The sequence below is a fragment of the Canis lupus genome, chromosome 37, assembly GCF_048164855.1.
Source record: "Canis lupus baileyi chromosome 37, mCanLup2.hap1, whole genome shotgun sequence".
NCBI lineage: Eukaryota > Metazoa > Chordata > Mammalia > Carnivora > Canidae > Canis > Canis lupus.
The window spans coordinates 20,179,405-20,457,360 of record NC_132874.1 but is presented as its reverse complement, the minus strand read 5'-3'; the positions used below and the strand labels follow the sequence as shown (position 1 = coordinate 20,457,360).

Here is a 277,956-nt window from a genome sequence, read left to right as displayed (position 1 = left end):
TTGAAAATTCTTTTAAGATTTCAGGTCGTTCTGCAGCGAGGGCCCTCTGCGAGGTTGGTTCTTTCTAGTTCCTTAGTTAAAGGGTAGTGAAACCATGGTTGCCAAGGCACGCTATTGGAGGGCAGTATCAATGGTTGAAAGTGGCATTGGATGACATTTCCTCCTTTTTCCCCCTTTGATTCGAAAAGTCCATCCCACAGCATATTTGAGGCGAGAGAGCAGGGAGAGCTGGGAAGCCCAGGTTCTGGGCCTCATGTTGGCAGTGTTGGCATGACCGTGATTGGTACCCACACGTCTCTGGGTGTCAGTTTCCTGATGTGAAAAACGCAGATGGAACTAGGAGATGACCTCCAGGACGATTTTCATCTTTGGCATTTTGTGAACCTGAGATTTTCTAGAATACCGTCGATGGGGAGTGGGGATGTGGAACCCCACAAAACAAAGTCCATGCAAGAGTGCTTGTTGTAGGCCAACTTCTTGCAAAGGGCATATTTCCTTTGGATAAGCAATTTTGCTTAATGCTAAAGAAACAAACAGTTAAGGATGGGGGGGGGGGAAGCGGAAAGCCCTTGGCGCTGTCCAGGTCTGCCTATCAACTGGAGCCAAAGGTACCCCTGAAAGTAGGTCTGCATAATTAAGGCATAAATATGCAAAACTTTTTATTCCTAAAACTGCCAGAACGAGACCATGTTTAATTTTAACCCTGGTTGGCATCAACTTCCTCCCTCAGTTCAGGTTTGCTGCTGCCACCATCTCAGCAAGCGGGCGTGCATATGTTCCACATACACGTGAGCACCTCGTGGGGACCAGAGCCTGCGCTCCACCTTGTTCTGGCATTGGCAACAGGGCCAAGCACCACGCCAGTCCATTCCCCATCTCTCTCCACCAGTCCATCATTAAGTGGACTTTCCAGAAGCAGCCATTAAAAAAAAAAAAAAATCTCTTGGAAATTATCTGCCAGAGCAGTTGTCAGGGCCACTGGAAAATTCTACTTCTGGCTTTTTGGTCAGAAATTAAAATCCTCTGCTATATTAAAATGGATTTAATCATAAATTTTAGTCTGTCGTTTTTTATACCTTTGTTAAAAAGAAAACCGCAGGCCCAAGGACAGCAAACCAAGAGTTAATTGCAATTTCAATCCCTCTAAGGAGTGGAATTTTAAGCAAATCAATCTGGAATTTTCTGGTCGGCAACAATTAGCTAATCTGTCACTGGGACCCTCTCCATCCTTCCCCGCATCTTATCACCAAAGGTGAGATAATCTGCATGATAAAGCCTCTTACTTGCCCCCCACCAAAGGAAAGAGACCTTACCGGAAACAACCTTTTCTTTTCTTTTGCTAATAACTTCTTGCCCCACTCTCCTTCCTATAAAAACGTTCAGTTTTATACAACTCAGAGCGTCTGTCAACTTGCTAGATGGAATGCTACCTGGTTCATGAATTGCTTAATAAAGCCAATTAGATCTTCAAATTTATTGAGTTGAATTTTGTTTTTTAACACCTTCATCTAAAACCTTTGGTCAAAATATGAATGTATATGGCTCTTTTATTTAGAATGAGGACAACTATACCATATTTAAGTGACCATATACATTAAGAGGATGAATTTTTCATAGCAATATGTTAGTAGGGATTCCAATATAAATCCATAGTGGGAGGTTTGGATCTCTCCTGGCATCAGCTACTTGGTAAGGTGATTTTTCACTCTTTAATCACTGCTTCAAAATTAGTTTAAACTTCTGGACTTTATGTACATGGCTGACTGAGAAAGGATTTATGCAGAAATTTGGATTCTGGAAGCAAATATTATGTTTGCAAATAGTGATGTGATTAGCTTTGTATTTAAAACTAAATGTTTCATTAAAAAATTAACACTGCTACTATGAAATATACACATAGATCCTGATCAATGAATGAAACAAAAATACCCAAGCCATTGATTTATCCCACAGTGAACATTTATATGGTTCCCACTCACGTTGAAACAGCCAGAACAGACATACCAACTAAATGCAACCTTTATTTCTAGATAGGATCGTAAACTGAAAAGGCCAGAGAATTGTTGAACAGTTAGCAAAATTTCATTATGGTCTGTGAGCTAGACATTAGTTTGTACCAATGTTGATTACCTGATTGTAGAGTTGAATGCTGATTACAGAGAAGGATGTCCTTGGTTTTTTTTGTTGTTTTGTTTTGTTTTGTTTTGTTTTGAGAGGGGAGAGCATGCTGCAGTGTTTAGGGAGACACCTTGTCCTCAAAAGCCTCTGAAAATGAATGGCAATAATGTGGATAAATAAATAGCAATGGAACAAACACAGTAAAATGTTAATAACTGGGGAAACCGGGGGAAGGGATATGGGAATTCTTTGTACTGCTCTGGCAGTTTTCCTTTAAGTGTGCGGTTATTTCAAAATAATTATTTACAAAAAAAAATCTACGTCAGGTGGATTGAGAATTTACATGTTGAAAACCAAGCTTTAAGATCCTAAGTGAAATATGTAGATATTTTTAAGCCTAAATAAGCATAAAAAGCGTGAACCGGAAAAGATTGATAAATTTGACCATAATAAATGAAAAACTTTTATTTGTAAAGTAACACCTTAGTAAAATAAAAGAGCAAATTATAAACTCACAAAACATGAGTGTCAAGAACTAAAGACCTCAAATCAATTTTTTTTAAGTGAAAGAGCAGGCAATCTTTTAAAAAAAATTTTATTTATTTATTTATTTAATTCATTTATTTTAGAGAGGAGAGAGGGGCAGAAGGAGAGGGAGAGAATCTCAAGCAGACTCCCTGCTGAGCCTGGAGCCCCACCCAGGACTCCATCCCATGACCCTGAGATCATGACCTGAGCCAAAACCAAGAGTCCAGGCTTACCTGCCTGAGCCTGAGCCACTCTCAAACCAAATTTTTAAGTTTGTTATGTACACATACACACGTACTCTCTAAAATAAAGATGGACAAAATACATAAAGAGGCGTGTCATAGGTGAGAAATCATATGTGATTTATTCCAGGAATTCAAGCAAACTGGCTTAACATTCAAAAGGCTCAGTGTCTCCATGTCTTTCACATCCTGAGGGTTTTAAAGATTATAGGGGATCCCTGGGTGGCGCAGCGGTTTGGCGCCTGCCTTTGGCCCAGGGCGCGATCCTGGAGACCCGGGATCCAGTCCCATGTCGGGCTCCCGGTGCATGGACCCTGCTTCTCCCTCTGCCTGTGTCTCTCCCTCTCTCTCTCTCTCTCTCTGTGTGACTATCATAAATAAATAAAAATTTTAAAAAAAGATTATAGGCTGATCTCACTATGGTCAATCTCATGATTCTGATGACTGCATGCGCACTGTACAATCACCGTAGAACTACCTCAGAAACAAGTTGTGTTCTTATCAAAGCACCTCCTTTGGAGTGACAGCATGTTGGCCCATTCCACCACTGCTGCTGTTAATCTGGATTACTTGGTCACGTTGATGTCAGCCAGGTTTCTCTCCCGGAAATTTACCGTTTCCATGTTCCCGTTGTAACTGATTAGTATTTTGTTAGGGAAGTATTGTGAGACTTTGCTGATTTCCTAGTCCTCATCATACCTCCACACAACAGCCTTAGCATCCATGGGCCCCCCTGTCTAAATCATCCACCTCCGTGATGGTTGCTGAGTGGTGATTCTCTTTTTCATTTCTTCTAAATTTAGTTGGCATTTTACTGTAAGGAAGAACTAACTTCCTTCCTTCCTTCCTTCCTTCCTTCCTTCCTTCCTTCCTTCCTTCCCTCCTTCCCTTCTTTCTTCATTCATTCATTTAAATTGGTATGAACTTATGGATTCCTATTTTATTTTATTTTTTTGTGCTAGAAACCCTTCTTATTTTAATGCCCAAATTGTTCCCTGATTAGCTGGTAGGAGCCGTTTCAAGCTAATTTTGTGTCTTTTCAATGTACCGTAATCATTCACTGAGAGAATTCTTACTTTCTGACACAAAAAGATATTCTGGGCTCATCATGTCCTGACCCAGCCCTGGAATTAGTCATTTTTCCAAAAGCTCTGCTTTTTTAAGTCTCAAAACCAAGCTCTGGTAGTACTTGTTGCTGCTAGTGTGTGGTTGCTTCTACCTTCCTTAGAAGATAGAAGTGGGAAATGTATGTCTGTATATATATACACACACACACACACACACATATCCACACGCACACATCTCTATTTCTGTATCTGTATGGTTTTTTTTAAAGATTTTTTTTAAAGTTCTTTTTTTTTTAAGATTTTATTATTTATTCATGAGAGAGAGAGAGAGAGAGAGAGAGAGAAGAGACAGAGACACAGGCGAGAGGGAGAAGCAGGCTCCATGCAGGGAGCCCAACGTGGGACTCGATCCTGGGTCTTCAAGATCAGGCCCTGGGCTGAAGGCGGCGCTAAACCGCTGAGCCACCAGGGCTGCCCCTGTATCTGTATGGTCTGTACAGACATATTATAAAACTATGGTATTAAACTATGAATTTATATCGATACTTCTAAGATCAGTCCAATAGTATAAGAATCTTTCTATCCTCCCCCCTTTCCCTATGTAACTGAACTAAGGTGAGTTCCCTCCTTGGTGAGTTTCAGCTGGGTGACAACAGCTAGACCTGCCCCTCCAAAGATATTTTATAATGAGTAAGAAGATCATGAAGAATAACTTCCAAAGCCATGACTCCCTAGTTGGGGGTGGGGGTGTGAGTGGGTTTCTTTCATTTAGCGCTAGGATAAATATTCAGAAAAGGGAGCTTTGTCATTGCATGTAGAAGTGGGCATAAGGTTGCGAGTCCGTACATGATTAGGCGTGTTTCCTAATCATGCCTTGTATGTCATGATGGTGAGGTGTGTCTTCCTGGGTCAGGGATCTTAACATTATAATGAGATATAACTGTCAGACACTCCATGGCCCATCCGTGTGGGCAGGAGATGGTGGTTGAGCTCAAAATGGTCTAGGTGGACTGGAACTCTTCCTGTTGTTTTCCTCTAAAAGATAAGGTTACCTACCGTTTCTATGAAGTAGGGGGGTCAGGAAGGTGTTGCTGGTGAGTTTTAATCTCATTACACCAACAGGACACCATTTCACATATGTGTAAATATACTGAGAGTCTTAACTCACATTATCCTCAGCATGTTGTTTAGTTGCCCAAACATTCACTTCTTTGTTCAGCCTAAGCGATCTTAACCATACTGGCTGTCTCCTTCGCCCTCCCTGTGCCACTCACTGCCTCATGTCCCGGCTGGTCCCCCACTGCTGTTCCCTGCCCGGCATTCTCATCTTGGAGCCCTATCGGTGCATGGCTCCAGTACCCCTTGCTTCCCCACCCGTGCCCAGGTCCTCATTTTCTTCCTCCGGCCATGGGCCTGTGCCTTACCTCGGGCTCCTCAGGTCCTTCTTTATAACTATCCCCTCCATATCTAATAATCCTTTTGCTTAAAGTCTATTTTATGTGATGTCAATATAATTAGTCCAGATTTTGTTTTTAGAAACCTGTTATGTCTTGTTTTCTTCATGTCTTATTTTAACCTTGGCTTGTCCTTTTGCTATAGGAATATTTCTCTGTCTCTTGTTTTTGGATTTTTAAGTTTTTATTTGAATTCCAGTTAGTTAACATACAGGATTATAATTATTTTCAGATATACAATATAGTGATTCAACATTTCATATGTCACCCAGTGCTCATCAGTACAAGTGCACTGCTTAATCCCCATCACCTATTTAACTGATCTCTCCACTCCCCTCCCCTCTGGTATTTAGGAGTTTCTCTTGTAATTACCATATAAATAGATTTTCTGAAAGCCCAATTTGACAGTAGTTATCTTTTAACTGATGTATTTAATCCATCTACTTTAGTTGTAATTAGTGATATCTTTAGACTTGTTTTACTATTTTTATATTTCAGTGTATCTCATTTTCAAGTTACATTTCTTTTTAATTATTTCTTTAATATTTTGAATTGACATAGACATATTCTCCCAAATAAAACAAGAAATTTTGTTCATTCTCCTATCCCTTGGTTTCCTCTTACTCCTAACCCTATTATATTGATACTATATAGGCTTTTAGAAATACACTTTATTTTTGAAATATTTTACTCACAAGAAGTTGCAGAAATAGTACAGAGAGTTCTCATACTCTCACCCAGTTTCCCCTGAGGGTGACATAATCATAGCACAATATCAAAACCAGAATATTAATTGACATGATAAAACTAGCTAAAGATCTTACTCAGATTTCAGTGTTTTTATATGCACTCATTCTTTTGTATATATATATATATATATGTGTGTGTGTTTGTGTGTGTGTGTGTATAATCTATGATTAGGATATGTACAGATTTGTATATCACCATGACCACAATTCAGATGTAGCTCTGTCACCACAAAGGAATCTTGGGCTGCCATTGTTTTTTTTTTTTTTTTTTTTTGTCACATCCCTGTCCTCTTCCCTAACTTTTTTGGCAGTCACTTATCTGTTTTCCATTTCTATGATTTTCCTATTTCCAGAATGTTATATAAACAGATTGGCTTTTTTTCATTCAGTATAATCCTCTTAAGAGCCATCTAAGTGGTTGTACCAATAGCTCATTTTTTAAAAATTGCTGAATAGTATTCCATTAGTACCTATGGAGGTACCAAAATTTGTTTAACTTTTCACATATTGAAGGACATTTGGGTTGTTTCCAGTTTTTGGAATCTTATTACAAATAAAGCTAGTATGAACATTTTTTTTAAATAATAAATTTATTTTTTATTGGTGTTCAATTTGCCAACATACAGAATACAGAATAACACCCTGGTATGAACATTTTTGTATAGATTTTCATGTAAGGATAAACATTCATTTCTCTAGAGTAAATGCCCAAGCATGTGATTGCTGGATTGTATAGCATGTCTGTATCTGAATTTTTTGTTAAGATTTAATTAATTAATTAATTAATTTATTTAGCACATGCATGCTCACATGTGAGCAGAGGGAGTGACAGAAGGAGAGGGAGAGAAAGAACCTCCAGCAGACTCCGAACTCAGCTCAGAGCACCATGTGGGCTCCTCTCTCACATGTCTTGCCCTAAGACAGGACATGAGCAAAAATCAGGAGTGGGGTGCTCAACTGACTGAGCCACCCAGATACTCCTCTGTGTCTGATTTTGAAAGACATGGTCAGACTGACTTCAAATGGCCAGACTATTTTACATTTTCATTGGCGTGTGTGACAGATCCTGTTTCTTTGCAACCTCACCAACTTTTGGTGTCATCAGTACGTTAATTTTAGCTGTTCTAATAGATGTGTAGTGTTATGTCATCAGGTTTTCATTTGCATTATTCAAATGCCTGGTGATGGTGAATATGTTGTTAAATGTTTCTTTGCCATCCCTGTTTCTTATTTGATGAAGTGTCTGTTGAAGCCATTTTCCCATTTTCTCATTGGATTGTTTGTTTTCTTACTGTTGAGTTTAAAGATTTCTTTGCATATGAATTTTCTTTGGATATGAATTTATGATTTGCAAACATTTTCTTCCAGTTGGTGGCTTTTATTTTTATCCTCTGAACACAGTCTTGCAAAACAAAAGTTTTTTAATTTTCATGAAATACAATTTATCCATTTTTCTTTCTCTTATGGATAATGGTTTTAGGATTATGTCCAAGAACTCTTCACTGAACCCTAGTCACAAAGAATTTCTGTTATGCTCTAAGAATTTTGCAGTTTTACATTTAGATATTATATAGACTTTTAAAATATGGAATTTTAAGTTTTTATTTTTTATTTTTATTATTAATTAATTAATTAATTTTAGTTTTTATTACAATGGATGTATTATTTTATTTTACTTTAGCCTTAGCTTTTGTTTTTGTTTGTTTTAAAATAACACAATTAAAGGGTGGCTCAGTCGCTTGAACTTTCGACTCTTGGTTTTAGCTCAGGCCGCGATCTCAGGGTTGTGAGGTTGAGCCTTATGTGTGCTCAATGAGGAATCTGCTTGAAATTCTCTGCCTCTGCCCCTTCTTCCCCTGCTTGTGCTCTCTCTCTCTGAAATAAAGAAATAAAATCTTGAAAATAACTCAAGTAAGGTATTTAATCACCTTTAATTTATCTATGTTTGGAGCATTATTTAAGTGATTTTTCCTTTATTTAAATTATTCATCCAAGACTTCCACTATGCATCTTAGTGCCATCTTTTGAAACTTTGTATATTTCAGGATGTTTATTTTTTTTGTATTTGAAAGACAATGAGGCTTTTCCTTAAATACTTTAAAAATGTAACTCCACTCTCTACTGGTATTCAGTATTGCTGTTGGAAAATCTAGCATCTATCTACCTTATGTTTGTTTATTTGTAGATAAACCACTGTAATCTACTTACACTTTAGGATTTTTTTTCTTTGTCCCTGCTATTCTCAAATTTCACTAAAATATGTTTAATTGAGCATTTTCCTTACTGTTCTTTGCTGGCATCCTGTGGCCTTTTCCAGCCAGAATCTTTCTTTCCTAATTTTTTAATTCCAGGAACTTTATCTCCATTTTCCTTTCTCCTTTAAACTATTTCCCTCTTTTTAGAACTCTTATTATCTGGATATTAGAGAAATTGTTTTTGGATTTTAATTTACTAGCCTTGGGGATTTGGAAGTGGAAGGATGGGAAAACGAATATCCTTCATTAGTCCTAATCTCTTTTTCCAGCTCCTCATTAAGATAGGGTTCTGTACTACCTTTGCTTGGCTCTAGTGGACACTTGGACCAGAAGTAAGAGTCACAAGAGGTAAGAGGGAAGATATATTTGTTTCTTTAGGAAGAGCAAGGGAGAAGCAAGACTAGAATGTCAATAGCTCCTTTCCAATTTCATTTTCCTCAGCCGTATTGGGATTTCTGGTCCACTGGCCACAGCCACCATTCAATCACCACACATTCAGAACAACCCGTCACGTCAAGTTTTCTCAGAGTTTTCTCTCTGATTTCCTCAAGGCTGACCTTGGGGCTGGGGGCTAACAGCCTTGCTTGTTCAGCATCTTCTTAGGACTGGGATATTCTGGTTACTTTTTGAGTATTAATTTTTAGCTGAACTGCAATACAGTTAGAGACTATACAGCATGATTTCAGTCGTTCTTTGAGAAATTTGAGAAATATATACATATATATTCTATAATTTTTGGTTTCAATGTTTTATAAATGTCCATTGGGCTAAGCTTTTTTTATTGTGCTACTCAAATATTTCATATCCATATAGACTTTTTATGTATTCATTTTAAGAGTTACCAGGAGAGGTGTTGAAAATAGTGATGATTTTTAGTTTGTCTATTTTTTCTTTTAATTCAGCCAATGTTTGCTTTGTAGAGGACTATGCTACTAGATGCCTACAAATTTGATTTTTAAATATCTTCTTAGTAATTTGAACCTTCTGTGATTGTTAAGTTTCCACCTTTTTTTAAAGATTTTATTTATTTATTTGAAAGAGAGTGAGAGAGATTACATGAGCAGAGTGGAAGGGCAGGAGGAGAGAGAAAAGCAGACTCCCCACTGAGCAAGGAGCCTGAGCAGGGCTCAATCCCAGGATCCTGAGATCATAACCCAAGGTGAAGGCAGATGCCTAACCATCTGAGCAACTCAGGCACCCCATATCCTTCTATTTCAGAGTTTTCTGGTAAACAACACATCCTTTAAAGAAGTCCAGTCTGGAAATCTTTACCTTTGAATTGGAGCATTTAGTTAATTTACATTTAGTCTAACTACCATTTGGATTTAAATCTACTATCTCCTTATATATTTTCTAATTATCTCATGTGTGCTATGTTTCTTTTTATCTCCTCTATTGTCTTCTTTTGGATGGATTATGTTTCATTATCTCATTTCCTCCCTTTATTATCTTGAAAATTATATGCTATTTATTATGGTTCTAGATCCCCTAGAAATTACCCTATGCATGTTAGATTTATCCAAGTCTCATATATATTGTGCTGTTCTTTGATTAAAAATTTTTTTGAAACTTCAACTCAGTTGTTGCCTATCTCAACTTATGTAGCAGCATTTCTGTGCATCATAATTTTCATTATGTTTAAAATTTAATCAGACATTATTATTGCTTTGTACATCCAGCATTTTTTCATATTTGTCTATATATTTATCCACATATTTACCATTTTCATTGTTCTTCATTCCTTTCTGCATCTCAGACCTTCTAGCTGGTATCATTTTTGTTTGGTGCAAATTTCAAATGACAAATTATTTCAGCTTGTTTGTCTGAAAGTGGCTTTATTTCACTTTTATTCTTGAAAGATATTTTCCTCTGGTATACAATTTTAGCTTGTCAGTTTCTTTCAGAATGTTACAAATACCTCATTATCTGCTGACTTTTGTTGTTTCTGTTGAGAAGTCATCATTCCTAATTGTTGTTCTTTTGAACACAATTAGTGTTTATGTGCCACCTGCTTTAGCCATTTTTTATTTATATTTGCTTTTTGAATTTTTATCAGGATGCATTTCAGTGCATGAATGCAGTGGATGAATTTTTAGATAGTTTGTTCTGCTTGGGCTCCTTAGGACTTCTTGAATCTGTGTTTCAATGCTAGTATCTCCTCACTTATTGCTTTTTTTCCCAAAGTACACATACATTAGACCTCCATGTATCTTCTAAATGTCTTCTCCCCTTTCATATTTTCCCTCCTTTTGTTTTACCATTTGTCATTTTACATATTTTCTTCTATTTTCCATTTCATAAATTCTCTCTTTATCTGTATCTATACTGTTTTAAACTTATACAGTAAGTTTTAATTTCAATTATTATTCTTGAAGACTACTGTGGAAGAATGTCTAGAAGAGTCTTCTTCTTTTTTTTTTTTTAAGATTTATTTATTTATGAGAGAGAGAGAGAGGCAGAGACACAGGCAGAGGGAGAGGGAGAAGCAGGCTCCCCATAGGGAACCCTATGATGAATTTGACCCTAGATCCCAGGATCACACACTGAACTGAAGACAGATGCCCAACCACTGAGACACCCAGGCATCCCGAAGAGTCTTCTTTTTAATAAAATTTAACTTTAAGAAAAGTTTTAGTTTTGAACAGATTTACAGAAAAATTGCAAAGGTAATATAGGAAGTATCCATACATCCTACACTTGGTTTCTCCTATTGTTAACTTCCTATATAAATATGGTGTATTTGTTATAATTACTTAAGTTCATACTTTATTCAGATTTTCTTTGTTTTTACCTCATTTTCATTGCTGTTCCAGAATCCATCCAGGATACGACATTACATTTAGTTGTCATATCTCTTTGGATCCTCATGGCTATGGCTGTTTCTCAGACTCTTTGTTTTTAAGATTTTATTTATTTATTTTAGAGATATATAGAGAGAGAGCAAGTAGGGGAAGTAGCAGAGGGAGAAGGACAGGCAGACTCTGAGCTGAGCACAGAGCTCAGTGTGGGGCTCAATCCCACAACCCTAAGACCGTGATCCTGAGACCATGATCTGAACTGAAAACAAGAGCTAGACACTCAAACAACTGAGCCACCCAGTTGTCCCTCTTTGTTTTTGATGATCTTGACAGTTTTGGGGAGTACTGGTCAGGTAATTTATATACTGTTCTTCAATTGAGATTTGTCTTATATTTTCCTCATGACTAGTCTGTAGTGAAAAGGTTTTAAGGATAAGACCTGGGGTTGTAAAGTGCCATTCTTATCACATCATATCAAAGATACACTATCAACATGGCTGAAATGAACCGAATGTTTAGTCCCCCTCAAATTCATATGTCAAAGCTCTAGTGTGTTAGCATTTGGAGATGGGACCTTTAGAAAAGAATTTGGGGTGGATGAGGTCAAGAGGGAGAGGCCCTCATGATAGGATTAGTGCCTTAATAAAAAGAGATATCAGAGATCTTACTCTTTCTCCTCAAGTGTGCATAAGCAGGAGGTCATGTGAGCACTCAGTAAGAAGGTAGACACCTACAAGGTAAGAGAAAAGGCCTCAGAATGAACTCTACCTTTCTAGAATCTTGACCTTGGACTTTCCAATAACCAAAACTTTGAGAAACAAATATCTGTTGTTTTAGCCACTCGTCTACAGTATTTTGTTATGGCAGCCTGAACTGACTAAGACAATGACTTAACCACTGTTTATGTTAACCTTGATCACCTGACTAAGGTAGTGCTTTCTAGGTTTCTCCACTATAAAATGACTTTTTTTTGTTCTCCTTTCCTACTGTCCTCTTTGGCAAGAAGCCAGTATACATAGCCCATGCTTGAGGAGTGTGGGCTATGCTCAACCTCCTTGAGAGTATCCACATAAATTATTTGTAGTTTTTCTGCATGGGATATTTGTCTCTTCTCCTTCATTTATTTCCTTATTCAATTATTCTTTTTTACCTCAGTGTGGGCTCATTGATATTTCATTTATGATTTCACAGTTTTATTTATATTTTATTTTTTAACTTTTAAAAAATTTATTAAATTAAATAATATATTAAATTTTATTTAATTTTTGATATTTAATTAATTAATACTTATTTAATTGATACTATTTTATTTAACATTATTTATTTTATCACTCAACTTCATAGTAGCCAGTTTTGGCTACTATGAACTCTTTCATTTTGGTCCTGTGTTCCTTTACCATACTTCATAATTATTGGCCTTTTTCTTTTATTGGAGCACTTCTTTGCTTTCTGGCACATAAATGCTACAGGCTTCTCTTATCTTTTTTCTACCTCAGTCCTAGAATCAGCTATTTCTTCAAGGAGCTCTGGTTCTTTTATTGGAGAATTGTATTAGAAACCAAGATCTGAGTACTAGATGTGCTTGTTGCTACTGAGGTGTTAATGCTTCTGGGCTCTCTTTAACCTGATTTAGCAAGGAGATACATCTAAAATACATGTGTATATTCACAGATCTATAAATATTCCGCTATGTAACCATCTGTGTCTATATTAAGTCAAATGTGAGTTCATACTAATGTCTCCAACTTTAATCCCTTATATAGATCATTTTGACCTCTTCCCCTTGCTTCTCAATAACTTCCCTCTCCAACAGTGAGAATCATGGCTCCCACCATCTCTAATCTATTTACTTAATTGTTGAGTCCTAGTATACACATATAGTGTCTCAGAATTGTCAACCTGTACTCCCATGGGAAACAATTTTATCACCCTGAGTACAGTGCTTGTGTATAGTTCCTGTTACTGTGAGTCTTACAGACTCTACTCCATTCAAAGTTGCTGAGGTCAACATCTTATCTCACCATTCCCTTCAGTGAGGTTATTTCATAGATTGATCATACAGTTAGGCTCTTTTGTCATATTCTGCATTCTATCTTGGATTCCTCAACTTCCTAAATAATTTTTAAAAAAATTTGTACACATTCAGGCTTACTTCTTGTGCTATAAAGTTCTATGCATTTTGAAAAATAAAAATTGAAATTGACTGACTTTTGTGCAACTTTGAAATTCTAGTGAAAACAATATGCTCTGTTGTTAGCTCATTCTGAACTCAAGGCTCACTGTGAAAGCCTGAGAGCCCCCACAAAAGCATTTAAAGCTGTGCTATCCCACGGAAACGTAATGCAAACCACATATGTAATTTTACATCTTTTAGTAGCCACAAATTAAAAAATAGAAACAGGTGAAATTAATTTCAGTAATATATTTTCTTTAACCCAATATATCCAAAATATTGTAATTTCAACCTGTAATAAATATAACATATGCTACTTTACATTTTTTGTAGTACGTTTTCAAAATCAAGTATGTATTTTACACTGCTATCATATCTCAGCTTGGAAGAGCCACATTTCAAGTCCTCATTAGGTACTTGTGGCTAGTGGCTACTGCACTGAACAGCTGACTATTTAAAGAGAACCTTATGTTCAGCAGCCTTATTTCAGTATGTGTTGAAAATGAGGCCCAGAATTTAATTTTAAGGGTCAGAGCTACCAGAGTGAATGCAGAGGCTTGAACCATCTCCTATGTGACAGTTAGGACCTTGATAGGGAAAGAGGGGTGCCTTGATACTGAGATGAGACATTTAGGTAGATGAGCCCAATAATATTTAACTTGAAATTACTCTGAACCATCCAGGTCAGCAGAAGCATTTCCCTTCCCCATGCAGACGAGAGTAGCCTCCCTTTGAAAAGCTTAGAGACCGTAAAAACCTCAACCAAGGCAGGGGTATTATTCTCAACCTGTAGACTTTCTTCACTTCACTGCCTTTGGAACAATCAACTAGGGTCAGGGTGCAGAATAACCTCAGTAGGGGATATCATTCCTACTCCAGGACAAAAAATATACACACCTAAGGAATCATAAGACATGAAAAATATGTAACAGTGTGAACTGGCAATACACAGGTGGAAGTAGATATTGAAAGTGGTGAACAGGGAGGGTGGAATATAAAGTTGATGAGGGTGACTTTACTGCCATGGGACTCCTGGGGCTAGGGATTTAAGATCCTAGCAAGGAGTCCCAGAGCCAGTGCTGACAGGCACTGGGGTGGCTTTGTGAAACTTACACATAATACCGGCCTAATTGATTGGGTTGAGATACCAGAACTGCCTTGGCAGAGCAGCAAATAAAGAATCAGAGGGCTCAAGGAGGTGTGTGTATTAGAAGGAATTTATTACATGAGACCAAAGGCCCTACCACCTGACCGTATTCTCCAGGAAAGCCCAGTAGACCTGGTCTTCTTCATTAAGGCAAATGCACTTTGGATATAAGTTTTGTCTTCTCTGTTCATATTTTAAATATTTCCCCATATATATTATTTTCTTTTTTAACTTTGTCTATGATGTCTTCTGCTATGGGGAAGTTTACAATTTTCAAATACTCAATTTTGTCCATATCTTCACATTTGGCTTCTGAATTTTATATCACTTGTAAATAACCTTCCCACCTACACTTAGGAAGCTATTAATTTTTTAGCGTTGAAAATGGATTTGTATCTGATGTGATAACTAATAACAGCTATATCTACACAGGAGATTTTTATCCTGACATCCACTTATTCAAAAGTTAAGAATTATCATCTTGGTTCTCTTTTCTAAAGTTGACTTGATTCCACGGAAGACACAGGCATCTCTCTTTTGGCTGCTTTGCATTTTGCTGATCCATACATTCGACATGTCCTAATAAAGACATATATAGTGTGGGCTATATTATACTTCTCTCCATCTTCTCTTGATCATCTGATGGTGTCCCCAGTGACTCTGATCATGTCTGAACAATGAAGATAACAGAGCACGTTTGGTCCACATATAGTCTTCATAGAGTCGGACTTTTGTTCTATGAATCACTCCAGAAACACATTTCACCTAAAAATAGGACTGTTGAAGCATATTTTAATATTCTAATACTAAAATTTTTGTATGCTTGGAATGTTCAATGCTGTAAGGAAGGTGACTTCATCTAGTATGTATTTGTCTTACTTCTTCTAGTCTACTGGGTCACAACCAACCTGGGACCTCTTTTTTTTTTAAGTTTTAAGTAGGCTCCTCCGCCAACATGGGGCTTGAACTCACAACCCCGAGATCAAGAGTCACATGCTCCACAGACTGAGCCAGCCAGGCGTCCCAACTTTTAAGTAAATTGAGTGCTGGAGGGTTTCTGGACATCACGAGGGATATGAGTTCTGCCTGCAAGCTTGCGTGAGCTCTGGCTTGAGATCTCAGATTTTTTGGGCGCTTATTTTCTCTTCCATCCAACTTTCCTTGCATTTGAAGAAATAAGTAACTGGCTATGTTGTAAGACAATTACAAGCAGCATATTTCAGTGATCAAAGGGAGATGTGACACTTATGTCATTGATACAATCATAGGTCCACAGGGCACATTTACCATGGATTGTACGGTTTTTCCTCAGTGCATCATGGACGTGTTTTGAAGAAAAGATTCACAGCAGCCCTACTCTCACTTTCAAAGGGGAAAAACACTTTATTGATACTATAAAAACCTAACAGAAGCAGAAGGAAGAAAAGGGAAATCTATGCAGAGATGAGGGCAATAGTAAGCAGCAAAGGAGAAAAAGACAGAGTTACATCAAATCGGGCACTTACAACATCCAACCTCATCAGCTGAGGAAGCCCCATGGAGACAGCCATGCTGGAGTCTGGATGGAGGGGCTTGGTGTCCTCCTCGCAGCTGATACTTCCTACTGACCATCCCTATCAGGGCCATGTTTGTAGGACCAATGATGGGTGTCTGAAGTTGAACATTTGTTTGCCTACATAGGGTTTGGAGGGAGCTGCCTTTCTGTGTTGTCATGTCTTTGCTTATTCAAAAAACCTGGGCTAGGTGTGCTTGCGTCCCCTTCTGGATTCCATTCTAGGGGGCCAGCCCAGCTGCAGCCCGAGGGGATACATGGTAAGATTTGTAGCTCTTGGTGTCCAGAACAAAAGGGCCAGTTTTGATCTGGAGGCCAGCTAATGTCAACTAATCAGGCTCCCCAGGTCACTTATCCAGCACAAGTCTCACACACAACAGTTTTTAGCCTGCCTGCGTATGTGTGTGCAAGTTGGGGTGCGTGGTTACACAAAACAAATCACAGAAACTTCCATCCACACAATTCAACTTGGTGGTGAGGCCCTGCCTCTGCAATCCGATTTTTTAGCATGCAGAGTTAAAATATGGTTGAGCTCACAGTGCCATCTTTTAACCAGGACTTTTTTTTTTTTAATTAAAAAAAATAAAGCATTGCACTAACAAAGTAAATATTCATTAAATGAGAATTACTTACTTTTATATATTTGGAATAAGACCTAAGTAGCATTTGTAATAAGATTTAAAGAAAAATAAGACAAATGAGTGGACTCTGTTTTTAGATTTTATTTTTTTGGGAGACAGAGTGTAAACAAGGGGGAGGGGCGAGGGCAAGGGATAAGCAAGCTCCCCAGAGAGCAAGGACCCAATGCAGGACTCAATCCCAGGACCCAGGGATCATGACCTGAGCCAAAAGCAGAGGCTTAACCAACTGAGTCACCCAGATGCCCCAAGTGGACTCTTCTTAAACTCAGATCAAACTTCTCAGACATCTCCCCAGTACTACCTTTGAAGGGTTGAAAGTATTCTAGATTACTTTTCGATACCTTTAGAATTAGAGGCTTTTTGCTTTCAACAGGTTGTTCGCGAAGATTTCTTAAATATTTGGCCAATATTAAAGTCTGTGGCATTATGCAGCTACTAAAGTTTTTATTTTTGCATCATTTTCCCTCTGGTCTACCATGTCCCGTGCGGTCCTTCAGGTGGGTGGTTAGCCTTTGACTTTGTAAACCCTCCCTGTGGCTTATTCTGGTCAGAGTGTCTGGCCATACTGTTGTGGGTTGCTGAGCTCACACCAGGCCAAGCCCGCTCTTTTGTGCAGTGGAGAGCCTGGTGTCAGCATTCACCTTCTCTAGTTATTTTACCTGCTGCAGGGCCAGACTGGCTGACTGTTTTGGGGAGAACTTATTAACTCTGGAAAGCTCTTCCTTATTTATTTCAATGGAATATGGTTTGATCCCATCATTATCATTTACACCTGGAAGCGTTAAAAGTGACACTTTTAAAGTGGCTTTCCCTGGAGGGTGAAAGCTTCACCTGCCCATCAGGATCCTGTGGCCATACAGGAAAGAGCAGTCACTTCTTCCAACAGACATTGGGTGTTGTCTTCCTGTCTTCTGTAATGTTTTAAGAGCTCAATGAATGCATCTGTTGGAAGTGTCATTTTGTCAGGTATGTATTCTTTCCAACTATCATACTGAAAAAAATGTGGTTATATCTTTGAGAACGTGTGGTGCTTTGACACAGAGGCAGTCCTGATATTGAGGCCAGGCTGGTCACACATGCTGTCAATTATTTTGTGAGGACACTGGGGGGTGAGCTTGGCCAGCAGCACAGCAGCCACCACAACAGCGTCTTCTCTCCCATCTCCATCCTGGTGTGACGCTAGGCTCCAGGACAACCTTTATAAAGACTTTTTGCATAGACTTCTTTTCAGTTTATTGGCATAAAGAGGCACGTGGTAATACACTTTGGAAAGTCACTCCATCTAGCCCTGCAAAAACAGTAAATCCAGCTTCACCAATTACAACGAGTAAATTCCTGATCATCATAAATCATTTATTCACACAGAATGGAAATGATCACATTCCAGGTCACAGCTCGGAGTCAGACAGACTGATGGGATATTTCACTTCTGGCTTTATTCCTGAAGTTATTTGCTGTAAAAAATACGGTCCAATGACTTACTTCTCTGGACTTGAGCTTCTTCGTCTTTAAAATGGGCATAATGATATTTTCCTCATGGGAGTTGTTGAGAAATGGAAAGCGTGGCATCATGTTTTAAAAGCTCCCTGTGGGGCATGGAATCAGGAAGGTAGTAACCTTCTCTGCCTTTTAGACTTCAGTTTTGGACTATGGAGTGTTCTTATCCCCCTCAGGGGAGCATTAGTACAACACCTTTTGTCTCTCTGCCTTGATTGCTGGTTTCTCGGAGCCTGGTTTTGTTGAGTCACCTCTCCAGCATGGGTCGGTCACTGTGCTATTGGTCAGGTCTTATGCTGAATGGTAAGCACTTTTGTTTCCCAGGAGCCTCCGACAGGTTGGCCTGTAGTCTACCCCTGGACAACCTGCTGTGTAGGTGAATTTGTTCTGCAGCCTGCTTTCCCCTCCTTCTAGAGCCAGCTGGGGGTGGTACAGTGGCCCCCAGGTCTACATTTGGAGTGGGAAGTGGGAAGCCCAGTTAGGCCTCACATTGAGCCATCTTTGCTACTCAAGTTTTTATTTGTGGTTTCCTATGAGTTGCCGAGTGTTTGCCCAGATTAATGAAGCTCTTCCTTGTTTTCCATCAGTTTTGTGTGTATGTGTATACTCTGCTCAGAACCTTGTCTCCTTCCTTGTCTCCTTGAGTGAGGTAGTTTTTGGGCAGAAAAAGCAGTTTTGGGCAAATCTCAGCTGTAAGCAAAATTCTTTTGATGATTAACATGCCTATGTGCAGGGCTAAGCAAAAGTTTCTAAGCTCCTTTTCCCACAGCAGCAAGGAAAACAAGCAAGATGGAGTCAGACATGCTCAGTTTCTCCCTGTTACAAAAGGTTGCTAGCAGACTTCCAGAAGCTAGGACAGATGCCTAGAACAGATTCTCCCCCACAGTGCTCAGAAGGAACCAATCCCCGGTTTCCCGGGTGGCTCAGCGGTTTAGCACCTACCTTCGGCCCAGGGTGTGATCCTGGAGTCCTGGGATCAAGTCCCACATCGGGCTTCCTGCATGGAACCTGCTTCTCCCTCTGTGCCTCTCTCTCTCCCCCCCTCTCTCTATCTCTCATGAATAAATAAAATCTTAAAAAAAAAAAAAAAAGAAGGAACCAATCCTGCTGATACCTTAATCTTGGACAAACAGCCTTAGAGCCTTGAGACAACAGAGTCTTTGAAGCCACCCTGTCTGTGGCACCTTGCTACGGCAGCTCTCACAACTAGTCCAAGGGGCAGATGCTGCTGCTGAGGGTGGTGCTTCCCTGAAGGGAATCAGTCTTGGATCCCAGTGCACTGAGCTAAAGGAAGGGCTTCTTGCCTTCCCTATGGCCAGAGGGCCACTGGACCAAGGCTCTGGGGCATGGGGACGCCTGCCTGCTTCCACCTGTGGTGGAAACTCAGACTTTCCTCTGACCGTGGGAAGACAGACTAGAGCAAAGCAGAGCCTCTGGAGGTTGTGAACTGGGGCTGTGGTTGCCTGTTGTTTTCTGGGTCATATATTTTACTTCCCTTCCACTACTCCATTATTTCCTTCAAGAAAGTCTCACTAAAGGTTTGTAGTGCAGTATCTGCTCTGTAGTGAGCAATGGTGCCCCATATTCAGGATGAAGGAGATGGGCTCAAGAGAAGGCAGGAGAAGAGACACAAGGGCTATCCTGATGCCACTGCAGGCTCAGGCAACCCCTGAGTTGTGTGTGAGCAGGGGAATCTGAGGGTCATGGTTTTGGCCCATTTGAGGTGGCTCTCTGGGAAATGCTCAGAATAGCTAGGGAAACTCTTTGGGAGTGGTTAATGGGTAATTCAGAGCAATAAACCTTGCTACATTTAATGTGGATATAACTGAGACATAGTCAATTAAATGAGGGGATGGTGTTGCTCAGATGGTGTGTAAAGAGGGTGTTTCCAGGCTTAAATTTCTATTATCCTAATTAAACAAAAGTGTCACTGAGCAGCGACTAGTTGTTACAAGCCACGTGCTTTCTTCTGCAGGTGAGGGAAAGCCACCTTTGGACCATGAGGCGAGACAGTCGTAGGCAATCTAGTACCGCTGCTCAGAAGCAGGAAGAGACTGACAGCTGTAGGAGGTGACAGCTGGTGGTATCCACAGAAAGCACAGGTTTCACAACTGAAAAATCAGTGAGGGCTGCTGGTGGTGGGAGTTGGTTGATTCCTGAGATTCTTCCCAGCACTATAAATCCATGATTCTGGGAGAACAGAAGGACTAGTAGGCACTAGCCTGGGCAACGTGGACTATTTGGTTTTAGGACATTCAATCCCATACATCTTAAGAGCCCCAAACAGTGTGAAGTATTAAAGTGCCATGCATAGAACTAAAGAAGCCTTTGTAGAGCGTCTTCTAGAAGGCAGGTGTAATCTCAGTTTATGGAGACAAACAAAATGCATGTGGATTCTGACCTCATGCCCTTTCTGGTCTAGTGGGAGAGGCGCAGGTAAAGACACCAATGAATGACTCCAATATGTGAAAATGCTTTCACTTCCTCCGAGTGTAAGAAGGAAGAACCTGGAACTCATGTGACATTGGGTGATTGCATCAGTTTCCTAGGGCTTCTATAACAGAGTACCATAAACTTGGTGACTTAAAGCAACAGAAACATATTGTCTCAGAGTTCTGGAGCCTGGACGCCTAAAACCAAGGTGTGGAGCCATGCTCCCTCTGATGGCATTAGAGAAGACTCCTTCCTTGCCTCTCTCCCAGCTTCTGTGGCTGCTGGCTATCATTGGCCTTCTCTGGCCATAGTCGTCTTCAGTTTCAGCCTATCTTCACATGGCCATCTTTCCTCTGCATGTGTGTCTGTGTCTTCAAATCTCTCTCTCTTTATGGCACCAGGCGTTGGATTTAGGGTTCACCCTACTGCAACAAGGCCTCATCTTAACTTGATCACATCTGCAAAGGCCCCATTTCTAAATCAGGTCCCAATCACAGGTATCTGGGATTAAGACTTCAATATACCCTTCTGGGGGCCACAATTCAAATTACTCTGGTGATCCTGGATGTTTTCTCTGAGGAGTTGATACTTATTAAGGGACCTGAAAGAAAAAAATGAGACAGCTGGGCAAAGACCAAGGGAAGACCATTCCAGGAAAAATTAAAACCTGTAAACTTGATGTCTGTATTAATTGAGGTCTCTATTACTTGTATGTGGGAGAGTCTTACAGAGCCCAGCCAGTGAAGGTAGAGTATAGTGGAGGGGAAAGTGCAAGGTGGGTTTGGACAGTGGCAGGGGCCAGATCAGGTAGGATTTTGCAGGTCATGTAAAGGAGTTTGGATGGTTTTTCAAGGGCAATAAGATGCCACATAAGGGTCCCAAGGAAGGCAGAGCTATGGGAGAGTAGACACATGATCTGAATGCAGTGATGATTCTCTCTGCAGCGTGGACTGAGTGGGGCCAGAGAGGAGGTAAACAGGCCATGCAGGAAGCTATTGAGGAGGCAGATAACAAAGGACAGTGGTGGCTGTGGGTATGGGAAGAAGTAGATGGATTTGTGGGACAGTAAGAGACTGAACCAACCCGATTGATTTGGATTGACGGACTCTTAACCTAGGTCTTGGTCCAGAGGCACAAAGTGAATTTCCAGGGCCTTGTACATTGCTTAACTCAGCTCAGCAACTTAATTTATATGAATTAAGTAGTATCCGCATAAAGGTTTAATCCAATGCCTTTTACTAGGTGTTGACAAAAGATGGCCCTCAGGTAACACGTGACCTGAGACACCTTCTGTTTATTCTACATAGTCACATAAAAATCTAGATTCCTAGGTTCTCTTGCAGTTCGGAAAGCTGGCAACAATGGAGCCTATAATCTTGTTTGGCCCAGTGAAATGGAGTTGAGTAACAGATCCGGCACTAGACGGACTGTGTGCTCCCCAACTCTCTCAGTCTACAACTTTGTTTTGGTCTACATTCAACATACTTCTCTTATTTAACAATACCTATCTGGCCCTTATGGGGCTTGAGTTTACTCCTCTGCCTAATTATGATAAACAGAGTTTCTGCTATACCCCTCTGCATATTTCCTTTGTAAGCTTGTGTGGCGGTGGGTGGGTCCTTGAGTATTTGGGATTCAGGCTTGGTGTTTTTTTCTCCCAGACTTATAAACTTGAAACCAGAAGGATTATGGCAAATCCAAAAGTTCGTCTGAGTGATGCACCTATGATGATTCAAGTATTGAATTCAATAGGTCTCTTGCTTCTTCTTCTGATTTTAGTCATTCCCTCTGGAGCTATCTAGAATCAGTCATGGCAGCCTTTCAAACTAAGGACTGCAGTTTATGCACATCACATTTTGTTTAAGAAAGCAGGCAAATGTATAATATGTTTTTAAAGGGATTTTCACAAACATGATGAAATCCTAAAAAATAAAGCTTGTGTTCAACTCCCATTTTCAAGGAAATTAATCTTTGTAGAATACAATATTTTCTCGCATTGTTGGAAAGACAAGGCATTTCAGTAATTATAAGTGCCTTAGAAAATGGATTTGGATGTTTTCCCCATGAACTGATCTCTAAATTACAAAATCACGAGGAACTGTAAATTGCAGAAAATTTTAGCCATGGGAACAAATGTTTTCTTAACAAAGGCTGCCCAGTCTAATATTTATTTTTTTAGATATATGATTAAAGCTAAAGTGAAATCATCTCTCAGTCTTTTAGGAGCATACTGGCTGCATAGTTAAGTAAAGTTTTATTCGCAAGCAAGCACTTGAAAGGAAAGTCTTGTTTCCGCTCATCAAGAAGTAACTATCATTTCTAGGATAGTCACAGAAAGGAAATTGCTATTTCCACTTACGTGTTCTCAAACAACAATAAAATATTTATTAGCAGCAAAATAAAAGGACAGACTACTCTTTAGACTCCTAGAACTTTATTGAGCTTTACTCCCTGTGCCCTGTGGCCTAATTGTTTGGTGTTTTGTCACAAAATAGGATAAAATTATACCCAAAATTTATGACAGATTGTTCCTAGTTATAATCTGCCTTGAGTTGAACCTGAAGTTGAGGGGACATTTATAGTCTCTGTTAAATAATGGTAGTGATGGCATTTTAATGGAAAAGTAGAAGGTGGTTTTATCATTGTATGTACTTTATTGGCTTAAAGTAGAACACCTTAATAATATTAGTGTTGGAAAATAGGGTTTGTCTTCTTGGACTGCCTTTATGTCTCTCAAGGAATAAAGTAGAGAGAAGGTGGGGATGACATGATCTGACCAGTAGTTTATATAAGCTTCTGTCATTCTGTGTCATCCAATGAATTGTTGATGATGCTCTTTCAGTCTGACATTGGTGGTGAGGAAACATCTTCCTTCCATCCCTACCCCCCTTCCTTCCTATGATGCTTTAGTTTTATCTTATGCACAGATGAATAAATAAATATTAGCCATCAGGAAAACTGGTGGTGTCCTAGAAATATACCTTAGGTAATAATATGTCATTGAAATTGGGTGCCCAAGAAATCATTTTGTAATGGAGCTGACAGGTCACAGAAGGTACCACATCAGGTCAGGCAGGTGAGACCATTTTTGTACTCACCAGCAAAAAAGTCCATGTTAGCTTGACATTTAAATCAAAAGACCCACTTTGGCCAGTATAGGTTCACTTCCCTGTTCGTGGCATTCCTGCCTGAGTCTAGACCTTAATGGCAGCACACTTCATCAATTTTTTTTTTCAACTCCCTCCATGCCACCTGCACTGGGGATGGCCCAAACAGATGACATTGCAGCAAAGTGTTCCCCCACTGCCAGAAAGTTACTTGTATCCCAATAATGGATTTCCTGCCGTCTTGTGTTCTGCATTAAATTGAATTCAAGTGAACAAGAGATAACAGACATTTTTTTCTTGAACTCTCCCTACTGGTTGCTGAAGAGAATTTGGAATTCTTTACTCAAGCCAACTAGTGTCATGCGGGAGCAGCAGATGGGGGTGGAGAGAGGAAAGTAGTGGTGAGTGTAATGCGCATTTTCCCTTTTCAGAGTTGGAGACAAATAGAGTTTACCTCTGCTTGGTAATGTAGGTGTATAAATGTGATGGACTCTTAAGTGACGTTTGGGGATGTTGGGGAAGTTTGGTAAATGAGACTCTAGTTCACTCTCTTCTCTATTAATCAGAGATAGAAATGTTTGCCTGCTTGCCTGTAAATATTGACATTACCCTTTCTGCCCCACTGCTGATGTTGCTCAGAGGCCATTACAAAATAATTGGAAAGTGGATGCACAGCCCCCAGTCTAGGGGAATAAGATCGCTCAAACAACATGTATTTATTGTGACCCTTCTCTTTTCTTTGGATCTCCTATGCTGCCTAGCATTGTGAGAGATATAGAAGAATGAGGTTCTTTTCTTTCCTCCCTTAATGATATGAAAGATTGATGCTTCTCAATTTTTTTATTCTTTGTGATCATTAGAAAAAAATAGTGAATAACGAGAGACAGGATGTTCTCTTATTATTCAGGCCATGCAGGCTGGGTTTAATTCAGAAAAGAAAAAGTTCACTATAGGCTCAGGTAGTTGGAAAGACTTTTTTCAACTCTTTCTTGCCACTTAGTGGAGAAGATACTCATCCTCTGGGCCCCAGAGATGTCCTGGGAATGCCTCATCCCTTCGCTTGCCACATTTTAGGATGATTACAACTAGGGTGATTGGCCATCTTGGTTTGCCCAGCTTGGCCTGTTTATGTCTGTTATTCCAGAATAATTATTAATAGTTCTCCTTTTTACTCACCAAAGTCCCAGTTTAGATTATAAATATAACTCAAGTATAAACTGAGGACTACATAGCTCAGGCTTTTTTGTGCTTTTGCATTCAAATAAGCACAATCTCATAATTCAAAATAATTAGAAATATTTCTTGTGTCTCAGGAAGAACACGAAAGGTGATCTAAGTTATAACCTTCAGTGACACTCTTCAGAAGTCTACATCCTCTCTTTCCTAAGTGCTCCTGATAGCAGTGGCTGCTCTAAAGCCTTTCAAACAAAACACTTCTAACTTTCCTGACACCCAACCCAATACCTTTTATTTTTGTCCTTCTTGTTTCTCTTAGCTTTTTAATTTTTTTGTTGGGGGGGACGTCTATGTGGCTTTTCTTTTCTCTATCCGTCCCTTAATCCTGCTTCACAAGGCTGCAAAAGCCAATCTGGTGAAGATAGAACTCTCTCCGGAGGGTGATGGAAGGAAAGAATCTGGACAAAATTGTCTTGAGAGGGCGGGAAGTGGAAGGAGAGAAGCCTAGGAAGTCTCACTGATGGCTCAATCTTGTCTCCATCACAAGGTATCTGACAGTCAGGCTGGGAGTTCTGCATCTCAGTGGGCAGCACTGTGTTCGGCACCAAGAGGTATTGAAAAAATGTGAGTGAACAGAAGTGAGTTAAGAGGAAATTTACATGCATTGTTTTTCCTTGAAGGAAAAAGAATATTTGAGTGAGTGTAGAGGTGGTAAGAGGAAATGCCATGGAAATAGGAATCAGGCTGTGGGTAGTTATAGGTTTATATGTGTGTGGGGTGTGAAGATACTAGAGAGATGGCATTGGAACCTCTCAGTGGGGAAAAGAAAAGAATTTTATTGACTTCCAAAAGTAGAGAGAGCTTAAGAAGAGCTCTGAAAATCTGGGAGAGGACTGTGCAGTAGAAAGCCAAGGTAAGTTCGTGAATTAGGGAGTGACTTGATAGAAGTTATATTTCAGATTAATCTGCCAACTTCATTTTGGTGGTTACTACACTTGGTACATTGGGGTGCACTGTGATGGATAAAGAGCATATAGCATATAAAAGGAGCTCAATAAATTATGGCTAACATCACCACCACCGCCACCATCATTACTACCATCACTATCATCATCATCCTCACTGCCACCACCATCACCACCACAACTGCCACTATTACGACCATCATCATTGTCATCCCCATCATCATCTTCATCACTGCCACTATTAGCATCACCATCTCCATCATCACCATCACCACCACCAACGTCATCCTCACTGCCACCACCATCATCACCACCACAACTGCCACCATTACGACCATCATTGTCATCCCCATCATCATCTTCATCACTGCCACTATTAGCATCACCATCTCCATCATCACCATCACCACCACCAACGTCATCCTCACTGCCACCACCATCATCACCACCATCATCGTTACCATTACCATTTTCATCACCACCACCACCATTATCATCCTCATCCTCACTGCTATCATAATCCGCATCATCACACCATCATTATCATCCTCCATCCTCACTCTTCCATCATTTTTATTATTTGGAAAGTCTTGAGGCAGAGAGATAAGCTGGTGGGTTGTTTAAGGGAAGTATTGTGGAAAGAAATAGAAAAATTTCTCTGAGAAGAGAGGAAGGGCTGTGTGGTGGAAGAGGGAGGAGACACCTATTATGGAGCTCCTTTGGGTAAAGTTAGGATGAGAGAGGTAATCACAGGCAAGCTGATTTTGGCTCAGCATTAATAAACTTCCTCATATCCAAAATGCCTAAGCATTAAATAGATTATCTCATGAGGAAGTGAGCCAAGCAGAATCTGGGTGACTATGGGCCAACATACAGATGATTAACAAACACGTGGAGGAGAGGATTATTTCCTCTGAAGTCCTTTTCACCTGAAAGTTGCGAGGATTTGTAGACTTTCAGGGCATGGGCCAACTAGGTAGCAGGTGTAATGGCAAAGAAAAAAGGTAATAGTTTATAGCAGAGGTTCTCAAATATGGGTGATTTTTGTCCCCATAGGGAACACTTGACAATGTCTGGAGATATTTTGGTTGTCAAAATTACAAGGAGAGTAGTATTGGCATCTCAGGAATAGAGGCCAAGAATGCTGTTAAACATCCTATAATGCACAGGTCAGCCCCCCACAACAAAGAATTATCTGGCTCAAAATGTTAATAGTATCGAGGTTGAGAAATCTTGGCCTATAGTTTCACAAGGCCAATAATGACTTCTTCTATTGAAAAGTGGAGAGAGTTGCTGGGTGGATAAATGTTGACTCACATTCACTGGGTAGTATTTTCCTGAGCTATGAGCTAGAAATACTGCTGAATGTGCCCTTTATGTTGTGGTTTTCACACACATATTAAAGATGTCTTCTTTTTTCTTCAAAGCTCCTTTGAAGTTAGTAAAACTGGTTAAGAAATGCAGTAGGTGATAAGGACAAACTCACTGCTCCAACTTGTTTGAAACCTAATTCTGGCTGCTATCCAGGAGGCTCTGTGGAATGTAGTCTTGTATTTATCCTACTTCCTGGAGGGTAACTGACTTCCTTGAAGGCTGAAGATGAATAAAGAGGATTCAAATTCACAGATTTTTCATGATAACCCGGCCATTTCCTCATTCTGTACGTGGCTCTAGGTTTGCCTGAAACAGTCATGGTTTGCCCGTATTGTATGGGGTGATTATTAATAGTATCTCTTTTTCACATCACAAGTGTCCTGGCTTAGACAATAAAGTATATGGCCACCCTATTATTAATTGGCCAATAGGTATTTTGATGACACATTCATACCATTTTAAATAACATAAATTACCTAACTCTAGTGCTATTTGTTTAAAAATAACTCTACAACAATAGCTGATTTGAATCATTACCATCATCATTGCCATAGCTAGTTTGAATAACTTGCCCAAAATAGCAATGACCTCTGTCCCTCAGGCCACAATTTGGGCCACTTGCTTTTGTGATCCACAGCCCATATTTGTGGCTTGCTTTTGTAGACCACGTGGCCCCAGATAAAACTAAATAACTTGCATCGAACCATGTTGACCCTACTCCAATCCATTGCCCAACCCATAGACACATTTCTATGAGACAAACAGACCATCTATAATCTTTTATGCAAAAAGTGTCTAAATTATATCTATTAATCATGATATTAACTTTTACATCCTCTTTTGTCTTTTCTTTTTTTAAATATAAACTTTTGATTTTAGGATAGTTTTAGATTTACAGAAAAATTGTGAAGATGGTACAGGAAATTGCAACATACCCTTGGCCAGTTTTCCCTATTATTAACATCTCTCATTAGTATGGTTCAGTTGTCACAATTACTAAAGCAGTATTGATACATTATTCTTTTTCTGAAATATAATTGACATACAATTTCCTATTAGCTTCAGGTGCACACCATAGTGATTCTGCATTTTTATACATTATGAAATGATCTCCACGATGTGTAGTTACCATCTGTCACTATACAACATTATGATATTATTGGCTTATTCCCTATGCTATGCATTATATCCCCATGACTATTTTATTTTATAACTAGAAGTTTGTACCTTTTAATCCCCTTCACCCATTTCACACCCCTCATATCCCCTTTGGTAACTAATAGTTTGTTTCCTGTAATTATTAGTATGTTTGTGTTTTGTTCTGTGTGTTTGCTTTGTTTTTTAGATTCTACATATGAGTGAAATCATACAGTATTTGTCTTTCTCTGTCTGACTTACTTAATTTAGCACAGTACCCTCTAGGTTCATCTATATGTCACAAATGGCAAGATTTCATTCTTTTTTTATGGCTGAGTAATATTCCATTGTGTATATTATCCACTCATCTATTGATGGACCCTTAAATTGTTTCTATGTCTTGGCTTTTGTAAATAATGCAATGAACCCAGGGGTGTGGATATCTCTTTGAACCGGTGTTTTTGTTTTCTTCAGATAAACACCCAGAAGTGGAATTGCTGAACCATATAGTAGTTCTATTTTTAACTTCTTGAGGAACCTCCATACTATCTTCCAGAGTGGCTGCACCAATTTACATTCCCACAATAGTATATGAGGTGATAGCATTTGTTATTTTTTTTGTGTGTGTGTGTTTGGTACTAGCCAATCTGCCAAGTGAGGTGATATTTCATTGTGGTTCTGATTTTCATTTCTCTGATTATGAGTGATGCAGAGCATCTTTTCATGTCCCTGTATGCCTTCTTTGGAAAAATGTCTACTCAGGTCCTCTGCCCAGTTTTTAATCTGGTTGTGTGGTGGTTTTTTTTTTTTTTTTGACATTAAGTTGTATAAGTTCTTTATATATTTTTAATACTAACCCCTTATTAGATGTATGCTTGGCAAATCTTCCCCTACTCAGCAGGTTGCCTTTTTGTTTTGTTGATAGTTTCCTTTGCTATCCAGAAGCTCTTTGGATTGATGTAGTCCCACTAGTTTATTTAGCTTTTGCACATTTTGTCTTTTCTATCCACTCCTTAACTACATTCCCTAAACTACTGCCCTTTCTTCAACTTTGATTCTCAATGAGCTTATTTTGAAACACAGTTTCATTGGTTTCCTGAGATGCATAAAAATGATAGATATGATGAGGCAAATCCATATTTTATAAGTACAATGTATAGGGTCTCATCGCTGAATATTTTAAACAGAGAATGATATCTGTTCTATGAAGCTTTCTGGCCATAAAGACCACAAACTACTTTCTATTTGTCTAGATTTTATGTTTTTCCTGCATTGTATTGTTCTATATTGTACTCTTCTCAGCTCTTTGGGGGAGGGAGTTGTTTCTTCAGCAGGAGCTATGTATAGTAAATTGCTGCATGCATTTATGTTGCTATATAAATAATGAGCATTTCTGCATTCACAGACACTTTGATAGCCACAGTGATAATATATCTCTCTTATTTTAGAGAAAAAAATATACATGAGAGTTTTACCTTGCTTCAGCAGATAAGACATATCAGGTTGGCACATGACCTAATTTTTCTTCTTTCTCAAAACCATGGTGTAGCAGTTCACAAGATTACTTATAAAAAATACCAATTGCGGGATCCCTGGGTGGCGCAGCGGTTTGGCGCCTGCCTTTGGCCCAGGGCGCGATCCTGGAGACCCGGGATCGAATCCCACGTCGGGCTCCCGGTGCATGGAGCCTGCTTCTCCCTCTGCCTGTGTCTCTGCCTCTCTCTCTCTCACTGTGTGCCTATCATAAATAAATAAATAAAAAATTAAAAAAAAATACCAATTGCTTAAAATGCAAAAAAAAAAAAAAAAAAAAGAAAAGAAAAGATGTTCTTTTTTTGACTGACTACTCAGTTCCAGAAATCATTCCATTTTCTCTTCCCAGTTGACTCTCCAAATTTGGGATTTAGAGGTTAAGTAATTAAGAGATTGTTTTCCTACTTCTCTCTACCGCCCAGCTTAACATGCAATGCACATGTATCGTCAGAAGCTGGGGCTTGGGAATTCAACATGAGTTAGAAAAATCAGACATGTCACTTACCTGCTGTGTGAACTTGGGCAGGTTACCTAATTTCCCTGGGACTCATTTATCTCATATGGTTTAGGGGATAAGAAAACTCAGCTGATAAGGGATGCAGTGGCAATAATCTCTAGCACCTGAAACAGAGTAACACACAAAATAAGGCAGCAGTTCTTTATGGGGTTCTCCCCTATCTCTACCATTCCTCCCCACATAAGTCAGCCATCTTCATCTGTTCAAGTGTCTGTCCTCATCACTAGGTGGTGAGCAACTTAAGGGCAGAGGCAAGGTTTATTCATCTATCTAAGTCTAGCATCTAGCTTAGCAAATATGAAGCATCCAATACATATTTTCCAAATCAATAAAGCAATGGAAGAAATTTGACAGTTTCCAAGGGTGCCAATTTATTGTTACTGACTCTCCGTACATTCAAAAACTTCCTTCGAAAAATTCCAAACTCTGAAGTATTCAGGCTCTCTGATGACTTTGCATACAACGTTTGCTTTGGGAACGACTGTCCCTCTCTTCCCCTAGCACTGGAGGTAGTCTTTGGCTACATCTGCAGAGTGGATGCTGTTGGTGCTCTGCTCACACCATCTTTCCTTGTGCTGGTGCCTCCAACCCATGTTGTCTACTAACAACACACTTCTCCAGCTTTTTTCTGGAGCTTTCCCCTCCATTAACAAGAGCCTTGTCTACATATATGGGGAGAGTCTACCTTCTGTCCCTGCTAGATAACCTTCTATAGTTGATGACTGACTGCTACCGGTACAAAAAGGCCTGGTCCCTTCAGACTAAATCAGACTAAAACCAGATCAGATTGATAGTATGGTAGATCTGGCCAATTATGAGGCTGTCAGTGGTGGGGCTGTGTGTCTCAGCCTTCAATCAATGCCCAGATATGGCGCAAAGTCAAGGCCTCTCTGCAGAGCTCTTCATACAAGGGCCCCATCTGACGTGAGTTCTCAGACCCATTATAACCTTTGGCAGGCTTTTCTTCCCCTGCTTTTTGTACTTCGTTCACATTTGGAAAAGACAGGTCATATTTCAGTACTTTAGATTTGAAGGTTATTAGACTTATCAAGACTTAACAGTTTATAGGAAAGGATCAAAATGAGTTTCTCATGAATGTTTAATCATTCCTGACATTTGGCTAAGGAAAGGAATATTAACAAAAACTAGTCTTAAAAAACATAAGTCCAGAATGCCAGAATGTTCTAATAGTATCACTGACGGAAGTACAGGTTTATAACGTATTTGCAGTAAATGATCTGCTTTTCAGAATGCTTGGAATATCCAGTGGGATGGGGAGAGATGACGGAACTGATTTTCCAAAGGCTATAGTCAAGTCTATCAAAATTAAACTGAGTGTATTTTCCTTTTGACGATATCAAGATTTTGTAGTGCTTCCAATTGGAAATTATGAACATCTGTTAGCATTAAAGATATGCGGCAAAAAAAATCTAACAATAGAGACAATAATTGTTTACTTATTACAAAGTGTTATAACAGAGAGCTTGGAGTCAATGCAGAAACTGAGCTGACTTGATCAGGTTACATTATGGCCAGTAGGTTCCCCAAAATGGATCCTGTGACCACATGTAGTATCTCTACCTGGAAACTTTCTGTATGGTTGGTGCTGGAAATGATATTAAAGCATTCATTATAATTCAGCTATTTTATTTTGCAGATGAAGAAACTGAAGACTGAGAAATGAGGTGGCTAAAACTATACATTTTTTTAATAAACCAGGCAATGGTTCCTTTCACTGTACCCTTGACATGGAAAGGGGCTCTTGCCGGGTCATCCCGCACGAGTAAGCATATGAATGGGTGAGCAACACAAGCAGGAGAGATGTGGAGAGAATGTTTCCTTCCATCTTCTGCAGTTTAAGGGAGCAGGTTGTTCTGTGTTTCCATGGCCAAAGACATGAGAAGGGAAGTGAACTGTGACTCAGGCTGGCTCTAGATACCTCAGATCACTGTGGCAACCCTGGGGCTGACAATAATCCATACATACAAGGCTGAAAAGAGGCTGGAGTAAGGGAGAGATTTGTGTTTCGGGTGTTGCCATGAACATCTCTGGGACGGCATGTTGATTGTAGAAGTTTCCCTCCTTTCAGTCTCAGGGGGGCATATTTCAGAGACCAGGAAATGTGCGGTAGTTCAGAATTTGGATTTTTAAGGTTCTATGTGTAAGAAGACTGAGTATCTCAATTGGCTCCATACAGAGAACAGACTGCCTTAAAGATGTGAGGAACTGGAGTTGGTTGGGATTCACAGGGTCTGTGGTTGGGTGCTGAGCAGAGCCCAGAGGCTGGACCGTGCGACAGACCACATGATGCTGCCTTGGATCTTCTTGTGCCCAGCCCACCCCAATGACCAAATTATTTTGGAGTGTTCAGAGATCATTAAAAGAGAGCTGAGCCAGCCAAGGGTTGAAGAATGAGGAAGATTAAAAATGCAGTCTAGAATGGTTCTGTGTATAGACTGAATCCTAACTTTGGGGATCCCTTATCTGCATTTGCTATCAGGGGTGCTGCTGAGTGGAGTCCATGTCTTAGTAGATTTGAGATAGCTACAGGGGGGCTGTTTATACACATCACATGTGTTGAAGAGGAGCTAAGAGAGAGGGCACGAGAGTAGTGAATAAATGAATAACTGCCGCGCAAACAAAATCTCCCACCATCAGTGCTTGAAAGGGCCTCGTTTTTAAAAACAGCACACACAGAAGTAAACAAAATATATTCTCCCTGTGTTGTTCTCTCTCAGGAGTTACAAGCAGCTGGAAGAGATAGGAAATAGATTGTGTTGGTAACAAAACAATTGCCCATGACATTTTCAGGAGGAATGGAGTATCAGCTGAGGAATGACACGGACAGCTGTGAGAAAACACATGCTCAATGTTTATGTTTATTTCATAAACGTATTGTTAATACTAGCAGGCGGGGATTTAAAAAAACGACTCTGCCCTTCCTAAGCTCTGAAGTCACATTGCTTAAGATGTATGGTAATTAGCTATCAGGACAATCACTTGTCATCACCGTAGGTGTTCTGACAGGTGGACAAGTGGTCTTAGTATCTGGAGCATGAGATATCTATGGTGACTTTTCCACTCTGTCTATAGGGAGCTGCTTTACCACCATGTTCCTAAGCAAGTTGGATCAAGGGCCCCTCTCTGGGCACAACCTTCCTACTTCTCTGTAGGTAATTATCTGACGTGTCTTCTTTTTGAGGATCTTAGAAGTGAGTGGTTTGATGTAGCCATGTTGGCATTATAACCATATTTTGATGGAGGGGAAGGAGCTGTAGAATTTTGGCTTTCCAGAAGTCAACAATGGAATGGGTACTAAGACTGGGATGCCAGATGCGTAGCTCTGGCCTCTGGTCCCGGTCAGACCAGCAGCATTCCTAAGCTCCTCTCCTCACCTCACTGTGCTCACATGACGGTGGGTGTTCATGGGCACCACACATTGCCATGCATATTTCTGGATTTTGATGTATTTCCCAGGAAATGTTGCAGAGAAGTAAAGCAAATAACATTACAATTTTATGGCATTCATAAAACATATTGTATAAGCATGTGAATAATGAATCAGCCTTTTTGAGATCTCAAAACTTGTGTTTTACAAAGAAAATATGGCTTATTTAATTTTGGAAAACAATTGAACTTCTGAAAAGAGGCTTGATGCTTCTAGGTAGTCACTCTGTAAGCAATATTAACAAACTAGAAAGTATGTTCTGTTAAAAAATAAGAACAAAATTATTTCATGCAAAAATTACAACATGTGGATTTATCAGTTCTCAACTGACTCATTACTATGAATAATCCTATTGCTAATATCATTTGTATGATCATGTTTGTCCATCTTTGACTTTGAAATAACTGTCGGTATGTGACAACCCAGTATTTTCATAGCATCCCTCTCATCCCATAGCATCTACCTTCATTTCTTGATATAACTGTTACATAATCATTTTAGCAGATTCGGTTTCTAAATCATTGTGCTTATTTTTTTTTCATTCTCTAAAAATAGTTAAATTTGGTTTGTTAATCTTATTTTAGAAATTACAATTTTAGGTTATGTTGAGTTCAGTTATGTCTTAAGAAATCTTTCCAGTTTGAAAGATGTTCTGATATTCATATGTTCTAATATTTTGTTTATTGTAAAACATCTAGACTTGGACATAAAGAAAGCCTTGTTAGGGTTAGGGTTAGGGTTAGGGTTAGGGTTAGGGTTAGGGGTTAGGGTTAGGGTTAGGGTTAGGCACTCATGTGTCCTGAAGATATTGATGGAGGTGTCATCGTGTTTCTTTACCCATTGCTACATTCTTTCTCAGGTCAACAGAAAAATCAGAGTTGACTGTGAAATCACAACTCAGAGGCACTACGAAAATGTAGAATCCCAAAGTAAATTTTTAAATGGAATTAAGTGTTTTGCCTTTATTATATAAAGTAGTACATGTGTACCACATAATCTAAAGACAAAGTGTGTAATGAAGAAAGTTGACTTCTCTTTATAAGCACACCCTACAGGGCAGCCCAGGTGGCTCAGCGGTTTAGCACCGCCTTCAGCCTAGGGCCTGATCCTGGGGACCCGGGATCAAGTCCCACGTCGGGCTTCCCGCATGGAGCCTGCCTCTCCCTCTGCCTGTGGCTCTCTCTCTCTGTGTTTCTCATGAATGAACAAATAAAATCTTAAAAGAAAAAGCACATCTTACAAATAAAACACTAATAAGATATTGGAGGCCCTCATACTGGATTTATAAATGTATATAGATATTTATTTAAGTACATATTTATGTGTAGATACATATATACAATATTTAGATATATTTATATATGTATATACATTTTTAAAAATAGGATTGGGGGATCCCTGGGTGGCGCAGCGGTTTGGCGCCTGCCTTTGGCCCAGGGCGCGATCCTGGAGACCCTGGATCGAGTCCCACGTCGGGCTCCCTGCGTGTAGCCTGCTTCTCCCTCTGCCTGTGTCTCTGCCTCTCTCTCTCTCTCTGTGTGACTATCATGAATGAATAAAAATTAAAAAACTTAAAAAAAAATAGGATTGGCCTGTTATCCTACTTTTTAAAAAGTGTTTACTATTGAAGTATAATTGACAAAATGTTATACTAGGTTCAGGCGTACAACGTGGTGATCCGGCAATTCTATACATTATACAGTGCCCACCATGGTGAGCATAGTCAATTATCCACAGCAAGGATGAGTCTCTGTGTCAATACATGCAGAAGTAACATGTCCTTTCAATCACTGCCAAGCAGAGTAGGTTGAAAGGAGGCCACTGAGGCAGGCAGGGGCCAGTTACTGCAGTGCCTGGCAATAAGCCTTGATTCTACCCTAGGAGCAATGAGAAGCCATTGGAGGGGTGTAATCAGGAGGGGGGGCGAGTGACATGATCAAATCTGCATCCCAAAGACCTCTGTGGCTGTAGTGTGAAGAATGGATGGAAAGGGGATGAGAACAGATCTGGGAAGGAACGAGGTACTGCTCTTTCCTACCGTGGAGATGATGGTGCCTTGGATCAGGGTGATGGTGGAGGAGGAGGTGGATGGATGCAAGATCTATTCATAAGGTCAAGTAGGAACCACCCACCTCTTGATTGCCCATGGGTTTGAGGAAGAGGCAGACATGGAGAATGTCTTGGAGGTTTCTGGCAGGCATGGTGGGCTAAATTTCGGGAGTTCTGTTTGCCGAACGAGGGAATATTGGCAGATCACATTGGAGGAGGCAGTAGAATCATGAGTTCATTTTGACTGTCAGATTTGTAGGGCCTGTGGAACATCCGAGTGAAAATTTGTGCATCTGCGGTACAGAAAAGTGGTTTGTACCCACAAGGCCATACATTCTAAGGCCAACAGTGGATACTTGAATCATGGATGGGACCAAAGTCTATATATACTATTTTTTTCCTATACATAATCCATATGATAAAGTTTAATTTATAAATTAGGCACAAGAGGTTAACAACAATAATTAATAATAAAATATAATAATTATAACAATAGGCCACGATAAAAGTTATGTGACGGCGATCTATCTCACTGTACTCTTTTCAACCCTTCTTGTGATGATGTGAGATGATAAAAGGCCTACGTGATGATACCAAGTGAGAGGAATGACATAGGCATTGTGACATAGTGTCAGACTCGTCTTGATTTTCTGCCAAATCTCGATGACTTGAAAATCATCTTCTGGACTGCAGTTGACCAGGGCAACTAAAACCATGGAAGGCAAAACCGTGGCTGAGGTTAAGGAGGGATTCTGTATGAGGTTGAATTGGGGCTGGGGGCTGGGGAAGTAAATCCCCTAGCAGAGACACTGCATGAGAGAAGGCTTAGTTAGTCCCAGAGAAACTCTAAGGGTTAAAGCTTGGGTGGAGGCAGCTGAAGGCAGCTGAGAAGCCAGAGCATGAGAAAACATGGAGACGGAAAGAAGGTGTTGCTCCCTTTTTTTACTCTCTAGGGATCAACACAACTCCTGGGCATCTATGAATATTTTTAATGGATCAATGAATGGAAGTATGGTGTCCTGCAAGCTAAAGCCGTAAAGGTGTGGCAGGAAGGACACATACTGAAAAGTGGTCCTGGGTTTAATGGCATGGGAGTCATGGGCAGCTTCAGCAGGAGCAGCTCAAGTGGCAAGAGTCGAGTTACAGACAGGTCGAGGCAGATGCTATCACCACCTGTGCTGCGAAGTATTATTTTACTCATATCCTCACCCACGTGAGGTGTCACCAATCTTGCTGATTTGAAAGGCAGAAATACCTCTCCTCAGCATTTCTCTAATGGGGGGTGGCCTTCTTTTTGAGGGAGTCAATTGTTTATATATTTGTTGGTTTCTCTCCATGTGTTTCCTTTTTCCTCTTCTTTAATTAAGAGCTTTAAGTCTATTAAGGAGTTTAACACTTTGTCATCCAGAGGACAAACACTTCCTCCTCTGTACTCATCTATGCAATTTGTTTATAAGATCTGTTGTGAAAACATTTCAGTTTTTCATTATATTTATTTCTGCCACTTTTGAAATATGTGATAGAGACATTTACATAATTCCAAAATTAAAAATAAAGACAACAAAGTTGTAGAATGAAAAATCTTCTTCCCATTTGTGAGCCCCTCCCCCACATTCAGTTCCCTTAATCAGCAGCTGTGATAGACACTACTATTATTAGTGTTATGTGTATTTTTCTAGAGTTTATTTTTGAGTAAGAAGCAATACAAATAATGTCTATTTTTCCTCTTTTTATATGTAAAAGGTCTAAGAGTATACACATCATTCTATATCTTTTTTTTTTATTTAACAGTACATTTTGGGAGTTCTTTCCATATCTGTACACAGAGAACTTTATCACTCTCTTAAAGCTGTTGTGTCTTGATAAGAAAGGCTTTCCATTTTCTAAAATTAGAAAAATATTTTCTCATATTTCCTATGTCTTGATAGTTTTAATTTTTACAGTTATATAATGTCAAAAAATATTTTCATGAGCTTTGAATTTAACATTATTTATTTTTTCAAAAAAAGATTCGATGGACCCAACAGGTGTTTATTGAATAATCCATCCTTTCCCCACTGGTTTGAAATACCATCTTACCCTATAATAAATTCTTATAAATGCCTGTGTCTGTTTCTAAAATCTCTATTCTATTTCACTGATTGATTTGTCTGGGCCACAACAGCATTGCACTGTTTTAATTTCTCCAGTACTGCAATGTGTTTTGTTAACTGGTAAGACAAATATCCTCTCTTCTGAATCCTTCTCCAAAATGTCCTCATTGTTTTCGTATGTTTTATTATTTGGGTGAACTTTATAACTGATTGGTCAAGTTGAAAAAATTTGTTGAAAGATTGGAGTTGCATTACATTTATAGATAAATTTGTGGGAAAATGACACCTTTAAGTGTTGGCTTTCCATTTGGAGCATAAAATGTCTCTTGATTAAGATCTGTGTTTTTAAGTCGTTTTGTAATTGCTCGTTTCTCATTATGGTCTTTTATATTTTGTAAGCTAATTTCTAGGTATTTTATGCATTTTGTGTTGCTATTGAGAAAGGTGTCTTCCTCTCTCATTAGATTACCTAATTGGTTATTTGTGGATGAAACTTTGCCACCGATTTTTATAAATTTACCTATTTTTATTTGCTTTAGCTTTTATTATAGGAAATTCCAAACATATACCAAACTAAAGGCAACATACAACACACCCTTTTGCTCCCCCTAACCCAGACCCAGTGGCCATTGCCTCTCAGCCAAATCTCATTCCATCTATAACACCTGCCTGCTCCCCACCACTTCCAGGTAATTTGGAAGCAACTACCAGACATCATGTTTCATTATACATATCTAAAAGATACCTTTTTAAAAAAGAGGTAGAGCTATAATACCATAATCACACCTAGATAATATGAACAACAATCCCTTAATATCATTAAGTATCTAGAGTTTACCTTTCCCTATTGTCTTTAAATTATTTTAAAAGTTTGTTTAAATCAGGATACAAATCAGTTCCAACACATTGTGTGATTATCTGATATGTCATATAAGTGTCTTTGAACCTATAGCTTTACCCTCATCCCTTTTTCTGTATGTTGTTGTTTTCAATGAATTCAAGTTTTTTTTTCTATAGCATAGAAATATCATGCTTTGATTTTTTTTTTTTCTGTTTGAATCCAATGGTGTCATTTACTATGTTCCTCTGTTGCCTGTCTTCCTTCCAGTGCTGTCATCATTGGGGTATCTGTAGTCACTTGGTGGATTGCAGCTCATTCTCCTGTAGAATTCCAGGAAGGGCCCCTGGGAAAACATTCCCTGAATTCTTCTTGCATGTTCAGAGCAGCTTATGTTTGAACGCCAGTATGATTGATATAAATTTCTTGGCAGTTGTGGGGCTCTTGTGTTCTGAGGCTAACGGCCACTCTATGGTCTCCCTCTGCTTTCCTTCCCAGTTGCCAATAACCACACAGATCTTGTGGCTCTATTTGTCCCCACCTGCTCCTATTTGAGGTTCCTGGGAATCATATAGTTTAGTTTTGCTGTAGATGTTATCTGTGGCTTTTGAGTTCTGCGATTCTATTTTCTGGTTTTTATGGTGGCAGAGGGATTCAGGGAGATTAAAAAAATGCTATAATTATCTTTTAACAACTTGCCAAAATGTATGACTTTAAAAGGTCTTTTGGCCCTCATGGATTTTTGTAGGTGGAAAAACCATACCATCTGTTTTTTATTTTGTAGTCCCAAGAGCTTTTTCTTGTTCTCATATTGTTCCTCTGATGATCTTGTTTTGTCTTCTTGAATTTCTCAAATCTCACTGAGGGTCCAATCTGTAATATTTTAGAAGTTCTGTCCTTTTTTCGCTTTAACTCAGTATTAGTGGGAGCCAACTGTTTTTGATGACTCAGATATTTTATGTTTGTATTTTTAAAATTAAAATCTAAAATTAAAATTTTAGAAGATGGTGTGGGCCCCATCAATAATTACATGGATGACTGTCTGGTTTCCTGGTGGGCTTCTTTTCCCTTACCTGCTCAGAAGGGCCAGGAAGCTTCTGGAGCCCACTGACTGACTCTCCCTCAGATGTGGTGGACTGTGAGAGCAGTTCCACAGCTGGATTTCCTTTGGGATGAACCAGCTAAGAACAGACTAGTGGGAGAGTTCTTCAAGAATGAAATGGGTAATTACAAGAATCCATTTAGATGTCATTACTGATGGCATTTACAATTGCTTGGTTTTGATTCAATAGTTATTTCTCTAATATCACCCTTTTCTCTCTCTCTCCCTCCCTCAAAACTCAGGAATATGAATGTGAATAATGACATATTAGGGATTATCTTGAATCTGCTCCAACACACACACATATACACACACAAATACACAGAGACAATTTATAAATGTGGCCACTATAAAAGGCAATTCATTTAAAAGCCCAAGTACTTTCATAATTAAATATCACAAATGATGTGTGATGTACCTCAGAATTGATATTGACAAGCCAGGTATCTCCAAATCATAGCATCTTGGGTGAAAATCAATGATTTCATATATCCCAATGGACTTCACACAACACACTTTATATTTTGTGTCATAATGACATAAATGTCATTATTAAACAGTCTTTGAGATTTTGCTGTTGAATCGGAGTCTAGTCAACATTAACCAAAAGTTGTAATTTGCCTAACAAAACTCGTTGGTCAGTTTTCTTGGAGTTGGATCCAATTGGATAATCACTAGGTCCTCTTCTTTATTTGTGCTAGGTGTCCAAAGCTGAACTTTGAAGAAACATCTTAACGTGCCTCATCTAGTGACTTGTGGTGAGGAATTTTTAATGGTAGAGCTAATTTAAATGAATTCGTTACAGTTGATGGTAAAGTAATGAAGTTTGTTCACTGTTCAAATAGGAAAGCCCTGGTTAGAGCTATGAGTTTTTGCAGCTTTAACTTGGTATTATATCCTCAAATTAGGATCCATATCATTTAGTGTATTTAGATGCCGTGGGAGAATGGGGGTCTAAAAATATCTTATCAGATGTTCTCCAAGCAAATGAGGAAATTATTTTACCAGCAAAGTGGTCCTTCTAGGTGACAAACTGATATTCATTCAAGCGGTACCCAGGAAGGACACATTTTGACCATTCTCTCTTTCTCTCCAGTTGGAGTTTCAAATTCTCCTGGAAAGGCGGATGAAATGAGGACATTTTATTTGCCTTTAAAGCAGACAGCATGCCAAGTGTCGTTAAAGATGGCTCTGCTCCTGAATCATTAAAGGGCAATAGAGAAGCCGCAATGAAATATGCTGTTTTCTGACATTCCGTAACATTGCCCTTCACGGCAGCTGCCAAAAGTGAGCAGCTGCTTCTTGCAATCCCCTGCCATTTCCCAGCTCTGCTGAAAGAGGTCAGCTCTGTTTTCTCATTACCCATCTTTTCACCGGCTGGACATCTGGATTCAGAGTCCTCTTCTCCCCTAATTCAATATTTTCTTTACTTCATAAATGACATGGTGGACAGATTGGGCAACCTATGGCAGCAAGTGTCTTTAGTTTGGCCCCAGTGACTCAGCCCCAGGATTTAACCCCAGAATTCCAGCCTGTGTGCTACAAGAATCATTGTACTTTTCCACTGAGCTAAGACAGAAGAGTGTTCTCTAGGACACACAGAGAGAAGAGAAGCGAGGAAATGGAGGCTTGCCATTTGTTACTGCTTCCCCCAATTTGTAGGCATTCGACAAACATAATGCACCTAAAGAGGAAGAATAAATAAAGGGCTCACCTTTTAGTCATAGCAAAATCTGATGTTGCCGAGCAGTTAGATTTCACTTAGAGGGTTTTTGTTTTTGTTTTAAAACTCTATCCATTGCCTTTGGAATCATAAATAAATAAATGTGAGATAAAAAAAAATTCTCATTTAGGTAATATCTGAATTAAAGAACAGGAATAAAATACCCAACAGGGCATCCTGAAGTGTTGTCTAGGGACCTGCTTAGACTATGGTGGCCCAAGGCCAGCTTCTAGGCCACTCTGGGGATAGAAGCTTCTCCAGGGGTAGGTGTGAGGGATCCAAGGCTACAGGGGAGTCTAGAAGTGGACTCAGGTGTGTGGGGATGCACTTTTAGATCAGCCCCAGATCACTGCTGGAAAGGCCTTCACGCTCCCAAGTACTGGTTTCTCTCCTCTGGATGGTGTTTGGAATTCTACTCCTGGACAGTCATCCTTTTTTAGCTGAGGTTAACACCTCAGTCAGCTGTCGTTATTTATGTGAGGATGAGGGAGTCAGATTTTCCTCCTGAATGAATGTTTTTATAGGTGGAGGATTAGGAAACAGGATTGAGAAGTATTTAATTCAGATGAAGGTGGGAGGTGGGATTGAAGAATAGAGATGATAAAGAGGAAGGAGAATGCTCACCACAAAATAGGAAAAGCATGCCAATGTGAGCAAGTACAACACTATAAATAAACCCCCTTTCTTATCAGTTTGCTTATGAGTAGCCTGGGTGAGAATCCAAAATCAGATTCATCTGAACGATTGCGTAAGAAACTGTGATGATTATAATCCACGTATGGTTTTAAGAGCTATTGGGTATAAAGGAGATAACCTTACATCTCAGATATTCTGGAATGATTCAACATCTTATTTTTCCTGGCTTGATATCTCGGTCACCGCTCAACTATCTCAGAAATGCTGCTGTTTTAGTTTCTGAATATGTTCTAGATCTTGGTACTGACGGCGTGGTCTGTGGAAGTGCAGCCTAGGCATCACCTGGAAGCTTGTTAGCAACATGGAATCTCAGGTCCCACCCCAGGCCTAATGAATGCAAATGAACACGATCCTCAGTTTGTGAATCACTATTCTAGAGCACCTCTTATAATTAGCCTTACAAAAAGTATTTGTCAAAGCAGGACCAAGTGCCCTTTGTAGCGAGAGCCGGAGGAGGTCGTATTTTCTCATTACCAGAGCTGAGCTCCTCCTTGACACGACCCTGAGTGGGATCTGGCTAATGTCGTTCGTTTAGTATACATCTGGCCTCGCTGGCAAAAAGGATTAAGAGCTTGAAAAGGGAAACATCACAATATGTCTGCTACTGAGACTCTTTAGTCCTTGGATAAAGATATTTCATTCTGAATCCCTGAGCAATACCAAATACTTGCTTAATTTGTTATTTTGTTGTTCCCCATACGTAGAAAAATGACTGAGCCCCCATGGCAGCAGGAAGGTCCCTTGTGCCATTGCAGCCCAAGAACGACTCACGACCCCCCGCAGCATCACCATCAGATCTAGGAACTGGCTCTCCCATTAGCTCTCGGATGACATTGATAACATTAGGTAAGAACTATTAGAGCCCCAAGAAAATATATGTAAAATCTCTGATTTATTTATTTATTTTTTATTTTTACTTATTCATGAGAATACACAGAGGGGAGAGAGAGAGAGAGGTAGAGACACAGGCAGAGGGAGAAGCAGGCTCCACCCAGGGAGCCCGACGTGGGACTGGATCCTGGGTCTCCAGGTTCACTCCCTGGGCTGAAGGCAGCGCTAAACTACACTGAGCCACCCAGGCAGCCCAGAACCTTTGATTTAATATAAAATGTAGAATCTTTAAAAAAAAAACATACAAAGGATTCATTGTTCTTAAGAAATCACATACCTTGTATCTCCTAGATCATGTACCAAGTCCATCCTTATGGTTTATTATTGAAGAATTGGAAAAAGAAGGATCGATTTAGTAAGTCATATGTGGTCAGCATCACTAACGATGTACTGAAAAAGTCTATCCTTCCTTTTAAGAAGCCACTGTTTTTTTTAAATGGAGAAAATGCCCAGGAGAGCTTTTCTTTGGGAAGAGAAAAAAAATTTAAAGGCAGCAGTACATCTGGGTTTTGCTCCCAAGTAGTTCTACTAACAGTGTTTAGATACTAAAGTGGGTAAAAACCCTACAGATGAAGACATTCTCATCAAGGGGAAGAAGACATGAGGCAACGGACTTTGTCACTTGAGCAAGGTCACCCTACGGTTAGAGTGACCATCTGGGTGCCTCTGCCAGCCCAGGCATATGTCTGCTCTCCCAGGATAATCATTACTGGACCTGCCTCTTGTCTTTGTTCCACCCCCTACTTGGTTTGGACCTTAAATTAACAGACTTATAAAACTGCCAACTTTGCAGGTTGCAGAAGTCATTAGATGGTCACGTATTCATGGTTTATAAGATACACTCCTTGCTCACTCTCGTGATCTACGTGGCCCTTCCTGAGTTGACCCTTCCTACCACTCCAGTCCGATTTCCAACACTCGCCCTGTGTCCCGGCTCTATTGAACCACTGGATTTTGCCATCATGCCCAGAGTGCCTAACACATGGTGGGCACCCCATGCAAGCTTGTGCAAGGGATAGAGGGAAAGAGGGGGGAAATAGAAGGGAAGGAAATAAGGAAAGGGGCGAGAAGGGAGGGACGGAGGGAGGAAGGAAGAAATAAAACAGGCATGTTATGCAGAGTCAAGAGCTGCTAAAAAGAAAAACTGAATTTGGGGAGTGACTTTTAGATGAGACCGTGAAATTTCTCTTTAATGTTACGTCCGTGTTTATTTCCCATTTGTCCTTTCCTCATTGTTGCTTGTAACAAACCATCAGGAAAAACCCAAAATCTCTTATGCAACTTTTCAGAGATGGCACAGGTGGGGGAAAGCAATGAGATTGCTTATTCCACGGTGCTGTAGGGAGAAGACTGGACAGAAGAAGAGGTGAAGGCAATTTTCAGAAGGGAGCAGAAAACCCACGTGCTGCCACTGGCACATACAGTAAAAAGCACGATGGGGTGCCAGCCTGGGACTAAGAAGTGTCTTAGGGTGTCTACCCTGCTGTGTATACTGTCGTGTGGTTCCACCTCAAAGTAATAGCCGTATTTATTATAATGCTATTTAAGTAAGGACAAAAATGAATACAAGAGACTTTGCATTTCATGAAGATCTCAGCACAAGGTGGATGCTCATAAAGAGAAGGTCTGAAGATGTCAGTGCATTTGGCTAAATATATCCCTTCACTTCCTCAGGCAGCTTTTCTAGCATATGGTCCAAGGACCTCTTGGACCAGAGTCCCCTGGCTTTGCTAAAATGCAGATTCTTGGACCTTTCTCCAGAGTCCCTGGGAGGAGCTGTGGACTCCAGACTTGCCCCAGCCTGCCAGGGGGGTCCTCATATTCATTACAGAGTGAGAACCACTGCTCAGGTGGGGTTTGTAGCCTTTCCTTATCTCTGACCTTGAAGAGAAGAGCAAGCCTCTTAGTAAAGTCCAGACTTTCACGTGATGACTGACTTGTAGAGCTGAAATATCCCACAGGGCTGCCTGAACCTCCCTGGGAAACCCGGACAGTGGGTCAAATATCACCTCCAACCGTGGTTCTTTTCTTATGGCGGGGCGGGGGGGGGGGGGGGGGGGGGCTGGCCTCAAAAGGTTCTCCTCCATGTTACTGATAGGGATGGCTGCAAAGCTCTAGAAAATTCCTCTCCTGTGTTTCTTTGCAGCAGAGGTTGGGATGGGACTGCAATCAGCCTGACATCTTCTCTAAATTTCCTGTATCAAGGAGACAGGCATCTGATTTTCCAGCTGGCTTATTTTGGCTAGGTTATGAACTTCTATAACAAGCTCTGCTAGGCTTCTGAAAATCTGTGGAAGGTTGACTTTGTGGGTCTTTTCACGTGGTAGCCAGGAGACAATTCAGGTCAGGACAAGGGGAAGTTGGGGTCTCCTCAGGAAAAGGAAACCTTGACATTTTCAGCACAATGGTGGAGAATACCATTCAGTGCAATGGTATCCCCAGCATTTTAAGAATCCCTCCACCTTCCAGCTGTCCTTCAGTGTCCCATACAAGTTAAATTGTAGTGTATGGAGTTTTTTTGAAACTATTCTTATTTTAAAAATAACCTTTCCTATTATTTGTAATTATTTCTTGTGAATTCCCTAAATCCATTATTATTTGCAATTTTCAAGAATCCACATAAGAGATTTTATTACCAGCTTGTTTGGGAGCAGATGGGTCTTTTCCATGGAATCTCCATACTCCGCAAGAATAAACTATCCAGAATGATGGTTTCTGTATTATTTGTCATATAATGTTACTTTTAAACCAATACTTCGCAATTTGCTTAATGTCTCAAATTGCCCAGCTTTTTGAACGTGGATGCTGTGCCTGACTCCTTGTGGGTCTGGTTCTTAAAATTACATTTGATTAGTTAAAATAGCACACAATAAATAAGCTTATTTTTGGTTTGGGAAGTACATAGTCTGGATTAGTTGCTTGGATAGCTTGAAGAAATTCATCAGTTAAATTTCTCTTTACTTTGCTTTGCCCACTATCTTCCAAAGACCCACAGATAGTAACACAAGTGTGCTTGTAAACATGGATAATCTTTTTGAACACAAAGGATTGCAACTCAAGGCATAGTGAGCAAGCATCATTAAGACAAATAGCATGTGCAAGGGGATTTTGCTTGTTGCTGGTATAAACCAGAGAGGAATCACCTGACATGAAGAATCACTTAACATTAAAGTTTATATGCTGATGTTGATAGTCACTTGAAGGAAAGTTAAATTAACTACTTCAAGGGAGAGGTTAATCAAGTTGAATTTGATCCAGTAGAGGGCACTGTATCTCTGTCCTTGTGTATATATTTATGTGTATATTATATACTATTAACTATGCCCTATATTACAACAAAACATACTAATATAAGACAGTATAGAGCATAGATGTGTATTTAACATTTCTTTAAGAATTTATCTTTTCTTCTCTTTCTACAGCCTGAGAGATCGCTTATACATGAAAGCATGGCTTGTAGATGAGACACCCATATAAAGCATTGAAGTGTAAAACACGTACTCTATCGTACAGTCACCAGTCCATATCAGTGCACTTGTGGAGTAAGAAAAATAGGGGTTCTTCCTTTCCTTTCCTTTATCTTTTTAGCAACATTATTCTTCTTTATCCTGGCTTTCTTTTTAGCAACATTGTTCTTGTTTGCTGCATTTCTTTTATCCCCTCTGCAGGGAGATGCGTATTAATTTCTTGAATATGACTTTGATGGCTAAGGGGCCAGAATAAAGTATGCTGGTTTTAAGTCCCCCTGCATCCGCCCCCCCCCCCCAGGTTGTGCCTGAGTAAGAAGCGCGGGGCTGGAGCGGACCAGGACCAGGAAGGTCAGCTCGCTGCGCAAGGGCTGCAGCATCCCGGGGAGCCTGTCTGTGCGCAGTGCGGTGAAACCTGCTCGCGGAGGTCCTGCTTAAGTGACCCCACGTACCCCGTTTTTTCCCCAAAGGACCCCCCCTTCCCCCTGGAAAACATCTTAAGAGGGCGTTGCAGCGGGGAAGGACACTTCTCGCCCTTGCTCTGGCTCATGGGCTTGGTGATTCTCCCTCCCGGGGCCTCCTCTCCCCATCATTCATGTTCAATGCAGCAGCTGACTAGCAGGTGGGAGCAACCGGGGTATTTAGCAGCGAAGCAGTTCCTTAGAGCTGAGAACTTGGGCTTTTGAAACGTTAACACGGAGCAATGAGGCTTTGCAGCGCAGGGCTAATTCAGCTGCAGTGACGACCCAGGGGAAGCATCCTTTCTCTCCAATTAACCTGGAACAGGCATCCCTTCCTCATGGCAAACATAAGGACTTCCAGAGAAGGGGATTTCATTATTGAAATCTGAAAAGTCTTCTGAATTTCAGGGAGTGTGCCTTTGTCTTTATTAAAGGAGAACTTGCCTCTTGATTTTTTTCTGGAAGCTCTCGCTAATTCCTACCAGGGAAGTGCCAGCGACCATAGCACCTTATGAAAGTGTAAATGATGAAAGAAAAAGCTGGATGTCATTGGCTCGATGACTTATTGAGACATAGGTTCTTTTTTTTTTTTTTTGCAAGTCAACATGGCCTTTTTATTTATCTTGTAATGAAACTTGGGAAGGGGATGCTCTTCTCAGACAAAAGCTATGCAACTGGCATCTGTTGCCAAGAACCTGGAACAGATGATGGTATAAGTACAGCTCTCTGCATTCTGCTCTAGTCCATTTGATGAACACCAAGAAAGTCACAATATGATATGTGGTATCTTCTGTAGAACCACCTGTGCATTTCTCACGTATCTTTTCTTTTTTTAATAATAAATTTATTTTTTATTGGTGTTCAATTTGCCAATATATTGGCAATATTGGCAATAACACCCAGTGCTCATCCCGTCAAGTGCCCCCCTCAGTGCCTGCCACCCAGTCACCCCCACCCCCGCCCTCCTCCCCTTCCACCACCCCTAGTTCGTTTCCCAGAGTTAGGAGTCTCTCAGAGACATAGGTTCTTTTGCCAGAGTGCAGTGTGGGGGCAAGAAAGAGGAAAGGGGCAGGCTGGCCTTGGGAGATTTGAGATGTTCCAGAAAGCCTGCACCTGCACAAGGGTCATTTCCACACCTCCCAGAACTGCTACCTTTTTCAAAGAGGCGATTCTTCTTCATTTCTTCTCACGTTATCAGGACTAAAGCTTTAATTAGCTACTAATATATTTTTAACAGCTGACATCATTAATATTCATTGGAATACAGAGGCTCTGTGCAAATACAGATTTACTCAGTGAGTGAATTCTGTAAGACAGAACTAAAGAAATCGGGGAGTTTCTCACCTCTTTGCCTTGTTGAAACTGTTTCTGCTGCTTTGAATGTCCTTCCCTCTTGACCAGGGGCAGTTAAATTCTGTCTTTCTGCACGGCACTTTTAAAAGTTTGTTTAGGAGATCCCTGGGTGGCTCGGTGGTTTGGTGCCTGCCTTCAGCCCAGGGCGTGATCCTGGAGTCTGGGGATCGAGTCCCACATCAGGCTCCTTGCATGGAGCCTTCTTCTCCCTCTGCCTCTGTCTCTGTGTCTCTCATGAATAAATGAATAAAATTTATTTAAAAAATTTAAAAAAAATAAAAGGTTTGTTTAAAAACCCAGTGTTGGTAAGGGTGTGGTGAGAAGGGCACTCTGTCCACTACTGAACAGAAGGTACCTGGTTTCACCTCTCTCAAAACAGTCAGTATGACCCAGGAATAACCCTTCAATAAATTTATCATAATAACCAGTATGGGCAAAGATTTAGATACCAGCGAGTTTATTGAAATGTTATTTTTTAAATTTTTATTCTTTTAAAAAATATTTTTATTTATTTATTCATGAAAGACACACACAGATAGAGAGAGAGACAGGCAGAGGGAGAAGCAAACTCCATGCTGGGAGCCTGATGTGGGACTCGATCCCAGGTCTCCAGGATCACACCCTGAGCTGAAGGCAGGTGCTAAACCACTGAGCCACCCAGGAATCCCCAAAATGTTATTTTTAAAAAGATTTTATTTATTTTTCATGAGAGACACACAGAGAGGCAGAGACACAGGCAGAGGGAGAAGCAGGCTCCCTGTGAGGAGCCCCATGTGGGACTTAATCCCAGGACCTCAGGATCACGACCTGAGCTAAAGGGAGACGCTCAACCACTGAGCCACCCAGATGTCCCTGAAATGTTATTTTTGTAATGGTTCTTGGCTGAGATAGATCTAGTTTAGTTAATGAATGGAGCTTGAGCTAGGTAAATAAGCCCTGTGCTGGCACCTATTCACATATAATTAAATGGAAACAGACCTTTTCTGAAGAAGTAGTAGAAATGGAATGAAGGAAAATTATGAAAAATTTCAAATACAAAAAGAGAGTAAATAAACTTTCATATGCCTATTCCCTAGATACAACAAATATCAACATTTTTCAACATTTGCTTCTATTCCTTCATTTTCTTTGCTGAAATGTCTTCAGGCAAATCCCATTTATCCTGCCATTCATCCCTACATACTTTAGTATGCATCTCTAAAAAATACTATCTTATATTCACAATGTCACTGTCACCTCTAACAAAATTAGTATTTTCTTCGTACCATTTAGTACTGTTCTTAATGAAAAACATAATTATTTGGGCGGGGGGGAGGTCAGGACTCAAACTAAGTCCATCTGTCACATTTGGTTGTCACATTAAAATGTCCATCCCCAGATTTCCATTTGGGGTTCAGACATATACAGACTTTTCAGCTAAACAAGGTGGGTGGAGAGCAGTGGAAATGAGGTTGAAGGGAAAGATGAAGCCACTAGAGAGAACTCACAGAGAATCTGGCAGTGTGTGTTGTCATGGGAATGCAAGAGTCTGCCCCCATGATGCAAAATGCTTGCTTGCTTACTCTTCAGCAGCTGAGCAGGAGATAATTTTTTTTTGTGGCTTATTTCACAAAAGACTATGAAGTTGTGGCACCAATTAGATCCAGACTGCCCCTGGAGGGGGCATAGTGGAGACTCAGGTGGGGCAGTCAAAGCTGGTGGTGTGGCAAAGGTGAGAGAGGGAAGAGACCAGGAAGCAGGTGAGGCCAAGGGGTCTGTTTGAAAACATCTTTATTGTTCTTTACTTTGGAAGGGTAATTTCACTAGATATAGAATTCTAGGTTGGTGGGTTTTTTTTTCTTTCAATACTTTAAATGTTCCATTCCATTCTTCAGTTTGCATGGTGTCTGAAGAAAAGTCTGATTTAATTCTTATCCTTGTTCCACTATAGGGAAGGTGTTTGTTTTCCTCTGACTTCTTGGAATATTTTCTCTGTCTTTGGTTTTCTGAAGTTTGAATATGATATGCTCATCTGTAGATTCGTTGGTAATTATTCTGCTTGGTGCCTTCTGATTGTCCTGGATCTGTGGTTTGATGTATCTCATTAATTTTAGAAAGTTGCAGGCATTATTACTTCAAATATTTCTTCTGTCCCTTTTTCTCTTCTCTTTTTTGTATTTCTATTACATGTGTGTTACACCTTTTGTAATTGTCCCACAGTTCTTGGATATTCTATTCCTTTTTTTTTTCTTTGCATTTCAGTTTTGGAAGTTTCTTTTAAAATTTTTTTAAAAAAATATTTTGTTTATTTGATAGAGAGCAAGCACAAGGGAAGGAGGGGCAGAGGGAGAAGCAGACTCCCCACTGAGGATTGAGCCTGACACTGGTCTCCATCCCAGTACCTTGAGATCATGATCTGAGCTGAAGTCAGATGCTTAAGCAACTGAGCCACTCAGGTGCCCCAGTTTTGGAAGTTTCTATTGATGTATTTTCTAGCTCACTGATTTTCTTGCTTGTGTTATCCATGGATGAACCCAGCAAGGCATTCTTCACTTCTGTTATGAAGTTTTAAGATATCTAGCATTTCCTAGAGGCATCTAGGTGGCTCAGGTAGTGTAAGTGTTTGACACTTGATTTTGGCTCAGGTCATGATCTCAGGGTTGTGGGATTGAGCCCAGAGTTAGGCTCCATGGCTCAGAGGGAAGTCTGCTTGAGGTTCTCTCTCTCCCTCTCCCTCTGCCCCCACACTCTCTTTCTAAAATAAATAAATCTTTAAAATATAAAATTTCTAGCATTTCATTTTGTTCTTTTTTAGAGCTTCCATTTCTTTGTGTTATCATTTTACCATTTCCATTCTGCATTGCCTGTCTGTTCTTGTGTGTCTCCACTTTTTCCATGAAAGCTCTTAGCATATCAATCACAGTTATTTTAAATTCCCAGTCTGATAATTCCAAAATTTCTGCCCTGTTTCATATTTTTGCTTGGTGTCTTTAGATTGTGTTTTTTGCCTTTCAGCATGTGTTATAATTTTTTTTGTTGAAAGCTGGGAATGATGTATCAAAATAAACTTAGGTAAATAAAACTTTCATGTGAGGTTTTATGTTTATCTGGCTGAGAGTTAGGCTGTATTTACTGTTTGCTGCAGCTATAGGTGGTGGAGATACTGACTTTCTCCATGTATTTCATTGTCTTTGAATTTTTCTAGAGACTTCTTCATAAGTAGGGTTAACAAAGACAAACACAGTTCTTTCAGCTGAATGCCCTGTTACACACAAAGCTTTATTAATGTGGTGGTAAGGCATGGAGCGAAGGGAAGTGTCTTATAATGTTATGATTAGGTCTCCAGTCTTTTGGTGAGCCTGTGCCTCTGGCTATGACCTTCATAAGTACTTCTCAGCTTTCTTCCCACCTCAGGAGAGACAGGAAGGCTAGAGGACTCTGAGTTTGAATATTTCCCTTTCTCCAGGTTGGTCAGACTCTGGTAAAACTCAAGCCAGTTGAACTTAAGGCAGGCATTTGTTAAAGAGTAAAGAGTGCTTTGGGAACATTTAAGAATGGTTATCTTTCCCCTCCTCTACCTAAAGGGTGAGGGGATTTTTGTGTGATCTTCACTGTGAGAACCTGAGTAGCTCTTGGAGGTAAAGCTCACAGAAAGGTGGGGGAGGGGTCTCCCTAGGTTTCACACCCAGGAATTTGTACTCTTAAGCTAGTTTATGCTGCTTCTCCAGTAATACTTTTTTTTTAGTTAATTAACACACACATCTCTCTCTTTCTCTCTCTCTCTCTATGTGTATACACACACACACACACACACACACACACAGTGATATATGTGTATGTGTGAGAACTGCCTTAGCAAATTTCTTTTTTGCCCTGGCAAAATTATACAATACAGTTGATTCTTGAACATCGTGGAGGTTAGAGGGCTGAGCCCCTGTGTAGTCAAAATCCATGTATAGCTTTTGACTCCCATGAAATTTAACTACTAATAGCCCACTGTTGACTGGAAGCCTTACCAAACAGTTGATTAACATATATTTTGTATGCTTTATGTATTCTGGACTATTCTTACAATAAAGCAAGCTAGAGAAAAGAAAATGTAAGAAAATTGTAAGGAAAATACATTAACAATGCTGTAGAATATTTCTTGAAAAAAAAAATCCTCATTAGGTGGACCCATGCAGTTCAAACCATTATGGTTCATGGGTCAACTCTACTGTGTTAACTATTGTTATCATGTTATACATTAGATCCTCAGAACTTATTCATCTGATAGCTAAAAGCTTATACCCTTTTACCAGCCTCTCCCTACTTCCCCCACCACCCAGACTCTGGCAACTACTTTTCTATTCTGTTTCTGAGTTTGACTTTTTTTTTTTTTAGATTCCACATATAAGTGAAATCATATGATATTTTGTCTTTGTCTCTCTGGTTTATTTTATTGAGATAATGCCCTCAAGGTCCATCCATGGCTGCAAATGGAAGAATTTCCTTCTTTCTCATGGCTGAATAATATTTCATTGTGTCATGTGTATATATCATATTTTTATCCATTCACCCAACACTTTGGTTGTTTCCATATCTTGGCTATTGTGAATAATGCTGCAATGAACATGGGAGCACAGATATCTCTTGAAATTCTTTTTTCAGAGATATTGCTGGATCATAGTCAATTGCTGGATCACAGTCAATTATTTTTTAAAGTGTTCCCACCAGGATCCAGTAGTGGCTTCTGCTCCTGGTAAGTTGTGATTCTTTGTATTCACCTGTTTCTCCAGTTTGGAGGGCAATAGTTTGCCCTGCAATCTCAATTTTCTGAAGGATTTAAGAAAAATAGGTGATTTTCATTTCATCCAGATTTTGTTGTAAGGGTGGAGTTGTGAGAGTTGCTGTGAGAGTTTGGATAACTTCTAAACTCTTTCCATGTTGGACCAGCAAGGCTAGTGGATTTGACATGGTAGATGGGATTTGAAGGCTGGAACTCATGGAAGCAAAATATGGGATATTTTTATAGATCATCCATGGGCAATTCCATGAATAAAGATGGGATTATTGTGGGTATTGAACTGGTTTGAACAGAAAGAGTTGAAAATTATCATCTTCAGTAAATATCTAACAAATGCTAAATTAGGATATAAAAAGCAATCAGGAATGATTCTTGTCTTCAGTGGGTTTAAAGCTTAGGAGACAAGAATAGTGTATAGAAAAAATAACAGAAAGATTATAGTTAAGCATCTAATTTGTCTATGTCCCTAAGGATACAGGGATCCTTAAAAAGGTCTTAGGCTTCAGAAATCTCTTCAAGATAGAGATTTTAATACCAAGTTTATGAAACTGTCAGGATAAAAGCATTTTAGGGGAAGTAACAAAAAGGCTCTTTAGGTGTGTTGCATCTTGATAAACCTTAGAATTTCCTTCTCATTGTTAAATGAAGCAGCCAACACTTACACAATGCAGAAAATCATGTATACACTTAATGTAGATCATACACACTTAAAATTTTTCTGCACTAAGCAAATTTTGACTGAGTAAAGTATAAGTTTAAATTTCAAATTGAGATTCCATTCTATAGCTTTAAATGAACCAAATCATAAAAATATTTCTGAAATACTTCAGTTTTTGGATTAGAGCCCAAGTATTCTTTTTTTTTTTTTTTTTTTAAAGCCCAAGTATTCTTTAAATCACTTATAAACTTATCTGTGCTAGTCCTGGAATAATCCTTTCTATTTAGTAGTTTAAAATACTGGTTTTACACAGTACCTTAGACAATAAATTCTTTTTTTTTTAAATATGGAGGTTTTCTTAAAAATATGATTTCCTTTGGTGAGAGTCTCTTGGTGGCAAATTCTCTCAGTTTTGTTTATTTGAAAAATGTCTATATCATTCTCTGTCTTCTTGAAAGACAGTTTCACTGCAAATATATTTCCAGGTTGCACTCTGTATTTTGGGTGTAACTTATCAGAGATATTTTCTTCAGTGTATTAAATCATCCATTAATCTAATCATCTTTTGTTTGGGTAAAATGTCTTTCCCTCTAGCTGCTTCAGAGGCATTCCTTTTGTCTTTGGTACCCTGCACTTTCATGACAATGTGATTAAGGAGTCTATTCCTTTTTATTTGTCACGCTTGATATTATTTAATTGTTATAGATATGAGGCTTGGAAACTTTCAACAGTTCTGCAAAATTCTGTCATAATCTTTGTGAATGTCAGCTTTCCAAGCAATATCACTCTATTGTCTCTCTTGGAATTTCAACTAGATGTAGGATAGGTCTTATCATTTGTCCTCCATGTTTCTTAATCTCTGTATTATATTTTTAAACTCTTAGTCTTCCCAGAGTGCATTCTGAAAGTGGTTCTTTGGACCTGTCTGATTCTGGAGTTCTATTTTCAATTGTGTGTATATTTTTGTTTGTCATCTCAGTTTTCAATTTCAAATTGTTCTATTGGATTCTTTTAAGCCATTTGGTTGTTTTAATATCTTATATTTTTTGCTCATATTTTTGAGCCTCAATTTTATTTATTATATATTAGACACATATTACATATCAAACTAATTTTCTGTTCAGAAGTATTAGTGGTTCTGAGTTTGCTGTTTACTTTTCTTTCTGTGGGCTATCACTGATAGTGCTTATTCACCACATCTACTTTTGATAGTTTTGAGCTATGAATTCATTTCCTTGCAATTTTATCTTTGGAAATTCTTTGAGGTCTACTTTGAAGTTACATTTTTTCATAGAGGACTTGCATTTATTTCTGCTGTTTCCTGGAGCACTAATTATCCAAGATTACAGTAAATTAAATGATTCATTTGAAGCCTTTTCAGATTGCACAGGTGGTATGAACTTGGTCCCCAAAACTATATGAGGACCAACTCGTTACAAATTTTTAGGGCAATTTATTTTGCCTTGTATTTAGTACAAGAGGTAAGAAAAGAAAGCTTCTGGCTGATGGTTTTTTCCTCTTCACCATTCAGTGAAGCTCTAGGCCTTTGGGAGTCCTAGAGCTTCTCTGAATTCCTTCTTTGGTTGGACAATGGTTTTTATTGCTGTTTCCCATGATTCATGTAGCCTTCACAATGAAAGCACAAGATCACCAGGATTTGAAGGTCAATTTTAGGGCAAAAGCCAGTTTGGATGTTCTTTTAATCTAAGATTCTCACTTTAACATTGATATTTTTCCCTTGGAGATTCCTTGCCTTCTGCGTGTGTGTGTGTGTGTGTGTGTGTGCATGTAAATGCTAGCTCAGCAATGTATTTACTGTTTCTTATATTTTACTGAGCTTTCATATTGTTTACCATTATATATCTTTATTATAACCCATTTTTCAGTATCTATCAGGACAAAATTTCATTATGTCCTTTGAATCAGCAATTCTACCTCTAGAAATGTCTTTGTCAGGTTATGCTTACATTTGTAAAAAACATATGCATGTTCTTTTGTTCAGTGCAGTATGATTTGTAATAGTGAAAAACTGGAAGTGCTCTTTAAGGACCACTCCACACTATGGAGGAATACTAAGCAATTAAAAAAAATATAAATGTAGACCTATATCTACTTGCACAGGATGATCTCCATGATTTATAGTTAGGTGGAAAAGAGCAAAAAAGAAAGGACTTCCTATCTCTTCTTATTTTTGAATTTTATTTTTGGTGTCTCAAAACATTCTTAGCAAAAGTAGTAGCAGTAACACTATAAGTCAAAAAATAATAAAAAATATAAATTGCTCCACTGAGTGTCTTTCATCTCTAGATTTCAAAGAGCATATATTATCACAATGTTGGAGCATTAATAGACTAAATATTTATTGTACGTATAAAAGATAAGATTATTTTAAAATTTCAAAATAGAATATTAACTTTATAAAATGCTTTTTGAAGTAAAAGCAATCTAATCTTTAAAGATTTTTTCAAGGGTAGATAATTTCATCCATTACAGTATTTTCTCTTATAATACTCAGGGACAGTGTACCTTTTACAAAAGATTTTAATTTTACTTGGCATCATGAAGAACTTTAGAGTCAATGAAATAGAGTTATTTCTTCTGCTGGACATTTCAAGATTACTGTGAAGTCTTGATGCCATATATTACCCACTGGGTGTAAATAATATTTGAGTTAGACAAATGACATTGTAGAAGGACACAAACAATCTATGTTCTGCAGGCAATTGTCATATAACTAAAGTGAATTATTACATAGTGCACAGGGAGTTTTATGAAACAGTCTGATTTAGAGAAGAGAAAGAAATGGGAAAAGACTCAATCATCTTGATTAATCATCTTTGACTAGACAAAACTGGATACTTTAACTAGATACTCAGAGCTTCTGAAAAAAGAAAGAAAGAAAGAAAGAAAGAAAGAAAGAAAGAAAGAAAGAAAGAAAGAAAGACCTTGCTAGATTTCTACTATCGTGGAAAAGAAGCCATATGATTTTTTGGAATGAGTATAAATTTGAACTAATTTATTCCTCAGTAAAAGCCATACTTTAACAATCTCTTTCTTCAGTGTGTCAGGTGACCGGCATAGAGTGAAATCTTGTTGATAGCAAAGTTTATATCTGAGTAGTACTCAGTCCTCAAGAGTGAGAGCCAGGTTATTACCAAGAGTTAAAAATAATTCTGAACTTAATAGATAGGATATAATTATGATTTTTATGAATAATTTATATAGAATATTATTGTGGATACACATGTTAGGAGGCAGTCCATATTCAAAGTTTACTTTTTTCAGTCTCTTGCTTTTGAAGCTATTTGTATTCTCCCCTCCTTCCTTTCTAGGTTCTAAAAAATTGCTTATAAAGATTGGAAATAGCATTTCTTAGAGGTTTGAGAAACTTATTTGTAAAACGTTCTAAACCTGAAGCCTTTTGGGGAGGTATTTCTTCCCATATATTTCCAAAGTCATTAATCTTCCTAGTTTCACTTTCTTCATGAGTCATTTTGGTAGCTTTTATTTTTGCATAAAATGGCCTATTTTGTTATGATTCAATTTTTAAAATGTAGAATTGTATATTGTGTACTATTATTGTTTAAAAGTCTCTTTCGTACTTTTGTTTTGATTTTACTTGTTTATAATTTGTGTTTTTGTGTTTTTTTTTAACAGCATGAAAGCATTTTTATTTAAATATAGTAAGGGATGAAACATAAATCTGTAAAGACAGAAACCTAAACATTCATAGCAGGTATCCCTGGGTTGTTGTATTATAAGTAATTTATTTTTTACAAATATTTTTAATACATTGTGAAAGCATTAATTTTTTTAAAATTAGGGAAAATATCATTTTTAAATAGAGGTAACATATCCTGACACTCCCAACTTTGTTTCTCACTGGTAACTTCAGTTGAACACTATCATGGAGAAATGGCATTGTTGTGGAATTTTAAATTAGCACACATTTCTGGAGGTCAATTTTGCAATAAGCTAAAATATGATATTGGAATACTCTTTGACCAGAAATTTCACTTCTAATGGTTATTCTAATAAAATAATAGAGCACTTGCAAAAATGTATTTATAGAAAAAAGTATATCTTTAAAAAAAGTAAATCTTTAAAGTTGTGCTGTCCAATGTGGTAGCCATTAGTTACATGAGACCAGTGAGCACTTGAAATGTGGCTAGTGGAAACTGAGATGTGCTGTTAGTATGAATTATTGACTGTAATTCAAGGAATTATCACAGAAATGTGAAATTTCTCATTAATACTTTTTACATTGATTAGATGTTGACATGTTAGTATTTTGGACCTATTAGGTTAAATAAAATATATCATTAAAATTAATTTCACTTGGTTCTCTCAAAGTGGGTACTGGAAAGCTCAAACTTGCATGTGCAGCTCAAGTTATGTTGCTATTGACAGTGCTGTTAAGAGGCTTTATGCAGGTCTGACCTCGAGGTTCTCTCAACACTAAAGTAAAGTTTAGATGGTCTGACAGGAGGGATAAAATATTCTTTTGACTTGTTTGATTTTTCTTATGAAAAATTTGTTATTTTGGTATATGCTTAGGGAATGTCAAAGAAAGATGTAGTCCTCCTGAATGTATTTTAACATAAAAAGTCAAGAATTCTCTGTCCAAATCACTAGGTGTCACCTCTAATATCTTTCATGATGGTGACATGCCATACTTTCTCATTTCTGTATCTTTCAATTACTGAAATTATTGCAATGACTCCTAGATGTTTACTCTACCACTAATTCACATCTGGCAATGAGAAAATTATTTTTCTCAAAGGGATTTTTGCTCATTTAACTTATTCCTTAGAAGTTTTGTTTAGGAAGTTTGTTTCAAATGAGATCCTGCAGGTTTTTTCTTTTCTTTTCTTTTTTAACAATTTGGCATCTACGTGGAATGTACCTGTTGCTTCCTAATGAAAGTTATGTAGTTAGGTGATTTTATCTAAACAAAGCAAGGATTAAAAAAAAAGCAAGGATTAGTAGAGGACTATGAGTGAAAATGTGTTGACAGCTCTTCCATGGGTTAGTCTCAATTTTTCTGTAATCGTTTTTTTTTAGATGGTTGCAACTAAAAAGATATATGTATGAGGGAGTTCTATCTCTGGTAATATGATAAACTAAGGCAATCTGAAGCTTTTCTGCTATAAACACTTAGAAAAAGTGGTTAAATATTTGACAAAAAATCTTTCAAATATCTCAAAAAGGAAAAAATAAGCCTCAGTTACAGAAAAGAGAGGAAAGTAAAAATTAAAAGTGATATGGTATGAACGGATGCTGTGATGTCCTAGGGATAAGGTGGGGAGCTTATATGGGTTTTGTTAACCTAGGTACTTGTGTGTCATTGTCTATTTGGGTACAAAAGATGAAGCTTTGGGCCTGTGTAAGGCAGATATTTGGAATTGAAGAGAACATCTTAAGGGTGGCATCTTCCATTAAAAGTATATCAGAACAGGATAAAATTTGTTTGTATCTAATGGGTACTGAGTGTAAAAATAGGTCTCCTTTGAGACTTCTAAAAACCAAACTTGAACATCAAACAGGTTTGGGGTTCCAATTTCACTACTCCTGTGGTCAGAACCTTGGGCCAAACCAAGAAATATTAATATGAATTTATCGTGGGATGCTGATACCCCTTGGGTTGTGTCAGAGCCAAACCCCAAATCATTCTAGAAGGGTACATCCATAGCCCAGACCACAAGACATTCCACAGGAAAAAGAAGTCCAAATTAAAATGAATCCACATAAAAATTATGAAATTGGTAAGGAAATACCTCACCATGGGCAAGAGTCAGTAGACATAGACAGCAGATTTAGAATTCTCAAGGACTTAAGGTAACAGATTACCTGAGATAGAATAGAAATTAAGGATGTTAAAAATAAGGACAGATATGAAAAAGCAATTGGCATCCTAAAAATCCCCAAGAATTTGAGAAAAAAACAGGCAGATGAAAGTGTACCAATTCAGGTTCTAGAATTGAAAGAGATAGCCATTTAATATAAAACTTTTGTATATGATTAACAACAATTATGAAAATCTTGAGGGGACAATTAATGAAATGTATAATATTTTAAAAATTACTCAGAATACCATTTGACACAATGTAGATGGAACTAGATGGTATTATGTTAAGTAAGTCAGTCAGAGAAGGACAAATATATGATTTCACTCCTCTGTGGAATTTAAGAAACAAAATAGATGAACATAGGGAAAAAGGAAGAAAAATAAAATAAGACAAAATCAGAGAGACTCTTAATTATAGGAAACAAATAGGATTTCTGGAGGGGAGGAGGATAGGGGGATGGGGTAACTGGGTGATGGGCATTAAAGCGGGCACATGATAGGATGAGCACTGGGTGTTCTATGCAACTGAGGAATCACTAAACTCTACCTCTGAAGCTAATAATGCACTATATGTTGATTAATTGATTTTAAATAAATAAAAATTAAAAAATACTCAGAATACCAGAAAAAAAAAGAGAGATAAAAATATGGAAGGCACAAAGGAAAAGCTAATAGACATGGAGAGTAAAATAAAGACGTATGCTGTGTCTAATAGGATTTCAAGAAAAAAGAATAAATAAAATGAAGCAAAGAGGGTAATAATGGTAGAAATTTTACCAGAATTGAGGAGCAATAAGTCTTAAGATTTAAGAAATTCAATCTCATGCAGGCTAAATAAAAATAAACTCATACATAGAAACACTGGAGTGAAATTGCATAATATAAAAATCTACAGAAAAATCTTAAAGCAACCAGAGAAAGTTATCTGTCAAAGAACAATAGCGGTCTGTCACCAGACTTTTCAAGAGGAAAAATAGCAGTGTGAAGTCAATTGAATAATAAATTCAAAGGCTCAAAGGAAAATAAAGATTAACCTAAAATTCTATGTGCAAAGAAACAACCACTTAAGCATGTGAAAAAAATACAGAGACAAAAAAAAAATACAGAGAGCTTTCAGACAAAAATCGGGAAATTTACAACCCATAGATCCTCACAAAGTGAACTAATTTTGGGAAAAGAAATTAAACTCAAAAGTTAGGAATGGTATATAAAAACAATGATGAATAAAGAAATTGGAAAACATGCAGTTAAGTATAAACTTTCTCTACCACCACAATAATTAAACATAATAGAACTAGAATGACTATTTAGAGGAACACAAATAATGTGAAACTGAAAATAGAAACAATAATAGAGAAGATGGGGCAGCCCGGTGGCTCAGCAGTGTAGTGCTGCCTTCAGTCCAGGGACCCGGATCGAGTCCCACATCGGGTTCCCTGCATGGAGCCTGCTTCTCCTGCCTGTGTCTCTGACTCTCTCTCTCTCTCTCTCTGAGTAAATAAATATATCTTGAAAAAAAATAATACAGAAGATGGAAGGGTAAGAGTAAAAATGGTCTAAAATGTTTGCATTGTTCAGGTAGAAGTTATGAATATTAACTCTTGTCTCCCTTTTTTTGAATAATTGCACATTAAAAATGAAACAATAGAATGTTAGAATGTATAACTTTCAATACAGTATGAGAAAACAGTGCATCAAAAATGTAACTAATAATGAAAATAAAGAATAGAAGATCAAAATAAGCACAGAAATGTAAAGCATGTTTAAGTAGAAAACAAAGTAAGATAATAGAAATAAACCAAAACTAAATAACAATTACAAAAATGTGGAACTGAAAGATAAGGCATATTTATTAAAACTAGATATTCTTGGATTAGATTAAGGAAATCTCACCAAATCCAACTATACACTGTGTGCCAGAAATATACATGTAAAACTTAAAGATAAAAAATGTTGAGAAATAATAGATGGAAAGATGTTTCAGACAAATGCTAACCAAAAAAAAAAAAAAAAAAAAGCCAGATCAACAATATTATCAGACAAAATGTACTTAGAGGAAAAAAGCATTATTTGAGATAAAAATAGTCAGTATTCAAAGACAAAAGGAATAACTTATTAAAAAGTAGAATGACTCTGAATTTGTAAGCAATTACAAAATATCTCCTAAATATATAAAGCAAATATTTTTATAATTATAGGAAGATAGAAACAAATAGATGAATTTGTCAAATATTCTAATATTATTTCTAGAAACTGGTAGATCAAGTATACAAATAATAAATACATAAAAGATTTGAACTTGGGCAGCCCCGGTGGCGCAGCGGTTTAGCGCCACCTGCAGCTCAGGGCGTGATCCTGAAGCCCTGGGATCGAGTCCCGCGTCAGGCTCTCTGCGTGGAGCCTGCTTCTCCCCCTGCCTCTCTCTCTCCCTGCATCTCTATGAATAAATAAATAAAAAAAAATTAAAAAAAAAAAAAAGATTTGAACTGCATACATGGTTCCATGTATCCAGTATTTAGAGAATTCACATTCTTTAAAACATTTACAATAAAACTGAATATTTAATAACCTATAAAACAAGTCTCAAAAATGCTAAGAAATTGATATCATACAGATACCTGATAACAATACTCTCATCTCAATGCAATACAATTAAAAATTGGCAAAAGATATTAATTATCCTAAGCATGGAGAAAATAAAAACTGCACTTTGAAATGATTTAGTTTAAGTGGAAGTCATAATGGAAATTTAAAAATCTGGGCAGCCTGGGTGGCTCAGTGGTTTAGTGCTGCTTTCAGGCCAGGGCCTGATCCTGGAGACCCGGATTGAGTCCCGTGTCAGGCTCCCTGCATGCATGGAGCCTGCTTCTCCCTCTGCCTGTGTCTCTGCCTCTCTCTCTCTCTCTCTCTCTGTGTCTCCCATGAATAAGTTAATAAAATCTTAAAAAAAAGGAAATTTAAAAATCTTTAGAAATGAATGACAACATCATCCCCTTTACAAAAACTTCAAGGCTATACATCAAATAATATTTATTTATTTTTTAAACTTTTATAAAATTTAAATTCAGTTAATTAACATATAATGTATTATTTGTCTCAGAGATAGAGGTGGTGATTCATCAGTCTTATATAACACCCAGTGCTCATCATATCACATGCCCTCCTTAATGTCCATCACTCAGTTACCCCATCCCCCTATCCTTCTCCCTCCAGAGAACTTCAATTTGCCTCCTATGATTAAGAGTCTCTTATGGTTTGTCTCCCTCTCTGATTTCATCTTGTTTTATTTTTTCCTCTCTTCTATGATCTTGTTTTGTTTCTTAAATTTCATATATGAGTGAGATCATATGATAATTGTTTTTCTCTGATTGACTTATTTCGCTTAGCATAATGTTCCCTAGTTCCATTCATGTCATTGCAAATGACAAGATTTCATTTTTTGACAGCTGAGTAATATTCCACTGTATGTACACCACATCTTCTTTATCCATTCATCTGTCAGTGGACATCTGGGCTCTTTCCATAGTTAGGCTATTATGGACATTGCTACTATAAACATTGGTGTGCAGATGCCCCTTCAGATCACTACATTTGTATCTTTGGGGTAAACTCAGTACTGCAATTGCTGGGTTGTAGGGTAGCTCTATTTTCAACTTCTTGAGGAACCTCCATACAGTTTTTGAGAGTGGCCGCATCAGCTTACATTCCCACCAACAGCGCAAGAGGTTTCCCCTTTCTCCATATCCTCTCCAACATCTGTTGTTTCCTGACTTGTTAATTTTAGCCATTCTGACTGGTGTGAGGTGGGATCTCTTTGTGGTTTTGATTTGTATTTCCCTCATGTCAAACAATGTTGAGCATTTTTTTCATGTGTCCAATGGCTGTCTGGATGTCTTCTTTGGAGAAATGTCTGTTCATGTCTTCTGCCCATTTCCTAACTGGATTATTTGTTTTTTGAGTGTTGGGTTTAATAAATTCTTTACAGATCTTGGGTACTAGCCCTGTATCTGACATGTCATTTGCAAATATCTTCTCCCATTCTGCGGATTGTCTTTTAGTTTTTTTGACTATTTCCTTTGCTCTGCAAAAGCTTTTTATCTTGATGAAGTCCCAATAGTTCATTTTTGCCTTTGTTTCCCTTGCCTTTAGAGACATCTCTAGTATGAAGTTGCTGCAACTGAGGTCACGAAGGTTACTGCCTATGTTCTCCTCTAGGATTTTGATGGATTTCTGTCTCACATTTAGGTCTTTCATTCATTTTTTTAAAAGATTTTATTTATTTATTTATAAAAGACACACACAGGGAGAGGTACAGACATAGGCAGAGGGAGAAGCAGGCTTCTTACAGGAAGCCGGATGTGGGACTCGATCCCAGGACTCCAGGATCACGCTCTGAGCCAAAGGCAGACACTCAACCGCTGAGCCACTCAGCCGTCCCAAGTCTTTCATCCATTTTGAGTCTATTTTTGTGCATGGTGTGAGGAAATGGTCTAGTTTCATTCTTCTGCACGTGGCTGTCCAATTTTCCCAGCACCATTTATTGAAGAGACTGCCTTTTTTGATATATTTTTTCCTGCTTTGTCAAAGATGAGTTGACCATAGAGCTGAGGGTCCATTTCTGGGTTCCTATTCAGTTCCATTGATCTATGTGTCTATTTTTTGCCAGTACCATACGGACTTGATGATTATAGCTTTGAAATTGAGTTTGAACACAGGGATTGTGATGCCACCAGTTTTAGTGTTCTTTTGCAACATTTCTTTGGCTATTCAGGGTCTTTTCTGGTTGCATACAAATTTTAGGATTATTTGTTCCAACTCTGTGAAATAAGTTGATGGTATTTTGATAGGGATTGCATTGAATGTATGGATTGCTCTGGGCTGCATGGACATTTTAACAATATTTGTTCTTCCAGTCCATGAGCATGGAATGCTTATCAATTTCTTTTTGTCTTCCTCAATTTCTTTCAGGAGTGTTCTATAATTTTCTGAGTTACAGATCCTTTGCCTCTTTGGTTACATTTATTCCTAGGTATCTTATGGTTTTGGGCGCAATTGTAAATGGGATTGATTCCTTAATTTCTCTTTCTTCTGTCTCATTGTTTGTGTATAAAAATGCAACTGATTTCTGTTCATTACTTTTATATACTGCCACTTTGCTGTAAATCAAATAGTATTTATAGAAAAATTTTATCCTTAAATGCACATAAATTAAAAAGAGAAGGAGTGGAAGAATTCACAAAGTAAGTATACAGCTTAAGGAGTTAGAAAAAGAACAGAATAGATCCAAGAAAAACACAATGAAGATGAGAACAGTAATTAAAGAAATAGAAAATTTCCACAGAGAAGACCAACTCTATCAAAAATCATTCTTTTGGAGGGGAAAAGGAACCCTCAATAAAATAGACAAAACTTTAAGATTAATGAAGCACAAAAATGATATTAGAAATAAAAAAAAGACCTTTTCTAAAAAAAGTTTTAATTTAAATTACGGTTAGTTAACATTCAGTGTAATATTAGTTTTTGGTGTACAATATAGTGATTCAACACTTCCATACAACACCCCATGTTCATCATACCAAGTGCCCTCTTTAATCCTCATCACCTATGTAACCTCCCCGCCCCCGCCCCCCCCGCCATCCATCTCTCCTCTAGTAACCACCAGTTTGTTCTCTATGGTTAAGAGTCTGTTTCTTGGTTTGCTTCTCTCTTTTTTTACCTTTGCTTATTTATTTTGTTTCTTAAGTTCCACCTAGGAGTGAAATCATATGGCATTTGTCGTTCTCACTTAGCATTATACTCTCTAGTCCCATCCATGTCATTGCAAATGGCAAGATTTCATTCCTTTTTATGGCTAGATAATATTCCATTGTGTATGTGTGTACATACATCATATCTTCATCCATTCATCATCTAGACACTTAACGCTATTTGTATAATCTCACTATTGTAGGTAATGCTGCTATAAACATCAGGATGCATGTATCCCTTTGAATTGGTGTTTTTGTTTTCTTTGGGTAAATACCTAGTAGCCCAATTGCTGGATCATAGGGTAGTTCTATTTTTAACTTTTTGAGGAAACTCCATTCTGTTTTCCACAGTGGCTGCTGGAGTTTGCATTCCTACCAACAATGTGAGAGGATACATTCTTGCCAACACCTGTTGTTTCTTGTGTCATTCATTTTAGCCATTCTGACAGCTGTGAGGTAGTATTTGATTATAATTTTGTATTTCCCTGATGATATATTGAGCATCTTTTCTTGTGCCTGTTGGCCATCCATATGTCATCTTTGGAAAAATGTTCATGTCTTCCACCCATTTTTAAATTGGATTATGCAGCTTTTGGATATGGAGTTGTGTAAGTTCTTTATATATTTTGGATATAACCTTTTATCAGATATGTTGTTTGCAAATATCTTCTCTCATTCTGTAGCTTGCATTTTAGTTTTGTTGATTGTTTCCTTCACTGTGCAAAAGCTTTTTATTTTGATGAAATCCTAATAGTTTATTTTACTTTTGTTTCCCTTGCCTCAGGAAACATATCTAGAAGGAAGTTCTTATGGCCAATGTCAAAGAGTTTACTGCCTGTATTCTCTAGGGCTTCATGTCTCACACTTAGGTCTTTAAACGATTTGATTTTATTTTTGTGTTTGGTGTAAGAAAGTGGTCCAGTTTCACTCTTTGCATGTTGGTTTCCAGTTTTCCCAATGCTATTTGTTAAAGAGACGATCTTTCCCACTGGATATTCTTTCCTGCTTTGTTAAAAATTAATTGACCATATCGTTGTGGGTTCTTTTCTGGATTTTCTATTCTGTTCTATTGATCTATTTTTGTGTCAGTACTATACTATTTTGATCACTACAGCTTTGTAAAATAACTTGAAGTCCAGAATTCTGATGCCTCCAGCTTTGCTTTGCTTTTTCAAGGTTGCTATGGCTTTTGGGGGGCTTTTGTAGTTCCATACAAATTTTAGGGTTGTTTGTTCTAGTTCTGTGAAAAATGTTTTCAGTATTTTGACAGGGACTACATTAAATGTGCAGATAGCTTTGGGTAATATAGACATTTAAACAATATTTGCTCTTCCAATCCATGAGCATAGAATGTTTTTCCATTTTGTTGTGTCATCTTCAACTTCTTTGTTCAGTGTTTTATGGTTTTCAGAGTACAGGTCCTTGACCTCTTTGTTTGGTTTATTCTTACCTATATCTTAAAAAATATCTTACTGTTTTTGGTGCAATTGTTAATAGGGTTGATTCCTTAATTCTTCTTTCTACTGTTTCATTATTGGTGTACAGGAATGCAACAGACTTCTGTACATTGGTATTGTATCCTGTGACTACTGAATTTGTTTATTAGCTGTAGCAGTTTTTTGATGGAGTCTTTTGGGTTTTCTATATAGAATATCAAGTCATGTTCAAACAGTGACAGTTTTACTTCTTTCTTGCCAATTTGGATGTCTTTTATTTCTTTTTGTTGTCTGATCTTTGTGGGTAGGATTTCCAGGCTATGTGAAATAACAGTAGTGAGGGTGGACAGCTCTGTCTGGTACCTGACTATAGAGGAAAAGCTCTTAGTTTTTCCCCATTGAGAATGATATTAGCTTTGGGTTTTTCTTTATTATGTTGAGGTACATTCCCTCTAAACCTACTTTGTTGAGGGTTTTAATCAAAAATGGATGCTGTACTTTGTCAAATTCTTTTTCTGCATCTATTAAAATGATCACATGATTCTTATCATTTCTGTTATTAATATGGTTTGATTGATTTGTGAATATTGAAACACACTTGCAACCTTGTAATAAATCCCATTTGATCATGGTGAATGATTTTTAAAAATGTATTGTTGGGTTCAGTTTGTTAGTATTTAACTGAGAATTTTTGCATCCATGTTCATCAAGGATATTGGCTCGTAGTTCTCTTTTTAGTGGAGTTTATCTGATTTTGGTGTCAGGATAATGCTGGCCTCATAGAATGAATTAGGAAGTTTTCCTTCCTTTTCCATTTTTTGGGAATCATTTGAGAAGAATGGGTATTAACTCTTATTTAAATGTTTGTTAGAATTCTCCTATGAAGTCATCTGGACTTGAACTTTTGTTTATGGGGAGTTTTTTTTTATTATTTATTCAATTTCTTTGCTAGTTATCGGTCTGTTCAAGTTTTCTACTTCTTCCTGTTAGTGTTTTGGTAGTTTATGTTTCTAGGAGTTTATCCATTTCTTCCAGGTTATCCAATTTGTTGGTATATATCTTTTCATAGCCAATTTCAATCAATTTCAATTCTCTTATAATTAATTTGTGTTTTTATAGTGTTTGTTATTATTTCTCCACTCTTATTTGTGATTTTATTTATTTAGGTCCTTTTTATTTTCTTTTTGACAAGTCTGGTTTGAGGTTTATCCATTTTACTAATTTTTTCGAAGAACCAGTTCCTAGTTTCATTGATCTCTTTCATCATTTTTTCCATTCTTTTCTATATCATTTATTTCTGTTCTAATTTTATCATTCTCCTTTTCAGCTGGCTTTAGACTTTATTCGCTGTTCCTTTTCTAGCTCCTCTAGGTGTAAGATTAGACTTTTTTATTTGAGATTTTTCTTGCTTCTTAAGATACGTCTGTATTGATCTATACTTCCCTCTTAGACCTGCTTTTGCTGCACCCCAAAGGTTTTGTACTGCTGTGTTTTCATTTTCATTTGTTTACGTGTATTTTATTATTTATTTTTTGATTTCCTTATTGACTCATTCATTGTTCATTAGCATATTGTTTGGCTCCACGTATTTGTGGTCTTTCCAAATGTTTTCTTGTGGTTGACTTCATAGCATTGTAGTCAAAAAAGTTGCATGATATGATTTCAGTATTTTTGTATTTGTTGAGGCCTGTTTTGTGACTTATTATGTGGCCTGTTCTGGAAAATATTCCATTTGAACTGGAAAAGAATGTGTATTCTGTTATTTTAGGATGGAATGCTCTGAATACATCTATTAAGTTCATCTAGCCCAGTGTGTCATTCAAAGCCACTATCCCTTCTTTATTTTGTTTAGATTATCTGTCCATTGATGTAATATGGTGTTAAAGTCACCTACTACTATTGTATTGTTATCAATTAGTTTCTTTATGTTTAATTATTTTATATATATATATATTATATGGGTGATCCCATGTGTGCATAAATATTTACAATTATTATATCTTCTTGTTGGATGATCCCCTTTATGATTATATAATGCCCTTCTTCGTCTCTTTTTACAGTCTCTATTTTAAAGTCTAGTTTGTCTAATATAAATATTGCTACTCCAATTTCCTTTTGACATCCATTTACATGATAAATGTTTCTCACTCCCTCCCTTTCAATCTCCAGGTGTCTTTAGGTCTAAATGAGTCTCCTGTAGGTAGTATATAGATAGGTCTTGTTTTTTATGCATTCTGGCACCCTATGTCTTTTGATTGGAGTGTTTAGTCCATTTACATTCAAATTAATTATTGATAGATATGTATTTATTGCCATTTTATTACTTGTTTTGTCATTGTTTCTGGAGATTTTCCTTGATTCTTTATGTCTCTATCACTCTTGGTGTCTCCTTTCCACTCAAAGAGTCCCTTTTAATATTTCTTGCAAGGCTGGTTTGGTGGTCATGAACTCCTTTAGTTTTTGTTTGTATGGGAAACTCTTTATATCTCCTCCTATTTTGAGTGATAGCTTTGCTGGATAGACTATTCTTGGCTGCAGATTTTTCCCATTCAGCACTTTAAACATACCATGCTACTCTCTTCTGGCTTGCCGGGTTTCTGTGGAGAAATCTCCAGCTACCCTTACGGGTCTTCATTTTAAGTTAAGCACTTCTTAACTTCTAAAAGGCTTGCTTCTTTTAAGATTTTTTCTTTATCACTATATTTTTGAAAATTTAATTGCAATATGTCTTGGTATTGGCCTGCTTTTGTTGATTTTGATGGGAGTTCTCTGTGCCTCCAGGATGTCTGTGTCCTTCCCCAGATTAGGGAGGTTTTCTACCATTATTTCTTAATAAATTTTCTGCCTCCTTTTTTCTCTCTTCTTCCTCTGGGACTCCTATAATGCAAATGTTATTACATTTGATGGAGTCATTGAGTTCCTAAGTCTTCTCGTGTTGCACAATTCGTCTTTCTCTCTTTCATTTTTATAATTTTCCATTATATTTTTTTAGGCCACTAATTCATGCCTATGCTCCTTCCAGACTGCTGTTCATTGCATCAAGCTTCTTTCTTTCTTTTTTCTTTTTTAAGGATTTTACCTATTTATTTGAGAGAAAGAGACAAGAGATAGTGAGAGAGAGCACAAGTGGGAAGGGGAGGGAGAAGCAGGCTCCCCACTGAGCAGGGAGCCTGACATGGGGCTTGATCCCAGGACCCTGGCTGGCATCATGACCTGAGTCAAAGGCAGATCCTTAACTGACTGAACCACCCAGGCTCCTCGAATCAAGCCTGTTTCTAATCTCACTTATTGCATTTTTCACTTGATTCTTTTAAAACTCTTTTATCTCTGTGCTAAGGATCTCACTGATACCTTCTTTTCTCACACCCAGTGAGTATTCTTATGATTATTGCTTTAACTTCCCCATCAGGCATATTACTTATATCTGTTTTGCTTAGAACTCTGGCTGTGGCCTTATCTTGTTCTTTTATTTGGGATAAATTCCTCCATCTTTGAATTTTGTTTAAGTCTCTGCCTTCTTCTCTGTGTTAGTAGGGCCAGTTATGTCTCCTGCTCCTGCAAGTAATGGCCTTATGGAGGAGAGGTCATGTAGTGCCCAGAGCCTGGTGCTTTATGGAGTGTCTCTGGTGTGTGCTGAGTGTGCTCTGCTGTTGTGTTTTGGCTGTTTATTCTTCAATCCAGTCATCTGCAGGGGCTCTCCTTGCCTGCTGTGGGCAATGTTTGGTCCCTGGCCTGAATGTGGTGAGTTTCAATTACCTGTGGTTTGTCTTCTTGTGAAATGAGACTGGACACCAGCTCCACCAGAACTAAGGCCCTGCAAAACTCTCTGGTATTTTCCTAAAAACACCAGCCCAAATTGTGTTCATCAGTTATTTCTAACAAATATCAAGGAACTGATAATACTTGTTTTATACAGTGTGTTCCAGAGAATAAAAAAAAGGAAGCCAAATTCTCTAATTCCTTTTATGAGAATGATGTTGCAAAAATTGGTCAAGGGCAGTGACCAGTTATGAATAAGGAAAGTTATAAGCAATTCTCACTCATCAACATAAACGGATAAATTCTAAGTAAAATATTAGCACTCCAAAGTGAGGAAGGAACAAATCATCTAACATTAGGGATCTAATATGATGAATCTATCATTGTAGTTTACCATATGAACAGATTAAGGAAGAAACAATATGGTCATCTCAAAAGATGTAGGAAAAACATTTGTTAAAATTCAACAGCCATCCATGATAAAAACCATTAGTAAACTAGGAATAGAAGGCAATTGCATTTGAAGGTTTCCTTAGAATCAGCTGGTGACAGGATATGGATGTCTGCCATCACTGCATTTACTGAACATTGGTTGAAATTCCTTACCAGAGTAATAAGGCCAGATATAGGAGGACAACATATAAGGCCTGGAAAGGAAGAAGCAACCCTTATTTTTTGCAAATGACATGAATGTCCACATGGAAAATTCAAGAAACTTCACAAGGAAACTGTGTGAACTAATAAGAACATTCAGCCATGTTGTTAGATACAGATTAGTATACACAAATCAAAAGCATTCTTAAGCAGCAGTACCGAATGATTGACCAAGTAATTTTAAAAAATATAACATTTACAATATTATCCCAAATGGTGAGGTTATCAGTAGTACAGCTACAAAAAATATGACACTTTTATGGGAAAAACTAAAAACCTTACTCTAAGGCATAACAGAAGATGTAAATAAATGTTGAAACATACCACATTCTTGGATGAGAAGACAATATTGTAATGGTTTTAATTCTCCCCAAACAATTTATAAACTCCATACAATTTCAATAAAAATCTCACTCATCAGCAGTAACATTCTCATAAATTTTTTCATGGCACTCAATAAACTTATCCTGAAATTCTTATGAAACAGTAAAGGGCTAAGAACAGTAAAAAATGTTTTGAGGAGTAGTAGTGTGAGTAGTAAAGTGCCAGCAGAAGCAATGGGAGCCAAGCAAGGAAAAGGGAGATAGAAGAGATATAAAGACATTCCACAGGTATCATAACTACAATAGATGGGGATATCAGGAGTAGCATAGGATTCTCAAATAATGTGACAGGATAAAGAATCTAGAAACTGCTCATAAATATCTGGTGACTTAAATGATAGGGTATTATAAATTATTGGAGAAAAGATGGATTCCTGGTAAGTGATATAGATACAATGGACTATTTATATGTAAAAAAGATGCAGTTAAACCCCTACCTTTTATGCTACAGGAAAACAAATTCTTGGTGAATTAAAGATCTATTGTGAAAAATAAACCATAAGCATTTTAAAAGTAAACCCAAGATGTCTGGGTTTTTTTGTTTTTGTTTTTTCTTTTTTTGCTTTTCTATATGCTTAACATACTATAGTTAAAAATTATTGAAGGAAAAAAGGTGAACCAGATGTTCAGGGAATTACACTGTTAGGTTTTATTTTTATTTTTTTCAGAAAATTTAAGTTGCCAACTATTTGTGATAACTAGAAAATAGGTATTTTCCAATTTCCCATGGTTAAAATGGCACTGAAGGCCAAACATGAATATACTAGACTGCTAAAGGATATTGCTTGGCTTCACTAATCCTTATAAAACTGAGGAAAGTAAACCTACTTCATGTGGTCGTGTCTTTTATGTCTTTTATGATCTTTCACGGCAAGGGGACAGGAACCCAACTCAAATTTGCCACAGTGAAGTAGGAAGCTTGGCTCAAGGGAAATCCAGGGGCAATAATAAGAAACAAGCTCAGTGCAAAGCATTAGGCTAAGGGCTTCATGACCATTCACCTATTTATTCCTCATAACAACCCTAGTGACATGGGTTCTATTACTAGACTCACTCTGCAGATGGACAAACATGCAGGGAGATAAACAGAGCACAAGAGAAGCAACTTGTGTTTTTGTGTTCATGGTCAAGAAAGCACTTTGCACACAGAGACCTAATATATACAGATTTCTAGCATGTTTGCTTAGGGGTGTGCAAGGTGAATTCCTGTTCTACGTTTTTTCTGAAATCTCCGAAGTCTGAATGGCTCACTAACATTTTGGAATGTTTGGAGAAATGCAAGGAAGGGCTATGCTCTTAATCTGTGAACTGTGATATGGGACAAAAATAGAAACTGCATGTATGGAAGAAAGAACCCAGGAGGAAAGGGCCAGCAAGCTTTTAGGTTGCATTGAGCACGTTAGGAACTTCCTCTGCCATTAGGGAGGCTTCCATGAGTTTCTGAGCAGGGGCCGACACAAAGAAAACAGTGTTATGAGCATTTCAAGTGATGTGCACCAGAAATGCAATATGGGAAAGCTCCAAGGCAGGGAGACCAGTTAGAACACTGCTCACTGTGTTAATACAACACTAGATAAAGTTAGACTAAATTAGAAGTGTAGGTTTTTGGTCATACAAAAAACAGAAGAAATGGGTGAGAAAGGCATTGTTATGGAGAAATCAGTAACACCTGATGACTGAATGGTTGGGAATGTTTAAGGATAACTGAAGTTTCAGTCTGGGCGACCGAAAGAATGATGTCATTGGAAAGAAAAGGAAAGTTACAGTAAATAACAAGTTTTAGGGGGAAAAAAGCGGAATTCAATTTTAGAGCAGTTGAATTCAAGATGATGGATAAGAAACTGTATCAGTTGGGAAGCAACAAAACCTACACTGATTTAAGTAGCAAAGAAACTCTAAAAAAGCTTGGGTAGTTTGCAGAGTCTTCAGGGGCTCTATAGAATGGGGCTCAGAGCTACCCATCCTGGAACAACACCTCTTACCAGGAGTCACCCCCCAGCACTGCCTCTGAGCCCTGAACCCTGCAGCATGCACTGCAGATTTCCCAATGCTGGGTTCTGCTTCCTTCAGCCTCTGTGCCACTGCTTTAGTCAGCAGTTCCGCCAGGCTGCTCAGTTCCTGTTTTAATATGTCACAAGCACCTGAAGCACAGGACAGGTACAGCTGATTGGTGCAGACCTCACACCATGGCTGGCTGCAAGGTTGACTAGGAGAGTAGTGTCTGGCTTTTTCAGCTTTCCAGTGGGATGCAGCCTCTGTCCCCCACCAAAGCTCATTAGCTGTTGGAAGTTTCCCCAAGTAGGAAAGGGGGTCGTATGCCAGGCAGCCCAAAGAGCATTCAAGTACAGGTTCCATTTAGGGACTTAGAAAGTTTGGATTGGAGCTCAGGGCAGAGGCTGGGGTTGGCAGCCTCTGGGAAGGGAAGTTTCCTAAAATAGGAGGTCTGGGTCATAATGGAAAGAGATCATGGCTCTGAGAACCGAAATTTGGAGAAAATGGTATTTAGTGACTGGGAGAGTGAAAGTAGGGGCATGGGACAAGTTAGGCAAGAAAGAATGTGTCTGCGGAGTGGCATGGTGTAAATGTAGGAGAAGGTCAGAAGCCCCAGAAAAATATCAGTATCTTTGGAATTAAGAGTTTGGTATCGGCTATCCCAGGTATTCAAAACAACTTCCAGGGAAGTAGTAAGCCGGTGGTGAAGAAGGAAGGAAGGAAGTGTGGTCAACCCATTTATAAGCATTATGGAGAACATATACTATATAATTGCAGGCAGTATAATTTGTGCTGTAAAATTATTTACATGCTCCATTACTGGTCCCTTATGGAGAGCCCAGCTCTAGAGTGCTGTTTAGCAATTAGCTTTATGCATTTTCCTAAATACTTAATGTTTTTTGGCCAGGGCCTGGGCAGTGAGGGGCAAGCTTTATCAATATTTGAAATCTCTGGTTAAGTATAGAAGTTCTGCACTAGTTTCTGCTGACGTCTACTTGACAGTAGATCACAATTATGGCACGTTAGAGATTGGTTTACAGGTGAGGCACCGGACATGCGGACGGGCAGATGAACTTTTTCAGCATCCCCAGAACCAGGTCAAGAAACTACTTCTGAATTCTGGGTGAGTCAGACATTTCGTTTGAATTTAGTCAACAGGAGGCAATTAGTTGGAATGGGCCAGAAAGGAGGGGAACAGACTTAAATCCCTAGGGGCTTTCTGTTCCACAGGGGTGTAGGGTTTGGCTGGGTCAAGGTTCCGTCAGGCCATGAAGGCCAGAGTGTGGCAGAGAGCATCCAGGCTGAATGAATGTGGTCAGCTCCCAGTTGGAACAAATTCCCCCATTTTCTGCAGTAAAAACTCAGCCTATAGCAGCATTAAAATGTAGTCAGAAGAGACCACTGCTTACCTATCAGTATGGCCCCCCCACCCTCCCAAATGGATAGTTTAGTGTCTGTTTTAATAGGTCCTCACATGGGGCCTTGGGTAAATTCTAAGTTTTGAGAAGTATTAAAAGGAGATAAAGTGGTGGAAGCAGGGTTATCAGAGTAGCTGGGAGAGGCAAGAGGTCAGGCTAGGAGGCTGTGTCAGGCAGAGAGCTGTCTGAGTAGTAGATAGAGCCACCCTGAAGGCTTATTTGTTGAAGTTTTGGGAAGTGCCTTTCCTGATAAATCAAAGAAATTATGTATTGCTATGAGTAGCTGTTAATGGCTACCGATCTCCCCCGGGTGAAAGTGATCTTTCTCCTTTTTAAAATTCTAAACTTTAATCCTATCTCTGTTTCATATGGATCTTATGGGTTTCCACTAAAGCTATTACATATCTTATTACATCAGGGGGCACTTTATTAACTGGGAAGCACCAGATAAATATTAGTTATTTATATGTGTAGTATTAAGAGGATGTCAAAACAGCACAGTCTCCATTGCTGAGATTACACAGACCTAGACGCCAACCGAGGACTCATTTCAAAGTGAGGCATGAGAAAATCCATGTGGACTTGGCCACGGAGATTTCTGAAAATCAGTTTGTCACTGTTCACCCATCACTCACTTCCCAGCTTATGTAGTTGGAGGCTAATAATTTAGGGAAATAGGCTATATATTAAGAAAGCAGTATTTTCCTTCCCTGAAGCTACATAACAGAGGCATCAAGAGAAGGCAGGGAGGAGCTGATCTTTGTCTCCTGGAGTATGTGGGACCCAGACATTGAAGGAGAAATGTGTCCTGGACTCCATCTGCCTGGTTAGGAATGAAGAAAGATGACTCATTTGGATATGAACATCACTCACAGAGATGCTTGGCCAATGGTGAATGCTTTGCTTAGAAAGTAATAGCGCCTGGTGCCAATCTGGGGGTAACTCTGCTATCCTACCCAAGAACTCCCTGTATGGGTGAGGGTGGTCCCAAAAGAAGGTTAGGGTTAGCAGGTCCTGAGGCTGAGTGAAGAATTACAAGTTGCCAGGCAGAGCCCATATATGAGAGGTTGAAGTTGGAGGATTCCCCTGGGGGTATCCTCTCTGATTCCTCACTTCTCCTCCATCCCCATCCCTCTACCTCCCTGACCTGGAGGAACCAGGGACAGAGACAGTTTGGCTAATGGGGAAGGGACAGAAGAATTAGCTGGCAAATAAAGGAGGTGACTATTCCTGCCATTCCTTACCCATTTCCTCTTTGAAGCAAGACAGAGTTGGAGGGAAGGAGAGAATAGTGTATGGTGTTGTGTGATTTGACACTGAACTAGGTATTTGAATTACTGAAATGAGACAGTCCATATAACCCAAATCCATTAGTTTTCTGAGAAGGCCTGGAGAAATGCTGAGTCCTGCAGGTGATTTTACCCAGGGCCCAGGACTGCACCAGGCCACAGTGGGATTGCAGCTATTATTGAAGGAACAATGAGAGGAAAGAATAAAGTTTCCTGGAAGTGTGACTTGTTCAAGAAATGGTTTCAAAAGAGTCCTTGAGGACAGAGAATATGTCAGATTCATCCTTATTCCTGTAGTGCTAAGAACGCATGGTTCTTGACTGGTGGATCTCCTCATTGAAATGTGGGGCTTTGCGTAAAGCAGAGAAGTTCTCACCCTTGTGGGGTGCACATCAGAACTGCACACAAGGCTTGGTAAAACATAGATTGCTGGGCTCCACACCCAGTGTTGCTGATTCTGTAGATCTGCTGAGGTTTGGGGAGGCAGCCTTGTCATGGAGGAGTTCCCAGCTGATGCCCATGCTGCTGGTTAAAGGACCACACTCTGAAAGCACTGGCCTAAAAGAAATGGATAGGGGGGACTGGGCTATCCGTTACCTACTTTATTCACTCATTTGTTCATGAAATATAAGGACGTATTGTGTGCTCTGTGCAGATGCTGGTTGGGCCTGGGACCACCGACTTCCCCTCTCAAGCTGCAGCATTTCCGCCAGGCAGGAGGAATGAACAAGCTGAGATCAGAGAAACACTCTTCTTTCACATCAATCTCACGCGATGGTTTTGGTTTCCCTGTTTGGCCTACTTCTAGTTGGAATTGAAGCCCTGCTTCATATTTAATAGAGGCTTTTGTTCTCCCTTCACACAATATATTGATTCTTATAATTGGGCCTTTTTGCTTTTCCCAAACTACATTACCCACATTAACAGCTAGCTTAAAATGCCATTATAAAACCATGCGGGTCTTAGTGGAAGAGAAAAAAGGAAATGAACTTCTCAAAGCTCCATCTCTTCCAGTAAGGCATTCCATGGATGGGGAAATCTGGCAGTGTTTGCTTTTCTGATTCTCACTGGCTATAATCCCCTAGAGCTTTCTAGTCGTCAGGCCAACTGCTTACTCAGCTCTGCCCTGCAGACCAGACATGCCGTGATGTGGTGAGGGCAGGGGTCCCCTATTTTCTTGTTCCATTCTTCACTAATGAGACCTCTGTCCTATGAGTCTGTGCAAACATATATTTGTGTGCCATCCTGGGCCTTGGCCTGTTGTGCCGGAAAGTCAAGAGAGCTATGATTTCTGCAAACCTGTAGAAGTTCCCAGGTTGGCTACTTGGATCTCATTGAAGTGACTCTTTATTTCATATCCTTGGGCTGACTTATTTGCTCATTCCAGTGCCCCCATGTTGTGATTTTGACATTTTCATTAGTATCAGAGAGGTTTAGAATATATGTAACTACTTTGATTTGAGGGCTTTCTCCCCCATTTTTCCCTACTGGTAGGCAAGGGTCATGAGGATAGAGAAGAAAACATCAAAGGTCTTTGGAGGGACAGGGCCTCACAGACTTAGTCTGGTTGACAAAATGCTTGCTTTTCAGGTGCTGACACAGCACCAGACACAGTCAAGGCCTGTAAGTGTGTTTTGGTTGAAGTCAATTCAGTGCATGTTTACTGAGGGCCTGCCAAGGGTAAGCCATCATGGCATGCCCTGATGGGGAGGCAAGATGGGGTTCAGTGATGAGAATATTGTGATTTTTGCCTTCTAGGTGTTTATGGAAGTTGGTGGTGATTAATTTTATGTGTCAGTTTGGCTGGGCCATGGTGCTTAGATATGTAGTCAAACATTCTCTGTCATGTTTCTGTGAAGGTGTTTTTTGGATGAAATTAACATTTAAATTGGTGAACTCTTGATTAAAGCAGACTGCCCTCCATAATATGAGTGGGCATCATTCAATCAGTTGAGGTTCTGAATAGTTCAAAAGACTAACTTCCTCTCTAATGAGAAGGAATTCTATAGCAGATGGTCTTTGGATTTGAACTGTAGCATTAGCTCTTCCCTGGGTTTCCAGCATGTTGACCTACCCTGTGGATTTTAGACTTCCTAGCCAAAAACCACAAGAGCCAATTCTTTAAAATAAATCTGTATATATTCTGTATATATTCATCCTATTTGTTCCGTTTCTCTGGAAAACCCTAACTAATACAGAGATTAAGACACAAGTTTGTGGAAACATTCCCAGTAGATTGCATCATTGGGTATACAGTGTAGGGGCAGTTATATGGGATTTGTTGAGAAGAGCCATGAAGGGTGGGTGGAAGGTCCACCATGATGTGAATGGGGAGAGAATCCTTAGAAGAATCCTGAGCAAAGTGCAAGATCTTTTCAGAGATAGCAGAGTTGTTCATTGTAGGACTGGCCATGAAGGAGGGCAGTGGGAGATGCAGAGGCAAATGTAATTGAGACAAATAGTGGAAGATGATAAGAAGTTTAGATTTTATTCTGTATGTTATAAGTATGAAAGGAAGAAAGAGAGAGAGGACAACTTTCTATTTGGGAACAGCATTCCAGTAGCATTTGATGTGATTTATATTTAATGGTAGGAGAGGACAATTGAAGAAAAATTAGGGACTGAGGGAACAGGCATCATCTAGTAAGCTAAGAGAGCAGAAGAGAAGGTAAGAAGGCTAGATTGTGTGGGACCATCTTCCTGAGAAAGAAAGGAGACCCAGAAATACACAAAAGAGAGAACAACACAAAGAAAGGCACACAGGTTGAGAGAAAAGGTTTACAGGAGACTTTGAGGAAGTTTTGTGTTTCAGGGTCAGGGACCATTATATCATTTGGACTTACTGGCAGAGTCACTGTTAAGGTTTCATAGTTTCTCTCTGATGGGTTTATCCAGATTTTTCCAGGAATAGAATCTAACTGCCCAGGTCTAACTCTGCAGTGTTACTGATGCTGTGTTATCAAAACTATGCATTTCTGTGTATGTGTGTGTGAGTATGTGTGTTCTGTGTCCTCAGAAGAACCAATAGGCACTATGAGATGGAAATTTTGACCTTATGGTTCTATGAAAGTTTCTCCTACCAAGCATATGTGGAAGTTGCCAGAATGAAGGTATAGTTCCTGGCGTGCAGCAGGCATCTAGTAAGTATCTGGTGAACAAACAAACATGTATGAATGGCTCTCAGAGCCAATCAGAGGATTCAGAAGTTAAACTGAGCACCATATTTTCAAATGCTGAAAGCTAAGTGCGCACATACTGCATTTGTACAGACACACAGACACACACACAGACAGACAGAGATATGCATGCCTGCATGCACACACACACACACACACACACACACACACTGATTTGGGGTCTGCCATTTTGAATGCCCAAGATGGCACAACCACCAAACCTTTGACATCAGGGAAATAGCTCTGGTTCCTGAGAGAGAGGAAATGTTTCAACAACACAGAAAGAATGAGGTTTACTCTCACTCACACGAGAGATTTTCCATCGTGGACACACATTGGAATTATCATTTCAGGAGCTTTAAAAAGTACTGACACCTATGTTCCGATTTATTTGGAATAAAGTATGCACCGAGAATGGAGATTTTTAAAAGCTCCCTAGGTGATTCTAATGTGTAGCTCAAGTTGAGAACCATTGCTTTATGCCTCTGCTGCCTGCTTCAGTATCCACTGGTCACATGTGGCTGTTGGACACTTGATATGTGGCTAATTGGAATTGAGATGGGCTCCAAGTGCAAAACACACACCAAATTTGGAAGATTTTGGAGACAGTATGAAAATAAGACTGTAAAACAATATCCCAACACTTTTTATATTGACTGGGGCAGGGACAGTAATGTTCCCTCACTTGCACCCACCCCTCCCTCAAGGTGTTCAAGTCCCAATCACTAGAACCCGTGAATATGTTAGGTTACATGGCAAAGGGATTAAGATTGCTGACCGAATTAAGCTTGCTAATGAACTGACTTGAAAGAGATTGTCCTGAATTATCCAGGTGACCCCAAAGTAATCACAAGCGTCCTTCAATGTGAAAGAGGGAAGCAGAAGAGTCAGTCAGAAAGACTTGACCAGCCATTGCTTCAAAAATGGAAGAGGAGCCACTAGCCAAGTAATGTGAGCAGCCTCTATAGATCCAAAGGCAAGGAAACAGATCCCTCCCTAGAGACTCCAGAAAGAAACACAGCTCTGTCAATACCTTAATTTTAGCCCCGTGAGACCCATTTCAGATTTCTGATCTCCAGATAATAAATCTGTCTTGTTCTAGTTCACTAAATTCGTGGCAGTTTGTTATAGCTGCAATAGAAAACAAAGCTATTGATTTATGTATTCTTTCAGATTGGGTTGAATAAGATATATTAATAAAATTATTTTCACCTGTCTCTTCTTGTTTTTAATGTGGCTACTAGAAAATACACAATTATATATGTGGCTTGCAGTAGACTTCTATTGGACTACTCTAGACCCTCTTGACCTCGATGATGGGGTGATATGACTTCTTATCTGCTTCCAGTGGATATGACACTGGTCAACATGAGAAGAGCACTAACCCCTATGGAGATTCCTGGGCTAACTAAAAATAGTTTATCTTCTCAGGACCTTCTCGTTTGCTGGCCAGAGGAGGAGAAATTGTGTCTCATGCCTCGACTGTCCAGTGAATAAGTGGCTATGGGTCATTTTGAGTGATAGCTTTCCATGTTCGTAGAAGCTATAGAACTGGCCCCATCAAATAAATTATTAGAGTTTTCTGAAAGTGAACAGGCCTTAGGATGCCCATTCACCAACAGAATATGATTCTCTGAGTTTCCTCAACAATAGTGCAACTGTGGTAGGAAGATGGTGTGGACTAGATCTGCCCACCTACTAAGACCATCACAGGCCAACACAACAAAGTGATGAGTTTTCTCTTTGTAACAAGTGTCTTTTTCATTGCAGATAATAACTTTCATATTTAAGTGGTTAAGATGGTTAGCAAATCTGTAAGAGGAAAAGTTTTCTTACCCTCAAGCACATCAATGAATACTTCGAAAGAAAAATGGGAGAAGTTGACACATTGAGTAAAATAACCTCAAAATACAGCTGTCTGGATTTTTTTTTTTTTTTTGGGCCATGAAATCATGCTATTTTCCAAAGACAACCTAGAGTATTGCAGAGAAACAGTGAACCTTCCAAATTAACGTTAATGATTCCAGATTTGAAGTACAGGGAGTACTTGGAGGAGAGTCTGATAACATCAGGAGCCAATTTGTGAGTCAAAGGACTTTTGTTCAACAACTAAAAATGCCTGAAACAATTCCCAACAATGTGCAGTGTTCATATGACAAAATGAGCACCCCCGTGTGTGCAAGGAATTTGAATGGAAGGCACCAACTTTGCAACGTGCAGTCCTTGGGGACCACTTAAAAGGACCACTGCGACACTGCAGTTGGATGGAATCCAGGAAAAGAGAAATCTCTTTATTTCCAGTTTGAGTGTTTTCCCCCTCGAACTCTGATCACGCTGTGTGAAACAATGAAGTGGGATGAGAGTGTTTCTGCATTTTCTTCATGGCCTCATGCCAGTATCTAACACACTTAATGCTACTTTATATTTCTGGCCAACTCTTATAATCCACTCACCATAGATTTTTGCACTGCCTCAAGCACCAGCAGTGACAAACTTGTGCTCCATGGGTAATAAAAGCAGGAAGGTTACTGGGACTCTATCTTCTTAGGAGCTCTTTTAATGAGCAGTCCACCACACCACTTGCAGGAAATATTGTGATGATCTTACTGCCGTAAAGACACTTTCTCCTGTGTGGTTAAAGTTATTTGCAATAACTGAACTGTTTCTCTCCTAAAGACTTCTGCCCACATTTCTCCTTATTCATTTTGTATAAAATCACAGTGAGGGAACTAGGAGGGTATCCTCTGTGCTTTGGTTCTCCAAGCTTCAAGATTCCATCCAATCCTAAACACCCTTCATAGTCACATGGTGAGATTGAATGCTTTCCACCTTTTTATAAAAATATGTGCTATTTTTATATTTTCCCTTCCTTGTAGCTAATGGGTCAATGTTTCTCACAAAGCTCATCTTTTTAGGATCAGCTTCCTAATAGAATCAAGCCATTAGATTTTTCTTTTGCTCTTTGACACCCTTCTGGAATCATCTGTCCCATTTTACAACTCACCTTTCCTGAGTCCCTTTGGTTCTTTTTAGGAAACTTTTCTTTCTTTCTTTCTTTTTTTTTTCAAAGATTTTATTTGTTTATTCATGAGAGACATATAGAGAAAGGCAGAGACACAGGCAGAGGGAGAAGGAAGCTCCCAGCAGGGAGCCCGACATGGGACTCGATCCTGGGTCCCCGGGATCACGCCCTAGCTGAAGACAGACAATTAACCGCTGAGCCCCCCAGGTGTCCCTTTTTTCTTTCTTTTTTAATTCACAGATTCATGGAAGGCAGCAGGAGTCCCACCAAATTACTGAATTATTCCTTCATCTCAAACACTAGTCATTTTTTTTTTTTTTAACATTAGTTATTTCTAAAGACAAAAGTGCTGGGTTTAGGTGAATGTGCAGTGCTTCACTGAAAAACAAAAAGGAATGGTGAAATAATTCTTAATATTTTCTTTCTCTGATTTCCCCTCAAACTTTTCCATGACTTACTTTCAAGAAACAAGATAGACTTACTTTATTTTTCCTTAGTCGTTCCCATTCTCTGACAATTTTTAAATTTCTTATATGTATACACTTCATACACTTAAGAGTCAGAGGTGAGGCAAAGAAATCTCCAGTCAAACCATGTTATCATGTTGCATTTGATGTGGACTTCATTTCCAGTACCATTTTTTAAAAAGATTTTATTTATTTATGAGAGATAGAGAGGCAGAAACCCAGATAGAGGCAGAAGCAGGCTCTATGCAGGGAGCCTGATGTGGGACTCGATCCTGGGTCTCCAGGATCACTCCCTGGGCCAAAGGCAGCACTAAACCCCTGAGCCACTGGGGCTGCCCTCCAGTACCACTTGTTGAGGACACTATCCTCTTCCCATTGAGTATTCTTAGCTTCCTTGTCAAATATTAGTTGACCACCTATGCATGGATTTATTTCTGGGCTCTTTATTCTCTTTCATTGGTCTATGTGTCTATTTTTATTTCCATTACTATACTGTTTTGATTACTATAGCTTTATAATAAAGTTTGAAATCAGGAAGCATGATGCCTCTAGCTTTGTTCTTTCTCAAAATTGCTTTGGCTACTTGGGGTCTTTTGTGCCTCCATATGAATTTTAAGATTGTATTTCTCTTTTTGTGAAAAATACCATTGGAATTTTGATAGGGATTACGCTGAATTTATAGATGGCTTGGGGTAAAATGGACATTTTAACAGTACTAACCCTTTTAATGTATAATCAGAATATATCTTTCTATTTGCGTCTCCTTCAGTTTCTTTCATAAAGGTTTTATAGTTTTCAGTGTATTAATCTTTCACTTCCTTGATTAAATTTATTCCTAGGTATTTTACTATTTTTGATGCTATTGTAAATGGGATTTGTTATCTTCCTTTTCAGATGGTCATTGTTATTATATAGAAATATAACTGATTTTTGTATATTGATTTGTAACCTGCAACTATATCAAATTCATTTATTATACCAAAAGGTTCGTGTGTATGTATGTAGTCTTTAAGATTTACTATATGCAAGATCGTGTTATCTGCAAACAGAAACAGTTTTAGTTCTTTTCTTATTTGAATACCTTTTATATCTTTTTCTTGCCTAATTGCTCTGGCTAGGAGTTCCAGTACTATATTGAATACAAGTGGTGATAGTGGGTGCCTTTGTCTTATTCCTGATCTCAGAGGAATAGCTTTCAAACTTTCACCATTTTTGCACCTAAGGTGACCATATGATTTTATCTTTCATTGTGTTGATGTGATGATCACATTTATTGATTTGTGTATGCTGAATTACTCTTGCATCCTGGGCATAAATCCCACTTGCTCCTGGTATATAATCCTTTTAATGTGCTATTAAGTTTGGTAGTATTTGGTTGAGGATGTTTGCATCTATATTCATCAGGGATATTGGCCTGTAGTTCTCTTTTTTTGTAGTATCCTTATTTGACTTTGGTATCAGAGTAATGCTAGTCTTGTCAAATGAGTGTGGAGTGCATTTCTTCAACTTTTAAGAAGAGTTTGGAAATGGTGTTACTTATTCTTTAAAAGTTTTGTACAACTCAAAAGCGAAGCCATCTAGTTCTGGAATTTTTTTAGGGAGGAAGGGGAAGTTTTTGATTACTGATTCAATCTTTTTATTGGTTATTGGTCTGTTGAGATTTTCTACAACTCCGTGATTCAGCCTTGGTAGATTGTATATTTCTAGGAATTTACTCATTTCTTCTAGGTTGCTCAACTTTTTGGCATACAATTGCTTTTAATAATCTTTTATGATCTTAATTTCTGTAGTATCAGTCATAACATTTTTTTCATGTATAATTTTTTATTTGAATCTTTTTTTTTGGTAAGTCTAGCTAAAATTTCACCCATTTTTTTTCAAAAACCAATTCTTAGTTTTGTTGATCTTTTTTTTTTTTTAGTTTTATTGATCTTCTTTGTTGTTTTTCTATATTTTATTCATTTCTGTTCTAATCTTTATTATCTCCTTATATTAGCTACCTTTAGGCTTAGTTTTTTCTTTTTCTAGTTCTTTGAGGTGCAGAATTAGATTGTTTATTTGAAATCTTTCTTTTCCCTCAACAAGTATTTATCACTATAAACTTCCCTCTTAGAACTACTTTTGATGCAACCTGTAAGTTTTGATGTTGACATTCGTGTACAACTCTTTTTATGGTCATATTTTAAAAATTTCTCTTGGATAAATACCTAGAAATAATTCTATTTAAAAACAATGTAAGAAATAGAATGATTTCTAGGTACTATTCATAGAAAGTAATGTATGAGTGGAATTGTTGGTTCATTGAATGAATATACATGTGCTTAACATTAGGTGAAACTTCCAGATAGTCTATGTTTTTTTTTTCCCTAGATGATTTACAGTTTTCGTTTTTGCATTTAGGTCTATGATACATTCCAAATTAATCTTGTATATGTTGTGAGGTATGAGTCAAGTTTCGTTTTTTCCCCCATGTGGATATCCAGTGGTTCTGGCATCCTTTATTGAAAAGATATTCTTTCTTTATTGAATTGCTTTGGTGCCTTGGTCAAAAATTGATTTATCATGTAAATGTGAGGCTATTTCTATATTGTTTTATTTCATTTATCCATACAATTATCTTTACACTAATATCTTGGTTATCATAGTTAGTTATATAGATGTATATTTCAACTTTGTTCTCCTCTTTCAAAGTTGTTTTGGGTATTTTAAGTCCTTTACATTGTCATATAAATTTTAGAATCAGCTTTTCAATTTATACAATAACACCTGCTGGTATTTTTATTATAATTGGATTTAATCTATAGATTAATTTGAAGATAATTGATATTTCACAACACTGAGACTTCTAAAACATGAACATTGTATCTCTCGATTATTTGAGTCTTTAAAATTTTTCTCTGTAATGTTTTGTTTTCAATGTAGAAGTCTTGCACTATTTTGTTAGATTTATATTTATGCTTAAATGTGAATAAAAATAGAATTTTAAAATCTTTGATTTTCCAAATTTTTCCTTCTAATATGTAGGGGTGACCTTGTATCCCATGACCTTGTTAAATTTACTTATTAGATCTAGCAGTTTTTATACAGCAACTTTGGGATTTTATACATTGAAGTCATATAATCTATGAATAAATATATTTTTACTTCCTTTTGTCTCAATTATCTCATATGCCTATCATTATTATTTTTTCTTGTTGCTCTGATTAAGACTTCCATTTACAATGTTAATTAGAAGTAGTGAGAAAGAATATACTTATTTTGTTCCCAGTCATCAGAGGAGACTTCAGTCTTTTTCCATAAAATGTTATGTTCAGTGTGAACTTTTTCAGGTTGGGGGAAGTTCCTTACATGGTTGCTTTCTTAAAAAAAAAAAAAAAAAAAAAAAAAAAAAACAACTTTGTATGTAATGTGCCTTTTCTCTTTAGCTGCTTTTAACATTTTTTTTCTTTATCACTAGTTATCTGCTATGTGATTGTAATGTGCCTTGGTGTGGGTTTCTTTGTTTATCCTACTTGATACTTGTTGAACAGCTTGAATAAGCACACAGGAATTCAATTTTTCAACAAACATCAAAAATTTTAAGCCATTATTACTTCAAATACATTTTCTGTCCTCTCTTTCTCCCTTACTTCCTGCTTTTTTTTCTGGTACTCTGTTATCTTTTAGACCACTTGATTTTGTTCCATATGTCATCAAGGCTCTGTTAATTTTTCAGTATTTTTTTTATCTGAGTAGTTTCTATTGACCTGTAGTCAACTGTTTAAGCTATTATCAAACAAATCCAGTGAATTTTGTTTTTAAATATAGTTTTTTGTTCTAGAATTTCCATTTCATTATTTAAAAATATTTTCTAATTTCTATTAAGATTTCCTATTTGTTCTTTTATTATGTATATGCTTTCTTAGAAATTGTTTCTTTTTAACTTTTTAAAGTTTGTTTATTTATTTATTTGAGTATTGGGGGAAGTGGGGCTTGAACTCATGACCCTGAGATCAAGAGTCGCATGCTCTTCTGACTGAGCCAGCAAGGTGCTCAATTTTCTTAGAAGTCTTTGCCCATATTTATATTAATTATTATAATGTTCTTGTCATTGTTCATTGTTATAATCATCTCTGTCATTTCTGAGTCTGTTTATGTTGACTAATTTTTTTTGTCTGGTTATGGGTCACATTTTTCTATTTCCTTGCATGTTTAGTAAATTTTAGTTGTATGATGGTTGCTACATTTTTATAGATGCTGTATTTTTAAAAGTTTTTACTTAAATTCCAGTTAATTAACATACAGTATGACACTAGTTTCCGGTGTACAATATAGTGATTCAACACTTCCATGCATCTCCTGGTGGCTCACCACAAGTGCATTCCTTAATCCCATCAGTTATTTAACCCTCCCTCTCACCTAGCTCCTGGTAACAATCAGTTTGTTCTCTATATTTAAGAGTCTGTGTATTGGTTTGGCTATCCCTTCCTTTTCTCCTTTGCTTATTTGTTTTGTTTCTTAAATTCCACATATGAGTGAATCATATGGTATTTGTATTTCTCTGATTTGACTTATTTCACTTAGCATAATACTTGCTGGCTCCATCCAAGTCATTGCAAATAGCAAGATTCCATTATTTTTTATGTCTGAGTAATATTCCATTATATATTTATATCTATATCTATATCTAGATATATATATATATCACATCTTCTTTATCCATTCATCTGTCAATGGATGCTTGAGCTGTTTCTATAATCTGGTTATTGTAAATAATGCTATAAACATATAGGTGCTGTGTTTTTGAGAGTCTGTATTTTGTTGTCTAGTTTAATAAACATTAATATTTTTTATAGGCAATTAATTATCTTGAGGGTCAACTTGATATTTTTCAGTCTAGTTTTTAAGTTTTGTTAGGTTGAGTCAGGAGTATCTTTATTTCAGGACTAGATTAGCCCTATTTCTAAAGCATAGCCCTTCTGGGATCCCCACTGAAGGCTATATTCATTTTCAGCTGTCTCTTAGCCCTGGGAGGGCCTTAGTAACTGACTTGTTTACTGATTAGTTTTTTCCCTAGTAGTCATCTTTTCTTGACCTGTGGAGTCTCAGCCTGGGCATACACAGCTTACTCTTTAGGGAAGAGCTCAGGAGGACTCATATGCTGACTTTTGAAGCTCCTTCTTTTCATAGCTTTCTTGAATCTGATGCCTTCCTTATTCTGCAAAATTTTGACATCTCAATAGCCTTAAATTCCAATCTTCTGAACCCTCAGCTCAGCAAGACTGCTGTGTTTTATTTGAGCTGAAACTTCTTGCACTAAAACCTGAAAAGAAGTTTGAGGCATAAACCTCAAGAAACCTGCAGAGATAATGTAGTTTATTGAGCTCATTTTGTTGTTTTTCTTCTCTCAAGGATCATAGTTCTGTACCGCCAGATATTCAACATCTTGAATACTTGTTTCCTAAATTTTGTCTAGATGAAGTGCTAGTGTAGTGCCACTTTTCTGTCATGATCAAAAGTTGAAGTCCCTTACCAATGTTTTGAAAAAGAACTTGGAGTCCTTTGTTCTCACTATTCACAACAGCTTCATTGTTGACAGATCACAAAACTTGTCCAGTGGCAAATTATAATCCTACAGATCTTGTTTCATTTCATTTAATAAACTCACAGATGGTTTTCAGTTAGTAAAAATATTAAAAATCATTCATAGCATATTACACTAAAATACATGTACAGAATAATCTCCAGTTAATCAGCACTTGTTACATATATTGTAGACTTTACCATAACAGAGTGGTTTTAACTTATGACTTAATTTTATACACATTTTCCATGATTTCAATTAATTCTTTATGAAATATTTTGGATAAATCAGTCACTTTTCTCTTTATTCACCTTTTTCCAAGTAAGTGATCACGAAAAGTGGATAAAATTTAATAATTAGCTTGACAATTCCAATCATATTTGTTACTCGAAGAATGCTATTTTCAGCATAACCTATGCAAGAAAAAAGTTCTATCTTGTAAGTAACATAATTGCTATTTTTCTTATAGCACTTCCAAATAATGTTCTTTCTTTTCTATTATTAATATATCGGTTCTATATATTTTTCTTTTATTCAAATGTAATCCAAGCAAACAGATCCTTGTTGTCCGTTGTGGAATTTTTATAGCTTTTGAGAGATTTTTAATGTATTTTTCCAGTCCATTTGTCTTAAGTAATGTTTGCTTTGATGAAAGTAGTTTAACAAAATGAATAATACGATGACAAGACAATAAGAAAATTATTAGTTTTGTAGTAGGCTACCCCAGATCTCATAATAGTTTGAAAATTTAACTTTTATTACTAAAATATATTTTTAAGGGAACAATTCTAAATTTCATTGTCTATTCTGATTGATTCTTTGCAATCATTTTTGGGATACATTATTCTATTTGTTTGTTTTTGTTATACTCATGGTTATACTTTATTACATGGAAGGGATACAGGTTAAAATCAGCCAAGGCAAGAGGCACCTGGGACAGAATCCAGGGGATTTACAGCACCAACATTTAGTTGTCTCTCCCAGAGGAGTTGTAGACAGCCCTAACTCTTCCCAGAAATGATGGATGATAGTACATATGGAGTATTGTCAACCAGAGAGCCTCACACAAGCTTTGGTGTCCAGAGATTTTATCATGGTTTGGCCATATAGATGTGGTTGGACACCTGTGTGACTGGCCTTAGTTTCCAGCCCCTCTGGAAGTCAAGCTGATAGCAGGAGGCTCAAAAGCCCCACAATAAATCACATTGTTGAGCTATCTGGTGTGGTAAGGCCTCCAGCTAAGAAAGACCTTCTTACCATCCAGGAAACCCCAAAACTTAGAGATAATTTCCCAAGAGCTGAGGACAAAGACAAGACTTCTTTTTAAATAAATAATGTCTAATGAAATTGTTTCTTATTATAACAGGTCATTTGGAAAGATCATAATATAAATTGAAATCAACAAATTCATCAAATGAAGCTGCCACTGACTTTCATACATGATCCATTGACTGTAAAATTGCATGCATTACTAACTATTCCTATCATCTTATTTTTTTTTAAGATTTTATTTATTCATGAGACAGAGAGAGAGAGAGAACGAGAGGCAGAGACACAGGCGGAGGGAGAAGCAGGCTCCATGCAGGGAGCCCGATGTGGGACTCGATCCCAGGTCTCCAGGATCCCGCCCTGGGCCAAAGGCGGTGCTAAACCACTGAGCCACCTGGGCTACCCTTCCTATCATCTTCTATTTGAGTTTTATTTATCTTTGTTTTTAAATTTTTGTTTCCTGGTTGTGAGTGTACTGGTTCTCATAATATTATTTATTTATTTTTGTTGTCATTTTATTGTTTGTATATTCTTGACTATTCTTATTATTTTCCCTATATTCCTAAAATTGATTATCAGTTTTTTCCATTATAATAATGTAAGAGTTTTTGACATTTTTGTTTGTAGTTTGACATAATTTCAAACTTAAAAGAAAACTTGAAGTAAAATGCAAAAATTTCCCTTCCTTAAGCTTTTCTATGTAAGTTGGTGATATGAGGCCCCACCACTGCCTGAACATTTTAGAATACATTTCCTTCAAACAAAGGCATCTATGTACATAACTACAACAGAACCATCAATATCACAAAATTAATATTGATATATCATTATTATCTAATGCTCAGACCCCATTCCAATTCTGCAATGATCTCAATCATGTCTTTTATGGTAAAAGGATCATGTCTTTACAGTCTTTCAATCTAGAGCAGTTCTTTAATCTCTTCTTGTTTTTCAAGATCTAGACACTTTTGATGATTATGAACCAATTATTTTGGAAAGTGATCCTTTAGATACTGCTAATATTCCTTCATGATTACATTGAGATTATGGTTTTATGGCAACAGTATCATAGTAATCATGCTGTTTTTGTCTCATTGAATTATTAAGTGGCAATGATTTTGATTTGCCCCATTATTGGTGATGCTAGTATCAATAACTTGATTAAGATGATGTCTTCCAAGTTTCTCCAATGTTACTTTTTTCCTTTTATAATTAATACATGTTTTGTGGGCAAATTTTGGGAGACTATTTAAATATCCCATTTGTTATCAAACTTTCACCCACTAGTTTTAGTACCCATTGATATTTCTTGACTAAATGCACTATGATGGTTGTCAAATGGTTATTTTCTTTAAAAAATTAGAAAAATTATTTTATTGAAGTATTTATATATGAAAAACTGTGCATATTTAATGTATACAACTCGATAGTTTAGAGGTAGTATACACCCATCAAATCATCACCAGAATCTATGCCATAAGCACACCCATCACCTCCAAAAGTTTCCTCCCATCTGCTTTATTTATTATTATTGTGTGTGTGCTAAGATCACTTAACATAAGATCTACCCCCCTTAACAAATATGTAAGTCTACAATACAGCATTATTTACTATAGGTCCTATGTTATACAGGAGATCTCTAGGACTTATTCATTCTTGCATACCTGAAACTTTGAATCCTTTGACTACCACTTCCCTGTTTTCCTCTCCCCCAGGCTTTGGTAACTGCCTTGCCATTTTTATGAGTTCTACTATTTTGTTTTATTTTACATTATTTTTAAAAAGATTTTATTTATTTATTTATTTATTTATTTATTTATTTATTTATTTACAGCGTGAGTATGGGGAGAAGCAGAAAAAGAGGGAGAGAGAGAATCTCAAGAAGAGTCCCCACTAAGCACAGAGCCTGATGCAGGGACTTGAGCCCATGACCCTGAGATCATGACCTGAGCCACCCAGGTGCCCACAAGTTTCACTATTTTAGATTCCCCATATAAATAGTATCATATACTATTTGTTCTTCTGTGTTTGGCTTATTTCCCTAAGCATTATGTTTAAATGGTTATTTTCCAGTGAAACTCTTCCTTTTATGTTCTTGAGTTGGTGCAAGATAGATACTTTTGTTCGTTTATTTATTTACATTAGCAAGGACATATTGTTTATTCAACTGGTTATAATCTGTTACTATTATTTTAGTGCTGAAACTGTGCCAGCTTTAATCAGTAGTTGTCTCCTCAAGCTGGCTTTCATGGCCCATTTACATATTTTTACCATTCTTGGAGTATTTCCTGACTTTCTGCCACAAGGCTTTCTGCCACAGGCTTATCTTGTATTTTCCCTGTCCTACTCTTAGAATTAGCCTTTTTTCAAAAAGTTTTGGTGCCTTTTTGTGGAAAATGGTATTTAGAAACCATGATGTGAGTGTCAGATGGTCTCATTGCTATAAGGTAACAGTGAATAGAATGAGAGAATATGTATGTATGTTACAAATGTAATATGCATATTTGTATTCATTTCTCTAATATCTATCATCTATCTATCATCTATCATCTATCTATATAAAAAATGTGAGTTCACACCAATACTTCTTATTTTGATTCAATTCTACAAAGTATTGAATACATTATAGTATTTTCCCTTTGTAACTATCTACAATATAATTACTTACCAGTCTCTTGTCACCAATACTGGCCCCTATCCATCCTTGCCTCCCACCACAAAGACACTTCCCCTACCTGGCTTGGGTTGTAATATTCTGTCTTGGGGTGCCACTACCACTCTCTCCAATGAGGATGACTTCCTTACTTGACTTGAGGCTTTGACAATCTGCATCGTGCTACCTTCCCACCTAGTATGCGTTCCACTGGCCTGTGCCAGCTGGCTGATATAACCACCTTCCCATTACATGGACATGTTCTGCACCTGTTCTAGCTACAGAAGTCCATCCTGGGTTGATGCCATCCTCCCATAAAGACTGCTCCTCATCCTGTTTGGGCTCTGATCCTGTATAGTTCCCTGACTGCTGTCATTATCCCACTTCATGAAAACCTCTCCCTCACCCTATTCAGGCTCTGACAGCCCGTGTTGTTTTACCATCATTCCCCCCAGATGGGGTACCCTCTTCATCCTGCCCAGGTTGTAAAGCCCCATGCTGTGAGGTTGTCACTCCCCCACCTTGCTTGCCCCACCTAAAGGTATTCCGTTTAAATTGTTCCAGAAGAAAGAATGATTTGAAGAAGCAAGGCAAATAAAAATGCTTGAAGAAGGTTTTTACATTTTGAAACTTCTACAAGTCTTCTCTCTTTTAGTTTACATTTTGGCTCCCACTAGAATTCTTCCTTCCAGTCACATTTGAATCTTAGTATGATCTAGAATTTTGAAAATATCTCAAAATTTATCTGGTAGTAGGGCATGAACAAGAGCAATTTGAATGCATTTTAAAATCACTCCTACGTTATACCTAGTTGTATAATTGTGTAGTCAAATTACCATTATGACATACATTATGACTTAGTGGTGAATATGTGTGGGAGTTTGTCACTGGAATACTTGTTTCTTCAGCCTGTTTCACTGCAACAGTGAAAATTTTCGTGGTATTTCATCTGGAACTACCAGGCTTTATTAGGTTTAGGCACATCAAATTTGCTAAGATGTGAGCTGATACTTTGGGGTGCATAAACATGTGAGTCCGTCCATGTGCTGACATAATTGCTTGTGTGATGTAACCTAAAAAAAATTCAAAATTTTATTTTATATTATTCTCTCTCAAAATAGATGTGGTATGTTTAAAATTATATATGCTGTATTATTTAGTGTATATCTAAGAGAAGAGGTTTTTTCATTCGGTATTGATAAGAAGTGAACTTTCAGTTTGTAAGTACACAGACTAGCTTCCAGCTGTTTACATTTGAAACCTTGTTTCTCCCACATACTTCCAGTGAGGAGCACCCTAAGTCATAGTGATACCACAGCATATTTCTATTCCCTGCACCTTTTGTGAGGAAGAGATAGCAATATTTCTAGAAGTCATTCTTAGGTTGAGACAACTGTTGATAATTTCCCTGTACACAGAGGGAAGGGAACCATGCAAGGGTATCCAACTAAATACAGAATGAATCTATTCTCAATTCCCCTTTCTCTTATATGCATCCGCAAAAGGCCTGTGGGTAAGTCCAACAAAAAGGGCGATATGACAGAGGGAAAACAGCTAATTTAACTGAATGTTGTTAAAATGTCGTTCCTAAATTTTACAATATTTATGACCATGTGACAATGAAGCCAGGACCCGTCCAGGGCTTTGGAAGGGCCTGAAGCAGCTCAAGTTTTGTTAGCTTTTTCTGGTTAGTCCGCCTGGGCAGGGACTGCAAAGGAGTTTCTGCTCTGTACACACACATCATTGGAAATACAGATACCTTCAATCTTCATCTTATATTTCTGGGCTCTGTCGCTTTGTGACACCATGAGAATCTGACCTTAACAGTTTTTATTCTCAGTAGGTCTATAGCTTTTGGGAAGAATATGAAGAAACAGAACTAAAAAGGCATGTTTTTTAGGTTGGTGTAAAGGAAGTGAGTTTAAGCAGTCTTTTTCATGTAGATTATGAACCTGTTCAACAAATGAACATGAAATTAGATTCAATTTACATTTAATTGAGAACTTGTTGCATATAAAGCATTATGTAAATGATGTGGAAAACAGAGAAGTTAGACAAATTGTATGAATTAGCTAATCCTACCTGGATGTCCTTACAGAATGGTTAATTAAGCCTGACATAGGTTATTCAGCAGGAAAGATACTTTATTTTGCAAATCAGAAAGTGTAACTTTGCATTTGTAAGCCTTAGTAGCTAGTGGCAGTGTCCTTGAGATGAATACTTACCAAAGAGTAGATAATGAGTTAGCCTTTTAAGATTCAAACAATACTGCTTTCTAGTAACTAAAATATAATGAAATCATCACTATTGGTTGATAGAGTAGGCTTCCTAGACCATCAAGAGATCATCAAAAAGCATATCTTTATTGTGTAACTTTGAAATAGATTTTCACTCATCTTTTTCACATCCTTCCTTTTCCTTCATATTTAAGATACAGAATTAAATGTAGTAGAATTAAAGGGAAATTATCATAAAAGTCAGTGAAATTAGGTCCTTCTAATAGTGACTGCATCTTTAGAGAGAAAGGTTATTGTTTTTTTTAATTTCAAAATAATTGTTTATTATAATATTTCAAATTTACAGAAATATCTGTGCACCCACAACCCAGACTGAAATTCTCTATGTCCCTCTTTCTGATATCTGCTAGTCGTAAAGTCATAACCACAACCTTTAAATTGGCATCTATGCTATTCATGAATGTTTCATCTTTGTTCTATGTGGATATGCAGCCATATGCAATGTGGAGTATTACTTTGGAAGCTTTTAAACTTTGATTAAAAGGTATAATAATTGATTATTCTGTAAGCAGCTTTCACATAAAACATTGTTTTTGAGAGGTTGCCATGTTGACTTTAAGCAATCCTTATTACTATGCTGTTGTTGGCATGTATATTACCTCTTTTTTAAACCTCATAACATTCTAAGAGAGAAAGGGTATTGTCCTTATCTTAAGCTTTCTTAGTATCTAAATCTATAGTTAATATGGCTTTTGTGCTCAGCACTGCCCACATTTCAATTTGGATCCATTTAAAGGTAGCCACAATGAGGTCACACCTCTACTTTCATTATTCTTTCCTAGAATTCCAAAATCGAATGGTTTTCACAGGCACACACAAATGAGTCAAAGTAGAGAAGGGATGCACTGGGGAGGCAAAGATGCTGGGAATCCTCCCTGAGGCCAGGAGAAGGCAAAGGGAGAGAGCTACTGAGAATCTGAGATGAAGTCTATGAAAAGAGGCAGCACTGAGTCATGGTCAGTTTCCAGCCTGCTCAGCCCCTCCTGCCCTTTCTCAGGACTTAGTGCCAATGCATTTACTATCAGGAGATACACTGTCAGCATTTCATCTTTGGAGACATAAGAAATTTCTCTTTTCTCACAGCATCATTTTTGTTAATTCAGATTTCCCTGAAAGCTTAGTTCTCATGCATTTAACACCCTAAGAATTTGGAAATAATGGACATCTATTTTTCATTCTAAGTGAGACATCTCTGCATCTGGAATTACAGGCTTTCTCTTTCCCTGAAAATTACTTCAGGGGAGGCAAAGGGACAGACACAAGAGTGGAGCTCGAATACCACTCTTTCCAGGGCTGGTTTCCTGTGTTCTCTTAGGATGAGGCACACAGAAAGTGGCAATTATATCATCGGTCCTTAATGCTATTTTTTTTTTTTCACAAACCAGACAATCTCAATTTTCTATGACTTTTAGTAGGGTTATAGATGTAAAGGTGAGACTTCAAATTAACAGTCTAGCTCAGCTCTGCACCGTAGAAGACTTTTTACCACCCCCTGGTGGAAAAAGAAAAATGAGATTCCCAAGGTCCTAGGCCAAAGAATGAGGAAATTTGTTAACTCTTGGGAGGGGATGTGTGGAGGGAAGGAGGAGCAATATTAAGTGTATGTAGAGCTGTGAACTGGGCAATAATTTGGTAGCTCTCGTATCTCAATTTCGTAGTGCCCACCGTTGGGCTCAGGTCCTTCTCAGGTCCTTTACTGTTGTGTTCATTCTGGCTTACCACTCTAGCCTACCCTTCCTAGTTAGGGGTCCCTAACACTTCCCATGTTAAAGGACCCCATTTCCCAGCCAAATTGGATGGAGGATCAGCCTCCATCTTAACATACACTGTTCAGCTGTTTTGCTTCCTGACAGTTTTTCCTCCCAGATCCGTGTTCTCATTCCTAGCTATCTAAAAGCTTATTCATATTCCAGATAGTGGTTAGCTTGCAATGGGTCTATGCAATACAAAGTACCACGTGTTTTCCAATGAATTGATGCCTCCAATATGTATGTACTATTTCTTGAAAATTTGACCTCCTTCAACCTGCTGATGCAGTTAATATTTTTGGAGGCTGGATTCTTATTAATTGCTGAGTTCTTAATATCTCTTTGTTTCTATTCTTTTATTTTACTTGCTTTTACTAATATCCATGGTTAATTGGAAGGCTATTGTCATTAAAATTGGGCCTCAGGTGCTGTGGAAAAAGCCTGGGAACTCAGCTAATAAATTGGGAAGTCTTTGTCTTTTCTTGTTCTACCATTTTCATTACTAGCAGTCCAAGAGCATATTATCCTTATCTGATAAAAACAGTTGGTTACAAGAGTGCGCTCATGAAGCACAAGTTATGAGTTATGAGAGAGGTAACAAAGTTCTTGTTTCTGGACACATGCTGCAAGCACAATCCATGACAGTCATCTCGGTCATAGGAAGACTGAATGACACACTGGTTGTTTTAGCTCAGAATGTTGATGTGGAAATGTTAGGTGTTATAGAAAACTCACAGTCTCATAATAATAGATCCTTAGACTTGGAAATGATTTTATAAATCATATTATCCATTCTCTTGTCTAGTTCAGAACCTTATGGAACCAAAACCAACAGATGGACAGGATGCCCAGCCCCTGCTTCGGCATGTCCAGATTGAGGACTCACTACCTGAGTGGTTGCTTGGCCCATGGCGAGAAGCTGTATTGTGGGAAGATGAATACATGGCACCCAGTTTGGAGATAGAAAATGGAAACTCAGCTTCCCTCCTTTCTGTTCTCTTCACCTCTATGTTCCTAAACCCAGCCTCATCCTGAACCCCAGTCTCAGCAATTTAAGGAGCTCTAAAGTGATTAATATTATCTGTGGAACTGTTTACAATCACCTTGGCAGGAATGTGAGTAGAGAAAAAGGCTACTTCTGACTCTCTAATTATTGTCTTGAGGGTGGTTGTCATGGGAAAATGGGAGATAGGGTTCTGGGAAAACTTGGTTAGGATAATGCAGATTAGAATAAGTCAGGATATTCTGTTTCCAGTCAATGGGCTTTGTTCAAATGAGCTGTGTTCAGTGATGGAGTTCTCATTCTCATCGCATTCAGATCCCTATTCTCTTTTATATTATTTAGGTTTAATGCTTGGCCAACTCTAGAAGAAAACAAATTGCCTAGAGACAAAGTGTTTTGGGATTTTAGTGGCATATGGGAAGTGCTTGAATGAGAGTAACCAAAATGACAGGGTTAGCCTGAACTATAAGTAGCAAGGAGAGTAACACTCTTTTCCTACTCCATTAGGTGGCCATTATGATCATTCATTCATTCAACGATGCTTACTGACAGACTATCCTGTACCATAAACATAGCGATGTATACACCAGAACCACAGACCTTCTTTTATAAGTTGAAAAGTGGATGCTTGCCTAAATGGGATCTATTTTAATCATTTGAAACTGTTAGTCATTTTTGGCAAAGGCAATCATCGTGATGGGTCAGCCAGATACTACAACTTCCTTCAACATTTGGTATGAATTGTCAGGGAAGCCATGCCAAGGCACAGCAGAGATGAAAAGAGATAATCAACTTTAAGATTAAAGGGTATTATTTTTCTACGTGTTAACATATGGTCTGCCTCACAGTCTCTGCTGCATTTATTGGTTTTCATATACAGTGAAGTGAACTCCAGCTGAGGTAGCCTGAATATTAATGGTGAAGACTGTTAGTTTTCTAGGTTCTTTACTAAGTTGTATCTATGTGGTATGGAAGTGAAAATAGCAACTCCTTCTTTCTGGTACCCAGTTATTACCTTCTTCACTAAGAAAGTAGACTAGTTGGTCAAAAGGCTCATTTGGATCTGGTCAGATGGCAGTCTTTCATGAAGTAATTCCTTAAGCTTGGTGTCTTCTGTTAAGGGGGAAAGAGCCCCAAGAAACTTAATTAGAGCTCAATTAGTATACATGGACAACTTCTTAGTCCTAGAAAGGAGGAGAACATAAAACCAAAAAAATCTCACGTAGCAAGAGCCTATGGCTTCATCTTGGTACTTTTGAGAATAATTTTCTTATGCAAATTTCATTGAGGAATAACTAAGATAGCCCCCAATGATTTGATTTGATTCCTGCTTTCTGATATTCATGCCCTGTGAAATTCCTTTCTCTTGACTGTAGGCTGGACTCAGTGACTCATTTTTAACAGAATATGACAAAAATGATGGGTGTCATTTCTGAAGACAGGTTGCAAAAAATTTTTGGCTTCTGTCTTGCTCTCTTGCCTTACTGTGATGCGACCCAGATGTCAAGTTGTGAGCTGCCCTGTGGAGGGGATGGAAGGACAATGAACTGAGAGAGAGGCTGCCAGCCCACAGCCAGGAAGGAACTCAGGCCCTCAGCACACCGGTCTGCAGAGAACCTGTGAATGAGCTGAAAGCAGCCTTCAGATGACACCATAGCCCTAGCTAACCTTAATTGCTGCCTTGTGAGAAATCTCAAGCCAGAGCACCCACTTAAGGCTTACTTGGATTCCTAAAAAATATTTTTTTTTATTATTTTGAATGCTATGAACATTCTTGAACACTCTTATATTTTGGTAAATATATGTACATATTTCTGTCGGAAATACACCTAGTAGTTGAATCAGAGAGTCACAGCATGTATTCAGATTTAGTAGATAGTGCCAAGTAGTGTTTCAAAGTCTACACTCTCGCCAGCAGCACCCCAGACCAATCTCTATTTTTGGCAGGACTTTGCTGCTTCTCAATTCAGCACAGGAATGGGTGTGCCGTGGGGTTTAAACAGCATGTTTTATTAGTAATAACACTAATGAAAAAATAATAACAGTGAAGGTAACCTTTTGAATACCTAATTATCTAATGTATTAATTTTTGAAAAGCAATACACAGCCAGGACTTCATCATGTGTTATTATTTTACATGTATGGAGCACTAACAGAACAAAACATTAGCACTAGTTAAAATACATAGATACCACAGCTGTGCTTAAATTTTTAAGATTTTTAAGGAGATAACCAAGATTTTTTTTAAAGGTTTTATTTATTTATTCATGAGAGACACAGAGAGGCAGAGACATGGGCAGAAGGAGAAGCAGGCTCCTCACAGGGAGCCTGATGCAAGACTCGATCCTCAGACCTGGGATCATGCCCTGAGCTGAAGGCAGATGCTCAACCACTGAGCCACCCAGGCATCCCAGGAGATAACCAGGATTAAAGAAAACACATTGTGCAAGTAGAACACTTTTATATCATGTTTTCAATATTTAGGTTATTTAGGTGAACCCAGGCCCTTTTTTTTTAGCTTAAAATTTCCCAGGTAATAACTGTCACTTTCTGCTTATCATTACTAGTGAAGATATCATGAAAGCCTATTTTTTTTCATCATAGAGAGAGGTTTTATTATACCTATTTTTAAATTTTATATAAGTAATAATGCTTTGTTGATCTATATTGTTTTTTTTAGCATTATATGCTCAATAAAGATAATTGGGATATTATTGGAGATCCTTAGCATTTCTTTTAATGATTAGATTCCTCTTTCAGAACCAGATATTTTGAATTTATTGTTATAGCCAAGACAAAAGAATAATACTTGTGAGCTTGGCCTTGTACCTATAGTAAAAGCAGTGTGCAAAAAAGCAAGTTTGGCAGCACCAGGGCAATACCATGGGTACTTCAGCCTGGACAGGTCTGGTTTGGGTAGGGGAGTACTTGGTGGGAGGGTCAACTTCTCACTTGAAAATCCCCATATTATATAGATGTCCATATTTGAAATATGGGTAATGTTAGCCATAGAAACTAGCCCCAGAAACAGTAAAGAAAAGGTAAATGCTAAATATCATTAAGAACAGGAGAATAAAGATGTCATTATGGTAGGAAGCTATTCAGAATTCTTATTAAATGCCATAGTTTGTAACATAAGGGCATATTCCGCTAAGCTTAGGAAGCTCTCTTTTGAGGAAAAGGCAAATAGAATGGCAAATCAGATGCTCCTCCACTTTCTGAAGGTTGTGTAGTGCTGCTGAGCACAGGCAAGAGCAACAAGGGTTCAACAGAGACTAACTCCCAGTGCCTTCTGTCGGGGATCTTGGAGAACCCCCTGGATATGGGCCTTCTGTGGGTTTGGGATGCTTTGATAAAAGACTGCTAAAAATATGGGACCCCACTGTGGCATAAAGGCTCTTGTAGATGAGAGGTTGGGCAGAGGATGGCTACTCATTATGACCACTGGTAAGTGCTGAGGACACATTTCTAGAGGGCAAGACTGTTCTCTAGGGTCAATGCCATCAATTGGCTAGGTTTTGACTCATCTTTAACTGGAAACCAGGTTTCAGGCCATTATTGGTCTTATAGGTAATAGGGGCCACAAACTTTGAGTTTAGGTAAAACTGATATAAAAATAAGTTTCTTTATTCCATTTTGTTTCGCATAGTTAGAACTAAATCAAGGTAGATCTATGTGCAAATCAAGGCATTTTTGAATGTTCAGGGAGAAGACGATGTCATGTAGGCTCATGACCAGACTGTTCCCTAGTACTTCAACTCATGGGGAGGCAGGGTATGTGGGGTAGTAGAGGATCTGACATCGCTGTGAGGTTCTCAGTGGAATGGCCTGATTTCCTAAGCCTCTGTGAGAGAGCAGTGTCATCCTCTCTCCTCGTGCTCTCTCTCCCATTTCCAAGTTACCCCTAATGACATCTAACCAAACCTCAATGAAGCTGATGAAGATCCCAGAAAACCATAGCTTAAAAGAAGAGTTCAAGGAACTGGCAAACTTAAACTCACAGACTTGGAAATAAACATATTAGGTCTCCTCAGATATATGGAGTAATGACAAACTATACATCATTCTACGTTTTTTTTGGAAAGAAAAGATGAAGTTCAAAAACAGCATTTCCTCAAAACAAGAAGAGCCTTAATCAGTACATTGCTCTCCTTTCTGAGATTGTTGGGCTCAGTAGTCTGATTTTATCTTACTCTATTGCAGACAACCTCAAATCTAGTGACTTAAAACAACAACCATTTTATCGTATCTCATGGTTTGGTGGGTCAGGAATTTGGACAAGGTGTGGTAGAGTCATTCTTTCGCTCTAAGTGACTGAAGTCACTTGATGGTGGTGGTACTCATCTAGTGGATGGCTGACTGGGGAGCCCAAGATGGCTTTATTATCATGTCTGGTGCCTTGGTAGAGGTTGCTGGAAGGCTGAGTTTCATTATGATGGTTAACCAGAGCATTAACAGGTAGCTTTTCCAGGATGGCAGTCTCAAAGTAGTTGAGCTTTTACGTGGAAGCTCAGGCTTTCTATGGAGAGGATTTGAAGGGACAAGAAGTGAAAGCTACCCGTCTTTCAAGGCCTGGGCTTTAGAACTGGTAGCATTGTTTCTACCACATTCCTTCAATCAAAGCAGTCACAGAGACTGCCTAGAGTTGAGGAGTGGGAAGGTGGAGTGGTGGCAACAATTTAATGGTATTCTATAATCTATGCCCTTTTGGTAACAAATTCTAAGTCTGATTGTAATTATTTTCCATGCTATATTTTTTTCCACTTTCTAAACTTGCTCAAACCAAAAAAGAAGAGGAAAGAATCCTTTTTGTGTTATAGGTGCTTGCTTTTTACTAATAGGAAATAGTCATTAGGACCCCTTATCTGTGAATTAGTTTCAGGCTGGTGAAACATTGCTTAGATAATTACTTAAGCCCTAGAACAATGATTAGTGTGAAAATTAATGGGAGCCCATTAATTGTATCAGTAGCAAGCTGACCATGCATCTTTTTAAAAATGGCCATTGTCTTTAGAGATAAAAAATGCTTAGTGTAACTCCTGGCACTTGAGGTAAGCACAACTCTTAGTTACTCATCCTGCTGCAACAGAGGTCTTTGTTTTTTCTTCTCATTTATTCATGTTTTTGTTTTTAATAGAGTGATTTCTGACAGATACACTCAAAAGATGTCTTTGTTGTGTTGTTTTCATTCTTCTATTGAGACTAAGAAGGTAAAACTGAGTCCAAGTGAGTCAAAGTGCTGAAAATGGAAGGAAACATTTGTCCTAAGGTAGAAAGAAGTGTCTGTAGAAGCAGTTGGCTCTCATGGGTACTGAGAGAGAGCTTTGCCTTCAAGACAGAAATGAAAATGGCCCTAGGAATAAGATCCTAGTCTTCATCAGTCTCTGGGAACGGTAATTGCTTGGTTGCTCAAATTTCAACTTCAAGGAGATTGTCACATACTTATATCAGTCTTTGAAATGGACAGCTCCCCTTGACATGCTACCTTTCTCACTTTGTATCTACTTGTATCTACATTTCATATCCCATTCCTAGACCCCAGTGTGGCCACGCTCCCAATCTTATACCTTCCTCACTGACCTGAGTTAGGCATACTCAGGCCATACTCTCTTGGCCTCTTCCCTCCTTGACCCACACACTATAGTTTTTAGCTCTGATCCAGTTTATTTTTTATTAGCAGTCTCTAATTAGCCTTTCACCACAATGCAGGGCAGAAGGCACAAATTCTCATTCTTGGAAGTGCTCCAACTCTGACCCATACCTGCACTTCTATGACTGAAATCTCTGTACATACCTTATGAATGATCTCATGAGTCATTATGGTGAATATGGAGAGCCCTGACTCTCCTTGCTGGACACTGACCATCTTGCCATGCAGTTCTCCAGAAAGGTCATGCTCTTTCTTTTCTCTAGGCTGTTACATGAGCTCTTCTTTGTCAAATGATATCTATCTTACTTCCTGCTCTTTTTTTGCATGATTCAATTTAAATTTCTTTTCCATTATTGGAGATACTAAGGGAGGCTTTTTCAGGTATTTTTTTGTCTTTATTCCCATGGTAAGCTGGGCATCCCTCTATTAACATAGTATCACCTTGTACCTTATCTATTTATATATTCTGTTGCTTCCTCTGGATGTGAGTTCTTTCTGGGTAGGGACCATAAGACTCTTCATTGTTGAATTCCTAGAATCTAGTATGATGCCTAATGTTCAATAAATACTTGTTGAATTCATGCTTGCACAATTAATTAATTAATTAATGCATGAATAATTCAATAGATGGATGGGATAAAGAGTGGATAGGTGGTTGCAAGGCTATCTGGCTGTCTGGCTGGTAGAAGGATGGATGGATGGTAGACAGAAATGAATGAATGGATGGTTGGGTTGGTTGACTATTAACTTAATATTGGAAAGATTTTCATAAATGATGACTTTATATCTGTAATTTTGTGACTTTGCCAACAAGACTGGCAACTCCATTTCCTTTCATATTCTTATTATAAATTTGTACATATTTTTGTTGTTATACTGCAGCTTTATGAAGAGCCTTGAAGTTGATTTTAATTCAATATTCTTAAAAAGTTTGAGAGACAAGAGATTTCAGGGTTGATTTCACTGCTGGCTCCCATCCACAGCTTGATTTGTCATGATGCATGGCTTCCTAGACCTTTTGAGGTTCTTTATCAACTAGCTGGAAGTTTGCTTTTACTTCTTTTACAAGGTTAATGAAGTGAAATTACTTGGAAAAAATATATGTATATATATATTCATAAATCTCTTTCTATCTCTCTGTCATCCATCTACCTATCTCATTGTCTGTCATCTATCTACTTTTGTAGATAGTTTTGCATGTGTTGTTGTTAAGTTTTGCTTCATATATCCCAAGAAGAATCTTGTAGAAATGTAAGTATTATTACCCTTCTTTGATCATTGAAGCTATAAACACAAATATTTGTTCAGAACCATAGAGGACAAGCAGAGGCAGAAGCTAGAATTCAGAGTTCCTGGTGCTGAGATTCATTACTTGTTACCACTGATAAAATGATTTTTAGAGGCACAGCATTATTATACAGTGTAGAATCCCAGCTGTCAGAGGGGATGGGCTGGCTCTTAGGCATGATGAATAGGTTTTATTTTGAGTGCCAACTCTAAATCAGTTGGTAATAGCTGCCTGGTGTACTGTGGTGAGGAGAATTCTGAGGCCCTATCTGAGCAGCAGTTGTTCAGTGGTATTGCCATGAATGTAGGATCTCCCATACACACTTGCCATGTATTTTCCATCCCTGTTCTAAGACCACAAAATGTTTTCATTGTGATAGGTATCCACGCTAGTTGGTCTACTGATTAACTATAATGATTCGTGAGATCATTCATGAAGTATCTACAGAGCTTTTGCAGTTTCTGGAAGCTGTTTTTGAACTAAATATATACACTTCCTCCTTTGATGAATGTAGTTAGTAAAATGTAAAGAGAGCAGTGAGGATAGCTAACTGTGCATGAGTACCTATTAAAGTCATTTCCTTTAAAGGGAAAATGCTTGCTTTCCTAGCCAGGGTGGGTCATCTACTGCTAAGGAAGGCTGGTTTCTTGAGCACCTGTGCTTGGTAATGTGTTGTAATAAAAATTAAAAGTGTTCACTTCTATGCAGATGCAAACACAATCACATTAACTTTATTTGAAGCTTTGATTACATTCTAGTTAATAAGGATATACTACATTAAGCCAGTTTAATAGTATAGCAAAATGCATTTCATTTTAAAATTGAGTATTGGAAGGCTTGGCAAATGCTGGAATTATTAATTACTTAATGAAATTAGGTATGATGCACGTAAGGAGGTGACCACCCACCCTCATGGATCCCTGGTGCCCAGAACCAACTCAAGGGCTTAGAAATGTGGTTATGTAGATCAGAGAATTCCATTCTAGCTTTTTCCACTTTGTTTTTGTTTTCTCTAAGAATCATACCCAAGGCATATCGATAGATAATTTTGATCATAAATCAGCCTTGCAAATAGCAGGTAGCCTTGGCTGTTGGAACCTTGTCAGCATCCTCTGTCATCCTGTCTGTGCTAGCACTGGCTACTTGCACCACGGAGTCCATATTACCTTTTAGTATCGGAGTCTGGAGCTGAGGTCTCAACATGAGTGATATGAAGGACAATAGGGAATTAGTGGCTGCCCATCGTTCCACATGTCTGGCTACTAAATCTGCCAGATTCTCCAACTCACAGGGCTTTTCTATCTCTAAAAAGGTACCTGGGCTGGCATCATTGTATGAAAGAGAGGATCCCAGAAAGACAGATGAAGTATAATCACTAATAATAAAGAGACTAATTCTTCATTTTTCCTGTCCCATGTCAGCCTTGTTACTTTCGAGTCCTGTGGCCCCAAAAGTGTTAAAGTAAAGGATATTGGTTCCTGCTGATCAGGCCACAGTGTGACACCTCCTATAGAACACACCATAAAACTACATTATTTAATAGATCTGAGTATTGCACCTGCTATCTTATCTCCTCTTAGGTGATTAAGTTTCCCACAAATGCAATTTGTTAATATGGGGCCACATCTTCTCACAAGGTAAATCTGTGAAATTTGGCAGGCAGTTGCTTTGCCGCAGGTGCAAGATGAAAGATCTTGCCCTGGCTTTGCCAAGAAGAAAAATGATGTTGTTCTCAATACCTGGGAAAAATATTCTGACCCTAGAGCATAGACCCTGATTCCAAAAAAAGGGGAATAGAATTCTAGGGCCCAAATCATGTGCTTCTCTCCCTTTTGGGGAGTATATTACCTCCAAAAGGCTGAGTGGGAGATCAGAGTCTTGTTTTACATGGGGCCAGGTATTGAGCAAATCCCCTTGTTAAGGAAAGTCCTCTGATATTTGGAGCTGCAGCCATTTGTGATGATAAATGATGACTTTTACTCTTATGAGCTATGAGAACTTAATTAGAGCTTAATTAAAGCTAATGCTCAGAATCCTTGGAAGGTGGAATGATTAAAAACTAACTTCCATGTTGAATAGTCACACCGAAAAGTAGTTTTTGAAATATGTGGCATCTCCATTGTGGGGCCCTGTGTAGTCCTGGCTGGGTCTTCACAACTAAGATAAAGCAAGAGCTATTTTTTTGCATTAGAATTTCCTTGGCCAAGACTACAAGAAGCCCACTGCCCAGGTCCAACTCAGCCCCCTATGCATTTATGCAGAAGGTCGTCTCTGAATCTGCAAATTCAGCTCGCCATACACGTGTCTCAGGGAGTCACTCGTCATGCTGGCTATCAGCTTCCGAGGGCCAGACACCCAGGGTCGACACACTTCTTCCCATTGTATGGTGGCGCTGGGCTGGATTTCACTGAAAGGATGGAAAGGAGAGGAAAGGTTTTACTCTCCAGAGAGGCAGATCCAATTCCCCACCTTGATCAGGAAGCAGTGAGAACCCCTGCCTGAGTCACATGCTTTCTTTCTCTCAGTTGATTGTAGTTAGAATAGAGATGTGCCAGTTCCTTCCACTTGGATGCATCAACTACTGGCCACCCAGTAGATGTGATGCAGCTGATGTGTGGTGAACTTGGGCTGAGCCTTCCACCAGCCATGAGTCCATTGAAGTCTAGCTTGTCCCCTACCCTCCACAGTAGCCTCATGGATGTGACTGGTCTCTCCTGGCTCATTTTGGGCCACGCTGGTTCCCTCCTGGATTAGACTCCTATCTGAAACCCCAGCTGCCTTTCCTGAGGTCCTGATATTCTAATTAGTTCTTGCCAATCCCCTTGGGATAGACCTTGCTCCCAGGCCCAAGATCTATAATTCTATATGTTCTATATTTCATTCTATATATGTTCTATATATGTTCTATAATTCATAATCCTGTTTAACCACCAAATTGGGTCCCTTTGCCCATGCACCTTTTTGTGACTCACTTGTCTCCATCCTGATAATAGGACTGGCCTTTAATGGTTCTGGTATTCTCCTCTTCCTCTGCAGCCTATACTCTGAGGTTTTCCTAAGCTTCATGGGCAAGCTGACTCCTACTGAATGTCTGAGATCAATCAGGGTTGGGGATATTAAGACTTCTCTGGAGTGCTTCACTTATATCACTCTATGGAAGCTTCAAGAGGAAGTTACGTGCAAGTTTTACATGCATGATAGTCCCTTGAGGCAAGTATTATGTGAGACACTGAATAGTCAAGAAAAATGGAGGGATAAACAAATGAAGCAGTTTTTCTAAGATCACGCAGTTGTGAACCAGGAGAGACGAGATTTGGACCCAGGTAGTTCTGATTCCCAAATCCATGCTCTTTCTACCACTGTATACTGTGTTTCACACTATAGACTCCATGAAGATGACTTTTCTGGCCATTGTGCTTGCTTTGTTTTTAATAAGCAGGATGCCCTTTTATTCAGTACTAAGAGCTTCTTACAGTGTTGTTTGTGGAGGATTCCTGGTCTCTGCTCTCTGATCTGCAGGGAGGGCATGTGCTAGGTGGCCTTGTGGGGGATTCTGGGCTAGTGCTTCTCTGGGAGAGCATTAGGTAGATGAAGGGAGACCATAATGAGTGTCTGAGACAGAAAGGGACCTGTTTTCATGGGATTGTTGAGGCACAGCTCATCAGAATTAGAAAGGATTTAGGAATCACTTAGTCCAGCTACCTCATTTACAAGCGAGGAAGATGAGATCCTAAGGAGGCTTATGGAATCTTCCATGGTCACAGCCTGATGGCCCGACCATGGAAGAATAAAGATGTGCTGGGGGACATGAAGATTATGTTCATGCTCAGAAATGAGGAACATGCTGTGTAGAGGAATTCTGTGAATACATCCCTAGTGGAGGGCACTTCCTACAAGTACTGTGGAGGGACTGAGGGACCAAAGGAGCTGGGGGTGTTGTAGCTCCAGGCTGAGGTGCTGTTAGAAGTGGTTACAAGGAAGGGGAACTGCCAAAGAAAGTCTGGAGTGATTCACAGGCCTTAGTCTTTGGGTGCCAGGGCCATAGAGATCACTTTACTTATTTTTATTTATTTATTTTTAGAGATTTTATTTATTTATTCATGAGAGACAGAGAGAGACAGAGACATAGGCAGAGGGAGAATCAAGGTCCCTGCAGGGAGCCCGATGTGGGACTCAGTCCCCGGGTCCTGGGATCACACCCTGAGCTGAAGGCAGATGCTCAACCACTGAGCCACCCAGGCATCCCACGCATTACTTTAAACAACAGCCAAAGTGCAGGGAGAAATACAGGGCTATATACCTGTGCTTGACCTATTCTATGTAAAGTTAGAACCCAGAATTTCCTCAAATAGAGCTAAAACAACATGTATTTTAGCTGTCCATGGGTGTATGTCCTCTGGGATAGGGAGGGGAAATGCCCCAAATCTTAGAAATCTAGACACTGTATTGAATTCCCTTTCAAACTCTTATATCTATGCCCAGTGAATTGGGAAAGGCATCTAAAGCCTTGGGGACTCCTGTCTGTGGAACTGCTCCAGACATTGACACGGCCACTGCTGGTCTAAATGTCTCCATTAATTTGGTACTTAATAATTCTTTTCTTTATAAATTTCTTCTGTTCTTTATAAATGTGGTTCTGTAAATTATTTTTGTCCATTATATAAAGGCCAAATTGAACGAAAAGCACACACACATAACCTATATAGGTATTTTTCAAACTCAGTAAGTTGATTTTATGATTCAAGGTTTGAAAAACATTGACCTCACCATGGGTTTCCTCACCTATAAAAGGCAGACACTATAGAATTTTGGATAGACTGTGGAGAGCGTGGGGTGAATTACTATTTGTACAGCATTTAGGAGCATGGTAAAATATAGCAAGTGCCAAGTGTTGTTTAGATATGTATCACTGTCATTGTTGCTCTAATTATGATTATTACCACAATCATCTTTGTGGTTGTTGCTTCCTCTGCCTGAACTCTCTGCAAAGCAACTAGGAATGTAAGTTCCTCCTGCCTGTTTGCAGAGAAACAATTCTCTATCCTTAATTTACAGTGATTAATTCAACATGAATACATGTTTTAAGACATTTATTTCTCAAGAGCTGGGTTATTTTTACTCTGATCCATTCATTCTTTCTTCCCTGGTTTCCCCAAGTGATCAATCAGAAACACTTTGCAAAATAGTTGTCTTACTTAAGGATCTGGCCTGGGGCCATGTAATGCAGGTGACTACTTCAAATAGAAACTATAATCCCTGAGCTTCATTTGTTATTGGCTCTTACTCATAAACTTGGCCCCACAATGATATTCATACATTCATCTCATACGTGTATAGATGTCTATTTAAGAGTATCACACAAAGATACTCATGCGTGAAGATATACATGCATGTCTAAGTATGCATTGACTTATAGAGAAATATGTACAGAAAGAGAAAAGAATCACTCACCCATATTGCTAAGTGGAGTAATACTGGAATAATCCTATTTGCCTGGGGATAGATGTAGTGATAAATGGTTCTCAGTTAATGTGCTGAGCTATCAAGATACGCTGGCCATTTATCATCTTGAATGCATGCAGGCAAATGGGATTATTATTACAATAAACTGCAACTATCTATGGGTTGTTCTCCATGTGTCTAGCCCTCAGCTTCTGTCCTACTTTGAGAAACTCAAAATTTAAAACAAAATCACAAAGTCGGGGAATTTTCCTCTTGGAATAACTTACTGAACCTGATCATTTTTTAAAGAGATAAATGAATCTAGAAGATGAATTATTTGATGTTCTGGAATTATCAAGTGCAGAAACTTGAAAGCTGAGAGTCTGTGGGGGCAGCACATTCAAGAATCTGAAATAGGTGGGAGGTGGTGGCAGAAGGCAGGAAGGTAAAGCATCTCGGAGCACAGTTGGCTCATCCCCTGAGCAAGGAGTGAAACAACACTGCTTTCCTCATTTCTAGTTCAATTCCCTGTTCTCTAGTTCCTTCTTTCCAGGCCCCCTGCTTTGTGTTTGATACCCCTTGCCTTCTAGGGCCCTGGCAGGATTGTGGGTGAATATGTGGGGGTAGCAAATCCCTTGACTATTCAAGATGTGTATCCTGGGAAGGAATTTAGTCTTGTGAATGATTCTGCTTCTACACAATTGCTCTTTTTAAGGGTCCAAGTTGTTATATGGATCTGCCACTCTGAGATCAGATCTTGGCAGCCAAGGGTACCCTGGATGCTTGTAATTATCTGACAATATGGACGTGGGTGCTGGCTGGCTCAGGTCTTGGATACGAATGTGTGTGCTAGAGTCAGGAGAGACAGAGAAAGTAGTAGTTATCGTCAAAGTCCTGAGCCCACCCTGGATAGCAAATATTTTCTCTCTCAAGTTCTTTCCAATTTTTGACAGTCTCCGAGAAATAAAGCTACTCCTTGTATTGGAGAAGTCCACCCCCTGGATCTGGATTCTTATAAGAGATTGAGAACCTCACTTTCTGTCTGTTACCTATTTGACATAGACCAATGTGTTGGACGTAACTACCTTAAGGAAGAGTGTGGGCGGGGAATTTGCCTTGTGTCCATGTAAGGACTGGGCTCTTCCATCCTTTCCATGATTCCCTCCAATTCTCCCTATCCCAATGTCAGATATTAACAATAATCCCCTGTACACTCAACCCACTTGGAGCCCTATGCCTCCCAAATGGTGGGCCATTGCACCATGTGAGGACTAACCTTTCTTCTAACACAGATTGTCTCTTTTGATGCATTGGCTTGTGATCAAGGTGGGATTTTTGGCACAGCCAAAGTGTACAGGTAGCAGGAGGTTCCAATACCCTCAGATGAGGCTTCTGGGGTTACCATTTGAGAAGGAAAAATTGGATGCAGCGGGGGGTTGTTTTGAAGAAGAAACGTGTTTCACTTTGCCTGAATGATTCTCGCATCTGATTCAAGTGGGAAGGTGCGAGAAGGGGTGAGTGAGGCTGTCGTTTATGACGAAAGCAGGGCTACCACTGCTGACCTCTCCCTCTCACTAAGGATGATTTCTAATTTAATTCTTTTTTTCTTGCAACTTTCCTATTAGCACAGGAAGGGTTATGTTTTGTGCTTGCATTTTTTAAAAAGCACTCGAATTATTTTCTCTGTTGTTTATGGCATTCACTGGCAGCAGGAGTCTCTTAGACAATGGGATTGCAGAAGCTGTGAGCACTGTAATTTGAAAGAAATGCAGAGAGCACTTAGTGGGCAAATTGTTCTTTAAAGACATCCCATAAGGGGGGAAGTAGGCTTTGGCCTGGTCCCACAGATTCAGAGGAGGTAGCTTCCAGAAAGGGCATTAGGGAGATTCCTAACATAGCTGGTCATCCAGCATTTTCTGCAGCCCATCCACCTCCCCTTCTATGTTTCAGAAGTTCACCCCCACAGGAAATATGCTAGATTGATTGATGCTGACAGGGATTTATTTGTGGTAGAAATGAAAGTATTAAGCCTCAAAGATTGGGATCCATTCTGGGTGTCACACTTTAAGGAGCGCACTGACAAACTAGAGTATGTGGGGGAGGAGGGGAAGCTAAAGACACATTAGAGGTCAGGAGAGGTATAGAGAAGATGTGACAGTTGTTTGCAAACATTTGCAAGGCACCAGACGGAAAAGAGATGAGCTTTATCCTGTGCTGATCCAAATGGCAGAATTAGGATCTCTGGGTGGGATCAAAAGGTACACCTGGGTGGCTCAGCAGTTGAGCATCTGTCTTCGACTCAGGTTGTGATCCCAGGTCCTGGAATCAAGTCCCACAATGGGCTCCCTCCTCCCAGGGGGGAGCCTGCTTCTCCCTCTGCTTATGTCTCTGCCTCTCTCTCTGTGTCTCTCATGAATAAATAAAAATATTTTAAAAAAGGTAGAATTGTTTTCTAACAAGGAGAGCTACCTAACTGTGGAATGGGCTATCTTGCTGGGTGACACTCTTTGTCAGCAGAAGTCACAGAAGCTAGGAAACTGCAGGGCACAATGTGATGGTGCTAGGTGTGGAGGAAGCAGTCTCATTCATATTATCACAGAGTCTGAGGCAGTCGTTGGTCCCCTAAATAGAGAACCAAGTTTGCAAGTCTTTAGGCTCCTTTTTTTTTTTTAAAGATTTTATCTATTTATTCATGAGAAACAGAGAGAGAGAGAGAGAAGCAGAGACACAGGCAGAGGGAGAAGCAGGCTCCATGCAGGGACCCCGATGCAGGACTCGATCCTGGGTCTCCAGGACCATGCCCTGGGCTGAAGGTGGTGCTAAATCACTGAGCCACCCAGGATGCCCCAGGCTTCTCTTTATTCTCCTGAAAACAACAGTTGTAGAGTGCTTGAATCAGGGAAATCTGGGAGGCGGGGCTGGGAGAAAGCCCTTGATAAGGGACATTTTTTAGCATCCTGCCTGACACATTGTAGGTACTCCATGGACATTAGTAGAATTGACACCTGAGGAGATAGTGCAGTAGAATACTTGAAACTCAGTTTCCTTTATTTTTTTTTTAAAGATTTTATTTATTTATTTGAGAGAGAGAGAGAGAGAGAGAGCAAGCATAAGAGAGAGAGAGAGCATAAGAGAGAGACAAGCATGAGAGAGGGGGAAAAGGACCTGGAAGCAGGCTCCCTGCTGAGTGGGGATCTTGACTTGGGGCTCCATCCCAGGACCCTAGGATCATGACCTGAGCCAAAGGCAGACACATAACTGACTGAGCCACCCAGACACCCTTGAATCTGAGTTTCTGAATCAGCTTCCCTGAGTCTGAATCTGGGTACCTCTCTCTTGTAAGCTATGAAACTTGGGGCAAACCAGTCCACCTCTCAAGCCTCTGCTACCCAAAGGGAGATGATAATGGTACCTACCTCATTAGGGTGGTTTTAATGATTAAATGATGGAAGTGCCAGTCAAACCAACCTTACTTTTAACCCAGGACTCCTAGAAATGGCCAATAAGAAGGCGGCAGCTTCGCAGACATGTTCATTGGGTGTTAGATATAAGTTTGGAAAAGACAGAGGACACTAAGTCTTCCCACAATCCCACATCACTTGTCACCTTCTCAGTCCCCACTGAGATGTTCCTTACCGGAACATCTTCCTCATTGGCTTTATCACTCCAGGACCATCCAGGTGTATCCACACATTCCGCAGAGTTTCTTTCAGGGGATTGGTGAACTCAACTGTCACCACCATGTCAGAACCAACCATCTTGGCGCCACGGACCTAAGACAGAAGTTGGGGGGGCAGGCGGGCGGGGAGAATGCAGCTCATTAGCAGTGCATAAAACCTTTCCTGTTCTCCTGTGTCCTCAACCATTTTCACTTTTGCTGGTTTAACAGAATGGTTATTTTTTGGCGAAGGAACCAGTGTGATGAGGATAGCTGATTGCTTTGACTGGGGGATACCTATTGAGACAAAGATGGAAAATTACTAATTAGAATCACACTCTTTTCCTCATTATAAAAACCACCCTAATTAGAGCTCAGGTTAATAGCCGTGACCACCAGCTGCTCTTTATCAGCAGGAGGTGGAAGTGCATTTGGTGTAGCAACACATTTCCATGGTGAGGGTGGCCAGGCAAACTCTGCTTCTGGACAGGACTCAAATTTTCTGCCAGGATACGGGGGATTCCTGAGTTCAAGAGGAAGAGAATGCTCCAGGGGGCCTGATCCTTCTTACTTTTAGTCACACTAGAAAGAAAAGTATGGCCCTCATTAGGCCAATGAGGGAGTATCACCGTGGAACTTGAAGAAAAGGAATCTGAACACTAAAATAGGCAGAAAAAAAAAAACAAAAACAAAAAACAACTTCTCATCTGCAGTTACATCTGAGTCCAGGAGAATGTAAGGCCGTTTGTTGGCTAGTTTATCTATGACAAGTCTCAGAAATATTGGGTATTTGGCAAAGCATCTCATGAGGCGGCCAGAGTTCAATGTCAATTCAGCACTTAACTAGTAGTGGGGCCTTGGGTGACCTACTCAACTTTTCTGAGATTCAGGTTTCCTGTCTCAGAGACTGGACTGATGTTCCTATGGGGTCATCGATGTGAAATGCTATTATTATTTACTCTTAGACTGTGTATACTAGGTGCCAGGAATGGTAGGTATGCTTTCTCCACATCACACAATGAGCTGGAAAACAGCCATGTGACTATGGGTTTTTTTTTGTTGTTGTTGTTGTTTGTTTTGGAGCTATGTGTGCTGGCTGGATGGATCTGTATAAGCTTCACATAACTTGGGAACAAGATAATAATAATAGTTCTTACCTCATAAGAAAAGGGTAGAATGAGATAATGCATATAAAGCAACAAACACACTGTAGGGCACAAGGCAAAAGCTCCATACTTGATAGCTCATACTGTGTTTGGAATAGCAGAGCTCAAGGTAGTTTGTTTTACTCATCTTATATTTTAGTGCACTTTCAACTCCCGTATCTAGCCAGTGCCCAGCAAATAAATACTTGTGAAATTAGATGAACTGCTTAATTATGGAATTTCTTGACTGAGTTTCCCATGTAACAACTCAGCCATTACCATACCCTATTTCTTTAAGCAGAATATACTGTAGAAAAAAATCAGATGGAAGTGAGCCTTTCTTATGAACAGAGGCAAAGAGGAAGGACAATTCCCAGAGAAAAAACTCTCACTTACTGATTACAGTAAAGAATAAATCTTTATGGCTTTACCTTTAAGACACAGTTTGTGTCTAAATTTATGTCTGTGGGATTTTAAAAATCTATGAGAAAAATGAAAATTGCAGCCAATTCTCCTTGTTTATTACATTCAAATTAATGTCTGCTGGGTGGGATGGGGGCAGCACAGGGGTCAGAGGGATCAGGGGTGGAGCAGACAATGATCGTGGTGGTGACCGCAGCAGGTGTCACCAAGAGAGCATGGATCGTATGCCAAGCAGTGTGTCCAGTGCTTCACCGGTGGTCTTCAGCCTTCCATGCACACAGAGCCCACTGGGAAACTTTAAAATCATGGAGGTCTAGGCCCACTCCCAAGCAATTAATTCAGAATCTCAGGCAGAGCCTATAATAAGTTTAGTTTAAGCACTCCTGCTGATTTCTAGGAACCAACTTAGAAAACTGCTCCCCAGTTGAAAATCTTTGATGCAGACAAAACATTTTAGAAGACAGGCTGAAATTTTCACTTTCTTCCCAGATGTCCTGACTCCATCGATATAGATGTTAGAAATACAGAAGTGCATTATTAGACTACTCTGAGTACTCTTGGTTTAATCTCAAGTGTGGCCAACGTATTTTTCCTAAGTTGGAAAAAAATTTCAGAACACTTTCAGATTTTTAAAAATATAAGATAAAGATAATGTTTGCAAAAACTGTCTGAAGGGATCCCTGGGTGGCGCAGCGGTTTAGCGCCTGCCTTTGGCCCAGGGCGCGATCCTGGAGACCCGGGATCGAATCCCACATCAGGCTCCCGGTGCATGGAGCCTGCTTCTCCCTCTGCCTGTGTCTCTGCCTCTTTCTCTCTCTCTCTCTGTGACTATCATAAAAAAAAAAAAAAAAACTGTCTGAAATGGAGAAAGTAGGGGCTGCTTCAGAGATGCTACTGTTAAAAAAATTCTGATCACTTTACTTTCAGAGGGGGAAATATTTTGGAATCATCTGCTGTATTCATGGAATGCTATTACAAGTAGGGACAGAAGCCCTTTATATATATACATAAAAAAAAAATCTAGTAATAGCTACTGACCCTTCCCCAACACAGATACACACAGTGACAAATACAAGACACATACACATCTCACATGTGGCTTTAGGGGATTCATTACAGAGTCCGAAGGTCTTTTGATGGACCTCCTCCCACCCATGGGCTCCAGCTGAAGAGTCATTTCCATATGGTAAGACTAGCTCAACAGAAAGATTCCAGGTCATTTTTGACACTGCTTGGGAAACTTAATGTTTGAAAGGCTGGCCCCTGTGCTTAGCCCTTCATTGGTGGGCTTTAGATCTGGCCATGATTTGAAGATTAAGCCTTCTCACATAACTTCATGCATCATGCCTAACCAGTTTCGGTTTAGATGTTATTTTTGCATCGAGCTGCTGCCACGGGCATGTAAATACTTGCCCGGGCTTCCCTGATCCTGAGCGGGCAGGAGGCCGGGGAGAGGTCGGGGGCTGAGAGGAGAGGTCTCTTCTCACGTTGTAGAGTGTTGCTTTTGCAGTTGACAAAGACTCAGTTTCCCTTTCCTGACATGCATCTCCTGCACCCAGAATGTAAATTTCCCTTGCCTGACTACTGAGATGATAATGAACCCAAAAGACTCAAACCAAACCAAGTATAGAAGCCTGCCTAACCTTTAACATCACTGTTTTCTGTTTAGGAAAATTAAGTGGAGATATTTTCCTCCCTTCTTTTGAGGAAAATGGAACGTACACATAGTATTTTCACAGCATGTGTTGACTTAAGTGAGGCACCATGCTGTGATACCTGCCAAATGCTGAGAAGACCATCATGATGAAAATGCCCAAATCCAATTCTTTAAGGAATCTGCACTGTTCCCTTTTCTTTAATGCTGTGAAAATAATTCATATCATTGTAGTTCTGTTTCTGATTGTCTCGCTCTTATAAAAAGTTAAATAGAGGGATCCTTGAGCAATCCAGAGAAGATTCGTTCAGGAAGAAACTTTTCTGTGTACTCCAGAGAAGAGCCAGACAAAAGACTAAAGTGTGGGTCATCCTTCATGACATCAAAATCTCTTCCACGTGTTTGATGGCCCTAATTGTTTTCAGTATCCCATTGAAAATATCTGGTTTTAAGTATTGACATGAAATATGATGCTTTTCCAAGTTAAACAGCATTCACCAATATGGACATACCAAGTTCTTGTCTTTTATACTACTTCCCAATAATGAGTCGCTATTTTGATTCTTTTTTGAACGAGAAAGTTACTGGTGGGTGCGCATACACATACATGTAAACTTTTGGAAGCAATTACTTTTTAGGAAATCACACGATCTTTCCCGTGGAGTATATGCTTTATAATATGCGTAACCGTGTTCAATACTGAAACTGAAATGAAGGAAAAAGTTTGAGGAAGAATGAATTTCAGTGGCAATATAATTCACACAATTTATTATTTCACCTCGTGGCCCTTCCTTCAAGTGCCATCAATAATGTATTACATGTATTACTGGAAAATAAATTTTTTTTCTCCTCTCTAGCCTTGCTGGTAATAAGTAGTTTCTTATTTGTGAACTGTGCTCACCAGCACCAGCACCACCGCTGCTTCTAGCTAACTCACTTGGTTTAGCATTTACTACATAAAACGAATGGTTTTTTGGTCGTCAGGCGATGTTCTAAGTCTGCACAGTCTAATATGGTCGCCACAGGTGGCTATTTGAATTTAAATTAATTAAATTAGATTAAATTAAATTAAATTTAAAATTCACTCCTTAATTATACCAGCTACATTTCAGGTACGCAATAACTCTCTGTGATTAGTGGCTATTATATTGGACTGTGTAGGTTTAGAATATTCCCATAATCACAGGAAGTTCTATTGGACAGTGCTGTTAAGTGATTTACTTATATTGACTATTTAATCCTCACAACCCTATGAGGTAGATGCTATGAGTCTTCATTTTACAGAGGAAACTGAGGCGCAGAGAAGTAATTTGTTCAAGTTCATGTAGATAATAAATAGGGGAAGTGAGATTAAATGCAGACAATCTGGTGCCAGAGTCATTGCTTAACCACACCCCCCACACGGACTCTGATTAGTAACCGTGATAATAGCACCTCACATTATTTTTAGCATTTCCTTAGTAATGCAGGCATTCTGCTCATGTTTTACTTACATTATCTTGTTTCATCAGCCCTCCTTATGGGCTCAGGGGCAAACATTTTCATTATCTTCATTCAATTGATGTCAATCTGACACTTGGAAGGTAATCAAAGGACCCAAGTTACAGAGCTAGTAAACTAGAAGAACCCAGATACAAATTTAGGTCTTCCCAACTCCAAAACATGCCTCTTTAAACACTACAGACACTGTCATCTCTGACAGCAGAGGCAAAAATAGTAACTTTTTTTTTTTGATGAAAATAGCTTCTTTATTTTCTGAAATCGACTGAAGAAATCATTCGCAGTATTACCTTATGTTATACCACTAAACTTCCAGGTAAGCACAATGATTATAACTTGACCCCGAACAAAATTTGAAAATATATGTGTAACCCAACTCTTTGTTTCTGACTTAATGGGGAAAGAATCCAATTCCTACACCAGAGTAAAATGTGACAAGGTAGCCTTGGGACCTTGATATATTACTCGACGATAATAGGATTTTCTATTTAAGGTAAAGATAGAAATATCATTTTTAAAAATAACCAGTAGCCCAAACTGAGTGGGATCATATGAAGGTAGATAAGATTAATTATTTTTGATGTTTTACTTTGTGACTGTGTTTCTTTTTTAAGATTAAAAAACAACAAACGGGAAATATATAGAGAAAATTATATTCTAGGCGCCCCAGTTAGCAATGATTTCTCATTTTCATTCTCAAATACAGGTTGTTCAGTAGCTGTGCTGAGCAGGGAGCTGCAAATGCACACTTTGTAGTGGCAGGGCTCACAGACATCCTCTAGGACATGCTCTTCTGGCTGATGCAGCATATTCAGTGCCTGCTCCTCTGTGACAAACAAAGCAAGTAAAGTCACGGCTGGTGGTGCCCCACCTGGGACCCTTTGGGGATACATAGGCTTCACCTGCTCAGAGCCCCTCAAGATGGGTCCCCATAGACTGATGTATTTGTTTATCTCCACGGATTGATAAAACAGTGCCGAGGGCACAAGTGCAGTGGCTGGGCCACAGTGAGTGACCATAGCTGGGGACTTGGAGGGAGCACTGGACTCAGGGGTCAAGATCAGGGGCTGCCGCCAAGTTGACTTGGGCCAAGTCATCTGAACTCTCTGGGCTTTGATTCCCTGTGCCATTATTGGGAGGATTCAATGAGATATTATGTGTGAAATCACCTGGCCGAGCATCTTAATCATAGCACTTATTGAATCTAAATGCACCTGATGTTTAAAGGGAGAATATTATGTTGCCAGCGTGAGCACGAGAACCTCCTCACCCGTAAGTTCTCCTGTGCAGAGTGATGTGGATATGGTTTCTCAGGTAATGGAGTAGAGAGCCACCAGGAGAGGAGCTGCCAGCCTCCACCCACACTGGAAAGAGAAGTGGAAAAGCCCAGGTCCCCACGCCCTGTCCCAGCCTCCCTGGTGACCTATGGTCCTGGTGATCCAGACATGCGACCCAAGGGAGGCTGGAAGAGACAAATATACTTGCTTGGACACACAGGAGGGAAAAATGGGTCAGGGTTCAGGGGACGGTTAGAACAGAGTCTTTGTTCTCATTTTTTTTTTTTCCTGGCTGGAAAGTCTCAGATGTGTAGGTTGTCACAGAACAAAATGAAACTGCAGGTAAGTCTCACAGCTTACCCAGTGGCTGTCGTTGGGGCGCTCCTTCCCCCAAGTGGCTTCCCAGTTTTACCTTCCCCTCCAGGATAGAGGCCTATGAATTGGGATGCTGGGGGAGCAGGGCTCAGGCTCTCTCCCCAGCACCCTTCCGCCTCGCTCTGCTCTGGTTTAGACTGAGGCTCTGGGGGCATGAGCAGAGGGGGGATGAAGAGGATTCGACACTTAACCTCAGTTAGTCGGTGAGCTCTGGTTAAAAACAGCTGATGGTGTCTCAAGTTGGAGCAGAGGTGAATGTGACACCGGTGCTAGGGTTTATCTGGGCAAGTTATGCAGGGGCACCTCTTTTTCAGGGTGGATGCTGCTCCCTGCATGGTGTGGCAAGTACTGAGTGGGTTGGATTTGGTTCCCCTTCTGCCTCTCCCAGGCTGCAGTCTGCAGCAGTGCAGGTGTAGGCCCCGGGGAAGGTCTTGGCACACACCGGGGCGGGGATGAGGGGTGGGGATGTTTCCTGTGTGACCTGTGTTATCCTCAAGGCTGCAAGCCCACAGTGCTGGGGCCCCTGCCAGTCAGTGCTAGTCCTGCTGGAGACTCTGCCTGTTGATGTCTGTGAATCACCTCCCTTCGTAGGCTTTATATATATGTGTGTATACATATAATGGAATATTACTCAGCCAAAACAAAAAAGAACAAAAGAACAAAATTTTGCTATTTTGTGGCACTGCAGAGCCCACCCACGCGAGAACAGAGCGGCAGCACTTCTGGAGCTGACCTAGGGCAGGCACTGCTAGAAGGAAAATCAGCAGTTTCTCCCCATTTCAGAGAAAAAGTCAATAAAAATGTTCTCGGTGTTGAGTTTTTCTCTGGTGATTTTTTTTTTAAGCACTTGCTACAACTTATTTACAAAGTGGGCACCAAATGACTATTTGTTGAGTGAATTGAATACATGGTTGTATAAAAGAGTGAGTGACTAAAAGGGAAGAATCAAAGGGAAGAAAACTCTTTCAGCCAACAGAACAAATCAGCAAGGAGCACATGCATGCTATCATCTTGCTCATGCTGCTCTTGGCCAACACCTACACCGGTGGGGCCTGGGCCTACCTCGGGGTGGGGGGCCAGTGAGGCATGTCAAAATGCTATTTAAAAAAAGCTCAGAAACAGTCAATTGTTCTCATTTTAAATGTTTAAAAGATTTTTTCTTAATTTTAAATTTAAAAAAATTTAAATTTTCCTCATTTTAAATGTTTTAAAAGATTTAAAAAAATTTTTTAAAAAGTTAAAAATTTTTTTTTCATTTTATTTTTTTTTTTTTTTTTTTTTTTTTTTTTTTCCTGCACACTGATTTATTTATTTTTTTTTTTTTTTTTTTTTTTTTTTTTTTTTTTTTTTTTTTGTTTTTTTTTTTTATTGGTGTTCAATTTACTAACATACAGAATAACACCCAGTGCCCGTCACCCATTCACTCCCACCCCCCGCCCTCCTCCCCTTCTACCACCCCTAGTTCGTTTCCCAGAGTTAGCAGTCTTTACGTTCTGTCTCCCTTTCTGATATTTCCCACACATTTCTTCTCCCTTCCCTTATTTTCCCTTTCACTATTATTTATATTCCCCAAATGAATGAGAACATATAATGTTTGTCCTTCTCCGACTGACTTACTTCACTCAGCATAATACCCTCCAGTTCCATCCACGTTGAAGCAAATGGTGGGTATTTGTCATTTCTAATAGCTGAGTAATATTCCATTGTATACATAAACCACATCTTCTTTATCCATTCATCTTTCGTTGGACACCGAGGCTCCTTCCACAGTTTGGCTATAGTGGCCATTGCTGCTAGAAACATCGGGGTGCAGGTGTCCCGGCGTTTCATTGCATTTGTATCTTTGGGGTAAATCCCCAACAGTGCAATTGCTGGGTCGTAGGGCAGGTCTATTTTTAACTGTTTGAGGAACCTCCACACAGTTTTCCAGAGTGGCTGCACCAGTTCACATTCCCACCAACAGTGTAGGAGGGTTCCCTTTTCTCCGCATCCTCTCCAACATTTGTTGTTTCCTGCCTTGTTAATTTTCCCCATTCTCACTGGTGTGAGGTGGTATCTCATTGTAGTTTTCATTTGTATTTCCCTGATGGCAAGTGATGCAGAGCATTTTCTCATATGCATGTTGGCCATGTCTATGTCTTCCTCTGTGAGATTTCTGTTCATGTCTTTTGCCCATTTCATGATTGGATTGTTTGTTTCTTTGGTGTTGAGTTTAATAAGTTCTTTATAGATCTTGGAAACTAGCCCTTTATCTGATATGTCATTTGCAAATATCTTCTCCCATTCTGTAGGTTGTCTTTGAGTTTTGTTGACTGTATCCTTTGCTGTGCAAAAGCTTCTTATCTTGATGAAGTCCCAATAGTTCATTTTTGCTTTTGTTTCTTTTGCCTTTGTGGATGTATCTTGCAAGAAGTTACTATGGCCGAGTTCAAAAAGGGTGTTGCCTGTGTTCTTCTCTAGGATTTTGATGGAATCTTGTCTCACATTTAGATCTTTCATCCATTTTGAGTTTATCTTTGTGTATGGTGAAAGAGCGTGGTCTAGTTTCATTCTTCTGCATGTGGATGTCCAATTTTCCCAGCACCATTTATTGAAGAGACTGTCTTTCTTCCAATGGATAGTCTTTCCTCCTTTATCGAATATTAGTTGCCCATAAAGTTCAGGGTCCACTTCTGGATTCTCTATTCTGTTCCACTGATCTATGTGTCTGTTTTTGTGCCAGTACCACACTGTCTTGATGACCACAGCTTTGTAGTACAACCTGAAATCTGGCATTGTGATGCCCCCAGATATGGTTTTCTTTTTTAAAATTCCCCTGGCTATTCGGGGTCTTTTCTGATTCCACACAAATCTTAAAATAATTTGTTCTAACTCTCTGAAGAAAGTCCATGGTATTTTGATAGGGATTGCATTAAACGTGTATATTGCCCTGGGTAACATTGACATTTTCACAATATTAATTCTGCCAATCCATGAGCATGGAATATTTTTCCATCTCTTTGTGTCTTCCTCAATTTCTTTCAGAAGTGTTCTATAGTTTTGAGGGTATAGATCCTTTACATCTTTGGTGAGGTTTATTCCTAGGTATCTTATGCTTTTGGGTGCAATTGTAAATGGGATTGACTCCTTAATTTCTCTTTCTTCAGTCTCATTGTTAGTGTATAGAAATGCCACTGACTTCTGGGCATTGATTTTGTATCCTGCCACGCTACCGAATTGCTGTATGAGTTCTAGCAATCTTGGGGTGGAGACTTTTGGGTTTTCTATGTAGAGTATCATGTCATCGGCGAAGAGAGAGAGTTTGACTTCTTCTTTGCCAATTTGAATGCCTTTAATGTCTTTTTGTTGTCTGATTGCTGAGGCTAGGACTTCCAGTACTATGTTGAATAGCAGTGGTGAGAGTGGACATCCCTGTCTTGTTCCTGATCTTAGGGGAAAGGCTCCCAGTGCTTCCCCATTGAGAATGATATTTGCTGTGGGCTTTTCATAGATGGCTTTTAAGATGTCGAGGAATGTTCCCTCTATCCCTACACTCTGAAGAGTTTTAATCAGGAATGGATGCTGTATTTTGTCAAATGCTTTCTCTGCATCCAATGAGAGGATCATATGGTTCTTGGTTTTTCTCTTGCTGATATGATGAATCACATTGATTGTTTTACGGGTGTTGAACCAGCCTTGTGTCCCAGGGATAAATCCTACTTGGTCATGGTGAATAATTTTCTTAATGTACTGTTGGATCCTATTGGCCAGTATCTTGTTGAGAATTTTTGCATCCATGTTCATCAGGGATATTGGTCTGTAATTCTCCTTTTTGGCGGGGTCTTTGTCTGGCTTTGGAATTAAGGTGATGCTGGCTTCATAGAACGAATTTGGAAGTACTCCATCTCTTTCTATCTTTCCAAACAGCTTTAGGAGAATAGGTATGATTTCTTCTTTAAACGTTTGATAAAATTCTCCTGGGAAGCCATCTGGCCCTGGACTCTTGTGTCTTGGGAGGTTTTTGATGACTGCTTCAATTTCCTCCCTGGTTATTGGCCTGTTCAGGTTTTCTATTTCTTCCTGTTCCAGTTTTGGTAGTTTGTGGCTTTCCAGGAATGCGTCCATTTCTTCTAGATTGCCTAATTTATTGGCGTATAGCTGTTCATAATATGTTTTTAAAATCGTTTGTATTTCCTTGGTGTTGGTAGTGATCTCTCCTTTCTCATTCATGATTTTATTAATTTGAGTCTTCTCTCTCTTCTTTTTAATAAGGCTGGCTAATGGTTTATCTATCTTATTAATTCTTTCAAAGAACCAACTCCTGGTTCTGTTGATCTGTTCCACAGTTCTTCTGGTCTCGATTTCGTTAAGTTCTGCTCGAATCTTTATTAACTCCCTTCTTCTCTTGGGTGTAGGATCTATTTGCTGTTTTTTCTCTAGCTCCTTTATGTGTAAGGTTAGCTTTTGTATTTGAGTTCTTTCCAGTTTTTGAATGGATGCTTGTATTGCGATGTATTTCCCCCTTAGGGCTGCTTTTGCTGCATCCCAAAGATTTTGAACGGTTGTATCTTCATTCTCATTAGTTTCCATGAATCTTTTTAATTCTTCCTTAATTTCCTGGTTGACCCTTTTATCTTTTAGCAGGATGGTCCTTAACCTCCATGTGTTTGAGGTCCTTCCAAACTTCTTGTTGTGATTTAGTTCTAATTTCAAGGCATTATGGTCCGAGAATATGCAGGGGACAATCCCAATCTTTTGGTATCGGTTCAGACCCGATTTGTGACCCAATATGTGGTCTATTCTGGAGAAAGTTCCATGTGCGCTTGAGAAGAATGTGTATTCAGTTGAGTTTGGATGTAAAGTTCTGTAGATATCTGTGAAATCCATCTGGTCCAGTGTATCATTTAAAGCTCTCGTTTCTTTGGAGATGTTTTGCTTAGAAGACCTATCGAGTATAGAAAGAGCTAGATTGAAGTCACCAAGTATAAGTGTATTATTATCTAAGTATTTCTTCACTTTGGTTAATAATTGATTTATATATTTGGCAGCTCCCACATTCGGAGCATATATATTGAGGATTGTTAAGTCCTCTTGTTGAATAGATCCTTTAAGTATGATATAGTGTCCCTCTTCATCTCTCACTACAGTCTTTGGGGTAAATTTTAGTTTATCTGATATAAGGATGGCTACCCCTGCTTTCTTTTGAGGACCATTCGAATGGTAAATGGTTCTCCAACCTTTTATTTTCAGGCTGTAGGTGTCCTTCTGTCTAAAATGAGTCTCTTGTAGACAGCAAATAGATGGGTCCTGCTTTTTTATCCAGTCTGAAACCCTGCGCCTTTTGATGGGGTCATTAAGCCCGTTCACATTCAGAGTTACTATTGAGAGATATGAGTTTAGTGTCATCATGATATCTATTCAGTCTTTGTTTTTGTGGACTGTTCCACTGAACTTCTTCTTAAAGGGGAATTTTAAGAGGCCCCCTTAAAATTTCTTGCAGAGCTGGTTTGGAGGTCACATATTCTTTTAGTTGCTGCCTGTCTTGGAAGCTCTTTATCTCTCCTTCCATTTTGAATGAGAGCCTTGCTGGATAAAGTATTCTTGGTTGCATGTTCTTCTCATTTAGGACCCTGAATATATCCTGCCAGCCCTTTCTGGCCTGCCAGGTCTCTGTGGAGAGGTCTGCTGTTACCCTAATACTCCTCCCCATAAAAGTCAGGGATTTCTTGTCTCTTGCTGCTTTAAGGATCTTCTCCTTATCTTTGGAATTTGCAAGCTTCACAATTAAATGTCGAGGTGTTGAACGGTTTTTATTGATTTTGGGGGGGGATCTCTCTATTTCCTGGATCTGAATGCCTGTTTCCCTTCCCAGATTAGGAAAGTTTTCAGCTAGAATTTGTTCAAATACATATTCTGGCCCTCTGTCCCTTTCGGCGCCCTCGGGAACCCCAATTAAACGTAGGTTTTTCTTCCTCAGGCTGTCGTTTATTTCCCTTAATCTATCTTCATGGTCTTTTAATTGTTTGTCTCTTTTTTCCTCAGTTTCCCTCTTTGCTATCAACTTGTCTTCTAGGTCACTCACTCGTTCTTCCACCTCGTTAACCCTCGTCGTTAGGACTTCTAGTTTGGATTGCATCTCATTCAATTGATTTTTAATTTCTGCCTGATTAGCTCTAAATTCTGCAGTCATGAAGTCTCTTGAGTCCTTTATACTTTTTTCTAGAGCCACCAGTAGCTGTATAATAGTGCTTCTGAATTGGCTTTCTGACATTGAATTGTAATCCAGATTTTGTAACTCTGTGGGAGAGAGGACTGTTTCTGATTCTTTCTTTTGAGGTGAGGTTTTCCTTCTAGTCATTTTGCTCAGTGCAGAGTGGCCAAAAGCAAGTTGTATTGGGAAAAAGAGAAAAAGAGAGGAGAGAAAGAAGGAAAGAAAAGAGAAAGAGAAAAAAAAAGGGAAGAAAAAGAAAAAAAAAAAAAGAAAAAAAAAAAAAAGAAAAAGAGAAAGAAAAAGAAAGAAAAAAAAGGGGGTGGGGGAAGGAAACAAATCAAAAAGCAAAACAAAATAAAAACAAAAACAAAAACAAACAAACAAAAAAAGAACCACGGGGCAGTATCTTCTGATTCTGTGTACTTTAAGTCCCTTGGCTTCCTCTGGAAGTTGTCCGTCCAGCTGGTCTTCTGGGGGAGGGGCCTGTTGTGCTGGTTTTCAGGTGTTAGCAGTTGGGGGAGCTGCTGTGCCCCTGCCTGGTGCAGGGCTCGGTGGGGGGTGTTTACCCCGTGAGGCCGCAGGAGGAACAGCCCCAGTGGCGGGGCAGCTCTGGAAACCTGGATTCAGCTCCGGCAGGAACTCCGTCTGCAGGGCCTGGAGGCTCCGGGGCGGGGCCGCTGATCTGCTCAGCTCGGGGCAGGAGCGTCCTTGCTGTCCTGGGCCCTCCCGGCCTCTGCCTGTCCCGGGGGAGGCCGGATCCTGGGCTGTGTCCCGGCGCCCTGTGCTCCGGAGCCTGCGCTGGTGGATTCGCGCTCCCGGGCCGCGCAGCCCCCTCCGCGGAGCCGCCGCCCGAGCCCCTCCGAGCTGCTCCTGGAACCGCGCAGCCCCCTCCGCACGGAGCCTCCTCCTCTGCCCGAGCCCCTCCGAGCTGCTCCCGGGGCCGCGCAGCCCCCTCCGCGGAGCCGCCGCCCGAGCCCCTTCAGCTGCTCCGGGTCCCGCCGGGCCCCGCCGTGCGCGCTGCAGCCCTTAGGGAGCTCGGCGCACTCTCCTGGGCGCGCAGTTGCTGTTACTGTCCCCGGGAGCCCGAGGGCATCCCCGCCCTCCTGAGTCCTGCTCCAACTCCCCGCGAGCCCCTTTCCGCCCGGGAAGGTTGGTGCAGCTCCTGCTCCTCCGGGACGGGGCTCTCCTGTCCTGGGGACACTCGCCCCGGCCTCAGCCCGGCTCCTCGCGGGGCCCCTCCCCCTTGGAGGCCTTTGTTTCTTTATTTCTTTTTCCCCGTCTTCCTACCTTGATAGATGCGCGAACTCTTCTCACTGTAGCATTCCAGCTGGTCTCTCTTTAAATCTCAGGCCGAATTCATAGATTTTCAGGATAATTTGAAGGTTTTCTAGGTAGTTTGGTGGAGACAGGTGATTTGGAGACCCTACTCTTCCGCCATCTTGCTCCTCCCCCTTTTTTTTCATTTTAAATGTCTAAAAGATTTTTTAAATTTTTTAATTTTTTTCAATTTCAATTTTAAATTTTTTAAATTTTTAAGTTTTAATTTTTTTATTTAAAATTTTAAAAAAATGTGTGCTCTTGGTTGTAATTTAAATTTATCTTAAATTTTTAGTTTTTGTTCTAATTCCAATGAGTTAACACATGGTGTGATATTAATTACAGGTACAACAATTCACACATCACCCAGTGCTCATCTCAATAGGTCTCCTTAATCCCCTTCACCTATTTCACCCATCCCCCCACCCACCTTACCTCTGGTCACCAGCAGTTTGTTCTCTCGAAACTATTTCTAGGTTTGTCTCTCTCTTGCTTTTTCCCCTTTGTTCTGTTTCTTAAATTGCACATATGAGTGAAATCATATGGTATTTGTCTTTCTCTGATTTATTTCACTCATATTTTCTAGCTCCATCCATGTCATTGCAAATGGCAAGATTTCCTTCTTTTTCATGGCTGAATAATATTTCATTGTATACACATACGTACACCCCGCCCCACATCTTCTTTATCGATTCATCAGTCGATGGACACCTGGGCTGCTTCCATATCTTGCCTATCATAAATCATGCTGCTATAAATACAGGGATCGTGGTTGTAATTTTCTTAATCACACATGTAGAAAGTGGTTATGTTTTCTCCTAGCGAAATTATCCCTAGTTTCTATGAGAAAATTAGTTCCATCACTGTTTTGTGATGTTCTGCAAAGGCTGTAGGATGTGTTCTACGTGATAATGCTAATGAGCTGTTTTAGAATGACACTTGGAAGAGTTTATTTCTCAGGTACTGAATGGAGGTCATCTGAGGGACACGTGAATGCCTCTGCTCTCTCAGTCTCATGGGCATTTGAGAGTGGTCTCCCTCCCATGAACATTCCACAGAGAACAGTGCACACACTGCACACCCTGTGGTCAGAGTTGATGCCACCAGGTGAGGTTATGTTCGCTATAGGCCAGAGGGCCACATGCTACCCTGAGCAATCCTCAGGGGTGTGCCTGCTGGTTTCTCAGGCATGGATGGGACCAGGCAGGGAGGGAGGCAGGGGACATTCATTACCAGGTCCTGGTATGGGCTAAGCATTCTCACAAGCATCACTGATGCTAATGCTCACAACTTTGAGTTTTGCATATGATTGTACTGAAGGATAAGAATAATTATTAGTGTGTATTCATTCTGAAAAAGGGGACACAGAGGTTCAAAGAGAGGATGTGTGTGAGACATACAGAGAGAGAGGAAGAAAGAGGAGGGAGAGGAGGGAGGAAAGAAAGAAAGATGGTGGCCAGGCACAAGTGGTCGAGTATGTACTAGGATTACCGTAGGTTCTTTATGGGGATTATTTCAGTGATCCCTCCTGGAAACCTAACAAGGCCAGTACTCTTACTGGATCCATCTTACGTAGGAGGAGGTTGAATAATGATCCTGAAGCAGCCCATGTAGGATTATGAGCTCAGGAGATCCAACTCTAGCCACTATGTTCCTCTTCTCTGCAGTAGGGACTCTCGGTGTCCCTCTTAGTGTTCTCACTCTAGTTGGCTAGAGGACCTGAAAACTGAAACCTTCACTGCTGAGAAGGGGAGAAACCCACCAGAAGACTGTCCCCATGTTATATGCCACAGATTGCAGGCAAGCCAGTCTCTAGCCTGGAGACTAGTCAGATTCTCTCTGTGCCTCATCCTCTCCAAAAAAAGTAGCTGTTCATTAAAAATCAAAATGGAAAGGTCTTTTCTTGGCTCTTACAACGATTAACACATGAAAAAAACTCTGTGTCTGATTTTAATAAAACATACTTTTCTCATCAAAATATTTTGATAGCACAAATAAAGAGAGGCGTGCTCATTAAAGTTTAATGAGTGTCTCTCTCTCTGCCATTTTCCACATGAAGATCATCCTCTATGACTCATGCATGGTGGGTGCTGAGAATAGTTAACTGGGAGCACAATTTAACCAAGTCCCAATCTTTGTTTTCACAGGGACAAATGCGGTACCAGACAGGGTCCATTAGGATGGAAATACATGTCCGATGACCCTAACTGCTTTGGTTGACAGTAACATGAGTTTAGACATGAGGGCTCAATATTGCTCCAAGCTGATCTTTATTTGCTCTAAAAGAGGAGCAAGGTAAGGACAGCAGCACACTGGCTGTCAGGCCACTCCAGTAGGCTTAGGCTGGGGACTCCTGGAAGAGGGCAGTGCCTTGGACAGAGGTTTATCTTCACTAATCTCCTGCTGCCAGCCTCGACTCCAGCCAGGGAAGGCTTTTTCGCTCTTTCCACAAGCTGTCTATCTCTCTCCTTGCCCTGGCTCCCACTTGCTCCTAGCTCTGGAGTGGTCTCTGCACCCATGTCTGCAGCTTGAGATGTTATCCATTCATTGAGGATCATCTATTGTTCTGCCAACTTGAGTTGTGATGCCTCAACCTGATGTGATCTCTCTTCCCTGAAAAAGCCACACTTTCCATGGGAGTTCCCACGTGAGAGCAGTATAGCCTTGGGGTTATCTGCATGGACCTCTGGTCAGAAAGACTCCAGTCCTCCCCTGACCAGCACATGATCACAGGCAAGTCGCTCATGGACAGAATAGTGACCATACTAAGAATGGCCTCCACATGCTCGGTGTTGACTTCTATCAGGCCTTAGGTATCCATCAGCTCATTAGATACTCACAACAATCTATTAGGTGAGTATGGCAATTTTGCAGATGAGAAAACAGTTGCTATGAGAGATTCAGTGATGTGTCCAGGCTCATACACGCGAGAAAGCAGGCTTTGACCTCAGGGCGTTTGGTCCCAGAGCCCATGTCTGGACTGCGATGCTACCATCCACTCTGTTTTCTCATCTGTAAAATGGGAACTCCAATAATACCCACCTCTAGGATGGTCATGAGGCTTAACTAAGAAAATTCAAGAGAAGTACAATAATCTAGAGCTCAATGGCTCCTAGTTGCCATCATTGTCATCACCACGTGCTGGTCTCATGCCTCTCCTGCCCCCAAATGAACGGGGGGGGGGATGGTCATGTCCTCTTAACCCTTCATCTCTCACGTGGGGTCATCCCGTACCCAGCACATTCATCACAGTGACCAGCACAGAGAGAGGGTCTGTCTGCTGTGGGCCTGACCCAGGCTCAAAGAGATTGACAGACGGTTCTAACGTCTTCCTAGAATTTGAGGACATGGGTCCCAGGTAACTGTGGACCTCTGAGCCATTGGGCTTCTGTGCTTTCATGGCCTTTACCCCCTTGCCTACTCCTGCTTTAGACAAGTCATTCAACCCTTCTCCCTGAGGTTTTCTGAGCAAAAGTTGATTACACCCTTTTCTTCTTTTTTCTCTCTTTCCCCTTCCCTCCCCTTCCATCCCCTGCCCTCCTCTCCTCTCTGCTCTCTCCTCCTATCTCCTTTCTTCCTTTCCCAGTTCTATCCCCTTCCTCCCTTCTCCTTCCTCCTCTGCTTCTCTCTCCTTCCTCTTCTCTCCTCTCTCCCTCCTTCCTCCCATCTTCTACCCTCCCCCTCTCCTCTCCTCCTCCTTCCCATTTCCCTCCCCTTCTCTTCCGCACCCCTCTTTCCTCCTCTCTCTCACTCCCCTTCTCTACTCCCTCCATCCTTCCTCTCCCCTCCCCTCCTCTTCTCTCCCACCATTTCCTTCTTCTCTCCTCTCCTCCACCATCTTCCCTTTTCTCTCCCCTCCTTTTTATCTTCTCCTTTTCCTCTCTCCTGTTCTCCTTTCCTTCCTTTTCTCTCTGTCTTCTTTTCCTCTCTCAGTCACTCTCAGGAAGATCATATCTCCAGTAGGCCAAGCAGCATCTCAGGAGCTCAGCCCAGGAGCCAGTGTTTCTGGACTCAGAGCCCCTCACAGCTCGGTGCCATCCGAGTGGCTTTTAGGGTGTGAGGTGCTTTATCCAGGAGCACCTCTTCCCTCCTTTGGATTTAGTTCATTCTTGGGGGTGGTCTGATTAATGAGGTTAGTGATATAGGAGCAGCTGAGGTGAGGATGCTCCTGCCTCCTTTCCTGAATAAACAGTACTGGGCAGAAGCCAAGGTTTCCATTTCACTCAGGCTGGAGTTCTGCTCAAATGACTTCTAAATAAGTTTCCTCCAGGAACAACATCCTCCATACTTTTACGGAAATAAAAATAAAAACAAAACAAAACAAAACAAAACATAACTTTTAAAGGACAGTTCCCCTTCCCAGGTTACTCAATTTGTGTGGCAGAGGGCATTTCCATTCTGCCCCAGAGGATTTTCAGTGCTCCTTAAGTAAATCCAGAAGACAACCAACAAATAATCCTTCACATTAATAATGTCTAAAAGATGAAAAGTATTAGTCGCCTTTATACATTTGGTTTATTGTCAGCGGTGCAATTAAATTCTACCTTAGGCTGTGGCTTGAGCATCCCGTAGCTTGGAGGGGCTGTCTCCTGGCCCCTTCAGAGGGACAGGTCATTGGTTCATAATGAAGTGGAGCATGTAGGCCCTGCCTCAGGTGGGGCAGGTCTCCCAGGGAGCACCCGTCATTGTTTGGGGGAGGCTGGTTACAGTACCAGCACCTTACACTACTGAATTCTCACAGCACTACTGGCCCCTCTGGAGGAGTCCTATGCTACCCTCTATTTGCAGTTGTTTCCTGTTCTGCCAGCAGACCCTGCATGACCTCATTTTTCAATTATCCTCTGAGGCCTGTTATTGGATGGTGCTGTGATGGGCCGTGGGCGGTGCTTGAGAGGGAAGCCCTTGTGATGACTTAAGTCTTTCTCAAAATGAAGGACCTGGGCTCTCTCTCTCAATGGGCACGACTTGTCTGTGTTTGGGTGAGCCTCGGCCTGGGGTGACTCATTACACGGTAGTCATGTGCCATCTGCACAGTGCTAGGCCCATTGACAGCTGCCCTGCTGAATGCCACACAGCAGTCATTAGCTTTACAAATGATTCACAGCAAATGATTCTTAACACCCAAGGCTTGCTGTCCCTCTACCCCTGTCACCTCATTTAAAACATGCTCAACTTGGTAAACTTTGATGGTCAGTTTAGAAGAATGAAGCTTAAGATCTATGCTAATACTTCGGGAAAAAAAGTTCTCCAGCAACTTGGGAAGGCCTCTAATTCCTGATTAAGGCTGACGTAAGGTGTCATACCCCAAGGACATGGATGGAGGCCTGGGTTTCTGCTCACAGGACAGGAAGGTGTCTCAGGGTGTGGCTACCCATGTTGTCAATGCTCCTGAAAAGAGGGAGCCAACAGGTTGCCATAGTTGGCTTTCATTTCCATCCATCCTCAGCCCTCTTCTGCCAAGTTTCTTTGAACCATTTGGCTAAAGATTTCTTGTGGTAAATGGAGAGACAACATTAAAACTACTAGCCAAATGGGCAAAATAATGTATGGTGATAGATGTCAGAAAGCTGGTTATCTTGGTGATGGGGGGAAAGAGTTATTGGCTGGAAAAGGCATGAGGGAACTTTCTGGAGTATTGGGAATCCTCTATGTCTTCCTCTGTCTTGTGGTTGCAAGGTGTAGACACATATAACAACTCACCGTCACCAAGCTGACATCTCAATGTGTACATCCTACTGTATACAGTTATATCTCAATGAACAACAGTCCCAAATGCAGGTGGGAGATTATTCCAGTGGTTTCCATTTCATGACATGCCTGACCCACTTTACTCTGGAAACACTGAAATTCTATCTGTATCCATTACACATCCTTATCTTCCTCCCCAAGTATGTTTATACCCACAGGTTATATTTATATCTGCAGCCACATCTATATATTTAAATCTGGAGAGGAGAGAAAAGTGTTATATGTGTGTGTCTATATATAGGGCAGTTTACTTCTTTCAAAGAACAGGAGGATCTTAGCTCCCCCTCCCTTTTTTTGAGCAGGACACACATTCATACACACACACACACACACACACACACACATGCATATGCACACACACTCAGCCTGGATGCCTAATCAACAACTTGCCTTTCTTTCTCCCTTGCCTGAGATGTTAAAACTGACCTTGATGATGAGCTGGGGGATCGTCAGCACGGTGGACTTCTGCTTGGCCAGAATATCCTTGGACTCATTGACACGCGCTGTGACAAAGAAGTGCAGGTATGCTTGCTCTAGCAGCTGGCCCATGTACTCGCCCGCTCTGATCAGCACCTCCTCTCTCTTGACTGGCAGGAAGAGAAACAAACACACAGGGCATTAGGACCTGGTTTAGATCTGCTTGACTTTGTTCGAGTGCCCCATGTTTTCCACAGAAGCTCAGCATCCACCAGAAGCACAGCAAAGGTGAAGGGCGAATGGAACAGACTCAATCCACAACAAAGTCTCCTGCTTCTTGGGTAAAACAAGAATGTGCTAGAAATTTAATATTCAGTAAAGCCTTACTAGAGAAAATGTGTCAATTTTTCCAAACAGTGCTTTTGCTGTTGTGAAAATGCAAAGCCATGACAGAGATGTTTAAAATCAAGGACTGAGAGGTTTTAACCTGTGGCTGCTTTGAGTTGACCAGGGACAATTCCAAGATGCCAGATATGGAACAGTGAGACTCAAGGCCAGCAGTCCATGTGCCTTCCCCTCGTGCAACAAGAAACATCTCCCCTAGGTCGTAGGCCACCCTTGAGCAAAACTGTCAACTACCTAAACCTTTTCCTTGTAGTGCTCCACATGTTCTTCCCAGCTTTTTCTGTACCAATCTTACATGATTTTTCTGTTTAAAAGAAGCCTTTGAAACTATTTTTTTTACCCTAGGCATTCAGCTCTCCCACCCCCTTCTTATTTGCAACTTAAAAAGACCTCTCTGCCAAATGCCTGTTTCCTCAGGTCACTGATGCTGGCTGTGTTGAGGACAGGCCAGTGAGGATGCCATTTGGAGTCTGGGGAGTGGTCCAGGCTCTCCTCCGTTCACCATCTGGGCCGAGGGCGGGAATACTATCTTGTGGCTCTGAGTACAATAGTGAGGTTCTGTTCGCTGCACTGCCCACTTTCTCTCTCGCTCTCATTGCCCACTGCCCAGAATTCAAAAGCAAAGGGCCAACTTCTTCTGCAGGCTGAGCCCTGGCCATGGTGTAGCACCTGCTGTGCCTGCTCAGAGCCAGGTGCTAGCGCTGCGTTGACAGCCGACCCAGCAGGGAGATGGGTGGCTCACACCTCCATCCCCAACCATGGAACACAGGCTCTGTAAACGCTCACGAATCGAACATCTCCTCCACTGCTTCCCTGTCCAATGTCTGCCTTTTGCCAAAGATTCCTCCTCCCTGTGGAAGTTACTGAAGGCAAGATTCCCATGGTCTATAGCTGCAGGGGATAGTCCCCAGGGAGCAGCAGTCCTGAAATGAGGACAAGGTACTGTGTAGGGTGAGCCAGAGCTCAGAGAAAGTCCCCTGACTTGTCAGCCCACAGGCAACGGTGCATCAGGCTATGCTCAACATCTGCTTCAAAGTCTCCTCACAGATGAATACGTGCTGTGACTGCCTCCAGCCCTTTAACAGAAGAGTTCTTAATCCTGGCCATATATCACAGTCACTCGGGGACATTTAAAAACCCTCTCTGTTGAACCCCACCACAGACCAATTAAATCATACTTTTGGAGGTTGAGACCCAGGCATTATTTTAAAAGTTGCTCAGTTGACTTCAATAGCAGCTGGGGTGGGGAGGCACTGCTCCAACAACCAGGAGGCTCCCCACAGAATCGGCTCTGTAGAAGTCTTGGTTCACGTGGAAGGTATGGCCCTTCCAATCCAGGCGCTTGCTGCTCAAAGTGTGGTCTGCAGACCGTCACCTGTGAGCTCATCAGAGATGCAGGTTCTCTGACACCCACCCCAGCGTAGGATCTGCTGTTGAATAAGATGTCCACATGATGCATATTCCACTTTGAGAAGCTCCCAGAGACAGGAGGATCTTGGCTTAACCTTGGCCCTTCAATTCTGCTTTTTTGACTGACCTGTTCATACTGCCTTCTTTGGGCCCAAGCCTGGATCCTACTTCCTCCGTGGCTCCCCTGGCAATTAATCGTGCAGACACATAAGACTCCATCCCTTGACTGGGTACAACCTCAGATGAGCCCAAGGGGCCTGTTTTTCATGCCCTCAACTCTGAAAGGATGGAGTGGCAAATGGTATGCATTGAAGAACATGTGTTTTGTCTCTAGCTGCCTCCAGCAGCAATAAAAACCCAGACTTCCTCTGATTATTACCGGGGTGGGGGGGGCGCGGGGGGGTGGGTGGGCTGTGTTTGACCACTGGGTTCCTTGAGGCTGGCGAAATATGCTTGACTTCTTTCTACCAATCTTAACAGAGGCCTTTGCTACCTTTATAATGTTGGCACCAGGACATTATTCTCTGGGGTGGAACATTCTCTAAATCATAGCACTAAGGAAACTGGGCTGTGCTTCCAAGCCCAAGAGAACAGTGCTCCTGAAATAGTATGTTATGTAAGTGCTGTGTTTTGCCACTGCACAAGAAATTGTTCTAGATAAAGTTTATTAAACGTGGCAAGAGAAAGAAGAATAGGTTTTCATTCTATGAGTGGTGGAGCTGGGCTCCTGCCAATATCATTTACTGTGTCTGGGGAAAGCCGAGGGAGACACAGACAGGAGCTGCCTCATCTCTTTTTCCAAAAAGCAAAGAAAACTAAATATAGCCAGGTGGAAACGATAGCACCTTTGAAGGTACTGGAAGGTTTAAGTTATTCAAATCTTCCAAGCTGACTCTAGCCCACACATTCTCTTTAATCATCAATCTGGAAAGAATGCCTCCCATTCTACTTGGAGAACTTTCTTTGCAATAGAGCCTCCTAGGAGTGTACTCTGACCTGCTTGAGCAAGGTCTAGAATCAAGTGGCTTTTCTGCAATATGTTGCAATTTATTTTATTTTATTTTTTGCAATTTATTTTAGCTTGCAAACTGCAATCTGCATACAGTTCATTCCACCTGGTCAGCTGACCCGAGGTCAGCGACTGAGAGGGTTGATGTATCATGCCATTCCAGCCCTCTAGCTCATAGAAGCCCATTTTCTTATTGGATTAGGGAGAAAAGGTGGAGGAGATAGAGAGATGGGACTCTTGTGAGGTGGGAAAGGACGGTGCATAGTTAAGCCTAAGTTAGATCATGCCTCATTTCTGCTTCAAACCCTCTAATGGCTCCTCTGCTCACTTGGAATCAAAGCCAAAGTCCCTACAAGGGCCTACAGTTCTTTACGTGGTCTCCACCTACCACTCGCCCTTATCACCTTTGCTCCCAGCTCTGGTTTCCTTGCTACTCATCGAACACATCAAACATGCTCTGGCCTCAGGGCCTTTGCATTTACAGCTTCTTCTGGCTGTGAAGCTTGCTCCTTCTGTCAGGTTTCTGTTAAATGTCACCCTGTTAGAGAGCTTTTTTCCTGACCACCCCATCCCCACCAACATTCCCTCCCTCCTTTACCCTGCTTTATATTTCCTTATTATGTGTGTAACTATACTAAATGGTACTTTGTTATTGTCCAGCCCTATCCCTAAGACCACAAACCCCATGGGGATTGGCACTTCTGTTGTGTTCATTGCTGTGTCTCTAGCACAAAACAGCATCTAGACATTAAGCTCACAATAAAGGTTTGGGGAACCAGTCTACAACCCTGTGATGTGGGTGGTATTATTCTCACGTAGGGAAGAGCTCAGATTGCTTAAGTAACTTGTGTAGGGACACACAGCTGGAAGGTGACATAGTCACACCTAAAAGCCTGATTTGTCTAATTCCAAAGCTCAGTTTTTGAGGGCTTTATACCCACTACTCTTGTCTTTAAGTAGTACCTTTCCTACCTTGAAGGATAAGAAAAGTGCTAGATCTCTTAGTATCAAACAAAAACAAAAACCCACAGTGATTTCTTAATTGTTAGTCACATTACTGTAGCTCCGGAGACTTATTCCCCTAAGGTTGGGCACGTTTCTTAGAATTAGGATGTTTAGGAATAGTTCTGCATTTTTATGGGAATATCTTTTTAAAGCCTCACAAGAGTGCTCACTGCAGCTGGGGATAGCCACTGACTCCAGAAAGCTTGAAAACAACTGGGATGTGTGAGCTGGTCATCGTGGGGGGCAAGTCTTGCTTGCCTCCACATTGTAAAACTTATTATTTGTACACCTTTAAATTTTTTTTTCTTTTTCTGTGCCACATGTCAGGTCAACAGAAATCCAGTGCCCTGAAGTGTTCAGGTCCTTTCCAACCTGCTTTAACTTGACATGCATGACCGGGAGACTAGTTTTTCCTAGTTAACTCATTTTACCAATTATGTGACCAACCTTCGTGCCCTTACATGCCAGTACCCCAAGATATAAGATTGACCAAAATTGCAATCCCCAATGCAAGCTGAGGCTTGATGAGCCCAAGCCTACTTAAAATATTCTGATTTTTTATAGTGAAGGAGATGCTTTTGAAGGGCATATATTCAAGGGAGGATGGATAGGATCAAGGACAAGAAAGGGATCCCATGAGAAGTGGCAGAGAGAAAGAAGCCCTTCAGAGGCTCTTGACAGCGCATCCTGAGTCTCCAGTCTCCTCTCCCAAGGATGGGCTCTCCCTCCATCCCAATATATCAGCAGGTGAGTTTTCAGAAATGGCCTGTATGCAGAGCTTCGATTCTTACCTTCTAAATGGTAAAGCAAAACACATCATTCCTGCTGGGGCAGCCCCCCAAAACTTTACCTGACTTGCAGGGAGGGATGCCAGTGTGCTTTCTGACACAGATGCTTCACAAACCTTTCTGGGCACTAAAATCCCCTTGGGATCTTGTTACAACATAGATCCTGGTCTAGCAGATCTGGGGTGGGGCCTGACAGTCTGCATTTCTAACCAGCTCCCAGAGGATGCTGATGCTTCAGGTCTTTGGCCCACACTTTGAGTAGCAAGAAGTTACCTTTCATTTTCATGACTCCTGGGGCTCTAGGCTTTGAAAGTTTCCTTGTTCACTTCTATGCATGAGAGATGAAGATGAAACTTGAGGCTCCTCTGGAGAAAGGAGGTTCCCTTATGTGGTTCACATTCCTGAGCTCTGGGCCAGAACTTTAACTGATAGGAAGGTGTTTTTATTTATTTATTTATTTGAAAAAGAGAGGAGAGAAGGAGCAGAGGGAGAGGGAGAGAGAATCTCAAGCAGACTCCCCGCTAAGTGTGGAGCTGGAATCGGGGCTCGACCCAAGACCCTGAGATCATGACCTAAGCTGAAATGGAGAGTCAGATGCTTACCCGGCTGAGCCACCTGTGCACCCCTGACAGGAAGTTATGACTGAGTGACAGCACCAAGCCAGACAGGGAGGCAGAGAAAAGTCCCCGGGAGAAGAACCCCCTTCTGTTAGCTTACAAGACAAGGGCTCCAGTGTCACTTCAAATGTCTCCTTCTTGAATTCCGTCTTGGAGACCCCGGTGTAGAAGACGATGTTGCCTGAGAGATAGGCTAAGAGCGTGTAACGTCTGGGGCTGTTGTTCTGGAAGGTGATGGTGAGCTTGAAGTCTCTTCCCAGCACGGCATTTTCCACGTCAAAATTCATGTCCACATCCGACCTCGGTTTAAGGATGCCTTCGATGTTGAGAGGCTTTTTAGCCCCGTACATCAGGGCAGTTTCTAGGGCCAGCCTCTCTTCTTCTTGGCCTAGGAAAGATGCAGAGATAATGATGGGGGGAAAGAAACGCAATCCATCAAAGAGAAATTAATAAACACACTGCGCTCCGGGCACTGTGTGCTGTCCTCGTCAGGTTGCCTCCGTAAGCCACACCACTGCCCTTCCAGACAGGTTTCATCACCATTCCTATGTTACCAAGTCTGCAAAATCAGGTTTCCAGAGAACTGTGACCTGTCTGGCTTGAAGAATTAGGCTGCATCGCCGGGGCTTATCTGAAAGGGGGGTTGCTAAGGGGCTTGCTCTCTGGGTGGTCTTTCTACTGCTGCTCCTTCTGTGGGTGGCCCTGGCATGATAGGGGGAAGCTGACACAAATAGGTTGTCAATTTGCTTCTCTCCCCAAATCCTAGCTAGAATTTGAGGCTTTCTAAGCAAAGAGTTTGGCAATAGTTGTGTCCTGCCATTCCCCCTTGTGCTATATGAGTTTTCTCCTATTCGTGGATCTTTCTGATAAGATCTGTCTCTCTTTCCACCGGGGCCTGTCCCACTTGCTCCTGTTGAGCTGACCCCTGGGTAGCTACTGTCCGGCCTTCTCCTCCTTCCTCTGCTGCCATCTGCCCCCCGGCAGAGTATAGAGATCCCTTTATCCCAAATAGTGCACCGCCCCATACACTCAGACCTGGCAGGTCATTAATAAGCCCTCCCTGCCCAAGGGCTCTAAGGTCACATTCCCTTGGGGAGCACCAGGTTGTCTAGTGCCTCCAAATGTTCATTGCATTGATTATAGCCCATCAGATGCTCTGAGATTGAGTCCTACGGTGAGGAGGCTTAGATAACATAAGACTTCCCAAACTCATGTGACATGGAACACATTTTTTTTATTTTTGAGGGACACCTATTGGCATCTGGTGGCACACCAAAATTCTAATGCAGTTTGAGATGTGTATGCTGTTTTCAGGAAAAGGTCTTCTGTGGGATTTTCAGAGTGGTGGTGGAGGAGATGCAGGTGGGGACAGGAGAAGGGGTGAGCCCTGGAAGAATCAAACAGCAGCTTTGTGCAGATGTGGAATCAAGAAATACAGGTACAAGTCGGGCCTCAGAGCTCACTCCTGGCTCCGTGCTGGGCTGATGTTCCTTACAGAGCCCTGGACAAAAGGCTCAGCTTGAGGGCACAGGGCTTGAGAAGGTATGGAGAGAATCTCTCTTCTGTTTACCACCTGAATACCTTTGGGGACATCTTAGTGCATCGAGGAAGACACAGAGGCAAATTCTTGGACTTGTAAAAACTAGTCATGGGAATGGCTAGCAAAAAAGGAATCACTTGGAAATAAAACTGTGAGCTTTTAAATTTGTTAATTTTAAGACTATGTCTTCTACTTTACTTAGCCGTGAAATGCAATGCAGATGAAGAAGTCAATTGATAGCAACAGCTATCACAGAGAGCGAGCTCGGTGATAGGTATCGTGGTGAAGTGCGTACTGGGCATTGTCTCATTTAATCCTTGGACAACTCTACAAGGCAGACACTGTTGTTACCATCCAAGTCCTTGTTTTTTTTAAAAAAGGGGGAAGGCACCGACATCAGAGGGTTGTTAGGAGGCTTAGAGGTAGTGCATGCATAAGAACTGGCAGCTACTAGTGCTCTGCAGACAGAAAATGCCAGGAGCTGTTGCAAACAAACGTGAATATGTGTGTGTGTATTAACAATTTCTCTGATTGTCAAGATTGCAAGAGTGTGCCAGGAACAATTGGTCTAGGACAAGCATTGGCTAGAGCACATGTTTGCAGATCAATAGGAGGGAGATATTATCTCCCTATCAAGGGAAGGAGGGGCTATGACAAGGAAAATTCAGTGAAGTATTTTAACAGAAAGCACCTGGCCAACAGCTCCTCGGGAGAGCATTATTGATTATCACTTTGGATGGGGACCAGATATGCATTTAGACAAAATGCAGGAGGGGAACACTAGCAGTAAGGCCCTGGTCAGAGAGATGCCACCCGCGGGGAGAGAAGCCGAGCTGACCCAGAGGAGGGGAAGGGGCAAGTGGTAGGCTTGTGGTGAGCCACGAGAGACTTTATATTGTGTCATAGACAGAGGAGCCCCTGGCTCCCCTCTGGGGACCAGCCTGCAAGAGCAGGAGCTGCCAGGCAGTTGTTCAAGAAGCACAGGCCCAGAAAGGAGGCAGGCACATCAGGGTTTCCCCAGAGCTCTGCAGAATTCCCGTCTCTCTGCACTTGTGCTTTATGGCTCTGACATCTTACATAATTCAGGGCCATGAATTTAGTGTTGTGGGAGAATGATCTAAAGCCAGATTACATTTTCTGAGGTTTCTCTGTGGCTTCCAGGAGCAAGGTCAAAAGCATCTTTCCGCGAACCCGGATGTAATGAAAATGCCCTTTTATGTTTGTTAAGTTTCTTCTCATTGCTCAGGTGTTAGCTCAAATGTCACCTTCTCCGAGAGCCCCCCTTCTATTACCCTGTGTAATGTGTCCCCAAGCCCAGGCCTGTCATCTTTCACTAACATATATTACCTGATTTTCTGTCCTCTTCCCAGCATTTGACACTGCATGACATTATTTTCCCCACTGGGACCCATCTCCATGTCCCCAGCACCTACAACCACCCTGGCAAAGAGGCTTTGAAGGATCAAGGTTTGGAAAAGCACTTCGCTTTCATCCAGAGACAAAACTTTCATCTTCATGATAGATACTAAATAGTTCAGTTTGGGATGTGTGATGTGCATTTAAATTCACCTGTGCAAGTGCCACCTGCAGTACCATTCATTTGACTATTTGGTGTTACTTGAGACACTATGATGTCCAAGCACTGTGCTAGGCTCAGATGAGAAGCACAGTGCTCCCCTCATGGGTCTCAGGGTCAAGTGCAGAGGGATCACTATGCATGTGTCCATCACAGAAGCCGGGTCAGACATTTGCATGTGTGTCAGGGAAATGGGGGGGAGACTCAACACCACCTGGAGCCAGGGAAGTTTCCTTGGAGAGGTTTTTGTCTCTGCAGTGAGAGCAAAGGAAAGAAGAAAGTGGCAGCCTGGGTCTCTGGAGGACTGTCTGCAGCTCTCCTGGCTGGTGCTTGGGATGCCTGTGGATGTGGTCAGGAGGTGCACTGGAGGGGGGCCCAAAAGGCAAATAGCAGAGCTTGGTGAGGTCTGATTGAAATGCCCTTCAAGGCAACAGAGAACAAGGACTTTGAAGCAGTGCAGTAACAGGCACGAATGATATATTTTAAATATGTCACTTTAACAGCGATGCACAGGTTAGACGGAGGGAAAGAGAAGATGTGGAGGAAAGGTGGAAATGGGAAGTTGCAGCAGTTAGCCTGGAGAAAGTACCCATGCCCCGACTCACTGTAGTAGTATCGTAGTAATGACAGAATTCCTAGCAGGAGCAGAAACTAACTTTATTGGACACTTACTCTGTGCCAGGCACAATGCTAAGGGCTTTCCACGCCCGGTACCACTGAATTCTCAGAGGGTGGCCACAGCATAGAGAGAGGAGATAGATTTGAACTATTTCAAAGGGGATGTTTAGAGGGTTTGCTGCCTGACTGATTCTCGATTTGCTAAATTTGTGGGTGTGGGGGTGGGTGGGTGGGTGGGGGTGGGGGGCTGTGATTCTCTTCACTGGGGTCTGAAGTGGGGGCAACAGATTCAGGCAAGGGAGGGCATGAGGAAAGGTGCATTCCAGAAGCGTCGGTTTCAGGTTTCTGGAAGAGGTTTAGGGGAATGTGGAACTGAATCTGGAAGTTGGGCCAGAGACATTGACTGGAGGTGATCTGTAGAGATGTGACTATAACGCCAGCCGTGGAGAAAGAACATAGAGCGGGTAGGAGGGAAGCCTGAGGACTGGGCCCAGAATAAGTAACATTCAGAGGTGAGGGAAGAAAAGAGGAGCTTAGGGTTGCAGAAGGGGATAGAAAAAAAAGAGTCAAGTAGGTTGGGATGGAAATGGAACCAGGAGAAGATGGCACAGGAGCACAGAGAAGAGAGAATTTCAAGATTCGGGGCCCAGCAGTAGCATCAGAAGGCAGGGGAAACTCAGACAAGCTGAGATCTGCAAACATTTATTCAACATGGCAATCAGGTGGTCCTGGCAGCCTCGAGAAGAGGAGCTTCAAGGATCTACAGCTCGTAGCAGAACTCAGAGGATGGTAGGCAAGAAACGAAAGGCAAAGGCATGCGATGCGACACCAAGGGCAGACAGCTCTTTCAAGATGCCTGGCTGTGAAGGCCAGTGGGAAGAAAGAACAGGGCATATTTGGTGGGGAATATATGGCTGAAAAAGAGCTGTGCACGTTTTTTTCCCCCCACTTGATTCTGTTTGAACGTGAATGGGAAGGAGCTAATAGGGAAGGAGAGATGGAAATACAAGTGACAGAGGGAATAATTGATGGAACAAAGAGGAAATGGGATCCAGACACCATCATAAAAGAAGACAGATGGCCGCAGAAGTTTTAAGAATTCTGGTTTTCAAAATTTTATAGTTTCCTAATCTTACATATTTGAAAAAAAAAGGTATAAGATTAATATTAAGCTTTAGTTCATCCATGTGAAAAATGATCTTTCCACAATTTAGTTAATTAAAATAGTTAATTCCTGAATCTGGTAATAATTTCTTCTCTATGTTTTTATTCATCTCCACATTTTAGTGGCCACATTCAGCATTTATGGATAGAGAAATTATATGAGAGATTCAATAATGAGAATCAGAGTGACAAATGCATGACCACGGATGCCGACAGCCTTTCCCAGGGGCCCGTGGCGACGTCTATAATCACTCAGTGATTCCCGCCAGATTCAGGCACGGTCTCTGCTTCCTTCTGTAAATAGCACCCCACTTGGTCATTCGTAGAGTCAGAATTTAAAATGCAGCTGCCATTCTTGATTAAGAGGCTAATTAACCTCCTGGGATCAAACTGCAGCCCAGAAAGAGTATGGGGTGTCTCTTATAACTATCTATGCAGATTTAGGGGTTCTTGTGCTTAGACCAGACTCCCATACTATCCACCTTTTGCCAAACTTGCCTTCTTGCCAAACTCTGGAAGCCTGAACCTCAGATATCTTCCTCATCCAGAGTTGGCACTTTTTATTTATTTTAATCGGGCGTCCACCCCTGGTTAAGCCCCGACTCCTCTTCTGTGGACTGCTTTTTGGTCTTTCCTCTTTTGACAGCGGGCCCTGATTTGGCCTTCACCGCCACCTCCATGGAAGACAGCTAATGAAAATGTCATTCTGTTGTGTGCTTTAGAAGAGACAGCTGCTTATCTGGATGGCTCCCTGCAGGGTCACCTCCCTTTTTTCTACACTGTCTGCTTTTTTTTTTTAATAATAAATTTATTTTTTATTGGTGTTCAATTTGCCAACATACAGAATAACACCCAGTGCTCATCCCGTCAAGTGCCCCCCTCAGTGCCCGTCACCCAGTCACCCCCACCCCCCGCCCTCCTCCCCTTCCACCATCCCTAGTTTGTTTCCCAGAGTTAGGAGTCTTTATGTTCTGTCTCCCTTTCTGATATTTCCTACCCATTTCTTCTCCCTTCCCTTCTATTCCCTTTCACTACACTGTCTGCTTAGGATTTCTTCCACACCAGGAGCTTATCCGAAATCCCTGTTGGGCTGCCTTTTTCTGGAGAACTCTTTCCTCATGCTTTACCTGGCCAATGCATGTTTCTCCTTCTGTCTCAGCAAGCCTATCCCAAATGTCCTTCAGAATCCCGAGTCTGCACCAGTTCACATTCCCACCAACAGTGTATGAGGGTTCCCTTTTCTCCGCATCCTCTCCAACATTTGTTGTTTCCTGCCTTGTTAATTTTCCCCATTCTCACTGGTGTGAGGTGGTATCTCATTGTGGTTTTGATTTGTGACGGGCACTGGGGGTTATTCTGTATGTTAGTAAATTGAACACCAATAAAAAATAAATTAAAAAAAAAAAAAAGAATCCCGAGTCTGGCTTGGAACTCCCTTCTCTGTGCCCTGTTCTGGGCACCTGCTGCATAGCTCAGTGACGGCTTGGTTCCTGCTCATCTCTCCAGCTAGACAGGAAGGCAGGACTGTATATCTCATCCCTACACAACCATACTCTGAATATGGTGCGTGGTGAAGAGCAAGTTGTTGAGTGGACAAATGAATAAATGAGGGAATGTTGCAGCTAGTTTCTTTTCCTTTCTCTTTTTTAAAAAGATTGGTTGATTGATTTATCAGAGAGAGAGAGAGAGAAAGAGAGAGAGTGCACAAGCAGGGGGAGCAGCAGAGGCAGAGGGAGGATCAGGTTCCTCTCTGAGCTGGGAGCCCGATGCGATGTGGGGCTCCATCCCAGGACCTGAGCCGAAGGCAGACGCTTGCCACCCAGATGTCTCTCTTTCTCTTTTTCTAAAAACTTTTATTTTTCCTTTCCAAATCCTTTTGTGTGTAACTTTATTATAACAAGAGGACATTATTTGCTTGTTTTGTTTCACTGTACTTATGTTTTTGTTAAACTCTCATTTCAGGAAAAAGCCAAAAAAAATTCCATCTATGTTGTGCAATGGATGGTAACCAATAGGAGAAAGGAATGAACCATTTCAGAAATACAGCAAAGATTCACTAGTTCAGATGACAAAAATCCTGAATTTCTAATACAGCGCACGAGAATTCTCAATTCAGCAAACTTTCTCTTTATAGTGCAAATTGCTTTTTAAAATAAGAGCAGAGAGACTGTCTAAAATATTTAAAACAAATTCTGCACTCCTTAGCACTTCAGGAATACTGATGAATATTTAGGTATATGCTAATTACTTGTCATTTCTATCCATTCACTAAAATAAATGCCACTCCTAACAACCTCTGCTGGTGAATCATTTGTAAAATACACTCCATGTTCCCCATCAAGACATCCAAGCTCCTCTACCTCCTTTCCACTACTGACCTTGGGCAGCTTTGTCTCCGGACACTGGCACTCTGGACTGGGTATTTTAGAAATGGCTATAGGACCCTAAACACTACAATTTATTCACACCTCCAGGATGTCTTTGGTCATGTTCCTGATGCCTGGAAGCCCCTGCCTAGGTTTCTTTAACTGTAATCTGTGGTTCCTCTTACCTGGCTCTGCTTTTTCTGAATCTTCTGGTTGGACTGAGTGTCTTTCTTCTTCGTTCTCCTACCTCCCTCCTCTAAATGATGTTCCTATCACTTTTCCAGGAACAGAAACTGGGTCCTGCTCACAGCAGGGATCCCCAGCACCAAATGCAATTCCAGACATAAAGTAGGTCCCTGGACTGACTGAAATGGGCTTGGGCTCAACAGCTCCCTTTGAAACTGTCTACGCAATAAACATTGTTAACATTCACATTATTTTATCATTGAAATGGGCCTGTGATGTAATTGGCCCGAATTAATGGGATTGCATGGTCCTGTTGAGGATAGATTGTATTATCTATCTCAAGGGACTTCTGTGATAATTCAGTGGAACAATGTACATGAACATAGTTTGTAAACAGATGTGAATGGTCATTCATATTTCTATTATTGAACTAAAATGACATTAGTTATACAATGTTTTCTACTATTGAAAGTTAAGATAATTCCATTGTGAATAAGAACACATTCTATACTGCATTAAAATAGATGTGACTTTAAACCAAAATGTTTTCACAAGCGATGTGAAGGGGAATTCTGCATTAAGCAAACAAACAAAGGAAACTACAAGGAGTGGGTGTGAGGTGTCTCCCTCATGAAAGTTTATAGTGTATTCTCCGGAACACATTTCATAGTGACAGTGGGTAGGTACTAAACAAATATGGGCAAAGAAACCTTCATTCGGTGGCAGTAAGTTACCTTCTTGGAATTTGTAGGTATCAGTAATATCCTTTATGCCATCTCCTCCAACTTCTTTGGTCACAATCAATTTCCCAATGTGGGTGGTATCAACGGTTTCCACCACATGAGTGCCATCTTTCTTGGCTGTAATGTAAATGAGATCACTGTTGACCTAAAAACAGGAGAGGAGAGCATGAGCTACCATCTGATGTCCTTCGTCATCAAAATCAATCTCAGTGGTATAGACATCTGGGATCCCTAGAGTTGACATGTTCCTTTCTTCAACAACATTGAATTCACAGGGTTGAACTTGCTTTAAAAATGAATCGGAAGGATAATCTACCTTCTTCTAGCCCTTAAGTGTTATAAATGAAGAGTATTTGGACTACTGATTGTTTAAACATCAATCACTTCTTTCTCTCCTTTTTCTTGCTGGTGAATTCCACTTCATCAGAAAGAGCCACCTGTTACTTGTTTTCCCAGATTGCTTTTAAGCCAGCAGTGGCTGTGTGACCTATTTCTGGGAAGAAGAAGTCTGCCGGGTGGCTTTTGGGAAGGATTCTTTTCTGTTATGAGAGGAGAGAGTCTGCCCTTCCCTTCCTGCTTTTGAATGTTTTCACGTGAAGTGAAGTGATGGTTGGAGCGTCTGTAGCCTACCCGGGACAGTGAAGAGAAACACTGCCAACCATACAAAGATGGCTGAGTAGAGAGATAAGAAGCACAAGAGGGTTTAATGAGGCTGTTAAATGGCTGAGCCAATCTTGGGACCGCCCACTTTAGGATTATCTACAAGAGAAAAATTATAGTTAAACTCCTCATGTTTAAGTCATTTTAATTCTGTTACTTACAGTCAAAAGCATTTTAATTGAAAAATGAGATTAGGCTATGAGGAAAAATTTAGGCAATTTTCTGGTGGTTCAGCAACTAAACCATGTTATTTGTGGGATTTGGAAACAGCCCCTTGGGGCCATGCTGGCTGACCCCAAGTTCTTCTGACATTCTGCATTATGACTCTACTTTCTAGAAACAATGTCGAAATATGTGCCTGAAGGCTGATTCCCCCAGAGTCTCTTATTATATTCGTTACAACCACTTTCTTGGAATCCCATTTATTAGCATGGGAGCAGGTAGGAAACATGAACTACAGTGCATTATCAGGGGCTCCGAGTGAAAACAATCTCTGATGTGTTCACAAAATGTTTTCCAAGCTACAGGTCCCAACTCTTTCAAATACGCTGATAATAATGACTTCCTCAGAGTGGGTAGCAGAATTAACTGAAATAGATGTCTGTAAATTACTTATCATACTACCTGGCATTGATCAAACACTCAGTAAGCAATAATAGTATCATAAATTAATAGTATTGCCAAGATGCTGTAGTGCTATAGTCATAAAGATGGAAAAAAACACATTTGGTCACTGCCCTTGTAGGATTTACACTCTCTAGTAATCACCTGGGAAACTTTAAAAAGAATAGATGCCCAACTGAAGAGGTCTTGAGTAGAACCCTAAATCCATTATTTTTTAAAGAAGTTCTTAAATAATTCTTTCTTATCTCGGTGTCTACTGAGATGGCAAAATGGTACAATAAGTACCCAGATGGGGCAAGGTGGTGGGGCAGATGCTGAAGATACCAGGGGAACACCTGGGGCCATGGGGCATGATGAGGGGCTGGTGGTAGCTAGGAAGTAATAGGTTGAAAGCTGGAAGATGCATAGGAGTTAATGAACTAAACGGTCTCATGTTAGTGTTCTTACCAACCAACCAACTGAAATTGCTGGAGATCATGGCCATGTGTAGCTTCTTTATTATGGGGATAGTGTCACAGGTGTATGCATATGTCCAAACTCATCAAGATGTATATATTAAATGTGTGCAATAGGGTGCCTGAGTGGCTCAGTTGGTTGAGCGCCTGCCTTCCACTCAGGTCATGATACCAGAATCATGGGATCGAACTCCTGTCAGTGAGCCTGCTTCTCCCTCTGCCTCTGCACCCCTGCTCTTTCTCTCATGAATAAAAAAATAAAATATTAAAAAAACAAATGTGTGCAATATTTTACATTCATCATACCCCAATATAGCTAAAAAGAATAAACAAAAAATAAATGGCGAGAGGAAGGCTATGGCAGGCAGAGGGACTGCCATGGCCATAGTTTTGAGACCGTAGGTAAGAGACACACTGGATTAGCTGCAAAACCTTGGGTTCTGATCTTGAATGTGTACTTTTAGAAAGCCACCTTATCCTCTCTGAACTTCAGTTCCTGTTCCTATAAAATAAAAATAGTTATACTTGTCCTGCCAATTTCATAGTAACGTTTCAGTGAGACAGCACCAAACGACATAGGAGCTATGTGAGCATGACTTGTAAACTTTAAAACTGAGTAAAAATGTAATAGTTTTTATTAGGTAATGAGGGAACTTGATGATAAAACCCTAACTTTCAAAGTTGAGGTTAAAAAGAGCAACTTTTCTCTACTTTCTCACAAAATATTCTGAATTTACATGGAGTCTGACTGCTAGTAAGGTGAAAGCAAGTGGCCAACATTTATTGAACAATCACAAGGTTTCAGGGGCACTTACAAATTATTTAATTTAAACCTCACAACAACAACCATCTGTGAGGTATATACTATTATGTCACAGAGGAGGGTGCCAAATGCATTAAGAAGGGTCAGCAAAGTGTTTGTAGTCAGAGCTGGGAGCTGCTGGAGAATGAAATCCTGGGCTGGCCTGTAGCATATTCCCTGACCTTTGCTCTGGGCTGGCCCATTCTCTGATCTTCACAGGGCATTGCTTCTCCCACACAACCCTGCTGGAGCATGAGCTCCACCATGAGGTGGTGAGATGGTTTCATGCTTGGGGTGCAAGAGGTTCCATGCATGGGCCTCAGAAACGTGAAGGGTGGTAAATGGTGACCTCATTCTTCAGCAGAGCCACAGCTTTGTGGCACTAGCCATAGGATATGCAAGGTCAAAATACAAAATCAGGAATCAGGACAGGCAATGACAGACACCAGGAATATCTGTCATTTTGCGGAGAAAAAAAAAGTTAAGGAAACTTTAAATGAGCTTCCTGAGAATTTTGTCTTTCCCTCTGGAGGAAGCCATGCAAGCACAAACAGCCTCCTCCTCCACTTGCAAATTATAGCAACAATGCTGATAAATATCCTCTTAATAACAGCCCTTACAACAGTTTACAGTTTTCCAGGGAGACAAGGCTAAATATGAAAGTGACTAAATCATCATCTCCTCTTGAGCATAGAGCTTAGGAGATTTACGTGGGCTCAAACCTCAGGCCAGCTCGGCAGCACTGTCCCTTGTGGAGCAAGGAGAGGAGAAGCCCACATATGAAATGGCTATTGCATATGTATGTTGTGGGGGTGTAGAGAGAAAGGATTCTTTCCAATGGACATTAGCAAGCTTTCTTTTCCGTTTCAGCCACCACTCCTCCATCCTGGCTGCGTATGAGCCCCGGAGAGCTTAAAAGAGTAACGGTGATAGGCTCCCACCCAAGACCAATTGCATGTCTATGATAGAGAGTTGTGAGTGCAGGTGATGCTGGAAAGAATATTGGGTCTATACTGTGTGACTGGGGGCAAGCTATTCAATGTCCCTGAGCTGGGGTTTAATAATGTCAATCTTGCAGGGTTAAAAGGTAGACCAGTACTTCCGGAGAAAGCCCTATTGTTTAGGGCTGAATGAAAAGGAGTCTTTGGGGCCATCTGGTCCTACCCCTATATTTGGAGAGACTGTGGTCACATAGAACCGGGACATCCCAACATGAAATCTGGTGCTCGTTTCAGCACACTGCACCTTTGCCTCTTTGTTAGACACAGGTGCTTGTATTCAGCTTCTGCCGAGGGGCTTGCTGAGCACTCAGGGCTCAGCAAAGGTGGGCTGGGGCTGCAGGCTGAGTTCCCCTCTCTACAGAGTTCTACTTGTGCCCCTGGAATGTTAGCATATGTCTACTGCTGGTAGAAGCTATGCTCTTTACCACTAAGGGTGGAAACTCTTTTTCAGGGTCCAGAACAATTCGCTTTGTTCATTTGTTCCCAAATAGAGATAACTACAAAATAGGCTGTGCAGAGAAAGTGGTGCTCCTTTGAGGGCACACAGAGGCAGCAGCTACTGGCCTGGTCCATGAGCCTTCTGGCATAATTGCCACCCTTCCACCCTGTGCTTGCCATTCCTTTAGCCTCCAGTCGCTGGCTACGTGGTCAGGCCCCTGTGTGTGCTCTCTGCTGCTTCGTCTCTGTGCCTCATCTCCTGCCGGGACCAGCACCTGAGGGCACCATCTGGATGCCATCGCTCTGAGACTCTGTTCTTAGCAATGTACCCTGCATCTGCTTTTGCTTGCTTGCTTGATTCATTCATTTATCCACCCATCACTCATTCATTCAACATTTATTTGTGACTACCTCATGACAGAACTTGTTTTCAGTGATGAGGATACATTCATGGAGTTTATACTCTAGAAGGGAGAGAGATAATAACACTAAGGGAGAGTAGAAGGATAAAAGCAACAGGACAGAAAGTGTGATGCTAGATGGGGGTGGGATGGGGTGAGTGAAGGCATCTTTGAGGAGGTGACCAGAGCAGAGACTTGGACCCAAGGAGGGGCCAGACATGCAAAGTGTGGTGGAGGGTAGAGGAGAGCTTTTTTTTTTTTTTTTAATTTGAGTGTAGTTGATACACAATGTTACATAAGCTTCAGGTGTACAACCTAGTGATTCAACTTCCCTATGTTCTATGCTGTGCTCACCGCAAGTGCGACTCCCATCTGTCACCACAAAACACTATTACAACATCATTGACTGTATTCCCTATGCTGTGCCTTTCATCCCCGTGGCTTATTCTATAACTGGAAGCCTGTATCCTCTGCTCCCCTTCACTTCTTATTTTGGATTCTGCTTTCACTAAAGGAGACCATGGCTCTGTGAAGATCAGAAAACGTCAGTGAGCATGAGGTTTAATCCAGCCCGGAAGTGAGTAAGGAATGACCAAGAAAGTCAGCGAAAGGCAAGAAAAGGCACACTGGGCTGCCTGCCGGGGGTGCGACAGGCAGGCTTACGCAGCCAGAGGATGGAGAAGGCAAGGGAGGATGCGATCTGAACCTGAGTCATGGACACTCTCGTTAAACTTAAATACGATGCCCCCCATGCGGTCCTACTTGGGCACCCTTGAGAAGAGACTCCTTATACACTTTCAACAGCTTGAGCATCTCTTATAAATGGCTCAGCCCCGGGGCTCAGCCCATGCCAAGGCGGCAAATCGTGCGCTCCGTCAGACAAGTCTGCAGTGGCTGAGAGAGGAGTAATTATAATCTGTGAATCCCGATGACACGCATAACACCCCGATCTATATTTAATAATAGCAAAACGCGTTTGCATTAACAGCTATTAGGCAATTTGCTCCTGGAGGGAGGTTGTTCCCTCTGCCTTTCTCTGCAGCAACAAAGCATAATAAAAATATAAAAACAAGGCTCTGTGAATTTTAGAGCGATTTCCCATTAAGAGATTCTCCTAGCATCATAAACTATCAGTTGGCAGCTGGGGAGGTTGGGATAAATCTCCAAATCCCGAAGTGAAATCGAGGGGATGAAATTCAAAATACAGTCTGCCTGTCTTTCCCAGGCTTCCAGCAACTGTAAGGTAGTCTCCGTGGAGGAAATACTGTCCCCTTTGTGTATTTCAAATTCCCGATCTTGCTGTCTGAATATTCATGCTTATTTTACTTCCTAAACAGTTCCTGATGCTGCCTCTCCTTCCTGGCTCTTGCCATTTGGGGAGCTCAGGCTATGTCCTCTGGGGTAGGTGTGGGGCAAGTGCAGCCTTCCCACTGACCTCCCAGCTTGGGGGCCACCACTTTAAAGTCCCAGCTCCATGGGGCTCATGTGTCTCCCCTGTGGGGACTCCTTCACAGGAGGCAGTACCCAGTTCACAGGACCTAACGTCCCATGTCCAGTTGCCTCTGCCTTCATCTTTGACACTCCCGACACATCCCTTTTTGTGAGCCTGTACAGCTTGTAACATCCCTCCCCCCCGCCCCACACCATTCAGATGCTCATATTGTCCCCTCTGCCTAAAATTCTTTCCTTCCCCTGGCTTCTTTTTTACCCACTTGGCCTGAATAACTACAAACTATCCCTCAAGACGCAATTCAGGTACTAATCACCCCCTCCGTGTGCTCCCACAATGGTCTGCCCATCCACCATGGCTATCACACAGATGTCATTATGTCATTATGACATGTCCCCATGTCATCCCCCCCTCTGGATGATGCCTTATGGCCTTTACCGTCCTACTCATTTCCTGACCCATATTTCTCAATTAACAACTCTGTATGTATTAAATGCAGATCATTTATCACCTACATTGCTCATCTGACAGTTCCACAGAGTCTCTTGTACTACTGTTATTTAACTTTCAATGTGCTATGGACTGCCACTAACATCAAGAATCTAGTTTCTTTTTTGTTTGTTTATTTTTGTGTGTGTGTGTGTGTGTGAGAGAGAGAGGGCATGAGGGGGAACAGCTGAGGGAGAGAGAGAATCTCAAGCAGACTCCCCACTGAACACAGAGCTTGTCTAGGAGCTCCATCTCAGGACCCTGACATCATGACTTGACCCAAAACCAAGAGTCGGAGGTTTAACGGACTAGACCAGTCAGGTGTCTCAAGAATCTAGTTTTGTTTTGTTTTCTTTTGTTTTCTTTTTCTTTTTTTCTTTTTTAAAGAATCTAGTTTATTAAGGGCACAGGCTTCAGAGTTCCCCATAGGTCAGTGCCCACCACATATTTATGACAGGTATATATTCATCCCAGAGTAGTAGTAGAGTATGGTGGTTACTGGCATGAGCGCTCCGGCACTTGCCTGGCTCTAGATCTTAGGATGACTCTTTATTAAATCAATGACTATGGAAAGGTTACTTAACCACTCTGTCTCAATTTTCTTTTCTGTAAAATGGGAAGAATCATTATACCGACTTTTAAGGGTGGCTAAGAGCCTCAAATGGTAGACACAGTGATTATATAATAAGAATTCTGTATACGACAGACATTACTTCAGTGTGTTTATTGGCGAAACCATACTCTGGGTAAATCCTGCCTCTCACATATTTCTTTGCTGTCTACTCCCTGGCCTCAGCAGCCTCCCAGCCTTCTCCTTTACTCAAACCTTTTATATTTAATTTGATTTTCATAGCTCTCCTTGGAGTATTCTCTAACTGCCTCACCTGCTCTTAGCCCCTATCCAAATATTTCAGAATTTCGGGCCCTTCACCAAAGTGTCCCCATCAACTCATCAAATATGCTGCCTTCTAGCTACCATTCCCTCTCCCCTGTATTCCAGCAGCTGTGCTTTACCTCCCTGGTGATGGAGGATGGCCTGGAGTGGCAGGAAATGGGTTGCAGTTCCCAGACTAAACCATGGCTAAGGTGTGTTTGGATTTTGTTTTTTACGTGAGCTGCTAGGTTAGTGTTGGAGTGAAGTAGTATACTCTGAAATTTCAATTCATGGACTGTCTCCACCAATTTTTAGTTGAGGGATTCATTTAGTCACTTAATTTCTCAGGAGCAGTTGATACCTATTTCATGGGTGTGAAGAACTAAACTAAGGTTAGCAACGCAATTGCTTTTCAAGGAAAAAAATCTCAAAACATCAAGGAAAGAAAAATGTGAGGTAAGAACTACATTTAACATTAAGAACCTGGAGGTTGGAATGATGTTTAGTCGACCTTGCAGACGGAAACATGCCACATACTTCGGAAATTTAGAAGTAACAACCTGGTGTCTTATTTTTCAAGTGTTAAGAGGTTGGGGAAGGAAGTGGCACTTCTCTGCAGCTTACTACTTACCTCTGCAAAAACAAAGGGTGCATCAAACTGGAAGCAAATATGGCCATGCTTAATGGCTTGAACAGAGGCCGGGCCACACCGATACATCCCTGCATCACACAGAGGAAGGGGGAGCATGAGTTTGTTGTCTTCAATTATGTCCAGATACAGGCTCTGTAGAGGCAAATGTTCCCAGGTTCCTCATTGATTTAGCCCAGATCCTTCCCATGACCAGAGAAAGTGAATGATCAATGTGTTTAATGAAGAGGGCTTTGATAGAAATGCGTCCTCAACCAATATTTGAAGCCATGAGAAGAATACAGGGCATCATTATGTCTGTGTCTGTTCTCATATAAACGCATATTCTAGGTCTTTGTGCTGAGCTCTTTGCTCACATAGGATTGATCCATTTACAACCGGTAGCTGGAATGTTGGAGATGGTACTGTGTCCCCAGTAGCTGTCTTGTTGTTTGTTTTGTTTTTTGTTTTTGGACATTATGGACATTTGTCATGTGTGAAATTGGGGAATTTGAACATTAACAACCCATTGATTAATGCCCAACATGCATTCAGGAAGTCAGTAGACACATGATTACTTTTACAATGTTTTTTACATTTTAACCAGCTATCTCCAGTCAATAAGGAATTAACTGCCATTTGGATAATAAGGAATTAACTGCCATTCCAGTCAATAAGGAATTAACTGCCATCTCTGATATCTCCTCATGATGCATAATCCAGGACACCAAAAAGTGTTGAACATTCTCCCTCAAAATCCAGCATAAATAAACCATGAGTCTCTTATGAACAAGTAATGAATGTTTATGGATATATGTGTATATATACACATGCCAATATCTCATATCAACACCTGAGAAAGTAAACATAATGTCCCCAGGCCACTGATTTTTATCATCATATTAAAGAGAAATGGAGGCCTATGATGTGATTTTATGAAATCTGGGGGAGGTCATAGCTGCCACTCATTGCTTAGCATAGCCAGCAAGTTAGATGACAAATGCCCACATACTTAAGTTTTGGAAGAAATCACACAACATAAAAAGAAATCAGGTTTTGGGAAAGCAACAATTTAAAGGATGATCTGTAACTATTTTTTGAGTTCTTTATTTTCTCTGCTGCCTTATATCTTATCACTGTGTATCACACAGGGCTGAGGTATATTTTAGAGCCTAGTAAAAGTGCCTACACAGATATTTTTTCTCTTGTCTTCAAAACTGCTTATCAAAGCAAGAGTAGATGAATTATATATGTTAAGTTTTATGCTCTTTTTTTTAACCAGTTATAGAATAATCAGGGGAAAGCCGACCATTGAAATGAAATTAAGCTGACTGACAGGCAGTTAATACTGTACATGTGCCCAGGAAGCATACTTTTGATGTTGGTTTCCAGTGGGAGTGTTGCCCACACATCAAATGCAATCCTAATTGCAAAACAAAGATGGCAGTGAAATGAGTTCCCTGAGGGAGGATGCAGTTTTACCATCACTGTTTTCCTGGGGGGTGCTGTCCACAGCTTGCCAACCTCCAAATCCAACTGGAAGATCAGGTCTTGTCATCCAGGCCTCATTCCAGCAGTGGTAGTTCCTGAGAAAACACCACCTCAGTAGCATTAAACTTTCTATTCCATTTAACGCTCCAAGCCATCAAAAGAAGCCAGAATTCTTGTGAATACGCCATCTACAAGTTACTGGAATGGAATAAACCAAATTGAAGACACTGAGAGATATCCTGGACTTGAATTTGTTAGGCAGATACATTCCCTTTGGCACCCTTAGGGGGAAATTTAGTGGCTGGACATTGCTCTTCCCTGCTAATATCAGTTTCAAGGCCACCCAGCACATTAAACAGTTTTGATCTTAACCATCCTCTCCTGCCTAATCAAACAGAAAGTACTATGTGCTAAAAAGGTAAAAAAGAAAAGTTAATTGAAACTGAAATATATGTATCTTTGAATTTCTTTTATATTTATATTTACATTTATGCATATTAGATTTATAAAAAGCAGATCTTTCATAACAATTAAGCAATAAAATGCTTGTGTTTCCAGGCTTAGGCCGTTGCCATAGAAACTATAACATTAACTCCTGACTATAATTGTCTCTAATTTGTGGCAAATTTCCATTTGGTGTCCAACAAGAAGAAAAGGGTGTCAGGGTGATGTCTCTTTACCCTTTATCAAAGGTGGGCAACCCACAAGCCGAGGGCCACGCAAAACTTTTCAGAACTTTGCATATGACCCTTGAGGCAAGAGCATGGAATAAAATGTCATCATGAATTGTATTATTATGTCCTTGGAAAGACCTGAAATTATATGACAGTACAGAAACCAATGAGAGCACATTAACCCGTCTGCACTATAGAAAATATTCATATAGCAATAACGATTTAACGGTGGGAGGAGGTGGTTATAGCAGTCTTTGTTTATAGCACTGATGAATTTCAGATCCAACTACCATTCATCCTTTGCCTAAATGTCCTTCAATGTCAGGAATTCGTACATGTTCCCATCTCTGAGTTTGGCTCATCTTTGATTGGCTCAATTCGGAGGAATTAATTTCACTATGTACCCTTTATGCACCAGGCTAAGTACTGGGGACATGGCAATGACCAACACATAGGTTTTTGCCCACGAAGACCCTCATGATGTAGGAGGAATAGTGAACAGGTAAATCAATAGTTACAACATTTTATAGGTTTGCTGTGAGGCTTCAACAAGATAATGGGTGTAAAGTACTTAAAATGGTGCCTGGCATGCGGTAAGTGCTAAAAAATAGTAAATCTCAAAGTTTTAAAAATAATTAATAGAAGTGATGCAGTTGAAATTCATTTGTGGTGCAATGGGGTCTCAGTGGGAAAATTCTTAGTATATTAAGAAAAGCTTCACAGCAGAAGTGATATTTGAACTAAGTCCTGAAAGATGTAGGAGTTTAGAAAGTCAACAAGAGAAGTAAGAACAAAATTGTGTAGGCACGAAATAGCCCACACGGTGTGTTTGGGGGACTGCATGCTGTTTGTTACGGCGTGAGGGCAGCATGCTTGCATATTTGTGTGCACGGGGGAAGAGAGATGGCAGGTGAGGGTAGGCAGGGAATCACCAAACTGACAAATATGCACAGCACTTACTGTGTGCCAGGCACTGTTCGAAAATTTTTATGTATATTAGCACATCTGATGTTCCTGTACCCCATTAGAAAGGTACCTCTATTATTGTCTCCAGTTTGCACAGGAGGAAACGGAAGCACAGAGAGGTTAAGAATCTTTCATGAGGTCACACAGCTGGTTAGCGATAGAGCTCTAGGGCCTGTGCTCTTAAACAATGAGCTATGCTATAGGGGAGCATGAGACTGAGATCCTTTTATTCCAAATCAAATGATTGAGCTTTATTCTTAGACAAGTTAAATTTGCAAATCTGTCTTAGTGGAAGATAGATGAGGAGGCAGGATGGGCCACAGAGCTGAGTTGACCTCCACCCCCGTGGGGAGGACCAGGAACCACTGGTGGGTACAGGTTTGTGGAGGTGAGGGAGCTGGATGTGTGAAGACTTTCATATTTCCAGGGATTATGATGGTTCCATTTACTGGGACTTAATGAAGGAACAAGAGAAGATGGTTTGTGTTGGGAAGTGTGTGTTGGGTGGGTGACAAGTTAAATTTTGGGGGGGATGATCTCGAGAGCCAGTGAGAAACCCAGGAGACAAAACCCTAAGGACATTTTAATATACACATGTGACACTCAGGATTGGATGAGTTGCTGGCATCATCATGGATGGTGGAAGAGAGTGGGAGCAGAGCCGGATGAGGAGAGCTTGGGAACAGAGGGATGCAGTGTAGGTTTCTCCCCTCAGCATGATCAAGGTTGTGAAGGGAAGAAGAGAAGATAAGGCTGTGGCCAGAAGGTAATGCAATGCAGGGAAGAGTAATTTGATTATTTTCGCATTAGAAGAGATTGTCATGCTTATGGAGGAAGAACTGATGAACAGGGAGTGGGAATAGAGAATAGAGAGATGGAAGCAAAGGAGACTCAACTCCCAAGAATGCAGGAGGATGAGGTTGAAAGTCATATCATGCCTGGGTGTGGGGAGTGAAGCACTGTTTATAGGGAAGGGAAGTGTAGGTGTAGATCAGGTTCAAGGTGTGGTGGTGTTGGACAGGAGCATGAGGTTGGTTCCTGCTTGAGAGCCTGTATCTTTGGAAGGCAGGTCACTATGAGCTTAAAGATGACTGCTAGGCTCCCTTCAGAACAGTGAAAATTGCATCATTAGGCAGAGAGATCCAGAAAAACAGCAAGGAAACATTTGCAATCCAAATGGACATAGTCCTGCTTCCTACACAATCCGTGTAGGCAACCTGTGTTTAGCAATCCTGGCTCCGGCTAGGATTTCACTGTTACACTACCACCCTAGATTAATGGGTGCCAGCATCTCCTTATTTAAATTCAAATATCCTGGGCAAGGTTAGCCTTGAATAAAATAAACAAGCATTGCATTTCAGGTCTCAGATAGAGAACCACGGTTGGGGTTGGGCCTTAGTCAATGGGTGGAAAGCCAATGGCTGGGCTCCCAGGCTCATCGTGAACAGAGTGGGAGGATGCTACCTACCTCCAAAGCCATGGGATCTTTTGTTTGTTTTTAATCATGCCATTCTCTCTGCTCAGGAATGGCCAAGGAAAATGTGTCTTGGGATGCCTGGGTGGCTCAGTGGATGAGCAGCTGCCTTTGGCTCAGGGTGTGATCCCGGAGTCTTGGGATCAAGTCCTGCATCAGGCTCCCCGCGGGGAACCTGTTTCTCCCTCTGCCTGTGTCTCTGCCTCTCTCTGTGGGTCTGTCATGAATAAATAAATAAAACATTTTTAAAAATGTGTCTTGTGCCTCTCATGCCATGAGGGTTCCCTTTTGGTTGGATGTTAAATATTTCTGGGTACACATGCTTGTCTTTGATTTCAAAGCCTCCTGTGAAAGGGGCTAATATTTAGGGACATTTCTGAATTCCATTTACCACAAGGTTGTCTGCAGTTGGGAAATATATATGCTTCCTGAAAGGTTATTTTAAAGTTTCTTTATGTAGATCTGTCATAGCCTTTATGTTTTCGTCTTATAATTTCATTATGCATTCATGGAGGGAGTGATTCACTTCTGGGGCTCTGTCTTGCTCACCATCAGATTCCCAGTCCTAGAGCTAGCCCTTAGGAAGTGCTGAGGAGGAATTGCTTGATTGATAGGCAAGGACAACTAGCAAGCATAGGATGTATCCAAGGCAGGTATAATTAAACTTTTGTTTGTTATTAAGATTCATGGTTTTCTATTTTCTCAGCACCTTCATTGAAACCTGACTTGCCCCTATACGATCAAAATGTACAGTGTCACTTTAAAGGTAAAAGAAAGTTATAAACCTTCAAAGTGATCTAGTTGTCTTGTTGCCTCTTTCTAAAGAAGCAGTGTAGAAATTAAAATAAAGCCCCCATTTCACTGAGAGCTATTTAATCAAGTTGAAAATAACTTTTTTTTTTTGAGGGAGAATAACGATGGAATGACAAGTGGAGAACACATCTCTGCTTTATGTTACTTTTTGTAGGTTTCCTGCTATGACAGCTAGTGATTTCTAGAGCTTCTTTCAAGGATGCTAATAACTCAGTAGAACTCATACAAAGGAACCACAGAATCTTCACCAAAGGCAGAGCCTCCCTAGAAAAATGCACCATGCATTGCTGAGCAGGCAAGGCGTCACAGCATTGGTTTGGTTTATCCTTCGATTCAGTAAACCCCTTTCCTTGGAATTTATGTGCAGCATATAACCACACAGATGCAAAGATGAGTACATCAGAATGTTCATCCTTGCATAATTTGCAAGAAGAAATAATCAGAAACAGTCTAGCTGTCCAATACATGATTGTTTTGAAACACAAAACAGAATATTATTCAGCCATAAAAATGCAGATCTACATTTATTAGGCAGGATAGAAACCTATGGCATACTAAGTTAAAAATCATACTACCGAACACATACTGCGTATGTGTTCATTGTGTATGTAGGTATGTGTGGAAAGCAGAATTTTAAATGACCTTCACCCTTGTATAATTTCCTTCCCTTGAATGTGGGTGAAACCTATAAACAGGATGGTGTATCACTCCTGTGATTATGTTACTTTACATGGCAAAGAGGATTTTGCACATGTAATTAAGATAATTAATCTGTGGACTCTGAGTCAATTAAAAAGGAGCTAGCAAGGTGGAACCTAATCAGGTGGGTCCTTTAAATCTGGGTCTAGTGATTAAGGACAGAGCAAGCTGGAGATTGGAAGCTGCAGAGACATTCTCCTACTGGCCCTGTAAAAGATGGAAGCTTCCATGAGTTCTACAGCTAGAAGGAAATGAATCCTTGCAAGAACCTAAATGAGTTTTATTTTTTTTAAAAGAATTTATTTATTTGTTCATGAGAGACACAGAGAGAGGCAGAGACTTAGGCAGAGGGAAAAGCAGGCTCTCCACAGGAGCCCGATGCAGGACTTGATCTCGGGACCTCGGGATCATAACCTGAGCTAAAGGCAGACGCTCAACCACTGAGCCACCCAGGTGTCCCCTAAATGAGTTTTAAAAAGAGCCCTGAACATCAGATGGGGCCACAGCCTCAGCTAACACATTGATAGTTATTATTTGAGGCTCTGAGCAGAGGACCTAGTTAACCTGTTCTGATACTCCCGACCCAGGGAAACTGTCTGATAATAAACTTGTGTTGTTTCAGATTGCTAAGTTTTTGGTAATTTGTTATGCAGCAATAAGGAATGAGTACAATATGCAAAGAGCCATATGAAAGGATACTTAAGGAGATGCTGGAAATGTTCTGAGCAGTTAGAAGATGGGTGACTCTGACTTTTGTATTTTTTCTGCAATGTTTGAAATTTTTGTAATAAACGTGAACTAATTTCCACCCCTCTACACACATACGTGGACTATTTTTTTTTTATTAAAAGAAAATAAAGCACAGGTCAAAATTCCCTGGTCTTAACCACTGACTAAGGTCACATCTGGAGTTGCAAGAGCCTGTGGGATGATAGCGAAATGGACAGAGAACACAGTTGAAATCAGATGGACTTTGGGGGTCTGCGTGCTAGGTGTTCAAGGACAATAAAGTGGATAATTTAAGCAAGGAGTCCTTTACTGCCTTTAACTTGGCTAACTGCTTAAATGTTCCACAGGGTCATTTCATTTACAATTTGTCCAGGCATGTTTCTTTCCCTAGAAAGAGATGTGGGCTTATAACCCTGTTTCTGCAGCTTTATTATGGCTCAAGGGAAAAGACAAATAAGATTGAGTGAAAGCCCTCAAGGAAATGTGTTGGACCAACTTCAAGAGTAAACCAGATCTTTAAATTCTTTCATTTTAAAAAGTGGGTAGAAGAAAATTATTTAGCTATCTTGCAAATTGTGTATTGGCAGAAAGTGGAAGAAAGTTACTTAGCTATCTTGCAAATTGTTTGTGAATTGGCAGATGGGGGCAGGCCCACTTCCTGTGCCCTTTTGATATACTCTTAACACAGACAATGCTATTAGTGACCAAAAAGACAGCACACCCTGAAATTGTTGAGCTCTGGCCATTACAATGGTAGTGGGCATGGAGTGCGATAGGAGTTGTTGAAAGAAGTGGAGACAAGTTGGTATATTCTTAGGCTTGTCTAGCAAGACATTCCAAAATGGAAATAAAAGCTTGGACCAAGAAAAAAAATTGTCAGGAAAGGTAATGAAGCAACATAACAAAAAGGAATTATTCAGAGAATGGGAGGCATGTGGAGGAATCTTTTATGGAGCTGGGAGCATTACACTACTTCGGAATGTAGCTCTTCATTGTTAGGGGCTGTTGGAAGGCTGAAACCAGAAAGGGGCATTTAAAGTCTCTCTAGGGTCATCAAAGATTAGAGGTCCAATCAGGTGGAGACCAGGCTAACCCCGCTGTGGAAACCAACTGCCCACCTAGAAAAAAGAGAAGTAATGCAGGTGTTTGTTTTTGCCTGTCTTTGCAGGGAGGGGGTCCTCCAATGCTAATTGAGAAATCAGTTTAGGCACAGTCTTCTGTAGCATGAGGCATCCCAATGGTGGGGGGTTGAAGAGGAGGGATGGGCTGAGGGGGTGTGCCATTATTCCCAAAATGAAACTAGGAGGTGTATTTATGGAAGGGGTGATAATCCAAATAATTAATACACATGACTCATCTGGAAGTTGCAACCAATTAGAAAGGACACTCAGTCGAAATGCTTTATGCTCCTACCAGTACATACTGGATAAATGCCAGTCCAGATGTATCCAATTATATATATTATACCATAGTACCTAAGAAGTTTGTTTCTACTTACAAAGTTTTCTGGGAGTGGTCTTTCCTTAGTCCTGAGCCTTTCCACTCTCTTTTTAAGATTCCAGGTACTGATTTCTTGAATATTTACTAAGAGCATTTTATAGCAGCTTTACTGCAATGATTTTTCTTTTTAATAGGAGGATGATCATGCAGATTTCTTTTTTTCTTCTTTTGGTAGCTTCCCCTCTTTTGATTATCTGTTTTACTTTTATTTTTATCGTGATGCCAGAAAAAGGGGAAGACAGAAAATGAAACTAAATTTGGCAAAAAGAAACCAAACAATCCTTAAAATGCTCAGGAAGTAGATTATACCCATCCATATGAACCACACTTGCCATTACTTCTTAGCAGAAGGTTCTCTGTAACTTTACTGGGTTCCCTGTGTTATGCTCTTTTTGAAAATAAAACCCTGTCCTACTTTACTACTCTCTCTGGAATAGCAAATTAGGAGTTGATATCCTACCTGAAAATGAAGAAAAAAATATATTTTGAGAATATTTGTCTTGGATGATTCTAATATATTAAAAATGTCTATAATAAATTCTGGCCAAGTTTATCCATAATTATTGAAGAGATTTAAAAAATATATAGCCAACAGTTTCAATAGGTACCAAAAATCACCATTTTGCATTATAAAGCTATTTATGAGTATAATATTCTAAGGTTGATAGCTCTTAATTATATAGGGTTTTTCTAGAGGTCTTATTAATCACCAAAAGAAATTAATACACTCAATATGTGGTATATATTTTATTAGCTTCTAATTACTTAAAAACTTGCAAATTTAGAATGGTATATATGATGACTCTCTTAGGTAGAATTTAGGAGTAACCAAAACATGATATGTTTCTTATTATAGAAAATACCTTAGAGTTTTCTATGTGGTTTATCAGATGGCTCCTACTTTCTTTCCATTCTCATTTCCTTAGAGGTATTTGTAGTAACCTCTGATTTTTTTTAACCTCTCAAATTCCCTCTTTGTTTTCTTTCAAGTAGGTCTTGAGTAGAATAGGGACTTTAGGCCCTCTTTGGAGATATTCTTACAGGACTATTATAGGAATGGGAAGAGAGTCTAGTGCAGGGATTTTCAACCTTCAAAAAACAATGCCTCTTCCTAGTTTTAAAATAAGTATAACATCTTTTTATTATATTGAAATCCACTGATAGTTTTTTATATACAATTTATAAAAGAGTAATATAATGCCCTATAATGTATAAATGAAATAGAGAAATAAAGGGATATACATAAAATAATATGTTTTGCAACAGGTATATGTCAGGAAAATGATCCTAGATACTAAAATATTACTACAAAATGTAAAACTGTAGGAGTGTGGTAGACTCCTAATTTGGAATCACTTATGTAGTGGTTAAGAGTGTGCTCTAAGGAAACATTTCTAAAATGACAGAATAAAGACTTCCAAGAAACTGTTCCTTCATAAAAACAATGAGAATGCCAGCAAACATGATCAAAGCCAACTTTTCCAGAACTTTGGGAATGAACTAAAGACAATAATCTGAGGAATACATATTCAACAACAACAGAAAGCGGATCTCACTAAGAATAGTGGGCTTTACTGTAGCATTTGATTTTGCCTTATTCCCACTCCCTCTCTCCAAAGCTCCATGGTAGTCATGAAAGCCAACAGCTTCACAACTATGGTATAAAAACTTGCAACCTAGCAACCAATGAAGGGAAGAAAATAGGGTTCAGAACTCTCTAAAAGCACCATCTCTAAAGAATTGTCACTAACTTGTCTGGCAATCTCTGAAAAGCTCCATTCTCAGCATTTCTTTTTATTCGTTTCGGTTCACAATTCACTCTGTGCAAATACCTTTATCCAAAGATTGTTTTTCAAAAATATTTAGAAGCAACTGTCTAACATCACAGCTGCCTTGAGGGGTGACACCAATTGGTGATAATAAAAGGCTCCCCCCACCAAAAAAACCCTAAAAGGAAAACTTAAGGACTGAGATGCCCATAGGGGACTTTGAACAATCTGGCATACTCTTGAGAGTCGAGGTGGTCACACACATGTGCAGGGCTGTGAACACACCCAGGAAGACATGAAGAGGGTTCTAATCTCTCACCTCTGACTGACCTTGAGGTACTCTTCAAGCAGGAGGTAAAAGCTACAGAAGATTTGCAAGTTTACATTCTCTCAACACACAGAGAACTCCTTGGTAAGGCTGAGGACTTGTTAATTCAAGATATTTAAGGAAATTGCCATCCAACTGTTAACTAACCATTAAGCTAACCCAGCAGAGACTTCAGTGGCCACACATGATAAAAAGTACAGACTTTACAGAATTAGTCCAGGAGAGTCACTAAACAAACAAACAGTAGCAGCAGCAACAGTAACAACTCAAACATCTACAACAGACTCTGCAGGAAATCTGATTTATAGTCATCATATTATACTATTTAAAATGCCTAGCACTTTTTTAAAAATGGAAGACACAGAAAGAAACAGAAAAGTATGGCCCATGCACAGGAAAAAAAAAAAAAAAACAACAGTCAACAGAAACTGTCACTAAGGAAGCCAAGACACTGGGTTTACCAGACAAAGATTTTAAATCAGTATTATAAAAATGTTCAAATAACTAAAGAAAATCATGTGAGTGATGTCTAATCAAATAGAAGACATCAATGACAATAAAGCAATTATGAAAAGGAATCAAACAGAAATTCTGGACCTGAAACCTATAAAAGCTAAAGTGAAAAATTCAAAATTCATGAGTGGGTCTCAAAAGCAGATTTGAGTAGACACAAAGAAGAATTAGTGAACTTGAAGATAAGTCAATTGAAATGACCAGTCTGAATAACAGAAGAAAAAATATGAAGAAAAATGAACAGAGCCCCAAAGACATGTGGGATACCATCAAGTATACCAACATATTCATGAGAAGGTCCCCGAAGGAAAGGAAAGCAAGAAAGGAGCAGAAAGAATATTTGAAAAAATAACTAAAACCCTTCCAAATTTGATGAGACATTAATATATACATCTGAGAAAAAAAGCATAAACTAAAAGCGATATACATACACTGAAGTACCTTGAGTCAAACTGTCAAAAGCTGAAAACAGAGAGAATCTTTAATATAGTATGAGAAAAGTGATTCATTATGTACAGGAGTTCATCAATAGGATTAAAACTGACTACTCATCAGAAACCATGAAAGCTAGAAGCTAGTGGGATGATGTATTCAAATTGCTGAAAGGAAAAGTTAAGTAAGAACTGTATATCGAGCAAAACTACTCTTCACAAAAGAAGGCAAAAACAGGGAAATAGGCAAAACAGTATAAATGCGTATTTGTTTGAATTCTTTTCCCCCTCTGATTTTAAAGACAACTCGATAAAGCAGTAATTATAATAGTGTGTTGATGGGCTTATAATGTAGAAAGATGCAATCTGAATTACAATAACAGAACAAAAGGCAAGGGGGAATGGGACAATGTTTTTGTATGCCTTTGAAACTAATTGGTATTAATATGAACTAAGTTGTTTCAAATCATGGTTTTAAATTATAGGGAAACTACTAAGAAAAAATTGAAAAATATGGTGTCAAAAGAAACAGAAACAATTAAAATAGTATACTATAAAAAACAGTTTTACACAAAGTAAGAAAGTAATGGAGGAAGAGGGGAAGAGAAAAGACATACTGCATATAAAAAGGAAATAGCAAAATTGCAGATATAAACTCTAGTTATCAGTAATTACATTAAACATTTGTGGACTAAACACTAAAATCAAAAGGCAGAGATTGGCAGGATGAATAACAAAATTCTATGTTGTATCCAAGAGATACACTTTATAATCAAAGATGCAAACAGGTTGAAAGTAAAAAAGATGGAAAAACATTAACTGTGCAAATAGAACCAAAAGATAACTGGAACAGCTATATTTATATCAGACAAAATAGACTTTATGACAAGTATTGTTACTAGAGATGAAGAATGACATTTTATAATGATTAAAGGGTAATGCTATTAGGAAAACAACAATCATTAACATATTTGCATCTAGGGAGAGAGCCTCAAGATACACAAAAAGCAAAACTGACAAAATTGAAGAGAAAATAGATAATTTAACAATTCAACCCAGAGGTGGGGAGCAGAAGATAAGCAAAATGGGTGAAAGGGGTCAAAACATACAAACTTACAGTTACTTCAAAGTTGGTAGGTGAGATCTTAAAAGTCCTCATCTCTCTCTCTCTCTCTCTCTCTCTCTCCCTCCCTCACACACACACACACACACACACACACACACACACACAAATTTTGGAACTGTGTATGGCAACGAACATTAGTTAGAATTACTGTGATGATTATTTTGCAATATATACAATCATTATGTTACACCAGAAACTAATATCTCAATTATACCTCAATAAAAACAAGCAAAACAAAAATAATTTAACAAATAAAAGTTGGAGACTTCAATACTGCACTTTCAGTAATGAACAGAACAAACAGGTGGAAGATTACCAAGGAAATAGAAGACTAGAACAACACAATAAACCAACCAGACCTAATGGGTCTCTATAAAATATTCCACCCAACGACAACAAAATACACATCTCTCAAGGGGAAATGGAACATTCTTTGGAACAGGTCATATGCTAGGCCATAAAACAATTCTTTTTTTTTAATTTTATTTATTTATTCATCATAGTCACAGACTGAGAGAGAGAGAGAGGCAGAGACACAGGCAGAGGGAGAAGCAGGCTCCATGCAGGGAGCCTGACGTGGGATTCGATCCTGGGTCTCCAGGATCGTGCCCTGGGCCAAAGGCAGGCACCAAACCGCTGCGCCACCCAGGGATCCCTAAAACAATTCTTAATATTTGATCCATTAAGATTTAATCTAATTGCTGATGAGTAGGACTTACATCTGCCATTTTGCAAATTCCTTGCTATACGTATTGTGGTGTTTTTTTTTTCTTTCTCTATTCTCATTACTTCCTTACTTTGGGTAAAAAGATATTTTCTAATACACCATTTTAATTCTTTTTCTGTTTTTTTTTTTTTTCACGATATGTCTTTCCTTAGTGGTTTCTCTGGGGATTATAATTAGCATTCTGAGACTCTACTTCAGATTAATACCAACTTATTTTCAATTGCATACAAAAACTTTGTTCCATTCCCCCTGTCCTTTGTGCTATTATTGTAATTCAATTTGCATCTTTCTATATTATAAGCCCAGCAACACAATTTTATAATTACTGATATGTGAATTATATTTAATTAATGTGTTACAAAAAATGTGAGTTCTAGGATCAACCCCCTTGGGTTTGTAGTTCAGGCTCTGACACTTATTGGCAGGTGACCATGGTTAGATTACTTTGTGCCTCAGTTTCTTCATTTATAAATGAGGACAATAATAGCAATTACCCTAACAGGTTGTTAAAGAGGTAAAATGAGTTACTACATGTTACCTACTTAGATTAGGACCTGGCATAATGAAAGAATTCCATAAGCATGAACTATTTTTATTCTTTGGAGGTAGCAAATAACTTTTTCCATCCTTTCTTCAAGACTCTGGTATAGATTCAGAGTATATATTCTTAGTTGTCTAGTGCAGAGCTCATGATCTTGTTCTAGGGATTTCCTCAAAAACAATTTGGCTGACAATAATGTGGTTAACAAGATAATCTACTTGAAAAGAAGTATCTCTGGTAAGTGTTCAGAACTGGTAAGCTGGATGCACCACAGGTTAATTTTACAAACCTTTAAGCATCTTTAAACCATTTGGTTTATATTTAGAAAATTTTCTCTTTTTTTACTTGGAATTCATTTTTGTATAATTCTTTTTTGCACATATAGTAATTAAAACTTAGTATAATTTAAGAACATGAAAGTCCAACTAGTTGGAGCACAGTGAGCATCTAAAGCAAGGTATGAGATAGATCCATCTAAGTTTCAAAAACATCTCTACAATGGTCAAATCCCTATGCTGAGTGCAGAGACTAATGAAAATTAGGATCAGTATTATACCTACTGCTGGCTCCCAAGTGTGAAGGTTATTTAATTTCTGCTCTAAAATGTACTTCAAAAGAGCTTTGTTCATGGATTGAAGATTACCCATTACAGCAGAGTTTTTTGCATTTGGAGTGAAAAAAAATAAAACAATAACAACTGTACTCTTTTTAACAAGTACTGAAAGAAGTTGGAATTTTTTTAAAAGGACCAGATACACTGAGGTCCTTTTTTACAAAATTACAACTACAAAATTTTTCTGTGGTGTGTGATTTTTGTTTTTGTTTGTTTGTTTGTTTGTTTTCCTTGTGAGCTGATGTAAAGTCAGTTTGCAAAGCAACACCTTTATGTGAGTGGGTGGATCCTAGCTGGCCCTGTGCAGGTGAGCAGGTCTTCAAACAGGGCAGGTAGTAGAACATGCTGCTTATGGGAGGAAAGACCTTATTGGAAGAACAGTGAAATTTATTAAAATTTTTTGGGGAGCTAGAAATGACCCTCGAGCTCATTAAGACCAAACTCATACATTTGCATGTGAGAAAATTATGGTCCAGAGAAATCAAGCAACTTGCCCAATGTGACCCAGCTAATTAGTGGCAGAGCTAATCATATTGCCTTGCACCATGGAGAGAGAGGGGGAGGACAAAATTTCAAGAACAGTTTGACTTGATTTGGTGTTTTTCCATGATGCCCTGGGAAAAACAAAATAAAACTGCGATTACTTTCCACTTGGATCACTGACTAATTCAACATTGAGTTGAAACTGATAAATACAAATTTGCTAGTTCACAATTGTTTTAAAAAATTAAATTATAAAAGCCAGTTTAATCAACCCTACTTAATTTTAAATGAAAAGGCAATAAAAGGAAATAAAGACTTGCTAATTGTTGCAGTATTAGCCCTTTCTTACATTATCTTTGGTATCACATAAAATGTTTAAAGCTCTGAGTTAGGATGTTTTCTACATCTGCCAATTGGCTCATCAACCAGAATTTGAGAAGCTGACCAGTCAGCTATGGGCCTGGGTGTACACACATCTGTTCAGCCCCCTGAGTCCTCTAAGACAAACCCAACCCTTGCTCTCTTAGTTTCAGAGAGTTCAACAGCCAACAGTGTTCCAGATTCCCCTTGGAGCCAATAGCTTTCTAGATCCTTTGACTCCTTTTAGTCCAGCTTCTAAGCCTCTTCCACCTGTGCCCCTTTCCATCCTGCTCACATCCCTAGAGAAGTTGTTCATCTCCTGACAATGGAACTTCAAGTGGGGTGGGCAGAAGCGTGTGTCATTTGTGCCCTTGGGATTAGACAGTGCCTAGAGGGTAGAGAAGTAAGAGAGGTGGTAATAGGTGGAGAGCAGGGATGCATCCTCGCCCCTAAACAGTATTAACTTCGCCTGCTCCTCATTGAATTAACAGCCTGGGGGGCATTAGTTCCTTTAGGAAGGTGGGCAAGAGCCAGATGTTCTTGATGGTGCAAAGGAAGGAGGTGGCAAGGGGCTGGAAGGTGAGTTAGAACGAGTTTTGATATTCAACAACTGTAGTCATGAGATTACAGGCTAACTCTGCATGAGCTTTCATTCTTTCCTGCCATGTCCTTAGAGCAGATTGATCTCTGGTTGTCTAATCTCAATGCTTTTGACTCTTATAGACGTGCCCCTGGGTTTCATCTGTGGGTCAAGGTCATTTCCTAGGCATTCCATCTGTGAACAGCACAACCAGAAGACTGCAGGGGGGATAATGGCTTTGAGTCCACGGCTACTTCCCATGTGAACAGCCTTTCCCTTTGCTCCCTGGGACTTAGGATGGAAGCCGGTTCCCTTCATCCCCATGCCCCCTGGCTCGTGTTACCGCCTATCCTATATTTTTTATAGAGTTCTGCATCTGGTTGTGTCACCCACGAACATTGGATCAAGCTCCCCAAGGGTGGTGACTCTAATTTCTCTCTGAATCCTTAGCATCTGGTATTTGGACATATTAGTGCACAATAGTGTTTGTTAAATAGATTACATGACATTTAGTCAGTTAAATGAGCATCAAAAATTTCTTCCAACCAATTCCATTTATGAAGTCCTTGCTCTATGCCCTGCATCCTGTTATACGCTGGCAATAAAAAGGAAAATAAATTAGATTATACATTGCTCTCCCTTATGGGGGTTGCAGTTTGGTGGGGGCCAGCCAAGAGGTGGGCTTAGTCCTTTCACCCAGAATCATCAAATCTGACTACATCCTCTCTAGCAAAAAGGACACAGCATAATGCTTTCATTTAGAAGAGCCTTTCCAGTGAAATACCTTCAAGACACTAACAAGTGCCACCATCTCTTTCTTTTAAAATTGTTTCCATTTCCACTGTGATAGTCACATAACGAGGTGAGCTCTTTCAAGGGGAGGCCAAACTGTCAGTTTACCCTTGCACATTGGGGTGAGCCATGTTCCTCCTCAATGAGCCCTCGTATCCCTATTCACTGTTTGCACTATAGCTAAACATTGTGCAAGCATCTTCATTAAACTGTCTGCAGTGATTCATAGATGCCTTCCTCCAGAGGTTGCACATAATTCAAAATCCATTGGCACATGAGAGGCAGGCAGCTTAAATTGCCCCTTGAAGGATATGTTACCTTGGGTTGGTCCACTCAGAATTTCATTTGCTACAGTGAGGTCCAATTACTCTGCCCAGCTGTGCCTTCTAAGTTTCCTTGGCCCCTCCTTCTCCTGAATCGCTAAGAAGACTCTTCCTTTTATGGATATTAAGGGTGGATACTCTGCAAAATTGCTGCTCCCTGCAAGGTGAGGCACTCTCTGAGGGGAAATCCACCACGGAGGGAACTGAGGTGCCAAACCAGGAAGCAGGCACATAAGCAGTCAGCCCTCCTCCATGGTCTGTGGTGCTAAGGGGAAGAGAGGGTATGGGCTGAAATCCACCCTTTGTCCCCCTTAGCCTTGGGGAGTGTTGAGCATATATGCCCTCAAAAGCATTCTTGCGTGTTCATTCTCTCTGAATCCTTCTTACTGGCTTACTTCTGCGTTGGCCATGCTGGACTTGGCTGAGTCACGGGGAGGACAACACCCTGGGTCACAGAGACCCAGCTGGACAAATTAATTCACCACTAATTATGTACCATCTCAGTGTTAAAGAGATGGTAGAGGCACAAGACAAAGAAACCAAGAAGTCATTCTGGTTGCCTTTAGAAAGAGAGGAGGAGCCAGAGCAGGGAGGGCACAAACCAGGAAGGAGTTGGGGAGAGTCTGTCTGTCTGGAGCCTGTGTAGGAAAGTGAGTCTGGGGGCTTGGGGAAGGCCACTTGCTCCTGAGACCCCTTCTAGGAAATTCATTAGGCTGTGTTTTGCCAGCCATGTTGTACTGGCCTCTCAATGATCAGCTGATGCCCACCAAATCACCTCAGCCCTCCTTGCCCTCAGCTTCTGTCAGCCTTCTCCCTTGCTCACCAACCTATAGCTCAGACAGCTCTTGCTTCTTGCTGGTGGCCACTACTAATCTGATCTGATTAGTAGGCACCAAGGAACACTCCCTCTGGGCCCAGCACTATGGTAAGGACTTTACCTGTATGACCTCATTTAATTGTTACAGCTACCCCATCAGGGAATGGGTTGCCCTCACTCTACTGAAGAAGAAGCTCAGAGAGGTGAAGTCATTTTCTCAAGGTCACACAGCGAGTCACTGTCTAAGCCAGAGCTTGTGTGGAGGTGCAGTGGTGGTGACCGTGTACCAATAGATGTGTCTAGGGAAAGTCTCCACCAGCTTTCTCAGTCAGGGAGGATCCTAGAAGTTCTTTTGGTTTTATGGAACGTCTTTAGTTTGTAGGGTCTACTAGTATTTGCTCTGGGGTGTGTGTGGGGAATACACAAATTTCTGCTTTTGTTTTAAAAATAACCCAACTGTATAGAAATGGCACAGTCATCTGAGGACATGGGACACCCCTCTTTTCCCTGACTGCTAGAATGTGCTTAGGTTGATGGCAACATATTGCCTCCAAGCAATTCCAGCTGTGTGACTAATAATAAAGGCAATAATGACAGCTAACATTCATTAGGCACCTGTTATGCTCAGCTCTGGGCTGAGTGAACTAGGAAATTGTCACCTCTACTTTAGAGGAAGAAAGAGGCACAGAGAGGTTGTGCCTTGCCCAAGGTCACACAGATGCTCAGTGGCAGAGCTAAGCTTTGGACTCAAACCTGACGGAGCCCTTGGGTCAGACATGTCCCAAGTTGGGTTCACATCAGCTTGTTAGACATCAGTCATCATCTATTGAAAACCCACTCAGGCACCAAGCAAGGGGAGGGAAAAGGAGCTTCAGACAGTGGTCCGATGATGGAGGACAAATGAGGCTCCTAGACCAGGGAACATAGTCCCAGAATGATGGGGCAACTGCGGAAGGCAATGAGGGAGCAAAGATTGAGAGGGACAGAGAAAGCAATTCAGAGTAGGAAACTGAAAGACAAGAGGGTTACCAAGAGCAAGATCTATCAGCTTCACAATTTGGTATCAATTTTGTTTGGGGCTTCATGGGGTTATTTGTTTGGGTGCCCTTGGGGACTCATGGTGGAAGCATTTAGATTAAGGAAAAAAGGAGGCATAATTTCGAACTGCAGTTGGCTCCAAAGGCATTGTGTGTGTGTGTGTGTGTGTGTGTGTGTGTGTGTGTGTGTGTAAGGAAAGGTACACAATACAGAATACCAAATAATTCTCATTTGCCATTTTTGACTGTCATGACAAGGTTTTTGGGGTGCCTATTTTCGTCTGTTTTTGTCATTCCATATACATGCAGGGGGGCTATACTGCTATTCCAAGGGCTTAAATGATGCTTTAAATTGCTGTTCAATTTACAGAGGGGAGGTTTGGTCTTGTCCGTACTCTCTTGCTTGTCATTGCTCAGCTTATTTCCTTCAAATGAACTGCGCTATTTTTTATTCATAGTAGCATTCTGCAACTAGTTCCCTGATTTCCTTTTTTCCACATCCTCCAATGAGCGTTTACCAGTACTGGCAAGTTAATGCTGCTCTTACAACTGTGATCCATTTCTGTAACACAGGGGAGTTAAGACACTTCTAACTTTTAATTTCTCTTAAAATGAGCTTGTAACTTCCTCCCATCCCCATTTGGATGCTCTTGCAACTGACAGTGTTTTAGCTTTATTACTTATAAAGAACATCCATGGGGGACACATTTTTATTCCAACTAGTTCAATGTGTGGCAATTTCCCCCCATACCTACCTTCATAAATAACCTTTACCTTTGGATTTTTTGAATATTGTTCTGGACTGAGTGGGTCCCATGGACAAAGGAAATTTCTTTGGGATCTTAAACTCCACATAGCCAGCTTGTGATGCAGCTGCTCAGGGCAGTATAAGAACTATGTGGTTGGTATTAGTGACAATTTCAACTTTATTCCCATTGTTATCCCTGTTTAAAAGATGGAGTCACAAATCACAGAGAACCACATCTTTATATTCAAAGAGCAATCTCAAGGGTGGCTTGGTGGGTCAGTTGGTTGAGCATTTGACTCTTGATTTTTGGTTCAGGTCGTGACCTTGGGAGTTGTGAGATCGAGCCCCAGGTCAGGCTCTATGCTTAGCGGGGAGTCTGCTTGATATTTTCTCTCTCTCTGCCTCTTCCCTCAGTTGAATGCTTTCTCTCAAATATAAATAAGTAAATCTTAAAAAGAAAAAAAAAGAGCAATCCCATACTGCAAGGCAAAAAATGTGGTTAAGGGTCAGAATCACTTTGATTTTATTCTCAGCTTATCAGATATATGACCTTGAGCAAATTACTTTAAACCCCTCTGGGCTTCAGTTTCCTCCTCTGTAAGTGGAGATACTAATAAGCACCCACATGATACAGCTTTTAAAAGAATAAGATGTGATCATTTACACACAGACACTGGTACACAGTAAGTGCTTAATAAATGCTAGCTATATTACTCCTATAGTCTTGACATAGAGAATGCTCGGCTCCCCTCTCTCTGTCATTCACCAATAATATTCTTATACTAAGTAGAGAGGAACTAGTACGGGCTCTAGCCTAAAGGCATAGCTAAAACTATGACCTTTTTGGTGGCTGCTGTTGTAATGCAATGATCAATCTTCATTACTAGAAACGCAAACTGCCAGTTCAGTAACATTTCTCATTCATTCGCTAAAAACAATCTTTCCCAATCAGACATTTCTGCCTATGGTATTGAATAGTCCTTAAAATAGAAGGGAAAAAACATTAGACCCAGTCTGTCTTGTGGTAAATGTGTAATGTCACTTTAATTTGATATCAGCAAGTGCCCTTGTAAATCAAACTCACCACACTGAATCCTTGGTGAGTTTGGAGTTCACGTTCCCATCTTCTTCCAGGAAGATGTCCATTTGCAAGTTGGCATCATTGTCATGGGCCGAGAAGTAATTGGTAATGACTCTTGCTGGTATCCCAAGGCATCGCAAAACTGCAGGAAAGGACAGACCATAACTAAGCCCATCACCAAAATTTAATAAATACATAGTGAACAATTCCTTCTCATAAGGGGCTTCCTTCATGAACAATAAGAAAAGCCCCTTTGCACATGTTATCCTCAAATGTCCCATACCGAAGAAGGGGGACTATTGTCAAAGCTCAGGACTATGGAGAGAAGAAACCTTGCTGTGTGATCATTCAGAATAAATGGAATAAAAGGAATAAAATCGCAATAATGAGGTTCTAATTGTTTAGTTGCTAATCATACAATCATTAATATAGTATTGTTTTAGTCCATCTAATGGGACTATGTTCCTGAAAATAAAATTTTTAAAAAACTCAGCCAGATTTTATTTATTTATTGGGGAGACAGAGAGAGCACAAACAGGAGGAGGAGCAAAGGGGGAAGAAGGACAAGCAGCCTCTCCACTGAGTGGGGCCTGTTGTGGGACTTAATCTCAGGACCCTGAGATCATGACCTGAGCTGTAGTCAGACCAGGCACCCTGAAGAAAGACAAATACCATATGACTTCACTCCTATGTGGAATTTAAGAAATGAAACAGATGAACATCAGGGAAGGGAAGGAAAAATAAGATGGAAATTGAGAGAGAAGCAATTCATAGGAGACGCTGGACTCTAGGAAATAAACTGAAGTTTGCTGGAGGGGAAAGGGGTATGGGGAAAGAAAAATTGGGTGATGGGCATTAAGGAGGGCAGTTGACATAATGAGCACTGGATGTTTTATGCAACTGCTGATTCACTAAATTCTACCTCTAATAAAAAATAAAATTAACTGGAAAAAAAAAATCTCAGCTAATAGGAAGTTACAACAGAGGTCCTCAGTGGAGTTTGCTCTCCTGGCTGGAATTTGCTCTCGTGACACTTGGTGGAGGGTGACACTACAGATTCATTTTAATTGCTAGATAATAAATTACCTGGATGCATCTCTTGCCATATGTACCTATTGATTAAACTCAATCCAAATGCCCTCTCTGGCTCCCAGGATGCCAGACATCAGGGCTCATTGAAAATAATTCAGGTGACAATTTTAAGATTAATGGCTTGGCTTGCCTTTTTTTCTCAGAGTAGTTTAGCATTTTTAACCATAAGCAATCCACTTCCTTCAATAGAACAACCTTGGAAGTCCAAACTCAAGTCTGGTAGCATTCAAGTGTCCTCACTAACTGATTTAATCTTAATACCCCGAACAAAAATGATCGCAGCCACCACCTCCTTCCTACTTCCCTCTTCTTATATTGATTCACAGACCATTCAAGTCACAGCTTTACCAGTAAGATGATTGGCACTCTAGCTCTATTTCTGGCTTATCACTAATTCACAGAATGAGACTCATTCCAGACTTTGCCCAACTCATAATTTTAAGATAGATGAAGCCTGACACTGGGCCACCAGTGCTTCCTTCCTTCCAACTTCTCTCTTAGGGTTTATTCTTACCATGATTTCCTTCACATTGTGTTTCTGTCTTTTCTTAGCTTACCACCAAAGCCTGTTTTCAAGAACAGATCTAATGACACTTTCATACAAAAAGCATAAATAGATGGAAAGTGTTCACTATTTTATCTGGTTCTAAGCCCTAAAGAATTACACTGGGGTCTTGAAATTGTAGGCAGCAGGAAAACACAAGGCAGAGGATCTTTTCTGTTTTCCTGGAAGTATTTCCTAAGAGTGGCTGCTCCTATTGAGCATCCTCTATATAGTCTGGGTTTGGGAACTTTGAGGGAGGGGGAGCTACCTCTAATCGTTAGCCCATCAAGAAGTTCAGCTTCTATCTAGGACCTCAGAGACCGGCACTCTAGGAAACTGATATACTGGCCTTTATTACTCTCAGGAAATATATTCCTTTGCCTTTGGGTACCCAAATGGCTAAGAAAATAGTCTTACTCAGTTTAACACCACAGAAAAACAAAAAGCACAATACAAGACCTACAATTTCTTCCCACTTGGATCACTGACTAATCTTGGACTATCACACTTTGAGCTAAAACTGAGAGGCTTCATGATCATTTATAAAAAATGACCTCATCCTGGCTTCCAGCCTCCAATCCCTCCTTGATTTTCTGATTAAAAGAAAAATGCTAACTAGGTAAAACATTCTTTATTAAAGAGCAAGCAGAAAGGACACTTCAACTTGAGCTTAATGTTTTTTCCAAGGCTGTAGAAATGGCAACTGAATGAAAATCATTACCAATGAGGAAGACATACTGAAATAAATGTATTTTTAAAAATATTCACTGAATTAACAATAATATTGTCTAGGCCTAGCCTGGCAAATGGCATTTCAAAAAATGATGCATGAAGCTAAAGAGAATAATTCTGTTCCCATATGTTTTCCTCTATAGATTAGATGTTGCGTAGATTAAAAACCAGAAGGGAAAGTGGGGAGTAAAGATTGTTCATTAAGTTCTGATATCTAATTGCTCAGAGGCATTGAGATTCCCATGTAAAAATGGAGATGAAACCACCTGTCACAATCCCTCCCACAGCTAGGGTAAAAATTAAGTGCATATATTTATAAAACTCAATGGTAAACAATAAGCTAATAAACATATTTATAACACTTCAATTACAAATAAGCAGTATGTATCTTTTATTATTTTAAAATTTGTTAACTTAATCTTTTTAAAATGTGGATGGATTACTGAAAAGAAAATGGCGTATCCTTTCCCTCACATCATTTCTTGGTCCCTGGGACCCCCATTTCTCTGGGTGTTGAATGATGGATTATGTAGGAAGTAGTCCATCATTCTTTCTATAATGATTCTGCAGCCAAAGAGAAACTATGAGCATATTTGGCCCAGTACAATTTAATTATGCATTGACTACATCCCAGAATAGCCATCTATAAATTCTAGAGAGCTAACAGGGGTTGCTAGGTCTCTTTGACAGTTTATAGATAAAATGTCTCGAAGTAAAATTCCCTTTACATTAAAAAAAATGTGACTCAATTGGCTACTTACATGTGTTAAAGACACCAGCAAAAACCCAGCACTGACCATACCGGACTGGACTCTTAGTACTCTGGTATTCCAACAGAATGTCAACGCTTCCAGTCCAGGCTGATGGGGGAACACCATATGCATAGATATTGTCCCAGGATCCAACAAGGACACCTTCATCGTCTTTGGCATTAACCTAAATGAGACCATGAGTGGTGAGAAGGAACAAAGAACACTTAGAAGAGTTCACTCCTACTTTGACATCAAGGAAGCTAAGGCATCCAGTGCCTTCCAAATGTCCTACATGATAAAAACAATTCTACTACTGTTCCATTCACTGGTGTGTTGTCAGGGAAAGTGACACAATAACTACCTGTGCAAGAGAAAACTAAATAACCAAGATTGCCTCTCAAATAACATATTATTGTAGTTAAGGTAGTGTTGGATAGCTGCCAAGAGGAGTTGTAATGTCTTCTCTACATAGTTAGGGAAAGATATGCAAGGGACCCTTGGTCTAGTTGGAGTAGTGAGGGAAAGAGAAAGAGCACTTTGAAAGAGGACAGCCCAAGTAGGGATCAAATAGGGATCTTGATTTTGTGGAAGGATAGTTCAAAACTGACACATGAAAAAAGATGTATAGGTAGAATGGGGGAGTCCAAAGTCTCATGGTCTAGTGAATTTTGACTTTTTTTAAAGGATTTAAAAAAATATTTTATTTATTTATTCATGGGAGACACACAGAAAGAGGCAGAGACACAGGCAGAGGGAGAAGCAGGCTCCATGCAGGGAGCCCGACATGGAACTCCATCCCGGGTCTCCAGGATCACGCCCTGGGCTGAAGGCAGCACTAAACTGCTGAGCCACCAGGGCTCCCCGTGAATTTTGACTTGATGGTGAATTGCACACTCTTTTACAAACTGAAAAAGTAAACAGATGTCATAGGAACCATTAAGATTTAATAAGAAATTAGATTTCCATGGATACCTTACAAAGTTTGTTTTAAACAAGTTGCGTTAAAAAAGTATTTCCTTTATGATTGTTTAAGGTGATAAGGTCTTGTAGTTTTGTTAAAAGATATCTCCACTTACAGGAAGGGCCTGGGTATTATTGTGTAAATATGGGGTAGACTTAAAAATGGCAATCTTGAATATTTGGGAAAATCTTGCTACATACTCAGACCACAGTCTTCTGGTACCAGCAGACCTCAAGTGCAGGAGCAAAGACCTCTTGAGTATAGCCATTGAAAAGGCTAAGAAGTAACCATTTCCAGTCATCAGTTTTGGAGGAAGCACTACTGAATCTTACCTCTCTTGGTGTAACTTTCATCATGTTTAATTATACTTAGAAGATTATTTAGGAAAGGAGCAGCGGGAGCTTTTCCAAAACTGGTGCCACTTCAACAATGTGTATATACTGACATGACTTGTCATGTTTAGAGTTCTGATCCTCAAAGCATGGTCTATGGACCAGCAATACTGGCATCCCCTGGGAACTTGTTAGAAATGCAGAATCTCAGTCCTTGCCACAGACCTACTGAATCAGAGTTAGTCTGCGTTTTAATAAAATCATGGGATGTTTTCTGTGCATGTTAATTTGAGAGGCATAGGTTTAGTCTATGCCAAGAAGACATTAGTAAGCAACGTGAAACATATGATTGAAGCAGGTGTGTTTGGATTATGAAAACCATAGAAGATATATTACAATATGGGAGCTTTATGTGTTCACTGCCTTGCAAATTAACAGCTCAGTCTAAACACTTGCCCAGACCTCAATCTTAGGCTTGCTGAGTTTAGTTGTATAGAAGTCTATTCTTTCTCACTGGGTCATGAACTCATTGAGAATAGAGATTTTTTAAAAATCTATGTCTTTTTTACTTCTAGCAAGTATGGGCAAAGAACAGATGTTCAATAGTGGTTAAATAATCACTTGTATATTCAGCAAACATATAGGTATTATTTATCTGAATAGATATTAGACTTTCTTCCTGGGGAGATATGAACAGGAAACCAATTGAGTGGAAGTAAATGTTTACTAATGTTAAGACAGAAAGATGTACAGGTAAGATGGAAGCCCAAAGAAAGTGGTTATCAGTTTCATCAGGTTGGAGGGCAGTGGTGGCAGTAGGCTGAATAGAGGAAATTACATGAAAGCTAGGTCTTGAGCAGTTGAGGGCCAGACAAGGCCATCTACATAGTAGAAACAGTTTGAACAAATGCTTGGTGTAATGAAACAATATGGCAGGTTCAGGGACTTGCTAGGATATCATGTAAGTAGACCATATTAGATGAAATAGAGAATATCAAAAGAAAACACTTAAAACGTGCAAACACCTTCTACTGAGAATGACAAACCCTCCACTGAAATATGCACTAGTACTGAGTTGCATTTCCCAAAGAGGGTCCTTCTGGAAAATGTTCTCTAAATCACCATTCAATTTGATTTAGACATACTATCCCTCCCCTCTTGATTCTGCCCATTCAGACTAAAGTAAAGGTAACTACTCAGTTGATTTGTTTAATGTAGAAAAAGTAATTCTTTGGAGATTTCTGAAGGGCCTTGTTCAGCTAATTGCAAACTCATGCCTTTGATGTAAACTTCAACTTTATGCTATAACTCTATGAAATGACTGGAGTGCAACAGGATTTAGTCAACCATTTTGGCTCTATATTTTCACTAATATTTCTTACAGTTGCATTGGTTATTTTAAATTCTGCATTTTTATAATGAAGTCTGAAGAGTGCCTTGGTAAGTTATGATGTGATTTGGTCTTTGTGGATAGGTATATTCAAGTTGAACTCACAACACCATTTCCTTATCCTTATCATTGGAAAATAGAATAAAGCCTATGAATTTCAGAGGTAAAAGTTCCTAAACTATGGACTTAATGACAATTCTCAAACAGATAGCCATTAGCTAGAGGACTATTAATAGCATCTGGCTGACCTCAATCAGCTAAGGGGAAGAATAAAAAACAAAACAAAACAAAACAAAAAAAACCTCTCTCCTCTACGGACCTTTTAATTGTTAATGCTGAGCTGTTTCCCTATTGCTAGATAAATCACAACTCTCATTTATTAGCATTTGGTTGGATTAGCTACTGTTTTCTAATTAGAATATTGATTTCTGAGGGGTCCAGACACAGAAAGAAGTAAGTCTTTAGTGACATATATAAAGGATTAAAGTAGTATCGCCCTCACTAGACAACTAGATATATTTGGAGGACATTTAAAGGGCATGAATTCTTCTTTTTTTTTTTTTTTTTTTTAATTTATGATAGTCACACAGAGAGAGAGAGAGAGAGGCAGAGACATAGGCAGAGGGAGAAGCAGGCTCCATGCCGGGAGCCTGACGTGGGATTCGATCCCGGGTCTCCAGGATCGCGCCCTGGGCCAAAGGCAGGCGCTAAACCGCTGCGCCACCCAGGGATCCCATGAATTCTTTTTTTATGCCACAATAGGCTGCTTTAATACACTGTCATGAACTCAGAGTTTGTTTGACCAGTGTCAGAATGAAATGTCTTGGACTCACATCATTGATGGTCTAGGAGACAAAGTTGCTTATGACTTTGGACAGGGAGCATTATTCAACCACATTAAGGCTGCACTACATTGTTTTACCATAATTAACCTACAATATGGGAAAAGTAAAGAACTAGTCCCCATAAAAGTCATTATCAGCAACCTCAGTGGCATAACATAATTCAGTAAACTTCAAAAGCTGGTTCCAGGAAAAAAAAATGAGAATTATAGATTGAAATAGGCAACATGGCCTAGCTCCTGACCCTCACCACCAGTTCTCAGGAGCCCTATTGTCAAATCCACAAAATCTTGTAACTTCTCATTTGTATTTCAAAATCTGGAAAGAAACTAGTCGAATTAAAATGCTGATTATTATTTTTTTTTCTGAGCAGAACAGTGGAAACAATTGCTGTGGAGAAATGGGTAAGAATGATCTACATCTCTAAAGAGGTAAACACTCTGGGATTAGAGTGGGGAGGTGACATCAAGCCTGAGACTTACCCGTGCAACCATCCACCCCAATGGAAATGAGATACACCTCCAATTAGGCAGGATGGATTATTAGATGAGAAATTTAGCAGAACCTTAAAAGAAAGAGCAGAGCCCCGAATACTCTAACAGACGTTGCCATCTCTTCAGCTCCCCTCCCCTCCCCCTCCAACCTTCTCAGGGTACTAAAAAGTAGATGGAATGAAAAACATTGGCCTCAAACTGTAGTTCAGAGGAAAAATCAAATTACTCTTTAATTGGGAAGTGTCAAGATTTCACCTACACTATATTAGGGCAAATAAGACACTTGGAGGAGAATTATGCAAGTATGACATGAATAAAAAGAAAAGAAGTGAGGAGGGATAGACAGAGAGGGGAGAGAGGGAGGGAGAGAAAGAGAGGGAAGAAGATGGAGAGGGAGAGAAGGGAAGAGAGAGAGACGGAATATGAAAAAAATAATACATAGAAGAAAATAAAATTAAAGAACATAAAGGAATGTTCTCACAACTTCTTAGGAGATCATAGACCTAAAGGATCAAATTGAGAACCAAATCACATCATCATGGAACCAAAAGTAAAAAGTACAAACTATAAGAAACAGTAGATGCTGGTAAAAAATAAAATTAATGACATAGAAGAAAAGCTTGAGTTAAATGAAATAATAAGAAAAATATAAAGAGATGAAGTTATTTGGAGATGAGGTAATAGTTATGGAAACAAGGATAATAGAACATATGGATAATTAGTATCTTTATCACAGAGAACCCAACAATGGGATGACTGAGTGGCTCAGTCAGTTAACTGACCAACTCTTCATTTCAGCTCAGGTCATGATCTCAGGGTCATGGGATCGAGACCTTTGTAGGGGCTCCCAGCTCAGTGGGGAGTCTGCTTGAGATTCTCTCTCTCTCTCCCTCTTCCTTTGCCCTACCCCCACTCATGCTCTCTCTCTCATTCTCTCTAAATAAATAAAATCTAAAAGAAAATAGATAACAAACGAAGCAGAAGATATATTTATGACACAATATAAGAAAATTTTACCTAATTGAGGAAAAATTGAATCTATACTTTGAAAGAACAATCGGTGCTCTAATGTGATTTGAAGCAGAATTCTCATTGCTCTAGAGCTTTAATTAATTAAACTAATTGAACTTAAGAATAAAGAAATAATTGTTCAGTCATATAGGCAGAAAATGCAAATTAGCAACAAGGGAGGAAATAAGGCTTCCTTTAAACTGCTCTGCAGCACCATTCAAAGGTAAACACAGTCAATCAATATTTGCACAGTCCTGAGAGAAAGTAAGGTTGACCCAAGAATCTCATGCACAGCTAAGAAATTCTGCAAGGGTAAAGGCAGCCAACACTCATTTTCAAACATGAAGAATATCGGTGAATTTAGTGTCCATTAAAACCAAACTACTCAAAAAGTGATACCAATAAAATTAAGGGCTGAATCAAACAAAGAACCCCGGAACAGAGACACTGTGGTAAAAGATCCAATGATAAGGGAAACCTGGGTGGCTCAGTGGTTGAGCGCCTGCCTTCAGCTCAGGGTGTGATCCCTGGGTCCTGGGATCGAGTCCCACATCAAGCTCTCTGCAGGGAGCCTGCTTCTCTCTCTGCCATTCTCTGTGTCTCTTGTGAATAAATAAATAAAATCTTTTTTAAAAATCCAGTGATGAGAAAAACTCATAGAAGTTTAAAGACCTTTGGGAATGATAGTATCAGAATGAATCTGAATTTTAAAACTCGATAATATGATAATAACATTTTAAAAAAATTAAGAGGGAGAAGGAAAATGAAGTGCTGACATTTTAATGTGTTGGTCTCTCCTAGTTAATTGACATCATTTAAAATTAAAACATACTGTAAATATATACAATTAATTTATTTTTAATGGTTTTTAAATAATCTTCGAAGGATCTGTTAAGAAATAATATTTATTGTAGTGAAGAAACATTTATTTGACATTTAACAATGTCTTCTGTTGCAATTCAGTTTTTTATTTCTGTGAAAGCAAAATTTAATAAGATCAAATGAAACTTTAAATATAATTTGAGTACAATTAAACATATTGCTTTTAAATTGAATAGCATGACACCATTTGGCATAAAGGCAAGCAAACAGACCAACGGAAACAGGCTCCAGAAATATAGTTAATATGTATTTAACATATAGATATATTTAATATATACATTATGTATTAATATATAATATTTTAAAATATATTTTAATATATGGGTATGTTTAATATATACAGAAATATATAATATAGTTATAATATAATTATAAATATAATTTTTGACAAGATCATAAAGATAATTTTGTGATCAAAGGATAATCGTTTTTTAAAGGTTTTATTTATTTATTCATGAGAGACACACAGAGAGAGGCAGAGACACAGGCAGAGGGAGAAACAGGCTCCTGCAGGGAGCCCGATGTGGGACTTGATCCCAGGACCCTAGGATCATGCCCTGAGCGAAAGGCAGACCCTCAACTACTGAGCCACCCAGGTGTTCTTCAAAGGATAATCTTTACAACAAATAATGCTGGACAATTGGATAGTCATATGCAGAAATGAACTTTGATTCATACATTATGTCATATAAAAAAAAATCTCAAAATGGACCATACACCTAAATATAAAACCTAAAACTATAAAACTTCTACAGGAAAACAGGAAAAACATTTTATAACTTTGGTTAGGCAAAGATCTCTTAGATTTAATACCACAAAAAAAAAAGAAAGGAAAAAATAATTTATAAAGAATATATCTACAAATTAGCATTCATCAATTTATGAACTTTTACTCTTTAAAAGACATCATTTAGAGAATGCAAAGGTAAGTCCAAAAGTGATGGAAAATGTTTGTAAATCACATTTGTGATAAATGACCTGAATTCGGAATATGTAAAGAACACTAGAAACTCAGTAATAAGAAAATGAGCAAAATTTAAAACTACAGGCAAAATATTTGAACAAATACTACATCAAAGGAGATACATAGATGGCAAACAATGCTACCCCAAAGATTCTCAACATCATTAGTCAGAGGGAAATGCAAATTAAAACCACAATGAGATAATATTATATACCCACTGGAAAGTCGAAAATTTAAAGGACTGATCATATCAAGTGTTGGGGAAGATGCCAATACCTGGGACTCTCAAACAACTGCTGCTGGTGATGTAAAATGGTATAATTACTTTGGCAGTTAAAAATTCTGCCAAAATTCTTAAAGATTAAACATACACCTATCATATGACCCAGCCATCCCACTCCTAGGTGTTTAAGACAAAAAATAAAAAAAAAAAGCTTATGTGTATATAAAGGCTTTTGCATGAATAACCCTAGCTTTATTTGTAGGAGGAAAAAAACTGGAAACAGCCCAAATGTCCAGTAACAAGTAAGTGGATAAGAAAATTGTGGTTCTTCTATATAATGGAACACTACTCATGGATAAGAAGGAATACAAGCAATAGCATGAATGAATCTCAAGATAAAGAAGCCTGAAAGAAGCTAAACAAAAGAGTACATACTGCATAATTTATGTAATGTTTATGTAAAATTCTAGAAAATATAAATCAATGTGTAATGACAGAAAGCAGAGCAGTGATTGCCTGGGGATGGTAGACAAAGCAGAGAGTTGTTAAAAGGAGAAATTACAAAGGAAACTTCTGTGTAGTGATAGGTACGTTCATTATTTTCATTTTGGTGATGATTTCATGGATACATCAAACTTTTAAAAATGTGTTCTTTTAATATGCTCATTTTATTTTATGTTAACGACATCTTAAAGCTGTAAGAAGTGCAACATTTTTTTAAATTAGCATTGATAGTATATCATTTATGATTTTAAAATAATATTTATCTACTTAAATATCTATGTATCTAGTTGGAATGATGTACATCAAATATTAATAATGGTTATTTCCTGGTGGTACAATTTGGGGTTTTTTTGAAGAAAAGATTTTTAGAGGATTTTCATCTTTACATTTTTCTGAATTGTCTAAATTCTTTTTTAGAGAGCAGTTTAATTTTTTTAAAGATTTTATTTATTTATTTGAGACAGAGGGAGAGCATGAGTAGGGTGAGGAGCAGATGGAGAAGAAGAAGCAAACTCCTCCCTGAGCAGGGAGCTGGATGGTCTCAATTCCAGAACCCAAGGATCCTGACCCGAGCCCAAGGCAACCACTTAACTGACTGAGCCATCCAGGTGCCCCAAGCATTATAAGTTTTTTAACCAAAAAATTTAAAAAGATCTTTCATAAGAAGAGACTGGAAGTAGATATGAAAGATGTTACTGTGTTCAATTCTTAAAATAGGATATACACATGATGTTTTTTTCTTTATAATTTTATACATGTTTAGAAGTTTCCTGGGTATGTACCTTAGGAGAGAGAACAGTTAAAATATCTTCTGTGCTCAGTGGGGTGGTGCATCTCTGAATTCCAGACTGAAGCCCATGAGGAGTGATTATACTGGGTTTGTTCAGATATGGGGAAAGGTAGAGGCAATGCTCTTTGAGGCCAACAATTCAGGAATTGAGCCATCAGGGTCTGGAGACTGTGGGAAATCCATTCAGGAACTCGTGCTTTTTGAGTGAGAAGCCTTTTAAATGGGGTGGCTGCCAGAGGACTAGCCTGTGCTTGGTTCTGAAGTGGAACTGCCAGTACAGTAGCTCCTGTGATGTTAAGGCTGGGTTCTGGGGTCATACTGGGTAGACCTCCACCCCAGGATCAGAATAAGCCCTAGTTTCCTGTACAATCCAAAGGACAGGGAGGGCCTTAAAGCATAAACACTATTGGACTTCTCTCCAATTTTGGTCTTGGGGAATTGGACCGATTTTCACCTGATTTTGAAAAACAGCAAATAGTGACATTTCTTAATGCTCCAATTTCCTGAAACATATATATGTTTATGTTTTATATAATTACAGTGTTTTCATGCTTCTTTTTAAGTATGCAAAGGTATTTTTCTTATACTGTGTGCACATTGTATGCAGTTATGATGAAATAACTTTTCTTTGTCATAAAGAAAGCTATTATATTCTGTTAAATTTCACTGTTAAAAGTTATGTTCTCCTAAAGGCTAGGATTTCTGTAACTCTTGTAGAATACAGTTTTAATACCTAATCCTGTCTGTAACAGTTTCTTGAAGACCACTGGATATAAATTTTGGGTAACATGAATGAGCTTCCAAGATGGAGAGTTAAATTTGAGAAGGAAAATAATGACTCCTTGAGTAAAATTCTTTCCAGGTTTTATGAACCACAAGCCCCCAGCTACAATGTAGTGGTGATCAATCTTAGCTGTAGGTGGAAGTGGTATAGTGGAAGTCAAACTGTGCCTAAGACACTCTAGGGATTTGGGAAAGCAGCTCAGCAGTCACTGTGTTGGGGGTGGAGGAGGAGATGATTGAGTGGTGGTGGTGGTAGCTTCAGGCACCATCTAGCTTCAATGACAAAAGCTCTGCTTCTTTCTTTCTTTCTTTCTTTCTTTCTTTCTTTCTTTCTTTCTCTCTTTCTTTCGGATTCAAGTGATACTTGCTTGAAAAAAGTGGTTCCAAAAAGTAAAATTTGAAAATTCATTGATCTAGGAATGTAGAGATCTGTTTCTTTTGTCTTCCCTATCATTTGTCAAGTTAGGTGGCAAGTATGAGGGAGAAGAGCAAATACATGAGAGAAAGAAATAAAGTAGCAAGAACCCTATTTCCTCCTTTGCTTGGATCCTCAACTTTGATCCCTTTGGAGCTTTTATAACACCTCTAATAGCTAGGATTTTGATCCAAAGAGTAAGAAAGCCATCTATTATCATCTTGGATTTTCACAGTGGTGGACTTAACAAGTTTTTTTTCTGACTTGGTGTTATTAGAAATGTCATTCTCTCTTCCTGGAATGCCCTTCCATACTCAAACCCTTTCTTTACTTGGTGCATGCCTACTAATTCTTTGCAACTCATCTGGCTTCATTCTAGAAATCTGTATCTATCACTTTGATTTGGTTGTCCTTTCTCTGTGCTCACATAGTATTCTTTGCTTCGTAATGCTCTCCTATTTATCATATTGCCTTGTGTCATTGGTTGATTATCTTGACTTTCATTGTAGAAAGGAAGATACAATGCTATTTGATTATGTATCCTCAGTACCAGCACAGGGTGAATAATCAATAAGTTCTGCTAAATGGGGACACCTGGATGGCTCAGTGGTTGAGCATCTGCCTTCAGCTCACGGTGTGATCCTGGGGTCCTGGAATTTAGTCCTGTAGTGGGCTCCCCAGAGGGAGTCTGCTTCTCCCTCTGGCTGTGTCTTGCCTTTCTCAGTGTCTCTCATGAATAAATAAATAAAATCTTTTAAAAAAAAAGTTCTGCTGAATGAATAAATATGGTGTCAGTGGAAAGTGTGTGCAAGTCACTTTTCAATATTTCTTAGATCAAGGCAAATGAGTTAATCAGAATGTAATAGATATTTTGTTGAAATGGAGGAGAATAACCAAACAACATAGTAAAAAGAAAAAAGTTGGAGGACTGCCTAATTTGAAGATTTACTGTAACACTACAATAATTGAGATAGTATGGTATATAAGGACAGACAAATAGACCAATGGAAGAATATTGTCTAGAAATGGATCCACATTTATACAGTTATTTGATTTCCAACCATTACCAAAGCAGTTCAGTGGAGGAAAAGATAGCCTTTTTAACAAATGAAAGTCTGTGACAAATGAAAGTTTTCCCAACAGTCTTTTCAACAAATATTACTTGAATAAATAGATAAACCAGGAAAAAAAAAAAAAAACCTTGATCCCCTACCTCACACCACACAGAATGGCACTCAATATGGATCACAGACCTAAATGTAAAAGCTAAAATTGTTAAGCTCCCCCAAATCATAGGAGAATATCTTCATGACCTTATGGAAATAACATTATTTCCTAGGGTGGATTCTTTAAAAAAAGTTTAAAAATTGAATTTTATAAAATCTTAAAACTCCTGTTCCTTAAATATACTATTAAGAAAATTTATTGGCAAGTGATATTCTGGGGGAAAAAATATCTTCTATACACATCTGACGAAGGACATATATTCAGAGTATTTACAGAGCAGCTACAACTCAATAATAAAAAGACAAACCATCTAATAAGAAATTAGGCAAAGGGGCGTCTGTATGGCTCAGTGGTTGAGTGTTTGCCTTTAGCCCAGGGTGTGATCCTGGGGATCCTGGGATCGAGTCCTGCATCGGGCTCCCTGCAGGGAGCCTGCTTCTCCCTCTGCCTGTGTCTCTGCCTCTCTCTCTGGGTTTCTCATGAATAAATAAAGTCTTTAAAAAAAAAAAGAAATTGTGCAAAGACTTAAAAAGATATCACACTGAAAAAGACATATACATGGCAATAAATGCATGTAAAGGTGCTTAATATCACTAGTCATCAGAGAAATAAAAATTAAAACCCCAAAGAGATACCACTATAAAACTGCTAGAATGGTTAAAATTAAGAAAGCTGAAACACCAAGAAAAGGTGAAGCTGGGGAAAAACTGGAGGTCTCACGTATTTCTGTCAGGAATGTAAGTGGTCCACTTTGGAGAACTGGCAGGTTCTTATAACATTAAACACGTATGGACCCCTATGACCTAAACATGCCACCTTGAGCTACTTGCCCCAGAGAAACAAAAACATATGTATAAGACTTGTACAAGAATGTTCATAGCAGCTTTATTCATAGTAGCTCCAAATTGGAAATATCTCAAATGGCCATCAACAGGTGAATGGATAGACAAATTATGATCTAGAATACAATGAAATGCCACTTAGTAATAAAAAGGAACACATGAAAGACACATGCAACAACTGATTGAGTAAAATAAGCCAGCTCCAAAAGGTACATACTGTATGAATCCATTTATGCGAAGTTTAAGAACAGGCAAATCTAATCTGTTGCAAGAAATCAGAATAGCAATTGCCTATGGGGTGTGGATTAACTAGAAGAAAGCACAAGGGAAATTTCTGGGCTGAAGATCATGTCTGTATTTTTGTGATAGTGATTACCTCAATCAAAACTCACTGAAATTTGCAGTTAATATCCATACATTTCACTAGATGTAAACTTTACCTCAGGAAAGAAAAAACCCATGGAATCAACCCTAACCTATATGGTAAAGCATAAAACCACTGTTATGCAAATGGCCTCTGGTATAGGTACTCCACACAAGCTCTGACAGGGGTGGGTAATTAGATTCATTTTTCATGAAAACCATTACAACTAGAGATTATTAACTTTGTTCCCTTAGTAACTGAGGATTCTTATTTGGCTAAAACATATTTTACTAATTGATAATCATGAGAGAAAGAACCAAACATAGAGAGAGCAAGAGAGGGAGAGAGGGAGAGAGAGAAAGAGAGGGAGAGAGACTGTGATTTTAAGCTATTTGAGTGTCTGCTTTTTTCATTGCTATACTACATGCTGTAGGGCTGGTACAGACAGGCGTCCAAAAATACCTAAATGAAAGTAATAGATGGACGAGAAGGGCAAAAAGGCAGGGTAGGAAAAGGAAAAGAAAGCTGTCAGGAGGAGGAGGGGAAGGAAAGAGTGTGGAGGGAACCCAAAGTGCATAACACTGTGTGGTGGATCCTGAAGACTTTGCTGCATTGTATCCATCAGCCCTGGGGGTGGCTGTCCCAGGAGACCAGGGCAGCCTGGATTGTACAGCTTTGTGGTAGTGGGGAGAGTGCTGAAAAGCATCCTCATGTTTCAGAAATAGCCTATGTGATTATAAAATAGGTGCAGCATTGAAACCTCATTCCAGGAAAGCAATTCAAGCAGAGCAGAATTTTAGATTGACTACGATTATCACATTCGAGAGATGGTTGGTAATAAACGTCTGTTTTTCTCCAAAAATATGGGAAGAACAGGCATAAGAAAAGCAACCTTAATAATTGAGAAATCAAGCTGTTTGCCCACAATTGGAAACTTCATTACCTTGCTGACTTTTACCATAAGAGAAAAAAAATGATGTCAGTTCATTGTCCTTTCCCCATGACCCCCAGGCCTCAAAGAGAAGGATTGAATCAGACAAGGCTTGTAAAAGGAGCTCATGTGATATGGAAAGAGGACAAATTCAGGGAAATATAACATTGTGTATGGGAATCTGAGGTCAAGCAACCTGACATCCATTTCCAGTTCTACCAGTGACCTTGGGCAAGTGATTTAACTTCCTGAGAGCCAATCTCTTCATTTGCATGTTATTTGTTTATGGAATAAATACATTTTCTCAGTAGTAACTCTGAAAGCATTGTTGCTGTGTAAGTTCTATTTACCCATCCACTTCCAATGTATTCATTAACTGTAAAAAAAAAAATCCTTCAAAAAGCAAAAAATGAAAATCCCTAGTGAATAAGATGACATTATGATAGTATGTTAAGTTTAAGATCAGAGTTTGATAGCCTCGGTCATTTCTGAACTGTAGAAATGCCTCTCATGCTTAGGAGGCATTTCTTGACTCCAATTTTAACTTGATTCCATTAACTTGACTCCGATTTTAAGGGTTTAATTTAGAATAGGTATTTTAGTATTTTATGCTGTTGGACTACAATAGCATTTTTCATTAATCCTAATCTGTAAATTCTCCAGAATTGCCACCATTGATCGAGGTGTGTCACCATGGAGAAGTTATAAAGAGTAGCAGAGGGTTCTTTTTCTGCTATCCTGGGCCTGAAGTATAGGGTAAAAAATTAAAATATGAAATCCAAACAAATTGTCAACCCAGAAACTCTGGATGAGAACTCAAATCCATTACGAAGCCTACCTCTGGCAATGGTCACCAGCCTAGAAATTTTTAACTCCCAGGCTTCAGTAAAGTTAGTAATGCAGGTGTATGTGCCCTTGTCACTCTTCCAAAACATAAAAAGGAAGTGGTATCTTTACCTTTACAAAGGTGGCACCAAATCACATTCAGTGTGCTCTCCTGGATTGTCTGGTGGTAGTGATCAGAAGGGACTACAGACACCAATAGAAGTTCTGATTGACAATTATATAAATTATATAAATCTTTGACACAAGAATGGGGAAACAAATTATTATTACATAGTCATGCTTTTTTGATAGATGAAAAGTTTCCAAAATTAAGGTGCCTCTGGGGAAAGGTGAAAAAGCTCCTCAGTGGTGGCATGACTGGGGACAATGGCCATTAAGCACCTGGGTCCTTAGTACATGCGAATCAAGGCGTTTTTAGTTGCTATCAGCATAGGCTCAACTAGATGGTGCTTTTTAAACCTTTATTTTATTTCTTTAAAAATAAAACTGTTAGGGAATTATGCTGTGGTTGGTCTGTATAATTAGGGAATAGACTTTATCTTGTTATCTCTGACTTCAGAGTAGATTTGGGATGACAGAGGGTTAGAATGTCTAACCCAAGTGAATTTTTAAATGCAATCTGAGTAGTTGTACTAGTTGGTTGCTTGAAGAGGTTTGCTTGACTTGAAGCTTCCAGTAAGATGCCAAAGTCAGCAACTGGAGAAAAATGAAAACGTGGTTTTATAGTAAGCCTCTTTTGGAACTGCTTGGCAAGATATCACAGGAGTGATGTCAGTACTTTTTTTTTTTTTTTTTTAAGTATGGAAAGAAAAAAAAGCCTGTCCAAATACTAGGACAAAGAGAAGTGGAAGCAAAATGGGTAAGGTAAAAAATAGTTCTATTTTCAGTTTATCCATAGTCATGTATGTTGGGGGATCAGAAGCCCCGGAGTTCATCTTGTCTGCAAAGTCTGCAGTCATTCGTCTTGTATTGGGCCTTAAGAAACTCCAGGACCTAACTCTAGTTGTGGTCAGTTTGATTTACTAGCTGGAGTCCAAGATTTTTTAATAACACTAAAAAGTACACCAAACATCGATTGGCTAAAAAAACTTCAATCTTGAGTTAGTTCCCAAAAGGCACAGTCAGAACAAGGTATTAATGGGGATTAATGATGGCACTGTGGTTCGATATTAGCAAAAGACCAGGGTTAAAAATAAATGTGCATATCTCAAGGGAAGCAGGAAAGTCCAGGCTGGCAATAGTATAAAGACTGGAATTTTAAAATATGAAACTATATTGACATTGTTTCTCCTCTCTTTCCTTCCAAAATTTCTCAATAATGTTATATTATTAATATTAATGTTATTAATATTATTATTGAATTAAGCCCCTTGAGGGGCAAATTACCCCCAGCTACATTTTCCTGCAGTGTTTTTGGTGACTGGTTCTTGGGTATAATTTCCACCACAGAGAGGGGTTCCCATGAACAATAGCATAGTTCATTATTGCTATGGGCCCTTATCAGTCATTCTTCTACTTTTTGTCCAATATCCCAACACTTTAGGTTAGTGTTTAGTCCTGGGAAAACATGCAAAGCTCGAGAGATTTGGTTTCCCACACAACTCTATGCTTATTTCATCAGAATATGTCATGCTGTGTTGACATATTCTACTCATCAGCCTGTCTTTTCTATTAGACTATAAGCTCTTTAGACTATAAGCTCTACAAAGGTACCCAAATATCTAGACTGGTAGATTCTCAACAAATACCTGTTGAATGATGAGTTAATATTGAGTATTTTGCTACCATTGGCATCATCACATCAATTGCTACCACCATCACCACTATCACAATTATCCCTATGATTGTAATCATCACCAACACCATCACTGGCACCACTGCCAACCACCAATACCACCATCAAACCATATTTGATGATTCATCCTCTTTGGGAACTCTTTCCTCAGACACTCAATGTCTCTAACTATTTAGAATTCTCTGATTTAAGGACGCTTGGGTGACTCAATGGTTGAGCGTCTGCCTTTGACTCAAGAGTGTGATCCTGGAGCCCTGGGATTGAGTTCCATATCAGGCTACTTGCGTGGAGCCTGTTTCTCTGCTTTTTCTGTCTCTACCTCTCTCCCTCTGCCTCTTTCTCTGTATCTCTCATGAATAAATAAATAAAACCTTTAAAAAAAATAATTCTCTGATTTATACCTTTTATCACTTATTCCCTATTTCAAAATTCACCTATTCTGAATGCCATTCCCTTGGTTTTTTTTTTTTTTCTCTAAAAGACAACTACTTAATTCGATGTAGTAATTGTATTATTAGTACTGATGTGTTGGTAGTGGCCTTCTAAGGTAATATGATCTGACAGTAAGAACACTATCTTTTCCAGATCAGTCATTTATTTGCTACGTGACCTCAAGTGACATCATTCTCAAGGGCTTCTTCACCTAGAAGACCCCTGGAGAGTCTTGGCAGATTTTATGTACTGGTTCTGTGTGCATTTCAACATAGACTTTCTGTTGATCAAGTCTCAACCCAAAGGAGGGAACCTGAACAGAGGTGAGATATTAAGGATTTCACAGAGAAAAAGCAGGTGGTACCCACAACAGTGACCACTGAAGCAGCAGTGTGTCTCCCTGGAGAACCTCTCTGCCCACTCTTGCTGCCAGATCCAATCAGTCACGGGACAGGTAACCACCCAGCAGTAATGTCAGACTATACTGTCATTGCCTTTCCCCTTTCCCAGGACTGTGTTGTTTTTGTCACAGATGGCATAGCACAACTGTTCAGATAGTCTGACAGAGGCTCCGAGTCCATGCTTGGTTTCTTCACAGTAATTCAGAGCCAGCAATGGAATGCTTTATTAATGCCCTGTGAACAAAATAAATTTTCAGACAGCACAAAGTTTCCTTCTACAATTTTCCTGGCACATTTCCTGGCAATTGTCCTGGTGGGGACTGTCATATCAGATATGAAGTAGAAAGAAAACAACAATCAAGCAATGTAATTTAAAGGAGAAGGTATAACTTTGGACAAGTTTCTTCTTTTTTCTAATTGCCTCTATTTAAAATTTTCCTCTCTAAAATCAGTCTGCAGTGTGGCTTTAGGAAAACGCACCACTCAGAATTCTGAAGAGCCTAAATAAAGGTTAGCTTATGTAAGGTTATAATATCTCAGACCCAATCCTCCGACAATGAGATTACAGGATTTTTAGACTTTCTTTCTCTTGGGAAAATCCAATAGCCCAAGGCTGTCCAGATTGTCATAAACTTTTCTGGTTTTCACATCAAAGTGAAGTAACAGCAACTCAAAATAAGAACAAAATAAGATACTGAATTTATAAAGAAAAAAAAAACAGAAGAAAGAAGAACATTGGCTTGAAGAATAAAAGGATATATGTGCTACCACTGGGAATAACAAATGTGGTTTGAGCAGAGAGATAAAATTTTGTTTTAAAGATGAAGTGAGGCCTGGAGAGGTTGAGTGATTTGTCCTGAGTCACACAGTAAGTTAGTGGTAGAGTCAGAGCTGAGGGGTCTGATCTGACATGGGCCAGGGCTCTTCCCATATGATGCCCCCTCCACTTTTGCATCAGTAGAGGAATGAAAACCAGCAGGTTTTGGAAAAGGTAAGAAGACAAATCCTCTATGCAGGTGAGAAGAGAGGGTTATGTCCATTGCATAGCTAGGAAACTGAACCACAAAGGGGTTTAGTGTGTGGTCCTCACTGGGGGTGATTTTGATCTCCAGCGAACATTTGGAAATATCTGATGATATTCCTGGTTATCACAACTTGTGGGTAAAATGTACTACTGTCATCTCTAGGGTAGAAGCCAGGGATGCTGCTAAAATCCTCATGACAAAGAACTATTCAAGATCATCGACATTGGACAATACATATTTTTATCTGGGGATGTTTCACTTAACATCCAGATTTATATCACTATTATTATTAGAAAGTTTGCACACCAGAGTTACTGTCTATACTCATTTACTTTTGTGTACCCACCAACTTCCCTGCAAATTCCCTACCAATCTTCTGTGCTAGACTTTGTCGTGACCACAGTAGGCAAATTTGTCTTTGGGGCCTCAATCATCTGCTCTTGCCTCTTCCCTACTCTGACCTCTCCAGGCTGCTCATCCCCCCTCCTTTCTGGTGGCATTTGATCCCAGGAAATTGAACTGAAGTCAATGCATTACCCCTTCCAGAGAATTTGCATGTCACCCTGTACATCTGTTCTAGTATATGTATCCTGTGAAAGGAATTCCCAGCCTCAGTGACCAAGCTGGGGAGATACTTAAGAAGAATTCCTAAAACACCCTGCAGCAGTGTCTGTTCTTTCAGCCGACGAGGCCAGCCTAAGAAACAATGCACAGGGTCCTCTGTGTCGGTATCAATGTTCTGTCCAGACTCATGCAACTTTAGAACATTTTGTTTCTGGGCTTTCTAAATACATCTTCTCATATTTTAAGGCAAAGTTTTGAGAAATTTGAGGGGGTCTTTGTTGTTTTTCTTTCAGTCTATGTTTAGCTTCACTCAGTAATTTCAGGATAGATATCCAGAATTTGTGAACAGAATTGCCCAAATGACCAGAAAACAGTTGCTTTTTTAAAAGTGTCATGTCTTTTATTGATTTTCAGAGGCTCAAAATTTAGTTTCTAAAATCATTACAACTGAATAGATTTTGAAAAGATTTATGAAGCTCTTCTAAGAATTAAGGGAGAAAATGGATATGAAAGGGTTTCAAAAACTATCAAACGTATATTTTGTGTACATAAACAACGGTGGAGGTGGAAACAGAAATATCACCCAAAACGCCCAGGGTGAGACAATCAACAGAACTAAAAGGCACGCTTCAGAACAGGGGAAGATATTGGCAAATGACATATCTGATAAAGGGCTAGTATCCAAAATCTATAAAGAATATCGAACTCAACACCCCCCCCCAAAAAAAACAATCTAATTAAGAAATGGGCAGAAGACATGAACAAACACTTTTCCCAAAGAAGACATCCAGATCGCCAACAGACAGGACAAGATGCTTGACGTAACTCAACATCAGGGAAATACAAACCAAAACTACAATATCAAACCAAACCATCCCTCCCCACCGACCACCCGCTATAGATTCTCTCTAGTTCTAAATATTGTATTTGAGTTGTGGATTTTCAAAATTAGAACTCCATAGGCCTTTTGTGATTAATAAGACTCAAAGAAATTTGCATTAGGATTGTGTGCTTAACACAAGTTTCCACCAATTCCACTTGGCCAGATGCCACCACGGAAAGTATTGGGTTAGCTGCTTGGTGTTTACTTCCCTCTTGCATTGGCTTGTGTTAGGCAGTGATTTTTAGATTAGTAAAAATATGCATAATGTGTGAGTAAGCTCAGGCTGGTGGCGTGTCATTTCAGAATGCTTACGAAGGCATTAGTTCATATTTAACCACTGAGAGCTTTGGCTTTCTTCTCACCGTAAACCTGCAATGGTAACTTCAAAGGAAAAGAAAAATGGGAATTTTGTCTGGAAGCAGCAATAGCAGTGATCAACTACAGATCTAATGTATATTGTAATAAATAGTTATTATAAAGAAATTCCTAACTTCTTTAGAATTCACCATCTTTTCGTTATAGAATGTGAACCAACAACAGAAAACAAAACTGTCTTACGAGATTGGCTTTGCCTTCTTTTTACACTCATGGTCTTTTAAATTTACATGAAGGTTAGGAACTAATAAAAAAAAAGCCCTTCTTCTTATAAGCTAACCAGAAATTATATTTCATATCGTTCTCATTCTAATATGTTTACATGAATTATATTGATTTTATTTGACTCAGACCAAACTCAAAGACAATTTTCTTCTAAAGAATTTGTTTTTTAGAAAACTTAAGGAAAATGATAAGATAGATTTTTATTTTTTTGCTCAGTCTGTATGAAATAGCACCTCTCTTAATGTTTCTTTAGGAATATTCTGCTTAAGAACCATATTTGGTATGCTCTAATGCACTAAAGGTAGGATCTATGTGCTGTGTTTGTCAGGACAGTCCAGGACCACACAGAACTTGGGCATCACATTTTTTTGGGGGGGCATCACATTTAATCCACTTTCCCACCTGACCCCCAACCTTCCCATTCTTGATAATTCTATCTCCTCTCCTGGAAGCTGTTCCATTGTAGGATCTCTGCATTCTTGAAGATGTTTCAAGATCTCCTACAAAGAGCAGCATGGGAAGCAGAAAATGTCTATATTTGGAGTCAGGAGACTTGGGTTCCAGGTGAGGCTTTGTCACTAACAAGGCTTTGTTGTCGCTTTGTTTCCTAACTTATGAAATGGCATGTGTAATGTCTGCCCTACTTATTTCACACAGTTAATATGAAGAATTAACTACAAACTATAAGCTAAACTAACTTTCATAAACTGTAAAGCCCTATGGTGAGGTATCATTATAATAGAAGCTAAGATTTAGAGTCATTTACTTCTTTATTCTCTCTATGGGTGTGAAAATGGAGAAATGCTGTGTCTTGCACTTTTTTTTTTCTTTTTTTGGAGTTCCTTGATGTTTGTTTGCTTGATAGATTATAGTCTTTGACATTTTGTCATGGTCACTCCTCAGTTCCTAAGCAAGAGACTTAAGAATAAGCGGCCTATAGTATCATGTCATCTATCACCAAATTTCTGAAGCCAAAGAAACATACAGTATGAGATAAGATTTTGTTTTATAGCACTTGACAAGTTCAGGGAATTCAAGACTTTTACAAATAAAAGTTTAAGCATAAGTCATCATTTCAATGACTCTTAATGAACTGACATATACACTGAGGCAAATAACGTGTAATTAACATTAGTAATCAGTAGTTTCTTACCATTGCAGACCCAACACGGCTGACTTTGATGGGATTCCCTCTACCAGAAAGGTCCATTTGTGCTTTGTCCATCACATATAGGCAAGCATCAAGGATGCCATCCTCAAACTATTTGGGAAAAATTTAAAAATTCAATGAAAAAAAAAAAAAGGAAACAACTTAATGTCCATCCACTTTGCAAGCCCGATATTCTCTGTCAAAAAACAAAATGAAAGCACAACCTAATGTTTAGAGATGTGTATTTCCCATAATCATCCGTAATATTTAATATGAATTATTAAAGTAGAAGGAAGAAGACATCATCTTTTGTTTTTCAGTAAAATGAATAAAAATTTAAAAGCAATCTAGAAACAAACAGAATTACTGGAAAGCTGGTATACTCAAGGACCATGAGTACTTGAGGACCCTGAACAGGACCTGAAGTTCTTCAGAAAATTGTACAAGTTAATTTAGAAAATTTCTCTAATATGTGGGTTCTAGTGCCCAAAGCAAAGGAATAAACAATGTACCAAAGTGAGGCTAAAACCTTAAAACTTCAAAGGTTACTTGAATCCTTATGCTTCTCAAAAATAAATGACTCTCAGGTGTATCACAGGGAGGTACTCGAGGCCTGTATACCTTGCACAGAACATAGCAGGACACCTCATGTCACAAATGCCTTCCAAGTTTTCTTCTCTTTTAAAACAAGGTAGACTTCAGGGTCAAAGAGAGGGTAGGGAGGCCTAGAGAAAGATTATATTATCAAGGGAACAGCCTGGTAGTCAGTTCCATTGCAGGATCTCTCTGTTCTTAAAGATGTTTCAAGATGTCCTATGGAGAGCAGCATAGAAGGCTGTTCATAGTTCATTTTCCTTAGAAAGAACTACTGGCCCCATGCAACACAAGGACTTTTTTTTTTTTTTTTTTTTTTTTTAAGGAACAAGGTCAAAGTAGTAATAAAATGGCAAAATGGGGAAATTTCACCCATACCGTACCTCAGTGTACAAGAGATTTCCCTGAATACAAACACCTTGCATATCCACCCAAATACTTGTGACAGAAACCATAGTCTTAATGGCTAATTACTGTATAGTTCTTTATTAAATCCAGTTAAGATACCAACTTTCTGGGAACCCTAAACTGATGGAATGGATACAGTAAAGTTAGGGCACGAGTTCTTCAGGTATATAAAGAACTCATTATTCTGGTTCTTATTAAGTACCATCTCTCAGTCTGGGACACGAAGCAGTGAATTGGAGAGGTAATGAAATAGTCACAGAACTGCTTGTTTCCCTGCATCATTGCTTGGCTGCTTGTTTGGACTGAAAGACTCAAATTAATGGACTCTGAATGACAATAGAGACTGATGGTGGCCATGTTCAAGGGTGTCTACCCAAAGGCTACTCAGCATGCTGGTTGAGGAGTACCCTGATTATGCTTAGGACTCTTTCCCACTCCTCCCTGTTACCCACCTTGGTGACTTTTTTCCTTATTACCCCTCTACATAATGTCACTTTGGGGACATAAATAGAATCACACCTAAACATTAGGAATTAGAGCACTAGACAATAGGCAATATTATAGACTTATGTCACTCAAGAAGTGAGGCCTTGTAACCAGGGAGCTTGGGGGATCCAAAAACAGGAGAAAAACACACAGATGATTAGTTTGGCAGGACATCAGAAATACAGGTGGACAAACCTGAGCATTGGGTATGCAATTCTCAGTAGTCTGGGTGAAGGAGTGGATCATAAAGTCAGGCAGACAAGGCAAGAAGTAGTAATGACATAGGTTCCAATGGCCAGGCTGGAGCAGGGGTAAGGGATGCAAGGAAAGCTTACACGGAAGTCAAAAGAAGCCACCAGAAACCAATAAAGTATCATGTGATTGATGAGGCCAGGTTCCATGAAATCTATGCTCCTGGATATCCTGAACAATGGTGCACAATTCCAATCACCTCTGCCAAAACTCTGAGAAATGACACACTCGTTTTTCTCATGTTGCTAATGAAAAGTCTTTGCTGAACCACAGGACATGCATTCTTATGGAAATATGGTAGAAATATCAGCCACTTGTTCCATTGTTAGAGATACCAAACTGAAATAGTTTGAATTATTGAATATCTTAAATGGAATGCCATTTGCTATTTTATATCCAGACAGTAATTTGAGATTGCAGTTGATAAAATGTCTCGAGGTGAAAGTCCAGTGGGCCCTCCTCTGATGAAATGGTGACTGTCTTTTCTAATTCTAATTTCTAATTTTCTACTATCTTATACTAACAAAAAAGGTGACTTTTTTGAGTTGAACACACACCTTGCAGTATCCTTTGCAGCATTATCAAACACTTTTCCTTATAAGAAAAGGAAAACTTCAGCCCATTCCATGTTGAAGAACAATGTCTGAGCTAATGAGATTTCACTGTTCTGAACGCCAAGCATTTCTCACTAGAATGCCATGTTATCCGTAGAATCTCTGATCTCCGTAACATTGTAATACCCGAAGATATGTGCTTTCAGTGGATGAATTATGCAGTTGCCTTTCTAAGTCTCTACTCCTGGGCTGTCTGTCTTGGAGTCTCAGATCCTGAAAAGTAGGAAATTGCGCATGTCTGAGATCGACATGTGGCACCTTGTAGTGATACATGTGACAAAAAAAAAAAAAAAAATAAGGAAAAATGTCCTTGACAATGACAAATTTTAAATGGCTTACCTGACCGTAGCTCCAGCTTCTACTCTTGATGTCATTGAAGTCTCCATAAAAAATAACCCCAATGTCATTCAGGACATACTCTTCTCTTTCTTTATCACCATCCAGGTACACAGCATCCTCTGTGTCAGAATTTAAACATAATGACCATTACCAAACCAGGCCATTTTTAGATACTCGCAAGTTTGTTCTGGTCCTAAGCTGCATTTTAATCAATTAAATTTAAAAAAATGTCTTTTGTTTCACTAAAGAGAGCTCATTTCCTGATACGTAATTTCAGCAATGGTGAATCTAATCAGTAGCCAAGATCAGCATGTAAAGGATGACATTTGTTAACAAAATGCTGACAAACTCTGGCTCTTTAAGTTCCAAGTAGCACAATTAAATTGACATGTCTCATTAAACATTTTTAGGATTCTGGGACATTAGTAGTTTCAGAATCAGAAATCCATGATGCAGATGAGAATCTGTATCACAGATCAAAAAATAATTTCCAAGCTATTAATGTTAATAGAAAACTAGCTAAACTGAAATTAGTTTTAAAACAAGTCTGAAATGTATTAGAAGAATGCACTATAGTCTGTCCTGCCTGGTGTGTGGTCCGTCACTGACAGGAGGAGGCAGGCTGGAGGTCATCTCCTACCAATGAACAGTCCTTGTGGATGTGCTGGTAAGTGTGTGTGTCTGACCAGCCTCTCGAGTCAGCTTCCTCCACCGCCAGGACTTTTCTTCCCTGTGGCTATAATCTCAGGAAGGCTATACTCCCCATCTTTCTTTTAGTAATTGGCCTGGTACTTATTCCCAGACCAGGTATGAAAGCAACAAAAGCATCACTAACAAACGCAGGACCATACAGGTATAAATCATACTCAGGTAAATTTGCATGTTTGGAATATGGATTCCATATTTGGAATGTTTGATTCTGTGTTTGATTCTGACTGGGTACATGGTTTATTATGTCCCTCTGGCTCCCTGTTACCCTTTCAGCGTTCTTCCCTCTTCATTCCATGATAAGACTTTTATCACTCTCTTTGGAGTAACTGTCACTCTTGGCTGCACATTAGAATCATCTGGGTAGATTTAAAAATTTCTAATTCCTCCTGGACTGAACTCTAGGTTGATTAAATCAGAATTTATGGGGGCTGGGGGCAATAGCCAGGCATCGAGTGTGTGTGGTGTGTGTGTATGTGTGTGTGTGTAAGTTTGCCTTCTAATTTTATTCGTTTGTTTCAACCTCTCCAGTGATTCTCATATGCAACCAAAACTGGGAACAAGTGCTCTAGCCCTTTGCTATTCAAAGAATCATTGAAAGACCAGTGGCATCAACATCACCTGGGAGTTACTGAGAAATGCAGAGTCTCAGGCCTCAGCTCAAAACCTACTAAATCAGACTCTGCAGTTAACAAGATCTGCAGGGGATTTATGCACACATTAAGGTTTGCAAAGCAGTGCTCTGTCCAACTAGCTTAGATCCTTATTCTGGGCTCTATCTTATATAGTCCAGAAATCCTTCAGAGAGTCTTTGCTCTTAACTCCTCACCAGTACTTTTGTTATATCTTCCTCTTTCTGTTCTCTACCTCTTGCCTTACTATTTGCCGGTTTTATGTAACTGTAAACACACACACACACATTTACGTAGGTACTAATATCTAATAATTGCACACTTGATATGTGTGCAATTTCACAATCAAAATAATAAACATATCCATTACTGCAAAAATTTCCTTGAGTCTCTTTGTAATGCCTCTCTCTGGATTCTCTCTCTGACCTCCCACTCCTGCCAGGGAACCATTAATCTGCTTTCCGTCGCTGTAAATTCATTTGCATTTCCTAGAATTTTATGTAAAAAGAATCCTCCAGTGTGTCCTTTTTTTGGGAGTCTAGCTTCTTTCACTCAGGCCAGTTGTCTGAAATTCATTCATGTCACAGCAATAGCTCATTCATTCCAAAGCCATTTTATATTTCCAGGAAAATTAGAGTTAATGACAAATGTGCTGCAGGTTTCCCTCTGCCCTTGCAGATGTGAGCTCTGGTGCTTCATTCTGGCCTTTCAGGGTCTGGAGGGAGAATGCCACTGTTTCACCAGCAGTCTGTACCTGGGGACAGTATGGCCCCTACACTGAAGTGAGAGCTTCTTTTCCAAGTGAAACAAACCCAGAAGTGGAAACTGAGGTTGAGGTCAATACTTCTGAGTAGAAGCACAAAAGAACACTTTTAATAGAAAAATCACAGGAGAGTGTGTGTGAGGGGCATTGACCATTTATATGCATAGTCCTCCACCTGGAAAAAAGGCCACTTTTGTTTTTATCCTTTTATAATAGTGGCCTAACTGCTGTGACCATTGTAATAATAAACTTCTTAGTCAAGTAGGTTTCAGATGCCTGTTAGTGACCTAGAACTCTCCTCTTAAGATCAATGAGGTCTAGGAGTGCCATTTGGGAATGTGTTTTTAACATGTTTTCATTACAATATGAGAAGTTTATGGCCTTGTCCTATAAAATATTAGAAATTAGATTGTATTTTGAGCTGCTATAATTTAAATGATCGGTATAAAAATAGATTAATGGGTCAAAATAGAGAGCTTAGAAATAGATGTTATTGTTTGCATGTTTCTATGAAATTAATGTATGATAAAGAAAATACTGTAAATCAAAGAAGATGACTGGAGTGATTATTAAATTTAGTTGAGAAAATTGTGAAAAGTATATTTTTGTACATCAAAATAAGTGGCAAATTAATTTAAAATCTGAATTAAAAATGGAAAGCATAATAAATTTAAAGTAAAATTTAAAAATTAAATATTAAAAAATTAAATATTTGGTCTCTAGATGAAAAGATTGTATCTGAACAAAAATAATAGAAAAAATTTTTTAGGAATTTAAAATTTTTATGTATGTATGTATTTATTTATTTTAGAGAAAGAGAGAGAGGAGTGTGAGTGGAGGGAGGGTGGAGAGGGAGAGGGAGAGAGAGAATCTTAACCAGGCTCCATACCCAGCACAGAGACTAATGCGGGTCTCAATCCCACGACCCTGAGATCATGACCTGAAGTGAAATAAAGAACTGGGTGCCCAACTGACTGAACCACCCAGGTGACCCTGAATGATTTTTTGTAAAAATATAGAGAACTTGAATTTCAGATATAATACAATTTAGAAGTGCATAACAAACAGATAAATACTAGCAACAACAGAAAATGTTAGCAAATTTTCTTTATATATAAAGAATTCCAATAAATTGATGAGAAAATCACAAAGTGCAATTAAAAAGTAAGCAAAAGGAAAACCAGTTCACAGAAGAGGAAACGCAAACAGAAAATAAATGTATAAAAGCAATTTTAACTGGGTAGTAACCCAAGAACTGCAAAGGTTTACAAATAAATTTTTATCCACAAGAATACAATTTCAATCTATTTTTATACTTTTACAGATAATATTTTTTTAACTTGACTTTAAAGTTTGGCTTTTTCTTTGAAGTTCTGACATTTAAAAAGTTTGCATCTAGGTGGAGGTCTTTTTTTCATTTGCCAGGTTTGATATACTCTGATCTTTACAGTTTGACAATGTGAGTCTTTCTTCAGCTCTGGGAATTTCTTTCTCTTTTATCTTTGACTATTTTCTTCTTTTTATTTTTCTGTATTTTCTTATAATAAAATGTCTTTTAGGCAGATGTTGAACTTTCCAGGTGTTCTCCATGCCTTTTCATCATACTTTACTCTCTCTCTCTCTCTATATATATATATATATATATATATATATATATATATATATATAATTTAAGAGAGTATGATAAGGGGCATAGAATATGTATATATTTTATTCCAGATAATTATATAATATTAAAGGTGGGGAGCAAGAAGTAATACCATCAGCATCTCTAGAAGAATTGGGGAATTCCTGGAACAAAAAAATGGCCGAATTAAGTATGGTATATAATGAAGAGCTGCATAAGTCATTGAGAAAATCTCTATATATTGTTAGGGAAGGATATCCAGGATCTCTTGTTAGGTTAAAAAAGGTGCACAAAAATGTACATAGTTTATTACCTTTCATTTAAGAAAGGAAGGAGGTAAATAGGTAGGCATACATATTTACAAACATACACGCATGTGCTTGTATTTTTAAATGTAGAAATAAGCCAAAAACTAACAAAATTATTATCCAAAGTGTAGGAGGGATTTTTGGGAGTTAGACTTTCTCTCTGAAGTATTTTTATTGTTTTGTAATTTGACTTTGAGGTTACATAAGTGTTTTATAAAGTTATAAGACAAAACTAAATAGAAATCAAAGACAAAGCAATTTCTAAATAAATAAAGTAAAAATGAAACAAATGAACATGACTCTGTAAATAGATTAGTGGCTTAACCACAGAAAACCATTTCAAGTTACTTTAAAACAGAGTAATTCCACTGTATATCCCCAGTAGAATATAACATAAAGAAAAACTATAAAATAAACAAAATGAAAAAAAGAGTAAACTGTTTTAGTAAGCATATTTTTACTAATAATATTGATAATGATATTTTGAAATGGATATAATATAAGTAATCATATTAATGACATTAGAAATCAAGATTTGCAGGGTAAGAGAAAAATGCATAAGCAAAATCAAAGAAATAAAATTTGAAGCCTTATATTTTAACTTCAAGCCACTTATTACATAATATTCCTTTGCAAATCATTTTAGATTTAGTGCTATTTTTCCTCAATTGTTTTATTAATTTCTTTTTAATCCAGAGGGAAAGGCATTCTTTCATTTTTCTTTTTATAATGACTCGCAGGCAGGATATGATACTTAGTACTGCAGCTGCCAGAAATTGCTATTGTAACTCCTGCTGCTACAGAGTAAGAGCTGGACTGATTTTGAATAATAATGAAAGCATTAAAAAATCTGACTTCAAAAGGAAGTTTTTCTTTTAAATCTTTGTAAAATGGGGGCATCTAGGAGACACAGTCAGTTAAGAGTCTGACCCTTGATTTCGGCTCAGGTCATGCTTTCAGGGTCGTGAGATCAAGTCCCATGTTGGGCTCTGCACTGGGTATGGAGCCTGCTTATGATTCTCTCCCTCTGCCCTGACCCTAAACAAACAAACAAACAAACAAACAAACAAACAAACAAACTCTTTGTAAAATGGCTATCGGACTGACTCATCCTTGGAAAGCATCGTACCTGAATGAAGTGCACATGGTTGCTGGTCTTCTCAGCCCCATACATTTCTGTAAGTTACCTGTGTTTCCTCTCCTAAACTTATATACATAGTCTTTTTCTGACTCAAAAGAAAGAAAAAAGTACTTAGGAAAAGAAAAGTGTATTGAATAAATAAATTTAACGCATAAAATTATTAAATACTTTTTAAATGGTGTAACTTAGTCATTTATAGCATGTCAAGATAAATTCAAAGAATTTTTTTTTGAAAATACTGCCTGGAGCTTATTGTGTAAATGTAGGTGTCTTGTAAAATAATGTTGAAACTGTATATTGACACATTTTTGGTCAGATTGCATCAGGTTTGTTTTGTTTTTCATTTGAAAATGACATTAGCACTGATTAACTTCATGATTACCACATTTTAATATCAAGAGATATATATCAGTGCAATAATACTACAGAAATCCTAATGACTATAAACTTTGGGGTGGGCAGCTTCTTTGTTTCCTTCTCTGTTCATCCTTGCAATTAAGTTGTTTCTTGACTAACAAATCCTTTGATAATTTTAGCCAGAAATTAGTCTCTTAAGCTATTTTTGAGTGTAGATAGTGTGAAATAAAAATATTTAGCTTTGGTAATAACTTTTCCAAGATAACTTCACTCTAGAAAGATATTTTTCAGTGCTTTTATTTTATTAGAACATGCACCTCTTAGGAAATATTTTGTAAAACTTAACTTTTTTTTTTTTGTATTCTTGCCACCTAAAAGGTTGGGATAGTTGGCTTGTAATTAAATTGCAAATTTAATATCACTGTTTGTTTCTTAATTCAAAATATAGGTATTTTTCCTAGTACATGTGATGCCACTGCAGCTGTAGTTGCAATTCCTTTGATCTTCTAGCTACCATTCATTTCTTCATAATTTACAATGAAGAACGTGAGATTCAGTGAATGCAGTTACTAATCCTTTTGAGGGATGAATCTCATTTCACCAAAATTAAATTGTATTTGCACTAAAATAATGATACAAGTTGATGATACACTCTGGAGTTGGAAGACCTCTTCACTTAAGAAGAGGCTTAGTCAGTTAAATTCTAGGTTACTCCTATTTTGTTCACCCACTGGGAAGTGTGATTTTTTAAAATATTGAAAGATGGCCATTCTAACCACCATCAAATATCTCTGTTTTAGGGAGATATAACATTAAACATTTAAAAGATATGCATAAAGGGAGGGACTGGTTATCTCCTCCCATATTATTTGCTTATTCTTCTATGGCCTACAAATACATTTTTGGAGGTTTGCTTTCACCATGATTTTTCATCAACGCATACTATTAAGAGATTTTTTTTTCTATTTATACTAGTCCCTGCAATTCTATGAAAGTGTTTCAATCAGAGCATACTACGATCATTAGAAATCTAATTACATTATAATAAAATATCAAACAAAAGTATTTTAGAAAAAATAAATTTAAGTTGCAAATATCAATAATAGCTAATGATGCATTTTCTCTTTAAAAACCCCCTTTTCAAGTTCTATCCACTGAAAAGAACTAGAAGAAACAACCAATATAGTAGCCATGGGTCTCTCGAGCCTGGATTATGGTCTCTAAATACCATTCATATCCCTCCCCCCTTCCTTACCAGAAGGTACTCAGGTTCCCTAAGAGAAATGACTCATTACAAATCTGGGTAAGGAAATGTATAAGACAAGCTTGAAATACTTCTTCCTACCAGAAAGTAAAAAGGCTATGAAAGATTCTAGGAGTCATGACAAAGGAATCAAATAAACTTAAAGGAATTCCCACTGTCCAAGAATAAGACAATTCAAATATCAAAAATAAGTCACTGGAAAGGATTAAAACACAAAAATGTCAATATTCATAAATTTATAGTAATTTTTAAAATTCATTGGTTATCTTTGCAGGGTGCTAAAAACCAACTCATTATTCTGATAACTTAGAAATAAGGAAAGAGACACATATCTAGACTCTTAGATGAATACTACCTCAAAGCAACAAAATAATTGATGCTAATAAATGCAGAAGGGATGGTAGATTAGAATATCACCATTTTGCAATCCCTAATGAAATAATGAATCTAGGCTGAAATCACTTGTTAAAAATTAGTGAGGAATTTCATAATGGATGGATAAAACTGACAAAGCCTGACCCTACTGATAAATCTAAACATCACTAAGAGTGAAAACCAGACATTATGTATTGTCTATGGGATGGATGCCCTGGGAAGCATATAGCATGACTTACATAGTATTCTTGCTCTATGTTCCCATCCCTACCACAAAAAGAAAATTATTTTCTTGAAGATAAATCTGATTCTCAGATTTTTAACAGAAAATAGGGGCTAGAGTAATGTTACATGACTAACAAGGCATAGATGTAGCAAAATCTTAATAATTACTGAGACTGGGAGATATGTAAATAGATATTCATTGTACTACTCTTTCTACTTTTGAGTTGGTTTGTAAGTTTTAATAATAAAAGTAAACCTTGCAAAGGGCATAAAAGAAAACTTGAATAAATAAAAATATTTAAATGTTTCTAGTTGCTTGTGAAGATTCAATATTGTAAAAATATAGATTCTACCCAAATTAGTTTCTATAGCCAATGAAAACCCAACCAAAATTTCACTGATTTTTTTTTTGGAATTTTGCATGTTGATTTAAAAGTTTATCTGAAAAGACAATGCGATGAAAATAGCTCAAAAATAAAATGTTGAAAATGAAGAAGGATGGGAGGACTCCCTCCCCCGTCACATGGTAGATTGAACTTTGGCCCCAATTCATCTGTTCCTGTATTCATGCCTTTGCCATGTAACTACTAATCCTTCTTCCTAAAGGTAGAACATCCCCCTCTTGACTTTGGGGCTTACTTTAGCTAAAAGGTGTTGTCAAAGTGATGTAGGCAGGGGATTGGAATGTGTTTGCATACTTGAGCATATACTCTTGCATGTCTGCCATCACCATGAGAAAAATATGCCCTAGCAAGCCCACTAGTCTCAGGAGGATAAGAGACACATGGAGCAGAGCTCCTCTATAGCTTTGTGGTGAGGGGTGGAGCCTCTCTGGTTACTCTCATCCAAAGCAGAGCTGGCCAGTCCAGCCCAGTCTCCATGAGCCCAACCACAGACAAGCCCCCCAGACCCATGAGATAACATGCTTGTTGTTGTAGACCAGTGACAATTTCTGGTTCTTTCTTATGTAGCATTACTATGATTATAGCCATCTATTCTTTTTTTTTTAATAAAGATTTTATTTATTCATGAGAGACACAGAAAGAGGCAGAGACACAGACAGAGGGAGGAGAAGCAGGCTCCATGCAAGGAACCTGATGTGGGACTTGACCCTGGGAATCCGGGATCAGGCCCTGAGCCAAAGGCAGACGCTCAACCACTGAGCCACCCAGGCATCCCTGATTATAGTCATCTAAAAGAAAGCTATAATGAAAACTGATTTTGACACAGTGATAGATAAATATATGCATAGAGCTAAATGTATATTAGATATTAGTAGATGATAAAGATGGCATTTAAAAAATCAATAGGTAATGATAGATCTGATCAATAAATGATGTTTTGACAACTGGCTATTCCTGTGGGAAAAAATTTTCAGTAAGATATTTTTCTCCCAGTAACACAAAATTTATCAATAGATTTAAAAGATTTGCATGTGTCTCTTCCTGCCAACCCTTAATTGTTTAAGGGCAGGTTTAATTCACCTAAATTGTCCTGGACATGAACCGGTCAAGAAATGTAATACTCGATAAATATATAAAAAATGTTCAGTTTCACCAATAATTAGAGACACATGAACTAAACCATGAAATGTCAATGTAATACCATATTTTGCCCATCGTATTAGCAAATATTAAAACAAATGGCAATACCTGATGTCAATGAAGGTATGAAGATTTGGTATTCTCTTATAGTGTGGCTGCATTATAAACTACAGCAGCCTTTTGTAAAGAGTAGTTTGGCAGTATCTATGCAAATTTACAATGTGAACTGACTTTGACCTAGCAATGCCATTTCTAGATATTCATTCTACAGAAATAATATTGTTTAACATCTATGTGAAACATTCAATATAGCATGGTATGCTACAAATGAAAAATGGGAAGCAATCAGAGTATTTGTAAGCAAAAGACCAAATTGATTATGGTATAACCACAGCCAGTAGTCATTAAAAAGAATATGTATGTACTGATATAAAAAACTCTGTAAGATATATTATACAATGAAGTAAAATATAGAGTAATATGAATAAAGACTGCCACCTGTGTTTTAGAAAAATCCAAACTCTGTAGAAGTATATATGGACATTAATTTGTAAAATTATAGCAGAGTTATCCAGAACAATACACACAGTTAAAGTATTCTACGGAGGTTCTCAAGGATCAGAAGTATGTGAGAAGGAAAGATCACTTTTTACCATATATACGACTACATGTGCATATTTGAAAAGGACAATGTATTCAATTAATTATCAGCTAAAAATTAAAACCATTCAAAAATGCTTTAAGGGGTGCCTGGGTGGCTCAGTCAGTTAATCTACTGACTCCCGGTTTCCACTCAGGGTGGAGAGATCAAGCCCCATGATGAGGTCTGTGCTCAGCACAGTATCTGCTTGATATTCTCTCGCTCTTCCTCCTCCTCTGCCCCATACCTCTGCCCATGCATGCATGCACTCTCTCTCTCATAAATAAATAGATAAATAAATAAATAAATAAATAAATTTCAAAAAGGCATTAGAGGATGAAAATACACCAAAACATTAGCAGTGTCCGTGATTTGTAGATCACTGAGTTCTTTTATGCTTTCAATATTTTTATTCTATAAGGCTTTCATCATTAGAAGAAAGTAAATTTTTTTAAAAAAACGTTTTTAAAAAGCTAGTTTTAGTGAAGCTGCCTATTTAATAAGAGGTTAAGTTCATCTTTTAAGTATCAATTTTCCTCATTATTAGATATCACCATATAACCATGCCTTTTAGACCTTCTTCAGGTCTCCCTGCCCCCTTTTTTTCCCAGTGTAAGCTAGATCAAACCCCATTCCCTTAGTGTCCTATGGATGCTGTGGTCACTTCTGTCCAATGAAGATTGTTCTGTGATTTAGTTATTAATTGAAAATGTGTGTTTTTAGTATTTACCATGTGCCAGGAAATTTCACCGCATGGTAAACACACACACACACACACACGCACATGCACGCACACTAAACTCATTAAAACTCATAACATCTCTAAAAGAAAGGCACTACATTTTCCTCATTTTATAGATGAGTTAACTAAGGAAGACATTAGTTATCTTTCCCAAGGCCATTGTACTAGTAAGAGGTGAAGCCAGGACTTAAATACTAAGCTGTCTCCCAAGTAGACTGTGACTTTTTGAGTCCAAGGGATCAGGTCTCTGCATCCCCCGCACCCAGCACAGAGTGCCTGGGAACTTGGCACAATAAATACCTTCAGCAAGATTGAGAGATGGGGATGGATGTCTGGAGCTTGGAGAGTGAAAGAAGAAGAAAGTGAAGGATTTACTTTTGGGTTTTGGGTTATTATTGATGGAAACTTACAAATTTAAATGGCAAACTATGAATAAGGAGGAGTTCTGAGCTTGAGACTAGGCCACCCTTTTCCTTCCAGCGGCTGAATTAAATCTCACCTCAGAACCAGCGGGCATAATCATGAATCTACAACAAGGCAAGGAAGTCAAATGGGAAGCCTTGATTTTAATTTTAAATTTATTTATGATTTTAAAAGAAGATTGAGGGTGGAAAGCAGTGCTTTCTTTCCCCCGTTTTTACTCAGATCTGTCACTTTAAAATATAGTTGTCCAAAGCTAGGATAGAAAAAAAATTACATCACCATGGAAACTCAAAAAAAAAAAATCCCTATGTTTGATAGGCTAACAAAAATAGGAAAACTTAATCATTTGCCTCTGGCAATTTTTGTTGTTGTTGTTTTGTGTGTGTTTTTGTTTGTTCAAATTTTTGATTTGTTTCAGAGGCATATTGAGGTTTTACTAGATCCTGAAGCAAAAGTGAACTCTCTACCTTAGTAAGATGGGGGATGCTACTAAAAATAAAAACAGTGACAAATAACCCACTGCTCTAGAAACCTGCCTTTCTAACCTTAAACTGTTAGTGTGTGTGTGTGTGTGTGTGTGTGTGTGTGTGTGTGTGTGTGTGTAAGTGTGGGGATTGGGAGCTGTACTTCTCAAATCCGTGAGAGCTGGTAGGAGAAACTAGGTCTAAATAGCTTAAAGAGTTAGTAGCAGTACCAAGGATCCATTGACAACTTCTGGATACTAAGTGACCTCTGGCAAATTAAACTCAGGAGAAAAACAGATTCCATGTGGCATCATTGGTGAATGTGGCATGAAACGTCCATCTGCTTTACCCACAGCTCTGCCACCAGAACAGACCTTCCACATGCCTTGTAAAGAAGCTCCTTTCCAGGGTGAGTAATAGGAGGCAAGTAGTAAGGAAGAATGACCTCATTTATTTTACTATTCCTCTGATAGGAATAACGGGGTAGTTTAAAACTACATAACAACAACATTGTGGGTTGATCCATTTTGGGATTCACTTCTAGGGCTGATTTCAGCCCCCTTGGAAATTGCCACTCGCCTCCCCACACACACAGAGAAAGTAAGAATTTATAGCAAACATGTAAAAATGAATGCAGAGCCTATTGATTTTAGTATCTGTATAACTTCCTTGGGAGAAAGAGGGCTATTCATCACTGCCTGGGCTCAAAGTTTCCTTTTGCTTATTTACATGCTATTTTAAAGTTAAAGTAAGTCCCATTTCCAAAGTCACTAAAGTCAAGCTCTGCAAAGTGAACTCAGGGGTGAAAGAAAACTACAGTGCCGGGGATGCTATCATATAAGTTCTCTCCTAAGAGACTACCTACCAGCTTAAATCAGAATTTGGTTTTGTTTCTGATGCTTTGGAAAAAAAAATAATAGCTTGGTCCTTTCAAAAAGGCAAAACGTGTCACCTCCTTAGATAAAGGAGAAATTTTGAGTGAGGGGATTAGGAATAGCTTTTCCTGTCTCCCCTTTCTCTAAAGGCTGAACATCACTAAAGAAAGAGGCAAGATAGGTTGGTTGAATATAATCATTCTTCAAGGGAGTGGCTTCATGTGCAGAGCAAATGTGACTGAGTTGGCGCCGTCATGGTACCTTTTCCATCTCAAAGGAGATCAGAGGGGGTGGAGAACTCCAGCAGGCTGTGTGTGATATCGGCATGTGAGGAACCACTTCCCATCTCTGGGAGTTGGAAAATGGTAGAGCAGAGAAAAGAATGGCATTTCCAGGGTCTGTGCTTTTGTGTTTTTCCCTTGTAAGTGTCCAAAGCCATCGTCTTCCTAAAATGGTCTAATACAGCCAATTTTGAGGCCCACTTTTCCACCCATTAACTCTGGAAAGAAATGAATCCAAGAAGCACAGTCAAGTGGTTCCTCAACAATTGGATCCGTTTCATTCCTTACGAATATATTGTATCACATTACAGCTCAGGCCAGCTTGGGAAGTTTATTTGATTTGTGCTAATTTGCTAGTTTTGCTGGTTAAGGACTTTTCAGGTACTTAAATATCTTCAGAAGATAGACTATTATTCATAAAGCAATTCTACAAAGAAAATGTCAGAGAATCTTTACTTAGCACATATCCTCAAAGGGAGCCTGTGCCCTTGTTGGCATGCTTATTATTTTTTTCTTTTTTTGCAAAGAAAACTGTCGTTTGATCTTATAGCTATCAACCTGGTTTCATTTTTATTTATTTATTTATTTTTAATGACAGGACTTTCCAATGTTGTAAAACATCACAGAAACTTCCCGGCTGGCACCTACTTCTTGTTTCTCTTATTACACATGACAGTATACCAACAGTTAGGTTTTAAAAAACAAAAGAACTTATCCTGACCAAGTAAGAATATCCAAGTTTTGGCCTCAGCTTGTTTTCTAATTTTCTATATGACCTTGAGAAATTTATCTAACACCACAGAGTCTGTTTTCTCTCTTGAAATATGAGGCTCATAATTTTCTCTCTGACTCTCAGAGTGGTGGTTATCAATTCAGTCCAGCACATACGTTGGACGTTAAGTTGGTGCGTGGCACCATGCTACACTGAATGAGAGAAGAATCCTACTTTCTGAAATACACAACACAGAGAGATACTGGCTTTTAGTATTCTTTGAAGAGTATAAACAACTACAAAAGGAATTATATACCACAAGAATTGGCAGATGAATGTGATTCTGGTTTAGGCCCTCTCAACTCTGATCCTTCCAGAAGTATCTCATAAACAGCTTTGCACCTTGATTCTGGGGTCATCTACATGCCATTGGAAAGAATGTCTACTGCACATTCTCTGAGCTCCCTTCTGATTGTAATGCCATACTGAGTAATGCTGATTTGGTGTAGAAAGGATGAATGAGCCTTTAATGTTTCAGACTCTTACAAGGGTGATATATGCTGTTTTTTTGAATAGAAGTTTTGAATAAGTAAGGGCTTAAAATTTTCACATGAGCTTTATTAGAACTTCATAAAAAATCAATTAACCAACTATCTGATTGCTATTCTATGAAAATACTATTCTAGGGGCTGGAGAGGGTACAAAGATAAGCCACTGACCCATTTCTCCCCACTCCCCGGCTAGGCCAGGTGCTCCTATTATATGTTCTTGTGCCGTGACTTATTTTAATACTTTTTACAATTGTAATTCATGTTTATTAGTAATTCATTTGTGAAATCTTTGTGGAAGCTCTATGGGGACAGACACTGTTTGTATTTTTCACTGCCATATTCCCAATGCCTAATTCAGATCCTTAATCATTTTCATTATTTTCATATTTTAAGATTATGATTTCATATATTAAGATTATTTTATAATCTTATTCATTAGTGGATGAATAAATAATACTACCATGAGTACTTACATTGTTATGGAGGGAGATATACCATCAATATTTGTGGATTGATGGATGAATGGCTCTAGTCTGAGGGTATAAATTCTGGCCTGAGCACAAGAGTCTTCAAAAGAAAGGGGTGTTAGTCACTGTTACCCCCGGAATACCAGAGCTGGTGTATTACACCATTCTGTACTAAAGGGTACAAAAAACAATGTATAATTTCAAAGCAAATAGTATAGAAATGAACATCATAATAAAACACGAGCTGGTCATATTTATTTACTATTAAAGGTATCCAGATATTAGAAACTTATTGATTTCTTTACATCAAATTTAATTGATTTCTTTGTTTAAAGGAAAATACAAAAGTCATATTGAATAAAAAGTTAGAAATACCAGATACTAATTTGGTGTCAGATGCTAAGAGAGAGAAATCTACATACACTTGTGCCCACAAATTCACTCCCACACATACCATATATGTTTTTGACTTTTTTTTCAAGATGGGAAGATGTGAGATTGCATTTACAACTTATCTGTGATGGTAGGTGCAATGAGCCTAAAAAGCATTTACTTAGAATTATTAAATCAATGCAGTAAACATTTATTAAACACCTAGTATGTACCAGGCACTGTGCTAGGTACTGGGATACAAGGCTGAATGAAGGAAGGGAAAACCAGCAATGGGGAATGAGGGAGAGGGAGGGAACAAGTTAGGAAGAGAAGAAAGACCCCCCCCCCCCGAATATGATTGACGTACAACCAAACAGAATAATCAAATACAGACCCAGAATACTAAGTCTTAGTTATGGAACATCTAAATCTTTCAGAATATACTATCTGGCACTAATGCTAGACTACCAATCTGGAGCACTATGAATTTAAATAAGGAAATACATCCCATAATTCAGAGCTCCTGAGCAGTTAGAAAAATAAGAGGAATTCACAATAAATGCCCAACACATTCCTGCTGCCTTTTTGGGTACAATTTTTTCTCTAACACCCTGGAGAAGAGCCCCTCATAGAATGGATCTGAAGCCTGGTTAGCACTATTAAATTAAAAAACTGACCAATAATTCTTCCTGATCCGCCCCTGCCCTCACTAGTGTGGTATTGCTATTGATCTCCATTAATGATTTAGTGATTAAGGAGGATAAATTGCCTATGAATGCAAAGCAAGCTGAAGGGCTCTCAGGATCCCAGCTGAACATTCTTCTATCAATAAGTACTGTATGTGCCTCTATAATTTTCAGCCCTGTGTCCTAAGCCACCTTGGGTATCACTTCTGCATCAAGTGTGCAGCATTTTCAGCATCTTGCCCACCTTGCTCTATTTTGTCAACTTATGATTTCCTCTTTGTTATCTTTTCTACTTGGGCAATGGTTCTCTTTTTACCTGCTTATCCAATTGCCAGACTGTATCTCTCTGAGTCCCTTGTTATGAATTAGCACATACAAGCACAAAAGTAGGTGGTTATCAGGCTACAATATACTGGGTTGTGTATGGAGTCCATCACACAGAATCCTTTTTTGGATTTTATGCCTCAGCTTCCAGGCTGGAAAACCACAGTGAGGGATCCCTAGGTGGCGCAGCGGTTTGGCGCCTGCCTTTGGCCCAGGGCGCGATCCTGGAGACCCGGGATCGAATCCCATGTCAGGCTCCCGGTGCATGGAGCCTGCTTCTCCCTCTGCCTGTGTCTCTGCCTCTCTCTCTCTCTCTCTCTCTCTGTGTGTGACTATCATAAATAAAATTAAAAAAAAAAAAAGAAAACCACAGTGAATGAAGTAAAGGGGTTTCCTATTTCCTAAACATTCTCTTGGAGATCTCAGTGAGCATTAACAAAAAAGATTTTGTTACTTTATTTTATTTTAGAGATGGAGTAGGGGCAGAGGGAGGGGGAGAGAGTCTCAGACTCTGCACTGAGCACAGGGCTTAATCTCATGACCCCGAGAAAATGATCTGAGCTGAAATCAAGACTCAGATACTTAACTGACGGAGTACTCGAGGCGCTTCTCAATGAGTATTAATATAAGAAAGTAAAAAGGTCTTATCTTAAGAACTGATACCAGAATTTTTTTGGAGGGAATGGTTTTGGAAAAGTGTGTAGTTCCCAGTAGTTTCCTTGTTGGAGGGACCCAAATAGCAAAATAAAAAAGCTTGGTGAACTGCTCTGTGTGAGAGAATTAACAATGGTCAGCTTCTAAGAGAAGATGCGAGAGGAGCGTGAGAACAAGGAGGAATGGCAGGGTTCAGAGAAGCAGCAATAAGGTGGGGAGAGACTGGGATTGGGTTTAGGGAGGAGTTGGTGAAATTTTAAGCAAAGTATACTCTCCTATATTTTATCATTATTTTTTTTTGTGATTATTATGTATACTAGTGGTTCTCTAAGTGTGGTCCCTGACCATCAGCATCAGCATCTCCTGGGAACTGGTTAGAAATGCAATCCTCAGGCCCTACCAGGCCACTCGATGATCTGAGGGAGCTGCCCAGAAATGGCTTTCACAAGCTGTTCCGATGCGCTCCCAGTTTGAGAAACAGTCTTTCCTCCTCTCACCACACCATATTACAGACAATGTCTAAACACAGAGATGATTTGTGTGACCTTTTTTGATGTTTCAAAGGCAGCACAGCTGTCAGCACTGGGAGAAATCAGATTCTGAGAGGTGGAGATGACCATGAGATATCCCCAACAGATTTGCAGAAATGTTGGGACACGCAAGGCCAAGGAGCTAGGGAGACTGTGGTAGCTTTCCCCGAGTTCTGGGGAGCAGAGAGGACCCTCCTGCCATGTTCCTGGAATAAGCCCACTTTCTACCTCCAAACTCCCAGTCTTTTCTCTATCAAGCCTCCAGCGTTCCTCTCCTTGCTTCTGGTTCTCTACGGATAACTTTGCTTTTCCCATCACCAGGAAAAAGAGAATCACAAAATGGGAACAACCTTGTCTTCTGTCCACTGAATCTAGAAAAGCTGCACATTTCACCCATCTTCCACATTGCTCTTATCACTGTAGAGGATGGACAGCCCCACCCATCAAGGGCTCTTCATCTGTTCTCTGTATTCTACCCAGGCAAGGACTTTATTCCCTGTCAGTTTTTCTCAACCTTGGCTTTAAAAAGCACCTACAGACCTTTTTTTTTTTTTTTTTTTTTTTTTTTTTTTTTAAGATTTCATTCATTCACTCATGATAGACACAGACAGAGAGAGGCAGAGACACAGGCAGAGGGAGAAGCAAGCTCCACGCAGGATGCGGGACTCCACCCACATGCAGACCTTTTTAAAAACCCTAAAGCCCAAGGGCATCTGGGTGGCTCAGTCAGTTAAAAGGCAGCTCTTGATTTTGGCTCAGGTTGTGATCTCAAGATGGTGAGATCAAGCTCCATATCGGGCTCTGTGCTAGATGTGGAGCCTGCTTCAGATTCCCTCTCTCCCTCTCCATCTGCCCCTCCCCCACCAACTCGCACACGCACGGTCTCTTTCTTTCTCTCTCAAAAACAAAACAGAACAAACAAATAAACCCTAAAGCCCAGGCTACACAGCAGACCAACCAGAATGTCTGAGATATGAGTAGCTAACTCCCCTGGGTAATTCTAATGTGCAGACAAGGTGGTGGACCATTACCTTCTTTCTGGGCAGTAAACTCACCTTTTCCTGGTTTGTCTCCATCTCCATAAAATTATGCCTACTCTATTCATCTTTAGAAATTCTTCTTTGACTTTCATATAATTTGTGTTTTGTAGAAAGTCTTCTTGCAGAAGATGGCAATAGCTGTTATCTCCACGTTCTTACTTCCCATTACACTGTAGCCTGTACCCATCTCTCTGGATTTTGTCCCCCATCACTGCGGTAAGGCAATCTTTCCAAGCTCCCCAGTGACTTCCATATTTCCACAATGTATGGCCACTTTCTTTGCTTATTCTATTTAACTCATCAGCAACAAAGAACCGGTTGCTGTCTTCTTGAATCAATCAATTATCCAGCTCTGTGACACCACACTCTTCTGATTTCCTTTAACTCCTTTTCAGTCTTGTACTCCCTTGTCTAGACTCTAATTGTTGATGATACTAAATCCATGTTTTTTCTTTCTTTAAAATTCCGTGCTAGCTTCTGATGGTGCCCATATTTGCATACCAAACTCAGCCATCTCCTTGGAGCTCTAGATTCACTGATTCAAGTGACTACTTGGTGTTTCCACTTGGATATCCCACAAATTTCACCAAATTTACATTTCTAAATGTAATTCTTAGTTCCACCCCTATGTCTTCCCTTCCACTTCCCCCAGACTTCCTATCTCTGAAAACGGCACCACCACCAACCTAGTTGATCAGATACCAATCACCCAGAGTTATTCTTGACCCCTTTCTCTTCTTTGCCTCCCATGATCAACCCCTCTGCAATTTCTGTTCTAAATCCAAAATACATCTCCAATCCATCCCCTCCTCTTCATCTCCACTGCCACCACCATAGTCCAGTCCATCATCATCTTTGTCCTGGGCCACAGCTTCCAAACTGATCTGTCTAGTTTTATTCTCACCTTTGTCTATTCAGTGATACCTGAGAGGGCCCTCTGCTTCCCTTCTATAATGCACCATTGAGGGCCAGGACCATGTTATCTAGACCAGATGACACTTTCTGAACAGGGAAAACTGGAAGCATCTCACTATGGATAGAACTTGAGAACAAGGCAATGATTAGATGGTAGAAAGTTATAAGACTATCCGCCTTCTGAATGACTCTCCTATAAACTCAATATGTTGGGCAACATGATTAATCCTTTTCACTTCTGGAAAACTGGCAACGGAAGTTGAAATACATGTAAACACATAACCCATTATACACAGTAATATAATCCTTTTTTGAGATTATACAAGTTGAGGTAAACCATATCATTTTCTAAATCCCTTAGGATGCTAGATAGTCATATGAAGTTACCTGATTTTCTTTTTTGTAATGCAAAGAAAGTCAATAACAAATTCCTAGTTTAAAATTTCTTTTATAAATATGAATGTTTATATTTTTTTTACAATAGGCCATGTCCTGCATACTCTTCTGTTTCGGTCCTTTGATAATTCTTTCTCTATTAGACCCCCCAATACTAGTGCTCCTTAGGGCTTGATGCTATATCTTCTTTCCTCAACATATTTTCTCCCTAGGTGCAGACGACTCCCAAGTTTATAACTCTGATTCTTGTCTCCAGATTCACAGAATGGAATACCTACTTGTCATTTTTGCTTGAGTATCCACAGTTATCTCCAACTTAACATTTTCAAAATCTTAGTTTGTCTCTACACCTTCATTCCCCTCAGTCTTTCCCACTTCTGTAAATAGCACCACATCCCTTCAGTCACAGAATGCTTTGTATCTGGTTGACAAGATTATTGTACACAAGAGTGCACCTTTGAGCAGCACATGGCCCCATTAACATCTCCTATTACCATCAACCTTGGACATCTGTCTCAGAGATAGGATTATTGGGTACAAGATGATGGGGCGGTGAGTTGGGAGTATAGGATTAGCTCAGTACCATCTGCCAACACTACTGGAACTGATAATTCAAAGAAAAGGTCAGTAGGATCCAGGTTTGTGTTATATACAAGTAGACAAGGTTGTTTTTCATTTATTATCTATATGTAAGTGCAGCTCAATCTGATTCAAATGCAACTCTCACAACCAATGGCCATTTAAAATCAGCAAAAAATATAGACTCATTTTGGAAGATACTGAAGAGCAATGCACAGGAAGTAAACAATGATATGGAACATCTCCTGTCCTAGGTCAGCTTTTATAAGTTTCATTATCTTATTTCTTAAGATATAAAAGTGTACCCTTTCCCATTAATGCTGTTGCAATGTTTGCTTCTGCCTCTGGAATTGAAAATCTCCATATCAAGTATGAAAGCAGAAGGCAGATAAAGAAGGGCAGAGATGGGGATGGGGGAAAACACTGTGTGACTAAGTTTTTAAATTAAATTGAGAGAAATCCTAGGACTTGACCTATTTTATTTGACTATAACTAGATTAAGCTCCTGTAACAGACAGAAAGGAAAACTCAGAATAGCAGTAGAGATTAAATTGTATTATATTAAACTAAAGTTACATGTTTATACATCCAGAGTTATGGCTTCTAAAATTTGCACCGAACACTCTGCATATACACAAATATATGGGATTCTTTCAACATTCAGGCTTTCTATTCTTAAATTAGGGAGATAGAGAAGTTAGTTTTACTATGGAAAAGATCAACTTTATCCTATTTTTCTGAAGCCAGATTATAGGTCCTAATAGTCTTGAAAGCCTATTTTGTTTACAGAATAATAGCATACACAGAAGTGACACCATCAACACATAGCCTCACAGTTAACTAATTGTGCAACTTCAGGCATTCTTCAATTGTTTCCTGGAATGAATGTATAGCAGCATTAACTTCATATACACAGCCTTGTCCTCAGATACATTAAGGACAAATTTCAATTTTTTTTCTGTCTCTCAACTATGGGAAGCAGTGTATACAAGAAAGAGACATATCTTCTAGAATAATTCTGCTATCCCTCCAAAAAGAGATGCATTGGGAAAATATGAACTATTTTTTTTAAATGAGAAAAATGCTTGCTCCTTACCTTCACACCAAGGATTGAAGAGAATGTATGTGTCCGTTTCTGGGTTTCGGCTGGTACGGAGTATGCCATAGGGGGTCCAGACAGCAACATACATGCGGAATTTCCCAACAATACACTCTGGAGAAGACTGGATGGACAGCCGAACAGATCTGTTCTCTCTCATGATAACTTTAGCACCCCACTTGCCTCTCTGAAGCTCCGGGACAATAGGAACTGGAATGTAGGTTCCCTTGTTCTCCTGAGGGTAGCGACCTGTGAGTAGAAAGAAGTGTTGAGTCGATTTCACAAACCATTTTTGTTCTCACTCTGTCATCTTATAGCTGAAGGTTAAAATAATTAAGTATACTCGAAATCATAAGACTTGGGTTTGAATTTCATTTCTGCTACAGTGCTATGTGACATGTTAGTTGATATTCTTCTTTGAAGCTCAGATTTGTCATGTCTAGATTTTTTTTTTAAAAAGAATAACCTTACTTAAGGAATGTTTGTTCATTGGTTAATGAATTCAAATAAGATGTAGAAATCATAATCTGAGGTGCAAAAACAAAATAAAGCTTACGGAGTGCTGTGAAGTTATCACTCCCTGAAATTCTGCCCTAAAAAAAGTTAGAATTGCTCTTTTTTTGGGGGGGGGGGGATAGGCAAATTTCTTTTTTTGCTTATTCTGAATACAATTTGTTATATTACCTATAATAGGATTATATTTATAGGTTGTGTGTGACTATTTTCATATTCAGTTGAAACACATGTTTATTGCCAGTTTCATTAGGGATTTAGGCTCATGTTCTGGGCAAGAATTCAGGCCCTTCCCTTACTCTGGCCACTTCTGGCAAATTACTTGACTTTTACAAATCCCTATTTCCTTTTTTTTCTTGATTGGTGAATCAAGATAATAATATTACCCGAGGATGAAATAAAATAACACATGTGAGATACTTTGCCCATAATTTTTCATGCATAATAAATTTTAGCTGTTACTTCAATAGAAGATTAAGCAATGGGAATTGTACCATATTTCCAGTATAGCACACTTTTGTATAAGCTATCTCAGGATACATTTCATTTATCTTTATTGTAGTCACTTTAGACCAAATTATTAATTCATGGTGTTAGCCTCAAAACTAAATTTTACCAACAGGTTACTGAAAAAGTCTTCACTCTATCTATCTATCTATCTATCTATCTATCTATCTATCTATCTAGTCAACTTCATGGCATTCTTTTCTTATTAAGATTTATTTGTTTATTTATTAGAGAGCACAAGAGCAAGAGAGGGACAAAGGGAGAAGTAGACAGAGAATCCCAAACAGACTCTCTGCTGAGTGGGGATGCATACCTGGGGCTCAATCCCAGGACTCTGAGATCACAACCTGAGCTGAAATCAAGATTCAGATACTCAATCAACTAAACCACCTAGGTACCCTCAACTTTATAACATTCCTTAATTTTTTAGCTTACAGTTTATAGTTTAGTTTACAGAATAATCAAATACATAGATATTTTAAAATAGAGTAGATCTTTTATTTACTAACTTTTCCAAAATGCGTTAGACATTTCATTCTTCTTGAGTTGAAGAAAAATGCAAATCAGGCTAATACATCTGCAAATTATTTTGACTACAAGCACAAGAAACTTTAAGGGAAAAACTTATTCACTTTAACTGTTTTGTAGAAAGCATGTAAAGGATTCTACATTAAAACTAACACAAACAATGCTTCATTTGGGACTCCAATTACATAGTGTGTGCTGTGAGGTCTTAAAGGATTCTTTGGTAGGCAAATTTTCAAAGACAGAGCATTCTAAGGAGGTGGTTGCATAAGTTAACTGCTGTGTGATTTTGTGGGATGCTTAATCTTAATGAAAATAATAATTTACATAGTGCAAGCCAGGGAGAAAGATTAGAACCCCAGTGCTTTGCTATGTGTTAGGAGTATCAGTTAGTCACCACTCAGGGTGAATATTATCATAAATCCAATAAAGTCTTAAAAATGGTTTGCTGCCAAGGTGCAACAGTGTTTAGGTGGTATTCTTGAGAATACATGGAGCTTAGTCTCTGTGAATCCTGCACATGAATCCTGCAAGAGCTGTTTGTTCCAAAGGCACCTCCATCTCTATATTTCCTGTGTATGCTCCTCTTTGTGCTTGTTCAAACTAAGAGATGAGGCTGCCCTTTTCTCTGGAGGCATTGTTGCTCTCTGGAGCCTCCATCATTACTAAAGTGTAGACATCAAACACAATCTCAACAGCTAAATGGGATCGTATTTCATTCATTACAGGGGTTCCCAGCAGCTGTTGCCACTAAATACTGGCTTGGGTTTAGAATACACAGTATTAAGTACAATACGAGCTTAGTAAAAATAAATTTTCAGAGGTAAAAATCTATGTGATAATGATAGACTTAGATTTTTTTTAAAAAAAGGATACAAGGGATTTTAAAATGCATTACATAAGAATTCTCCTTTAGAAGCAGCAATGAAGTGGGAGAGTATCTCTGAAGTTATGTGTGTTATTATGATTTCAAAGACTTATATTAAATTTTACCTATCAGGGACACCTGCGTGGCTCAGTGGTTGAACATCTGCTTTTGGCTCGGGTCATGATCCTGGGGTCCTGGGATTGAGTTCTGCATCAGGCTCCCTGCATGGGGTCTGCTTATCCCTGTGCCTATGTATCTGCCTCTCTCTCTGTGTCTCTCATGAATAAATAAATAAATAAATCTTAAAAAAATGTTTTTACCTTTAAACCTCATGATATGTCATAGAAAGGAAAGAATAAGTAGAGCCATGTTTATTCATTCTGACTTTGAATGCAGTCACAACCTAATCTAAAAACTAGTTTGTTTGAACATTTTCATTTGTGCAACAATATTGCCTACTACGTGCTAGACATTATTCTAAGTGCTAGGAATACAACAGTGAGCACAACAGACTTCTGTGCTCCTAGAGCTTGTAGTCTGTGGAACAAACCAATATTTATGCTGTTTATTATCTGCCTGTTACTGCTTTATTCCTTATATTAAACTATGAGAGGGAAATTATTATCATTCCCCTAAATTTAACAAATCAAGAAACTAATACACATGACCATTAAGCAATTTGTCCAAAGTGATGCAACCAGTAAGTAGTAAGGTTGAGATCTAAACCCAATCAGTCTGGCTATGGAGCCTGACATTTTAACCACTAAGCCCTAAAGCAGTTGTATGTGTGGAAAATGCTTTGGAGTTGGTGAGAACTATGTTCAAATTTTGACTCCACAGTTCACCATAAGTGTAACTTTGCACAAACTATTTAATTGTTTGAGCTTCCATTTCCTTGTCTCTCAGTTCTGGAAATGAAAAGAAAATAGATCTTATAATATATTGAAAACTTTACACTTGGGGATCCCTGGGTGGCTCAGCAGTTTAGCGCCTGACTTCAGCCTAGGGCGTGATCCTGGAGTCCTGGGATCGAGTCCCACATCAGGCTCCCTGCATAGAGCCTACTTCTCCCTCTGCCTGTGTCTCTGCTTCTCTTTCTCTGTGTCTCTCATGAATAAATAAATAAAACTTTACACTTGGTGCATGATAGGGGTTAAGTCAGGAGCCATTTATTGTTTGTGTATAAACATAATAACTACTGGAAAGTACAGCCAGAAGGAAGCCAAAAGGAAGGAGAGGTTATTCCCCACCCCCATGGCCACCAGTCTGGTTCTAAATCTGAAGAAATGTGAGTGTCTCAGAACTTGTGGATGGAAATGTGGTCAAGGGGAGAGCAATTCAGCTGGCTTAGACCCTGACTGTGTGTTCATTGTACTTACCTGTCCTCTCTCATATATTCTGTAAAATGGGATAATAGTGGTCAGAGTTGGTGATGGGGAAGGCAGGCCAATAAATGGCAGTTATTGTTATAATATTTCCCCATTGTTTCAGGCTTTCTGATTCCTCCAAAGGATCCTTTCTCTGCTCTAAGAGCAGGAGCCAAGATGTGTTCACTGACTGTCAACCTATAGAACCCAAATCTGCTTCATTCCTTTGTCAAATATTTTGAGCTAATTTTTCTGTCAAAAAGATGCCTACAGCCGACTCCCACAATCAATAAAAAACATGATATCATTCATTACTAAGCAAAAAACCTTAATAATTCCAGAATCATCATGTAAGAATCACCTGAAACCTGTTCCTCACTCATAACTTGTGATTTTCTGAGTCATTTATGGTGACTGTCATCTTTATTCATTCATGCCTTAATCAGGAATTGACAAGTGATGATCTATAGGTCAAAGGTAGCTTACTGCCTGTTTGTGTAAATAAAGTTTGATTGGCACACACTCATCCATTCTAGTATTATTGTGCTGCAACAGCAGAGTAGAGTAGCTGTGACAGGGACCATATGGTCTGCAGTGCCTAAAAAATTTACTATCTGGCCCTTACAGTAAATGGTTGCCAACCTGTGCCTTACAAAATTTTACATTTTATTTATTTAAGGAGTGATTTATTATAGACACTCAGCGTCTAAGACTGGGACCTAAGAAGAAAATATTATCACCTAGTTTTTTCTTCCAAAGAGAAATATGTCACTAAACTAATAACAAGCCTCTGTACGACTATTAGGTCAACATTTGGTTTCCTTAACACCTCTTAGTTAAATTCCTCACAGTCTTAGACAGTGTTGAAGACATAGGAAGTTGTTGTAATTTTTTATCGATTTCACTAGACATAGCTAAAATGTTCAATTTTATTACTGTACAAGGTTTAGAGTTGCCAATCCAGTTCATATAGCAGAGATGTAAATAAAGTGACAGGAATGAAGGTTTATTTCCTGGGGTCCTTCCCTGTGAGGGAGTTTTTGCAGATGGGAAATGGAGGCTCCTTGAGGTTGTTACATGGAAGACATCCATATAACTAGACAGAGGTAGAGACAGGGCTTGGACCAAGATCTCTGCACTGTGACACACCTTCTCCTTTCTCTGCATCATGCTGCCTACATGGAACCTAAGGGGGAGGGTGCTGAAGGCATTACAAAATACTAAAAATGTATCAATATTGTTCATCATTTATGACAAATATACCATATTAATGTATGATGTTAATACTGAAGAAAACTAGATGCAGGTTTACTTACTTATTTTTAAGATTTATTTATTTATTTTAGAGCTAGAGAGTGCATGCACAAGCAAGGAGAGAGGCAGAGGGAGAGAGAGAGAGAACCCTCAAGCAGACTCCCTGCTGAGTGTGAAGCCAAAATGGGGCTTGATCCCAGGACCTAGGGGTCATGACCTGAGCCAAAACCAAGGGTCTGATGCTTAACCAACTGTGCTAGCCAAGTACACTTAGAGGCAGGGTTTACAAGAACTCTCTGTACTATCCTCATAATTTTTCTTTAAACCAAAAATTTTTCTTCTTTTTGAGAGAGACAGAGACAGAGGAGTGAGTGCACAAGCAGGGGAAAGGGCAATGGGAGAGAGAGAAAATCTTAAGCAGATTCCCTGCTGCATGTGGAGTCCAACAGGGGGCTCAATCTCACAACCCAATGGTCATGACCTGAGCTAAAATCGATGCACAATTGACTGAGCCATCCAGCTGCCCCTAAACTGAAAAGTATTCTAAAATAACAATACAAGTATTAACAATAAATAAACAATACAAGTATTCTAAAACAAAGATGAAGTAAAGAGAAGAATAAAGCTGGAACATCTAAAGGGATAGGAGGCCAAAGGACAGTGAGATGATATACATTGGTGGATAAGAGATGCGTGAAACAAAGCATGGATCTAGGGGCTTAATAATCAGTAGTGAGAAAGAAGACCCTCAGGAGAGTCTTGCATAGAGGGGGCATGGGCTACAATGGATTTGAGTTGGGAATGTTTCCAAAGTGGTGTCAGTGACTGAAGGGAGAAGGGAGAAGGGGAAACAACACTGCTAATATGGTCAGGCCATGCAGCACCACACCAGCACATGGAAGCAAATCAGGAACAGGTAGTGAGCACATTCATTCCAAAGGGAAGAAAAAGAACCCAGATTCACAGACCTTTTCATATTCGCTGTATAGAAAAGCTGATTATTAATGGGAGACTTGACATGTCAATAGTACTGCAGGGTCTTGTCGGCTGCTCTATACACCATGTTTAATTCTGAATGTAATGATTTCAATGACAGCTCTGGGGAAGAATTTCCTATGATTGAGTTGTGAGTGAGGAAGTTGTGACAGAGTAGTATTTCATTTCACTAAATAGCCCTTTTCACCCCCAGGAGGTAGCATGTTTAAGAGACCACAATCAAGCTACACTCCGGAACACCCATCCATCAATATCCATGACTGCCCATCAACTATCCTTGGCTAAATCTAGATGTGAACCTCAGCCTTACACAGGTGATCACCATGCACACATTTGTTGAAAGTGTGGAATGCCCAGATAGTTATCCCCCCACCAAATTGTGTGACTTTTGTGCTAAAAAAATCTGAGCAAGAAAAATAGAAGCAGGAAATATAGTATCTCAGAAAGGATTCTTATTTTGTTTCTAATAACATACTCTTTGAAATTGGACTACCAACCATGAAAAAATAAAATTACCGATTGCATTCTTTCACACTTATCTAAAATTGGTGCCATCTTCCCAACTCATCCAGAAAGTAACACATGCTCTTGGTTTAAATGCTTGTTTTCATTTGTAAATTAGTTTTGAGGCCATAGAAAGACTATTTGTAAGGCAGATTCACTTGAACCATATGCCTACATTCAAACACCCTTGTGTTCTTTAGTCTTACCCTCTCCTTACTCATACATGGGTGAATACAGAGAGATGTACCTACCTTCACACCTCCATCCTGGAACCAGGAGGAAGTGGGTGAACATACTCAGTTCCTCGAGATTTTTTTTACTAACATTTGCTTGTCAGGCCTGAGCTTTTTGAATGGATTCATCATATTTGTGTTATTTGCATGACAGACAAGAGAAATCCACCTCCAGCTCAGACACAGCCCTATGTGCCCTTGGAGAAAGCTCTCAACTATTCATCACACAGATCAGAAAACTCTCTTCATGCCAAGTGCTGCTTAGATAAAACTCCACAGAGAAACATGTTGCATTTTAAAAATTCATTTTTTATGGGGATCCCTGGGTGGCTCAGCAGTTTAGCGCCTGCCTTTGGCCTAGGGCGTGATCCTGGAGTCCCGGGATCGAGTCTCACATTGGGCTCCATGCATGGAGCCTGCTTCTCCCTCTGCCCGTGTCTCTGCCTCTCTCTCTCTTTGAAAGAGAAATATTTTTTCTCATGAATAAATAAATAAAATCTTAAAAAATAAAAATAAAAATTCATTTTTTAGTAAGTTGATGGCCTGAAATATTTTCATGTTCAAAACACAATGTCCAAAAAAAAAAGGGCAAAAGAATGTCCTATGTGGTAATTAGGTTCCTAGATAGTCCAGAAAGGCCACTAATCAGCATATAATTTGGTCAATATGGTTGAATATTGTTGCTAATAGAATTATTCTGACTTCATTTTGTTCATACCTAGAACCTGGAAGAACAGATTCAGCAAGGAGGAGGAGTAGATGCTTGTAACTGAAGAAGACATGCCTGCCAGTTGCTTTCCCTTGGTGCTCTAAAATGAAGAAGCTTGTACCTCAGGATACCCTATTTTTCTCATTTCTTGGGCATGCCATCTATAAGTCAAGTGACCATTGTTGTGTTCCATCTGCACTAGACAGACTTAGTAAAGGTAAGTAGTAAAACACTTCGGGTTGTTCAAGTCATAATTAATCACCCCAAAACCCCAAACAAAACTGTTACTTCTTATTCACTTAGATATCTATTTTCCTTATTAAACTGAAATAAAAATATTGTCTTACTTGTCTTTATAGCACCATAGAATGTCACAATGCCATGCACCAAATAGCTGCACAGTAAATGTCAGTGGGACTGAATTGAGCTTTTGCAGATGACAAATTCCATTAGAACATCACAGAAACTTTAGAAGCTCTGGAATGAGATTCCTGTAGCAAGCCAGTTGTCGATTCCAAGCATCCTTCACAAGAAATGAAAATTTCTAGTTCGAAACCTTTTCCTTCAAAGGGTGTTTTTCATTCACATATAAATACATTTTAAGCTGAGCTCTGACTCCACCTAACTGCAGACTTTCTTTAATAGTGAATTCTTAGAAGAGGATCATCTCTAGGGAACTCATGAATATATCATGTCTCCAGCTGGGAAAGTAAATTTCATGATGTTAATTCATTTTTCCATTTGATTCATTTGTTTTTCCCAGGACACACCTCTCATGCTCAAAATAATCAATCTATTTCCAAATGGGCCCTGGAAGTGTTGCTGTGGCAACATGGGGCGTGTGGTAGAGCTGGAAGCAAGAGTATAGTAGTCTTGCAGAGGGAAGCAAACCTTGTTTTTAACAGCCTTGGGATGGAATGGAAGTGTATGGGGGACCAGGATGCAATAAGTCCCTGCATAACTTTTGAAACATCAGGTACCAACTATAAAAAACACCACCACGGAAAAAGAAACAATCAAAATAGGCACAGGAATCTTGGATGGTAACAACTTAGAGGAGAAAAACACAAATGTTCAAAAGCAAATCATTTCATCAAGGACCTCAGGAATTTGCTCTATTTCATATCTTGCCAGTAGGAGAGTTTATACATATATTTTCAGAGTTTTTCTAAGGGAAGAAAGCTTCCTGGCAATGTTTATTTTGTGGCTCCAGCAAACAGGGGAAGGAAAGGAAAGCTCCCTGAGGACAGAGACGAGTTGTGTTCAATGTTGCATACTAAGTGACATGCAAGATGCTTGGAACATAGGTGCTCAATAAATGTTTGGTAAATTGAAGATAAGATATACTCTTTAAGGAGTCTTGTCTATCTTAGTTTTATTTCACCTTTATGTCAATATTTCCTACATCTTTTAAAATCTTTTTTCAGAGTAAGGTGAAATTTTGTGAAATAGCTAGCACTGTACCAGGTTGTTTGAGTGACTAAAAAAATAAATAAAATAAAATAAAATAAAATAAATAAAATAAAATAATAAAGCTACTTCTTGATGCAGACTATCAGCATTAAGAAGAAACACCTTAGATGGCCAAGTAAGGCAATAATCTGGACATAAGAAGACCAGAGCCTGGCCCAGGGTGCGGCCAGCAACATAGAGAAAAGGAAAAGGACATGAGGAAAAAAATCAGAGAAAACCTCAATGCTTTAAGATATAAGAATTTCCTCAACTATGAAATAAGATTGTAGAGCTCCTACAACAAAATTGACACTTATTGACACTTATTGTAAATGTGCCTACAGTACACCAAGCTGTAGCTGGGATGATTAGCCATGAGGAACAAGGTGTAGCAGGGCTTCTGATGAAACATAATCATCATAGCTGTTGGGTGCATTGGAAACCCAGAGGTGGAAAGGGCTAAAGGTGCTGTGGGAGTGAGAGTGGATCCCTCATAGAAGTGAGAAAGATCCCTCATGGCTTTGGGATATAATCTTAAAGGTGGACAAGGTAGGGAGGAATCTTCCCAGCAGAGGGAATAAGGAAAGCTTGGAGCATAAGGAAATGGAATGAAAGAATACTTATGGCAGTAGAAGCAGTTGTCTTGGGCAGGGTAAGAACAAAAGGGACCTTTGATGCTGTGCAAAGGCATTAGGCTATGTCCCAGGACAGGCAGGCAATGGGGCAGGGCCTATTGAGAAACTTTTAATGGGCTCATGAGATCCGTACTTTAGAAAAATAACTTTGGTGGCAGGACTGGAGAATGGTTTGGAAGGGACAAGCATGGAGGAAAACCAGGCAGAGGGCTGCTGAGGTACTCAGGTGAGACATGATGGTGTCCTCAGAGTTATAATGACTGGCTCTGGGTAAAGATCTAAAAGGGAGGATAAGTGGACAGTTTTGGGTAGAAGCAAGAGGAAGCAACAGAAACTTAGTCAGGTGTGAGATGTTGGTTCTGAGTGACAGGGGGAGAGCCAAAGCTAACCCTAGGCTTAGTTCATTCTTTACCCATGAGCTTTTGAGTGCCTACTAGGTGCTGGGTGCTCTTTCAGTTGTTGGGCATACAGCCACAAGTGAAACATCACCCCCTCGAACCCTAAGAGCCATGACTAAGCTGCAAGGCTTGATGAGCATGCTCTTCTCTAAGGGGTCTGCTCCAAAAATCAGGTCTAGTGTGATTAACTACTATGCAGACTTACTCAATGAAGCTAGTTTTCTGGAAATTCCCTTAGTCACATGTATGTGTTGCCTCATTTGAGAGAAGATAGAATATTTTTAGTTTTTAAGAAAAAAATCATGAACAGAAAATCTCTATGATTTAGATGAAGTTGGTTATAGAACATAATACTACACTGTAGATTTGTTCATATTGTGATCCAATTTCTTTTTTTTAAGTTGGTAGGCTTTTTTTTATATTTAAATTCAATTTTTAAACATAGTATAAAGGGTACGTGATGTGATGAGCACTGGATGTTATACTATATTCTGATCCAATTTCTAAGGAACAGGAGAAATAGAAATCAGAGAATTTGGATTTGAGCTCCAGGTTGTCCACTTGGGAAAAACAACTACTGTTTGTGCTTATCTACTGTGCCTGTCAGCTGCCTGGTTGTTCTCAGATCCAATGCCCTTACCTCCAAGAACCCTTAGCCTGGTTTTAAAGAAAACCCTATTCCCAGGTTATTTGCCCTCTGACTTCTGGGTAGGTTTGATCAACGAGAGGCTTTGGAGGCAGACGGGGTAAAAGCCCGGGTCTTTCTCCCCCTCTCTCTCTGCTTCTGGAGATACTAAATTTCCTCCAAGGCTCTCATCTCCCACTGGGAGCTGGACAGTCCCTGCCATAGATCCAGCTCTCAGGGATTACTTCTGAGTTCTGGTAAGACCTCCTCCTCTATCATGTGCCTGGAGCTCCAGTTGTTGTGGCAATTTTCTGCCATTACCAATTAATGAGTGACCTCACTGTGGCTTCCTAGTTGTTCTCTCACCAGTATGTAACCGATTCCTTTCACTACACTTCCATTGCTTATAAAACCTGGAAATGTTTCTGTGGTATACTCTCGACTCTGACTCTGCAATGTGTAAGGTATTGTACGAATAGTCTGCATCAGCTCTGACACTTATGTCTGTGTAATATCAAGGGATCCTGGGGCTTAGAGAACACAAGTAACTGGCTATCAGTTGCAGAATAGTGATTTGAACCCAGGTCTGTGTGGCCTAGCATTCATGCCTGGGAGAGTTAATCAGCCTCTCAGTCTATTTTCTATCTGTAAACTAGCCTTATAAAGGATGAGTTTAAATTATAATGTGTGTGAGGGGCATGGCATGAGCTGAACAAATTATTATAATTCTCATTATTAAATGGTGTCTGATGGTCACAGGAGCAAGTAAAACTCATTAAACCTATTTTATTCTTATTTCTGAGCATGACCACATGGGTAGCTAAGAAGGTGGCTGCTGACATGGCATGATTCAGAGGTTGATTCAACAAGTATTAACCAAGCACCATTTAACTGCCAGGCACTGCTCTAGATACTGAGAATACAGTGATGTCAACATAGACAGGTTCATGGAGCATACAATTTAGTGGTGATAAAAAGACAATAAACAAATAAATATATACTATATAAATGGAGGTAAATACCATGAAAAAGTAAATAAAGCAGCTTATAGGGACAGAGAATAATGAGGTGGGGTTGCTGATTTGGAGATATTGAGTAGATAAGACTCTCCAGTAAGGTGACGTTTGGGCAGAGATATAAAAGAAGTGAAGAAATGAACCATGCAAACATCTGGAGAAAAGCATTGCAATAAGTGCAAAGGTCCTGAGGAAGATGATACTTAGTGTGCTTGAGGAGGCTGCTATGTCTGGAGCAGAGGGACCATTGGAGAGAGCTATAGGAGACAGGGTGAGAGAGAGCCAGGAGATCAAGTAGGGCTTTCTAGGCTGCTGTCAGGACTCTGGAATTTATTCTCACTCAGAAAAGAAATCACTAGAAAAGACACATGGTCTGCCTTAAGTTATTCTTAAAAAATCACACTGGCTGCTGTGTGAAGACTGTAGCAGAGCAATCAGGATGAGTAGGAAGGCCTCTTGACATCCCCAAATATTCCCACTTTGCTTTTCATGAGAAGCATGAAGGATCATGAAAATCCTTCCAATAGAGAACAAATTAGAGATAATGCTAAAATGTTTATATCCCTGAGAAGTCTGCTTAAATTAACTTCTCTGGGGGATGAAACCTGCTTATCATGCTTTCCTAAAAGCTGGTTTCATAGCTGGAAAAGAACTGGACATTAAACACAGGAGAAACTTGCTCATGAAAGATGGTACAAAAATGTGACTATTTGAAGCACAAAGTTTGTCTATGTCACAATTGTTTCTAGAGCAATTTCCAGTCCTTCCCTGGTAAGAGTTTAAATGAGGCTCTGTTGTTCTACCAATACATTGAGGTTTAAATCCTCCAGGGTCTGGTGATGCCGAGGAGAGAGCTAGGTTGTTGATGTCACAATGACTAATTTATTGTACTTTGATGGACTTCACGATTATAAACCAAATTGTGTATCAGTTTTTTGTCTTCTTTCACTCCAACTGTTAGTAACATTCACAATGGACAAAGGATGATTCCACCTTTCTTAGAGTTTTGCCACCCTCAAGCTGGGCTGTAGAATTCCAATACAGGTTTGGAGGGGGAAGGAAACACACTTTCCAAAGTGGGGATCACTGACTGGATGCATGACATCTGGCAGCTTTGGTGCCTACCTCCTTCATGTCCTCAATCAGCCTCAGGAAGCATGCCATAAGAAATTCTCTTTTACAAGAATTGAATTTCCCCAGCAAATGGTAATAGTATGGAGCCAAAGCTCCATTTGTTTGAGTTGTATCCATCATGTAAGCAGACTGAGGCTTGTGAGTCTTATGAGAAAGACTCATTTAGTTAAAATAATAGCAACTGGGTTAAAAAGCAGTGTCATTAGCCAACAAGGATAGGATCAAAAGTTTAGCCAAGTGTCTTCTAAGCAAAATAGACCTCCGAAGAAATAGTCACTGAAACAATCAATTCTTATCAATAATTTAGTGGCAATGCTGAGGGGAATAAGGAAAAATCATTGGTAATCTAACAAAAATATTTTTCCATCTTTGGAATGCAAATATATGAATGCAATTCATAACAGCAAGTGTTAAATGAGCTTGCATTGCCAGAGGTTAAACCAATTGCTGATAGGGCAAAAATCAGCATAGAAGTATCTTAGGCAATGAGATACAGTCCATTTGTTATTAGTCTGCAGGTAGATATCAGCAATACATACTCAATAGACATTTATTTAAACAGACATTTATAAATTGCTATGAGCAAAGTAATATCACTCCACCTGCAATTTACAAAGGCAGTATACAAGATGTATATGATATACTTTTTGCATTCAGTGAGTTTATAATCAAGCATCAAGTTTAGACTGAAATTCAAGCCAGAAGACTAATGCCACATGAGGGTAACAGATTTAGAGCAGTGGCTCGATGGTGGAGTCAAGAAGGACTTTACTAAAGACATAACAACAAAGATAGAACTTGAGGGGTGGGCAAAAAGAATGACATGCATGTTGCATTTTGTTAGTTTAGGTGTACATTTAGCTATGGATGTGCATCTGTTTACTATAGATGTTCATATTTGCATCATGAGTTAATCACTGCTTACATTTAAAAGCATCATAAAGAGAATTGTACTCAAGCCTGATTTTCATGACAATGACATAAATTAACTACATCAGCGACCATGAAGAAGACCTTATTTAAACACAAGGATGTAAAGGAACCATATCCTAGGCAATGGAACCCTGCCTAGAGATGCCTGTGGAATAAGGCGATTCTTCATCTTCACATCTCCCCATGTTGCAAGATATTCCAATCTTCTCTCATTTCCTCTGGCAACTTGTTGCCCACTGATTTGCTTAAATTTTTTAAAATAAAGGTAATTTTCAAGTATCTCTTTATTTGTGGACTAAAGTTGTACAAGTTGGCCTTCCATGATGATACCAAAGTCCCAGCCTTTGGAAAATGGCTCAATGAGGAAATTTTGTTGAAAATATCTGTCATTACTCTTGAACTCCAAAGTTTAACCCCTAACTCAGGGCATATTCTCTGAAATTTCATGCTGCTAATTCACCAAAGGATCCTGCTTTGGGACCTCATCTGGGCCTGCCTCCCCAGCAGTTCCTGGTGGCCAAACATCTCCACATTATACTCAATAAAAATAGCCATTTGGCCATTCATTCAAGGGAACTGGTCTCAGCTAACAGTAAACAGCAAGAGTATGATAAATCCACTTTTGCTAAAATTTTAGTATCTGATAAGACTAATTATACTTCCTTTTACCCATGTTCACTCTTTATGGAAATAATTCCCTAACATTTTAAATGAAAAAAAATTGGGGCCCCCTGGATGGCTTAGTTGGCTGGGCGTCTGCCTTCTGTTCAGGTCATGATCCTGGGGTGCTGGGATCGAGCCCCATGTCAGGTTCCCTGCTTAGTGGGGAGTCTGCTTTTCCCTTTTCCTCTGCCCCTCCCCGTACTTGTATTCTCTCTCTCAAATAAATAAATAAATAAATAAATAAATAAAATCTTTAAAAACAAACAAATAAATAAAAATAAATTAATATATTGCCATAGTTGAATTCCATTCATGGCACACAATTTGGAGAGAGGGATGGATTCCTATCTTCACCTCCCATTCAATGAACCCTGTATCCTTCCAAGACCTTTCCAGATCCCAGGCCTGGTGTTTGAATTTCATGATTCCTCTTCCCTCCTGAGGGAAGAGACTAAGTATAAGGAGCTTGGTCAGAGTATCATTACACCTTGATCAGTCATTATTATTATGCCTAATGTCAAAATAATAAATTTCTGTTGTTTTAAGCCACTAAGATTATAATCACTTGTTACAGCAGCAATAGAAAGCTAACACAGACAAAAAACACACAGTTGGCATGTTGAGAAGATTCACGAGGTGTCAGTTTAAGAGTGATGCTATTATCTGTCCTACACCATACTCATTCAAGTCTATTTGGGTATAAATTTTTAAAAATCTCAAAGATGAGAAATACTATTAAGGTCATGGGTCAGGGTGGGGTTCATCATAGAAGGAGAAACAGTAAGTGAGATAAACCTAGATTCGATTGGGAAATCCTGACAGGAGGTAAAATAGCAGTGAGCACACACAGGAACCAGATCGTGATTTCTAAATATTACTTTCTACTAAAAGGAAGCAGGGCTCCTCAGAGAAATGGTTGATTTCAGGGCTGGGGAAAGGGAAAATACAATATGAGCCTGAAACATCTTGTCGTGCCAGAAAATAAGAAAGGAAGTCTTCTGAAGCCAGTTGGAGAAGCTTCCAACTGGCAAAAATCTAGGATAATTTGAACATCAAATTAATTAATGATAGTAACAGATTAAAGTAACCCATTTAATTAAAAGAGGAAATCATGAATTCATATGGACATCAATCAATCATTCTATCAATAAAAATTTTGATGATGAGTAGAAGAAATTCCATAGATAGTATTGAGTTCTCAAGATATTTTCTTATGAAGTACATATTAACTACAAAAGGAACAAAAAAGAGCTTTGCAGCAGGGAAATCTGACAGATACCACTGTGTTGAGTTCTGAGATGTGCCGCCCAGAGCTGCTAGGAGTGATGCCAGTAAATGATGTGGGTCAGCTTTCTTTGGGAATTGCCTATGCTGAAGAAAACTGCCTCTGAAAACCTGTTCCAGCTCCATTACTCCCTGTGAGACCAGCTGTGGCCTGTCAGGACTGCTCGAAGCTCATCATCTTCCTCTGCCCAAGTATGCCCAAGAGAACTCTGTATTCAACTTCTTTCATACTAATTTCAAAGTTTACTTCCTGTGGAACCCAACTGCTATACACTGAATGCTGGTATCCCTACCCCCCAAACTCTTGTTGAAATCTAACCCCCAATGTGATGGTATTTGGAGGGAGGTGTTTTGGAGGTAAGTAGTCTATAAGACTACTACTACTAAGTCTACAAGTGGAGACCTCATGAATGGGAATAGTAGCCCTATAAAAGAGATCCAGGAGAGCTCCCTTACACTTTCCACAATGTCAGGATACAATGAGAAGACAGCTGTCTATGAACCAGGAAGTTGGTTCTCATCAAACACTAAATCTATTGGCACCTTGATTTTGGACTTTTCAGTCTCCAGAACTGTGAGAAATAAATGTCTATTTATTATAAGCCACCCAATCTATGGCATTCTGTAGAGCAGGCTGAAAGACTAAAATACCAACCTATGACACTGCCTAATCAAGTGACCAAAGTTAATATCATCGGTAATGGGAAATGTAAAAAATTATGTGTAACCGGATAAGTTTCACTAAGAATGCAAACCACTTCCATGTATTGCTGCCAGAGATACATAACCAGATGTAATCATGAGGAAACATAAGACAAACCCAAATTGAGAGGCCTTCTACATAATTACTGCCTTGTATGCTTCATAGATGTCAAGTAATGAAATTCAAGGAAAGATCAAGAAAGTGTTTCTTTTTTTTTTTTCAAAGATTTTATTTTTTATTCATTTATTCATGCGAGACACAGAGAGAGAGACAGAGACACAGGCAGAAGGAGAAGCAGGCTCCATGCAGGGAGCCTGACATGGGACTCGATCCTGGAACTCCAGGATCAGGCCCCTGGGCTGAAGACGGCACTAAACTGCTGAGCCACCCGGGCTGCCCAAGAAAGTGTTTCAAATTGAAAAACATGACATGACAACAGAATGCAACATGTGATCTGCACTGGACACTCTTACTATACAGGACATTATTGGGACAATTTGTGAAATTCAAATGAGATCTGAAGTTTAGATGATCATAACTTCACAATGTTAATTTCTTGGTTTTGATGGTTATGTAGGAGAATGTTTTTGGTCATGGGACATCAGATTAACAATTTTCTAATGTTTCTGAGCAAAAAAAGTGCTTTGTACTGTTCTTGTAAATTTTCTGTACAGCCTAGTTTGTTTCAAAATTAAAAAAAAAAAACTTTTGCGGGGCACCTGTATGGCTCAGTTGGTTAAGCATCTGACTCTTGATTTTGGCTCAGGTTATGATTTCAGGGTCATGACACTGAGCCCTGCATCAGGCTCAATGCTCAGTGGCAATTCTGTTTCTCCCTCTCCCTCTGCCTCTCCTCCTACTCATGCACTCTCCCCCACCCTTCAAATAAATAAATAAAATCTGAAAAAATATTTTGGAACAACAGAACAACACGTGTACCCACTGTTTGTACAATTATCCATGTTCTTCCTCTTCCCCGCCCCCCACCCCAAATACCATCAATGATGTAGGTCTTCCAGTTTCCTAAGCCAAGCAATATTTGTGGAGCTGTCTCTCTTTGGAACACCAATATCAATTCTCCAAAAGTATGTGCTGATGGGATACCCTCCTGATCGCTCTGAGCTAGGGCAACAGCCTATCTTTAACAACAGGCAAAATATAGCTTTTCCCCTCAAGAAGCATCAGCTGTAGGAGAATACAGAACTGAGCGAAGAGCAAAATGTCATTGAAGGGCTCAGCCTGTTGCATAATAATGCAAACAGAGTCCAAGTTTGAAGAAATCAATACGGGGGAGGTTACTTAGTAAATCAATGAAATAGGGATGATGGAGTGTCCAGAAGGCCAGGTTTATGGTGACATACAAATCTAAGGGAAATGGAGCAGAGACCAAAAAGAGATTTCTTGTAACTTCTGAAGATGATTATCTTATAATTGTGCCCTAAATAATCAGGACTGTGATTTTTTTTCTTGAAATTTTATCTTGGTGGTTATAAACACAAGTGCTGTCTTTATGAATCATCTTTATTTTTAAAATTTGGCTAACACTCCACTCAAGTGTCTTTGACATGTTTAAAGCAATTTGTTTCACAAATATGAAAGTTAGAAAAAAATGAAATGACGGAAATGAAGTGTAATGGAGACAGTGTGTCATTTTCTATCACTTAGAAATATGTTGCACAAATAAAAAAGTTGTTTGATGGAAAATGCCAAAATAGTTGTCTCCACTACTTCATGTCCATCATTTTAGTCATAGAAACTTTGTTTTAGTCTCTTTCTGTGGAACTAATTGTCTCAGAATACTAAGGGCTCTTGACTATCCATGCACTAATTTTCTGGTGAATTTGCAGCATATATGTCAAACCAACTTGGAGATGCTGGACATCAAATGTTGCTTCTCTCTTTGGGAGCCAGTTAGGGGATGGAGAGGTAAAGATATATTATTAACTTTGTATTTTTCCTTACAAATGCCACAGTCTAGCTGGTTTAAACAATAGACATTAATTTCTCACCATTCTATAGGTTGAAAGTCCAATATCAAGGCACAGGCAGATATGGTTTCTGGTGAGAACCCTCCTATTACCTTGCAGATGGCAGCTGTGTTCTCAGATGATGGTGGGGAGACATAGCTCTGATCTCTATTCTTCTTAAAAGGATACAAATCCTTGGGGCCTCACCCTCCTGATCTCATCTATTCCTAATCATCTTCCAAAGGCCCCAGCTATAAAGACCATCCTATTGAGGGTTAGTGCTACGATATAGGAATTTGGTGGATGGATGAGGGAACACAAACATTCAGCCTTACCTCTCTTCTCTATCCCCTCTCTCTTACTAAAGGCTTTGGGCTGTTCTGATAGGACTATACCTTAACCAAACTCCGCATATCTAGTCTCTTCCCTAAAGGAGAAATTGGTTGAACTCAAATTCAGAATACCGGCTGGTCCTGGCATTTCTGAACTGCTGCTGGACCTGGGATCTCAAAAGATCTTGGAAGGATATAGGGTTCACTGAATGGAAAGCAAAGACAGGAACCCATCCTCATCTCCAAATTGTGTGCCATAAATGGAATTCAATTATGGCAATTTATTCATTTAAAATGTTAGAGAATTATTTCCATGAAGAATAAATATGGAGGTGTGAGGAAGTATAATTACTCTTACTGATGTTTGAATTTTAGCAAGAATGGATTTATTAGAATCTTGCCATTAGCTGTTAGCTGGGACCGTTTCCTTTAGAAAGAGTTGCCAAAAGTTGATTTCATGGGGTGTATTGTGGAGATGTTTGGTGACCAGGTGCTGCCAGGGAAGGCAGGTGCAAAGGAAATGCCAGGATAAGGATTTCTGAGCTGCCCAATAGGCAGTGAAAAATTCTTGATACATTTGCAAGATCAATGTCTCAGTTTCCTCACAGGCAACAGGTAGATTATAATTGTAACTACCTCCTGTAGCTAGACCACATACACAGAGAATGACTATAGACCTGACCTGAAATTCCACACTGGTTGAGCCACACTCGTGGACTTTGGCCCATTTATTCTTGTATTTGTTCCAAGTCTCTGTAAATGCTCTCTCTTTCCTGTCCTAGTACTCTCCGAGGTGATCTGATTAAACATCCAGAGAACCCAAGGCTGCCACTGCCACCCAGAACCCTGAGGGGTTCTAGAGAACTGTAGCAATACCTTGCAAAATCCCAAAAGGGATCTGGAGAGAGGTTTAGTTCTTGTCTGCTGGAGGGCAGAAGTGCCTGCCTTCTCCCTAAGCCCCATGGGTAGCTCAGGTCTCTTCGCTCCTGCAGTGCAGAGGTGCAAAGGAACCCATGTTATGTCTCAGATGGCTCTCTGGGGCCTGCTTCCAACTCTGTGCAGGTTTGCCCATTTCCTGTTGCTGGGTCTCCTTTCCTTTTTTCTTCCTCATCTTGAATGGATGTTGCTGCTTGACCTCACCTATGCTGGAGGAACTCACCATCCCAAGTCTGCACTTCCAAAGCCAGGTCAACATGGCACCCGACTCAATCCAATGCTCATGGCTGGTCATGTCTTCCCTATCTGAAATGGTTTTTCTGTACCCTGTTTGGATACTTATTCCAATTTTTTAACATCATGAGACTGTTCTCTTTTCCTCTCTACATCCCTCTAGTTTTCTAGTAGCTTCCTCTTGCTTCAGCTCTGATTTTGGCAATCATATATCCAAGGTTTGCCAAGAACATCCCAAGCTTATGCCTATTTTCTTAGCATCTCATCTATTTAGTCACTCCTTCCGTCTCAAAAGTGTCCTGGCTTGGAGGATGCATTTTAGAGTCACCACAGAGTGGTGGATCAGTGTGTGGATCAGCTCAGTCACTGTGATCCACTGAGCTCTATCAGACTCTAGGTTGACCTTGTGCAAGAATGTATTTGAACACCTTACTGGCTATGGGTAGTTTCCAGATCTGTAAGACAGTAAGTTGGGCAAAGTGATAGCTGTGATATTTGCCAGTGCTCAAATATTAATGATTCTGTGATTTTATGAAAAGCACCAAGTTTTGGACTGCTTCACCTTTAACAATGAGCACGTAAAGCAGAGTAAAACATTTAGAGAGGCACGCTTTTCAGAGCACCTGACACTAACTGCTTGGCGGGCAGTACTCCTGGGCACTTCTGCTCTTTCAGCTCTCTGTTTCTGCCTTGAGTACAAGCTCAACCCTCAGACTCTTTCATTCCACACACTTTCAACTCATGCTGCCCTATTCTCCTGCATCTCTTCGTACCTGACTCCCCATGCTTTTATCTTTTTTCTCAATATTTATTGTTGGAATATCTTGTTTCCTCAGGACATTGCTCTCTTCAGAGTGTCAGCTAGTTATCCTGCAGAGTCAATTTGGGCAAATTTACAAACAGTTCAGTTGGACAATATTATCCATCCTTACAGAGCATTTTCATTTTTCCAAGGGAGCTTCAGATATTATGCATTAATTTGAAGGAGTAAATGCAATGGAGGAGTTCAACATACTATCGCTGAAACAACCTTTCATGTCTCATCATATAGGCAGCTGCCTTTCTATCTGACTATAGATTTGGTGGATTGCAGACTTGGCAGGTGGCAATCATATGTTGGTGAATATAATGTATGAATGACTGAATGAGACTGAAAATCTATTTTTATTATGATGCATTTTATTATCATTCTACACATTCCACCCTGCAAGTCTTTATTTTTAAAGTATATTTGGTTTCCCGTTTGAAGTGTGAGAATTTGATCATCTCTAGATTATCAGGAAAGCATGGATTGTAGGTATTGCTCTCTCTCTCTCTCCTCCCCCTATAGGGATATTGAGTGAATTAGTAAAGGGTTGTGTATATCATTCAAGTCTTTCTTGAGCCCTCATGTGCACAGAGACCTATACTGTTTATTGAGCCCCCTTAAAACTGCTCTTGAAAGCTAATGGTGACTTAATTGCATTCGATCATGTTAATGAGATTCTGATCTTTGACAAAAGATAGTTTTTCAGGACTCATGTTTTCATCTGACATGATGAAGTGGATTGCTCAGGGGTGATAATGATTCTGCTGTGTGGAGAATCCAGATGTCACCACTCACCTCTACAAACCCAGCAGAAGACCCAGTGGAAGAGCTCTGAATTCTTGTTAGTGGAAATATTCACTAAACAGATAATAACTGGAGGCTGACTCCATAAGGCAAGCACTTTCCTAATGGGCTTGTCAGGATGCATCTCCATACCACTGCAAGCTCCATGAAACTCCAGGAGCCTCTAGAACCAGTGGTGCCCAAACCAATTATAGCTGTGAGATCTGATTCAGCTCAGGATTCTTTTTTCATTAGAAATATGTGTACATCAGTAGAAAATACACTCTTGGGTTTCCAAGAATGCCTTCCTCCCAGCCTGGAGGGTACACACTTCCTGTCTGTCTTGTGATGCTCTCAATTCCTCAAGGTCCATTTCAAGACTTACTTGCCTTATCCCAAGACCTCACCCTTCACCTCTAACCTAGGTCCTTTCTGTCTGCTCAGCACAATGCCTGCTTGCCTCTGTCGCACATTTCTGGTAAAGAATTGTGTCAGTTTAGCACTTGATTTTATACTATCTAGTTGTGTTTATTAATTGTGGCATTCTTCTCACCCCAACTATAGTAAGCTCTGTAAGGACAAGAATGCTATCTTAATCCCCCATGGCATTTCATACAGTGCCAGACACGGTGGAGGTTTCTGCATCAGAAATTCACTGAACTAGTCATGGCATGAGATATTATAAAGACACTTAAACAGAAATGGAGAAGAAATAGACTGGGAAATGAAAGAAACCACATCAAACCCCCCTGAAGAACCTCCAACAGTGCAGCAAAGGAACCTCTAGGTAGATAAGCTACACTTCAGCCATAGATAGACCAATGCCCTCAGAGCATCCAACCAGGCTTTCTGAAGGCTAAAGAAAACCCTGTGAATCCATACCAAATTGTTATACTTATCTTCTAAGGATAACCCTCATTTCTTCCCTAATGGGTAAATTCCAAAACATTCACCCATAGGACTGTGTGTATGTGTGTGCAAGAGAGAGAACAAGAGTTAGAGAAAGAGAAAAACAGAGAGACAAAGATGGAGAGTAAGAGACATGACAAAGGATAGAAAACATCAGAAGGGCTGAGATATTGAGAAGAAACAAAAGGTGAAAAGGATAGCTAAAGAGAGGGGCAGCTATTTATAGCTTGCCTATGGTCATCTAACACCTCTCTGGCTCTGGCTGCTGTTATAGTAATGCTTTATGAAGGTTGTACTGCCTTAAGGAATACTATAAGGATTTAGCTTTCCTATATAGTTGAAATATTCAAAATAAGCCTGGTAATTGGGTCATCTTATTAGCAAGCAACTCTCACTAAGGAGTTCCAAGAGCTTTCCAGTCAGTCCCTTGTCAGTCCATGCAACACACTCATAGAGTAATGAGAGGGCATGGATTATGAATAATTAGTCCATTTTTATCCTTTCTTCAGTGGGTTTTCATTCCACCTGGGCACTGTCTCTCTTTTCACAGACTGGAGACTTAAGAGCAAGGTGTAACAGTGGACACATTAATTTTCATTAAATGTTTTTCCCCTCCTTTTTCACCCCTATATTCGTATACTATAAGAATGTCTTAGAAATTATGTGGAAAAGTCAGGCAATGCCCACGCTGAATAATCCTTAAGTTCAGACCACGAGTTTTTGGTCTTGCACAGTTTCAATTATGTGGGTGCTAATTAGTCAAGGTTATGAATTCTCATAAGTGAAAGAGGCCAATGTAAGACACAGCATGAAGACAGAAAGAGAGGGCATTGAGGGCAATGGCAAATTAGGAGAATAAAAAAGGGGAGAAAGGGGAGGAAGAAGTCAGGCATCTATGTAAGATTTTCATTCCAACCTCCACAGTCTCTTATGAGTGTGCCACATAGCATACTTGATGTTATAAAACACATTGGCAATTCTATTATCCTCAGCATCCTGGGCTTCACTTAGAAACTCCAGCTCCGGGGATCCCTGGGTGGCGCAGCGGTTTGGCGCCTGCCTTTGGCCCAGGGCGCGATCCTGGAGACCCGGGATCGAATCCCACATCAGGCTCCCGGTGCATGGAGCCTGCTTCTCCCTCTGCCTATGTCTCTGCCTCTCTCTCTCTCTCTGTCTCTCTGTGACTATCATAAATAAATAAAAATTAAAAAAAAAATTTTAATGAAACTCCAGCTCCGCAGGATGGGATGTGGGTCACAAGGCAGGGCCGAGGGGACTCCCCACAGGTCTCTCACTACAATATGGATGTTGATTCCTCCTACTTTGAGACTAAACAGTTTCTGTCACTTCAGCTAGAACTGTAGGCAAATAATTCCCAGCAGAACTTGGCCTGTGGGTTGTCAGGGTTTCTATTTGATTAATTAAGCTGTCAGCATGCATGTTGTAAACACTGGATATTTTTGTTTGGAAGTTCAATGGTCATTATCCTTGCTTTGCTAGCAGGAGAGAAAAGAGAGTGCAATGGCCTCCTATTTGCCTTTTTGACAGCATGTTCTTACTTAGTAATAGCCCTTCATCAGAGAATCTCACTCAGTGCCACTGGTCCTGACTGCAAAGTCTTTGAGGGTGCACTCTGCCATCTTCTCTCTCACTGCCCTCTCTTCAGACCCAGGGTGTGTGTGTGTGGGGGGCAGTACCAGGGCGATATGTAAGAGTGGGTAAACTGATTCCATAGAAAGCTGAAGAGTCACCCATACCTAGAGATAGGCTAAGCCAGTGCCTCAGCAAAAGTCTCCATTTACAGGTAGACAATCAAGGAGCTTAGAGGAGAATAAATGGTTTAATCTATCAAACAGTATAATGAGGATTAATTTTACTATTTCCTTACAGTCTTGTCAGTGTGTCTGCCTTCTTTTAAAGATTATTTATTTATTTATTTATTTATTTATTTATTTAAGAGAGAGAGCATGGGGGGTGTGCAGAGGGAGAGGGAGAGAGAATCTGAAGCAGGGTGGAGCCTGACTTGGGGCTGGATCTCATGACCCTGAGATCATGACCTGAGCTGAAATCAAGAGTTGGACGCTTAACTGACTGAGCCACCCAGGGACCCTGTGTCTGCCTTCTTTTATAAGGCCAAAAAAGTGAACAGACCACTGGGCTAAGGTTCTGATTATCTAAGGGGATGTTGGGGACAGGGGACCTCCCCTCCCCTGCACAACCCTGGGTCAATCATTCAATCCTTGTATGTTTTGGTTTCCAGATTTTCAGTGAGGCTTATCCCTACCATCCCTACTTCCCATAGTTATGAGAATAAGAAGGTAAGAAGGTGCTTTCCTGTACATTATCTCCTTTAATCCATAAACAGCTCTTAGAAGTAAATATTTTCAGGTGAGGAAACAGTAATTCAGGGGATCTGTGATTCTGTTGTTGTTCCAAGTGGTGGAACTGGGACTCTCACTGGGTCTGCCTGACTCCAAACCTCCTCCATCCACCACCATATTGCTTCCCGGGTCCTTTATCAGAGGATCTGTTATCCCTGAAATGACTACATGAACGGCAAAGGGTCAGTCGCCGTAGCAGGTGCCTTCTCCTCAGACCATAGTGCATTACTTTATTACAGGTGAGTCTTATTTGACCCTGTAAAAAAACCACAAAAAACCAACCAACCAACCACAATTTTACTACTTCCTGTTATAAAGGTAAATTTTTTTAAAAGAGGAAAAAGTCATACAGGATGATGTATTGCACATTTACCCTGTCATCTATTAGTAAGATTCGTTGCCCTCTCCTCCAGTCTCTTACTGATGTCCCTGACAACAATCTTAGCCCCCCAATTTATCTTTCATGCTCTGCCACAGTTATCTAAAAAGAAAACACTTAGTGCTTTGTAATAGACTCCTTTTAAAAACTCTTCCCTGGAGGCTTCCGGCTGTTCATAGAATAATATCTAAACTTTGAATCAAGGCATATGAGGCTATCAATATATTTCCAAGTTTTCTTTCTAAACCGAACTCCACATTTTTTTTTCTAGGGAATATGTTTCCCCTTTCATTGGGTCAATTCCTACTTGTTCTTTGAGGTCTTCCCGGGGGACTCTTCCAACTACTCTTCAATCTCTCTCCCCAGTGTACTTTCCAAGCGTTGTGCCCAAGAGATTGGCATTCAGCTCAACTTCTAGTGTACAGGCTGTCCCCTCCAGACTCTTTGAGAGCAGAGGATGAACATATGCTACTACTCCAGTCTTGATACAGTGCTTTGCACATGGAAGGTGTTCAGTAAGAGTCCAATAAACACATTCAAAAGGAAACTAAATTGACTTTGTGATAACAGAAGCCAAACAAAAATCTGGCAAATAAAGGAATAAATGTAAAAAACAAAAACAACAAAAAGTAAAGAAATCCTTTATGAAGAGAAAAGTTACTTATTGTAAGTGCCAAGTTTATAGAGTTATTTTAAAGTTGGCACAAAATTCAAAGTTTCAAAAAAAGAAAAAGATAACAATTTTAGTCACCATAAGACATTGACTGTAGTATTCTGAAGAATTTAGGTAATTTGTAATAGTAGTTAAGCATCTCCTAGGGTGAACTGTGTATTTTACTAAAGAGTATAATGAAAATAAAAACATGGTAGAGTAATGTTTATAGTAAGCAATTTTGGGAAACGTTAGGCTAAAAGAAGATTTGCTTTTTGACCCTGTGCATCCTCAGAACCTTTAATACACTAATGTGTGTTGGGATTCTCCAATAAAGGCACGATACACACAGCATGACCTAAATGCACTTGACCATGGACCTTTTTTTTTTTTTTTTTTTAAGAAGTCTTTCACATGACATGTGTTCATAGAGAACACACTCTGGGAAACGTCCTACTTTCTTAGATGCCATTATTTGTCACTTCACAGAGGCTTAAAAATGAACACACTTATCGTCGATGCAGAAACACAGAGAAGGAAAAATTTGAAATGACATCCCATATAAATGCTGCCTCAAAATGACGGAATGGGTAGCCTATTTTTATTAATACACAGCATGAAATAGTAAGAGAGAGCATAGGCTAAGAAATGTTTCTCTATATCTTACCAGCTTCATGATTTGGGGCAAGAAATACTTTGGCAGAAAAATTGTGCTCTGTCTGTGAAAATCACAGATAGTGATTTTATCTGGACTTTTGGGGTTTTTTGTTTTTATTTTTAAATCTTTTTTTATGATTTTATTTATTTTATTCATGAGAGATACAGAGAGAGACAGAGACACAGGCAGAGGGAGAAGCAGGCTCCCTGTGGGGAACCCGATGGGGACTCAATCCCAGGACCCAGGGATCACAATGTGAGCCAAAGGCAGATGCTCCACCGCTGAGTCACCCAGGTGTCCCTTATCTGGACTTTTGGACCTCAAAATCTACTGGGGAACAGAAAGCTTAAAATGACTGATTGATGCTCTCAGGTATAAGAAATTGTTCTTTGTTCCTCTCAGCTCCTGCTGCAACTGCTCACCCCTATGTCTTTGAGAAACTTGGGATAATCAGGCATGACAATCAGTTCCTATCTACCTAACACATTCATGCTCTTAATCTTTCCCAACACCCTCAGAGGACAGGGATTCTTCTTCCTAGACAATCCCTCATCCAGGCTTCTTCATCTCCTCTAGCACTCAGCCTCAGCCACCCGGCATTTCTTCTGAATCTTCAGGATTCTTTGCTTACTGGTTCTGTCCCCTATGCCTCCATAAACATCATAGTACCTTCAATCCTAAAACAAAACCCAAACCAAAACATGACTTTCTCTAACCTACATTCTTCTCGAGTTACTATCCAAATTGTTTTTTCTTCTCTTCCAAAAAGATTAGTCCACATTTGTTATGTCCACTTTTCACATCTCATTTACCTTCAACCCATTAAAATTTGGTTTTTCCTTGAGCAACTAGTGTCACCCCCGCCCATAACTGCTGAGTCCAGTGGGAAGTTCTCATGTCACTGCATCTCCTTATTGTATTTGATAAAGCTGGTCACTCTTTCTACTTTAAACAGCCAGCTCTCTTGGATTTAGTGACACTGAATCTCTGACTTCCCTTCTACTTATCTGATCACATGTTCTTTGTCTCCTCCAGGGGCTCCAGCTCCTGGACTGATTCCTTAAAAGTTGTTTCCTTTCAGACTTTGAACCTTAGTCTGCTTCTTGCCTGAATTACTTTGTCTGAATGATTTTGCCCATCCTTGATGCATGGAACCCAAAATGATGCCCTTAACTTCAGAGACTGTCTATTGGACATGGTTATCTGGAAGTCCCTCAAGTACTTCAAACTCAGAAGGCACAAAACGAATCACATTTTTGCCTCCACTATTTCGCTGGTGGAGGTAGTATGCATTGTGATTAGGAGAGAATGTCAGGGTTCAAATCGGAGCCCCCACACTCTCCAGATGTGACTTGGGTAAGTTACTTACACCACTCCAAACCTCATATCATCTGAAAAATGGAGATAACCATAGTTCCATGCCTAGAAGGGTGCCCAAATAATTACATGGGAAGTACATAGAACCTCTGTACAACAGCCAGGACTGGTGAGTGAGTTGTCAGTGGGAACCACTATTATCGTTTCCCACAGTCATCTTTTTTCCCAATTTCCCTCCATTCTTTATCTCATTTGGAGTTGCAAGCCTCTATCATCATACGCATACAACCCAGCAACTTGGGAGCTGTACCTGATTCTTTTCTCCCCTCTGCCGGCACAGACTGCCCATCACAAGTCCTGTGGATTTTGTCATCCAAATGTTCTTCAAATCCCACTCGTCCTCTCCATTGCTACAACAGCTGCCCTAATCCAGGCTCTAGCTCTCTCTCCAATCTTGAACCCCCCGACTGAGAATTGTTAATGTCACTCTCACCCTTAAAACACATCAGAGTCTGACACCCCAGCTGGCTTTTGAGAAACGCTATTCAAGAAACAAGTGAAAGAGAAATATTGAAGTGTTGAGGATATTTTAATGTTTTATGTGGTTGAGAATGCAGAATATGTGCAATTGATATCATCCTGTAGATGACTGGGCTCAGGATGAACGATGTCAGTGTGCCATCAGACTCACAGGATGGCCAAGCTGGAAGCACACACACTGGGTGTCTACCAATTGCTCTGCTTCCTGTCCTTGGCCTCTGACTGAAAGAATGAAATAATTTCACGGCTTCTCTTACAGATCAGGGGGGCAAATGAGACATGAATAGCTTGCTGGGAGCTTCCGGGAAGGCTTTTGTCGTGCTGATGGGAGGAACAGGCTTTGCTGATGCCATTCTTCTCCCTCTGCTTTCTGCCATAACCAGAAATATGAAGCCAGGAGTCATGGGAGCCATGGGAGCCATGGGAGCCATGGCAGGACTGAAAAAAAAAGGCAAGAGAATCTGCAAGGTGCTATCCTGCAAACCTTGGGCTCCTGTGATTGGGCCCAGGGAGCAAGGAACTTGCTCATGAACCCTATCATTCCCTTGGAGGGCCCGCCCAGTAGGGCTGCTTTGAAGGGGGATGGCTGGTAAGGAATTCAGGTCAGAGATCTTTGGTCAGAATGACTCTCCCTCAACGGAGTACCAGATAAGTAGGGAGCCCATGTCAAAGTAGAGCAAAGTAACATCACAAACTGTTCCTAAGTTTTCACAGCTGCAGCTCCAGGTTAGCAAAACCTATCAATGAACACTGCTCCATTCCTTTCATGATTTATGTGTCGTGGCTTTAGGCTCAGAGGTAGAGAGACAGCAAAGGCCCCATAGAAGACCAGGCACGCTTTTCAGCCACATTCGCCTCCTCAAATTCATTAACACGTCCCACCTAACACACAGAGATGGCTGTGCTCTGCCAGCAGCTAACGAATGCAGTTATCAAAGCACAGCGACCATCTGTAGCTCAGGTGTGGAAAGTCCTGGTTAAGGAGATGCTCTGATTCTCCGCTGTTCACCTCCTCTGCTCAGAGGACCCAGCAAACAAGGGGTTAATCCGGGACCATCTGAACCTATTTACTTACATGTTTAAAAAGAAAGAAAAAGGTTCCACTTAAAGGCAGGATCACTTATAAATAAATCCTATGGTTCTGAAGATAGTAAGGAAGGAAACTCCAGGGTTTAAGGCATCCCAGCTCATCTTACATAAAGTCACAGGGAAAGAGAAAGGAACAATAATAAAGAAACAAGTGCAAAATGGAAATAGTTAAGTGTAAAGTTACTTTTCTTTTGTGTTTTAATTGCTCAATGCAATAGTTATATTCTTTAAATAAGCAGGTAAATTGATCTTTGTTGGTAAATCTAATTGTATTGTAAACACTTGAAAAGAAATATTCAAAGAGATTCCTTATGTGTTCTTTAATTTTACAAAGCATTCTCTTTCTTGTTGTTGTTGTTTTTTTTAATCGCTCCTTCCACTTTCTAGGTTTCCTGAAACTGAGGCACACCTGCATGGATAGGACTTTGTGTTTAATTTCATTTCCAGTGCACATATTTTATACTCTTGTCTCTTCTCCTTCTTCTCCACACCCAGCATGGAGCCCAATGCGTGGCTTGAACTCACGACCCAGAGATCAAGACCTGAGCTGAGATCAAGAGTTGGACACTTAACTGACTGAGCCGCCCAGGTGCCTCACAAATATTGCGTTTTAAGACAAAAATCTCTGAGCCCCATGAGTATCCCACACCTTCTTTTTTTTTTTTTTTTCAGTCCTGGTCCCACCACTGTAGTGAAATCTCAGGCTGTCATGGCAACCCCTGAATGACATGGGACCAAAAAAATAAATAAAAAAAAAAAGGATACTAACCTGGATAAATCCTCTATCATTGGTTTTTTAAGGCCCTTTGAAATGTGTTTGATTTCTCATACGCTAAAGAATAGAATGTGGAATTTTGCTATTTTTCTTTCCTTGTTTCTGCAGGAAATTTGGAAATACAAAATCCTCAAATGTAATAACACCTATTACAGGCTACACATATTGGAATACAGCTTAACTCTGAAAGTACACATTATGGGATCTCAGAAGGATTTAGAATACGTGTTGGTTTTTAAAATATATAGATTTTTATCTCAAAGGTAAGTTTGCCACGCTTCTCCTCTCCCACCATTTTAGTGAAGGAACAAAAGTAATACAATGCCTTTTGGGAAAAGGAAGGGAAGACTTCACATGCTCACTGTGGTGATGCTGTGGTCATGGTCCCAACCTTCCCACTCAAGACAGGACATCCTCCCCTGGTGGCTCATAGCTCTCACTGGGAACCCGATCTGACACTCCTTTTGCCATCTTTCCTAAGACTTCCATTATTATAACCATTTTCTGAATGGTCTGTGGGAAAGAGCCTCAGACCTCAGTCAAGCCTCCATCAGGGACAAAGCCTTCCTCCCTCCTTCTCACTGAACTAAATAGTTGGCTCTAAAGGATATAAAAAATTCCTGTATAGTTGGAGCAAAACTGGAGACAGAGACAGAGTATTTGTTGACACTCAGGTAGTGATCATTGCATTATAAAGGTGTGCTTTCACATTTTAATCAAATTGGGTCCAAACACGTTTGCATGTACACACACACACACACACACACACCTGAAAGTGATAAACAAACTTGGGAAAAAAAACACATTTTCATCAGATTTTAAAATACTCTGAAAAATATTAGCTGTGGATTTCTTTCTCACCTGGAGTACTCATTACTGAAAAATATTAACAATAATAGTCTGCTCCCTAAAATGCAATGAAATTGTGGTTATTACATTTCACCTAACATACAGGAATAATAATTTAGTTTTCCTTCCTCTTAGTCCACACCTGGGATAGCAAATAGTTCTATGCAGAACCCACACGTTGTACTAATAATGTTGTTTATTCTGACTCAGTGATTTCTTTCCTTCTCTTCCATTTCCACTCTGGCTTCAACTGATTTTCCCACATTTATGTACACATTTTTACCGCTAAATGAAAATGAATACAATCGATATACCTCAAATAGTCAGGAGTCAGAGATTTTTTCCTAAGGAAGTGTTTAGTGTTATCTCTGATGTTATTACTTTTTTTTCTGATGTTATTACTTTTAATATATATATTTATATTCCCACAGAGCTCAACGATTTTACCTAGATGCATGCATATAATCATTTCATTGTGCTTGCTTTTTCCCCTATTTCCTTACTAGCTTCTCCTTTGCTTTAGCTTCTCCCTCCTTTATTTTGGCTACTCTCCCACCAAGGATGCATGTCATCACCTACGTGTATATGCTTCTTACTCTTTTCTGCACTCACAATACTCTGCAGACCCAGGCACAAACACAGTTACACACACATGGAGAAGAGCATATGTACTCCTCCATATTTCATTTCCTCACCACTATCTCTCTTGAAATAACCTGGCATAGGTCTAATTCATTCTTTTTTTTTAAAGTAACAATCCATTGTGTGACTATATCACAATATATTCCACCATCCCACTACTGAGGACTGATTATTTTTAAGTCACTATAAATAATGCAGTAAATAATACTCATCTTTATAAACTAGACTGAATATCTTTGGCATAGATTTCCAAGAATAGAGCTGATAGGTCAAAGGCATGTGTCTTTTTAACATTAACAGATATGGCCAAACTGCTTTCTAAAAAGGTTATGAAATCGTACATTTATAGCAGCAATCTTTGTTTTTCTCAACATACATGCCAGCAACAGATATTACAGTTTTTTTCTAAATTTTTGCCTGTTGGGTAGAAATAACTTTGTCGACTTTCCCAGTCTGCTAGTAAGTTTGAGCATGTTTTCATATGGATTATAGGTCATTTGGATTTTCTGTAGTGTGAACTGTCTCCTCATACACTTTGTATATTTTTCTTTTGGTTGTCTTCAGACTGTCAATTTGTAAGAGCTTCTTACAAATTGTTAATCTTTTATCTCTGATGTATGTTCTGAATATTTTTCCAGCTCTATCTTTTATCCATTGACTTCATACATGATATTTTTATCATATACTTATATTTTGGTCATTTGTTCATATAAATGGTCATTTGTGGTATTTTGGCATGTATAAACCAAATATATATACATGTGAAATAATATATATAATTACATATGTACAGATAAATATATACTAAATATAAGAATATGTTAAATGCATCTACTTACATGTAGCATATATAATACATACATCTAATATAAATATAATATATATATACTAAAATACCGAGATGTAAAATACTAGTCGCTTCAACATCATTTAATTTATTAAAACAACAAACAAAAAAAACAAAAGCCCACATACTTTTCTTACTCCACAATACCAACAACTATAATAAGTAATCTTATATACCTACGTTGATTCCTGGATTCTCTATTCTGTTCTACAAAACATTTCTTATAATATGTTCTGATACATGTTTCTGAAAAAAAAAACATGCTCTATTATTCTTCTTTGTATCATTTTCTTGATTATTGCCAAGTTATTACTCTTACAAATGGACTCTGTTATTTTATTCAAGACAAAAAAAATATCCTCCCTTGGGATTCCAATTGGTAATGCATTATATTTACATACTAATTTGGGGAAACTTAAGATTGAGATATCACATCCAAAAACATACTTGCCTTTTCAAAGTTTTTTCATGTCTCTTATTAAAATTTAATAGCTGCTTTATCTGTGTTCTGTATCTTGTTTTTTAAAATTTATTTTTATATTTCACAGTGTTAGTAACTTTTATATGTGGAATATTTTTTCTTATTTCTAAGTTCTTAGTGCTAAAGAGAAAGGCCATTGACTTTTGTGTATTTATATTCTATCTAGCCATTTTACAAAGTTTTATTAATATTATGCTTTGGTCCTTGAATCTGTTGGGTTTTCTATATATACAATCATAGCATGAGCAAAATATATAATTTTATTTTTCTCAATATTTATGAGATATTTCTCTTAAATTGTTCACTTGCTAAAAATTGTTGAATCAATGCTTTTTAAAAAAAAAAAGAATGCTGAGGGATCCCTGGGTGGCGCAGCGGTTTAGCGCCTGCCTTTGGCCCAGGGCGGGATCCTGGAGACCCGGGATCGAATCCCACGTCAGGCCCCCGGTGCATGGAGCCTGCTTCTCCCTCTGCCTGTGTCTCTGCCTCTCTCTCTCTCTCTCTCTCTCTCTCTGTGTGTGTGTGACTATCATAAAAAAAAAAAAGAATGATGATAGCAAGTATCTCTGTCTAATTTCTCATTATAATTGAATTAACTTTTTGCCACTTAGTATACCAAAAGTTATTGGTTTGGGCAAATAATCTTTTTTTTAAAGATTTTATTTATTTATTCATGAGAGAGAGATCCTGGGTCTCCAGGATCATGCCCTGGGCTGAAGGCGGCGCTAAACTGCTGAGCCACCTGGGCTGCCCTGGGGTAAGTAATCTTTAGTATAATTGAGGAGACTTCTTTTACTTTTGTTTTATTTAAAGTCTTAAAAAAAAAAACAAGCTGCTGAATTTAGTCATGTTCCTTTCAGTGACTATTGATTTGATTGCCTGATTTTTTCTTACTTTTTTTATACATACAAATATACAGATAGCTTTTCTAATATTAAGCCACCTTTGTTTTTGTGTGTGTGTACATGTGTTTACTTGCTATATTTGTAAATTTCTAGGCAAATATTTACTAAAATGTGTCAAATGTTAATCGCTATAATTTAAAGGGTTCCAGGATCAAATTAATTTGAGAAACACCCAACTGAACAGAGTTAAATGTTACTTCCCAGAACTGTAAGCTAATATGTATTGTCAATCTACAAAAGGAGATTAGAGTACAAAATGTTTAGTGAACTTTACTTGACTATCTTTCTCATAAGCCATCGCATGAGAGTAGATTAGAGCAGAACAAAGTTTGGGAAATGCTTATATACAGATTGTATACTGAGAACTGAAAATAGTTTTAGCACATAAGACCAATGAAATCATGAGAGGAGAGTTGATAAATTAAAAGCCACACTAGAGGATGCCAAAACCATTTGGGAAAAAATAATTAACTAACGTTTTGTACCAATTATACTCACTTTTACTATACAAGATTTTTACCTCCTGGCTAGGCCCAAATTATTGATGTTTTGCATTATATAGACCCATTATAGAGCATAGAGTGGTCCTGGAGCTGGATGTAGTCCCAGGTCCAGCCAATTGTCAAAGTGTAATTCTAGGAAGTAACACAATTACATCTGTATCCCTGGTACAGGGTATCATCACAATTACATCTGTATCCCATGGTATCATGACTATCATGACGTGATGACACAGATGGACTATCACAACATGGCTTGCATGTGGCACTCACCAATGACATATTCCACTCTGAAGAGATCCCTTCTGGGGTCATATGGACGATTGAAGTCGATCTGGATGAAGAAAGACTGTCCCCTACGTACAATCAACTTGTTGTTTTCATACTTGTCAGTGTGGTGGTCCACTTTATTGGTGTCCCATCTCTCCTTGAACAGGTGAATATTTGTAACATGAAGATAGTCTACACACAAAGAAAACAATTGGGGAACATCACTGAGTAACTTTGATATAACCGCAAAAACAAAAAACAAGATTGTTTTTCCTGATTCCTCAAGTATTGAGGTAACAAAGTCTGTTGGATAAAACTCCTTACAGGGGGTTGATAGATTTAAGAGTCAGTCTGTCATGACATTCTTGTCTTCAAAGAGGATTTTAAAGACTTTTCCCTCCCTGATCTTACTTCATACTACAGGGTACTCACTTGGGATAGACAGAGCAGTGCTGATGATGCCAGTCATATAGGTCTAGGTACAGAGAAACTAGGGCCAGAGTTCAAGTCTTCACATTCCCAAGCTCATGCTGGCTTTCAATATGTCAGGTGCTTACCATCATGACTAGCAACTCATTATTTCACTAACTAGGGAACAGCCACTTCAACTTTCCTATCTTTAAAAAGGAAAGAATTAAATCTGACAAAGAGATGTTCTAAAGGTCCAAAGTTGACCTTTAATACAAAGCTCTCCTCTTACTTCAGGAGGTCAAATACCCTTCCTCTTTAATTCTAAAAGTAGATCTGGTTCCTCAAAGTCAGGAACCAAAAGAAGAGGTGTGAAGACCGGATACTGACATTTTATTGAGATATAACTGTTTCCACTTTGAACATGCAGAAACAAGCTTCACATTTCCCTAGCTACTAAATGACCAATCTGGAAGTCAAACCCTTGTCTAGTGCAAAAATCTATACGGCTTTTAAAATTGGGAGGATAAATGTCATTTATACATTTATTTGAGACATGATAGCACTGGATAAAGGTTAGATCCCCTCCTACCTTTCTTGCATTCCTCTGCAAATGATCGCTGAATATGGAGGTAACTCTACCCACCTACACTGTAGTTTGAAAGATCTAGTCTAGATAAGATTTCTGCATGCAAATTTGGAGTTCTAAAGAGGAATTAAGGAGAGAGGCAGGTGGGGGTACATTAGCCTTCTTCCTACCCTGATTTCTGTCTGCTGCATGATTTGCCATCACAGCTGTGACTACAGTGCACACAGAGCACAACCCCTCAACCTGTACTCGTGCTGAGGCATCACCCTGAAAGATTCCAAGGCCTTTCTTTGTGTTTATACAGGAATCCTGTGCAGGACACTTGGTCCCCTCTGGCCTCATTTTTGTCTCATAGGCGAAACCAAAAAGTTAGGCTCATTAAGATACTCTCTAGTTCTAAAGTCTAGAAGTTCCTGAAACACTCTTGGTTAATTCAAAGTCCAGGTAATCCTGAGTTTGAATCTCAGGTCTCTTAATTACATAGATAAGGCATATTGCCTCATGGAAGCTGAGTTTTCTCACCTTTCAAATGAGGATACTATTACTTTGAGAATTTCTACAAAGATTCAATGACATAACAAGACAACAGCTCTGGCACTATGCTTGGCACATAGTGGGGCCATAGGCTTCCTTGTGGCTAGCTTAATTAAAACTCTGATGGAGCCATTTTATATTTCACATGGTGGGGTGCTCAGTGGGCTATTCTGACTGCAACATTATAGCTCTCAGAAAATGCAAGATACAGTTTTATTTTTACCCCATAGCAGAACCTTGAACATGGTCCCCTAAAGGGCACTTTCCTTCCACTATGCTGTGGGTGGAAGAGGTTTAATTCTCTAGACCTCTCTCTTCCAAGCTGCCTTTCCCCTAAGTTCTCTGGCCTTATTAAGGTCACAATCCCCACTGTTAAGCCAGCTTCAGAAAGAATTGGAGATTCATAAATGTCTTAGTCAAAAGGGACGTTAGTAATCAACTCATCTGGTCCTTTTAGCACTGTGCCTTTCAACAATGTGTTTTTGTTTTGCTTAAATGTCTAAAAACAGAATCCTCAGAAATGGGTTTAATCAGGTCTCCATTCATCAGCACCAATGGAAGGAATGCACTGATATTATAGCCTCACAGAATCTCTGAGGGCAAAAGCACTTTCTAGACCATCTGGTAGACCTGCCATGTACTGCAAGAAACATCTTGAAAGCCCAAATGCTTAGACTTTTTGTCTTTATCTGAACAGGAAACCCACTATCTCACAAGGCAAACAGTCCATTTTTAAACAATTTTAATTATTTGAAAAGCCCTCTTAAGATGAACTGACATCTGCTTCCTTTTAATTTTTCTAATCATGTATCCTGATTCTGACTTCTGGATAAATATAGACTACATTCTATTCATTTCATCTGGCACTCCTTAGGTATAGAAAGGCCTCTATCCCCTTGACTAAAACATCCTCCATTTCCTCAACTGTTCTTTTCCAGAATTTTAACCCTCTATTATGTTCCAGAATGTATTCCATTTTATAAATTTCTCTCTTGCATTTTTCCTATAATTAAGTGTATTATTCTAGTTGTGGTTTTTCCAATGAAAAAACAGAGGATGCTACATCTTTCAAAACAAATAGTATATTTCTATTATTTCAGTCAAAGGTATCATTAGCATTTTGAATGGTTTTATCTTATTATTGATTTACATTAAGCATCTGATAGAGTAAAAAAAACAACAAACCCTTAAAAATACATTCTGATGTCACTTCTACCAGCAGTGCAGTATGATTCAATCCAGACTCCTAGAAGCTAGCCATATGTATGCAAAGGTTTTCTTCTTTGTAGCTCAATTTTAAGGCTTTACATGTATTCATATTAAATTTCATCTTATTGAATTTGGTTAATTGTTCCAAGCTCTTAATATAATTTTAGACACTAAACATATATTCAATATATTTAATATTCTCTTCAACTTCCTGTCCTTCAGGAATTTTATGTGTGTTGTTTAATGTTGACATTCAAGGCATGAATATAAATGTTGATTAGGTCACCGCCTAATAAATACAAGCTAGATAAATGTACAGTGGTGATAGTAAAAAGTGAACAGATAGTTATGACATAGACCCATAAGTATTATGATAAAGCAGTATAGGGTATTGGGTGAAGGAGGGTATCTGGGAAATGTAAAGAGCCTGTAACTCAGATTGAGGGAGTGGAATTAAGGAAGCTTTTTGGAGGAAATGAGTTATACAAGCAATGGTTAGAAAGATGAACAAGTTATCCAGGTAGAAAAAAGAGCCGGGGAAGGATGCTTCAGGGAGAGAGGAGTAAAGACTTAGGCAAGAGAATGTGTGGTTTACTTAAGAGATTAAAAGATGGTTGGTTGGCTGGAGTGTAGTAGTGGCACCACAAAGGAGGAGTAGGCAGGAGACTGTGTTAAGAAATCTGGATTTTAACTGCATTGGGGATCCCATGAAAAATCTGAAATAGTAAACTATATATATTTCAACTGCTTGTGGTGCCAGAATAAGAAAAGGAATGGATGGTGGCAGTGTTGGAGGCACAAAGTTCAGCTAAGAGGCTGCTGTAGCATTCCAGGTGAGGGATGGGGTGTCTAATCTGCCTGTGGGTAATGAATGCACCGGTCCTGGAGCACTGCCAGGATTTGCCTCATCTCATCCCACCTTCACTCCCATGGTAATGTGCCCCTGAAAATGAGTATATTAGTTTTATGCCTTGGCTTCCCAAGCAGCTTTGCCAACAGGAAAAATAAAGCTGGAAGGAGAAATTCAAGTATTTTTTAGTATCTGGGATTCATTTGTTTTCTCCTTATTGCAAATGGAAACTCTTGGCTTTCTAGTTCCATGAACCTTTCCAGTGAACCTGGTTAATGTTGAGTGAGTCTGGCTAAAGTCAGTCTATCCTCAAAGTAGTGTAACACTGTGCTACTTTGGTGGGATGTTGATATGCACTGAAAGAATAAGAGTTCCATGGTTAAACCAGTTTGGAAAAGGCTGGATTAACCGAAGTCAGTTAGGATTCTTGCAGGATTTTGGGGAGACTTGTATACATGTAGACTGTAAATCTCCTACAGGTACTATGTTTTCTGAACTTAAATGACCACAGGAACTAATTTTTGTGGAGATCAATGTTTTGCAGAATATGCTCCAGGAGATGCTTCACAATTTACTAATTGTGCAACCTCAGAGAAGTTATTTAATCTCTCGTCAGTTTCCCTATCTTTAAAAAGACAATGAAACGCTTGCCTTATAGGGTTAGTGTAAGGATTAGATTTTTAAAAATGTATGTAAAGTGCATTAGCATGGTGTCTGGCACCTAGTAAATTCTTACAAATTATTTTTATTATATTAGCATTGTTATTATTAAGAGAAGAGAATAGCATAGTGGATAAGAGTATGGATTTTGGAGCCAGACTCTTTGGACTCACATCCCAGCCCTGGCACTTACTATTGCAGTGACTTTAGACAAGTTATACAAACTTCTTGTGTCTCAGTTTTATCTTCTGCAAAATGGTGGTGGTGTTGGGATTAAATGAGAGAATGCTGCCTTCCTGGGGCACCTGGTTGGCTCACTCAGTTAGGGGTTTGACTTTTGATTTTGGCTCAGGTCAGCTCTAAGGTCATGAGATTGAGTCCCACCTTGACCTCCACAGTCAGCATGGAGCCTGCCTGAGATTCTCTCTTCCCTCTCCCTCTGACAAGCTCCCACTCCTGCTAGTTCATGCTTGCTCTCTTTCTCTTTAAAATAAAAGAAAGAAAAAGAAAGAAAGAAAATGCTGCATCCCTTGTATTTGGAGAAGACAGACTTGCTTTTCTTTTCTTACATTTTTACAGGTGGATGAAATAATTTTCTCCTCTTCATTTCCAGAATATGCTTTTCTTTTTTAAATAAAAATTTATTATAATTAGGCACTTTGTATTATGTTAATATAGGTAATTTTATCTGTGGGACTATAAGCTCTTTGAGGATAAGACCTCATCATCACTGTACCCAGGACAATGTGAAAAGAAGCCACAGCAAGTATGCCACTTTTCACTTTAAACAAATGTAGTGCCTGAATTTGAGCTTGGAGTTGGTTATGCATCATAAGGTGGATATTCTATTTATCATAGGATTAACCATACAAGTCTTTAAATGTCATTTATTAGACAATTTCATTCTTAATGTATATCCATTTCAAGACTACACATAGCATATTGTATATTGTACAGTGTTGAAGACAATGATCTGGGTTTTTATAACATGAGGCCTCCAGGCCAGCACTTTTATTTCAGACTGGAATAAAAATGCCATGCTTTGATAGTGCATAACTCATATATTGCTTATAACAAAAGGTAAGCAAGAGTACTAATAAATTCTTTTGAATACATAAAACCTAAGCCAAAAAAAATCTATGGTTTCATAGTGAAAACACATATATAATATATTCATATTTGTCAAATAAATATATATTAAATAATATTATTACATATAGCATAATGATAATATATAAAAAACACAAATTAACATATACATTAAGAATTTGTTTTTAAAAAAGGCATTCTACAATGCTATAATTTTGATAACACTTCCTTCTAAGTATGGAGTTTTTTTATATGTTATTTTTTTCCTAAGTGATCTTTTCACTCTCTACTGCAATATTTCTCCAACAGGTCAGTGCCTTCAGGAAAAAAGAAAAAATATATATCACGGAAAATTACACTGGTACCCAATGTGGGGAAAATCTAAGGCAATGATAAGTAAAATTTCCTTGTGTAATCTCTTAAAATAAAAGTCCATATTAAAAGAATTTAAACCAAGGAAAACATTTGAAAAAAATAAACTTGAAGGATGCCTGGGTGGCTCAGTCTGACTCTTGATTTCAGCCTAGGTCATGATCTCAGGGTTGTGAGATCAAACCCCATATTGGGCTCTACAGTCAGTGTGAAGTCTGCTTGAGGTTCTCCCTCTCTCTCTGTGCCTCCTCCTGCTTGTGCTCTCTCTAAATAAATAAATTCTTAAAAAATAAAATAAAATAAAATAAAATAAAATAAAATAAAATAAAATAAAATAAGGGGCACCTGGGTGGCTCAGTGGTTGAGCATCTGTCTTTGGCTCAGGTCATGATCCCTGGGTCCTGGGATCGAGTCCCACATTGGGCTCCCTGCAGGGAGCCTGCTTCTCCCTCTGCCTATGTCTCTGCCTCTCTCTTCGTGTCTCTCATGAATAAATAAAATCTTTTAAAAAATAAATAAAATAAAACCTTGACCAAAACACAGAAGATTAAAAGCAACACTGAGACTTGAAGAACTAATGTTCTAGACTGTAGTCAAGAGGATAAGACATATGGAAGGGTAACAGGCAGGGTGCTTTATCCTTTTGTTTTTTTTTTTTGTTTGTTTTTTGTTTTGTTTTTTGTTTTTTCTTTATCCTTTAGTGGGAGAAAGAAATGATAGCTCCATTGGCCTCTCCTCGTATAATCTGATAACTCTCCAGATTTGCTAGGGGGTAAGTACTAAGGAATAAAATGAGGTCTCAAAACCACTGATTAAATATTTCTTTCATTGCTCATGGACAGTCACCCACAGATCCAGCTTTGTATTTGGTGTTTACATATCTAGTAATAGCAAGGGCTCTACAGATGTTGGTCATAAAATATGAGCAAGGGTATAAAAATATCACAGTTCTTTCTATTGCCCATTTTGCTTAGTGTTGTACCTCTTCATGCAGTAAACACTCAGTAAATATTTATTAAGCTGGCATATTGATTTCTGCTTTTTTTTTATTGGATTAACAAGACATAGCTTAGATTGAAAGAGCCTTCTCATCATCCAAGCTCCATCTGACACAAACAGGAAATGAATTTGCTTCTCCCAGTCCAAGCCCAGTTCCTGGCAAAATGGAGCTACTCATTGCTAAGCTACCTTTTTTTTTTTTTTTTTTGAGGGAGATATTGTAACTGGGAAGTTGGCAACTTGCTCTTTCAAAGTGACAACTTTCAAAAAGTCTACCTAACACAATTTAGCCTAATTCCAAACACATCAGAAAATGGACTGTTAAAAAAAAATCTCTCCTCATGAGCCAGCTGCCTCTCTGTCCTCCTACCCTTTCCCTAATATAAAAAAAAGTAGATTATTTTCTCCTTAGTTCGTAAAAATATTCTTCTGAGAATGATTATACCTGTCACGGATGGAATCTTGAAATAAGTTAAATGTTAAGGTTTATATGCTAGGAATTCCCGAGTGAATTGAAATCTCCATGCAATCTTTGGTAACATTATTACCAAACTGTAGGAATAAATACTGTCCATAAGGAAGTAGGTCTGTTTATTGTTGAAACAACAGGATAAAAGTTCTTCTCTCATATTTCTTTTGGATACCCCAAATTTTAAAATATTATTAATTAGATTGATTAAAAACATTCTTAAGCAGTTTGTTGTTTTTTTTTTAACTGTTGCTATTCAAATGTCCTGTACTGTAAAATGTATAAGAAATGCTCGGCTGCTCACAGGAAGCTAGAATAAGAAGCGAGACTGGCATCTTCTTCAGGGATGGAAATCTGCCTTGCCTACTTCTCCTCTCACCAGAAGTATCTCAACAGCCTTAAAATGTATTTCCTTCTCTCCATTTGCTCCTCACCATTGGAATTACCTTCTTGAAACATAAATCTGATTATGTCATTTTGCTATTTAGATTCCTTTGTAAATCTTCCTTTATCTGAAAGAGGAAAAGTAAGGTCTCAGTGTACTTATTATAACAGGTCCCTGCTTACTTTTCCCAGGCTCATCCCCTCCTTGTCCACATTACTTGATATGTACTATTCCCTCTGCTAGAAATGCTCTTCTCATGCACTGGAATACTCCTACTCATCCTCTAGGACTCAACTCAAATGGCCTTTCATCACAAAGCCTTCCTCACCCTTTGATGACATGTGACATGCTAGAATAAGAAGCGAGACTGGCATCTTCTTCAGGGATGGAAACCTGCCTTGCCATGTCATTCTTTTCTCTGTTCTTTTACAGTAATTGGCCTAATTTCTGTGACAGTATTTGTAGCACTGAATTACAATGATATTTCTGTGTCTATTTCATCTATTAGATGGAGAACCGCTTGAGGCCAGGGATTGGCTTGCTCATCTTTGCATCTCCAGAGAGAACTTAGCATAGTCCCTGACACATATGTATAATCGTTAAATGCTTTTACACAAACAGAATGAAAGAATGAATTGGTTTTATACAACATAATTTCTTCATCATATAGTAGATGCCTTTCTAATTCCTTTATTTATTTTTTTAAGATTTTATTTATTCATGAGAGACACACAGAGACAAGCAGAGGGAGAAGCAGGCTTCACGGGGAGCCCAATGAGGGACTTGATCCCAGAACCCTGGGATAATGCCCTGGGCTGAAGGCAGACGCTCAACCACTGAGCCACCCAGGCATCCCTCTAATTCCTTTAAAAACCCTCAATACAGAAAGGTCTACTCTGCACAAAAGAGAAATTGATAGTTAACTACTTAATTAGTTGATTTGGTTTTGACAGGGAAGGGTGGGAAGGAGGAGATGCTCAGAAAGGCAGAGGACTCCATTAGCCTGAAAGACTTGAATGCATTTGATATTTTATTTTATTATTATTTGCATTTGATATTTTAGAGATCCAGACTTGCTTTCCAGTTTGAATTCATCACATTAGATCTGCCAAATAAGGATTATAGTCACCACTGCAATGACCACCTATGGTTAATAATACAGAGTCAAACCAGACCAAGAATATAAGGCTATCTTCCAGAACATTACACATTCTGCTAAAATAACCTTTGAGACCAGAAAAGCTGTAGAGATAGTTCCAGAAACAACCCCCAAACATGCAGAACAGTCTATTAGGAAGAGATGCAAATCCAGTCATCTGAGGAGATTTTCACATACTTTAGTCGGCTACACCTAAATTCATAAGTGGGTCCTTAATGTCCTAAAAACATATGAGGATGTCAAACATCACCACTGGCTGGTTGGTCCCATCCCTGGGGTTTCATTGTCACCTCAAATATTTCAATTTTTTTAAATATCATGCTGCTGAATGGGAAGAACCTTAAGTGAGTTTATACATTTTAAATTTAGGCTAAAGTTGTTCCTAACCAAATATTCACAAAAGCTTGTGAATTCAGGGTATACACTTGGTGTGTACTATATGACTGCCACAGGACTAAGTGAAAAAACTGCCATTTCTCCCCTTTCCTCTTCTGGCCTCTCTGCCTTCTCAGTTTGGCAGGAGCAGCTTGCTGAAGGAACACTTTTGGAAAAAGCTTCCATTGAAACAAATGAGGAGAGTTTGACTTAGGGCTGTGTGAGACAAAGCTGTCCTCGGGGGCTTAGGGAGCTCCAAGCCTCTTGGATCCCTCTAGGGGTCATTGCATAAATTGCAAGAAGACAGCAGCTTAGACACACGTGACAGCCCTAGCAGGGGATGACTCCGGAGAAATTGATGTATTTTGTGTCAGAAAACCTGCCTTTGGCACAACTAAAGAGAAATGTGAAGTGTAAAGAATAAGTAGGAGATGTTCTTCCTTGATCAGATGGCTCGTATGCCGGTATTTTTCCTCTGTTCTACTCATCTAGGATTTCCTACTATGCTCCCAGGGTAGAGACCCTATCCTCATGGTGCATAGCCCTTAGCTCACTTGTGGGAGACAGATTAAACGGCATGCATGTTTGTGAAACCTGGAATCTGCTATTAATAATTAATATTAAGATTATAATGACTCTAGGCCTGATGAGTCATTCAATTCTCAAGTGATTGACTATTCAATCATTCTACAAATAGTCATTGGACACTCCCATTCCTCCACCAGGGCCATAATAGGTAACCCAGACTGCCACTTGGGCCATGGACACAGATGATTGCCAAGCAAATGATGACTGATTTTTCAAAATAATTCCCCACCCGTGCCTCCAAAAATAAACAGACAGAACACAGTAATCCCAGATATTTTTTTTTTTAAATCAATCTACCTACTTAAGTTCTCTGGTAGTTTTGATGTAATAGCCACATTTTGTTCAGATCTCAGATATACAGGCCCTGCAGGCAGTTACATGTTCCCCTTAGAAACAAGTGTTCACTAGAGTGGGCTCCTAACCTTGTAGGTAATGACAACTTGCACATTCTGAATCAATGAGCATTTGTTAGTCACATCCTATAGATCAGGGTCTCACAGGCACTAGTCATTTGATAATTATGGCAACTGAGAAGTAGATGTTGTTTCCACTTTCCTGATGGAGAAACTGAGGCTCTAATGGGTGGCAACCTGAGTGACAAATGTGGAACAAGAACCTGGGTCTTCTGAGTCCTGGACCAGGGGGCTCTTTGCTACATCTCACTGCCTCTGTTCACATTTCTCCTCACTGATCCTATACCCCTTTCTCTTCCTGCCCACTTCTTCCAGTACCTTGGCCCCCATTCCCCAGGGCTCAGAATCTTCTCTGCCAGAAGGGAATTTTGCTAAAAAACAATACAGGGGCACCTGGGTAGCTCAGTTGGTTGAACGTCTGCCTTCGGTTCAGGTCGTGATCCCAGAGTCCTGGGGTCGAGCCCCATGTCGGGCTCCCTGCTCAGTGGGGAGCTGGTTTCTCCCTCTCCTTCTGCTGCTCCCTCTGCTTGTGCACACATACTCTCTCTATCTCTCCCTGTCTCCCACTGTGTCAAATAAATAAATAATTTTTAAAAACTGAATACACCAAGGTATAATAACTTGCTTATAATTGCTTGATAATTTGATGTCTGCATGCTTTCCAATTTTATTTGCATTCTTAGAAAGAAAAAAAAAAGGAAAAACACAAACCCAAGCTTGGCAGTGAAGGAGTGAACATCAACTATTAGCTTTGGTCTCAGTTTCCCAACCTGATAACATGGAGATTTAGATGAGTTGATTAGCAAGGTCTTTTTAATTCAGTTCTGTGGCTCTAATGGGGGAGTTGGAGAAAATGCAGCACCTCCCTAGGAGAGAGAGCTCAGAACTACAGGTTCACAATTATGTCTGGACCCTTCTACCCAACTGAAGACACCCTTCTGTGAGCTCCCCCCTCCAAATTTGGGTGGTACCTTAATAAATGGTACTAGATACTAGATATCTCTCTGTTTTCACAATTGGGTAATAACACAATCAAACCTGTTCACAAGGTGCGAGCAGTTCTCTGATTTGCTGGACTTGTTAATAATCAGCATTATTCTTTCCTTTTGCTTTCAACTGCTGGTCTCTTTCTGACGAAGTGGATTAACCACACACCATGGGGTGATCCTGGGCATCTACCCCAGCAAGTGGGTGTTTACTTCCCAGCGAAACTTAGCACACAGCACTCTCAGGAGCAAAAGTGGGCTTGGTGCATGAGGGCTATGACAAAAAGTGCTCCATGCGAAATGCCATTCAGGGACAGGAGTCTGAATGTCCCTGTCGTGGCTCAAGGGAATGGTGTCTGTGTCACCAAAGCCATTGTTGGCACCTGGGCCCCATCACAGCTGACAGGGCTGAGTGGAGGTCAGCTGCTGGCTGCTACTCCCAGAGCAGGTCCCTGGGGATCAGCGCAGGCGCGAGCAGGGGAAGCAGCTTACCTCACCTGCTCACCAGGCTGCACCAGAGAGAAATAGAGGGCTTCCATCTCCATTACTGTCAGAGTCTGGCATCTTCGCCAGCTCTGAAATTCACAGCAATGGAGAGATGAGGGAGGAGGGAGAAGAAAGGAGGCACAAGCCAGACAATCAAAACAGCCACAATATTTTAGAAGTGGAAATTTCTAGCTAGAGAATATTTTTAAAAACAGAACAGGAGCACTGGAAGAGGCATCCACTGAGCCAATGCCCTTGTTTTATAGAGGAAACAGCTAAGAGGTAGAAAGACAAAGTGACTTCCCTGGGATCACAAAGCTATTAAGTGGCAGAACTGGGACAAGAATCTGGATCTTTGGGCCTTTTACCACTCAAAAGAAGGCTTGGGAGTCTTTTCTTTAATACCAGACACTGGCAGGAGAGCCTCTTTTGTGGGAGCCTAGTGGAGACAAAGGGTGCTGACCCAGCCAGCACCTGCAGCGAGGAGCAGGTGGTGGTGCCTGTACCTTGCAGGTTGACTCCTCGGGGCACCGGCCCCCCCTGCAGCTCCACAGTGGGGAGGTCATCCTCTGCCGCATTGGATGCGTTGCGGGGCAGGGCTCTCCTGCCTCCAAATGCAGGCCCAGAGGTCTCCGACATTCTCAGCTTCACAAGCTCCTTTATGGGGGCAAAAGGGAGACACAGAAAAGGAATGGGAGGCAAGTTACAGTTGAGACAAGGATTCAAAAATAGAGAAACAGACATATCTGTGTGGGATAGCACTGGAGCAACACATTTTGAGTTTCACATAAATAAAACTTGAGAAGTGGCTGTAAGGATTAGTCTAATGATGGAGTATCCTTCCCCAAGGATCTCAGGGAGACTTCTTATTTGTCAAAACATATGGAAAGCAGAAGAAAAGGGGCTTATGGGAAGAAATGGGAAATGTAAAAGATTTTAGAAAGTAGGGTTGTTGGGTTTTTTATTCCCTCATTAACCCTACAGGCAACATCTTTGTAAGGAAGGTTTATTGTTGTATGCCTGTACCTATGTCCATTTCTTACAGACCTATGAAGCCCTAAGGCACTTTTAAGAATAAAGTCATCCAACCATGTCCAGATAAATGGCATCCTCCAAAGCATTCATGTTTGCAAGTTAATGCAATCAAGATTTAATGAGGGCCTACTATGTGCCAGGCTGCTATCTGGGCATCTGGGTTACATCAGAGACTAAAACAGAGGATTGTTGACCTAGAGAGCTCCCAGCCCAGTGAGGTTTAGGGTGGAGCACACACTTTCCAGAAGTAAACAGAAAAGGGTGTAAGAGGGTGGCCAGTGCTTTGGAGCCAAGACCACACAGAGCAGAAGAAGGCAGATGGAGTCTGGGTGGGTGAAGAGGGTACATTGCAATTTTAAATAAGGCTATAAATAGCCTTTCTTTAAATGTACCTGGTGCTAACTCTGCCTTTGCTCCTAGCCTGCTTCCCCATCCTCTGGAGTTTGTACAGGCAAGGAGCCAGCTCAAACACCACACACCCCACTGTCAGGCCCCAATCAGTACTTGTTGACCAACTGACCAAATAAAGGGAGCCCTTGTTTCTGGCCCAAATGGAGCTTTCATCTTGATCACCTGGATCACCCAGCCATGACTCTTGGTTATTTGGCTCTTTTCAAAAATTGAGCACACCCTCAAAACATGAAGAGCCTTCACTATAGAGGCAACCAGAGTAGGCTGTTCTAGAAACATGTTGAGCAAAGGCAACATAGCTGGAGACAAATGAACCACTTTCTAAGGTATTTGGTCTGGGAAGGAGACAGCGATGTTTGGAAGTATAAAGTCTGAATAGGTTTCCATAAATACCTGCAGGCATATTTACACAAAGTCTCTAGTGAGCTGAGGGCACAGGGAGAAAGGGTTAATGATGGAGGGAGAGCATGAAAAAACAGTCCTCTGGAGGAAAATAACCAGGGTGGGCTTAGAATCACTGAGGGAGGGGCGGGTTTGGGGGAGAACAGAGTGAAGCAGTAGCCTGCTGGGAGAGAGAACCCAGAGAGCAGAGAGTTGGGGAGCCCCAGTGCTTACCAGGTAAGAGGAGCCTATGCAGACCTGCTGAGTGAGTGCAAGAGGGCAAAAGCACCCCCTTCTCCACAGGTTTTGGGGTGGGGGTGGGGCAAGTGCTCAAGTTCAGCTCTTGCACTGGAAGGACACATAGGGATGGAGAGCCAAGCCAAGCAAGTGTTCTTACCTGGCTCTCTCTCTCTCTCTCTCTCTCTAACTTTTTGTCTCAGCCCTCCCCAGTCTGCTCCCCTGGGAAAGCATCCCAAGTCCCTCATTCCCCTCTTCTGGCCTTCAGGGAAGCTTGGAGGAGTACTTGAGAAGTCCCCTGCTGGGCTGGAGTGGGACTGGGTAGGAACAGAGATGGGGACCAGGAAGGGCAGGGGACAAGTGGGGGTGCCTCTGCGCCCTGCCCCCTAGACCCCCAGCAGCCACCTGAGGGATCTCTGGACAAGGCTGGCACAGGGGCACTGGGGCAGAGGGCCCTGGGCTCCTAGCTCCCGGGCAGGTCTGCGGTGAGGCCAGGCTGGAAGCAGGAGGCAGGAGGCAGGAGGGAGGAGGCAGGAGGGGCAGCTGCTTACCTGCGCTCCCCGCCAGAGGTGCCCTAGTGCAGGCTGGCTCCGTGTGGCTCAGGGGCACTTCCTCAAAAGGACGCAGGAAAAACAAGAAAGTTGGCTCTTAAATAACTTCCCAACAGCCCCAACCTCCTCCCCCCGGTCCCCACAGGGTTTTCTCCTCCCCCTTCTTGACAGCTGGAGCAAACGGAGCAGCTTCTAGGACTTTCTACATTCTTCTTCCATCCTGCTGTGTTATTCTGGCCTGAGCCCCTCCTCCCACTGCACCCCCCTGACTCCCACCCTGCTTCCCCTCCCCATCCCCACCTCCAGTTCTGGGCTCTCTCCAGTGCCTCCAGACCTGCCCCCTCCCTTCCCTCCGAGGGCTGGAAGGGTCTTCTCCATGCAGCAAGGTCCCTGCTCTGGGGATTCTGAGATAGGCTGCCTGGCTGAAGGATGAGTTTGCCCTCTGGCAGACAGGTCACAGACAGCTGTGACTACGCATCAAGCAAGAGCAACGTGTCCTTCTTGTGCAAATAAGGCTGAGAGGCATGGTCTGCCTTCTTGAAACATCCATGGGAGCCTCAGCTACCACCTAAATGCAAGACTTCCCACAGGAGGGGAGGCCCAGCCCTGGGGAAGATGAGTAAATAACTTTGAGTGTCACAAAATTAGAAAATAACACTTTGTTTTTTTCTGAAAACCATCTTGATTTATCTTTAAATGACTGAAGAAATAGAAAAGAAATATATATTTTCTGAGTCTCTGTATCTCTAAATACTTCTATTTTCAGACATGACTATTTTTAACCTTCTTTACTGTCTTCAAATTTCTGACCTTGCCCCTTGATCTAATTTCATAGAGAGAGAGAGAGAAAAAAAAAAAAAAGACGCCATTGGTTAGCAATTCTCCAAAATTTTTTGCTACCAATCTATGAACTTGCCTGCAAACTTACTCATCTTTCCCCTTTTTCTTTCTCTTACCAAAGTGGGAAAGGATTCCAGCCACCCCCTTGTCCTTGGCCAAGAGCACAGGGCTCTGCCTTTTTGCCTGTGATCCATGTAAGCTGCTTCTCCAGGGCCTTGCCCTACTGCATATCCATTCTTTTTCCTCTATCTTCAAGCTCCCACACCGGCAGCTGCTTCCTACCATTGTTGACACAACTTCAAGGCAAGTCTCTTCAAGGCTTGTTTAAACCTTCCCTTGGCCCACATGCCCCCAGCTATCCCTTGCCACTCTCCTCTTCATTGCAAGCTTCTGCGATCTGGCATCTGCCCCCATGGTTCTATTAAAACTAGCTCAAGGTCACCAATGGTCTATTCTAAATCCAAAGGACAGGATTTTGTTCTCATTTACTCAATCTTTGGAGACATTGGACTTGCCCACTCAGGTCTTTCCCCCTGGATTCTGGGCATTACACCCTTGAGGGTTTCCTCTAGTGCTGCCCCTTTGGATAAGCTCATCATTCCCATCGTTCTCATTTCCCATCTGTATCCTGACACATCCCAAATCTAGGTCTTTAGCCATGATCTTTTCTAGAACCTCAGATTCCCCAATTTAACTGCCTCCCAACCATCTTCACTTGGCATGTCCCAGTGATAACTCACACTCATCATGTCTAAAATGAGATGTGTAATTTCCCCTGAGAACCTGGTCCATCTCAGAAGCTCCCTGTCTCAGTGAATGCCACCACCCTGCATTCTGTTGCTAAGCCAGACATGTGGTGTTGTTCTCAACACTTCCTTCTTTCCACCTCCCCCATCCCCAAATCCAATCCCTCAACAAATACTTTCTATTCTTCCTCTTAAAAATCTCTTGAATCTACCCATCCACTCCCACTCCCACTGTGGAGGCTCAGACCACCACATCATCCTCTGTTGTCAAAATCCCCAGAACCACCTACCCCTTCCAATCTTACTCCTCCAATCCATTCTCCATACTGCAGTGAGACAGAGCTTTGAGGGGCTCAAATCTGAAATCAAATTCATTACACAAGCTCTTTTATCACCACTTCCCTTTGCTCTTAAGATAAATCCCAAACCTCAGTTGACTGGGTCTCTGCAATGCCAGTCCTACTTTGCCCTCCAACCCCATTTATTTTGCTCTCTGTGGCGTGCTGGCCAGGACCCCCACTCTACTCACGTCCTGCCCCACCCCTGCACTATGCTCAAGCCCCAGTGATTTCACTGCTTGTACCACTTGTACTGCTGCCAGAAACATATTCCTCTCCTTTTACTCTTCTTACCTTAAGACTATTTCTTCTTGACTCTCCAGATCTCAGCCTAAACTGCACAAATGCCCTGGGGGGAGCTGGCCTTGTCCTGGTGCTCCTCATACAATGCAGCGACTGTTTCCTTGTCTGTGCTCCCACTAGACTGCATGAGGGTAGAGACTCTAACTGGAGTTCCCCTGGGAGAGTCTGCTGACCATTCAATTACTCAAAGTCCATCCTTTTCACATTCTTTGCTGAGTGCCAGAGGGAGATCATTCTACTCTCTTGGTTCTCCTGGCAAAAATCAAACCTGAGTCCTCAGGATTCTTAGAGACTCCCTTGTCCATGTGGGTCTGGGGAAAAGCAGGGCAGCTCTGCACTCTCCAGTTTAGGTGGCACAGCTACCAGGATCCCTAAGATTCCTGGCCATGTTGTGCATTCAGGACAGGCTTGTTATCCTCACACCTACCATCTCAGTGTCACTTTTGGCCTGAGACTCCCTCATCGTTGTGTGGCTATACACATGTATTGTTTAGTTCTCTAACCTCCCCAAACCACTGACCCAGAAGCATTACAAACATAATGGCTTTCCTTGTGCCTAACAATTAGTGTCAATAAGAGAATGTTTGAGGGCACCAAGCCCTAGCATGTGGCTGAAGCCCAGCCATGTTACAGAGTCTCTCCTCCTCACTGATGCTTAGAAATCAGAATGAAGTTTTCTGGCCAGATGAGGAAACTTGAGCTATGCCAGAAAAATGTGATTGCTGTAGAAACAGCTGGATGAATAGACTCTGAACTCTGTGGGGTCTTTTGTTTCTGAATGTTTCTTGTCTGGCATGGAGGTGACACAGTATAGGTATTTAAGGAATACCTTAATGCTGCATGTGGGGTCCAGCTGAGAAAACAAAAACCACCTCAGGTATTTTTTAAAGGGGGAATTGAACACAGGGGATTGGTTACACAGGTAATAGAAGAGACCAGAAGCCAAAGAGGGGAAAGCAAGTCAACTCAACATTTAGCAACAGCAAGGAGGAGTGGTAGTATCACAACACAAGTGTTGGGATCATGTGGCAGGGACTAGACCTTATTGAGATTTGGTCATCACCAGAAACACTGTTAATCTGAGGTCAGCATGGAGGGAAGAATGACCCTTCATCTCTTCCTCCACTTCCCACTCTCCCTCCATTGTCTCTCATTTGCTCTGTTTAGTGAAAATTAGTTGATAGAGGAGTCAGGGCAACATAGTCCACAAAGCTGGCATCACCACACCTGTGTCGAGAGGGGGTCCCAAGATCATCCCTGGGTTTGATGATTCACCAGGCCATCATCCTCACAGCTGTGATTTATTACAGTGAGGAGATAAAAATAAAATCCACAAAGGAAAAGGTACAGGGAGTGAAGTCCAAAGAAAGCCAGGAGCTAACTTCCAAGAGTCCCTTCCCAGTGGAGTCAGACACATGCTTACATCCCCAGCTACGAATGTGACAACACATGTGAAATGTTGTCTACCAGAGAAGCTCATTAGAGACCCGGTGCCCAGGGTTGTTATTGGAGGCTGGTTGCACAGGCACTCTGCTGAGCATGTACCAAATTCCAGACTTGAAGAAGCAAAGCAGGTGCTCAGCATAAACCTCATTGTACAAACAGTGCAGGCACAGAAAGTCATGCTTGTTGGTTAGGGAATAGTGGAACTCCTGAAGTCCAAGTTCCCAGATGCCAGCCAAGGTCCATCCATGCAGAGAAGCCTTTCTAAGGAGAGCGGTGTCAGCTCCTGTGGAGCTGTCCTGTGGAGCTGTGTCAGCTCCTGTGGAACTGTGTTGACTCCTTTCTCCATACCTCCCCAGTTTCTCACTCCTCTAGCCCCCACCCACACTCAAAACAGAGTAAAGCAAGGACAAAGTGAGGAGTAGATCTCAGGGCAAAGAGCTCCAGTGAGGCCAGTCCCTCACTTGCCCTTCCAGACATTGCTGTTGAGGCCATAGCAATGGCCTGAAGCAAGGAGAAACTCCAAGGGGTAGGTCCCCCTGCCCCCACACACACTTTCCCTGACCTCACTGGCTGAGGATGGGATCTCTGAAGAGGCGTGCATTCTATAGGCATGCATAAGCCCTGGCATACTTTCTCACTTTCCTATAACTGAAGGGACCGTGATCCCAATGTCCTGTTGATTGAAACAGAGCTGTAATCAACCTCTCATTGCCTATTCATGGGCCAGGGCAAGAATGTCTACACTCGTCACTTAGGGTTCCTGACTGCCATTAGAAATATGTAGCAAACCTTTAGGAACTATAGATGAACAGAAGGTACATGGGAGGAAGGATTCCAAATTATCTTACTTTGATTGGTTCAGTCTGAGTTTTCATTTCTGGGGTATAGACACTCTTCTCTCTACATAAACTACCATCTCTGTCTTACTTGGCAATACCCAGAAGCAGACTGTATTTGCTCAGGGGATGACTTTTCCAGCAAACTCTATTTGATTTACATGCAAACCATCATGTCTGAAAACAAACAAATAAACAAACAAACAAATACATCTGGACCCTGCTGGGTATTTTTCCAGTAGAAACAGGACCTGGGTTTTGTTGGTTATAGTTGTAGTTGCACAGGGAATGGATATAAATAACAACTGGCCTCCTACAGAGATGTCAAACCCTCCAACATAAAAGATCAAAGTCCATCTCATGGAGAAGCCTTTCTCCTCCAGTGACCTTGAGCCTTAGGAATTGGGGGGGAACTTTCCACTCCAGTAGAGGTGGGGCTGGAGAGGGAGGCTGGGCAGAAAGTTTATAATCATGTTCCAGTCGGGGCAGTGAGCAGTCGGTAAAGGAGAGTGGCCCTCTTCATCCATTCATGTCTTATTGAAGCCTCAGGGGAGTCTTTATGAAGTCTGACAATGACATTTAAAGCCACAAGAAGGAATTTATAAAACACCATCACAGCTGCCTCTGCAACAGGGCTTGGGTTCTGAGAAAGGACTGTTCCTCCAACCGCTCTTTTCCCTCTTCTTTTAGGAGAGATGTAAATCCACACTAGTGACAGTTCCAGATGGCAGATGCTTCTCGTTGCTTTGGTTCCCCTAGGCATGACCCTCCCTTGCCAGCGTTCTGCTATCATCCTTAATCTACCTTCCCAGGAACAGCAGATTGCTGGGTTCCATCTCCTCATGGCAGGATCCTCCAGAAGGACAAATGGAGGAATGCAAAAACTAACTAATGCACTTGTGAGCTTACAGTGAATATCTCTGTCTTTATTTTTATTGTTATTTTTAATTTTGGTAAAATATACATAACATAGAATTTACTATCTTAACCATTCTTAAGTGTGCAGTTCAATAGTGTTCAGTATATTGACAGTGTTGTACAACCAACCTTCAGAATTTCTTCATCTTGCAAAACTGAAACTCTATACCTATTAAATAATTGTGTGTGTGTGTCTGTGTGTGTGTAAGGATATTTGTGAGTGTGTGTCTGTGTGAGTAGGAATGTGTCTGAGTGTGCCTGTATGTGAGTGTATTGACTTTGTGAGTGCATGTGTCTGACTGTATTTGTGAGAGTTTATCCATCTGTGTGTGTGTGTGTGCAAGGACAGGGAGGAACAGCTGAAGGGATGGCTCAGCTATGTGGACTCTTAGAGGTGGGTTTAGTTTCAGGAAGCACTCTCCATTGGCCTCCTAGAGTCTCCTGAGTTCTGGCTAGATTTAAGAAGACTCCAAGACATTTTTACCCTTTAAAAGACTTTATAAAATATGACAAAAGTTACCTAGAACTAAATCTCTTACAGATGAAGGCTTTCAAACTTGAAGGGAGATTTTATAAAATGTTGATTAATTAGAGACATCCAGAGTCAGGGAGAGATGCCCTTACGAAGCTATGACCAGCCTCACCAGCATATAGCATGGACACATGGCAAGACCTGCTTGGTTTTTGGGATTCCTTTCCTTACTCTGGTGGTGCCCAGACTTTACTGACCACAGAAGCAAAGCAAGAGATGGCACATCCACTTATCCTGCTTACCTCGCCTTTTAGGAGGAAAAGCATTGAGTGACAACAAAGTATTATGAAAAAAAATAGCAATTAAAATGGAAATATAACAATGCATATGAACAAGATGACCAGCAGAAGTGAAACCCAATAGTAATTCCACAAATTTGTTGCAAATATATTGATTAAAAG

General features: G+C 39.6%; 1 protein-coding gene and 1 long non-coding RNA gene across 4 annotated transcripts; one reads left to right on the top strand and one right to left on the bottom strand.

Annotated features, from left to right (window-relative positions):
• The first annotated feature begins 93,572 nt into the window (after positions 1 to 93,572).
• Positions 93,573 to 100,331, top strand: LOC140626364 (uncharacterized). 2 transcript variants are annotated; one of them, XR_012025553.1, is made up of 3 exons: positions 93,573 to 93,712; positions 97,534 to 97,843; positions 99,108 to 100,331. It is a non-coding gene; the product is annotated as an uncharacterized lncRNA (long non-coding RNA). The 2 variants fall into 2 exon arrangements; XR_012025552.1 differs by lacking the exon at positions 99,108 to 100,331 and adding an exon at positions 98,239 to 99,073.
• A 5,036-nt stretch (positions 100,332 to 105,367) lies between these two features.
• F13A1 (coagulation factor XIII A chain) lies at positions 105,368 to 273,926 on the bottom strand. 2 transcript variants are annotated; one of them, XM_072814118.1, is made up of 16 exons: positions 273,815 to 273,926; positions 271,597 to 271,657; positions 269,488 to 269,638; positions 257,414 to 257,602; positions 222,835 to 223,086; positions 202,144 to 202,262; positions 199,454 to 199,561; positions 178,809 to 178,983; positions 175,683 to 175,821; positions 156,547 to 156,650; positions 155,068 to 155,156; positions 147,234 to 147,387; positions 139,150 to 139,437; positions 133,825 to 133,985; positions 113,748 to 113,884; positions 105,368 to 107,076 (listed from the first exon to the last, which is right to left on the bottom strand). In XM_072814118.1, exons 3-16 carry the CDS (start codon positions 269,618 to 269,620, stop codon positions 106,923 to 106,925), a joined length of 2,202 nt encoding a protein of 733 aa, XP_072670219.1. In that variant the 5' UTR covers positions 269,621 to 269,638; positions 271,597 to 271,657; positions 273,815 to 273,926; the 3' UTR covers positions 105,368 to 106,922. The 2 variants fall into 2 exon arrangements, with proteins under 2 accessions (XP_072670219.1, XP_072670220.1); XM_072814119.1 differs by lacking the exon at positions 273,815 to 273,926 and adding an exon at positions 271,897 to 271,971.
• Positions 273,927 to 277,956: the final 4,030 nt, after the last annotated feature.

Excerpts from the sequence above, each read along its gene's own strand:
- F13A1 (XM_072814118.1), bottom strand. The coding sequence starts at position 269,620 with ATGTCGGAGACCTCTGGGCCTGCATTTGGAGGCAGGAGAGCCCTGCCC. Across the intron at positions 202,263-222,834 it reads CTTCAATCCTTGGTGTGAAG|AGGATGCTGTGTACCTGGAT; the intron begins GTAAGGAGCAAG and ends ATTCTGACACAG. Across the intron at positions 178,984-199,453 it reads GCCGTGTTGGGTCTGCAATG|GTTAATGCCAAAGACGATGA; the intron begins GTAAGAAACTAC and ends GGTCTCATTTAG.